The sequence below is a fragment of the Ranitomeya variabilis genome, chromosome 1 (genome assembly GCF_051348905.1).
Source record: "Ranitomeya variabilis isolate aRanVar5 chromosome 1, aRanVar5.hap1, whole genome shotgun sequence".
In the NCBI taxonomy this organism is placed as follows: Eukaryota; Metazoa; Chordata; class Amphibia; order Anura; family Dendrobatidae; genus Ranitomeya; species Ranitomeya variabilis.
Window position 1 is genome coordinate 765,251,510 of NC_135232.1, and position 288,358 is coordinate 765,539,867.

The window sequence follows — 288,358 nt, forward strand, 5'->3', positions numbered from 1 at the left end:
CCTAGCAGCAGGCTTCTCACCAAGTGACTTTCAGTGGAAAGTTTTACACTTTCACCAAGTGTGTCACTTGTAGGTAGATGTAGTCAGGGGTAATAAATTTTAAATGGTTAAGGATCTTTCTACGTTTGACAGGGCTATTCGGGCCTGCTGTGTTCCACGATATACAGTTGTGGTCAAAAGTATTGACACCCCTGCAATTCTGTCAGATAATACTCAGTTTCTTCCTGAAAATGATTGCAAACACAAATTCTTTGGTATTATTATCTTCATTTAATTTGTCTTAAATGAAAAAACACAAAAGAGAATGAAGCAAAAAGCAAAACATTGATCATTTCATACAAAACTCCAAAAATGGGCCAGACAAAAGTATTGGCACCCTCAGCCTAATACTTGGTTGCACAACCTTTAGCCAAAATAACTGCGACTAACCACTTCCGGTAACCATCAATGAGTTTCTTACAATGCTCTGCTGGAATTTTAGACCATTCTTCTTTGGCAAACTGCTCCAGGTCCCTGGTATTTGAAGGGTGCCTTCTCCAAATTGCCATTTTTAGATCTCTCCACAGGTGTTCTATGAGATTCAGGTCTGGACTCATTGCTGGCCACCTTAGGGTATGTGCACACGCTGCGGATTTTGCTGCGGATCCGCAGCGGATTTGACACTGCTGATCCGCAGCAGTTTTCCCTAAGTTTACAGTACCATGTAAACCTATGGGGAAAAAAAACCGCTGTGCACATGCTGCGGAAAAATCCACGCGGAAACGCAGCGGATTATTTTCCGCAGCATGTCAATTCTTTGTGCGGATTCCAATAGGAAACTGCAGTTGTAAAACTGCAGTGGAATCCCCAGAAGAAACCGCTATAAAATCCGCAGTGAAAACCGCAGTGGTTTTGCACTGCGGATTTTCCAAATCCGCTGCGGAAAAATCCGCAGCAGAATCCGCAACGTGTGCACATACCCTAAGAAGTCTCCAGTGCTTTCTCTCAAACCATTTTCTAGTGCTTTTTGAAGTGTGTTTTGGGTCATTGTCCTGCCGGAAGACCCATGACCTCTGAGGGAGACCCAGCTTTCTCACATTGGGCCCTACATTATGCTGCAAAATTTGTTGGTAGTCTTCAGACTTCATAATGCCATGCATACGGTCAAGCAGTCCAGTGCCAGAGGCAGCAAAGCAACCCAAAAACATCAGGGAACCTCCGCCATGTTTGACTGTAGGGACCGTGTTCTTTTCTTTGAATGCCTCTTTTTTTCTCCTGTAAACTCTATGTTGATGCTTTTGCCCAAAAAGCTCTACTTTTGTCTCATCTGACCAGAGAACATTCTTCCAAAATGTTTAAGGCTTTTTCAGGTAAGTTTAGGCAAACTCCAGCCTGGCTTTTTTATGTCTTGGGGTAAGGAGAGGGGTCATCCTGGGTCTCCTACCATACAGTCCCTTTTCATTCAGACGCCGATGGATAGTACGGGTTGACACTGTTGTACCCTCGGACTGCAGGGCGGCTTGAACTTGTTTGGATGTTAGTCGAGGTTCTTTATCCAACATCCGCACAATCTTGCGTTGAAATCTCTTGTCAATTTTTCTTTTCCATCCACATCTAGGGAGGTTAGCCACAGTGCCATGGGCTTTAAACTTCTTGATGACACTGCGCACGGTAGATACAGGAACATTCAGGTCTTTGGAGATGGACTTGTAGCCTTGAGATTGCTCATGCTTCCTCACAATTTGGTTTCTCAAGTCCTCAGACAGTTCTTTGGTCTTCTTTCTTTTCTCCATGCTCAATGTGGTACACACAAGGACACAAGACAAGGTTGAGTCAACTTTAATCCATGTCAACTGGCTGCAAGTGTTATTTAGTTATTGCCAACACCTGTTAGGTGCCACAGGTAAGTTACAGGTGCTGTTAATTACACAAATTAGAGAAGCATCACATGATTTTTCGAACAGTGCCAATACTTTTGTCCACCCCCTTTTTTATGTTTGATGTGGAATTATATCCAATTTGGCTTTAGGACAATTCTTTTTGTGTTTTTTCTTTTAAGACAAATTAAATGAAGATAATAATACCAAAGAATTTGTGTTTGCATTCATTTTCAGGAAGAAACTGAGTATTATCTGACAGAATTTCAGGGGTGTCAATACTTTTGGCCACAACTGTAAATCTGTAAATTTAAGATCAGTTGCATAATATGGTGATGTATTGGTATTTGATATACTCATCTTTGATGTTTGAAAAGGTTTAATCTGCAAAGGGTAATATATTTGGTCAGGATTCTTCGTTCCATAAAGCAAAGAAAACTTGTTTTTTTTTAAAGTCTGCAAAGAAGAAGAGCCACACACCATTAGAGAACCTATGAAAATGAAGAATGGGCATAATTAAATGATAAAAGAAAAACATCACATGTGAACGAATAGCGAATAATCAGTAACTATTATTATTTATGTCAGGCCATGTAGCCCTAACACTGTATACAAAGTCAATTATGCTCTCCTACTGAAATGATAATGGCTATCCTTCATTTGGCAACCAGAAATGGCGGCTTGCACCTATTGGATCATCAAAGAAGTGGATGCAGCCATTGTCTTTGACTTTTAGTTTGGCTGGATATAACAGCTGGAACCTAATAGAGTGGTCATGAAGATATCGTCAAACGGGTGAGAAGCCTTTTCGTATTTGAGTGACCAACTTACAAAAGTCCAGAAAGCTGAGAATACGGCTATTTTTAACAGTTATTGAGTTAATTCCATGGTATGCTCTCAAGATATGTTCTTTAATGGACCAGTTTAGGAATCTTGCAATGACCGGATGTGGACAATCTCCTCCTTGTTCGCTAGGTGCACCTATGCAATGAGGTCTCTCAACCATCAGTTAGCCCAGAGTGATAGGAAGTGGAAAGCTTTTATTTGATCAGTTGTCAGAAAGTTGGTTAAGTTATCTCCAAAAATATTTTCTGGGACACCTATGAGTATAAACTTATGAAAACCGTTGACACTCTCAGTGCAGGAATGAATGTGTTGCATGGATTTATGTCTTTTTACATCAACTAAGGAATATGCTCCTCAGACCTTGTGGGGGCATCACAACACAGAACCAGACCTTAATCAGAGGACAATAAAACATTCACACTCCTTATCTATGAACTGTTCCAATTGTTATGCCCACAACTCTCCCATAATGATAGTTCTGCTTCACGACACTTGTTTTATCTATTGCATTATGTCTTTCTGTGTTGTGTTGTGCATAAATATTTGATACTTCAGATTTTGTGTCATTCTATGCCTGATGAAGAGACCTGAGTAGTCTAGAAAGCTTGCAATTTGTTACCATCTTTTTAGTTAGCCATTAAAAGGTATCAACCACTGATGACTCTCAATTCTAAATATTTTTAGATTTTTTTTGATACACAAAGTCACACTGGTGCTTAAACTGAATAAAATGCTGTTGGAAAGCTGCTGGCACGTTGGCAGGTGGCGTGTGCAGCCCTGCCTAAAGAGCAATCAACTCAAAAATGAAAATAAATGAAGGTGCCGCACTAGAAAGCAAATTAAGACTGGTGCTGCAAGATCTTCTTCCTTGCAATTTGGCTGGTAAATAAAAAAAGGCACTTACTGGTGCGTGCCTGAAGTTGTCGTTTTCCAAAAGTTGAATTCATGCTGGTGAGGTAGATCTTCTGCATACAGTACAGAATGAGGGAGCATCCTCCCAATAGCAAAAAAGTCCCCCTCACGCTCGTAGCTGCGTTGTCCGGCGGTGGGCCTTGGCCGAATGGCGCCACCGTGTAGTGGCGTATCGAGCGGGGGGCATGGTTTAGCGGTGGCATTACCTGCCCATTCTGACGGACACAAACAGGGGCCAATCCCGTCGCATTTCGATTTAACTATTGGAAAATGACAACTTCAGGTACGCACCCACCAGTAAGTGCCTTTTTTTATTTACCAGCCACATTGTACAGAGTTAGGTCTTGCAGCATCAGTCTTAATTTGTTTTCTAGTGCGGCACCTTAATTTATTTTCATTTTTAGAATTTTGACAGACATACAGATTGACATCCTTGCTAAGGGATTAAACTATGCTCACACACAGAATTTTGACTTGTTCAACACCACCAGAGATGCTCATAGATTTACTAGACTCTTAACGGTTAAAAAATACTTTTTTGTTGTAAATCAGCAAATATTGGTCAATGATATATGCGCAGAAAGAGCTTTACCTCTTAATGACGTTTCCCTTACTCTTCCCAAACAGAATGCTCTGCTAACTTTATCCTCACTCCAGGACTTGTCATCTGAGGATTGCAAAATACAAGATAGTGACATCACTATTATTCTCTCCAATCTGTCGTACTATCCCCTTCAATCTAGAGCTCCATGTCTAGATCTTTTTCAGTCCTTGGTTGAACGCGAATTAAAAAAATTGCACTCTGATACTGAGTCTATACAACATTGTAAGAATTTTTCTCACTGCCAGTTTGGGGCTGTGGGCGAGCTACATGACAATCTTAACATTACAATCCGTCAATCTGACAATGGAGGTTGCATTCCTGTCCTTGATACTGCATTATATTGCAACATAGTTTTTTCGATTCTAGATGTTGCAGCCACTTATGTTAGGTTGAAAACGGATCCTACTGATTCCTGTGGAGCGCCCCCACGTCAGGGCAATGGTGTACTCGGCACCGGGTCCCTCTCGGTTCTGGGGATGTCACGGTGGCCCAACCCGGTCCGTGGCCCTTTGAGGGACGTCCAATTAAAAGTGTAGTTTGTCTGGTGTTCATGACGCCACCTGTGGAGTTCGGTCAGGGTGACCGACGCTGCTTAGGGGTCCACTGGGGTGATGGAGTGGCAGCTAGATGGTATACCTTCCCACAGGTGAAGTATGTCCCCAAGGCTTCCCAGATGTGTAGGAGGTGATGGTGGACGATGTAAGGTGCAATGAATAACAAGGACACAAGGTTGCAGTCTCTTTACCTTTTACTGAAGACTTCAGCATCCACAGCCCAGAGTACCGTTCGCAGGGTAGGCAGATTCCAGCCGGTCCGAAGGCAAATCCAGAGCTCTCCCATCCAGGTGGAAATCAGTAGCCTTCCTACTAGCGCCTGTATGTTGTAGTACTTCCCTGCTGAGCACCACGGGATAGTCCTCACAACTTTCGTGGATGTTTCTGATGTTCTCTCTCTCTGTTCCCCAGATGGTATGGATAGGATGAACCCGTATGACTGGGATGGCCTGAGGCTTGTTTATAGGGACCCTAGAGACGCCCCGACCCCCACAATTTGCCACCGTGTCTTCTTAGGTATTTAGGTCGGGCAGCCAACTTGGAATTGACTGTCCTGCCGGTCTCTGAAGTAATGCGTAGAGTCAATTACTCCCTCGGTGTTCCGGCCACCGGCTACTCGCCTCAGAAGGAGGCTGCCGATCTCGGGGCAGAACTCCTCCCGGTATTATCTCCTTGTGCTGTGACTTCGTTTCTCACTCTCTACAATACACTTCTCTTCGTGTCCTTCCTTAGGATACTGCCGCACATGGGGCAGGTGCAGCTCCGTGTCTTTCTGTCTCGCTAGGCCTCTGTCAGGATCCCACCCCTGACAGGGACCCTCTGTCTGCAGCTTGGATGTTCCTCCTTTCCCCCCTGTCTGCCTGACAGGTGTTGCCTGGGCAAAGCCCAGCCAGCGTCTCCCTAACTTTCTATCCAGCCCACCAGTTTTACCCTTCTGTGAGGAGTGCCCTACTAGATAGGAGCATGGCTCCCCCTGGTGGTCTGGAGTGTGAAGTGTGTTGTGATGCTGTGATACCTGGACAGATGAACTCCTTTAGCGCCATCAGACATAATATCACTCCTCCTGGTGGAAGAATGACATTACTGCATCAACCAGGACTCTGGGGCACTGCACCTACAAACTAGAACTGTCTAGATGTTTGAATGAGGGCTTAAGAATTGGCCTTTTTACCAACGAGATTCATAGATAGCTGTTGTCAGATTTTCCTATTATTACAATTTTCCATGTGTTACCCAAATTGCATAAGGAAATATTTCCAAATATATTCCTCAGTTCTCCATTCTCTAGCACTGGTGGCAATTAATATAATATAGTGCATATTCACCACAGTTAAAACCAATTCATTTTATTATCCCTGGAATACCTGTTAAAACACAATTTTTTTATGTTCCATTCATTTTGTTCTCTCCAGATCCTCAGTGCCTCGATGGGCTCTAAATTTTTCTCTTCACTAGCTATTTTGTTTGTTTCCTGGTGGGAGGATTTTGTTTATATTTTCTGACAATAACCCTTTCCGTATGTCCATATTTTGGTATGGGATATATGTGGACGACGTACTCATGGCATGGAAGGGGGAGGCGTCCATATATCTTGCCTTCTTATCTTATCTCAATTAAAATTAATGTAATTTACGCTTCACTGCTACTGATTTGTCTGCTGACTTTTCTTGATATTCATCTATGGGGTAATGCAGTTATCAATAAAGTTGAATCTTCCCTTTACCGCAAAAGCACTGCTGGTAGCACTATTTCTGTCCTCAAGCTCCCACCCCAAAAATACGATTAATGCTATTCCCAAGGGGGAGTTTGCTTGAGCTAAAAGAACATGTTCCAGCAGTGATAGCTTTTTAAGGAGAGCTCTGTGATCAATCACAGACTTCTCAGCAGAGGTTATAGCAAATCTAATATTAAACAGGCCTTTTCACAGATGCAGCATATCACGCGCGATGATCTATTATACAAACCCCGTGTTGTCAATGACTCTTTTTCTCCCTCCTCTGTGATATTCAACACTGCCATCAGGCCTCAGTTTCACATCAGAAAGATTGTATTAAAATATTTACCAATGGTAAACCAAGATGATACTCTCCTTTCGATTAGAGGCAGGAGTCAAATGTGTAGCTAGGAAGGGTCCTTCTCTTGGTAATTTACTATCTCCCAGTCTCCCTCTCAGCCCCAAAACATCTACATCATGGCTTTCTTTATTTTTTTTTTCCTTGCTCTGCAAGTCGTTGCTCTGTATGTCCTCTGGCAGAGCACAGGAAGCACACATTCCAGTCATCTAACAGTACAGCACATCACATAAAATCATTTTTGAATTGCAACTCCAATCATGTTATTTATTGCATAAGTTGCAATAGCTGCAATCTCCAATATATCGGATATACCACATGAAAATTGAAAAGAAGGATAGCTGAGCAAGTCTCTAATGTTAATAGCAGCAATGCTGGTTATTCAGGTGCGGTCAAACATTTTTGTACCGCGCATCGAGGCGACATGTCTCAGCTCTCGTTCTTTGGTATTGAAAAGAAGGACTGCCGCGTTAGAGGAGGAAATTGGCAAAAACAATTTGCGTTACGCGAGGCGTATTGAACTTTGCAGCTAAATACAAAATTTCCTTATGGCATGAATTATAGAAATGATTTATTTCATATTTATTGAATTTGTTTAATGCTGCATGTATATCAATGTCATTGTTTTTTATTTATTTTGTACGTTATTTTGCTTCAGTATCTAATATCCAATCATTTCTTCATTGTATGTTCATGTGTAGTGAATAGTTTAGCCTTTTTTTTTCCTTTTTTACAGCAGTCTGTTTTTCATTTATGTTAATTGGTTCAATCACTTCTATTTTGCTTTATATGTTCCTTGTCAATTCTACCTCTCATGGCCTATGAGTAAGGGTGTGCACACCAGAAACACGTCAGGCTTTGGGGTCTTTTTAAACTTTTTTAAACTGCTCGAATTTGGAATAGTTTTATTACCGATTGTGCTTATGGAATCTCTTTTTTTCTTCCTAACACAGTATAATAATAATAATTATAATAATAATAATTTTATTTATATAGCGCCAACATATTCCGCAGCGCTTTACAAATTATAGAGGGGACTTGTACAGACAATAGACATTACAGCATAACAGAAATCACAGTTCAAAATAGATACCAGGAGGAATGAGGGCCCTGCTCGCAAGCTTACAAACTATGAGGAAAAGGGGAGACACGAGAGGTGGATGGTGGTATATGGATTACATCAATTTGCCTAGGTTCAGTAACACTTTCTGTTTCTTGTTGGTGTTTTAAGGCTAATTAAGTAAAGGCGTAGTTAGAGGAATTTCCAAATACTCGTAGTCTCTCCATTCTTCGTTCAGTGAGTCTCTGACCAATTTGGATGCATAGCTCAATAAAGTCCTCTAAATTATCAGGGGTCTCAACCCTTGCAAGTTCATCCTTAATTAACTCTGATAATCCTCGCAGAAATTGACTCCACTAGGCAGCTAAATTCCATGTTTTGTCTGCGACCCAGTGGCAGAACTCGGAAATATATTCAGCTACAGAGCGCTGCCCTTGATGTAGGTTATGCAATTTGGTTTCAGCTGTTCTGGTCATCAAACACTTGATCCATATCAGTGATGAAGGAAACTAAGCCATTTAGGAGGCCAGAGTTATTTTCTACATTAGGTGTGGCCCATGCAAGAGTCAGAAGATTAATGATGAAAAGAACCTTTTAACTATCACTGTAAACGGAAAAGGTTGCATCTGGAAATAGATAGAGACATTGATTAAGGAATCCATGATAATAACGATCCCCACTGAATTTTGCGGGCAGCTGCATCCATGCGTTTGATTCCAAGCCTGAGTTGCACAAATCCAGAAGTTATCTCTGCAACTCAATAATTTCCTTTTGCTAACCCAATACCTGTGTTTGCAACTTACTTTTTTCTTTGTATGTGGCACCAAAATTCTGAAGTTCAGCAACTTGTTGCCTCAGTTGGTCTGGAACAGACTCCATTTTGCATGCAAAATAATTCTGTTAAGGACTGACCTGAGTTGGAGTAATAATATTGCAACCACTAGGGGTAGCACCGGCAGGTAGCATTGTCAGGATATAGCCAAAGGTCAGTACACAGAGCAGCAGTAGGATCTTGAGAATAAGCAGCAGGTGGGCAGAAGCTAGACTAAAGGCTGAGAGCTCAATAATCTCGCAATGAAGGAAGTGCAGTGCCAGGTTTAAGTAGGGTGCTCAATCAGGAGATCACAGGGAGAGCCAATCAGGGATGTGGGGTGAAGACATTAGGAACTCAGGTTGGAGACATCAGAAACAAAATAGGTACTAGTATCTGACTCAGTAAGGAACTATCCAGCAAGCTTAATAGCTCAGAGGGAAGAGCTGCCTGGTACAAAAGAGCTGCCGGGTTTGAATACTGACACCTAGCTTCAACAATAGCCCTAGCCTTACCCCCACCCTTAGCCCCAAACCCTTGCATTATCCCTAACCATAGCTCTAGGCCTAATCTTAGCCATAGCTTTAACCCTAACCTTAGCCCAAACTGTATCCCTAACCCTATCCTAGCCTCTACCTTAGCCCTAAACTTAGCCTTAACCCTAGCCACAAACTTTGTCCTAACCTTAGCCATAACTTTAACCATAGCCCTAACCTTAGCCCTAGTCCAAACTTTAGTCCTTAACTCAAACCTTGTCCCTTTGGTAAAGGACTCTGCTTTTTCTTTCTATGACAACCAAAGTGTTTTATTGTGTATGTCTGAAATATGTCTGTTCTTGCTTGCTTTTAATGAGTAACATTGCTATTTAATTAAGACACTGATGTGCTAACTAGAGCCAAGTATATAAGCTGCTACTCTCCATTGTCGACCATCATGAATAAGGGTCCGTAGGCAACTGAAACATCTAGATATCACCTGTCATGTGAGGTTTACCGCTGATGTCTTGTTTTATCCTCCACCGAGAACTTTGTGAATAAATCCATTTTACAGTCTCTTGAGCTGGATTCACCTTTCTTCTTTGGATTGCTTCACACTTTAACGCAGTGTTCTCTGGGCCCTGGCCAAATTTAAGATGTCTTCTACGATGAACTGAATGTATTTTATTCATCATTCCTGCTTCCTATTCCAATAAATAGGACAGTTTCATTATACGGAATGAGTGCATGTGTCCTGTTACAATTCTGGTAGCTTGACATCAATAGCTTACCTACAGATGTGGAAGTAAGTGGCACTACAGAACCACTGTAATTGCAATGTCAGCATGTGGTATGCACAATCTGCCAGATCATTCCTACAGTTCACTATTCATTCTGTAGCATTCTAATCTGGTTAAATTAGCAACCCTTGTATGATACAATAGAATGAATTACAAACATGCTGTGCACTGTACTTCCCATCATCTTCCACTTTGTGCAGTGGCGCATCAAGGATAGTCGTGGTCTTCTTGCTGATAGTACATCTACTTAGTTGTGATTGATGTCAGAGCTTTATAAGCTGGACAAGAAGTTAATTAATCCAAGTGAGCATGTTGACAGCAAAGAGGCAATGACTAGTCCTTACTGCAGCCATGCTCACTTAACTAAAGTGTGCTTCATTTTTGTAAGTCATTTTTTTTGTCAGGTAATGCACTGTATAAACCTAGTATACAGCATAATAGCAGTATGGCCCCTGCTTTTGCAAGACTAATCTGATTCACAACTTCCCTCATATCTTTGTTAGGCAATACAATTTCTCTTCTAGGAAGACAGAAATGGAATTCGTGTGCAATATGTGTAACAAAACTAATGTACTGTGAATTAAATCAGAATGACCACATGATGTCATTTTCCCAGAGAAATAGCAAAAAAGAATGGGATTGCCTAATATATATGAACAAAGCCATATATTCTGTATTTAAGGAGAACCTATCACTTCCTAAAAAAGAATGGTAGTATGTAAAATCATTGTTTGTTGGCCAACTGAGTATTTCTTCATAGTCTTCCATGGAACCGTGCACTTTCACTCCTCTCCCTCAGGTGCTGCCAACCTAGCAGTCTAGCAGTCTCAGACACTGCTGAGCTATAAAAGTGTACGGGACCATTCATGGCACGCTTCTCTTCATGGTCCCAAGGCACCCAGATAATGAACCCCTGAGTGTGTGTTGATGTAGTGGGGGTTTGCTGTCCACACCATTCAGGCCACTAGGGGTTTGATGCTATAGGAACCTTGAAAACATGTGACGATGACGAATCAAGGAGAGCAGATTCCTTAAATACAATTGCAACAAATGATTGCAGGTACAATACTTTTGGTACAACTATTCTGTATCATACAGAGGCTCTCTATGCATAGCAGATTTGGGCGATGTGATGAGATTGATATTCTGCACGAGTGTCAGAGTACTTCTCAAGTTTTCTAACTCTGACTTTCAATTTTTCAATTCCTTTATCCTCTACTCCAGGTGTAACTTTGTGTCCCCTCTGGTAAGAATAGGAAGCTACTACCTTGCAGGACAGGCTAATACGATGCCTGTTTAGCCCACTTCTACTAGCTGCCATGGAGAATTCTGCCTCCCATAGCTCTAAACTGCTACAGTCATACTCACTGCAAGTAGAAGTTTCCTTCTTAATTCTCTTTCAGTCTTCACACTCCGGCCGTATAAAAGTCAGTTGCTGGTAGAAATTTGTTCTCAAACTCGCTATCTTTAATTCATCTGGACTATACATACTCTCTACTTCTGGCCTTATTCTTAACAAAAAAAATTCTTGTCCTTCATCAACTTCTCTCCAACTCCTCTACATACAGGAAATACAAGTGCCTATGCCCATTTATCCCCTCCCTCAATGAGCAGGTCTAATAGATAACTCTTTCTTCAGACTAACTACTACAGGCCCAAGCTAGATAAAACACACTTAAAACCTAAGTAAAAGCATTACTTTAACACACATGATTTCACAAGGGGTGCTCTTCTACTCCTTTACAATTGACAGTGCCGGAAGAGAAGGGTGAGAGAGTACGGCCTTAGAGAAGACTCTGACAATATGCCGAGTTGGTCGGAAAAAAGAGATTTCACATGCTGCGCTCCAAAAGCAACATCTGTGTATATCTCTTCAATGCTGTGATGCAGCACAGAACAGAAAAATGCAGCAGGATCGGGGGTACTCAGAAAGGTTTGCAAGGTATTTCACTTATATTTTTTGATGAAGTAATAAGTCCTTTTTATTAACATCATCACAGTTCTTGACAAGTTGGTTATGAAATATTTAAAAACTTTACACATCTTCTACTAATTTTATTTTATTTTTTCATAAATATTTAACAGGAAACAACACATTGCATCTGCATTTCAGAAATAAAAAATCACCTAGCATGAAAGGATTGTTTGTAGTAGAGCAATTATTTTTAAAACTCAAGTGAGGTATCTGATATTTTATTTCACTGAGGCCTATAAATGTCATATTTTCTCCAGTTTATGAGTCAATTTCTTGATGATACAAAATACGTATGAAAACAGGATGCGACAAGATGTTTTTTTTTACCTGATCTTGTTATCTCTCAGGAAAGAAAATCATGGCTGCCTGTCAATAAAATTCTACACACTTCTCTAGAATACACAAAACAAGCTGTAAACTGGAACTTTGTCTTCACTGATACTTCTGTAAATGACGATGGTGAATATTAGTATTGCAAACAACAGTAACTTGCATTAAGATCTATCCAATAAGTGAAGAAGGTTTATTAAAGCTGGCTAGATTACTTTCTCTATGTTATATGCCATATAATATAAGCAGTTTTTACAAGGAGGGTAGTTGGCAATGCTATAACTAATTTATGACTGATTCATGAGTGTATTTCCGACGTAAGGAAGTGGTAAGTGTTGGATATAAAGATATAATTGAGGGACGGGAATTCAGACTTGGGTAAATTCTTTTTAAAACTGCTCTTCTAAATAGGATATAAACCCAAGGATCTAATATCTGATTCCATGTTGCCACTCGAAGGAAAATTAGAAGCAGTTTCTCTGTAGCTCTAGGAATTTCTCCATTCATGAGTTCATCATTGGGTTGCTGAACAACTGTTTGCACTATGAAAATCTGAAAAATGTAAAAGGTAAAGACAGAGTTAAAATCTGCAAACAAATATAAATGTATAACAATTATTTACAGTGTATTGAACCCATGTCTCAGGGACAATGTAACCTACCAAATTCTTAGGGGCCAATTCATCAAGACTGGCATTGTGCATGCAAGTATTAATGCAGAGCTCGCTGAAGTAAGATGCACCAAATTATTCAAAGACTAGAATACCATTTCTAGTGTAAAAACATCTGCACTTTTGAATTTTGCAAATGAGCATTGTCATGTCCCATCCTGCCTCGGTTTCTCCGCAGTTCGACCATTTTGACGGAGCTGCTTGAAACTGGTGTGAATACACTGCCAAAGGCCACAACACTTTTACTCCACAAATTTTTGCATCTTCTTGGTATTGTGGAATAAAAGTTTACGTGAACCAACCCCTAATTTTCTAAGAAAAAAGAAGCATCTGTTGGAAATATCTCTGAGCAATTCTTGTTGCCAATATTGGTCACTTTCTATTTATACAAGTCTTACTTTGAGTTCAGACATCAAGAGTTTCTTGATCCCACAACGAGTCTCCTGACCGGAAATAACAGAATCATACATGTCAGTCAGTTAGCTCGGATCAGGAGACTTGCAGTCAATCTCGGCATCTGTATAACACTCTCACATACCACTCGCTTACATATCCTTTGATAAGAATATGAAAAGAAATGTTTGGAAATGTTGAAGCTAAATTTCAGAGATTTTTTTTATAGCGCTGATAAAATTAATTGGAAAATTTATGCTGTTTTCATTGTACACAGTATTATCTTTACAACTATATACATATCTGTAAAGCGCAAAGTTAAAAAACTTCTGTAACTCAAGACTTCAAAAACAGTATTTCAGTAGGATTATACTTCTTAACTAAAAATAAGTTGTGGAGTATTTACTTTCTTGTTATCAAGTTTTTGCTGCCCTTAGATGCCAGAACATTTGCTGTCTATATATGGAAAGAAGGCTTCCTTCTCAAGTCTGGTATTTATTGCTGGAATAACTACAAAGAAGTGCATCTGGATCTGTTACTTAACACATATAGAGAGTAGACATCATGGATCCAAACTAGTGTTAGTAATCATATTCAGTCAAGTGAGAAAGTAAGGAAAGATGCATCCAGATGCTTGATGAAAATCTATTGTACAATGTCTGAATACACAGCTGTTATGTAGTGCTTCAGGGGCATGAATTTCTCACTAAGTTTAAAAAAAAAAATAATTGAAAACTAAAATGCTGTAAAGCACTAAACACTGTGTTTAAAAAAAAAACTGCTCAAAGCGATTCATGCTGCCAGGACTATAGACAGAATGAATCCTAGTCCAGCTACATCATTTCAAGCAGATATGCTTTACTCTGAAAATGCTGTGGTGTTTCAGTAACATACATTTAAAAGGACCCTCACAGTTCTACTCTACCCCTCTCCCTTTTCACCTCTTCCCCTCTCCCTTTTCATCTCTGCCCCGCTCTCATTTCACCTCTGCCCCTGTCCCTTTTCATCTATTCCGCTTTCCCTTTTCACTTCTTCCCTTTCCTTTTTTCACCTCTGCCACCCTCCATTTTTCACCTCTGCCACTTTCCATTTCTCACCTCTGCCCCTCTCTGTTTTCACCTCTCCCCTCTCCCTTTTCACCTCTGCCCCTCTCCCTTTTCACCTCTGCCCCTCTCCCTTTTCACCTCTGCCCCTCTCCATTTTCACCTCTTCCTCTTCCCCTTTTTACTTCTTCACCTCTCTCTTTTTCACATGTGCCACCTCTATTTTTCACCTCTGCCTTTCTCCATTTTTCACTTCTAGTAATATACCTTGTAGGAAAGAAAAAGCGTAGATAGTGTCTTATCTCACAATTTAAGAGAAGATTCGCCAGTAATGTAACTGCTCACCTGATGTAAAATATTCATAAGCATATAGTGCTGGCTGCCGCAGATCCACCGGTCGACATGCGTAGCTGAATAGGAGGATTTGTGGGTTATGATCCTCGCTGTCAGCTCATCCAAAACAGACAAAATGTACAATTGAACAATGGTTTATTCTACGCGTTTCAGAGTGCATATGACTCCTTCCTCAGGAAATACCACAAGTCTGTTCACAAACGATCTCCATCAAACCTCACTGAGCTCGAGTTGTTTGCCAATGAAGAATGGGCAAGAATTTCATTTTTCGATGTACAAAACTGATAGAGACATGCCCCAAGCGACTTGCAGCTGTAATCGCAGCAAAAGGTGGCGCCACAAAGTATTAGGTTAAAGGGGCCGAATAATATTGCACACCCCACTTTTCAGTTTTTGAATTTCCAAAAATAATTAAAATAACCAATAAATTTCGTTCAAATTCACAATTGTGTTCCACTTGTTGTTCATTCTTCCCCCAAAATTATAATAAATGTGTGGGAAAAGGTTGAAAAGTTCTAAGGCACTGTACTTATTTTCCACCATAATTTGCAAAATACGGTAAATCTTGCCAAATCAGACAAAGTGATTTTCTGGATTTGTTTTCTCATTTTGACTCTCATAGTTGTGGTCTACCTATGATGTCAATTACAGGCCTCTGGTAGAACTTGCATAGTTGGTGGATGACCACATAATTTTTTTCCCCACTGTATATTTTTTCAAACTTCTGATGTTTTTTCAACCACTAAATTGATTAAAACAATTGGACATGTTTAGTATCACCGTAATCTTACTTATGAAGAGAAACATATTGTGAGGTCATTCTTACCACAAAATGTACATGGTAAAAACGATTTGCAAAAAAAATGCGAGAATTGCATTTTTTTCATAATTTCTCCCCACTTGAAATTTTTTTTCAGTTTTCCAGTACACTATATGGTCAAGTGAATATTTATATCAGGGACCCCGTAACCGACCTGTCCAGGTCCGGACACAAGTCCCGTACAGCAGAACGGGAATGTTAGACAGCACCCGCAGACACAGAATGGCACGGTTGCCGGCGTGCAGGACCTGCGGCATGTGATCACAGGAGGAGGAGCCAGGGCGGGACCAGCCGCCGGAGCTCCCAGAGCTAACAGCGGAGCTCCAAGGTTACAAGCGGGAGGTGACCGGCGCGGGAGGTGACCGGCTGGGGAGCCGACAAGCGTATAGTAACCGGGTACAAATGGGTGTCAGGAAACTGAGTGAGTAATACCAGAGCCGAGGGAACAACTGAAAGGGAAGTCAGAAACCAAGCTGGGTTCAGAGAACCAGATAATCCACAGACAGAACTTAATCGACAGGCAAGTGTGACGTGGAGGACAGGCCGAGACAAAACGGGATGCACACTCACAAGGCAGGCACAAGGCACAAACACACAAGCGTACAGGGGTCACTTAACTCAGCTGAGGGCAGAAGTATAACTGACAAGGAAGCAAGCCTCCTATAAAAAGCCCTCCCCTATCCAAAGGGAGGCCAGCAGCATTAACCCCCAAGGCTACTGCTCAAATCCTACCATAGGATCATGACAATTTTCTTTCAAAAGTACAACTGGTCCCTCAAAAAACAAGCCCTCAAAAGTCTATGTGGACATAAAAATAAAAAAGTTATGGCTCAGGGAAGAAGGGAGAGGAAAAACAAAAATACAAACACACAAGGGGTTAAAGGGAATTATTGCTATATAATGTAAGCACAGTATGAAAAAAGGGTTAAACACTGAATTCAGGTTTGTAATATATCAGGTTGTGTGCTGTTATTTACTTACACTGAAGGTTTTATCACTAATAGATTATCATGCCTGGTCTGAATTGCAGGCGACTGCGCGCCCTCCTGTGATAAGCAGCTCACTGTCAACAGAACATATACATTGAAAGTCTGATGTGGGTGGGGTTAGCTTTCTCAGCTCTGCTGCATTCTACATTTATAATCTCTGGTTGTGAGAGCAGCTGCACCCTGGCATCTAAGTGATACATCAAAGGATTCAAGCCTACCTCATGCTGCTCTCAAATGAGAGGAGACATAAAGATCTGTAAGTGGACTCATTTGTGTATGTGGATTTTGATAAGTAATTAATTAATTTTGTGATATGAAATGAGTCACTTGTTGGAGATCCACAGTATGTGATTGATTTAATTGGCCTGTCTATGTGGATCTTAAACTTACAATTCATTAATTATTTATCAATGTGTTTGTATATTATAGTATACATTATTTCTCATTGTTTGTGGCAACAGTATTTATTGATGTCATTTTTATTTTTATAATGTTGCTCATTGGCTTATTTATATGGGCAGATGTTTTGTATTGCTACCTATGAAATTGTTAATATATTTAGTACACTGCACTTTTTTGCACATATGAGCAATTAGTCACATTATTGTCAAACATATTTTTGCACATGTACACGCAGACATGCAAAATTCCTTCTGTCTCACTCCCTGTTCAGCGGTGGCCCTGTGTCACGGTGTGTGGGTGTGGAGCCGGCCCACTCACGTGATCGTGGCTCTCTTGCCTGGGTTGAGGCTTGAGACGCAGGGAGGAAGTTTGTCTGCGTTTCACACATGCGCACTTGCACTTTTTCTGACGATCACATGATCGGATGTAATCACTACTTAAATCGGACTGAGATCCTGATTAAGCCACGCCCCCTGAGAAAGCGGTAACAATCACACGCAAAATGCCCGTTAGGGTAAGGTGACCAGGATCCAGACGGGACTTTTGCACATATGGGTAATTATCCCTTTTATCCAACTATATATTATCTTGTATGTACTGCACAGAGATGTATGGTGATTAAATTATCACTAATTTGATTGCACTGTTCTGTTAAATCACTATATATCTGAGATATATATACTCATTTGGAAGCAATTTATAGATATGCTGTCCATCTGTGGAAATCTCCTGATCTTGAGGCAATTACGTATGTCCCGTTCTGTAATCCTGGGTCATTGAATGTGTCCATGGATGCTCCTCCACCAGCAGCAGTTTTGAGAACAGAATCCTTTGCGCAGTGTGAGGGAAAGGTTAGACTTACAAATAGGATAAAAACCTATAAAACTTCTATATTCGTAAGGGCCACAAAATCATGTCCCCAACACATTAGTTAAAATAAAGAGAACATTGCCAATCCCTTTAATAGTTCTATGCTCACTGAGTCACGCTTTATGAGTCAGAATTTCGACAGAATGTCTACATCAGCAGGAACAAATTTGATTGTTGATTCTTAGGCAACATTGCAGATCTATGAGCAAACGTCCTAAATTCAGACCAGATGTATGATGCAAATGTGACATTATTTATTCTCACACAAGGAAACACTGTAAGGAGGACCAACTGAAGAATAACACAGAATAAACTATTTTAGCTTTACTGATGGGAAACAAAGTATGAAAAACAGTCTTGTTAAAAACTAAGTACACCCCCCCGTAAAATTCCATGGTGTTACTGTATGAATCAGTACATGCTAAGAAATACCGTCAAGTCTTTAGAAGGTCTTAACATTAGGTAAATAACGTCAGATAAACAACACTTGACAAATTATGCTGTGTCATTATTCATTTAACAACAATTAGTCCAAACTGCAGAAGCAGTGTGTGCAAAATTATGTATACTCTTACTGCTTCCAGAGGAATAAATAGGGTAAGTAGCAGACGGTGCTAATGAAATGCCATGCATTAATTTTTCAACGTCAAGTGTGACCACTAGGGATGAGCGAGCACTAAAATGCTTGGGTGGCCATTACTCGAACCAAGCAATTCCTAATACTCACATGTTCGTTTTGACTAATGAGTATAATGGGAGTCAATGTGAAATCCAAGCATTTTCCCAGCAGAGCCTTCAAGGAGGTGCAGTGAAAATGTTGAAATGTATGGAGAAAGTGCAGAATGGAAGGAGAACAGTCTGAGGAAGAACCCTGGAAGCATCTCTAAACCCCAGATCGCTGCTGTGGACAATGGCATCATATATTACTCTGTTCTAAGGACTAACAATAAAACATAAGAAATTGCAGTTTACAGTAAAAAAGGTTAAGAAACATCCTTTCCCGTATAGTAGAGAAAGAGTTGGTTATGTGCCTATGCACTATATGGTTATACATTAATAATACTAAATTTGAACAGAGTAATAATAATGAACAACATAAATATCAAGGAAAAGGGGACACTGAAAGAACAAGCAACTGGTGGTCTGCACAGGTGATATATGAATAATCAGTGTGTTGATCAATTGTGGACGCTATTTCAGTGTACCCACGATAAACAATACATGACAAATTACAAACAGGCAGAAAAGAGCCCAACAGGGGCTTGAAATGCAATTGCAATCCAATAAAAAACAATCAGTTTATATATACAGTGGGGAAAAAAGTATTTAGTCAGCCACTAATTGTGCAAGTTCTCCCACGTAAAAAGGTGAGAGAGTCCTGTAATTGACATCATAGGTAGACCACAACTATAAGGGTCAAAATGAGAAAACAAATACAGAAAATCACCTTGTCTGATTTGGCATGATTTATTTATCAAATTATGGTGGAAAATAAGTATTTGGTCACAAAAAACATGCATGATTTCTGGCTCTCACAGGCATGTAACTTCTTCTTTAAGAGGTTCCTCTGTCCTCCACTCAATTACCTGTAGTAATGACACCCGTTTGAACTTGCTGTCAGTATAAAAAACACTTGCCACAACCTCAAACAGTCACACTCCAAACTCCACTATGGTGAAGACCAAAGAGCTGGCAACATCATGCTTTGGGGCTGTTTCTCTGCAAAGAGACCAGGATGACTGATCCGTGTTCATGAAAGAATGAATGGGGTCATGTATTGTGAGAATTTGAGTGCAAACCTCCTTCCATCTTTGAAGATGAAATGTGGATGGGTCTTTCAGCATGATAGTGATCCCAAGCACACCACCAGGGCAAAGAAGTAGTGGCTTCGTAAGAAGCATATGAAGGTCCTGGAGTGGCCTGGCCCTCTCCAGATCTCAACCCTATAGAAAATCTTTGGAGGGAGTTAAAAGTCCGTGTTGCCCAGTGACAGGCCCAAAAACATCACTGCTTTAGAGAAGATCTGCATGGAGGAATGGGCCAACATACCACCAACAGTGTGTGCCAATCTTGTGAAGACTTACAGAAAACATTTGACCTCTGTCATTGCCAACAAAGGATATTTAACAAAATATTGGGATGAACTTTTTATAATGACCAAATACTTATTTTCCACCATAATTTGCAAAATAAATCTTGCCAAATCAGTGATTTTCTGGATTTGTTTTCTCACTTTGACTCTTATAGTTGTGGTCTACCTATGATGTCAATTACAGGCCTCTCTCATCTTTTTAAGTGGGAGAACTTACACAATTGGTGGCTGTCTAAATACTTTTTTTCCCACTGTATACTGTAAGATGGCCGCTGGACAAGTCCTGGAGGGGAGATATGTGTCATCGCGGCTATTAGCGGTGGTGATTTGAGCTCAGAAGTATGCTCCAGCACGTATTGTCCTGAGAGAGTTATTTTTCCATTTGAGGGCCGGGTGTTACGAGCGGTCATAAGAGATGGGCGGAAATGACCGCTCACATATCCCAACCCTAGGGGCGTGGTGTGGCTAATAAAATGAAGGCCAATTGCCTCATTCAGTGTCTGTGGCTGGAGGTGTGGAGACTTCCATTGTGTGTGTGTGCTAAAGACACTGACCTGAGCAGGTGGACCAGCAGTACTAAATGAACTGTTTATTTTTTCTGTTTGTTACTTTGTTCTGGTGTAAGGAGATACACCGGACCGCGGGTACCTGCATGCCTTGTCCAGAACTGAAGGGGCTGCATCCTCTGTTTCCGGAGGGAAGCCTGAGAGAGGCGGACCTTCCCCTGCTGCATGAGGAAAGAATTGGTGAGACGGGCTGTGCTGCAGTTGGACAAGGGGTTCGGGACACCATTTTGTAGAGAGAGCCGTGCAGAGCGGAGCAGAGCCGTGCAGAACAAAGATGTGCAGAGCCGTGCACACAGAGCAGAGCCGAGCCGTGTGTTGCAGCAGACATAGAGTGGAGTGCTCACTAGCGCCAAACAGATCAGCGTCACACGCCGCCAACAGTGGGGACCTGGGAGAGTGGGACGTGCGGTGTGTGCCCAGTGACAGCCAGGGAGTACCAGTTGCTGTACACGACGTGACCGTGAGTACCGCACACGCGTTGCCCAAGAGAGATAACGCATAGGACTGACACTCGCACCCTGATATAGACATACAAGAGTTGTCCTGACTGTCTGTTACCTGACTACCTCTAGCTAATATAGTTAAAGAGCCACGTTGGGCTCACACCGGACTGTGGCCCATGCCTTTAATAGCCACATGAGTATATAAACAAGGGGCAGTGGGAGGTACCGGAGACTGACCACTGCCAACAGAAGATGGCGCTCTTTAATGTGCAGCAAGAACTGCAGTGTGAAGATACGCTTGCCACCTAATTATTGAGTTTTGAACTGTAGCATTTTGCTGTACCTTTACTTTGTTTGACTTTTTACCTCCCTGTGTGGAGTATCTCCCCTGTAAATAAACCTACTAACTCTTGCTCTGCCTCCTATCCGTCACTGCATCCCTCGTTCCAGCTAGATCCCTTCACTAGAAAAGGCTGTTCAATTGTTTTTTTTCTATTCAGAGCAGTTTATGCTGTTTTAATAAACTCGCTTGGACATTTCAGCAATATCGCTCCCTGTGCCTACCTCAACCGCAGCTGAGTGAGTACAGATCCCTACAATACATATGTATATCAATGTACAGTTGTACAAAAGAATGTATATATTTATAGGAAGAAAATTGTACATCAACAAAGGTATGTTTTTATATATATATATATATATATATATATATATATATATATATACTGTATATATATATATAACTCTGGAAAGTACGTATGATGACCCTGTGTTCTGAGGTAAATGAAACTATCTGGGCGTCAATCACAGTGAAAGCATTCACGGAGTCCTGGCCGGTGATTCACCCGAAGCTGTGCAGGTCCATTCAACGTGCAGTAAATATCAAACCAAACAAATAGAGTTTATTGGAGATAGTATATGATTTATACTGTGTTATAATCACCTTGTATACAATGGGGATATTTACCGCCATCTAAGGGGGACCGCCATGGGGGCCAGATTCTCTCCAAGTTATGCCAACCTCTACATGGGTGGGTGGGAACACCATACAATCTACCCTGGGGGCACACTGTGGGGGTGACCTGGCCACGTGGCGATGCTTTCTTGATTATATCATCTTAACCCATTATCTACCAATGTCCTTTTTTTGGGACGCCTAATCTTTAGCTTCTAGCAACTAAGATTTTATAATTTTTATAATTAGGTCCAATTTTTTGTGTTGAGTTTATAAAATGAATGTTTACAAAATAGGAAATCATGTCATTGTCATTTTTAATTGAATATTGGGATGCCCTTTTCTGAAAAATCCATACTTGAAAAAATTTTGCAAATTATGTTTCTGATTCATTAGGACCCAAATCATTAAAAATCTGTCATTAAAAAAAATATGAAAATTGCTAATTTGGCAAGTAATGGGTTAATTTGGAAAGGTTTAGAGGAGTCCCTCAATAAATTTCTTAAAGAAATTAATAACAATGAATTCCATTTGAAGTTTATACCTACATATAGTATTTTGGATGTACATTTTTTAGATACAAACATTTTTATTGATAACAATGTTCTTTGCACAAAATGTTATTGGAAACCAGTAGATTCAAACAGTTTTATTACTACTACTATCTGCCATTTGCCATTATGTCTGACAAATATACCTAAAAGCCAATTCCCCAGGATATGGCGTAATTGCACATCTGAAAAAGAGTTTTATGAAGAAGCATAGTTCCTATAGAAGCAATTCCAAAATAGATGGATATGCGCAAGCTTTTCTGGATGCAGCAATTCAAGGAGTAGCATCCCACCCAACAGACCAACTTGTGTCAGACCAGTGAGTCAGTGACACCCAAAACTTCAAAAGATCACAATTTATGAATGTCCCAAATAAAGATTGCAACCAGGATGGTATAACCTCACAAGTAAAACATTTACATAATATTCCCATTATTACACAATACAATGCAAAGATAGTTTTTTCAAAAATATTGTAAACAGTTTTTGGCCTTTATTAAAGCATGATCCCAAAATGGGGGAATTTATTCCCAATAATCCTATGTTTGTCTTCCATAAAGTCCAACAGTTGGGAAATTTAATAGCTCCAAAAGTGCAAAACAATAATGGAGAAAAAAGATATAGATATAGAAATGGAAATAAGGATAGAAAAAATAAAAATACAGTGTGGTAGATAGGCTTACTCAGCTGCACACGGAGGTAGGCACGGGAACACTGCGGCTTAAAGGATGCACTTGGTTTATTAAATATGGCATAAACCAAGGGTTAGGCACAAAATAAACACGGTCCTCTGGGCAAAACAGCAAAGTAAAACAAAATGGTAGCTCTAGGTACAGTCCTTGTAGTAGCGGGGTCAGCCCGCTCAGGGTTAGCACGAGCTGCGGATCAGGCCTAAAACACAGCGCAAACCATTTCTCTGGAGTGTTTCTTTCCAGACACTCAACCCCCAGACTGCCTCTAGAGCCCAGATATTTAAGACAAAACCTCTTAGAAAGTAATAGGGTCTCAAAATTCATTAAACACCAAGGTAAAAAAACTCTAAAAATTTACTTTTGTTAGTCTGTTTAAAAGATCAAAAAATCAAAAAATGAAGGCGCAATAAAGGTACAACAATTTGCAAACAGGTGGGGGTCTAAAGGAGTATAATAACTTAGCAGGGTCTAGCCTAGAGAAGCCCTGTACAATCACCTTACCTGCCAGTGGAGGTTGGCACCTTAGTTGTAGACATGATGGCGCCCTCCTTCAGCGTCGGTAGCCCTAGTAAGCCCTATTGCACCCTCCACATACTGTATACTAAGATTAAACAAAAAGCCAATTCAAATGTTGGGTCATCAGGCAGCCCTCACTCAAAATCTTTATAGGGTCATCAGGTGGTCCTCACTCAAAATGTTTATAGAGTCATCAGGCAGCCCTCACTCAATATTGTTGTAGGGTCATCATTAAAAATAAACAAGGCCTTGATCGGCTCAGATTTCACAACCAACCAGATGACAGCAGCGAAACATGAAGCTTTGGCATGTCTAGGCGGAAACATTCTTTTTAGTGATCACAACTGCAGGACCAAGGACTGGCTGCTATCCTGAGAGAGGGTGGAGTAGGGTGATCAAGACAAACTGCTGGACTGTGCCCACATCTTTCCCGGCACAAGTCAGCTGTTTTGTGCCCGAGAGTGCAAAAAGATGTCCAGCCACCATGAGTAACTGCCCAAAGAAAGATGGGCCCGGTGAAGAAAACCTGTCCGGAATAGGAGGTACATTCCGAAGGTAGGCGTGAGGCGTGGCCCACTGTGTGTGAAAATGGCTGGAGGTGGAGACCCCAAGACGGAAGTGTGACTCGGTGGTCACATGAGAAGTTCATCCCAGGAAGAAGTGGACTCATTTGCACAGGAAGCACACTATCAGAAGGCATTCGGCTCCATTTTGTCTTCAGTGTGGAGGAAGAAAGATGCGTCGCAAGGAGCTCCAGGTGAAAATGGCTGAGTACACTCCAAATGCTCGCAATGGATATTGGAGTTCGGGAGGAGGAAGCGAGGATGGGATGGAGAGGACAATTACCACTGGGGCTGTAGGAAGCAGTCAGCCAAGGAGAGGAGCCGCCCCAGAGCTGGTGCTGCCACCACCGGTACTTCAGTGGTCAGTGCTGCCACAGCCGGATGTGGGACTGCTGACACATGAGCTGCAAATCATGTGCTTTAGCCAGATACCAGCAGGAGCAGTTCTTGCAGCAAAAGCAGGAGAATCCTCAGAGGGCATTTCGGTGGCTCAGGTTGATGGAAAGGAGGTTGCAGATCTGGTACTGGTTGCTCAGAAGCCGATCACGATGGAAGGGTTGGAAGGTTCTGAAGATGATAGCGTTCCAGGGACCGAAATGAAAGCAGTGGACTGGGTTTACATTAATCGTGATGCAGTGAAACGGAACAATCTTCCTTCCCACCTGCACAGCTTGTACCCAGGAGAAATTGTCTATTTTCTTTAGTGCCAATGCCAAAAGGGATGGTACGCCGCAGCGGTTGAGCGGCCTTATACCTGGGAAAAAAACCTAGAAAAGGATCGGGAGGTATTCACCTGAATGGCCCAATGAGAGGCCCTGCATGGTCAGGCCACGGAGGCAGAAGAGGCTTGGCAGAAATTGGTCATGGAGGCCCCACAAGGATTCAGGTCTTTTCCAGGGGAAGCACATCTAACCCTAAGGAGGAAGAGTTGGATCAGTGTAATGAGAAGCCAGTGATCAGGGAACAACTGGCCAGAGGACGGGGACCCGTCCTAGAAACCCAGCGGCAGATCTGTTCCAAAGAGAAGCAAGTGGATTCACCACTTCAGCTCTGAAGCCCGAGGTCAGGACTGGAGCTGCCACAGTACAGTTGAACCAATAATTCAACATGGTGAGTTATGGGTCTACTCAAGTGGGCTGTGGGAATGCAGCTGCCGCAGAGGTTAGCCCTTGTCCGGAAAAGTTTCCAGACCAGCCTTGGAAATGGAGGAGACTGCCATCCCCCACCGAATGGAGGAGAGGAAGAAGGCCCGTGCCAAGCCTTAACCGGCTTATGAGGTCACCGGTTGTTGTTGAAAAAGAGTTGGAGAAAGAGTTGCTGAAGTTGCAGTAGCAGTTTATCTCTGTTGAGGGCAGTGCCCCCTGTCTTGAAGCCAGAACTGTTATGGACTCTTGTGGTAAAAAAGAAATAAAAGGGACTGTTACATTTCCCTCTGAACTAGAAGAGTCCGAAGTTTACTTAAGTGACTATTTATAGACCTGCTTTTCTTATAGAACTGTTTTCTTTGTTTTGTTGTGCCTATTGCACCTTTTTCTGCTGGAATAGTGGAAGACGGTGCTCTCAGTGGGTTGTTGACATCTACCCCAACCCAGATTACACCATTGTGGATAGCGTCTTAATTGCGGGTCATCTAAGTATTGGCCTAAGGACATATTGATATTACAGGACATGGACATACTGTTTCGTGGGTCCTCACTGAGAAGGACCAGTAGTATTGAAAGGTTTATTGGACATGGACTATCACAGTTGTTTTTCCAGGGCCCTTAACTGAGAAGGGCCGGCTCTAAGAAGGGGACGTCGAGGACAACTCGCCATCAGTGTTTTATAAATAATGTTCAAACTGCCTAGTTTTTGTATTAACTTTTCATTTTAAGGTTTGGCCTGGTCAGGGACGACCATGATTAAAGTATAGGGGAATGTAATGATTTTAGAAGCTCATGGATTGCTTCCAGACCCCCAAGGGTTAAATGTGTTTATGTACTTGTATGTGATACTAGTAAGATACCCCATGGGGTTGCAGTTAGCTGGGACAGGGTTAACTGTAGTGGCCAACCCAGATGGGAGGGGGGAACTGAGTGTTAGAGGCAGAGGCAGGAAGTGACAGTTTAGTTAATGCGAAGGCAGGAGTAGATATGCAGCAGGGGTAGTAGGCTGCTAAAGATGATGCGAGCTCAATATTCAGGACAGATGATTGCTGTAAATACCTTTCATGTGATTCCACCTAATGGCCATGGGCAACCTCGAGATGGATGTTGGGGGCCAGGGACACACTCAGCTTGTGAAGGTAGACAGAAAGATGGACTCAGACTACATGTGGTGGAAGGTATCACAATCCGAAAATGCTACTAGAGGTGAGGAACATCCCCAAGGGCTAGGAAAGCCAGAAAGGGGAATGATGACAACCCTGTGGACCTTACCTTATCCTTTAAACCTGCTTGTAACTATTGTGCAGACTGCCATTCTCTAAGTAAAAGTTTGTTTTTTTCTGAACCACGTGTCTCCTGGACTGTTTGTGCCCTGGTTCCAGAAGAGGGATTCCTGGATTTAGAAGAGGCCTGCTGGCCACAAGTAAGTGGAAAGACCCACATACACAGCAGGACACCAGGAAGGAGACACCCTTGTCTGTAGGATGTCATAATGAGTGGGGACCAGAGCTTGCTCATGACTACCTCGCTTGGGCATCTAACACCTGCACCACATATTAGCACAAATAATTTAGATTAGGAAATGTAGCCTCCTGCCTGCACCACACTATTAGCACAAAGGATTAAAATTATGAAATGCGGCCTATTGCCAGCACCATACTATTAGCACAAACTATTTAGATTAGGAAATGTGGCCACCTGCCTGCACCACACTATTAGCACAATTTAGATTGTGAAATGTGGCCTTTATTCTTCTTCTTCTTTATTCTTATTTTTTTTATATAGCACTAACATATTCCGCAGCACTTTACATTTTTGCACACATTAACATTGCTGTCCCATTGGGGATCACAATCTAAATTCCCTATCAGTATGTCTTTGGAATCTGGGAGGAAACCGGAGTACCCGGAGGAAACCCACGCAAACACAGGGAGAACATACAATCTTCTTGCAGATGTAGTCCTTGGTGGGATTTGAACCAAGGACTCCAGCACAGCAAGGCTGCAGTGCTAACCACTGAGCCTCCTAGAAAAATTAAAAAAGCACATACCATAAGATACAGCTTTCCCAAAACCCTGTCTGATAAGATAGCAAATGCACATCTAGCAGGCTGCAGCAGGACTCCACTAATAAAAGTAAGGAGCAGCACAGGTGCAAACTACTGATAAAAACAGCCACACCCACACCTACCAGATTATGGAGGGGTTGGCTACCTAGTAAAAAAAATTTGCACATTGATATGGCTTGCATAGGAGGCCAGACACACAGGCAAGTGTGATGCAAAGAGTCTGGCTTGCAGCCTATTAATGACGCCCTTGTATTAAAAGGTGGGCTGCTCAGCACTATAATATGCAACGCACAGAGACAGACACCCTAGTAGACCAAGCCAACAAAAAGAGGCCTAGCTACATCCTGCAAAAAATTAATGCATATGATAAATGCACATCTAACAGTCAGACACTTTGCATCACACTACTGCCATCAGTAGTTTGCACCTGTGCTGCTCCTTGCATTTATTTCCATGCTGCATCCTGGTAAATGTGCATTTGTTATCAGACAGGGTTTTTAGAAGGCCGTATCTTATGGTTTGTGTTTTTTTTAATTTTTCTATGTTAGCTGTTTTTGATATTAGTGTTAGGACTCGCAAGTATGGGGACCCTTGACGTGGGTTACGAGCGTATCTATTTTGGCCAAAAGATTAACCAATACCTCATTTAATGTATTATATCATATGCAATAATTTTTTGCACTTTTTATCATATCATTTTTTGCAGGATGTACTGTAGCCAGGCCTGTTTTTGTTTTTGTTGGCTTGGGCTGTTAGGGCGTCTGTCCCTGTGTGTTGCATATTATAGTGCTGGCAGCCCGCCTGTTAACACAAGGGCGTCTGTTGTGAATTTGGTTTCTGGGCTCCCCCGGTGGTCACTGGTGGTACTGAACGTGGGTTTGTCATCTCCTCTGTTCACCTGTTTCCATCAGGATGTGGGAGTTTCTATTTAGCCTTGCTCCTCAGTCATTTCTATGCCGGCCAACAATGTTACCAGAAGCATTTCTGTTGCATGTTCCTGCTCCTAGACTACTTTCAGCTAAGTTGGATTTTTGTCCTAAGTTTGTTTGCATTTTTGTTCCAGTTCTCTGTGTTTGAATATTTCTGAGACTGGAAGCTCTTGTGAACTGAAATTGCCACTCTGGTGTCATGAGTTGATATTAGAGTTCTAAAGTAATTTCAGGATGGAATTTTGAATAGGGTTTTCAGCTGGCCGTGAAGTCCCCTTTTCTGTCTTCCTTCTATCTAGTAAGCGGACCTCAATTTTGCTAAACCTATTTTCATACTTCGTATGTCAATTTCCTCTAATATCACCGACAATATTTGTGGGGGCTACTGTCCGCCTTTTGGGGAAAATTTCTCTAGAGGTGAGCCAGGTCTGTATTTTCCTCTGCTAGGGTCAGTCAGTTCTCCGGCTGGCGCTGGGCGTCTAGGGATAAAACGTAGGCACGCTACCCGGCTACTTTCAGTTGTTGTGATAGGTTTAGCTCACGGTCAGCTCGAGTTCCCATCTTCCAAGAGCTAGTCCTTTTTGTATGCTCAACTATGTTCTCTGTGTGTTGAGAACCATGACAGGCGTCATTAGTAGGCTTCAGGCCAGACACTTTGCATCACACTTACCTGTGTGACTGGCGTCCTATGCAAGCCATATCAATGTGCGATTTTTTCTACTAGGCAGCCAACCCCTCCATAAACTGGTAGGTGTGGGGGTGGCTGTTGTTATCAGTAGTTTGCACCTGTGCTGTTCCTTGCCTTTATTAGTGGAGGCCTGCTGCATCCTGCTAGATGTGCATTTGTCATCAGACAGGGTTTTGGGAAGGCCGTATCTTATGGTATGTGGTTTTTTTAAAATGTGGCATTCTGCTGCCTGCACCACACTATTAACGCAAATGATTGAAATTATGAAATATGGCTTATTGCCTGCACCACACTATAAGCACAAGCAAGTTAGGAAATGTGGCCTCCTGCCTGCACAACACTGTTAGCACAAATTAGTTAGATTAGGAAATGTGGGATCTTGCCTGCACCACACTATAAGCACAAGTGAGTTAGGAAACGTGGCCTCCTGTTATGATCCGGTGACCTTGGAGCCGCATGAGACTTTCTCAGGAGAAGGTGGAACCTGTACTGACCGCAAACCCTAAACTGACACCGCAACTAGAAGTAGCCGTGGGGTGTACCTAACACATCCTAGACACCTCGACACAGCCGGAGGACTAAATACCCCTACAGATGGAAATGGGAATTCTATATTGCCTCAGAGCAGATCCCTACAGAATAGGCAGCCCCCCACAAATATTGACTGTGAGTATAAGAGGAAAGACAAACGCAGGAAACGCAGGCAGAAATCAGGATTTAGCAAAAGAGGCCATGCTAGCTAAATAGGAAAGGATAGGACAGAATACTAAGCAGTCAGTATTAAAACCCTAAAAATATCCACAGCAGATAATACAAAAATTCCACATCTAACTAAAGACATGAAATGTATCTCTGCATCTCCTGAGAATTCAACTTGACTGAAATTATCCAAACACAGTCTAAGCTGGACAAGAAAAAACAATGAATAGCACTGAATTGTAAAGCACACCACATGTGTGCAGCAGAAACAAAACCAGACACTTATCTTGGTTGATTTGGCAGCAGGGCAGGAGGAACCAGACAGAGATACATAACCTCCAAGAACAATGGCCAACTGGCAATGGCTAATGAATCCTGCACACCTAAATACCCCAGTCAGAGCTGCAATCAGCAGGAACACCTGCCCAGGATTGCAACCCAGGGACAACTGCATTACCACCAGCAACCACCGGGGGGAACCCAAGAGCAGAATTCACAACAGTACCCCCCCTTGAGGAGGGGTCACCAAACCCTCACCAGAGCCCCCAGGCCGATCAGGATGAGCCAGATGAAAGGCACGGACCAAATCAGCAGCATGGACATCAGAGGCAAAAACCCAAGAATTATCCTCCTGGCCATAACCCTTCCATTTGACAAGGTACTGAAGCCTCCGCCTCGAAAAGCGAGAATCCAAAATTTTCTCAACCACATACTCCAACTCCCCATCAACCAACACAGGGGCCGGAGGATCAACAGAGGGAACAACGGGCACCACATATTTCCGCAATAAAGATCTATGGAAGACATTATGGATAGCAAAAGAGGCCGGAAGGGCCAATCGAAAAGACACCGGATTAATAATCTCAGAAATCCTATAAGGACCAATAAACCGAGGCTTAAACTTAGGGGAAGAAACCTTCATAGGAACATGACGGGAAGACAACCAAACCAGATCCCCCACCCGAAGCCGGGAACCAACACACCGACGACGGTTAGCAAAACGTTGAGCCTCCTCCTGGGACAACACCAAATTGTCCACCACATGAGCTCAAATCTGCTGCAACCTGTCAACCACAGAATCCACACCAGGACAGTCCGAAGGCTCAACCTGCCCCGAAGAAAAACGAGGATGAAAACCAAAATTACAAAAGAAGGGCGAAACCAAGGTAGCCGAACTAGCCCGATTATTAAGGGCAAACTCGGCCAATGGCAAGAAAGCCACCCAATCATCCTGATCAGCAGACACAAAGCATCTCAAATAAGTTTCCAAAATCTGATTAGTTTGCTCGGTCTGGCCATTTGTCTGAGGATGAAATGCGGAAGAAAAAGACAAATCAATGCCCAGCCTAGCACAAAAGGCCCGCCAAAACCTAGAAACAAACTGGGAACCTCTGTCAGACACAATATTCTCCGGAATACCATGCAAACGAACCACATGCTGAAAAAACAACGGAACCAAATCAGAAGAGAAAGGCAATTTAGGCAAAGGCACCAAATGAACCATCTTAGAGAACCGGTCACAAACAACCCAGATAACAGACATTCTCTGGGAAACCGGAAGATCAGAAATAAAATCCATAGAAATATGCGTCCAAGGCCTCTCAGGGACCGGCAAAGGCAAAAGCAACCCGCTAGCACGGGAACAACAAGGCTTGGCCCGCGCACAAGTCCCACAGGACTGCACAAAAGAACGGACATCACGTGACAAAGAAGGCCACCAAAAGGACCTACCCACCAAATCTATGGTACCAAAAATACCAGGATGGCCAGCCAACACAGAACACTGAACCTCAGAAATCACTCTACTAGTCCATCTATCAGGAACAAACAGTTTCCCCGCTGGACAGCGGTCAGGTTTGTCAGCCTGAAATTCCTGAAGATCCCATCGTAAATCAGGGGAAATGGTAGAAAGAACCACCCCTTCTTTCAAAATGCCGACCAGTTCAAGGACCTCAGGAGAATCGGGCAAAAAACTCCTAGAGAGGGCATCAGCCTTAATGTTCTTAGAACCCGGAAGATACGAGACCATGAAATCAAAATGGGAAAAAAACAAGGTCCATCGAGCCTGTCTAGGATTCAGCCGCTTGGCAGACTCGAGGTAAATCAGATTTTTATGATCAGTCAAGACCACAATACGATGCTTAGCTCCCTCAAGCCAATGTCGCCACTCCTCAAATGCCCACTTCATAGCCCACAACTCCCGATTGCCGACATCATAATTGCATTCAGCAGGCGAAAATTTACGGGAAAAGAATGCACATGGTTTCATCAAGGAACCAACAGGATCCCTCTGAGACAAAACGGCCCCTGCCCCAATCTCAGAAGCGTCAACCTCAACCTGAAACGGAAGAGAAACATCCGGTTGATGCAACACCGGGGCAGGAGTAAATCGGCGTTTAAGCTCCTGAAAGGCAGAGACAGCCGCAGAGGACCAATTCGTCACATCAGCGCCTTTCTTCGTCAAATCGGTCAAGGGTTTAACCACACTGGAGAAGTTAGCAATGAAACGGCGATAAAAATTAGCAAAGCCCAAAAATTTCTGAAGGCTCTTCATGGATGTGGATTGAATCCAATCATGAATGGCCTGAACCTTAACCGGATCCATCTCTATAGATGAGGGAGAAAAAATGAAGCCCAAAAAAGAAACCTTCTGCACTCCAAAGAGACACTTAGACCCCTTCACAAACAAGGCATTATCACGAAGGATCTGAAATACCATCCTGACCTGTTCCACATGGGACTCCCAATCATCGGAAAAAATTAAAATGTCATCCAAATATTAAATCATGAATTTAGCAAGATAAGTCCGGAAGATATTGTGCATGAAGGACTGAAAAACAGATGGAGCATTAGAGAGCCCGAATGGCATCACAAGGTATTCAAAATGGCCTTTGGGCGTATTAAATGCAGTTTTCCATTCATCACCCTGCTTAATTCGAACAAGATTATATGCCCCCTGAAGGTCAATCTTCGTAAACCAGCTAGCCCCCTTAATCCTAGCAAAGAAATCAGAAAGCAGAGGTAAAGGGTATTGAAACTTGACCGTGATCTTATTCAAGAGGCGATAATCAATACAGGGTCTCAAGGAGCCATCCTTCTTAGCAACAAAAAAAAAAACCCGCTCCCAATGGTGAAGAAGATGGCCGAATATGCCCTTTCTCCAAAGACTCCTTAACATAACTCCGCATGGCAGTATGTTCAGGCACAGACAGGTTGAAAAGTCAGCCCTTAGGAAACTTACAACCTGGAATCAAGTCAATTGCACAATCACAGTCCCTATGCGGTGGGAGAGAACTGGACCTGGGCTCATCGAATACATCCTGAAAATCAGACAAAAACTCTGGAATTTCAGAAGAGGAAGAAGAGGAGATTGACATCAAAGGAACGTCATTATGAACCCCCTGACATCCCCAACTAGTCACAGACATAGACTTCCAATCCAACACAGGATTATGTACCTGCAACTACGGAAAACCCAGCACGATAGCATCATGCAAATTATGCAACACCAGAAATCGACAATCTTCCTGATGGGCTGGCGCCATGCACATGGTCACCTGTGTCCAGAACTGGGGCTTATTTTTAGCCAAAGGTGTAGCATCAATGCCCCTTAAAGGAATAGGGTTCTGCAAAGACTGTAAGGAAAAACCACAACGCCTGGCAAACTCAAAGTCCATTAAGTTCAAAGCGACGCCTGAATCCACAAACGCCATGACAGAAAATGATGACAATGAGCATATCAAGGACACAGATAACAGAAATTTAGGTTGTACAGTACTGATGGTAAATGAAGTAGCGATCCTCTTTGTACGCTTAGGGCAGACTGAAATTACATGAGAAGCATCGCCACAATAAAAACACAACCTATTCTGACATCTGAATCCATGTTGTTCCGTTCTAGACAGAATCCTATCACACTGCATTGGCTCAGTCATCTGCTCTGAGGACAACGCCGCAGCGCGCACAGTTCTGCGCTCCCGCAAGCGCCGATCAATCTGAATGGCCAGAGACATAGAATCACTCAGACCGAAAGGCGTGGGAAACCCCACCATAACATCTTTGACGGATTCAGAAAGACCCTTTCTGAAAATTGCCGCCAAAGCATCATCATTCCATTTAGTCAACACAGACCATTTTCTAAATTTCTGACAATACAACTCTGCTGCTTCTTGACCCTGAACCAGGGCCAACAAGGTCTTCTCCGCTTGATCCACCGAATTTGGTTCATCATATAATAATCCTAAAGCCTGAAAAAAGGCGTCTACATTAAGCAAGGCCGGATTCCCAGATTCCAGGGAAAATGCCCAATCCTGAGGATCGCGACGCAGCAGGGAGATGACAATTTTAACCTGCTGAATGGAATCACCAGAGGATCGAGGTTTCAGAGCAAAAAACAGTTTACAGTTGTTTTTAAAACTCAAAAACTTGGACCTGTCCCCAAAAAATAAATCAGGACTAGGAATCCTAGGCTCCAAAACTGGAGTCTGAACAATATAATCAGAAATATCCTGTACCCTAGCAGCAAGCTGGTCCACACGAGAAGCCAATCCCTGAACATCCATGCTAGCACAAGACTCCTCAGCCACCCAGAAAAAAAGAGGGAAGAAGAGACCAAGCAGACTACAGAAAAAAAAATGGCTCAACACCTTTCTTCCCTTCTTCTGAGATGCATTTAACTCATTGTTGGCCAGTTGTACTGTTATGATCCGGTGACCTTGGAGCCGCATGAGACTTTCTCAGGAGAAGGTGGAACCTGTACTGACCGCAAACCCTAAACTGACACCGCAACTAGAAGTAGCCGTGGGGTGTACCTAACACATCCTAGACACCTCGACACAGCCGGAGGACTAAATACCCCTATAGATGGAAATGGGAATTCTATCTTCCCTCAGAGCAGAACCCCAAAGGATAGGCAGCCCCCCACATATATTGACTGTGAGTATAAGAGGAAAGACAAACGCAGGCAGAAATCAGGATTTAGCAAAAGAGGCCATGCTAGCTAAATAGGAAAGGATAGGACAGAATACTAAGCGGTCAGTATTAAAACCCTAAAAATATCCACAGCAGATAATACAAAAATTCCACATCTAACTAAAGACATGAAATGTATCTCTGCATCTCCAGAGAATCCAACTTGACTGAAAATATCCAAACACAGTCTAAGCTGGACAAGAAAAAACAATGAATAGCACTGAATTGTAAAGCACACCGCATGTGTGCAGCAGAAACAAAACCAGACACTTATCTTGGTTGATTTGGCAGCAGGGCAGGAGGAACCAGACAGAGATGCATAACCTCCAAGAACAATGGCCAACTGGCAATGGCTAATGAATCCTGCACACCTAAATACCCCAGTCAGAGCTGCAATCAGCAGGAACACCTGCCCAGGATTGCAACCCAGGGACAACTGCATTACCACCAGCAACCACCGGGGGGAACCCAAGAGCAGAATTCACAACAGCCTCCTGCCTGCACAACACTGTTAGCACAAATGAGCAAATGAGTTAGATTAGGAAATGTGGCCTACTGCCTGCACCACACTATTAGTACAAAGAGTTTGATTATGAAATGTGGCCTCTTGCCTGCACCACAATATTAAAAAAGAGTCAGAGGTTTTTGCACTCGTTCATCAGATATTGATACTCAGAAGGAAAAATTGAGTACAAATTATAGAAAACACCTTCGGCACTCAAAAATGATATTCCAATGAAATTTTCTCATAATTGAAAAAATATTTATTCACAGTCGACAAAATAAATGGACAAGACAAAATATTCCTTCCAATATTTCGGCTTTCTGGCCTTTATCAAGGATGTCTGTCCCTGGTGAATTGGTGTTAGTGGTGCGCTTGTAATCCAAATGCAGGATGGCGTGGTGCATTTGGATTGGTCGTCGTGGGCCAGTTGAATGGCCACCAAGGTCTCCTGATCTGACACCCTTACACTTTTATTTTTGGGGTCATCTGAAGCTAGTTGTCTATGCTGTGAAGATACGAGATGTGCAGCATCTGAAACAATGGATACTGGAAGCCTGTGCTAGCATTTCTTCTGCGGTGTTGCTATCAGTGTGTCAAGAGTGGGAGAAGACGGTTGCATTGACAATCCAACACAATGGACAGCACTTTGAACACATTTTATTAGTGGTCATAAACTTGTAAATAACTCAAGAAAGAATAAAGTTATGTTAAAACCAAGCACATCATTGTTTTTCTTGTGAAATTCTCAATAAGTTTGCTGTGTCACATGACCCTCTTCCCATTGGAAAAAATAAAGTTAGATCCAGAATGGCCAACTTCAAAATGGCCATGGTCACCACCCATTTCCCCCTCCTATATACTAATGTGCCACAAACAGGAAATTGACATCACCAACCATTCCCATTTTATGTAGTTGTATCCATATAAATGGCCCACCCTGTAGATTAACCCTCAAACAGAAAGACTTGTGGTACACTGCCATATGAACAGGTACAAAGCATATATATATATAGAGGTCTATATAGTATATTAGCAATAAGGTTTAATCAAAGACTGTGGGTAATCACAGTTAGAGGAAGAGTTCCAAAAAAGTAGGGAATTAATGGAAAGACCATAAAGATGGTATTTCAATATCAAATTACAAAAAGTGAAACTCATATATTATATAGAGTTATTACAAACAGAGTGATCTATTTCAAGTGTTTATTTCTGTTAATGTTGATGATTATGGCTTACAGCCAATGAAAACCCAAAAGTCATTATCTCAGTAAATTAGAATACTGTATTACATCAGCTTGAAAAAATGATTTTAACATCCGAAATGTTGGCCTACTGAAATGTATGTTCAGTAAATGCACTCAATACTTGGTCAGGACTCCTTTTGCATCAATTACTGCATCAATGCAGCGTGGAATGGAGGTGATCAGCCTGTGGCACTGCTGAGGTGTTATGGAAGCTCAGGCTTTGATAGCAGACTTCATGAAGCTCGTCTGCATTGTTGGGTCTGGTGTATCTCATCTTCCTCTTGACAATACCTCATAGATTCTCTATGGGGTTAAGGTCAGGCGAGTTTACTGGTCAATTAAACACAGTCATAGTGTTGGTTTTAAACCAGGTATTGGTACTTTTGGCTGTGTGGAGGGTATGTATGCGTTATACATACTCCCAGCCAGAGCCCGCCCAGTGGCTTCACTCCATACACTATATATCCAACCATCCAGTGGGCATGGCCAACTAGAGGGCACAGCAGGGATCTAAATAAGTGTATGGAACAAGGCCGTGCCCACTGGATGGGCTCTGGCTGGGAGTATGTAAAATGCAGACATACCCTCCGGTCCCGGCTCAGAAACTGGCGAATCCTCACAGCTCACATTGCGTGAGCTCGAAGGATTCATATGTAAGCAGCCACATAGAGTGAATGCAGACTTATCGTTATGGACCAGGCAATCCCTTTAAATAAATGTTTCCTAACGTTGTTGGATTTTAAGGAGACCTATTAGCATCCTTGGTGTCTAGTGCAATACAATGACTTATATTATCATTCTTAAATTTCAGTAGTATTGATATGAATATGAAATTTCAGCCAAAAAAATAAACAGAAAAAAATGATAGCAGCTTAATAATTTTCACAAAAACTCTACAAAATGTGAAAGGCGTAAACTTACCAACAATGGAAGCCAGCAGACACTAGCAATTATCATGATCCCAACCAGCTGGACCATCATTTCTACTTCACTGTCTCTGCGTCTTTGGACTGACTCACGGTCATGATAAACTCTGCAAAGGGTCACAACGCTGATTGTATTCAGAATGAAGGAGAGGCACACGGAAAATATACCGATCAAAGAAAAAATTAATCCAAAGGCTTTATTCTTTGGGTCCTGTAGCAAAGTTAGGAAACACCAAGACTTCGGGTACTGTAATGTGTAACTACCAATGCCCATTATAGGAAATAACGCTAAAAAGAAAGCGAAGCACCACACCATAACTACAATACAGTATGCTCTCTTTTTTGAAATATTGGCAGAATGTGAAAATGGTTTAGTTATACCAAAAAATCTTTCAGCAGCCATTGATGCACCTAGCAAGAGGGGGCATTGTCCATAAAAAACCATAGATAACCCAAAAAAGTTACAGAGATAGCAGTTTTGATCAAGAATCTGCCAATCAAATTGAGTTAGATGGTAAGACACCACAATAATACCAGTCACTAATAGTCCCATGAAGTCTGTCATTACCAAACCCCCGAGAAATATTAAAAAAGATGACCTTGAACGACTTTGAGTTCTCTTGGATGCACCAACCAGGACACAAAAAGCAAATAGGTTGGAGGAAAGACCGATAAGGGAGAAAATTGCAGAGAACCAAGAAGAGGTAATAGGCTTTTGTCCATCCACAGAAGTAGTGATATTAATATATCGGAAGCAGGAGGCTACAGTTGAAGACAGTGGTTTTTCCATTGTGGGGCATAGACTTGTCTCCACTCTATTTCCAATACACATGCTTTGCTCCTCTTAAGATCTCATATACAAAAATGTATCTTCAAAATTATCACTTCATTGTTCTTGCAGTATTCAGAAATGTTTCACGTTCCCCATCTTTATCCATTAATGACTTGATATACTGATGAAAATCTGAAAGAAAAGGCACATTTTTCAAAATTAATTGAGATAGACAAAAAGGATAAAGTATTCATTAAACAAACATTTAAAGGGATTTTTTTTACGTTTATACAATATATTCGTGATGCAGACAAGTTTTATTTTTCTTTTCGATAGAGAGATAGAGCCAAACAGTCATACTGAGGGTCAGGTGCATCTGTGGCACTCCTGAGTCCCTGCGCAGTGGCAGGCACAAGTTAGAAAAATGCCTATAATATCTATTTTTCTCAATTTCTGAGCTCTAAAATTAACTAGTGACCATCATAGGGATGTATTAAAAGAGATGCAAAAAAAAGCCCATTTAATAACCATTAACGTAAAAACACAAAAAGTACCCAAATTTCACAACTACCGCCAAATATCCTCCAGCTTTCAGGACATTACTATTACAGAACATTAAAATTAGGGAAAAAAATAATTGTAAGGCAGTTAGATGCTACTGGAGTCATGTTCGATCAGATTCAGATGTTAAAAGCTCAGCAGGAAAAACACATTGGCAGAGAGAAAAGGAAGGCTGGCAGATCATATTATCGTACTGTATTTTAGAGATTATTATTATGTGCTCGGGCGCAATGTACCTGAGAGGCCATTTCTAAGGAAAGCAAAAAATACACTTTAGATATGAGCTAAATACACTTGATGACACTGGTAAATGAAGAGCTGCTGTGTCCTGGATTCATACTGTGCTGGATGGTGCAGAGTCAGCAGCGTTCCAACCGGCTGCACTGATCCTGACACCTGTTTAAAAAGAAAAAAAGCTGCCACCCTGTGTGGGCATGACATTGCTACACTATGTGCTGTCTTCTGTAGCAAAAAAGAAGAGTGCTGATATCCAATGCGTTTCTGAGGTATTGTCCTCCTTCCTACTGGAGACAGCCTAAAACGCTGCTGACTCGGCACCATCCAGAAAAGTATGAATCCAGAACACAGTACGGCTTCATCACCAATTAGATAATTTCCTCAAAGAGTATATGTGTGCCCTACACGATTCTACCTAGCCACACAGCTAGACATTCAGTTATTTATTTACCAGTGTCATCACGCATACTTAGTGTGGCGCCCCTGAGGGTCCAGTCACCACAGAGGTACTGCACCTCACCCAGAGGAGTGGTACCACGCTCTCAGGTAAGGGGGGGACACTACCCAGTACCCACACACCCAACACTATACCTCTGCAGGCCAGGGAGGGCCTAGGTAGAAGATGAGGGTGGAGAGAGTGGCAGTTGTGAGGAGTTGTCATGGAAACAAGGAGGAGGAGTTATTTAGTGAGTCAGTCAGTTGGAGCTGGGGACTTGAGCAGTGAGGAGCTTATCCCAGCACCAGAGGACAGAGAGAGAGAACAAGGAAGCTAGAGAGAAGTTCTAGAGAGTGAGAGAGGAAGAAGGCATCTTAGGGGCAGTGAGGAATCCATCAGTGGGGCCCGAAGCCACGTCGACTGTAGTTGGGTGGAAGGACCAGGTCGCAGTGGGGGAACTGGCCCCCAGACTAGTGGAGGAACTACAAGACTCAGCTAGCAAGTCGGAGGCTGTGGGAACTGTAGGTGCCACAGCCACATCCACACACATTCGCTGAAAAGGCAGCCATATAGGATCAAGGGGACTAAGAGGACATCGCTAGACAGGACCAGAGGTTGCTGGCTTGGGACACTGTGTGTGAAGGCGCAGGGCAGGAGAGGTGGGGAGCCAGCGCAGTAGGTCGGCCAGAGAAGGAACATAAGAAGGGGGTTCTGGCAAAGTGTACTCCAAATTACCTGAGAGCTGACTGGACCACAGACCTGGAGGACACAGCATCTAGCTTGGCATTGCATATAAGAACTGTGAGTAAAGTGTGGAAACTGCACCCTGCTATGTTCTCTGAATTTTTGCTGCGTCACCTGCCCTGCACCACAACAATCCATCATTGACTTATTTCCTTAACTGCCCTGGGGCCTAGCTCTAACCATGGAGAGCAGTAACATCTCTGCTGCGTCACCAACTGCCTCAGTGGACCTGAACCGCAGCGTCGGCCATCTCCTTATTGCCGAACACCACGGGTGGCGTCACAAACACACCTCCTATAAACTTTATTCCCTTTTCCCCTTCATTTTCCCCTTTAATTGACTTTTATTGGACGCCCAGGGCCACGGACAGTGTCAATACTGCCGTGACCACCCCATTAAGAAGCATCAGGCCCAGCCCAAGTTCTCCACGGCCCTAGCCGGTGCTCCATTAGAGCATATCTCTGTATATTTTGCATTTCTATCCATTATGTATGAGGACAAGAAGATGTGTCAGTGTATATGGCTTCATAACACTGACATGCAGTGGTAGTGCAAGTGCATTCAATGAATTTAAGTCCAATAAAGACCTCTTATTTGTAAGAAACCCCCTTATTTCTACTAAATATCCACAAACTTTGCATTATTCATTCATAAAACGAGCAATATAAACAATTGTGATGGAAAAGAACAGAAAGTAGGAGCCTTCAAAAGTGAGAAGCTTCAGGCACAATGAGCCTGAGATGCCACGGAGGTCTCACCACAAGGATGGCGGTAAAACTGAGGGAGGGACTCAAGCAGTACCTAAGGATAGGACAGTACTGAAAGGGGTGGGATCCCCTGCCACTGTGGAGAAGAGGAGGATCCACAAATGTGTGAGCTGTGCTTGTCAGGCCTATAGTGCCTGACGTAAGGTTAACACGCTTTGATAAGCCACTTACTATCTTTGAGGGGAAGTTAGATTCAGGTTAGACTCAAATTTTCTCTGCAGATCAATCTGCTCATCTTTACTAAGTGGTTCAGTGAACAAAATATTGAAACTCCAAGTACTGATTTGACAAGATTATTTTGTCATCATTCAGGATTTGGCCTAGAAGCTGATATCCAGCAGATCAGGGTGAATTGCAGACATCTGAAAAAATAAGGGACAACACTGCACATATGAAGTATTTTCCTAAGCTTTATGTATTTGTAAAAGTTTATAAACATATCAAATTGTACTTCAGTAACCATAGAAATATCTCACTAAAATATATAAAAGCACTGACAACAAATTTTGAAAAAAACAACATTTTTGTCAGTCTCAAAACTTTTGGCCACAACAGTTGTACATATAAGATAGCTTTTGGCCATGACTGTCTACATAGGTCATCGGAGAGAGTTGTTAAGTACTCATACACATTAGATTATTGGTCAAACATCAGCAGCCAGTGCAGAACTTGAATCACTGCTGTTAAGCATTTATAGTATAAGCCAATGTCAATTTCTGACAGTATCAGATTGGCCTTCTGCAATATGATTTCAAGATGCCGACGGGTTACTATGGCAGCCAGAATCAATACTATGAATATTTTTTTACATTTGTCATCATTATGCATTGATATATTTTTATTCTATTATCAGGTGTTTGTGTTCAGACAGAATGAAGATCGATGACATTGAGTGAATTTTTTATATAAAGAAAAACCTTTTTATACATGTGTTTGGGGTGGACACGGATAATTAGCATAAATATGAGGTGGAGTTTACGCCCTGAAGTCGCAGTGGTGAAACTTGAGTTGGGCTTTGCATGATGTTTCTATCGATCTATTGTAAGTACAATAAAATACCTTGGGAAGGAAGATCAGTACCGCAGTACTGCACTGTCGTTTGGCTTTTTGCCCTATGCTTTTTACATTCATTTCAGGAGAATAAGACGGCAAAGTTGAATAATTATATCCCCAGGAGAAGTGCAAAAGAAGAAAATATAACCTATTTTGGGAATTTAGCACCTTGGAAGCGGACTCATTTGATTGCAGAGTCCAAACTCTTTAGTTATGTCCTTAGTCTGCGGAAGATGCTATGTTATTTCTGTAGTTTATCTGTGTGAGTGTGACCAGCTCCATTAGTGCTCGCTTTTCTTTTTTTTGGGGGGAGGGGCAGATTTGTTTGTTCACTTTTTGTAGGACCAAAATCACTGTTATGTGAATTTTCCTTGATTCTTTGAAAATATTTTGTTTATTGTGACATGCTGGGATTTTCCGAACTAGAAACTTAATTGCAGTAATTTTGATAGTCTTACGGAAAGCAATATCACAGATATTTTTTTCTGTAGCAGATAAAAACCTGGGTTTAGTCCTGCTCTTGATCTGCTTACTGTTAAGTTATATGAAAAAAAATTTCTTTAATGTCCTGATTTGAATTTAATACCCACATAATATAGTTGGAACCCTAACTGACCAGCTGTTTGGAAGTGTGGGCAAGGTTGAATGTAAACTGTGTACAGAGTGGAGTAGAGCAAGTATTGTAGACAAGCTCTGTTAAAAGTCTCTACTGAACAGGAATTTTCATGAGTTCAGATTTTTGTTTACTATAGATTGTCACGGAGACACCGAAGAGATCACGTGAATTCCACCGCTGCCACTATTTTGTAATGGATAACAACAGGGGGAATCGTGCGGATCCCACCACTGCCACCAGTTTGTCATGGAGACGCAATTCAGCTGCCTCAAGTCATCAGAGCAATTACGCAATTGAGAGATGAGTGATGGACGAGGCGGCATCTGCTTTCATTTCTTGGCCCATTATTTCAGTGCTCCACAGGACGCATGCGCCTCCTTCCTTTGCCACAAATGCTGGAAGCTGTTTTCCAGTAAGCCCCACAACTGTTTCACATTTCATTTCATTACTTACATATACTGTATCTACTAGCACATACAGTCACACTATAGGCCCCTGAAAAAGCCACCTTGTGTGGTGACACATCGGGCACCTTTTCTTCCATTACCATTTGTGAGTTCAGAACCTTACTCCCATGTGCATGTGATCTAGTTAGACCGGGGAAGTTAGCCAGCATCTATTTGTGATCATGAAATGAACTTTAAACTATTCGATTTGATTACATGTGGTTCTTGACGTGGCTGTGCCTTCTTATAAGCTGGTTTGGCATTTTCTGCTCATTTGCTTACTGGTGGAGCATCCATGTAGTGTGTGTAGCACTCTGCTGGGTTATATTGATGCACAAAAATATAGGCAGTTTAATATTGACACCTTATTTCTTCATACAGTGCTATATTTATTGTAAAATATTTCTTCATATTTGATGTTGACCATATATCCTTGTTAGAATTAGGTCCTGCAAATTCTTTCACTCAATATTCATCTATTACCTAGTGTGTAAACTATCATCTGGCTGCAACTCTATTATGGGTTGATGTTTGTCATATGTCAGCTTTGAATTTTTAAATGTTTTTAAAAACAATTTGTTGCTATACCAATAAAGTATTGTATATTTTTTATGGTGATCCCCATGTACATGGTATGTTTATTTTCTTCCATGTACCAGTTTTGTCAAGACAATTACGCAATTGACTGAGGAGTGATAGACGAGGCCGTGGCTCTTTCCACTACTTGGCCGGTTATTGCAGAACTCACAGTGTGCATATAGTATATACACCTCCGATTCCAACATATGGTATACATATACAGTTAGGTCCATATATATTTGGACAGAGACAACATTTTTCTCATTTTGGTTATAGACATTACCACAATGAATTTTAAACAAAACAATTCAGATGCAGTTGAAGTTCAGACTTTCAGCTTTCATTTGAGGATATCCACATTAAAATTGGATGAAGGGTTTAGGAGTTTCAGCTCCTTAACATGTGCCACCCTGTTTTTAAAGGGACCAAAAGTAATTGGACAGATTCAATCATTTTAAATAAAATGTTCATTTCTAGTACTTGGTTGAAAACCCTTTGTTGGCAATGACTGCCTGAAGTCTTGAACTCATGGACATCACCAGACGCTGTGTTTCCTCCTTTTTGATGCTCTGCCAGGCCTTCACTGCGGTGGTTTTCAGTTGCTGTTTGTTTGTGGGCCTTTCTGTCTGAAGTTTAGTCTTTAACAAGTGAAATGCATGCTCAATTGGGTTGAGATCAGGTGACTGACTTGGCCATTCAAGAATATTCCACTCCTTTGCTTTAATAAACTCCTGGGTTGCTTTGGCTTTATGTTTTGGGCCATTGTCCATCTGTAGTATGAAACGACAACAAATCAGTTTGGCTGCATTTGGCTGGATCTGAGCACACAGTATGTCTCTGAATACCTCAGAATTCATTTGGCTGCTTCTGTCCTGTGTCACATCATCAATAAACACTAGTGACCCAGTGCCACTGGCAGCCATGCATGCCCAAGCCATCACACTGCCTCCGCCGTGTTTTACAGATGATGTGGTATGCTTTGGATCATGAGCTGTACCAAGCCTTCGCCATACTTTTCTCTTTCCATCATTCTGGTAGAGGTTGATCTTGGTTTCATCTGTCCAAAGAATGTTCTTCCAGAACGGTGCTGGCTTTTTTAGACGTTTTTTAGCAAAGTTCAGTCTAGCCTTTTTATTCTTGATGCTTATGAGTGGCTTGCACCGTGCAGTGAACCCTCTGTATTTACTTTCATGCAGTCTTCTCTTTATGATAGATTTGGATATTGATACGCCGACCTCCGGGAGAGTGTTGGTCACTTGGTTGGCTGTTGTGAAGGGGTTTCTCTTCACCATGGAGATTATTCTGCGATCACCCACCACTGTTGTCTTCCGTGGGCGCCCAGGTCTTTTTGCATTGATGAGATCACCAGTGCTTTCTTTCCTTCTCAGGATGTACCAAACTGTACATTTTGCCACTCCTAATATTGTAGCAATTTCTCGGATGGGTTTTTTCTCTGTTTTCACAGCTTAAGAATGGCTTGTTTCACCTTCATGGAGAGCACTTTTGACTGCATGTTTACTTCATAGGAAAACCTTCCAAATGCAAGCACCACACCTCAAATCAACTCCAGGCCTTTTATCTGCTTAGTTGAGAATGACATAATGAAGGGATTGCCCACACCTGTCCATGAAATAGCCTTGGAGTCAATTGTCCAATTACTTTTGGTCCCTTTAAAAAACAGGGTGGCACAGGTTAAGGAGCTGAAACTCCTAAACTCTTCATCCAATTTTAATAAGGATACCCTCAAATGAAAGCTAAAAGTCTGAACTTCAACTGCATCTGAATTGTTTTGTTTAAAATTAAATTGTGGTAATGTCTATAACCAAAATGAGAAAAATGTTGTCTCTGTCCAAATATATATGGACCTAACTGTATACCCCAATACAGTCACTGCCAACTGCACAATAACAAAAAGAGCTACTAGCTGCCACCACCAATCATTTATACAGGCCGAATGGACACGTGTTACAGGTAGAGTATGGCTTTAGGGGTGCGGTTTACAGAGCAAGAGGAACAGAGCTTTTACATTTGATATATTTAATCTGGAAATGTAGGCAGTGTTTATACAAAATATGCAAAGATATTACAAAAATTACTACACCTAAAGTTGCAGAAATGGCTCTTATCTTTATGGAGGGGAACGCCTTGACTGAGAAAATTACCTTTCTATAGAGATGAAACATGGCATGGATAGAATCATCCATTGGGATTAAGTTACAGGGGTAAGAATGGCCTTATGGTGATGTGAGTGAATGCATTATGCTCGTCCCTTCGCTATGACAGTGAAAATATATCTCCCATAAATATCGGATTGATGCAAACCCTAATATTCATCACTGACCACTGGCTCAAAAAAGTCTGGGACCAATGCTTTGAACAGAAGAAGCTCTTGCCTCAGAAGTGTACTTCTCCACCTCTGAGTAAATTAATCCAAGTCTTGGTGGCTGGTTCTCAGAACAGATCTCTACTGTAATTACCTGTTCACGACATGATGTGCCTACCTCAGTGGAGGTTCAAGTGTCATCTCTTACTCACTTCCTCGGTTATAATTAATCCCATATGTTCCCTGTGAGGGTAATATGTCCTTACTTAAGTTTTTCTCTATGACATAGATTTTTTTAAACATTACCATTTGGCTAATACTTTTCAAGAAAAATGTTTAAGACCCAATCGAGACTTCTCTGATTTCTCACGTATGTAAAAACACGGACTATTGTTTGTCAGTGTTTTGGTTTCGAGCGTCATCAGTTTGGGTAGTGTCAGATTTTCCATCAATGATTCATTAGTGATTTTTCCCTATGGATAAAAAAGTGACAAAGCTACTAGACTTTACAATGTTATTCACAGGTACAGTGTATATTCAAAAATATTAACTTTGAGTTTTTATATATATATGAGCTACTTCCAAAATCTTTCTAATTGACCAGCTTCTTTTCTTTTTCTTTAGCTGTTGATTATTATTTTGCCAATTACTGCTTTCTTTTGATGAATGAATTACTGAATAAAGGGTAAAAAATGGTGTTTGCCTTAAAGCACTTAACAAAGAAAGGAACAGACTAATTACGTCTTCCCGACAGTTCCATCTCGTGATAGCATTCATTATGTTTAAGTAGCTTGTTATTGATTTGCAATCTTTTTTTCTGCCATCTAATGTCATTTAGAGAATCTTATTTCTAGACCCTATGTGCCCTGTTTCCTCAAAACAATGATGAATTAGCAGCTCAAGCTTATCAAGTAACAGACTTTTTTTTATCTAGTTCCTCCATATGTTCTCTTTTCCTATTCATGTCTGTCTTAATAGGATCATTAACCCTTTAATTACAGCCCTGTTGCTTTGCAGTGCTGAAGTACATATCCGTACATGTTTTGTGGGACGAGCTGTTGCTTTGAATGACAACATTAATTTTACCATATAACAGACAGGAAAATGGGAAAAAAAATTAAAGTGTGGTGAAATTGTAAAAAATACCTAATTTCACTTTTGTTTTTTCGGGGGTGGGGGGATTTCTATTTACAGAGTAAATTTTGAGGTAAAAAAATGATTGAAAACTTGATTCACCTGGTCAGTATATGTAGGGCAATACTAAACATTTTTATTATTGTAGCAATTAAAAAAATTGTGATTTTTTTTTTTTAAATGTGTGTCACTAGTGATGATCGAATAGTTTGGGCTCTCCATGCACGTGTTGTGACTGTCACAGACTGCAGCGCCGAACAGCTGATTATCGGGAGCGCTCCAGGTAGCCAGGTGACAGATCCAGCTATTCGGTAAGCACTATAGCTATTCGGATAACCTCTTATATGAAGCTATTCGATCATCACTATGTGTCACCATTTTCTGAGACCCGCAACTTTCTTATTTTTCAGTCAATGGAGTTGTGTGAAGACTTGTTTTTTTACACTCTGCCACAATGTTTTTATTGATATTATTTTGGGGCACATATGTTTTGATTGCTTTTTATTGCAAAATGGCAGGAGTAATTTAAACTTTTATGTATTTATAATTTTTTTATACTCTTTACTCTTTATTTTTTATTCCCACTAAGCGACATGAACCTCCTATCGCTTAAACTTTATACTACAATAACACAGTATTACAGTATATAGTGGAGCTTCACAGGAGCACAAAGATGACAGCCATGGGGGCTTCAACGGGCCCCCCGGCTTCCGTGCTAATTTAAGTAGTTAAGAGATTAAGAGAGTGACAGCAGCATTTAAATGGTTAAGGTACAGGTACGGCAAGGTAAATAACACTGTCCTATGTATAGGGTGCGGTGATTCAATGAACACATCCGGAATCACCACGCGTACAGAAGGGGGCGGCGCTTTGGGCGGAGCGGGGTTTCCGCTCCATCCAAAGCGCCGACAGTACGGCCCGTGGAAACGTACTCTTACCATGCATCCAGGACATCTTCAGAGGGCAGTGATAAAAGATAAAGTGGTAAGTGACCATAAAAAATTTCAATTTTTGACTTTGCACAAAAACAGGTAACTAATAGCACAAGACAAAAAAAGAAAGTGACTTCAAAGTGACTGGAAATGATGATTTGGGGCAAAAATATTTGAACATTGAACTATGAGAAGTAAATTAGAAATAAATCAATGCATTTTTAACTAAAAAGCATTGAAAAAATATAATAAATAAAAACCTGCTGATAATCCAAATTACTGTTAGTGGCCTCTACCCAGTCCAAAAAAATGTGCTGATATATTAAAATAATTGTTGTCGAAAGGGGAACAAAATGTAAAATGTATTGTAGTGGCGCTTTGTGGTTATTAAAAAATATGAAAAACATTTATTTACAGCTGTTTAAACCACGTGTTTTCTTTTTTTTTTTTTTGTTTAAAGTGCCTAGTCAGGAACAGGGGTAAATGGCCTGGTCATGAACTAGTTAAATACTTCATGAAGTCTGGAAATATGCTTAGTTGTGCCAAGTATATGTATAGTACAGCAACAATGTTTTATTGTAAAAGAGAAGGGATAATACCGTATTATGCACGTAATATTCAGAAATTCATGCTGCAGGCAAATAGGTCGTTTAGCAATACTTTTGCACAATGGTGTAATTAATTTTTTTCCTGAATTAGTCTTGTAACCTACAGTTTTGAATCAGTTCCGCACAGCATGACATCTACAAACAACGGGAACCATGAATTGTTTTCTGTCCATCAATCAGAATAACATTATGGAAATAACCAGAATGTTCATGTCTAAAGGACTTACATTTTGTCATTTCAATGTAAAAAAAACAACAATTCTTTATTGACATTTCTTCACTGATTTTGTCGAAAAGCTCTGTTTCATCTCTATGAGCTGCTGATATGGCTCTTTTGATCTCTGAAAGAGAACCCGAACTATAGATTGCAATGTCCCTCTGTGAATTTGAGAAATTTGTAAACCCAAAACCTGCAGGTGTAACTTGTTTGTAGGTTAAAGGGCTTGTCTGAAGGTGGTAACAAGGGCCTGCTTTTATTTTTCAGAAACAGCATTACTCTTGTCCATAGGCGTTGTTTGGAAGTTCCATCACTGTAAATAGGAATGATCTGAGATAGCAGACATAGACTATGGCTGAAGTGAACCTGTCACCAGGTTTTTGCTGCTGCTCCATCTGAGAGCAGAGACCCTGATTCAAGTGATGTGACTCTTACTGGGCTGCAGTGGATTTGATCCAGTGACCTGTTACTTCATGGTCGTTTCTTCTGTCCGTTGCACTATTGCTTTTCTCCTTCCCTGTCCAAATGCTGATTGTTTCTATTATCTTTATTTTCCCTTCTTGGTTTGCTCCTTTCCAGGTGTTTTCCATTTTCCAATTTTGGTTTGCCCTATCATATTTTGGGTGGGGCTTTATATATTATCCCTTCTCTGCACTTCCTTGCTGGCTATACTTCAAATTAGATTTGTGCTAAGGAGTTCTAGCCCTTTAGTGAATTGATTTACCCTACTAGACTTACACCCCTTATATTTTTGCTGTGTGTCTGTTTTTTTTACCTTCCCAGCACCTTTTCCTTTTACCATTTTTAGGTTTCTGGGAGGTTATTCTACTTTCATTTATTTTTTGGTTCTCCTTAGTATTCCCTTTCTTCCCTTTTATAAACATGCTTTAAGTTTTCCACCCTTAGTCTTCAAGTCCACTTGCACACCTTGCTCTCCCATTGTAGGCAGTGTGTTGTGGCCTCCACTCTGGTTCCATAAGAGGCTCAAGAAACTCCTTGGTGACCTTTTAGGAAGTCAGGTCCAAGGTGGTGTTTTTATTTTTGCAGCTAGGGATTGATTAGTCTGTACAGGGACCAGTTGGGTGTAGTGTCTTCTCTCTAGTGATGTCTTCCTTACTCCTATACCCTTATGTAAGTGTGGTATGTGCATAACAGCTGCTTAACATAGTTTTTACAATATAATTGTTTTTATCAGTAGATTATCGGTAGAGGACTTCTTGCATTTTAGGTAGTACAACCATGCCCCCACCTCTGATTGGCAGTTTTCTGAGTACACTGTGCACAAGTAGAAAACTGTCAATCAGTGATGTGCGCAGGGTAGATCTGAAGCAGACGAAATCATGATTTTATCAAAATAGCAGCAAGCAGACCAATAAGTGACACATCACTGGAATCAGGGTATAGGTATCTACATTATCCTGTTCTCAGATTAGGCAGCAAAAACCTGGTGACAGATGGCCTTTAAACGGAACCTTTCACTCCATTCATGCTATCCTATCATGACCCCAGTTGGCTTTCACCCTGTCTGCTCCAGTTGATTAACAGATGTTTCCCTATGAACAAATTTGGGAGAGACCTGTCAGTCAACTGGAGTGGAATTGGGAGAAGCCGTCTGGGCGCTTCACCCGCCGGGCTACTCAAGTCTCTCCTTATAGTACCAGGACAGCTTTTAAACTATGGCCCTAATTCATCTTTACTGTTTCTCTGGTTTCCAGGAGTAATTTGTTCCTTTTTAGTGGCTTTAGTGTTTGCGCTTCATTGTCGATACATTTTGTGTGTTTATTTAACTTGTCTTTACTTTTAATTTTTTATATATATATTTTTCCTCAACAACTTTGCTTGTCCAGATGTTTTAGACATCAGCAAATAACACAAGAATAAAAAACAAAAATGACTTCAATAAATTGCGAATGATGAATTGGGCTCAGTGATTTCTCTGAAACGCTTTCAGAGAAAAATGTCCCTGAATGTAGTCGTGCATTGAGTCACAGATTCACGCGCCTATGTGTCATGCTGGTGTGTATAGACCCTCTGCGTGTTGGACGAGGCATTCCCCAGAGGGGTAGGGCTTAGTGCCTACCAAGTAATCGCCAGCCCTCTGATGGCCAAGTTAGGCTTGGCTGCCAGCAAACACCAAGCACCACTCCGGGGCAGTCCATTGATCCCATGCTCCACCAAGGAGTCAGACAGCAGATGGCAAGACAGATGAGAAGGGGAGGACTGCCACTAGGGAAAAATAAGGGGGTAGATCAGACGCTTCAATGGGTCTGATCGACGTGAAACGGCCTTCGTCCTCCACTGCATCTGCTCACCTGCATCCATGTACTACTTGCATTGAATAAAGAAAGGATTGTTTTACTGCATCACGGAGTGCCACCTATTTTTTCCTCCTTGGCCTGGTAAAAGAAACAGCAATCACTCAATGCGCACCCAGGCAAAGCAAAAGGTAGATAAAGAAAAGGAAGTAACCAACAAATTTCCAAGCAGAAATCTCCAGAGACGACTTCTAGGCGACTTTTGTTTCCCCAGCTCACACCTCCATGATGATTAGTGATGAGCGAATTGTGAAATATTCAGATTTTGGAAAATCGGTCCGAAGAATTTCTAATATCCGTGTATTTATTAGGGAGGCTGTGTCGAGCTCTTGCAGTATATAGGGAGGTTGTGTCGGACTCATGCTGTATATGAGGAGGCTGTGTGGGGCTCATGCAGTATATAGGGAGGGTGTGTGAGGCTCATGCAGTATATAGGGAGGCTGTGTGGGGCTCATGCTGTATATAGGGAGGCTGTGTGGGGCTGGCTCATGCTGTATATAGGGAGGCTGTGTGGGGCTCATGCAGTATATAAGGGAGGCTGTGTGGGATTCATGTTGTATATAGGGAGGCTGTGTGTAGGCTTTTACAGTTTATAAGGGCTTGTGGGGGGCTCATATGATATATAGAAGGGGCTATATTGGGGTCCAAACGATATATGGGCGATGTCAGCATACTTAATTCTGCGCAAGATTAAGTGATACAATTAATATTATAATTATCAATAATATAATAATTATAATATATTATTCTTAAGCAGAATTAATTTCAGCCTATTGGCTCGGCCCTCCACAACAGTCATGGTCTTATATGGCCCCTCAGGAAAATTAATTGCTCACCCCTGATCTAGACACAAAGGGAAACAGACAAGGGTAAACACAACAGTAATCACTCAATGTGTACCCATCTCTGGAGACTACTCTTAGGCTAGGTTCACATTGTGTTAGGGCAATCCGTTTAGTGCTAGCACTAGCGGATTGCGCTAACGCAATGTATTTGTAGGAGCCGCGTTTAAGGGTCGCGCTAACGTCCCCGCTCTCGCAGATCCCCGATCTGCAAGAGCCGGGAACGGACCTCGGGCGCGCTGCGGACGCTGCAAGCAGCGTCCGAGGCGCGCCACAAAAGAACGGCACATCGCTAGCGCGAGCCGAAAAAGGCATGCGCTAGCAATGCGCTTCAGGCTGAAACAACATTGCTGTCAATGGGTGCGCTAACGGACCCGTTGCATGGCGTTAATTGCGACATTTTCGCCGTGCAACGCTGTCCGTTAGCGATCACCCACTAACGCAATGTGAACCTAGCCTTAGACAACTTCTCTTTCCACAGCTCACATCTCCATAATGATTCCAAGGTATAGCTAGCTATGACTGGCAACTACCCAAGCTAAGAGGTGAGTACTTTTTCTAGACGGGAGTGGAGGAATCAGAACAGCTGAGATAACCCAGGACGGAAAGCTTTAGGTGACAAACTGAACTGCTTAACTCTTGCAGCAAAAGCACAGGGGAAATCTGCACAACTAACTGGAAAGCAAAGTAGATCCAACCAGTGCAGGCTTGCATGCAGTGAAATGCTGTGATCTTCTGACCCTTGACAAAGAAAAGACCACTCTCTGTTGCGGTATCCTTGTGACACTATGGTTTGGAGGGCATGAACGAAAGACAGGTTCCCTTTTAACAGTAACCCAATTTGTGAGAAGAAAATACATGCCCTTGCATATCTCTTCAAGTTAAAAGCTGTGATAATGAGAGAAATTGGTCAGCATTTGAGACAATTTGAGGTGGTTAGATGCTGATTTGATTCTAGATTGCTGGTGAAAGTTGAATTCAGACAATTTGTTTTATTTATTTTGAAAAATCTTTCATACAAAGATGTCTTCTAGGTCAAACTACAAAAATATCTGATATTTGATATCTGAAATGTACTCTATACATATACAGTGAGCGCTTAGGAATATGATAAATATTCTTATGCTGCATTTTTATACACGGACAAGAACCTCATGTGATCTTTGGCATTTTTGCAACTATGGCTGTTAAATGTTATACCTTTCAAGTACTGAATGTTCCAGAAGATGTCCATATCTGGAAACACCTCATAGTTGAGGACTTTTTTCTGAGTATCCAAACTGCTGTTGATACAAATGAAATACATTCCTCACAAGTCCACATCTCTCCTAAAAAATGCATAACACCACAGAATTTAAGAAGGACCTGTCACAAGGAAAAATTGGGTTTCTTTTGCTTCTACTTTCTTTTCATGGTCCCCTGAGTATTTAGTTTTTTTTCTATTTACAAATCCAACATAGGATTTCAAAGATCTGAGTATTTTTTTTTTTAGTGTTAACCCCTTGGAAACAGAGACAATTTGGTACTTAATGACCAAGCCAATTATTACAATTCAGACCACTGTCACTTTATGAAGTTATAGCTCTGGAACGCTTCAACGTATCCCATTGATTCAAAGTTTGTTTTTCGTGACATATTGTTCTTCATGTTAGTAGTAAAACTTCTTCAATATAACTTGCATTTGTTTATGAAAAAAATGGAAATTTGGCAAAAATGTAGAAAATTTAGCAATTTTCAAACTTTTAATTGTTGTACCCTTAAATCAGGGAGTGGTGTCATACTAAATAGTTAATAAATAACATTTCCCACATGTCACCTTTACAACAGCACAATTTTGGAAAAACATTTTTTTTTCGTTAGGACGTTATAAAGGTTAAAAGTTGTCCAGCAATTTCTCACTTTTCCAACAAAACTTACAAAACCATTTTTTTAGGGACCACCTCACATTTAAAGTGAGTTTGGGGGGTCAATGTAACAGAAAATTTTACATTTTTCACAAAAAATTTAGTTTGAAACAAATTTTTTTCTTTTCACAAGGGTATCAGGAGAAAATTGACCACACAATTTGTTGTGCAATTTTTCTTGAGTATGCTGGTACCCTGTATGTTGGGGAAAGCCACTGTTTCGGCGCATGGCAGGGCACAGAAGGAATGGAGCACCATTTGACTTTTTGAACACAAAATTGGCTGAAATCAATGGTGGGTGCCATGTCGTTTTTGGAGACCTCCTGATGTACCTAAACAGTGGAACCTCCCCAATTCTAACTCCAACCCTAACCCCAACACACCCCTAAGTCTAATCCCAACGTTAACCATAATCCCAACCATAACCACAACCTTAACTCCAACACAAACCTAACCCTAACCATAGCCCAACCCTAACCCTAACCCAACCCTAACCCTAGCCCCAACTCTAACCCTAGCCCCAACCCAAACCCTAGCCCAACTCTAATCCTAGCCCCAACCTTAACCCTAGCCCAACCATAAACCAAGCCCAACCCTAACCCTAGCTCTAGCCACAACTTTATCCCTAGCCCCAACCTTAACCCTAACCCTAGCCCAACCCTATCCCTAATGGAAAATGGAAATATATACTTTTTAATTTTATTATTTTTACCTAACTGAGGGGGTGATAAAGGGGTATTTGATTTACAATTTTTTTTTATTAGAAAAAATTTCCAATTGTTGCCGGGTGTCCGCTGGCAGATTTCTGCAGCCACGATGCGAATGCATCCACTATATTTTCTTTCCAGAAGAATATACTGACAGCCGGGGGACAGGACTGGGGATGCAGGAGGTTCCAGGGACAACAGAGGTACCAGGGGGCCTCGGGGGACCCCATTTCTCTCTCCTCTGATGTGCCAGATCATAGAGGAGTGAGAAATTAAATGGGAAATCAGACTATTTTTAATTTGCGGTCACCGTTATTCCGTGAATAACGGTGATCACAACACTGGGGTCGGTAAAAACCATCTCAAATCATGTTCTCTGGGGTCTTGGCTACATCCGGTAGCCGAGACCCCGGAGAATTTCTGGCGCTGGGGGGCTCTATAACTTTATTTCTCAGCACCGTTAAAAAGTGGCTCTGAGGAATAAGTGCCCTTAACTGCCACCATTAAAAGGCGTATTGGCGGACGTTAAGGGTTTATATTTGCTGGTCTTTACCAAGGAGGTGTTGCTCGAAGGACTCTCTGGAATGTGTCTGTAGTCTACTTTTCATTATTATTACTCTGTGAGCAACCCTTTCTTGGTAAAAACCATAAAAATTTGCATTGAATAAAAAACTTCATATTTCTGGAAATGCATGGCAGATCTTTAACCTCTTCCCTCCCCAACCAAGTTTTCACCTTGATGACCAGTGAAACCATGACCCTCTTAAAGGGTTCAACAGATCCCAGTGATTCTGAGTCTGTCTAGATAGATGGTGCTCCATGATAGTGTTAAAATTTGACTTGTTTATTTATGAAAATATTGGAAATTTGGCAACAATTTTGCAATTTTCAAACTTTTAATTCTTATAGCCTTAATTCAGAGACTTGTGACAAATAAAATACCGTATATACTCATGCTGAAAACGCCCCCTCAGCTTATTCACTAGTCACGGTACAGAAAGCCGGCATTGGAGGGGGGGTGGTGGAGCAGCGGGTGCCAGGAGCAGACGCACACATCATACTCACCTACATGTACTCCCTCGGTGCTGGCAGTGCATCTCGTTCCGGCCGCTGGCGTCTGTCTGCAGGACTTCCTGTGCTCAGTGTTCACGTGGTACCCCTCATTAAGGTGATGAATATGGATGCGTTTCCACTCCCATAGGGGTGGAGTGCATATTCAACACCTTAATGAGCAGTTCCACATGACCGCTGAGCACAGGAAGAGCTGCAGGCAGGCGCCGGTGGCCGGAATAAGATGCAGTGCCAGCACCGAGGGCACGCAGGTAGGTGAGTATGATGGTTTTCTTTTTTCAATGCACACAGGGATAGGGAATAAGGAGGCATGCATACAGGGACGAAACAGGGAGACATTCATACCAGGACAGGGAAGGGGGAGGCATACATACAGGGACTGAACGGGGAAGGCATGCATACAGGGAGTGAACGGGGGGAGGCATGCATACAGGGAAGGAACGGAGGAGGCATGCAGACAGGGGCAGGGATGGGGAGGCATTCATACCAGGACAGAGAAGAGGGAGGCATGCATACAATGACAGGGACAGGGGAAGCATGCAGACAGGGACAGGGATGGGGAGGCATTCATACCAGGATAGGGAAGGGGGAGCAATGCATAGCAGGACAGGGATGAGGGGACAATGCATACCCGGCTTATACTCAAGTCAATAAGCTTACCCAGTTTCCGTGGCAAAAGTAGGTGCCTCGGCTTATACTCGGGTCGGCTTATACTCGAGTATATACGGTAGTTAATAAATGACGTTTCCACATGTCTACTTTACATCTGCATCATTTTTGAAACTTATTTTTTTTGTTAGGATGTGAGAATGGTTAAAAGTCTTTCTGCAATTTTTCACTTTTCCAACTAAATTTACAAAACCATTTTTTTAGGAACCACATCACATTTGAAGTGACTTTGGGGGGCCATATATGACATAAAATACCGAAAAGTGAGCAATACCTTTCTAAAAACTGCACCCCTCAAAAGTCCTCAAAACCACATTCAAGAACTTTATTAACCCTTCAGGTGCTTCACAGGAATTAATGCAATGTGGATGGAAAAAATGAACATTTTACTTTTTTTCAAAAAATGTTTGCACCAAAAATTTTATTTTCACATGGATAACAGGAGAAATTGCACGATGCAATTTGTTACACAATTTCTTCTGGGTATGCCAATACCCTATATGTGTTGAAAAACCACTGTTTGTACGCACAGCATGGCTCAAAAGGAAAAAAGCTAAATCTGAATTTTAGAGCACAAAATTTACTGGAATATATATATCGGATGCCATGTCGCGTTTTCAGAGCTCCTGATGTGCCTAAACAGTGAAATCCCCACAAGTGGCTGCATTTTGGAAACTAGACCTGTCAAGGAATTTATCCAGATGTGTGGTGAGAACACCTTAAACCCACAAGTGATTCACAGAAGTATATAACGCATTTCTCAGACAAAAATGTTTTTCAGCTCCAAATTTTTTATTTTCACAAATGTAACAGGAGAAAATAGACCACAAAATTTGTTGTGCAATTTCTCCTCAGTACACTGATACCCCATATGTGGGGGAAAACTACTGCTTGGGTGCATGGCAGGGGATGGAAAGGAAGTGATGTTTTGGAACGCAGACTTTGATGGAACAATCTGCAGGTATCATGTTGCATTTGGAGTCCCTGATGTGCCTAAACAGTGGAAACCCCCAACAAGTGACCCTATTTTGGCAACTGGATCCCTCAAGCAATTTATTTAAATGTGTTGTGAGCACCTTGAACCTATAGGTGCTTCACAGAATTTACAATGTTGCACCGTGAAAATGAAAAAAAAATATTATTCCCACATAAATGTTTAAACTCCATTTTTTTTATTTTTACATAACAGGAGAAAATGGACCCCCAAAATTTGATACCCCATATGTGGCTGAAAACTACTTAGGCACAATGCAAATCTCAGAAGGGAAGAAGAGCCATATTGGAGTTCAGATTTTGCTGGAATGGTTTGAGGGTGTTATGCCCCAGTGGCAGAGCTCTGAGGTGCCAAAACAGCAGAAACCCCCCATAAGTGACCTCATTTTACAAACTAACCTCCCCAAGAAATTAATCTAAGGGTGAGCATGTTGTCACCATGTGTGCCTTACATAATTTTATACATTTGGTTGGTGAAGATGGAATAATTACATTTTTACCACTAAAATGTTGTTTTAGCCACAAATTTTTAATTTTTATGAGGGCTAATAGGAAGAAATGTACCTCTCAGTTTGCTGTGCAATTTCTTCAGAATGTGCCAATACCCTACATCTAATCAAGAAATACTTTTCAGGCACAGTGCAAAGCTCAGAAGGGAAGGAGCGCCATACTATAGTGCAGATCGGCAGATCGGGAGGGACGGAGCTTTATTTGTCTCCTTGAGCATAGAATAGTTTGCAGACTTCACATACAGAGCATCTAAGTGCTAGAAGAGCAGAATACCCCCAAGTGACCCCATTTTGGAAATTATACCCCTTTGGTAATTTATCTACAGGTGTAGTGATGATTTGAATCTATAGATGTTTTCCAAAAACAAGCAGCAGTTAATGTTGCTGAGTGAAAATTGCAATTCTGGTGTTGTAGTGCTTGTACATTGTAGTGCCCAGCTCATTCTTCTGGAGACATGCTTCCATAAATTAGATGGGATCTCGTCATTACAGAAATGCCAAACATGTGACTCTGAATGTGGTTTAGGCTTACTGTGGAGCTCAGAAGTAGAGATGAGCGAACCTTTCAAGGTTTGGTTCGGTTAGATTCGCTGAACGATTCGACTAAAGTATCTGAACTAAATTAGATTTAATGGGAGGACAAAACAAATCTATACACAACACCTTAAAGGGTGACAAATAGCTTCCCAAACAGCTACAATTAGCGGCAGACACCATAAAAAGTGGCATCAATTGATCCACAGGAGAAATTTGCAAATGGCACAGCATCAGTCAGCCATGGGCCATACATGAAGCATTAGGGTCTGGCCCAGTATTTACAGCTTGAAATTGAAGTTTCAATGAGGACCTGGTGGTTAAGGGAATGGTTTATGCTTGCTCAGCTGGGAAATCTGACATCTCATGCAACATCTCCAATTTTTTTTAATTATTCCAGCCACACCCAGATGGCATAAACATCAGTTTCATACAGTACTATTGGTAGAAGAATGTAAGGAAAGTAACACAGGTAGTTGACTGATCAATTGACCCACAGCAGAATCTTCTATAATGTCAAAGAAGCAGTCAACCATGGGTCAGACATTTACAGCTTGGAATTGAAGTATCATTAAGGACCTGGTGATTAAAGGAGCAGTGCAAGCCTTCTTAGCTGGGAGCCTTGATACCTCATGCAGCACCTCCAATTTTTTTTTGTTATTGCGGCCGCACTCAGAGGGCACAAATATCAGTTTCATACATTAATATAGTTAGAAAAATGTAAGTAAAGTAACACAGGTAGTTAACTGAAAGTAAGTGCAGGCCTGCTTGTCTGGGAGCCTTACTTACATAATCCAACCCAACAGCTGGATACCCAACTTGGAGTCTTCACATTTCAAAAAATAATTGTCACACACCACTAAAGTGGCATCAATTTCCAAAGAGTAGAAACAGTATAATGGACCTCTGATACACCTTCTACTACCGGCAACCCATCAGATGGAGATACAACTTGGATTCTCCACATTTCCAAAAATAATTGTCACATATCACTAAAGTGGCATCAATTTCCACAGAGCAGAAACAGTATACTGTAATAGGCCTCTGACACACCTTTCACTACAGGCAACCCACCAAATGGAGACCCAACTTGGACTCTCCACATTTAAAAACATAATTGTCACACACCACTAAAGTGGCATCAATTTCCACAGAGTAGAAATATAATAATAGGTCTCTAACACACCTCCCACCACAGGCAATCTACCAGATGGTGCCCCAACTTGGAGTTTCCACATTTCAAAAAATTGTTTGTAACATGAGCAGCAGTAGCAACAGAAGTCACAGAAGACACCACAATGATGGCACAGACTGCAATAACGCAAGATCTTTGACTGGGGTGCAAAACTCATTGCAGATCAAAGACATGTTCATTTTGATGAAAGTTAGGAAACAGCCGGATACACTTATCCATCAGGACACCGCCAGCAGAGCTGAAGACACATCCAGGGCTTGACAGGCGAGCTCAGGCTACTCTTTCATTTTTGAAGACCAAAATGCAAGCGGTCCATACCCTTCCTGATGGCATTGACATTGAGCTCCAGATACTCCTGCACCATCCTCTCCAGTCGTTCACAATTTGTCGGACTTTTACACTGTTCTGCTGGTGCATGGGCTGGTCTAAAAATGTGTGAAACGACTCACAGAAATTGCTTTTGCCACTAACACTACTGCTGCTGCTAATGTTTTTGCGATGACGTCCCCAGGGTTGGATGTCTAGAACTGGGATGCACACTGTGTGCCTCACTGCTGTCTTGGGGAAAACCATTCTTAAGATTGTATACAAGTGGAGCTCCCCCAAACGCAGGGCCACGGAGTACTCGGTACCGGGCCTCTCTGTCTCGGTTCTGGGGTTGTCACGGTGGCTAGACCCGGTCCGTGACCCTGCTAAGGGGCGTCCAATGAAAGGTGTGATGGTGGTGCGTGGTGCAGGTCGCGGTGAATAACGAGGACACAGGGTTGCAGTCTCTTTACCTCTTTACTGAAGGCTTCAGGATCCTCAATCCAGAGTACTGTTAACAGGGCTGGCTGAGACCGGCCAGTCTGAAGGCACCTCCAGAGTTCCCTTTGCAGGTGGAAATCTGTGCCTACCTTCTAGCGCCTGTGTGTTGTAGTACTTCCCTGCTGAGCACCACGGGATAGTCCTCACAACTGTTGTGTCTGTTTCTGATGTTCTTTCTCACAACTTATATCTGTTCTGATGTTCTTCTCCGTCCCCCAGATGATATGGCTAGGACGCACCCGTATGACGGGTAGGCCTGGAGTTCTTCCGGGATCCTAGTGATGCCCCTCTCCCACAGTTGCCCCCTATGTCTGCTTAGGTGATTTAGGTGAGACAGCCAACCTATAATTAACTGTCCTACTGGTGTTATCTCCTTTTTGCTGTGATCTCGTTTCTCACTCTTCACAATAAACCTCGCTTCTTGTCCTTTCTTGAGATACCGCCGCAATGTAGTGCAGGCGCGGTTCCTTAACGTTCTGCCTTGTTCGCTAGGCCTCTGTCAGGATCCCACCCCTGACAGGGACCCCCCTGAATCTTCCCCCCGCAACACCCACTGCCAAAGGATGTTGCCTGGTTCCAACCCAGTCAGCTTCTCGCTCACTTCCTATCCAACCCCCAGTTTTACCAGATTGTGAGGAGTGGCCTAATGCATAGTACCCTTAGCTCCCCCTGGAGGCCAGACTGTGAAGTGTATTGGTGTCTGTGATACCTGGTCAGGTGAACTCCTTAAGTGCCATCAGACGTACCATTACTCCCCTTAGCGGCGGAGCACCAGTACTGCAACGACCAGGACTCTGGGGCGCTGCACAAGCATGTTTCGATACTCCAGCGTCCGTGGATCCCTTTACAGGGGGAAAGCATCTGGCTAAATTTACTCTTGTACCGTGTATGTAATCCAGGTAGTCAGCACTATTTCTAGCCCTAAGAATACTGGCATCGTGTACAACAAGAAGGTGCTCATGTGTCAGTTGCATCCATGAGGTCAAAGTCCATGGTGTGTTGGTTGCTGGATAACTCTCAAGGTTGCTTTCTCCGTCACCTCCCTCCAACCAAGGACAACATAGAGGGGATCATTATCCTCTTCATTTCCTGACTGTTGCACGTCCCTTATATTGTCGTCCTCCATTTGTTCCTTGAATCCTGCACCTTCACTATCAGTTTGTCTGGTACCATGTGCCCCCCTCGATCGCCATAAGCCACCCTCCCATGGTATTCATCGGCAATGACAAGTCTGCAAAATTCAGAAATTGTTATTCTTTTCACAGCCTCCTCTGCTTCCACCTCTTCCACTGGGACCACCATCTCCTCATGCAGACTATTCAAAGTGTGCTGCAGCATGTAGATGACCAGAATAGTGATGCTTATGATGGCATTGTCAGTGCTAATCATCTTAGTAGCCATTTCAAAACTGTGCAGAAGGGTGCAGAAGTCCTTCATCTGTGCCAACTCTGCAGGTGTTATTTGCACCATGTCTGGGCTATGCAGCAGCATACCCATGCTGTAGAAACTGTCAACTCTGCACAGACAGACAAACTTGGTCATCATGCACTGGGCATGATCAGCAAGTTTCCTATGTCTGGTGATCCGGATGTCATCATGACAACATCAGGTCACCATGGCAATGATCTGGACCCTGCGGGATCTGCACTCCAAAGGCAGAGGGGCTGTCAGCCATCTGTCGGCTCCCGGAAAGGTGTGATCATGTTCGATCGCAAAATTTGGGGGGTTAAAGTGCCGGGAATAGTCTGTGATTGCTCCTGACATTTAGTGCCAGGTGACAGCTGTCAGAATCAGCTGACACCCGGGGGTGATCGCCCGCACACACCCCCTGTGTGCGTGGGTGATCGCGTTGATGTAATAATCCGTCCTTGGTTAAATAGGCCTATAAGTCTGGAGAGAAGGAACCACTTCCAGGGATATGGAGATACCAGTTTAAAAGGCATGAATTGCAGCATTGAAAAAGCCACTGCTGGAGATAACACTTGGCATGCTGGTTCCTCTGCTTCATGCTTCCCTGATGAGCCTGTTGCAGAGGACAAAAGGCATAAAAGACTTTGGGAATTTCTGGACCTCTGTTATACCACATACATAATATTAGAACAAGGGACAGTTTCCTGTTTCTGTGCAGGATTGTAAGGGTGCCAGGGAAGCGAGGAAGGATCTTCTTTTATCAGGTAAACACAAGCATGCAACATGTTCACATGTTCACACTCCAGGCCAGAAGGGAGAGCTCTGATCCAGATTGTGGGTGGCTCCCCTATATATATTCTGGTCTGGAGGGAAAGTCAGATAGTTCCTGTCAGAGAGACAGAGGAGAAGGGAGCAGAGGGGCCATGCAACCACGAGAAGTGCAGCAGCTCCTAGAAAGAGAGAAAGAGAAAGCCGAACGGATTGCAGTGAGCATGTAAGAGAAGTGGAGCACAGGAGAGTGAGAACTGGGGAGAATAGCTGCGACTGGGCTACCTACCTACAGAGCGCGGACACCGGTAGCCGGAAGACTGAGGTTGTGAGGGACTCCACGGCTCACAGCAGAAACTGGCAGGACAGCTGGATTACAAGTCACCAGTCCACCCTGACTCCTGGAGACACAGTGGAGCATAGAGACCGGGTCGTGATAGAGACCCTGTAAAAAGGCTCAAGCTACCTGTCATACGGGTTAGTGTCCTACCTACAAGGAGGACAGAGAGATCACATGAAGACCATGTGAGAGGCTTAAGGCAGCAAGGGACTACACCACAGTGCTAGAAGGAAGGCTTCTAACTCCACATGGTAAAGGGGACTCCCAACTTGCTTCCAAGCTGGCCGAATCCTACCTGTACTGTTGTGAATTTGCTTTTTGCTCCCTCTAGTGGTTACTAGTTTTTTGACTCTGGTTTTTCTGTCATTCCTTTTATCCGCACCTGGGTCGTTAGTTAGGGGTGTTGCTATATAAGCTCCCTGGACCTTCAGTTCAATGCCTGGCAACGTAGTTATCAGAGCTAGTCTGCTGTGCTCTTGTCTACTGATCCTGGTTCCAGTTATATCAGCTAAGTCTGCCTTTTGCTTTTTGCTATTTGTTTTGGTTTTGTATTTTTGTCCAGCTTGTTCCAAATCTATATCCTGACCTTTGCTGGAAGCTCTAGGGGGCTGGTGTTCTCCCCCCGGACCGTTAGACGGTTCGGGGGTTCTTGAATTTCCAGTGTGGATTTTGATAGGGTTTTTGTTGACCATATAAGTTACCTTTCTTTATTCTGCTATCAGTAAGCGGGCCTCTCTGTGCTAAACCTGGTTCATTTCTGTGTTTGTCATTTCCTCTTACCTAACCGTCATTATTTGTGGGGGGCTTCTATCCAGCTTTGGGGTCCCCTTCTCTGGAGGCAAGAAAGGTCTTTGTTTTCCTCTACTAGGGGTAGCTAGATTCTCCGGCTGGCGCGTGTCATCTAGAATCAACGTAGGAATGATCCCCGGCTACTTCTAGTGTTGGCGTTAGGAGTAGATATATGGTCAACCCAGTTACCACTGCCCTATGAGCTGGATTTTTGTATTCTGCAGACTTCCACGTTCCTCTGAGACCCTCGCCATTGGGGTCATAACAGTTTGCCAGGCCAGTATTAAATGTTTAATGCATTGCAGAAGAGGGATTATAAGAAAGAAGATTCTGAGTTTTTTTTTTTTTTTTCTTCTTCCCCTTTACCTCAGAGTGGCTATGCTTGCTGCAGACATGAATGTCCAGACCTTGATTACAAGTGTGGACCAGCTGGCTACTCGTGTGCAGGGCATACAAGACTATGTTATCAGAAATCCTAGGTCAGAACCTAAAATACCGATTCCTGAACTGTTTTCCGGAGACAGGTTTAAGTTTAGGAATTTCGTGAATAATTGTAAATTGTTTTTGTCCCTGAGACCCTGTTCATCTGGAGATTCTGCTCAGCAAGTAAAAATTGTTATTTCGTTCTTACGGGGCGACCCTCAGGATTGGGCTTTTTCGCTGGCGCCAGGAGATCCGGCATTGGCTGATCTTGATGCGTTTTTTCTGGCGCTCGGTTTACTTTATGAGGAACCCAATCTTGAGATTCAGGCAGAAAAGGCCTTGCTGGCTATGTCTCAGGGGCAGGACGAGGCTGAAGTGTATTGCCAAAAATTTCGGAAATGGTCCGTGCTGACACATTGGAACGAGTGTGCACTGGCCGCTAATTTTAGAAATGGCCTTTCTGAAGCCATTAAGAATGTTATGGTGGGTTTTCCCATTCCCACAGGTCTGAATGATACTATGGCACTGGCTATTCAAATTGACCGGCGGTTGCGGGAGCGCAAAACCGCAAATTCCCTCATGGTGTTGTCTGAACAGACACCTAATTCGGTGCAATGTGATAGAAAAACCGCAAATTCCCTCATGGTGTTGTCTGAACAGACACCTGATTTAATGCAATGTGATAGAATCCTGACTAGAAATGAGCGGAAAATTCATAGACGCCGGAATGGCTTGTGCTACTACTGTGGTGATTCTACACATGTTATCTCAGCATGCTCTAAACGTATAGCTAAGGTTGTTAGTCCTGTCACCGTTGGTAATTTGCAACCTAAATTTATTCTGTCTGTAACTTTGATTTGCTCACTGTCATCTTATCCTGTCATGGCGTTTGTAGATTCAGGTGCTGCCCTGAGTCTCATGGATCTCTCATTTGCTAAGCGCTGTGGTTTTACTCTTGAACCATTAGAAAATCCTATTCCTCTTAGGGGTATTGAATTGATGCTACACCATTGGCAGCAAATAAACCGCAGTATTGGACACAGGTTACCATGTGCATGACTCCTGAACACCGCGAGGTGATACGTTTCCTGGTTTTACATAAAATGCATGATTTGGTTGTTTTAGGGCTGCCATGGTTACAGACCCATAATCCAGTCCTGGACTGGAAGGCTATGTCAGTCTCAAGTTGGGGCTGTCGTGGTATTCATGGGGATTCCCTGCCTGTGTCTATTGCTTCTTCTACGCCTTCGGAAGTTCCGGAGTATTTGTCTGATTATCAGGATGTCTTCAGTGAGTCTGAGTCCAGTGCACTGCCTCCTCATAGGGACTGTGACTGTGCTATAGATTTGATCCCAGGCAGTAAATTTCCTAAGGGAAGACTGTTTAATCTGTCGGTACCTGAACATACCGCTATGCGTTCATATATCAAGGAGTCTCTGGAGAAAGGACATATTCGTCCGTCTTCTTCCCCTCTTGGTGCGGGATTCTTTTTTGTGGCAAAAAAGGACGGATCTTTGAGACCTTGTATTGATTATCGGCTTTTAAATAAGATCACTGTCAAATTTCAGTATCCTTTACCGCTGTTGTCTGACTTGTTTGCCCGGATTAAGGGTGCCAAGTGGTTCACCAAGATAGACCTTCGTGGTGCGTACAACCTTGTGCGCATTAAGCAAGGTGATGAATGGAAAACCGCATTCAATACGCCCGAAGGTCATTTTGAGTACTTGGTGATGCCTTTTGGGCTCTCCAATGCGCCTTCAGTTTTTCAGTCCTTTATGCATGACATTTTCCGGAAGTATCTGGATAAATTTTTGATTGTTTATCTGGATGATATTTTGGTTTTTTCTGATAATTGGGATTCGCATGTGGAGCAGGTCAGGTTGGTCTTTAAAATTTTACGTGAAAATTCTTTGTTTGTCAAGGGCTCAAAGTGTCTCTTTGGTGTACAGAAGGTTCCCTTTTTGGGGTTCATTTTTTCCCCTTCTGCTGTGGAGATGGACCCAGTCAAGGTCCGAGCTATTCTTGATTGGACTCAGCCCTCGTCAGTTAAGAGTCTTCAGAAGTTCTTGGGCTTCGCTAACTTCTACCGTCGTTTTATCGCTAATTTTTCTAGCATTGTGAAACCTTTGACGGATATGACCAAGAAGGGCTCCGATGTAGCTAACTGGGCTCCTGCTGCCGTGGAGGCTTTCCAGGAGTTGAAACGCCGGTTTACTTCGGCGCCTGTTTTGTGCCAGCCTGACGTCTCACTTCCCTTTCAGGTTGAGGTGGATGCTTCGGAGATTGGGGCAGGGGCCGTTTTGTCGCAGAGAGGCCCTGGTTGCTCTGTTATGAAACCTTGTGCCTTTTTCTCTAGGAAATTTTCGCCTGCCGAGCGAAATTATGATGTGGGCAATCGGGAGTTGTTGGCCATGAAATGGGCATTTGAGGAGTGGCGTCATTGGCTCGAGGGTGCTAAGCATCGTGTGGTGGTCTTGACTGATCACAAAAATCTGATGTATCTCGAGTCTGCTAAACGCCTTAATCCGAGACAGGCCCGCTGGTCATTGTTTTTCTCCCGCTTTGATTTTGTTGTCTCGTATTTACCAGGTTCAAAGAATGTGAAGGCCGATGCTCTTTCTAGGAGCTTTGTGCCTGATGCTCCTGGAGTCGCTGATCCTGTTGGTATTCTTAAAGATGGAGTTATCTTGTCAGCTATTTCTCCGGATCTGCGACGTGTGTTGCAGAGATTTCAGGCTGATAGGCCTGAGTCTTGTCCACCTGACAGACTGTTTGTCCCGGATAAGTGGACCAGCAGAGTCATTTCCGAGGTTCATTCCTCGGTGTTGGCAGGTCACCCGGGAATTTTTGGCACCAGAGATCTGGTGGCCAGGTCCTTTTGGTGGCCTTCCTTGTCAAGGGATGTGCGGTCATTTGTGCAGTCCTGTGGGACTTGTGCTCGAGCTAAGCCTTGCTGTTCTCGTGCCAGCGGTTTGCTCTTGCCCTTGCCTGTCCCAAAGAGACCTTGGACACATATCTCCATGGATTTCATTTCTGATCTTCCGCTATCTCAGGGCATGTCCGTTATCTGGGTGATATGTGATCGCTTCTCCAAGATGGTCCATTTGGTTCCTTTGCCTAAGCTGCCTTCCTCTTCCGATCTGGTTCCTGTGTTTTTCCAGAACGTGGTTCGTTTGCACGGCATCCCTGAGAATATTGTGTCAGACAGAGGATCCCAGTTCGTTTCCAGGTTCTGGCGATCCTTTTGTAGTAGGATGGGCATTGATTTGTCGTTTTCGTCTGCTTTCCATCCTCAGACTAATGGACAGACGGAGCGAACCAATCAGACTTTGGAGGCTTATTTGAGGTGTTTTGTCTCTGCTGATCAGGACGATTGGGTGACATTCTTGCCGTTGGCTGAGTTTGCCCTTAATAATCGGGCTAGTTCCGCCACCTTGGTTTCGCCTTTTTTCTGCAACTCTGGTTTCCATCCTCGCTTTTCTTCGGGTCATGTGGAGCCTTCTGACTGTCCTGGGGTGGATTCTGTGGTGGATAGGTTGCAGCAGATCTGGAATCATGTGGTGGACAACTTGAAGTTGTCACAGGAGAAGGCTCAGCGCTTTGCCAACCGCCGCCGCGGTGTGGGTCCCCGACTACGCGTTGGGGATTTGGTATGGCTTTCTTCCCGCTTTGTTCCTATGAAGGTCTCCTCTCCCAAATTTAAACCTCGTTTTATTGGGCCTTACAAGATATTGGAAATCCTTAATCCTGTATCTTTTCGTCTGGATCTTCCTGTGTCGTTTGCTATTCACAATGTATTTCATAGGTCCTTGTTGCGGCGGTACATTGTGCCTGTAGTTCCTTCTGCTGAGCCTCCTGCTCCGGTGTTGGTTGAGGGCGAGTTGGAGTACGTGGTGGAGAAGATCTTGGATTCTCGCCTCTCCAGGCGGAGGCTTCAGTACCTGGTCAAGTGGAAGGGCTATGGTCAGGAGGATAATTCCTGGGTGGTCGCCTCTGATGTTCATGCGGCCGATTTAGTTCGTGCCTTTCATGCCGCTCATCCTGATCGCCCTGGTGGTCGTGGTGAGGGTTCGGTGACCCCTCACTAAGGGGGGGGTACTGTTGTGAATTTGCTTTTTGCTCCCTCTAGTGGTTACTAGTTTTTTGACTCTGGTTTTTCTGTCATTCCTTTTATCCGCACCTGGGTCGTTAGTTAGGGGTGTTGCTATATAAGCTCCCTGGACCTTCAGTTCAATGCCTGGCAACGTAGTTATCAGAGCTAGTCTGCTGTGCTCTTGTCTACTGATCCTGGTTCCAGTTATATCAGCTAAGTCTGCCTTTTGCTTTTTGCTATTTGTTTTGGTTTTGTATTTTTGTCCAGCTTGTTCCAAATCTATATCCTGACCTTTGCTGGAAGCTCTAGGGGGCTGGTGTTCTCCCCCCGGACCGTTAGACGGTTCGGGGGTTCTTGAATTTCCAGTGTGGATTTTGATAGGGTTTTTGTTGACCATATAAGTTACCTTTCTTTATTCTGCTATCAGTAAGCGGGCCTCTCTGTGCTAAACCTGGTTCATTTCTGTGTTTGTCATTTCCTCTTACCTAACCGTCATTATTTGTGGGGGGCTTCTATCCAGCTTTGGGGTCCCCTTCTCTGGAGGCAAGAAAGGTCTTTGTTTTCCTCTACTAGGGGTAGCTAGATTCTCCGGCTGGCGCGTGTCATCTAGAATCAACGTAGGAATGATCCCCGGCTACTTCTAGTGTTGGCGTTAGGAGTAGATATATGGTCAACCCAGTTACCACTGCCCTATGAGCTGGATTTTTGTATTCTGCAGACTTCCACGTTCCTCTGAGACCCTCGCCATTGGGGTCATAACACTGTACCTGTAATCTGGTGCCCTGGACTGTGGCTGCCTGAATTCATCAGTAAACCAGGTAAAGAGACTGAAAACCTGTGTCCTCCGTTTCTTGCTACACCACCCACCATCTTTATCTATACACCGGGAGCCCTGGGGACCCAGCTTCACCTGTGGGAAGCCATACCATCACTGCTGCCACAACATCTCCCCAGAGGACCCCTTTAAGCAGCGTTAGTCACCCTGACCAAATACCACAGGTTAGGGTTGAGCGAAACGGATCGGTCATTTTCAGAAATCGCCAACTTTTAGGTAAAGTCGGGTTTCATGAAACCCGAACCGATCCTAGTGTGGGATCGGCCATGCGGTACACGATCAGAGCGCCAAAGTCGCGTTTCATATGACGCTGTTACCGCCGTTTTTCATCCAATAAAGGAGGACGCAGAGTGTGGGCAGCGTGATGACATAGGTCTCTGTCCCCACCATCTTAGACAAGGGCATGGCAGTGATTGGCTTGCTGTCTGCGGCGTCACGGGGGCTATAAAGGGGCGTGCACGCCGACCGCCATCTTACTTCTGCCGATATGAGCATAGGGAGAGTTTGCTGCAGTTAGTCAGAAGCAGGGACAGAGTTAGGGTATGTTTCCACGTTCAGTTTTGCTTCAGGCTTTGGTCAGGATTTTATGCAGGTAAAATCCTGACCAAAACTGCACCTGAGGTCACTGGCAGGTCACCTGCGGTGTACCTGCGTGTTTTGCTCATAGTAGCAACATGCTGCGTTTCGAAAAAAGGCACCACGCATGCGTTTTCGCGGCAAAAACGCATGCGTTTTTTAACGCATAGTGGAGTCTGGATTTCATGAAATCCCATCCACTATGCTGTAACATCTGGACGCTGCGTTTTTGACGCTGCAGAAAAACGCAGCGTCAAAAACGCAGCGTTTCCTGAACGTGAAAACATACCCTTAGGGAGGAAATATAAACCCCCAAACCGCTTGTGCTGGAGCGATTTTCACTGTCCCACACCACCTTTTTGTGCAGGGACAGTGGAGGTCATATTTTAGTGCAGCAGCTGCATAGCTGTGTGCACGGTGCTGTGCAAACCAACTGCTTTTTTCAAAGCAAAAATCCTGTTGCTCCTTTCTGCACAGTTACCTGTCTTGTTTATTTGTCCACACTTTTTTGTTCTGAAGTCCTTTTTATTGCTGCCATACTTGTCCTGAGATCATTGTAGGGACTAGGGAGCGTGTTATTGCAGTAATTTTTTTTTTTTATATAATAATTACAGCCACTTTCTGCCACGTTCATAGTATTGTGTTATACCACTGTGCCAGAGCTGTGGTTCAGTTTCTCCCCCCCAAAAGTGAGATAGTAATTCTCACCCAGTTTATATTCTGCAGTACTGCTAGTGTGTCATATATCAGGCAGCCACTTTCTGCCACGTTCATAGTGTTGTGTTATACCACTGGGCCAGAGTTGTGGTTCAGTGTCTCCCCCCAAAAGTGAGATAGTAATTCTCACACAGTTTATATTCTGCTGTACTGCTAATGTGTCGTATATCAGGCAGCCACTTTCTGCCACATTCATAGTGTTGTTTTATACCACTGGGCCTGAGTTGTGGTTCAGTGTCTCCCCCCAAAAGTGAGATAGTATTTCTCACACAGTTTATATTCTGCAGTACTGCTAGTGTGTCATATATCAGGCAGCCACTTTCTGCCACGTTCATAGTGTTGTGTTATACCACTGGGCCAGAGTTGTATTTCAGTGTCTCCCCTCAAAAGTGAGATAGTATTTCTCACACAGTTTATATTCTGCAGTACTGCTAGTGTGTCATATATCAGGCAGCCACTTTCTGCCACGTTCATAGTGTTGTGTTATACCACTGGGCCAGAGTTGTGGTTCAGTGTCTCCCCCCAAAAGTGAGATAGTATTTCTCACACAGTTTATATTCTGCAGTACAGCTAGTGTGTCATATATCAGGCAGCCACTTTCTGCCACGTTCATAGTGCTGTGTTATACCACTGGGCCAGAGTTGTGGTTCAGTGTCTCCCCCCAAAAGTGAGATAGTATTTCTCACACAGTTTATATTCTGCTGAACTGCTAGTGTGTCGTATATCAGGCAGCCACTTTATGCCACGTTCATAGTGTTGTGTTATACCACTGGGCCAGAGTTGTGGTTCAGTTTCTCCCCCCAAAAGTGAGATAGTAATTCTCACACAATTTATATTCTGCTGTACTGCTAGTGTGTCATATATCAGGCAGCCACTTTCTGCCACGTTCATAGTATTGTGTTATACCACTGGGCCAGAGTTGTATTTCAGTGTCTCCCCTCAAAAGTGAGATAGTATTTCTCACACAGTTTATATTCTGCTGTACTGCTAGTGTGTCGTATATCAGGCAGACACTTTCTTCCAGGTTCATAGTGTTGTGTTATACCACTGGGCCAGAGTTGTGGTTCAGTGTCTCCCCCCAAAAGTGAGATAGTAATTCTCACACAGTTTATATTCTGCTGTACTGCTAGTGTGTCATATATCAGGCAGCCACTTTATGCCACGTTCATAGTGTTGTTTTATACCACTGGGCCAGAGTTGTAGTTCAGTGTCTCCCCCCAAAAGTGAGATAGTATTTCTCACACAGTTTATATTCTGCTGTACTGCTAGTGTGTCGTATATCAGGCAGCCACTTTCTGCCACGTTCATAGTGTTGTGTTATACCACTGGGACAGAGTTGTGGTTCAGTGTCTCCCCCCAAAAGTGAGATAGTAATTCTCACACAGTTTATATTCTGCTGTACTGCTAGTGTGTCGTATATCAGGCAGCCACTTTATGCCACGTTCATAGTGTTGTTTTATACCACTGGGCCTGAGTTGTGGTTCAGTGTTTCCCCCCAAAAGTGAGATAGTATTTCTCACACAGTTTATATTCTGCAGTACTGCTAGTGTGTCATATATCAGGCAGCCACTTTCTGCCACGTTCATAGTGTTGTGTTATACCACTGGGCCAGAGTTGTGGTTCAGTGTCTCCCCCCAAAAGTGAGATAGTATTTCTCACACAGTTTATATTCTGCTGAACTGCTAGTGTGTCGTATATCAGGCAGCCACTTTCTGCCAGGTTCATAGTGTTGTGTTATACCACTGGGCCAGAGCTGTGGTTCAGTGTCTCCCCCCAAAAGTGAGATAGTAATTCTCACACAGTTTATATTCTGCTCTACTGCTAGTGTGTCATATATCAGGCAGCCACTTTCTGCCACGTTCATAGTGTTGTGTTATACCACTGGGCCAGAGTTGTAGTTCAGTGTCTCCCCCCAAAAGTGAGATAGTATTTCTCACACAGTTTATATTCTGCAGTACTGCTAGTGTGTCATATATCAGGCAGCCACTTTCTGCCACGTTCATAGTGTTGTGTTATACCACTGGGCCAGAGTTGTGGTTCAGTGTCTCCCCCCAAAAAATGAGGAAGTCTGGTGGAAGAGGCCGTGGGCGGGGGTTGCCAGCTAGTACTGATGGTGGTGGTGGTGCTGCATCTGGTGGTAGTGGCAAAAGCATAGTAGCACCTAAGGCTGGAGGTGTTGAGCCTGCGTCATCGTCTGGCTACACAAGGCCTCGAAGGCTCCCTTACCTGGGAGTAGGAAAACAGCTTTTAAAGCCGGAGCAGCAGGAAAAAGTTTTGTCTTTCCTTGCTGACTCAGCCTCTAGCTCTTTCGCCTCCTCTTCCCAAAGTTCAAAATCTAAGAGCAGCCAGTCGTCAGTGGATGCTTCCGGTCCGGAAAAAGACGTTTCCTTGTGTCCTTCTCCCAAACCAAAAGTGAAGGATGCGTCAGGGGACACTGCAGGTTACTCCATGGAGCTCTTTACCCATACCGTGCCAGGGTTAGAAAGGGAAATTGTACACTGCCCATTACAAGAAGAATCGGACATGGAGTGCACTGATGCATAGCCACAGCTAGATTATGATGCTGTTCTATTGACTCAGATCACTACATTGACCTCGCAGTTTCCTGAACCAGAATCTGACCCTGATGAGACTATGGTGCCCTGTCCCGAACGCTATAGCACCGGCTTACACGGTGACACTGAGGAAGGTGCACATGACATTGTGGAGGAGGAGGTGATAGATGACCCAAATCTTGACCCAGATTGGCAGCCATTGGGGGAAGAGGGTGCCACTGGCACTAGCTCACAAGCGGAGGAGGGTTATCCGCAGCAACACCAATCTACATCGCAACAGCTGTCATCAGCCAGGCCCGTATTAGGCCCAAAACGTGTGACAAAAACAGTTTTAGGACAGCGTGGCCAACCGCTGAAAGTTGCACAGCGTGCAATGCCTGAAAAGGAATTCCATAGTAGGAAGAGTGCAGTGTGGCATTTTTTTGACCAAGATCCCAATGATCAGTCTAAAGTGATCTGTAAGAAATGCTCAAAGACCTTTAGCAGAGGGAAGATTCTTCAAAATTTAAATACAACGTGCATGCGTAGACATTTAACCAGCATGCACTTGCAAGCCTGGACTAATTACCAAACGTCCTGTACCGTTGGTGCACCTGGTCAGAATGAAGGTAGTCAGCAACACTACATTGCTTCCCTCACTGTAAGCCCACCGGTTCGGACACCACCAGCAGCAAATGTGGAGGGATCGTCGCAAGGCCAAAGCAGGCAGAGAATCAGAAGGTTATTGGTAGGAAGCACTGTATGTAGGCCAACATCACCAACTGTCTCTCAATCCGCCATGTCCACCACCACCACCGCAAGTTCCACCATCTGCAGGTCTCCTGTCCAGCTCACCCTAGAAGAGACTCTCGTGAGGAAAAGAAAGTACTCATCCTCTCATCCACGTACACAGGGTTTGAAAGCCCACATTGCCAGATTAATCTCGTTAGAGATGATGCCCTACCGGTTGGTCGAAAGCAAAGCTTTCAAAGACCTGATGGCCTATGCAGTACCACGCTATGACCTACCCAGTCGCCACTTCTTTGCGAGAAAAGCCATCCCAGCCCTCCACCAGCATGTCAAAGACCGCATTGTCCATGCACTGAGGCAGTCTGTCAGTGGAAAGGTGCACCTCACCACAGATGCATGGACCAGTAGGCATGGCCAGGGACGTTACGTGTCCATCACTGCGCACTGGGTTAATGTGGTGGATGCAGGGTCCACAGGGGACAGCCATAGTGGGACAGTTCTGCCTAGCCCACGGTCTAGGAAACAGTTGGCAGTAGGCGTTCGACACCCCTCCTCCTCCAGAAGTGACAGCTCGTCCACAGAGCGCAGTCGCCTGGCAACTCCATCCGCAGCTGCCATTGTTGCACACAAGGTGTCTCATTATGAAACAGCTAGTGGTAAGCGTCAGCAGGCTGTGTTGGAAATGAAGTGTTTGGGCTACAACAGACACACCGCGGAAGTACTGGCCGAGTTCTTGCAGCAAGAAAGTGAGTCATGGCTGGGCAGTGTACATCTTGAGGCAGGCAAGGTAGTCAGTGATAACGGAAGGAATTTTATGGCTGCCATAGCCCTTTCACAACTTAAACACATACCTTGCTTGGCTCACACTTTGAACCTGGTGGTGCAGTGCTTCCTGAAAAATTATCCGGAGTTACCAGCCCTGCTGCTGAAGGTGCGAAAACTTTGTTCGCACATCCGCCGGTCGCCCGTACACTCCAGCCGTATGCTGAACTATCAGCGATCGCTAAATCTTCCACAGCAACGCCTAATTATAGATGTTGCAACAAGGTGGAACTCCACACTGCAGATGGTTCAGAGGCTGTGTGAACAGAGGCATGCTGTCATTTATTTGTGGGAGGATACGCATACACAGGCAGGCAGTTGGATGGCAGACATGGAGTTGTCTGGTGTGCAGTGGTCGAAGCTACAAGACCTCTGTCAAGTCCTTCAGTGTTTTGAGTAATGCACATGGCTGGTAAGTGCAGACGATGCCATCATAAGCATGAGCATCCCACTTATGCGTCTGCTGATGCAAAGTTTGACGCACATTAAGGAGCAGGTGTCTGCAGCCGAGGAGGAGGGAAGCCTTGATGACAGTCAGCCATTGTCTGGTCAGGGAACTGTCCAGGACGAGGTGGCGGATGAAGAGGATGAGGAGGATGATGGGGCTGAATATGTATGGGAGGAGGGAGCTTCTCAGGGGGCAATAGAAACTGGTGCCGTTGCAAGGTCTGGTACAGGTTTCTTGCGGGACACTTGTGATGTAGATTTGCAAGAAAGTGCTCCTCAACCCAGCAGAAGCAGTGAATTGACACCTGGAACACTGGCCCACATGGCTGAGTATGCCTTGCGTATCCTAAAAAGGGACCCCCGCATCGTCAAAATGATGACCGATGACGATTACTGGTTGGCCTGCCTACTGGATCCACGCTACAAAGGGAAATTGCAAAATATCATGCCACATGAGAACCTAGAGCAAATATTGGCTACCAAACAAGCAACTCTTGTAGACCGTTTGGTTCTGGCATTCCCAACACACAGCGGTGGTGATGGTTCTCACACGAGCCGTAGGGGGCAACATGGCAGAGGTGCTAGCGGTGCAGAAATCCGAAGTGGCGTTGGACAGAGGGGTTTTATGACAAGGTTGTGGAGTGATTTTTCAATGACCGCTGACACAACAGGGACAGCTGCATCGATTCAAAGTGACAGGAGACAGCATTTGTCCAGTATGGTTACAAACTACTTTTCCTCCCTTATTGATTTTCTCCCTCACAGGTCATTCCCCTTGATTACTGGGCATCTAAACTAGACACCTGGCCTGAATTGGCAGAATATGCATTACAGGAGCTCGCTTGCCCTGCTGCCTGTGTGCTATCAGAAAGAGTCTTCAGTGCTGATGGTTCAATACTGACCAAAAAAAGGACACGTCTGACTACCCAAAATGTTGATGATCTAACCTTCATTAAAATGAACCAATCATGGATTTCAAATTCTTTTGCCCCACCTTCCCCTGCTGATACGTAGCTTTCCTTTAAAAAGGTCTTGCTTTTGGACTCCTCTTACTGACTGCTCCAATTCGTCCATTTGCTGCTGCTGAATGTCCACCATAGGCCATTTTTAACACCTCCCTAAATGGGCTGACTCCCCCCACGGGCCCGTGGTCACCACTTGGCGCAAGCACCCGTGCGAGTGCCATTTGCCTGGACAGGTGGGTGTGCCCACTTTTGGCCGACGGCACTGGCACAGGGTCCCTCATCGTACAATTAAGTGTCTCTGGCAGTGGGGGTGCACACCCAATGTCAGACACACCGTCGTAATATGAGGGGCCCTGGGCCAGTACCGCCACCCACGAGAGAGTGTTCCCCCCCCAGCTCAAACAGTGCTCAACCGCTGTTTAGTCGGTGCTGTTAAATCCTTCAATGGCACTGCCAATACAAATTGAGAGATGATATTAAATATATACAGGGACCATGCCCTCCATTTTGACCTGCGAATACTGTGCGCGAACTACCACTATCTGGTACTCAGCAGAGGAACCCACCCCTGTACGTTGCTTTGCCACCTGTTTATTTACGAACATTTTTTTTGCAGACATTTAGCCCGCTTTACTATTTAGGCCAAAGTACTGTGTCAGCCACTTATTCCAGTTGTCCTCCACCGAACAAAGCAGTGCCACCAGTTTACTCCTGTTACCAGTTTAGAACTGCATTGAGCCAACTTTTTTATTTTAGGCCTAGTAAGTCTGTCTGCGCCACTCCTAGCAATCGTCCTCCGCTGACCAAACCAGTGCTGCCTGTGTACCCGTTACCCATTTTAAACTGCATTGAGCCAACTTTTTTATTTTAGACCTAGTAAGTCTGTCTGCGCCACTCCTAGCAATCGTCCTCCGCTGACCAAACCAGTGCTGCCTGTGTACCCCTGTTACCCATTTTAAACTGCATTGAGCCAACTTTTTTATTTTAGGCCTAGTAAGTCTGTCTGCACCAGTCCTACTAATCGTCCTCCGCTGACCAAAACAATGCTGCCTGTGTATCCGTTACCCATTTTGAACTGTATTGAGCCTACTTTTTTATTTTAGGCCTAGTAAGTCTGTCTGCGCCACTCCTAGCAATCATCCTCCGCTGACCAAACCAGTGCTGCCTGTGTACCCCTGTTACTCATTTTAAACTGCATTGAGCCAACTTTTTTATTTTAGGCCTAGTAAGTCTGTCTGCACCACTCCTACTAATCGTCCTCCGCTGACCAAAACAATGCTGCCTGTGTACCCGTTACCCATTTTGAACTGCATTGAGCCTACTTTTTTATTTTAGGCCTAGTAAGTCTGTCTGCGCCACTCCTAGCAATCGTCCTCCACTGACCAAACCAGTGCTGCCTGTGTACCCCTGTTACCTATTTTAAACTGCATTGAGACAACTTTTTTATTTTAGGCCTACTAAGTCTGTCTGGGCCACTCCAGTCCTGACAATCGTCCTCCGCTTAACAACGCTCTGCCGCCTGTGTACCCCTGTAACCAATTTTAAACTGCATTGAGCCAACTTTTTAATTTAGGCCTACTACTTGTGTCTGTCTGCGCCACTCAATACAGCTGTCCTTCACTGCACAAAGCAGAGCCTCAATTTGCAGCCGATATCACATATTAAAGTGCATTTGGCCAACTCGTTTGGTTGGGCCTACTAACTGTCTGCCGCTCCTTGGTATTCTCCTGTGTTTTTCTCCTGAGCTTCAATCTTCAGGCTTTCGGCCTATAGGAATTTTAAAACTGCATTTGGCCTACTGGTTTGGTTGGGCCTACTAACGGTGTCTGCCGCTCCTTGCTGTTCTCCTCCACTGAACAAAGCAGTGCTGCCTGTTTACTCCTGTTACCAATTTTGAACTGCATTGAGCCTACTTTATTCTTTGGGCCTATATCTGTGTTTCCTCCTCATCCTGCCCATTGCCCAGCCACTGCTAGATGAGTCTGCCGGTACATTGACCCAGACCACTACATTCCCCTTGCACTCTACATAGCCAGTATCTGACCCTGCAGAAAGTCTGGTTCCCCTTCCCGCATACTATACCACCTTACACGGGGACAAAGAGGAAGGTGCAGATGAAAGTGCAGGTTCCTTCAACAGGTGGGGGGCATACTCGTTGGCGATGTCACTGGCACAGGGCCCCTCATAGTACGCAAAAGTGTCTCTGCCGGTGGGAGGTGCCCCCGCCGTCAATCACAACACCGTACTTTGAGGGGCCCTGTGCCAGTTGCAATGCGAACGAGTGTGCCCCCCCTGCTTGCTCAGGATCACAGCACTTGCAAAGTTGAAATACTTACCTCTCCCTGCTCCACCGCCGTGACGTAGTCCGCGTTTCCTGGGCCCACGAAAAACTTGAGCCAGCCCTACTCCCCCCACAACTGTTGCCAAATGACCCCCAAATTTTCAATGGCTAACTATTATTATAAGGTAAATTAAGATTGACAAGCTTAAGTAACAAGAATTGATGTTTTTGGCATTAAAATGGGCTCTGTTGGTGTTTTCCTGTCCTCCACTCACTGCCGACTTTGATTCTCCATTGACTTGCATTGGGTTTCGTGTTTCGGTCAGATCCCCGACTTTTCGCAATAATCGGCCGATTTCACCCGACCCGACTTTTGACAAAGTTGGGTTTCGCGAAACCCGACTCGATCCTGGAAAGGTAAAAGTCGCTCAACCCTACCACAGGTGGCGTCACGAACACAAACTTTATTCACCTATTCCCTTTAAAGACCATCCCTTTTACTTGGGCACCCAGGGCCATGGACCGGGTCACCACCGTGACACATCCCCTTTAAGTACCGGACCCGGTACCGAGTACCCCTAGGCCCTGGCAGGCATTCTAGCAACAAGCTGTAGTATTTCCATACACTGGCGCCTCACAAATGAAACACATTGTCCCCTTGGCTGTATATGTAACATGCGCAACAGAACACTGACATTAATCACCGAAGTCCCTTCTGCTCCCATGTCTCATCTTCATCTCTATGGGCTTCACAAACTTGTCCATTCTTAACAAGTTAACTTTACTTACCAGTAGGGTTTTTCAGTACAGATGCGGCACATTGTATACAGAGTGACATTTCTGAGGCTTTTCCTGCCTTTCCAGGAACCTCTGTTCTTCCTGGCAATCCTGCCTCACTTCTGGCAATCACTGCCTTGCTTCTGGCAATCCCTGCCTCACTTCTGGCGACCCTTGCCTCGCTGGACAATCTCTGTCCCGTCTGTGCCTTAAGTCCCACCAACTTCCTCCCGGAATATTCCCCTTGTCCAGCTTCAAGGGAAGAGATAAAAGACTTGCTGTCTCAGCTTCACCTAGTCCCGGCCGTAGGCCCCGGATCCTCTCAGGAATGGTTACCGTTTAAGCTGGTGACCGCCTGCACGCCACTCAGCCTGGGGCCACTTCTTGCCAAAGCAACCTTATCCCCACGGCTATCAGACTTTCCTTGATCACTGCTGCATTACCTTGCCCAGGGCATGGCACCCTGGGCTCTGCTCTCTAACCAGGAAGTCCCTTCCCTATATTCCACTGCTCTGTACTGCACTACTTCGTGACCCCTCCCAACCTGTAACACCCCCACTATGCTAACTATATCTACTCTAAGACTCTTATTCCCTATCACTAGTGTGCCCCACTAATCTAGTCCCCCTATTGTCCTACGCTATCCCTAATCCTACACATAACACATATCAAATACATTAACACTTAAAAACGCTCTGGAACCGCACGAATAAAGTGTAAACAATGGGAAACATATGATGGCCTCTATCACCTCCTTACAGGATTACCGTTAGTAAGACAAGGGACCTTTGCCGGCATACAGTGTACAGATCAGGTTTCGGTCCAGAAAATTACTAACTAGCACCATTTGACTAGGACTATAGACCATGTGCCTACACCAGAACACATAAATGAATCTATTACAGAGATTTTGTCACTCAAATGGTTTATATTTAGTATGGTATCACTTAGTAAGTTGTTTTGAGCACTTCATATACTGGTTTAAAATATTTATACTTTTTTAAAGGAAGAAATAATGTATATATTTACTTGTTTTATAAGTAGTGTTGAGCATTCCGATACCGCAAGTATCGGGTATCGGCCGATACTAGCGGTATCGGAATTCCGATACCGGGATTCCGATACTTGGCGCGTATCGGATACCGGAATCGGAAGTTCAATGATTCAAAATTCAGAAATTCAGCCAATGAGAAAGATTCCAAGTGTGGGCACATCCTGTTTAGCATGGAGGGCATGAAACTACTGGCAAGGCTGTGATTGGCTGCTGAAATGATGTCATGATGCAGTTTAAAAGTCGCTGGCGCCATTTTGCGATCACTCTGCTGTGAATTCAGTTAGTGACAGGACGCTGTTTGCTGACTGAGGGACAGTTTAGAGATAGCGATTTGCTTCTTTGTGCTTTCCAAAGGCTAATTTAGCAACCGCTGTGTTCACCTACTATTCACCTTGCTTTTGCCTTGTAGCGCTGTTTTCACAGCGATCTGCAAGGTCTCTCTGTGTGTGTGTGTGAGTGCAGCCCACTCTCTAGTCTGAGTGCAGCCACATAGGCCATCCATAGCTGGTTGTATTCAGTTCAGGGAGGGTGGTTCATTGCCTCATACTGTCCTTTTTTTTTTTTTTTTTGAAGTAGTGCAGGCTGCTGCACATTTTTTCCAAAAATTCCTATTAGTGTCTTTCCACCCGTCTCCAGCTAATTTGTGGAAAAACACTACATAGGATAAAGTAGAGGAGGGTTTTTGGGCCTTGCAGCGCCGTTTACGGCTGTCTGCACGGTCTCCGTGTGACTGCAGCTCGCCCTGTAATCTGTGAGCAGCTATAGCCTGGTTGTCTCCAGCTCAGGGTTTTTCACTGCGTCATACCGCCAAATCAATTTTCTTTTTTTTCAAAGTAGTGTAGTCTGCTGCTAATTTATTTTAAAAAATCCTATTAGTGTCTTTCCACCCGTCTCCAGCTAATTTGTGGAAAAACACTACATAGGATAAAGTAGAGGAGGGTTTTTGGGCCTTGCAGCGCCGTTTACGGCTGTCTGCACGGTCTCCGTGTGACTGCAGCTCGCCCTGTAGTCTGTGAGCAGCCGTAGCCTGGTTGTCTGCAGCTCAGGGTTTTTCACTGCGTCATACCGCCAAATCAATTTTCTTTTTTTTCAAAGTAGTATAGTCTGCTGCTAATTTATTTTAAAAAATCCTATTAGTGTCTTTCCACCCGTCTCCAGCTAATTTGTGGAAAAACACTACATAGGATAAAGTAGAGGAGGGTTTTTGGGCCTTGCAGCGCCGTTTACGGCTGTCTGCACGGTCTCCGTGTGATTGCAGCTCTATCCGTTGTCAGTTCAGCCCCAAAAAAATAAATAAATAATAAAGTTCACCAAACACACCAGTTACACACCACTTTACATTTGTGTAGGCCACATTAGCTCATATTCAAGTCTAGTCCACACTTTAGAAAATTAGTGTGTCTTATACCTGTTAGGAGGAGTTGCTCAGGAATAAGCACACAAAGCCGTTAGTACTTTTCTGCTTATCTTTATCAGTCAACCAAGATGAAGAAGGCAGTGAGTAAGGCACGTGGGCGTGGGCGTGGGCGCGGAGCAGGGAGGGGACGTGGGGATTCTGTGCCTGCTGCGGGCACCGGTGAGTCATCAGCACCCACTTTCACAAGGGAACAGTCGTTCATGCGCAGCTTTGTCGCCGAGCGCCGTACACCGCTGCTGCGTGAAGACCAAATTGAAGCCGTTGTGGGATGGATGGCAGCTAATGCATCAACTTCCATTAGTGCCACATCCTCTCAGACACAGAGCACTGGAGAGCAGCCATCTGTCTCTTCACCACCTGCAAAATTGCCCAGGCAGACAGAGATCCCAGGACAGGAGCAGTCTCTACTTCTGTTCTCTGAATCATCTCTTGGCTTGGAAACAGGGGGCCAGCCAAGCAGCATTGGAGAAATGGAAGAAGAGGCAGGGTGCAGTGATGCCCAACAGCTTTTTCTGTCTTCCTCTGAAGAGGCGGGTGGGCCAGTGGCTCCGGTCACCACCTCGCAGGCCGCATCAGCTGATGATGACACTCAGGTGCCACTTACTGGTGCGTGCTCTGCTGCTGAGACTACCCAGGAGGAGCAGTTGGGGGCAGAGGGTAGTGTAGATGATGAGGTCCTTGACCCATCTTGGCGTCAGGGACAGGAAGGTGGTGGGAGCAGCTCTGAGGAAGAGATTCCCCGTACGGCCCAAAGAGGGAGAGGGAGGGGGAAGACTGCGGATCCTGCAGCCTCCGCTTTGGCACCCGTAAGGAGCATGTCTCTTCCAAAAGTCAAAAGGGGGGCTCCCAAGACTTGCAGTGCCTGGTCCTTTTTTGACACAGTTGCAGATGACATTTGCTATGTCAGATGCAAGGTGTGTCATCAAAAAATCAAAAGAGGTCAAAAAGTCGCCAACCTCAATACCTCCAACATGTGGAAACATGTGCGCAACAGGCACCCGGCGGAGTTAGACAAACACACTGAAGAGCTAGGCCAACCAACAGCGGCAGCTACCACCTCTTCAGCTCGTGTTGCCTCTTCCTCTAGCTCACACGCAGCTGGTTCGGCTTCCTCCCAGGATCGCCGTGGAAGAACCTCTGGCCCTGTTGTCCAGAGACCCGCTGTCATTCCACCCGCAGCACCACTTTCCCAGTCAACCACACACTCCCAGCCCAGTCTACAGCCATCGGTAGTACAGGCATGGGAGAAAAGGCGGCCTTTCTCGTCAAACCACCCACGAGCACAGGCTCTGACTGCAGGCATTGCCAAACTTCTGTCACTGGAAATGCTGTCATTCAGGCTGGTGGAGACTGACAGCTTCCGTGACTTGATGTCATTGGCAGTCCCACAGTACAGTGTGCCCAGCCGCTTTTACTTCAGCAGGCAAGCCGTCCCTGCCCTGCACAAGCATGTGGAGGGACACATAAAACACGCGCTACTGAACGCCGTCAGTAGCAAGGTCCACCTCACCACCGATGCGTGGACCAGTCAACATGGACAGGGGCGATACCTTTCCCTCACTGCCCATTGGGTTAATGTCGTTGAGCCGGGTACAGACCGTGCGAGTGGCGCAGGACGTGTCCTGCCCACTCCAAGGATTGCAGGAATCCATTCTGTACGCATTGACTCCTCCTCTTACACCAGTTCCTCAGAATCATCGCTGCAGGAGCCGTCACAGTCCACCTCCACATGGACCCGTGATGAACGTGTACCTGTTACGACCGACATGAGCACAGCCGTGGCCAAACGTCAACAGGCCGTCTTGAAATTAATTTTTTGGGGGAATCGTAGCCACACAGCGCAGGAGCTCTGGAATGCCATCAAGCAGGAGAGCGATGTGTGGTTTGAGCCAGCGAATCTCCAGCCAGGCATGGTAGTGTGTGATAATGGCCGAAATCTGGTGGCAGCCCTGGGCCTCGGCAACCTCACTCACATCCCATGTCTGGCACATGTGCTCAATTTGGTCGTGCAGAGTTTTTTGAGGGACTATCCGGATCTTGATGCACTGCTGCACAAGGTCCGCCTAGAGTGTGCTCACTTGCGGCGTTCCAGCACGGCAAAAGCGCGCATTGCGGCTCTGCAGCGCCGACACCGCCTGCCGGAACATCGCATCATATGTGACCTACCTACCAGGTGGAATTCCACGTTACATATGTTGGAGCGGTTGTGTGAGCAGCAGCAAGCTGTAATGGAGTACCAGCTGTATCAGGCGCAAAAAAGTCGCAGTCAGCGCCGTACAGACTTCACAACCACAGAGTGGGCCACTATGAAGGATGTCTGCCAGGTTTTGCGTCCCTTTGATTATTCCACGCGGATGGCGAGTGCAGATGATGCACTAGTCAGCATGACTGTCCCCCTTATCTGCCTGCTTGAAAAATCACTGCAAGCGCTAAGGGATGATGTTGTGGAAGAGGTGGAGGATGAGGATTCACCACTTCCATCATCTTCTGGACAGTCAGCGCCACGTGGTTCCTCACAAACGCGTAGGCAGGGGACAGTTTGTGAGGAGGATGAGGAGGAGTCAATGGAGGAGGAAGACATCCGTCCAGAGGAGGGAGTTCCCGAATTGTCCAGTACTCAGTGTGTACAGCGAGGGTGGGGTGATGACGAGCGGGCAGAGATCACGCCTCCAGCTGGGGACAGCGTTTCTTGGGCAGTTGGCAGTCTGCAGCACATGGTGGATTACATGCTGCAGTGCCTGAGAAACGACCGCCGCATCGACCACATTCTCAACATGTCTGATTATTGGGTGTTCACCCTCCTCGATCCTCGCTACCGGGACAACGTAGAAAGCCTCATCACACCGTTGAACCGGGAGCGAAAAATGCGGGAGTACCAAGACACACTGGTCAGTTCCATCATCTTCTCCATTCCAACTGAGAGAAGTGCTGCTAGTGCATTCCAAAGCAGCTCAGTGCGTCCAGGCAGTGGTGGAGGCTCTGCACAAAGAGGGAGCAGAAGCAGTGCCTCTGCCCAAGGCAAGACCAGTATGGCCGAACTGTGGCACAGTTTTCTGTGCCCGCCACAAAAGTCTACACCATCACAGACGGCTCCAGTCAGCAGGAGGCAACGGTTCCGTCAGATGGTGACAGACTACATGTCTTGCCCTCTTGCTGTACTCCCAGACGGCTCTTCCCCTTTCAAGTTTTGGGTCTCAAAGCTGGATACATGGCCAGAGCTAAGCCAGTATGCATTGGAGGTGCTGTCTTGCCCTGCGGCCAGTGTATTATCGGAACGTGTCTTTAGTGCTGCAGGTGGTGTACTAACTGACCGTCGCATGCGACTATCCTCCGATAACGTTGACCGGCTTACTTTCCTGAAAATGAACAAGGCCTGGATCTCGCAGGAATTTGCCACTCCTCCTCCTGATTAAATAATTAGGTCACTGTATACGTTATCCAGGTCTCCTGTTGTGTTCATCTTTCTACCACCTGAACTTAAATTCCTGGGCTCCAACACCGCCAGTTGAGGCTCAGATGTGCCGTCTGCACAGTCAAAACATACGACCCAGTGTTATTGGGTTTCAGTAACGTCAGCTGATCCCCAGCTGTGTAGCCGGCAATGTGTCATGCGACCGCCACGCTGACACAACAACTGAAATGTAAGGGAATCTGTCCCCCCCCCCCCAAGGCGTTTGTTACTGAAAGAGCCACCTTGTGCTGCAGTAATGCTGCACAAGGAAAAAGGTAGCTATTTTGGTTTTGCTCCTTGCACACGCAAAACTTAACACTTATAAAATGTGTCCACTGATACCGTAAAACCGTCCCGGAGGTGGGACTTTCCTTCGTAATATGACGCAGCACAGCCGTCATTCCTACCCCCCCGGCGCCGCGCCCCGGCTCCTCAGCGTTGTTTGATTCCGTCCCGGAGCCTGCGCTGTTATGTTATCCCGTGGCCAGGCACACTTAGCGCTGCCCGTCTTCTGGCATCATTTGGTGTCAGGCTGGCTGCGCCTGTGCGGCCACGCTGGCCGAGAGCCCGCCTCGCAGTGTCTTCTGATTTAATCCCACTGGGGGCCTGGGATCTATGGACATGCGCAGTGCATATCTGAACCTCCACCTCTCACTCATCTCCCTATGGCTTCTTCAGACTGTTCGGTGTCAGCTGGTCCCTAATAGCATGCCACGGCCGTGACACCGCACAGTCTGAAAAAGAAGCCGTAGGGAGGGGAGTGAGAGGCGAGGATATGCACTGCGCATGGCCATGGATCCCAGGCCCCCAGTGGGATTACATCAGAAGACACTGCGAGGCGGGCTCTCGGCCAGCGCGGCCGCACAGGCGCAGCCAGCCTGACACCAAATGATGTCAGAAGATGGGCAGCGCTAAGTGTGCCTGGCCACGGGATAACATAACAGCGCAGGCTCCGGGACGGAATCAAACAACGCTGAGGAGCCGGGGCACGGCGGCGGGGGGGTAGTAATGATGGCTGTGCTGCGTCATATTACGAAGGAAAGTCCCACCTCCGGGACGGTTTCACGGCTTCAGGGGACACATTTTAAAAGTGTTTAGTTCTGTGTTTGCAAGGAGCATGATGAAAAGAGCCACCTTTTCCTTTTGCATCTTTTGTGCTGCACAAGCTGGCTCTTTCAGCTACAAACGCCTTGGGGGGGGGGGTTAAAGGTTCCCTTTCGACTTTCTCAGGCTTCGGCCTACATTGTGTTCCTCTGCTTTTCCACCTGCCCCTGGGCTCCAACACCGCTAGTTGCCGTCCAGAAGTGCTGTACGCACAGTCAACAGTCGCTCCTCTGTTATTGGGGTTCAGTAACGTCAGCTGTTCCCCTGCTGTGTGTGTGGCAATCCCTCCTACCTCCTCCAACCTCCTCCAACCTCCTCCTCCTCCACCTGTCCCTGGGCTCCAACACCGCCAGTTGCCGTCCAGAAGTGCTGTACGCACAGTCAACAGTCCCTCCTCTGTTATTGGGGTTCAGTAACGTCAGCTGTTCCCCTGCTGTGTGTGTGGCAATCCCTCCTACCTCCTCCAACCTCCTCCTCCTCCACCTGTCCCTGGGCTCCAACACCGCCAGTTGCCGTCCAGAAGTGCTGTACGCACAGTCAACAGTCCCTCCTCTGTTATTGGGGTTCAGTAACGTCAGCTGTTCCCCTGCTGTGTGTGTGGCAATCCCTCCTACCTCCTCCAACCTCCTCCTCCTCCACCTGTCCCTGGGCTCCAACACCGCCAGTTGCCGTCCAGAAGTGCTGTACGCACAGTCAACAGTCCCTCCTCTGTTATTGGGGTTCAGTAACGTCAGCTGTTCCCCTGCTGTGTGTGTGGCAATCCCTCCTACCTCCTCCAACCTCCTCCAACCTCCTCCTCCTCCACCTGTCCCTGGGCTCCAACACCGCCAGTTGCCGTCCAGAAGTGCTGTACGCACAGTCAACAGTCCCTCCTCTGTTATTGGGGTTCAGTAACGTCAGCTGTTCCCCTGCTGTGTGTGTGGCAATCCCTCCTACCTCCTCCAACCTCCTCCTCCTCCACCTGTCCCTGGGCTCCAACACCGCCAGTTGCCGTCCAGAAGTGCTGTACGCACAGTCAACAGTCCCTCCTCTGTTATTGGGGTTCAGTAACGTCAGCTGTTCCCCTGCTGTGTGTGTGGCAATCCCTCCTACCTCCTCCAACCTCCTCCAACCTCCTCCTCCTCCACCTGTCCCTGGGCTCCAACACCGCCAGTTGCCGTCCAGAAGTGCTGTACGCACAGTCAACAGTCCCTCCTCTGTTATTGGGGTTCAGTAACGTCAGCTGTTCCCCTGCTGTGTGTGTGGCAATCCCTCCTACCTCCTCCAACCTCCTCCTCCTCCACCTGTCCCTGGGCTCCAACACCGCCAGTTGCCGTCCAGAAGTGCTGTACGCACAGTCAACAGTCCCTCCTCTGTTATTGGGGTTCAGTAACGTCAGCTGTTCCCCTGCTGTGTGTGTGGCAATCCCTCCTACCTCCTCCAACCTCCTCCAACCTCCTCCTCCTCCACCTGTCCCTGGGCTCCAACACCGCCAGTTGCCGTCCAGAAGTGCTGTACGCACAGTCAACAGTCCCTCCTCTGTTATTGGGGTTCAGTAACGTCAGCTGTTCCCCTGCTGTGTGTGTGGCAATCCCTCCTACCTCCTCCAACCTCCTCCTCCTCCACCTGTCCCTGGGCTCCAACACCGCCAGTTGCCGTCCAGAAGTGCTGTACGCACAGTCAACAGTCCCTCCTCTGTTATTGGGGTTCAGTAACGTCAGCTGTTCCCCTGCTGTGTGTGTGGCAATCCCTCCTACCTCCTCCAACCTCCTCCTCCTCCACCTGTCCCTGGGCTCCAACACCGCCAGTTGCCGTCCAGAAGTGCTGTACGCACAGTCAACAGTCCCTCCTCTGTTATTGGGGTTCAGTAACGTCAGCTGTTCCCCTGCTGTGTGTGTGGCAATCCCTCCTACCTCCTCCAACCTCCTCCTCCTCCACCTGTCCCTGGGCTCCAACACCGCCAGTTGCCGTCCAGAAGTGCTGTACGCACAGTCAACAGTCCCTCCTCTGTTATTGGGGTTCAGTAACGTCAGCTGTTCCCCTGCTGTGTGTGTGGCAATCCCTCCTACCTCCTCCAACCTCCTCCTCCTCCACCTGTCCCTGGGCTCCAACACCGCCAGTTGCCGTCCAGAAGTGCTGTACGCACAGTCAACAGTCCCTCCTCTGTTATTGGGGTTCAGTAACGTCAGCTGTTCCCCTGCTGTGTGTGTGGCAATCCCTCCTACCTCCTCCAACCTCCTCCTCCTCCACCTGTCCCTGGGCTCCAACACCGCCAGTTGCCGTCCAGAAGTGCTGTACGCACAGTCAACAGTCCCTCCTCTGTTATTGGGGTTCAGTAACGTCAGCTGTTCCCCTGCTGTGTGTGTGGCAATCCCTCCTACCTCCTCCAACCTCCTCCAACCTCCTCCTCCTCCACCTGTCCCTGGGCTCCAACACCGCCAGTTGCCGTCCAGAAGTGCTGTACGCACAGTCAACAGTCCCTCCTCTGTTATTGGGGTTCAGTAACGTCAGCTGTTCCCCTGCTGTGTGTGTGGCAATCCCTCCTACCTCCTCCAACCTCCTCCTCCTCCACCTGTCCCTGGGCTCCAACACCGCCAGTTGCCGTCCAGAAGTGCTGTACGCACAGTCAACAGTCCCTCCTCTGTTATTGGGGTTCAGTAACGTCAGCTGTTCCCCTGCTGTGTGTGTGGCAATCCCTCCTACCTCCTCCAACCTCCTCCAACCTCCTCCTCCTCCACCTGTCCCTGGGCTCCAACACCGCCAGTTGCCGTCCAGAAGTGCTGTACGCACAGTCAACAGTCCCTCCTCTGTTATTGGGGTTCAGTAACGTCAGCTGTTCCCCTGCTGTGTGTGTGGCAATCCCTCCTACCTCCTCCAACCTCCTCCTCCTCCACCTGTCCCTGGGCTCCAACACCGCCAGTTGCCGTCCAGAAGTGCTGTACGCACAGTCAACAGTCCCTCCTCTGTTATTGGGGTTCAGTAACGTCAGCTGTTCCCCTGCTGTGTGTGTGGCAATCCCTCCAACCTCCTCCAACCTCCTCCTCCTCCACCTGTCCCTGGGCTCCAACACCGCCAGTTGCCGTCCAGAAGTGCTGTACGCACAGTCAACAGTCCCTCCTCTGTTATTGGGGTTCAGTAACGTCAGCTGTTCCCCTGCTGTGTGTGTGGCAATCCCTCCAACCTCCTCCAACCTCCTCCTCCTCCACCTGTCCCTGGGCTCCAACACCGCCAGTTGCCGTCCAGAAGTGCTGTACGCACAGAGCCAAACACCTCGCCAATGTGTTAGTGGGGTTCAGCACCGCCAGCTGTTCCCCTGCTGTGTATACGGCAACGTGTACTGCGACCGCCACGCAGGCACAACAAGTTAAATGTAAGGGAACCTGACCCCCCCCCCCCCCAGGCGTTTGTTACTGAAGGAGCCACCTTGTGCAGCAGTAATGATGCAAAGGGAAAAAGTGCCTCTTTTCGTGATGCTCCTTGCACATGCTGAACCAAACACTTATGAAATGTGTCCCCACACAGCGTTAAACCGTCCGGTAGGTGGAACTTTCCTTTGTCGTGTGACGCAGCACAGCCATCATTTTTACCCCCTTGGCGCCGTGCGCCCCCTCCTCAGCGTTGTTTGAATCTGTCCCGGAGCCTGCGCTGTTAGGTTAGCCCTTGGCCATGCACACATGTTGCGCTGCCCGTCTTCTGACCTCATTTGGTGTCAGGCTGGCTGCGCCTGTGCGGGTGCGCTGGCCGAGATCCCGCCTCGCAGTGTCGTCTAATGTAATCCCACCGCGGGCCTGTGATCCGTGCCCGTGCGCAGTGCATATCCTCTCCTCTCACTCCCCTCCCTACGGCTTCTTCAGACTGTGCGATGTCAGCTGGTCCCTAATAGCATGCCACGGCCGTAACACCGCACAGTCTGAAAAAGCCGTAGGGAGGGGAGTGAGAGGAGAGGATATGCACTGCGCACGGGCACGGATCACAGGCCCGCGGTGGGATTACATTAGACGACACTGCGAGGCGGGATCTCGGCCAGCGCACCCGCACAGGCGCAGCCAGCCTGACACCAAATGAGGTCAGAAGACGGGCAGCGCAACATGTGTGCATGGCCAAGGGCTAACCTAACAGCGCAGGCTCCGGGACAGATTCAAACAACGCTGAGGAGGCGGCGCACGGCGCCAAGGGGGTAAAAATGATGGCTGTGCTGCGTCACACGACAAAGGAAAGTTCCACCTACCGGACGGTTTAACGCTGTGAGGAGACACATTTCATAAATGTTAGGTTCCGCATGTACAAGGACCATAATTAAAAGAGCTAAGTTTACCTTTTCCAGCATTAGTGCTGTACACAATGGCTCTTTCAGCTACAAACGCCTGGGGGGGGGGGGGGGTTAAAGGTTTCCTTTCAACTTGCTCGAGTGCAGGCTTCGGCCTACACTCCGCTCCCCCTGCTCCTCCTGCTGACCCTGGGCTCTAACACCGCCAGTTTTTGCCCAGATGTGCTAGCTGCACAGAGAAAAACACCAGCCAATGTGTCAGTGGGGTTCAGCACCGCCAGCTGTTCCCCTGCTGTGTAGCCGGCAACGTGTCCTGCGACCGCCACGCAGACACAAGAACTGAAATTGAAGGGAACCTGTCCCCCCTCCCCCAGGTGTTTCTATGTTTTACAGCTACCTTGAACAGCAGTAATGCTGCATGTGTTCAAGGTGGCTCAGAAACTTATTCTCCTTGCCCATGTTGAAGTGAACACGTCTAAAATGTGTCCTCTGTGACCATTAAAACGTCCCTCAGGTGTGATTTGACTTTGTATTGACACACGCAACAAGCTCCTTGGTAACGCTGCCCGTCTTCTGGCATCATTGTTTGGCTGGCTGCGCCTCTGCGGCCGCCCTGACCCACACAACAGCCCTCGTTGTCTTATTTAATGGGACTGCGAGGGTGTGATTGATGGGCAGGATCAGTGCATCAGTTCGCCTGTCCCTCCTCTCCTTCCGCCTTCTTCGGACTGTGCGGCTTCATGGCCGTGGCATGCGATAAGGGATCAGATGACGCCGCACAGTCTGAAGCGGGTGTAAGGACCCGAGTGTGAGAGGCGAACATATGTGCTGCGCCAGGCCCTGCATCCCAGCCCCGCAGTGTTTTAACAATGTTAAGACACTGCGGGGCTGGGATTCATGGGCATCGCGAACCGCACCGGCCGACATTACATGATGCCAGAAGATGGGCAGCGCTAACGGCGCTAGGCCAGGGGATAACACGACAGCGCAGACTCCTGTACAGCAAATAACAACGCTCGGGAGGCTGCACCCAGCACCAAGGTGGGATTCTTGACACCTGTGCTGCGTCTCATTACAAAGGGAACTCTCGCCTCCATTACACAGTTTGACTGTATAAAGGGCTAAATGTTATACGTGTTCCATTCAGCGTGTGCAAGGAGAAAAATTACAAGAGCAACCTTTGACTTGCGCAGCACTGCTGCTGCATAAGCTGTGGCTCTTCTACTTTGTAACCCCTGAGGGGGGGTTAAAGGTGACTTTTGAAATCGGTTCAATTAGGCTTCGGCCTACACTCTGCTCCACCTGCAGAGCCCGGGCTCCAACAACGCTAGTTGCTGTCCGGAAGTGCTGGCTGCACAGAGCCAAACACCTCGCCAATGTGTCAGTGGGGTCCAGCACCGCCAGCTGTTCCCCTGCTGTGTAGCCGGCAACGTGTCCTGCAAAAGCCACGCAGACACAACACACCCAAAGCTGCCGCCTGTGCAGGCTTCGGCCTACACTCCCCTCCCCCTGCTCCTCCTCCTCCTGCTCCTCCTCCTGCTGTCCCTGGGCTCTAACACACCGCCAGTTGGGGCCCAGATGTGCTAGCTGCACAGAGAAAAACACCAGCCAATGTGTCAGTGGGGTCCAGCACCGCCAGCTGTTCCCCTGCTGTGCAGCCGGCAACGTGTCCTGCAAAAGCCACGCAGACACAAGAACTGAAATTGAAGGGAACCTGTCCCCCCTCCCCCAGGCGTTTTTACGTTATCCAGCCACCTTGTACAGCGGTAATGCTGCATGTGTGCAAGGTGGCTCAGAAACGTATTCTCCTCGCACATGTGGAACTGAAAACACGTCTGAAATGTGTCCTCTGTGTGACCATTTAACCGTCCCGGTGGTGTGACTTTCCTTTGTAATGACACGCTGCAACCCCCTTGGTAGCGCTGCCCGTCTTCTGGCATCATTGTTTGGCTGGCTGCGCCTCTGCGGCCGCCCTGACCCACACAACGCCCCTCGGTGTCTTATTTATTGGGACTGCGAGGGTGTGATTGATGGGCAGGATCAGTGCATCAGTTCGCCTGTCCCTTCTCTCCTTCCGCCTTCTTCGGACTGTGCGGCTTCATGGCCGTGGCATGCGATAAGGGATCAGATGACGCCGCACAGTCTGAAGCGGGTGTAAGGACCCGAGTGTGAGAGGCGAACATATGTGCTGCGCCAGGCCCTGCATCCCAGCCCCGCAGTGTTTTAACAATGTTAAGACACTGCGGGGCTGGGATTCATGGGCATCGCGAACCGCACCGGCCGACATTACATGATGCCAGAAGATGGGCAGCGCTAACGGCGCTAGGCCAGGGGATAACACGACAGCGCAGACTCCTGTACAGCAAATAACAACGCTCGGGAGGCTGCACCCAGCACCAAGGTGGGATTCTTGACACCTGTGCTGCGTCTCATTACAAAGGGAACTCTCGCCTCCATTACACAGTTTGACTGTATAAAGGGCTAAATGTTATACGTGTTCCATTCAGCGTGTGCAAGGAGAAAAATTACAAGAGCAACCTTTGACTTGCGCAGCACTGCTGCTGCATAAGCTGTGGCTCTTCTACTTTGTAACCCCTGAGGGGGGGTTAAAGGTGACTTTTGAAATCGGTTCAATTAGGCTTCGGCCTACACTCTGCTCCACCTGCAGAGCCCGGGCTCCAACAACGCTAGTTGCTGTCCGGAAGTGCTGGCTGCACAGAGCCAAACACCTCGCCAATGTGTCAGTGGGGTCCAGCACCGCCAGCTGTTCCCCTGCTGTGTAGCCGGCAACGTGTCCTGCAAAAGCCACGCAGACACAACACACCCAAAGCTGCCGCCTGTGCAGGCTTCGGCCTACACTCCCCTCCCCCTGCTCCTCCTCCTCCTGCTCCTCCTCCTGCTGTCCCTGGGCTCTAACACACCGCCAGTTGGGGCCCAGATGTGCTAGCTGCACAGAGAAAAACACCAGCCAATGTGTCAGTGGGGTCCAGCACCGCCAGCTGTTCCCCTGCTGTGCAGCCGGCAACGTGTCCTGCAAAAGCCACGCAGACACAAGAACTGAAATTGAAGGGAACCTGTCCCCCCTCCCCCAGGCGTTTTTACGTTATCCAGCCACCTTGTACAGCGGTAATGCTGCATGTGTGCAAGGTGGCTCAGAAACGTATTCTCCTCGCACATGTGGAACTGAAAACACGTCTGAAATGTGTCCTCTGTGTGACCATTTAACCGTCCCGGTGGTGTGACTTTCCTTTGTAATGACACGCTGCAACCCCCTTGGTAGCGCTGCCCGTCTTCTGGCATCATTGTTTGGCTGGCTGCGCCTCTGCGGCCGCCCTGACCCACACAACGCCCCTCGGTGTCTTATTTATTGGGACTGCGAGGGTGTGATTGATGGGCAGGATCAGTGCATCAGTTCGCCTGTCCCTCCTCTCCTTCCGCCTTCTTCGGACTGTGCGGCTTCATGGCCGTGGCATGCGATAAGGGATCAGATGACGCCGCACAGTCTGAAGCGGGTGTAAGGACCCGAGTGTGAGAGGCGAACATATGTGCTGCGCCAGGCCCTGCATCCCAGCCCCGCAGTGTTTTAACAATGTTAAGACACTGCGGGGCTGGGATTCATGGGCATCGCGAACCGCACCGGCCGACATTACATGATGCCAGAAGATGGGCAGCGCTAACGGCGCTAGGCCAGGGGATAACACGACAGCGCAGACTCCTGTACAGCAAATAACAACGCTCGGGAGGCTGCACCCAGCACCAAGGTGGGATTCTTGACACCTGTGCTGCGTCTCATTACAAAGGGAACTCTCGCCTCCATTACACAGTTTGACTGTATAAAGGGCTAAATGTTATACGTGTTCCATTCAGCGTGTGCAAGGAGAAAAATTACAAGAGCAACCTTTGACTTGCGCAGCACTGCTGCTGCATAAGCTGTGGCTCTTCTACTTTGTAACCCCTGAGGGGGGGTTAAAGGTGACTTTTGAAATCGGTTCAATTAGGCTTCGGCCTACACTCTGCTCCACCTGCAGAGCCCGGGCTCCAACAACGCTAGTTGCTGTCCGGAAGTGCTGGCTGCACAGAGCCAAACACCTCGCCAATGTGTCAGTGGGGTCCAGCACCGCCAGCTGTTCCCCTGCTGTGTAGCCGGCAACGTGTCCTGCAAAAGCCACGCAGACACAACACACCCAAAGCTGCCGCCTGTGCAGGCTTCGGCCTACACTCCCCTCCCCCTGCTCCTCCTCCTCCTGCTCCTCCTCCTGCTGTCCCTGGGCTCTAACACACCGCCAGTTGGGGCCCAGATGTGCTAGCTGCACAGAGAAAAACACCAGCCAATGTGTCAGTGGGGTCCAGCACCGCCAGCTGTTCCCCTGCTGTGCAGCCGGCAACGTGTCCTGCAAAAGCCACGCAGACACAAGAACTGAAATTGAAGGGAACCTGTCCCCCCTCCCCCAGGCGTTTTTACGTTATCCAGCCACCTTGTACAGCGGTAATGCTGCATGTGTGCAAGGTGGCTCAGAAACGTATTCTCCTCGCACATGTGGAACTGAAAACACGTCTGAAATGTGTCCTCTGTGTGACCATTTAACCGTCCCGGTGGTGTGACTTTCCTTTGTAATGACACGCTGCAACCCCCTTGGTAGCGCTGCCCGTCTTCTGGCATCATTGTTTGGCTGGCTGCGCCTCTGCGGCCGCCCTGACCCACACAACGCCCCTCGGTGTCTTATTTATTGGGACTGCGAGGGTGTGATTGATGGGCAGGATCAGTGCATCAGTTCGCCTGTCCCTCCTCTCCTTCCGCCTTCTTCGGACTGTGCGGCTTCATGGCCGTGGCATGCGATAAGGGATCAGATGACGCCGCACAGTCTGAAGCGGGTGTAAGGACCCGAGTGTGAGAGGCGAACATATGTGCTGCGCCAGGCCCTGCATCCCAGCCCCGCAGTGTTTTAACAATGTTAAGACACTGCGGGGCTGGGATTCATGGGCATCGCGAACCGCACCGGCCGACATTACATGATGCCAGAAGATGGGCAGCGCTAACGGCGCTAGGCCAGGGGATAACACGACAGCGCAGACTCCTGTACAGCAAATAACAACGCTCGGGAGGCTGCACCCAGCACCAAGGTGGGATTCTTGACACCTGTGCTGCGTCTCATTACAAAGGGAACTCTCGCCTCCATTACACAGTTTGACTGTATAAAGGGCTAAATGTTATACGTGTTCCATTCAGCGTGTGCAAGGAGAAAAATTACAAGAGCAACCTTTGACTTGCGCAGCACTGCTGCTGCATAAGCTGTGGCTCTTCTACTTTGTAACCCCTGAGGGGGGGTTAAAGGTGACTTTTGAAATCGGTTCAATTAGGCTTCGGCCTACACTCTGCTCCACCTGCAGAGCCCGGGCTCCAACAACGCTAGTTGCTGTCCGGAAGTGCTGGCTGCACAGAGCCAAACACCTCGCCAATGTGTCAGTGGGGTCCAGCACCGCCAGCTGTTCCCCTGCTGTGTAGCCGGCAACGTGTCCTGCAAAAGCCACGCAGACACAACACACCCAAAGCTGCCGCCTGTGCAGGCTTCGGCCTACACTCCCCTCCCCCTGCTCCTCCTCCTCCTGCTCCTCCTCCTGCTGTCCCTGGGCTCTAACACACCGCCAGTTGGGGCCCAGATGTGCTAGCTGCACAGAGAAAAACACCAGCCAATGTGTCAGTGGGGTCCAGCACCGCCAGCTGTTCCCCTGCTGTGCAGCCGGCAACGTGTCCTGCAAAAGCCACGCAGACACAAGAACTGAAATTGAAGGGAACCTGTCCCCCCTCCCCCAGGCGTTTTTACGTTATCCAGCCACCTTGTACAGCGGTAATGCTGCATGTGTGCAAGGTGGCTCAGAAACGTATTCTCCTCGCACATGTGGAACTGAAAACACGTCTGAAATGTGTCCTCTGTGTGACCATTTAACCGTCCCGGTGGTGTGACTTTCCTTTCTAATGACACGCTGCAACCCCCTTGGTAGCGCTGCCCGTCTTCTGGCATCATTGTTTGGCTGGCTGCGCCTCTGCGGCCGCCCTGACCCACACAACGCCCCTCGGTGTCTTATTTATTGGGACTGCGAGGGTGTGATTGATGGGCAGGATCAGTGCATCAGTTCGCCTGTCCCTCCTCTCCTTCCGCCTTCTTCGGACTGTGCGGCTTCATGGCCGTGGCATGCGATAAGGGATCAGATGACGCCGCACAGTCTGAAGCGGGTGTAAGGACCCGAGTGTGAGAGGCGAACATATGTGCTGCGCCAGGCCCTGCATCCCAGCCCCGCAGTGTTTTAACAATGTTAAGACACTGCGGGGCTGGGATTCATGGGCATCGCGAACCGCACCGGCCGACATTACATGATGCCAGAAGATGGGCAGCGCTAACGGCGCTAGGCCAGGGGATAACACGACAGCGCAGACTCCTGTACAGCAAATAACAACGCTCGGGAGGCTGCACCCAGCACCAAGGTGGGATTCTTGACACCTGTGCTGCGTCTCATTACAAAGGGAACTCTCGCCTCCATTACACAGTTTGACTGTATAAAGGGCTAAATGTTATACGTGTTCCATTCAGCGTGTGCAAGGAGAAAAATTACAAGAGCAACCTTTGACTTGCGCAGCACTGCTGCTGCATAAGCTGTGGCTCTTCTACTTTGTAACCCCTGAGGGGGGGTTAAAGGTGACTTTTGAAATCGGTTCAATTAGGCTTCGGCCTACACTCTGCTCCACCTGCAGAGCCCGGGCTCCAACAACGCTAGTTGCTGTCCGGAAGTGCTGGCTGCACAGAGCCAAACACCTCGCCAATGTGTCAGTGGGGTCCAGCACCGCCAGCTGTTCCCCTGCTGTGTAGCCGGCAACGTGTCCTGCAAAAGCCACGCAGACACAACACACCCAAAGCTGCCGCCTGTGCAGGCTTCGGCCTACACTCCCCTCCCCCTGCTCCTCCTCCTGCTGTCCCTGGGCTCTAACACACCGCCAGTTGGGGCCCTAGGAAGACAAGCTTGAATAGGTCCCCATCCGGGTTCCAGTACCGTCAGCTGGTTCTCGGCAGTGTCTTTTGCTCTTGTACCTTCTGCTCCCCATCCTGGTTCCAGTACCGTCAGCTGGTTCCGGGCAGAGCCTTTGGCTTAGGTGCCTCCCTCTGGGTATCCGAGTTCCACCAACGTCAGGTGGTCCTTGGTAGTGCTTTCAGGCACGGGTACCTCCTGCTTAGTAACCGGGTTCCAGTAACGTCAGCTGGTCCTCGGTAGTTCCATTGGCTCTTGGACCTTCGGCTACCCATCCGGGTTCCAGTACCGTCAGCTGGTTCTCGGCAGTGTCTTTTGCTCTTGTACCTTCTGCTCCCCATCCTGGTTCCAGTACCGTCAGCTGGTTCCGGGCAGAGCCTTTGGCTTAGGTGCCTCCCTCTGGGTATCCGAGTTCCACCAACGTCAGGTGGTCCTTGGTAGTGCTTTCAGGCACGGGTACCTCCTGCTTAGTAACCGGGTTCCAGTAACGTCAGCTGGTCCTCGGTAGTTCCATTGGCTCTTGGACCTTCGGGTAGCCATCCGAGTTCCAGTTCCATCAGCTGTTTCTCGGCATTTTCTCAGCCTTCTTGTACCTTCTGCTACATTTCCAAGTTCAAGACCCGAAAGACGATGACCCGGAAGACCACCCCTAAGATGATGACGACACCAGAGACGACAACCACCGAGATGACGACGACCCTGGAGACGATGACCCTGAAGACGACCCCGATGACGACGACCCCGATGACGACGACCCCGATGACGACGACCCTGGAGATGACGACCTTGGAGATGACGACGACAACCTGGAAGACCGAGAAGCAGAAGAACAAGAGGCTGCAGAACAAAGAGCAGAAGAACATTAAGCATAAGACTAAATATCAGAGCAAAAGATATTATCTAAATTATAAGCAGAAGAAGACTAAGCAGTGTATGGGGGTGAGTCCGTTCCTCCTCGTGGTGCCCCTGGATAAAGCCTGATGCTGCAGGCCAAACTGAACGCGGACAAATGTAACTGTTTTGTGACAGGCAGAACGGAAGGTGTAATCTTCAAACTTTTATAGATAACAACTACGGGAATGCCTGTCACAAATAAGAATATGATGAAGAAGTTGAATATAAAAAAGATAATAGTTAAATAAAAAGAATATGAACAATGTAAAAAAAAATATATATATATACGTAGAAAAGAAGAAGATGAATAAGGTGAAGAAGTTGATGTCACAGAAGCTGATGATGAGGATAATGAAGAAGAAAGTGTGGGAGAAGTAAAAAATAGGGTGAAGGGCGTGGAAGTAGTGAAACATCAATATCTGACAAAATAAATAAAAAATTAACATAGTCAAATTCTTTCTAACGCCGAACGTCATAAAAAAATTAAAAATACTGCTATTCTATTTGATTGGGATAAACCCCTGTGCCTTTAATGTCTCCGCCACCTCCCCCAATACATCCTACATTATTCTTAGTTGTTTTCCTTCATGTAGAATTAACCTACAAGGAAAGAAAGGGTTTATTTTAATTCCGATATTTTCGTCCCATTGACTTGCATTGGGATCGGGTATCGGTATCGGATTGGATTCCGATACTGTGACGGTATCGGCCGATACTTTCCGATACCGATACTTTCCGATATCGGAAAGTATCGCTCAACACTATTTATAAGTGATTTGTATGTTTGATTATATGATTCTGATTTGAGAAATAGTTAAATATGATGTTTGTTATACCATATTAATTTTATTATTCTATCATAGCACCAGCTGCCATTTTTCTGCAGCCCAGTTTCAATCATTTTATGTATATTTGAGTCACTTGGCTTTAGTTCCAAGTTGAAGGCATGGCTTTTTGCTGTAATTCTTCCATGAAGACCACTTCTGGAAACACTTTTCCAAAAACTAGATGGATATAAATGGGTCTCACTTTCTGCTGCCCATTCTAAGCTGATAGTACTGTTGGACATCTTCCAATTAAAAAGTGAAATAAGCTTGATGTGTTTATGTGGCCAGCCACTTCATCTACAGTCCTCAATGTTGCTAATGTTTTGGTGCTTCTGCAAGGGTGTGACAAAGACTGTGACATACCTGCCCCTGAAGATAACAATGATAGGGTGAATATTGACATGCAGCTTTTAGCATTTTATTGTGTAATGTGAAATGTGATTAATGTACAGTGTTATAATACTAATGCTGTGTGGGTACTGTCAGGTAACACCTACGGTAACTCTGGTGCACTCAGCTCAGGTTTACTGAGAGTATAGGACAAAGTTTAGTGCTTAAGATACAGATAGATAGTGACTTTAGAAATATGTTAGGTGTAGGACCCAGGGTAGAGGCAGATAGACAGTGGTGGGCTTATTAGTATATGAGTAGTGTAGTGTAGGATACAGTTAAATCCTTGGGACCAAGACAGGATGGGAGGGGGAAGGTTAACTAAAAATTGTAATCACATACTGGTATAGTGAGTCTGAGTTAGTGTGAGGTTCATATGAAGATCAAGTTCAAGCTGCAGTCGACTGGCGGCACGTGGAGTACCTTTTGTTCTGGCAGGATGAAGTCATACCAGCTTTCTTATGGACAATCCCTCTCTTTTGTATGCTTGCTCCATGGTACCAGCAGCTGATTCCTCTTATGGTGACTTCATCCAGATCTGGTGACAAACTCAGTCTTCTCTCTTGAAGGTCATGTCTTGGATGAACAGTTGTGTGGACAAGAAGACAGGCTCACAGCCTGAGTATCACCCTGGGGATAAAGTCTGGTTGTCTTCCCAGAATATTCACCTGAACGTGCCTTCTTAGAAGATCGCCCTCTGGCACCTACATCCGTACGAGATCCTCAGGCAACTTAATCTAGCTACTTAACATCTTCACCTCAAGGCGAATCTATGGATCCTAAACTCCTTCCACGTCTTGCTCCTGAAGCTGATAGTCCTGAATTACTTCTTGAATCCCCATTCTTTTTAGCTATCTCTGGTCCTGAGAAAGTCTTTGAGGTCAGGGACTTCCTGATCTCTAAGAAGGATTAAGGGAGGACCTTCTATCTGGTGGACTGGAAGGCCTTTGATCCCGAGGAGAGATCCTGGGAGCCTGTGGAGATTATCTGTGCCCCTGTCATCTTGGAAAGGTTTCTCCATTGGTCTTACCAAGTAAGGGAGGAGGGGCTAAGGGCGGAGTACTGTCACGACGGTAACTCACACATGTTCCTAGTGCTATGCTACTGCACTTGCCACTTTAAGTGAAAAAAAGAGAAAACCGAATGTCACTAAGATTAATCTTTATACTCACTGGTGGAGAAGGTAGTTTCTGAGTCAACGACACCATGAATGGTAGATCCATGGTAATGGTCGTGCTTGCTTGAAAACATGTGCAATAATCAAAAAAAGAGGAAATAGCCACACCACTCCAATCTTCCGTGTAGTTAAAAACCTTTGTCCTATATTTCATTCAACAAGACAATGACATGGTTACAGAGGGCAGGACAACTGCAGAACAAGCCGGTACAAGAGAAGGACTACTGCCATTTCATGTCTTACATGCTTCAACGGGTCCAAGTCCAATACTGTAACCATGTTCATGTCACGTTGAATGAAAAAAAGGACAAAGGTTTTTAACTACATGGAAGATTGGAGTGGTGCGGCTATTTCTTCTTTTTTGGATTGCTGCACTTGCCACTCTGTTCCTTCCCTTGTGAGCACTTCCAACTCTGCTGCATATCCCTGCTGTCTCCACATGACAATGGGGAGGCGCGGCCAGATCCTGCAGGAATGTAACCAAGCTTTGTCCTGCAGGGTTTGGTCTCCCAAGCCTATACAGTTTGGTACCCAGTTCTGTCTGACCTCTCGTGATTTCAGTTTAATTTCAAGAATTTGTGCTGCCTGCCCTAACCGAAAACCATCTGACTAAACTTCTGTCTTCACCCCTCTGTGCTCCGCCTTCCTGATTTGACCTGGGGAACAGCTGCTGCAGCGGGGGCTTTAGCAAAAACCAGTTAGTCACTTAGTAACACCCCTCCAGGTTAAGTCTGGCCTGTGGTGCAGTTGGTCCACAATCTGGCACTCCTTGGGTGGACTAAACTCAGACTGAGCCATCCTGCCTGTATTCATGTTCCTGAAAGAAATTTGAAGATTTTAGTCCACCCATGGAGTGCCAGATACTCTTTTACCGTTTATATCCTTTGCTAGAATCCTTTGTTTGAGGTGGAACAAAATTACGGGACTTTACTTCGGCTTTAATGGCTTTTAGTAACAGGTTTAATTGTCACAAAATCAAACCTATCTAATATATAAAGCTGAATGTGTGTATGTGTGTATGTTATTATTATTATTATTATTATTATTTATTGTTATAGCGCCATTTATTCCATGGCGCTTTACAAGTGAGGAGGGGTATACATAATAAAAACAAGTACAATAATCTTGAACAATACAAGTCATAACTGGTACAGGAGGAGTGAGGACCCTGCCCGCGAGGGCTCACAATCTACAAGGGATGGGTGAGAATACAGTAGGTGAGGATAGAGCTGATCGTGCAGCGGTTGGTTGATCGGTGGTTACTGCAGGTTGTAGGCTTGTCGGAAGAGGTGGGTCTTCAGATTCTTTTTGAAGGTTTCGATGGTGGGCGAGAGTCTGATGTGTTGTGGTAGAGGGTTCCAGAGTAGGGGTGATACGCGAGAGAAATCTTGTATACGATTGTGGGAAGAGGAGATAAGAGGGGAGTAGAGAAGGAGATCTTGTGAGGATCGGAGGTTGCGTGTAGGAAAGTACCGGGAGACGAGGTCACAGATGTAAGGAGGAGACAGGTTGTGGATGGCTTTGTACGTCATGGTTAGGGTTTTGTACTGGAGTCTCTGGGCAATGGGGAGCCAGTGAAGGGATTGACAGAGGGGAGAGGCCGGAGAATAGCGGGGGGACAGGTGGATTAGTCGGGCAGCAGAGTTTAGAATAGATTGGAGGGGTGCGAGAGTGTTTGAGGGGAGGCCACAGAGCAGGAGGTTGCAGTAGTCAAGACGGGAGATGATGAGGGCATGGACTAGGGTTTTTGCAGATTCTTGGTTGAGGAATGAACGGATTCGTGCAATATTTTTGAGTTGAAGTCGGCAGGAAGTGGAAAGGGCTTGGATATGTGGTTTGAAGGAGAGATCAGAGTCAAGGATAACCCCGAGGCAGCGAGCTTGTGGGACTGGGGAGAGTGGGCAGCCATTTACTGTAATGGATAGGTTCGTTGGGGGGGTCACGTGAGATGGGGGAAAGATGATGAATTCTGTTTTGTCCATGTTAAGTTTCAGAAATTTAGCGGAGAAGAAGGATGAAATAGTGGACAGACATTGAGGGATTCTGGTTAGTAGGGAGGTGATATCTGGTCCAGAGATGTAGATCTGTGTGTCATCAGCATAGAGGTGATACTGAAAGCCATGAGATTCTATGAGCTGTCCCAGGCCAAAGGTGTAAATGGAGAAGAGCAGGGGCCCAAGGACTGAACCTTGTGGGACTCCGACAGATAGGGGGCGAGGTGAGGAGGTGGTGTGTGAGTGGGAGACGCTGAATGTCCGGTCTGTTAGGTATGATGAGATCCAGGATAGGGCCAAGTCTGTGATGCCAAGGGATGAGAGGGTCTGTAATAATAGGGAATGGTCCACTGTGTCAAAGGCAGCCGACAGGTCGAGGAGGAGGAGAACAGAGTAGTGTCGCTTGCTCTTGGCGGTTAAAAGGTCAGTGGTGACCTTAGTTAGGGCAGTTTCAGTGGAATGGTGTGACCGGAAGCCAGATTGTAAGCGGTCAAAGAGGGAGCAAGAAGAGAGATGGGAGGACAGTTCAAGGTAGACGTGTTGTTCCAGTAGTTTTGAGGCATAGGGGAGAAGTGATATAGGGCGATAGCTAGATACAGAGGATGGGTCAAGAGAGGGCTTTTTGAGGATAGGTGTGATGGAGGCATGTTTAAAGCTTGAGGGGAAAACACCATTTGTTAGTGATAGGTTGAAGAGATGGGTTAGGGTTGGGATGAAGATTGTGGTGAGGTTTGGGATGAGGTGGGTTGGGAGCGGGTCAAGTGCACAGGTGGTGAGATGCGATCTTGAGAGTAGAGTGGCGAGTTGATCTTCTGTAATGGTGGAGTAGTTGGTTTTGGAGGTGGAGGGTAGGGAAGTTGGGAGGAAGGGCTCTGGGGATTGTTGACCAAAACTGTCTCTGATGTTATCAATCTTCTGCTTGAAGAATGAGGCAAAGTCTTCAGCAGAGATAAGTGAGGAGGGAGGAGGTGCTGGGGGACGGAGGAGAGAATTGAAGGTGTTGAATAACTGTTTAGGGTTGTGAGACAGGGAGGATATGAGAGATGAGAAGTAGGTTTGTTTAGCTGTGGCGAGTGCGGTCTTGAAAGTAGTGAGGGACTGTTTGAGTGCGATTAAGTGGTCGTTGGAGTGGGATCTTTTCCATCTGCGCTCAGCAGCCCTGGAAGCTTGCCTCAGTTCTTTGGTCAGGCTGGTGTGCCAGGGCTGTCTCTTGATTTTGCGAGCTTTGGTATGTGTAAGTGGGGCAGCAGATTCCAAAGCTACAGCTATTGTGGTGTTATATAGAGCGGCAGCGTCATCCGCATTGTGTATGGAACTTATGTCTGTGAGAGGGAGGAGGGATTCAGAGAATGAATGTAGGTCAAGATGTTTAAGATTTCTGCGAGGGTGTGAAAGTTTGTGGGGTAGGGACTCTAGACATGGAGTGGAGAGAGATGAGAATGTGAGAAGGTTGTGGTCAGAGAGAGGAAGAGGCGAGTTAAAGAGGTTAGATAGGGAGCAGAGGCGGGTGAAGATGAGGTCCAGTGTGTGACCATCTTTGTGAGTGGCTGCAGAAGACCATTGAGTGAGGCCGAAGGAGGAAGAGAGAGATAGAAGTTTAGTGGCAGCTGAGAGGGAAGTGTCAATGGGTATGTTGAAATCGCCCATGATGATAGTGGGGATGTCCGCAGAAAGGAAATGAAGTAGCCAGGTGGTGAAGTGGTCAAAGAAGGTGGTGGCTGGCCCTGGGGGGCGGTAAATGACAGCCAGTTGGAGGTTGGAGGGGGAGTAGATGCGCACAGAGTGCACCTCAAAGGAAGGGAGGGTAACAGAGGGTGGCAGTGGGATTGGGGTGAAGGAGCAGTTATCTGACAGGAGAAAACCAACTCCTCCACCATGCTTGCTGCTGGGGCGGGGTGTGTGAGAAAGGTGGAAGCCACCGTAAGAGAGTGCAGCAGGGGAGGCCGTGTCAGAAGGGGTGAGCCAGGTTTCGGTGATGGCGAGGAAGGAAAGTTTGGTAGTAACAAAAAGATCATGGATGTAGGAAAGCTTGTTACAGACAGAGCGAGCGTTCCACAGAGCTCCTGTTAGTGGGACTGGGGAAGCGGGGGCTGGGCGAATGGGTATAAGGTTAGAGAGGTTACGGAAGTTTGTGATGGAGCGTGGATGGGAGGTAGAAATGACTGTGGTAATATGGTGAGGAGGACCAGGATTTGGAGAGATATCACCAGCAGTGAGAAGGAGCAGAGATAGTGTTAGCAGGTGGGAGCAGGAGAGAGCGTGAGGGGGCTGCCTGTGCTTTGAGACAGAGGATTGTATGTTAAGGAACAGTTCTGAGGAGGAGGTGAGATGGATGGGGAGGTATGGATGGATGGTATGTGTGTATGTCCGGGATTGGCATCTGAACCGTCGCAGCTACAGCCACAAAATTTTGCACAGTCACACGTCTGGACCCCGAGAGCGTCATAGGCTATGTTGTGAGGTGAAATTTTAACCCCGCGCTTTCCAATTCACCAAACAATTTTGCCCCTATCTACATAATGGGGAAAAAGTGAAAGGAAAAGTGTTGGAGGCGTCGCAGCTACAGGCACAAAATTTTGCACAGTCACACGTCTGGACCCCGAGAGCGTCAAAGCTATGTTTTGAGGTGAAATTTTAACCCCGCGCTTTCCAATTCACCAAACAATTTTGCCCTTATCTACATAATGGGGAAAAAATGAAAGGAAAAGTGTTGGAGGCAAATTAACAGCTGCCAGATGTGAACAAGTGGGACTTAAAGAATGAGAGCGATGGCGCCAAAAAGTATATACTGTACAGTTGCTAAGGTGGGGCCCCAACATGGGATAATCACCACACCACCACGGGGATATGAACACACACACAAAATGCGCCACATACTACCACATGCTCGAACACATATACCACCCTCAGCGCACATTTAACCACACATACACCAACCTCGCCACATAAAAGTCGAAACACAGAAGTCGCCGCTCAAAACTCGCCACGCGCAAAACTCTCCACATGCAAAACTCGCCACACGTGCAAAACTCACCTCATGGAAAACTCGCCATACGCAAAACTTGCACACGCGGAAAAATTGCCACATGCACAAAAGTTGCAACACATGCAAAAGTTGCCTCACACAAAACTTGCACATACTCAAAACGCACCACACATAAAACTCGCCACACGCAAAACTCGCCATGCGCAAAACTTGCTGCACACAACTTGCTACACTAACCTGTCACATGCAACTCGACACACAAAAAGTTGCTACACGCATGTCGCCACACAAAACTCATCTCACAAAAGTCGCTACATGCATGTCGCCACACGCAACTCAACACACACAACTTGACACACGAAACTCACCCTAAAACACACACAAGTCTGGTATTATCCTTCAAAAATAAAAATCTGATTAATAAGCAGACAAACTACAAGAGCAACAAATGTACCATATAGGAATCCGGCAGATGTCAGTCACATGACCAGTCTATTATGTGTATGTGTGAGCTAATATATACTGCCAGGGGGTGGGCTTACTGTTGGCTGGGGATTTATCAGGCTGCCAATTTAGCTTACAAATACTGAGGTAAAAATACTGACCAAATAACGTGTGAACGAGGTCTAATACAGGAGGAGATGACATACAGATATATACTATATACAGGAGGAGATGACACACAGGTATATACTATTTACAGGGGAGATGACACACAGGTATATACTATATACAGGAGGAGATGACACACAGATATATACTATATACAGGAGAGATGACACACAGGTATATACTATATAGAGGAGGAGATGACATACAGGTACATACTACATACAGGAGGAGATGACATACAGGTATATACTATATACAGGAGCAGATGACACACAGGTATATACTATATACAGGAGCAGATTACCTACAGGTATATAGTATATACAGGAGGAGATGACATACAGGTATATGCTATGTATAGGAGGAGATGACATACAGGTATATACTATATACAGGAGGAGATGACACACAGATATATACTATATATAGGTGAGATGACACACAGGTATATACTATATACAGGAGGAGATTACATACAGGTATATACTATATATAGGAGGAGATGACATACAGGTATATACTATACTAGACTGTGGCCCGATTCTAACGCATCGGGTATTCTAGAATATGCATGTCCCCGTAGTATATGGACAATGATGATTCCAGATTCGCGGCAGACTGTGCCGGTCGCTGATTGGTCGAGGCAACCTTTATGACATCATCGTCGCCATGGCAACCATTATGACATCTACGTCGATACTGTGCCCGTCGCTGATTGGTCGAGGCCTGGCGGCCTCGACCAATCAGAAACGCGGGTTTTCCATTATGACATCATCGTCGCCATGCTGTGCCCGTCGCTGATTGGTCGAGGCCTAGCGGCCTCGACCAATCAGAGACGCGGGATTTCCAGGACAGACAGACAGACAGACAGACGGAAAAACCCTTAGACAATTATATATATAGATACAGGGGAGATGACACACAGCAGGTATATACTATATACAGGGGAGATGACATACAGGTATATACTATATACAGGAGATGACATACAGGTGTATACTATATATAAGGGAGATGACAAACATGTATATACTGAGGTGAAAATGAGAGGTGTGAGGTGAAAATGAAAAGGTGTGAGTGCAAAATGAGAGGAGTGAGGGAAAATAGTGGAGTGATCGGAAAATGACAGATGTGAGGTCGAAATGACAAGTGTTAGGGGGGAATGAGAGGAGTGAGGGGGAAAATAAGAGGAGTGAGGGGGAAAATGAGAGGTGTGAGGGAGAAAATGAGAGATGTGAGGGGGAAAATGAAAGATGTGATGGGGAAAATGAGAGGCGTGATGGGAAAATAAGAGAAGTGAGGTGCTATAACTAACCACAGATGTTTACTGTGCCCAGGCAACGCCGGGCTCTTCAGCTAGTAAAATAATAAAGCCCATCTAGTTTGCCTCGGGTTTAGTCTCTTGGCTAATTCGAGATATGTAAGATTTTTGAGGTCTATGATAGCACTGATTTTATGTTTAGCATCTTTTTTCTCAAATGCCCACTTGAATGACAATAATTAATAATTACTGATAACTTAATTGTTCTTAGCAGATGAAAACTTTAGTGAAAAGAAGATACATGGATGGAGTTGAGAGAGAAGGTGTACCTTGTGACAACACAGCACCAACTCCAACCTCTGAGGTATTTACCTCCACTACAAAAGAACACTCTAAAGGTACCTTCACACGAAACGACTTTGTAACGATATTGCTAGCGATCCGTGACGTTGCAGCGTCCTGGATAGCGATATCGTTTAGTTTGACACGCAGCAGCGATCAGGATCCTGCTGTGATGTCGCTGGTCGCTGAATAAAGTCCAGAACTTTATTTGGTCGTCCGATCGCCGTGTATCATTGTGTTTGAAAGCAAAAGCAACGATACCAGCGATGTTTTACACTGGTAACCAGGGTAAACATCGGGTTACCAAGCGCAGGGCCGCGCTTAGTAACCCGATGTTTACCCTGGTTACCAGCGTAAAAGTAAAAATAACAAACAGTACATACTCACCTGCGCGTCCCCCAGCGTCTGCTTCCTGACACTTACTGAGCGCCGGCCCTAAAGTGAAAGTGAAAGCACAGCGGTGACGTCACCGCTGTGCTGTTAGGGCCGGAGCTCAGTCAGTGTCAGGAAGCGGACGCTGGGGGACGCGCAGGTGAGCATGTACTGTTTGTTTTTTTTACTTTTACGCTGGTAACCAGGGTAAACATTGGGTTACTAAGCGCGGCCCTGCGCTTAGCAACCCGATGGTTACCCGGGGACCTCGGCATCGTTGGTCGCTGGAGAGCGGTCTGTGTGACAGCTCCCCAGCGATCAAACAGCGACGCTGCAGCGATCGGCATCGTTGTCGCTATCGCTGCAGCGTCGCTTCGAGTGAAGGTACCTTAAATCAGATTAGACTAATACAGGACCAAAAGAGAAACATTCCTTTAACTCAAAGAAGGCACAGACTACCTCAGTTTTCCAGTTAATCACCCAAATTCCTTTATTAATTAAATCAGTCAATTGTTTGGCTATCTTGAACATTGTTCAAATAATTTTAGCATAGTAATTAGTGAATCCAAGAAAGCTCTGCAAAGCTTTCACAGATTTGGACTGAAATCAATCCTTAATAGCTTGGACATTAGAGAGATTTGTTCAGAAACCTTTGGCAGACAAGATAGACAGGAATTTTACTTCTTGAACCAAGAAGACACATTTTTCAAGTTTTTGAAGTACATTGCATGCATATTGAATGTTTTCTGTTGAAAAAAAACAAAGATAACATCTAAATAGACAACCACATACAGAACACTTAAGGTACTTTCACACTGAACAACTTAACAATGATAACGATAGCGATCCGTGACGTTGCAGCGTCCTGGATAGCGATCTCGTTGTGTTTGACACGCAGCAGCGATCTGGATCCCGCTGTGATATCGCTGGTCGGAGCTAGAAGTCCAGAACTTTATTTGGTCGTCAGATCGGCGTGTATCGTTGTGTTTGACAGCAAAAGCAACGATGCCAGCAATGTTTTACAATGGTAACCAGGGTAAATATCGGGTTACTAAGCGCAGGGCCGCGCTTAGTAACCCGATATTTACCCTGGTTACCATTGTAAAAGTAAAAAAAAAACAGTACATACTCATCTTCTGATGTCTGTCACGTCCCCCGGCGTCCGCGCTGCTGCTCAGAGCTTCCTGCACTGAATGTGTCAGTGCCGGCCATAAAGCAAAGCACAGCGGTGACGTCACCGGTCTGCTTTAGGGCCAGCGCTTACACAGTGCAGGGAATCGGACGCCGGCGGACGCGACAGACACCGGAATGTAAGTATGTAGTGTTTTTTTTTTTTTTACATTTACACTGGTAACAAGGGTAAACATCGGATTACTAAGCGCGGCCCTGCGCTTAGTAACCCGATGTTTACCCTGGATACCCGGGGACTTCGGCATCGTTGGTCGCTGGAGAGCTGTCTGTGTGGCAGCTCTCCAGCGACCACACAACGACGAAACAGCGACGCTGCAGCGATCGGCATCGTTGTCTATATCGCTGCAGCGTCGCTTAATGTGACGGTACCTTTACTTGTATATCTTGGAATATGTCATCGACAAAAATAAATAAATAAAAAAAAACTGCAGTGTTACTTAGCCCGAAAGGCATCACCAGAATCATATTCTGGGATCAAGTTTGCTGGTTGTAGAGATCAGGGATGAGTGGCAGAGGTTACTGATTTTTTACAATAATTTTGTTAAATCTTCCTATAAAACCTGGCCAGACCTTCTCTGTCTTGCCAGTGAAAGCTCTGTTTCCCTATTCTTAGGAGATGCTGTGCTGAATAGAAGTTTGTTTTGCTATTGGAGATTCATCTTCCTGTGATGTGTGCTTAAGCTATGTGTTTGGAGAGGTGTTATGGAGGTGTTCTGTAGTACGTGTGTGTTTATCCCCTGGTTCCTGTTCCCGTTTAGTTTATTCCTCCCTGACCCTATATTTCGTCTATTGTTGGTTGGTGCTTTTGTATTATAGAGGTTTTCTGCTATCCTTGTTTAATCTTTGGGCCTTGTTCACATTACATGTGGTGAAGGAGGGGACAGATTAGGGATTAATAGCAGCATAGTGAGGTCAGAGACTTGGGCCTCTCTACCATCAAAAGTACCCCCATTCCAGTGATAGTTTGAAGCCTCCCTCCCCAACCTAAGACTGTCACAGTGTGAAATTTTCACTAGCCATTAATTTGAGGAGAGAACACCGAAGAAAAGGATAGATGCATTCCTAAACTATCAAAAAACACCCTACAAAATGTAGATACAAATTGGGTCCCCCGATCTGACACCAGTGATGCTTCACGATTTCACTGATTTACATCTGAGCCAGTGTCTTGAAGTTGGGGAGGTCAGGTAAAACAATAAAGTGCACCATTTTACTAAACCTATCCACCACAACTAAGATAACAGTTTTAGCAAAGGATGAAGAAAGTTCCGTAATGAAATTCATGGATAAATGAGTTCATAGTCGGTCAGGAATGGTCATTAGTAAAAGAGAAACCAGACAGATGAGTATGCGGGGTCTTGGAACACAGACACAACATGAACACACAAAGTTAACTACATCCTTACTCAATTGTGACCACCAAAAACAGCACGAAAGGAGGTCCAAGGTTGCCTCACTACCTGGGTGGCCAGCCAGCAACCAACCCCATCAAGGATGGTAGGTGTGTGTATGGCTGATCATCAGCTTTTTACCTGTGCTACCTTGGCTTTTTTCACTATGGCCTGTCTGCATCCTGCAATAAATTAGTATTGTGACCAGGTATTGTTAATTATACTCTTTCTTTCTGTGATATGCACTCAGTGATTCCTAGTATTATAACCTCCAAGCTTAGAAAGTATTTCTGCGGGGCGTGGCTTCGGGCACTGCAGATGGCAGTCATGTGAGTGCTCAGCTCCCGTGATACTAATCGTTGAAGCGACTTATATCGCGACACAGAGGGTTTTTTCCTCACATTTTTATTAAAAATTTTCCCTTATTAAATGGGATCATTTTGACACCAAGAACGTGAATTTTGGTTCAGTAATATTTGAACTGTGTCCCTCTGAAGGGAGCGGAGCCAGAGCCTGAGGTGATTTACAGCCTGTGTCCAAAATGTGTGCTGCAGAAGCATGAAAACTAGAGTGATGGTAGACTTCACAGAAGACTAAGAATACACCCGGTATTTATCCTGTCTCTGTCGGTACTGTTGTGCCTGTGAAGCGGGGCATTTCTGTTGTGAGGAAAGACGCTGTGGAGAGAACAGGGAGCTGCTGAAGAGGGAGGCACCTTAGTGAACAGCTGAGAGACTGAATGCGCCCTGATACGGGGTGGGCGCCATCTCTCCCCGCCCTTCTGCTTGAGTCCCGGCATCAGCGATTACCTGTCGATGTCTGTCAATGTCTGGGAGGAGGCAGCTGGGTGAGTTGAGGAACCGGAGCTCTTCCGCTGCTGTGCGAGTGGTTGCCGTGGTGAGCAGGGGTGGACAGGAGCTGAGGCAGAGGCTCTGAAGTGAATAGTTGTGGCAATAGACGCACCCTGCCTTGGGGCTGATGCCATCTTTCCTGTTGTGGATTCTGTTTGTGGGCTCCCTCTGGTGGTTACTGTTGGTACTGGGTGACTTTGGTGGGTTGCGGCCTTTGGTTTCCACCTGTCCATCAGAGGCTGGGTGTTTCCTATTTTACCTGGCCTTTCTGTCATTTCCTTGCCGGCTATCAATGTATTCAGATGTGCTCTGTTTTGTTCCTGCCTACCTGCTCCCAGATCTTTCAGGATAAGCTAAGTGCTGATTTTCAGTTGTTTGGTTTTTTGTCCAGCTTGCTTATTATGCCTCTATGCTAGCTGGTAGCTCTAGTGGACTGAGGTTCTCCCCATGTGCCATGAGTTGGCACATGGGTTCTTGTAATCTCAGGATGGTTTTTTGATTAGGGTTTTTTGCTGACCGCTCAGACCCCTTTTGTATCGTTCTGCTTTCTAGTTTACAGCGGGCCTCTATTTGCTAAACCTATATATATCATCTCTATGTGTGTGCCTTCCTCTCATTTCACCGTCAATACATGTGGGGGGCAACTATACCTTTTGGGGTTCGTTCCTCTGGAGGCAAGTGAGGTCTTTATTTTCTCTGCAGTACTAGTTAGCTCTTAGGCTGGTGCGTGGCGTCTAGAACCAACGTAGGCACGCTCCCTGGCTATTTCTAGTTGCGTTTGTCCGGCGTAGGGCAGCGGTCAGCCCAGGTTCCATCACCCTAGAGCTCGTCCGTTATATATTTGTACCTTGCTTGTCCTGTGCTATCCCTAGCCATTGGGATTCATGACAGTATAGCTGGCCCACAAAGTGTTAATTGTTTGGGCTGAAGCAGGAAAATAAGAAGTGTTTAAGGGAAATTTTTTCCCTTCAGAGTTTTGCTGCCTAGCCCTTAATTGCTGTCTAGCTGCTTCTTACCTCCTCTTAACCCTTGAATGGCTCTGATCTTAGCTGTTTAACATGGATGTCCAGAGTTTGGCTTCCAGCCTGAGTAATCTCGCGGCAAAAGTTCAAAACATACAGGATTTTGTTGTTCACACTCCCATGTCTGAACCTAGAATTCCTTTTCCAGAGTTCTTCTCTGGAGATAGATCTACCTTCCTGAATTTCAGGAACAATTGTAAATTGTTTCTTTCTTTAAAATCTCGCTCCTCTGGAGACCCTGCTCAACAGGTCAGGATTGTGATATCTTTCCTGCGGGGCGACCCTCAGAATTGGGCATTTGCATTGGCACCAGGGGATCCTGCATTGCTCAGTGTGGATGCGTTTTTTCTGGCATTGGGATTGCTCTATGAGGAACCCAACCTGGAGATTCAGGCTGAAAAGGCTTTGTTAGCCCTCTCTCAGGGGCATGATGAAGCGGAAATATATTGTCAAAAATTTCGGAAATGGTCGGTGCTTACTCAGTGGAATGAGTGCGCCCTGGCTGCAAACTTCAGAAATGGTCTTTCTGAGGCCATTAAGGATATTATGGTGGGGTTCCCTACGCCTACAGGTCTGAATGAGTCTATGGCTATGGCCATACAGATTGATCGGCGTTTGCGGGAGCGCAAACCTGTGCACCAGTTGGCGGTGTCTTCTGAACAGGCACCTGAGACTATGCAATGTGATAGAATTCAGTCCAGAAGTGAACGGCAAAATTATAGGCGGAAAAATGGATTGTGTTTTTATTGTGGTGATTCAGCTCATGTTATATCAGCATGCTCTAAACGCACAAAAAAGCTTGATAAATCTTTTGCCATTGGTACTCTGCAGCCTAAGTTCATTTTGTCTGTGACTCTGATTTTTTCACTATCTTCCATTTCCGTTGATGCCTATGTGGATTCGGGCGCTGCCCTGAGTCTTATGGATTGGTCATTTGCTAAACGCTGCGGTTTTAGTCTGGAGCCTCTGGAAGTTCCTATTCCTCTGAAGGGAATTGACTCTACACCATTGGCTATGAATAAACCGCAGTATTGGACACAAGTGACCATGCGCATGACTCCCGTTCATCAGGAGGTGATTCGCTTCCTTGTACTGTATAATTTACATGATGTACTAGTGCTGGGGCTGCCATGGTTACAAACTCATAATCCTGTCCTGGACTGGAAAACAATGTCTGTGTTAAGCTGGGGATGTCAGGGGGTTCATGATCATGCACCTCCGATTTCAATCGCTTCATCTACTCCTTCTGAGATCCCTGAGTTTTTGTCTGACTATAGGGATGTTTTTGAGGAGCCTAAGCTCAATTCGCTCCCTCCTCATAGAGATTGTGACTGTGCTATAGAATTGATTCCTGGCAGTAAGTTCCCTAAGGGTCGTTTATTTAATCTGTCACTGCCAGAGCATACTGCTATGTGGAATTATATTAAGGAGTCCTTGGAAAAGGGACATATTCGTCCATCTTCGTCCCCTCTGGGAGCAGGTTTTTTTTTGTGGCAAAAAAAGATGGTTCCCTGAGGCCTTGTATAGATTATCGCCTTCTGAATAAGATTACAGTCAAATATCAGTATCCATTGCCATTATTGACTGACTTGTTTGCTCGCATTAAGGGGGCTAGGTGGTTCACTAAGATAGATCTTCACGGTGCGTATAATCTGGTGCGGATAAAACAAGGTGATGAGTGGAAAACCGCATTTAATACGCCTGAGGGCCATTTTGAGTATTTGGTAATGCCTTTTGGACTCTCCAATGCTCCGTCAGTCTTTCAGTCCTTTATGCACAATATTTTCCGTGAATATCTGGATAAGTTTATGATTGTGTATTTGGATGATATTTTGGTGTTTTCTGATGACTGGGAGTCTCATGTTCTACAGGTCAGGAAGGTGTTTCAGGTTCTGCGGGCCAATTCTCTGTTTGTGAAGGGCTCAAAGTGTCTCTTCGGAGTCCAGAAGATTTCTTTTTTGGGGTACATTTTTTCTCCTTCTACTATTGAGATGGATCCCGTCAAGGTTCAGGCAATTTGTGACTGGACACAACCTACATCTGTTAAGAGCCTACAGAAGTTCTTGGGGTTTGCTAATTTTTATCGTCGGTTCATTGCAAATTTTTCCAGTATTGTTAAACCTTTGACTGATTTGACTAAAAAGGGTGCTGATGTTGCTAATTGGTCTCCTGCGGCTGTGGGGGCCTTTCAGGAACTTAAGCGCCGGTTTTCTTCTGCTCCTGTGTTGTGTCAACCAGATGTTTCACTTCCTTTTCAGGTTGAGGTTGATGCTTCCGAGATTGGAGCGGGGGCGGTTTTGTCACAGAGAAGTTCTGATGGCTCGGTGATGAAGCCATGTGCATTCTTCTCTAGAAAATTCTCGCCCGCCGAGCGCAATTATGATGTGGGTAATCGGGAGCTTTTGGCCATGAAGTGGGCATTTGAGGAGTGGCGTCATTGGCTTGAGGGTGCTAAACATCGTGTGGTAGTCTTGACTGATCACAAGAATCTCATTTACCTTGAGTCTGCCAGGCGTTTGAATCCTAGACAGGCTCGTTGGTCGTTGTTTTTTTCTCGTTTCAATTTCGTGGTTTCATACCTGCCAGGTTCAAAGAATGTGAAGGCAGATGCTCTTTCCAGGAGTTTTGTGCCTGACTCTCCTGGAGATTCTGGGCCTACTGGAATCCTTAGGGATGGGGTAATATTGTCCGCCGTATCCCCAGACTTGCGACGTGCATTGCAGGAGTTTCAGGTGGATAAACCGGATCGTTGTCCACCAGAAAGACTGTTTGTTCCGGATGATTGGACCAGTAGAGTCATCTCCGAGGTCCATTCTTCTGTGTTGGCTGGTCATCCTGGAATATTTGGTACTAGAGACTTGGTGGCCAGGTCTTTTTGGTGGCCTTCCTTGTCTAGGGATGTGCGTACCTTTGTGCAGTCTTGTGAAGTGTGTGCTCGAGCTAAGCCTTGCTGTTCTCGGGCCAGTGGGTTGTTGTTATCCTTGTCCATCCCGAAGAGGCCTTGGACGCACATTTCCATGGATTTTATTTCTGATCTCCCGGTTCCACAGAAAATGTCCGTTATCTGGGTTGTGTGTGACCGCTTTTCTAAGATGGTTCATTTGGTGCCCTTGCCTAAGTTGCCTTCCTCCTCTGAGTTGGTCCCTTTATTTTTTCAGAACGTGGTTCGTTTGCATGGGATTCCGGAGAATATCGTTTCTGACAGGGGATCCCAGTTTGTGTCTAGATTTTGGCGGACATTTTGTGCCAAGATGGGCATTGATTTGTCTTTCTCGTCTGCATTCCATCCTCAGACGAATGGCCAGACGGAGCGAACTAATCAGACCTTGGAAACTTATTTGAGGTGTTTTGTTTCTGCTGACCAAGATGACTGGGTTGCTTTTTTGCCACTGGCCGAATTTGCTCTTAATAATCGGGCTAGTTCTGCCACGTTGGTCTCTCCTTTTTTTTGTAATTCGGGGTTTCATCCTCGTTTTTCCTCTGGTCAGGTGGAGTCTTCGGATTGTCCTGGAGTGGACGTGGTGGTGGACAGGCTACATCAAATTTGGAATCAGGTGGTGGACAATTTGAAGTTATCTCAGGAGAAGACTCAGCAGTTTGCTAATCGCCGTCGCCGCGTGGGTCCCCGACTTCTTGTTGGGGATTTGGTGTGGTTGTCTTCTCGTTTTGTCCCTATGAAGGTCTCTTCTCCTAAGTTCAAGCCTCGGTTCATCGGTCCTTATAGGATCTCGGAGATTCTTAACCCTGTATCTTTTCGTTTGGATCTCCCAGCATCGTTTGCTATTCATAATGTGTTCCATCGGTCGTTGTTGCGGAGGTATGAGGTGCCCGTTGTTCCTTCGGTTGGGCCTCCTGCTCCGGTGCTGGTGGAGGGAGAATTGGAGTATGTTGTTGAGAAGATCTTGGATTCTCGTGTTTCCAGACGCAAACTCCAGTATTTGGTTAAGTGGAGGGGTTATGGTCAGGAGGATAATTCCTGGGTGGTCGCCTCCGATGTTCATGCGACTGATTTGGTCCGCGCCTTCCATAGAGCTCACCCTGATCGCCCTGGGGGTTCTCGTGAGGGTTCGGTGACCCCTCCTCAAAGGGGGGGTACTGTTGTGGATTCTGTTTGTGGGCTCCCTCTGGTGGTTACTGTTGGTACTGGGTGACTTTGGTGGGTTGCGGCCTTTGGTTTCCACCTGTCCATCAGAGGCTGGGTGTTTCCTATTTTACCTGGCCTTTCTGTCATTTCCTTGCCGGCTATCAATGTATTCAGATGTGCTCTGTTTTGTTCCTGCCTACCTGCTCCCAGATCTTTCAGGATAAGCTAAGTGCTGATTTTCAGTTGTTTGGTTTTTTGTCCAGCTTGCTTATTATGCCTCTATGCTAGCTGGTAGCTCTAGTGGACTGAGGTTCTCCCCATGTGCCATGAGTTGGCACATGGGTTCTTGTAATCTCAGGATGGTTTTTTGATTAGGGTTTTTTTGCTGACCGCTCAGACCCCTTTTGTATCGTTCTGCTTTCTAGTTTACAGCGGGCCTCTATTTGCTAAACCTATATATATCTGTTATGACCCCAATGGCGAGGGTCTCAGAGGAACGTGGAAGTCTGCAGAATACAAAAATCCAGCTCATAGGGCAGTGGTAACTGGGTTGACCATATATCTACTCCTAACGCCAACACTAGAAGTAGCCGGGGATCATTCCTACGTTGATTCTAGATGACACGCGCCAGCCGGAGAATCTAGCTACCCCTAGTAGAGGAAAACAAAGACCTTTCTTGCCTCCAGAGAAGGGGACCCCAAAGCTGGATAGAAGCCCCCCACAAATAATGACGGTGAGGTAAGAGGAAATGACAAACACAGAAATGAACCAGGTTTAGCACAGAGAGGCCCGCTTACTGATAGCAGAATAAAGAAAGGTAACTTATATGTTCAACAAAAACCCTATCAAAATCCACACTGGAAATTCAAGAACCCCCGAACCGTCTAACGGTCCGGGGGGAGAACACCAGCCCCCTAGAGCTTCCAGCAAAGGTCAGGATATAGATTTGGAACAAGCTGGACAAAAATACAAAACCAAAACAAATAGCAAAAAGCAAAAGGCAGACTTAGCTGATATAACTGGAACCAGGATCAGTAGACAAGAGCACAGCAGACTAGCTCTGATAACTACGTTGCCAGGCATTGAACTGAAGGTCCAGGGAGCTTATATAGCAACACCCCTAACTAACGACCCAGGTGCGGATAAAAGGAAAGACAGAAAAACCAGAGTCAAAAAACTAGTAACCACTAGAGGGAGCAAAAAGCAAATTCACAACAGTACCCCCCCCTTAGTGAGGGGTCACCGAACCCTCACCACGACCACCAGGGCGATCAGGATGAGCGGCATGAAAGGCACGAACTAAATCGGCCGCATGAACATCAGAGGCGACCACCCAGGGATTATCCTCCTGACCATAGCCCTTCCACTTGACCAGGTACTGAAGCCTCCGCCTGGAGAGGCGAGAATCCAAGATCTTCTCCACCACGTACTCCAACTCGCCCTCAACCAACACCGGAGCAGGAGGCTCAGCAGAAGGAACTACAGGCACAATGTACCGCCGCAACAAGGACCTATGAAATACATTGTGAATAGCAAACGACACAGGAAGATCCAGACGAAAAGATACAGGATTAAGGATTTCCAATATCTTGTAAGGCCCAATAAAACGAGGTTTAAATTTGGGAGAGGAGACCTTCATAGGAACAAAGCGGGAAGAAAGCCACACCAAATCCCCAACGCGTAGTCGGGGACCCACACCGCGGCGGCGGTTGGCAAAGCGCTGAGCCTTCTCCTGTGACAACTTCAAGTTGTCCACCACATGATTCCAGATCTGCTGCAACCTATCCACCACAGAATCCACCCCAGGACAGTCAGAAGGCTCCACATGACCCGAAGAAAAGCGAGGATGGAAACCAGAGTTGCAGAAAAAAGGCGAAACCAAGGTGGCGGAACTAGCCCGATTATTAAGGGCAAACTCAGCCAACGGCAAGAATGTCACCCAATCGTCCTGATCAGCAGAGACAAAACACCTCAAATAAGCCTCCAAAGTCTGATTGGTTCGCTCCGTCTGTCCATTAGTCTGAGGATGGAAAGCAGACGAAAACGACAAATCAATGCCCATCCTACTACAAAAGGATCGCCAGAACCTGGAAACGAACTGGGATCCTCTGTCTGACACAATATTCTCAGGGATGCCGTGCAAACGAACCACGTTCTGGAAAAACACAGGAACCAGATCGGAAGAGGAAGGCAGCTTAGGCAAAGGAACCAAATGGACCATCTTGGAGAAGCGATCACATATCACCCAGATAACGGACATGCCCTGAGATAGCGGAAGATCAGAAATGAAATCCATGGAGATATGTGTCCAAGGTCTCTTCGGGACAGGCAAGGGCAAGAGCAAACCGCTGGCACGAGAACAGCAAGGCTTAGCTCGAGCACAAGTCCCACAGGACTGCACAAATGACCGCACATCTCTTGACAAGGAAGGCCACCAAAAGGACCTGGCCACCAGATCTCTGGTGCCAAAAATTCCCGGGTGACCTGCCAACACCGAGGAATGAACCTCGGAAATGACTCTGCTGGTCCACTTATCCGGAACAAACAGTCTGTCAGGTGGACAAGACTCAGGCCTATCAGCCTGAAATCTCTGCAACACACGTCGCAGATCCGGAGAAATAGCTGACAAGATAACTCCATCTTTAAGAATACCAACAGGATCAGCGACTCCAGGAGCATCAGGCACAAAGCTCCTAGAAAGAGCATCGGCCTTCACATTCTTTGAACCTGGTAAATACGAGACAACAAAATCAAAGCGGGAGAAAAACAATGACCAGCGGGCCTGTCTCGGATTAAGGCGTTTAGCAGACTCGAGATACATCAGATTTTTGTGATCAGTCAAGACCACCACACGATGCTTAGCACCCTCGAGCCAATGACGCCACTCCTCAAATGCCCATTTCATGGCCAACAACTCCCGATTGCCCACATCATAATTTCGCTCGGCAGGCGAAAACTTCCTAGAGAAAAAGGCACAAGGTTTCATAACAGAGCAACCAGGGCCTCTCTGCGACAAAACGGCCCCTGCCCCAATCTCCGAAGCATCCACCTCAACCTGAAAGGGAAGTGAGACGTCAGGCTGGCACAAAACAGGCGCCGAAGTAAACCGGCGTTTCAACTCCTGGAAAGCCTCCACGGCAGCAGGAGCCCAGTTAGCTACATCGGAGCCCTTCTTGGTCATATCCGTCAAAGGTTTCACAATGCTAGAAAAATTAGCGATAAAACGACGGTAGAAGTTAGCGAAGCCCAAGAACTTCTGAAGACTCTTAACTGACGAGGGCTGAGTCCAATCAAGAATAGCTCGGACCTTGACTGGGTCCATCTCCACAGCAGAAGGGGAAAAAATGAACCCCAAAAAGGGAACCTTCTGTACACCAAAGAGACACTTTGAGCCCTTGACAAACAAAGAATTTTCACGCAAAATTTTAAAGACCAACCTGACCTGCTCCACATGCGAATCCCAATCATCAGAAAAAACCAAAATATCATCCAGATAAACAATCAAAAATTTATCCAGATACTTCCGGAAAATGTCATGCATAAAGGACTGAAAAACTGAAGGCGCATTGGAGAGCCCAAAAGGCATCACCAAGTACTCAAAATGACCTTCGGGCGTATTGAATGCGGTTTTCCATTCATCACCTTGCTTAATGCGCACAAGGTTGTACGCACCACGAAGGTCTATCTTGGTGAACCACTTGGCACCCTTAATCCGGGCAAACAAGTCAGACAACAGCGGTAAAGGATACTGAAATTTGACAGTGATCTTATTTAAAAGCCGATAATCAATACAAGGTCTCAAAGATCCGTCCTTTTTTGCCACAAAAAAGAATCCCGCACCAAGAGGGGAAGAAGACGGACGAATATGTCCTTTTTCCAGAGACTCCTTGATATATGAACGCATAGCGGTATGTTCAGGTACCGACAGATTAAACAGTCTTCCCTTAGGAAATTTACTGCCTGGGATCAAATCTATAGCACAGTCACAGTCCCTATGAGGAGGCAGTGCACTGGACTCAGACTCACTGAAGACATCCTGATAATCAGACAAATACTCCGGAACTTCCGAAGGCGTAGAAGAAGCAATAGACACAGGCAGGGAATCCTCATGAATACCACGACAGCCCCAACTTGAGACTGACATAGCCTTCCAGTCCAGGACTGGATTATGGGTCTGTAACCATGGCAGCCCTAAAACGACCAAATCATGCATTTTATGTAAAACCAGGAAACGTATCACCTCGCGGTGTTCAGGAGTCATGCACATGGTAACCTGAGTCCAATACTGCGGTTTGTTTGCTGCCAATGGTGTAGCATCAATACCCCTAAGAGGAATAGGATTTTCTAATGGTTCAAGAGTAAATCCACAGCGCTTAGCAAATGAGAGATCCATGAGACTCAGGGCAGCACCTGAATCTACAAACGCCATGACAGGATAAGATGACAGTGAGCAAATCAAAGTTACAGACAGAATAAATTTAGGTTGCAAATTACCAATGGTGACAGGACTAACAACCTTAGCTATACGTTTAGAGCATGCTGAGATAACATGTGTAGAATCACCACAGTAGTAGCACAAGCCATTCCGGCGTCTATGAATTTTCCGCTCATTTCTAGTCAGGATTCTATCACATTGCATTAAATCAGGTGTCTGTTCAGACAACACCATGAGGGAATTTGCGGTTTTTCTATCACATTGCACCGAATTAGGTGTCTGTTCAGACAACACCATGAGGGAATTTGCGGTTTTGCGCTCCCGCAACCGCCGGTCAATTTGAATAGCCAGTGCCATAGTATCATTCAGACCTGTGGGAATGGGAAAACCCACCATAACATTCTTAATGGCTTCAGAAAGGCCATTTCTAAAATTAGCGGCCAGTGCACACTCGTTCCAATGTGTCAGCACGGACCATTTCCGAAATTTTTGGCAATACACTTCAGCCTCGTCCTGCCCCTGAGACATAGACAGCAAGGCCTTTTCTGCCTGAATCTCAAGATTGGGTTCCTCATAAAGTAAACCGAGCGCCAGAAAAAACGCATCAAGATCAGCCAATGCCGGATCTCCTGGCGCCAGCGAAAAAGCCCAATCCTGAGGGTCGCCCCGTAAGAACGAAATAACAATCTTTACTTGCTGAGCAGAATCTCCTGATGAACAGGGTCTCAGGGACAAAAACAATTTACAATTATTCACGAAATTCCTAAACTTAAACCTGTCTCCGGAAAACAGTTCAGGAATCGGTATTTTAGGTTCTGACCTAGGATTTCTGATAACATAGTCTTGTATGCCCTGCACACGAGTAGCCAGCTGGTCCACACTTGTAATCAAGGTCTGGACATTCATGTCTGCAGCAAGCATAGCCACTCTGAGGTAAAGGGGAAGGAGAAAAAAAAAACTCAGAATCTTCTTTCTTATAATCCCTCTTCTGCAATGCATTAAACATTTAATACTGGCCTGGCAAACTGTTATGACCCCAATGGCGAGGGTCTCAGAGGAACGTGGAAGTCTGCAGAATACAAAAATCCAGCTCATAGGGCAGTGGTAACTGGGTTGACCATATATCTACTCCTAACGCCAACACTAGAAGTAGCTGGGGATCATTCCTACGTTGATTCTAGATGACACGCGCCAGCCGGAGAATCTAGCTACCCCTAGTAGAGGAAAACAAAGACCTTTCTTGCCTCCAGAGAAGGGGACCCCAAAGCTGGATAGAAGCCCCCCACAAATAATGACAGTGAGGTAAGAGGAAATGACAAACACAGAAATGAACCAGGTTTAGCACAGAGAGGCCCGCTTACTGATAGCAGAATAAAGAAAGGTAACTTATATGGTCAACAAAAACCCTATCAAAATCCACACTGGAAATTCAAGAACCCCCGAACCGTCTAACGGTCCGGGGGGAGAACACCAGCCCCCTAGAGCTTCCAGCAAAGGTCAGGATATAGATTTGGAACAAGCTGGACAAAAATACAAAACCAAAACAAATAGCAAAAAGCAAAAGGCAGACTTAGCTGATATAACTGGAACCAGGATCAGTAGACAAGAGCACAGCAGACTAGCTCTGATAACTACGTTGCCAGGCATTGAACTGAAGGTCCAGGGAGCTTATATAGCAACACCCCTAACTAACGACCCAGGTGCGGATAAAAGGAAAGACAGAAAAACCAGAGTCAAAAAACTAGTAACCACTAGAGGGAGCAAAAAGCAAATTCACAACATATATCATCTCTATGTGTGTGCCTTCCTCTCATTTCACCGTCAATACATGTGGGGGGCAACTATACCTTTTGGGGTTCGTTCCTCTGGAGGCAAGTGAGGTCTTTATTTTCTCTGCAGTACTAGTTAGCTCTTAGGCTGGTGCGTGGCGTCTAGAACCAACGTAGGCACGCTCCCTGGCTATTTCTAGTTGCGTTTGTCAGGCGTAGGGCAGCGGTCAGCCCAGGTTCCATCACCCTAGAGCTCGTCCGTTATATATTTGTACCTTGCTTGTCCTGTGCTATCCCTAGCCATTGGGATTCATGACACTTTCCCCACCTTCCATTCAAAGCCTCAGCAATGGAGAATACCGACAGCTCCTGAGAGACTACAGGTTGGTAACAGTTAGTCTACGTTCACATTTGCGGTCTGCGCCGCAGCGTCGGGCGCCGCAGCGTCGCCGCATGCGTCATGCGCCCCTATATTTAACATGGGGGTGCATGGACATGCGTCGCACTTGCGTTTTGCGCCATATGCGTCACTGTGGCTCACGCGTCCGGGCGCAGAGGACGCAGCAAGTTGCATTTTTGCTGCGTCCAAAATCAATGAAAAAAAGGACGCATGCGGCGCAAAACGCAGCGTTGTGCATGCGTTTTGCTGCGTTTTTGTTTGCGTTGTGCGTTGCGGCGCCGATGCTGCGGCGCACAACGCAAATGTGAACGTAGCCTAAATTTGATTTACACAGCGACTATTCAGCAACACTAAATGTGAATGCTGGGTCTCTATAATATAAGAGCAGGACCTCAGAGAAATAAATGACTCCTGGCTCTATCATTGACTTTCTCTTCCTATTCTTAATTGAAGCTACTGGGATTGTGTTTACCTGTTGTACCTAGAAAGGAACTGGAGTTTTCACAGCGGGGAAGCTACAGAGACTCACCAACTTGTGGAACTCGGATAATTCAGCAATAGACATTTAAAGACCCTGGTTATATTAGAAGAATTACAGGACAATATTGCAATTTAAAATATAGATCAAGCTTGTAGATAGAGCTCCTTGACAACAGAATATTAAGAAGGTACTGGAATATGCTACTCTCATATACTACTCTCATGTACTCTCATATATATGCTACTCTCATATTGACATAGAGTGGGTAAGGTAGTAAAAGGTGCTCTCTTACTAAGTGCTGGTAGAAGACATTGAGTTCATTCTATTGTTGTTCTGGTGAATAATTTCTAGTTCCTTTTGCTGAAGGAGGTAATACCTAGGTGGACAAGAATATTGCAGATCATTTGGTACTTATATGCGCACCGATGGAAAAGTGTATAAGATTGTGTGAGTTTGCTAACAATAAGTGGTCTTAAAATAGGAGATTTAACCTACTATATAGTTTAACAGCTCATAGACCTGCCCTTAAGATATAACATTTTTAAGTGGTTATATAAACAAAATACTAAGCTTCATTATGGAATCAGGTGGAGCTAGACATAAATCCTCTAATAAAACAGAAGAACACTCCACTAATAGAGCAAAAAACTCAAAAGGCAAAGAAACCACATGACAACTAACATTGAACCCTACTGAAGATGCACAAAATCTGCTTAGCTCTCCAAGGTATAAACCACTTTCTAAGAGAGGAATCGTTTATTAAGCCAGCCAAATTTTCCTCAATACCCATTTTTAATAAAACCTAAAAAAAATGGACACGGTATGGACTACAGTGTCAAAATCCTGTCCTCAAAGTACTACTAGTGGACAAAATGATGCTACTTTGCAGAGCAACACATCTGAAAGAAAGGATCTCTCAAACACTACTAAAAGGAAGGGTTCACACTCCAGAGCCCCAGATAAGAACTTCTTAAATGCTGATTCAGACAGCTTATCGGACAAGTTCTCCCCCAGCATAAGTCCAAATAAACAATGTCCCAAAAAAATACGCTCAGAGCTTACTAGTCCACCAGACACTCCATTCACTGTTATAAGTTATGACGATTTTCTCTCCTCAGATAGACAAGTAACAGAAGGCTTTATGGCCAGACTATGCAAATCTTTCAATGACTCCATTAAGTTGGGTTTCGAAGCACAAAATAAAACGCTCCAGGAAATGCAGAGTTCTTTCTCTCAAAGATTAGAAGACAACGAAAAAAGAATCTCAGAGGTTGAGACACAAACTAATTACCTCTTAGATGAAAACACTGTCTTTAAACAAGAAATTCTCGCTCTGAAGGTAAATCTTACAGACTTAGAAGATAGGAACAGACGCAATAATTTAAAAATAAGGGGGGGGGGGGGGTTCTGAAAGCATAATGCAGAACGATCTTTCTAGTTACGTAAAAAAATCTATTTAAAAAAGCTATCCCTATTACCAGGCTGATATCACTTGCATGCAAGAAGTAAGATTTGCAAGAGATGACCATCCACTATTTCAACATAAGAACTATCCCCACATTTTCAAATCATTACAAGATAACAAGAGGGCTGGGGTTATCACTCTAGTTAATAATAATGTCCCATTCCAATTGATAAACGAAATGATTGACCCGCTGGGAATGTTCCATATCCTAATAGCCAACTTAAATTCTAAGGTCTGTACAATTGTAAATGTCTACGCACCAAATAGAGGACACATCCATTTTTTTTAATAAGCTAATAAAAAAAGGTCAATGAGGTCAGGAGAGGAGAATTGATAACATCAGATGACTTTAATGTGATACCAAATGCTCTCTTGGACTCCTCTTTGGTACGCCGACAATCGTAGTCCCTTAATAATTGGATCAATAAAAATGAACTGTTCGATGTATTTCACTGTCTCAACGCATCTTCCAGGGAATTTACGTTTTACTCTACAGTCCATAAATCATTTTCGAGAGTTGACTTGTTTCTGACCAATATATTTTCATTATTCAAATTTACAAAAATCGACATATTAGAAAAATCCTTTTCGGACCACTCCCCAATTATGGGTGAATTTATTCTCAGACCCTCCCTCAATAATACCTTTCAATGGAAATTGAATCCAACCCTTTTTAAAATTCCTAAATACAAGGAAATCATAGATAAGACATAAGCCAATTATTTCAAAGAAAACTCATCAGAGGACATAGACCCATTTGTCTTATGGTGTGCACATAAGGCAGTATTGAGGGGTTGCCTGATCCAACTTTCATCTAGGCTTAAAAAGAAAAACAGGCAAATGATTACCTCCCTGCTGTCTCAAATAAAAATAAAAGAATTTACAGAAAAACTTAACAACCCCCTCCTCAGAAATCCGCCGGGAGATTCTAGACTTAAGGCAAAAACTCAAGGAAGCCATTCTTGACGAATACGACGCCGTAATAAGAGCCTCAAAACCTAAAAATTCAATTATTATTCAGCAACTAACAAACCAACTAAACACATGATGGATAGATTGAAACAAGACTACATAAGGAAAAGGATACTTAAAATTAAAATACCCTCAGGGGTCATTAAAACCCACCCTTCCAAAATAGCAAACATCTTTGCACACTTTTTCTACAAAGTTTATAATCTAAATCAGGACCCTTTAACAGCTTTCTGACCTCGGACGGGATAGTACGTCCGAGGTCAGATCCCCTGGTTTGATGTGGGCTCCTTCGGTGAGCCCGCATCAATGCCGCGACATGTCAGCTGGTTTGAACAGTTGACATGTGCGCGCAATAGTGGTGAGTGGAATCGCGATCCACCTGCCGATATTAACTAGTTAAATGCCACTGTCAAACACTGACAGCGGCATTTAACTACCGATTCCAGCCACGCGGCCAGAAATGCGCTCATCGCCGACCCCGTCACATGATCGGGGGTCAGCAATGCGTCAGCATAGTAACCAGAGGTCTCCTTTAGACCTCTATGGTTGCTGATGCCGGCTTGCTGTGAGCGCCACCCTGTGGTCAGCGCTCATAGCAAGCATGTAATTAAGCTACACAGGAGCAATCTGATGATCGCTGCTATGTAGCAGAGTCGATCAGGCTGTGCCAGGTTCTAGCCTCCCATGGAGGCTATTGAAGCATGGCAAAAGTAAAAAAAAAATATATGAAATAAATAAAAAAATAAGTTTAAATCACCCCCCTTTTGCCCCATTCAAAATAAAACAGTAAAAGTAAAATCAAATATACACATTTGGTATTGCCGCATTCAGAATCACCTGATCTATCAATAAAAACAAAAGAATTAACCTGATCGCTAAACAACGTAGCGAGAAAAAAATTTGAAACGCCAAAATTATGTTTTTTTGGTCGCCACGACATTGCATTAAAATGCAATAACGGGCGATCAAAAGAACATATCTGCACCAAAATGGTATCATTAAAAATGCCAGCTCTGCATGCACAAAAATAAGCCCTTACCCGACCCAAGATCACGAAAAATGGAGACGCTATACAGGTATCGGAAAATGGCACAATTTTTTTTTTTAGCAAAGTTTGGAACTTTTTTCACCACTTAAATAAAAAATAACCTAGACATGTTTGGTGTCTATGAACTCATAATGACATGGAGAATCATGATGGCAGGTCAGTTTTAGCATTTAGTGAACCTAGCAAAAAAGCCAAACAAAAAACACACATGGGATTGCACTTTGTTTGCAATTTCACCGCACTTGGAATTTTTTTCCCATTTACTAGTACATGTCATGGTAAAACCAATGATGTTATTCAAAAGTACAACTCGTCCCGCAAAAAAATAAGCCCTCACATGGCCATATTGATGGAAAAATATAAAAGTTATGGCTCTGGGAAGGAGGGGAGCGAAAAACAAACACGGAAAAACAGAAAATCCCAAGGTCATGAAGGGGTTAACTCCTACCCCAGATATGGAATCAATAAACTCCTTCCTATCTGACCTTAATCTCCCACAGTTAGAGCCCTCTGATTTGGTATCCTTGAATCAACCTAGAAGAAATTACAAATGTTATCAATAAACTCAAATCCCAAAAATCACCTGGGCCGGATGGGTTCACAAACGACTATTTCAAGACTTTCTCTCACATTATCACCTCTCAATTAAAACTCTTGATCACGATTCCACAATTGGAACCTTCCCCAGAGAAATGCTACAAGCCAACATAATTATGATTGCCAAAGATAAGGAGGATTCAGACAGGGTCCAATACTACAGGCCTATATCCTTAATCAATGGGGATGTCAAAATCTATTCTAAAATCTTAGCAGATCGAACTAAAAATTTTCTTCTCTCACTCATTTAAGATGACCAAATCGGGTTTATCACAGGAAGGCAGGCTTCAGATGGCACAAGAAGGATATTAAATATATTAAATATAGTTAAATCCCTGAATACCCCCTCACTTTTTGTAACCTTAAACGTAGAAAAGGCCTTTGATAGAATTAATTGGAATTACCTCAACTCAACTTTATTTAAATTCAGATTCAATGATAAATTTATATCTTCCATTTTTGCACTATACTCAGACCCAAATGTCAAAGTTTATACCAATAACCATCTTTCTAAATTATTCCCCATAACAAATGGCACAAGACAAGGGTGCCCCTTATCACCTTTGCTCTTTGCCCTAGCAATGGAGCCATTGGCTGAAACTTTTAATTAAATAATTCAATTACGGGATTTAATACTCCACACCACTAGCATAACATTACCTTATTCACTGATGTTATCTTTTTAACAATTAAGGACCCTTTAAAATCAATTACTGCCCTTAAATCAGATTTGGACTCCTTTTCGAAAATTTCATACTTTAAAATCAATCCTCAGAAATCTAAAATCTTACCTTTTTGCCTCAACCATAACTTCACCCAAGAAATTAAACAGCATATTAATTATCTATGGGAAGACAAAGAGATCGCGTATTTAGGAATCACACTAACAAATAAATTCCACTTGTTAATCCCTACGAATACAGGCAACCTAACTAAAACCATATCCAAAGACTTTGCCTACTTTAAATTCTTAACCCCTTAGTGACAGAGCCAATTTGGTACTTAATGACCGAGCCAATTTTTACAATTCTGACCAGTGTCACTTTATGAGGTTATAACTCTGGAACGCTTTATCGGATCCCGCTGATTCTGAGACTGTTTTTTCGCGACATATTGTACTTCATATTAGTGGTAACATTTCTTCGATATTTCTTGCGATTATGTATGAAAAAAATGGAAATATGGCGAAAATTTTTAAAATTTTGCAATTTTCAAACTTTGTATTTTTATGCCCTTAAATCAGAGAGATATGTCACACAAAATATTTAATAAATAACATTTCCCACATGTCTACTTTACATCAGCACAATTTTGGAAACAACATTTTTTTTTGTTAGGGAGTTATAAGGGTTAAAAGTTGACCAGCAATTTCTCATTTTTACAACACCATTTTTTTTTAGGGACCACATCACATTTGAAGTCATTTTGAGGGGTCTATATGATAGAAAATAACCAAGTGTGACACCATTCTAAAAACTGCACCCCTCAAGGTGCTCAAAACCACATTCAAGAAGTTTATTAACCCTTTACGTGCTTCACAGGAACTGAAACAATGTGGAAGGAAAAAATGAACATTTAACTTTTTTTGCAAACATTTTAATTCAGAACCATATTTTTTTATTTTCACAAGTGTAAGAACAGAAATTTAACCATACATTTTGTTGTGCAATTTCTCCTGAATATGTCGATACCCCATATGTGGGGATAAACCACTGTTTGGGCGCACCGCAGAGCTTGGAAGAGAAGGAGCGCCGTTTGACTTTTTCAATGCAGAATTGGCTGGAATTGAGATCGGATGCTATGTCATGTTTAGAGAGCCCCTGATGTGCCTAAACAGTGGAAACCCCCCACAAGTGACACCATTTTGGAAACTAGACCCCATAAGGAACTTAACTAGATGTGTGGTGAGCACTTTAAACCCCCAGGTGCTTCACAGAAGTTTATAACGTAGAGCCGTGAAAATAAAAAAATCGCATTTTTTCTACAAAAATGATCTTTTTGCCCGCAATTTTTTTATTTTGACAAGGGTAACAGGAGAAATTAGACCACAAAAGTTGTTGTGCAATTTCTCCTGAGTACGTCGATACCCCATATGTGGGGGTAAACCACTGTTTGGGCGCACTGCCAAGCTTGGAAGAGAAGGAGTGACCCTTTACTTTTTCAATGTAAAATTGGCCCGAATTGAGATCGGACGCCATGTCGCGTTTGGAGAGCCCCTGATGTGCCTAATCAGTGGAAACCCCCCACAAATGACACCATTTTGGAAACTAGACCCCTTAAGAAACTTATCTAGATGTGTGGTGAGCACTTTGAACCCCCAGGTGCTTCACAGAAGTTTATAACGTAGAGCCGTGAAAATAAAAAAAATCGCATTTTTTCGACAAAAATTATTTTTTGCCCCCAAATTTTTATTTTGACAAGGGTAACAGAAGAAATTTTACCAAAAAAGTTGTTGTGCAATTTCTCCTGAGTACGTTGATACCCCACATGTGGGGGTAAACCACTGTTTGGGCGCACCGCAGAGCTTGGAAGAGAAGGAGTGCCGTTTTACTTTTTCAATGTAGAATTGGCTGGAATTGAGATCGGACACCATGTCGCGTTTGGAGTGCCCCTGATGTGCCTAAACAGTAGAAACCCCCCACAAGTGACCCCATTTTTGGAAACTAGACACCTTAAGGAACTTATCTAGATGTGTGGTGAGCACTTTAAACCCCCAAGTGCTTCACAGAAATTTATAACGTAGAGTTGTGAAAATAAAAAATCCTTTTTTTTCCCTCAAAAATGATTTTTAGCCTGCAATTTTTTATTTTCTCAAGGGTAACAGGAGACATTGGACCCCAAAATCTGTTGACCAGTTTGTCCTGAGTACGCTGATACCCCATATGTGGCTCAGAAGGGAAGGAGCGCCGCTTGGAATGCAGACTTTGATGGGATGGTCTGCGGGTGTCATGTTGCATTTGCAGAGCTCCTGATGTACCTAAACAGTAGAAACCCCCCACAAGTGACCCCATTTTGGAAACTAGACCCTCCAAAGAGCTTATCTAGATATGTGGTGAGCACTATGAACCCCCAACCGCTTCACAAAAGTTTATAATGTAGAGCCATGAAAATAAAAAAAAATCATATTTTTTTCACAAAAATGATTTTTTCACCACCAAATTTTTACTTTCACAAGGGTAAGAGGAGAAATTGAACCCCAAAATGTATTGTGCAATTTATGCTGAGTAAGCTGATACCCCATATGTGGGGGATAAACCACTATTTGAGCGCATGGCAGAGCTCAGAAGGGAAGGAGCGCCATTTTGGAATGCAGACTTTGATAGAATGGTCTGTGGGTGTTATGTTACGTTTGCAGAGACCCTGATGTACCTAAACAGTAGAAACCCCCCACAGGTGACCCCATTTTGGAAACCAGACCCCCCAAGGAACTTATCTAGATGTGTTGTGAGAACTTTGAATGCCCAAGTGCTTCACAGAAGGTTATAATGCAGAGTCGTGAAAATAAAAAAAAAAATTTTTTTTCCACAAAAAAGATTTTTTTAGCCCCCAAATTTTTCTTTTCACAAGGGTAACAAGAGAAATTGGACCGCAAAAGTTGTTGTCCAATTTGTCCTGAGTGCGCTGATACCCCATATGTGGGGTGGACCACTGTTTGGGCGCATGGCTGAGCTCGGAAGGGAAGGAGCGCCGTTTTGGAATGCAGACTTTGATAGAATGGTCTGCGGGCGTTATGTTGCATTTGCAGAGCCACTGATGTACCTAAACAGTAGAAACCCTCCACAAGTGACCCCATTTTGGAAACTAGACCCCCCAAGGAACTTATCTAGATGTGTGGTGAGAACTTTGAATGCCCAAGTGCTTCACAGAAGTTTTTAATGCAGAGTCGTGAAAATAAAAAAAAAATTTTTTTCCACAAAAAAGATTTTTAGCCCCAAGTTTTTATTTTCACAAGGGTAACAGGAGAAATTGGACCCCAAAAGTTGTTGTCCAATTTATCCCGAGTACGCTGATGCCCCACTGTTTGGGCACACGGCAGAGCTCAGAAGGGAGGGAGCACCATTTGACTTTTTGAGCGCAAAATTGGCTGTGGCGTTTAGAGACCCCCCTGATGTACCTAAACAGTGGAAACCCCCCAATTCTAACTCCAACCCTAACCCCAACACACCCCTAACCCTAATCCCAACCCGATCCATAATCCTAATCAAAACCCTAAACCGAACACACCCTTAATCCTAATCTCAACCCTAACTGTTATGATCCTAGTGGCTTAGGATCACAAATCTAACCAGCTAAGTAGAAAATAATAGGACGAGCTCTGGGGATGTGGTAACTGGACTAACCGCAAACCTGATCCTAACCGCACACACTATAGGCAGCCGTGGAACGTTTCCTGAAATCCTAGACGTCTCTTCACGGCCTGAGAAACTGACTACCCCTAAAGAGAAAGTAAAGACCTCACTTGCCTCAGAGAAATCCCCCAGAGATATAGAAGCCCCCACAAATAATAACGGTGAGTTAAGAGGAAAAGACAAACGCAGAGATGAAACAGGTTAAGCAAATGAGGCCCGCTAACGCTAGATAGCAGAAAATAGCAAGGGATCTGTGCGGTCAGTAAAAAACCCTATGCAAAAATATCCACGCAGAGAATGCGAGAACCCCCACACCAACCAACAATGTGGGGGGAGCAACTCAGCACCCCAGAGCACCAGCAAGCAGGGAAATCACATATTAGCAAGCTGGACAAAAACTCATCATATACTAGGAAACATCTTGAACACAGATGAGCAAAAATAAGCAAACAGAACTTAGCTTCTCTTGGAGAGACTGATAACGGATGTAGACAGGAGCAATCAGAATAGCACTGAATACAACGGCAACAGGCAAGGAATGAAGGACCAGGTGGATTAAATAGGAAACCTAACTAGCAGATGACGAGACAGCTGATCCTGCCAGAAACCTGCAAAATAACAAAAAGAGCCACCAGGAGGAGCCCAAAGAGAGAACTCACACAGTACCACTCATGATCACAGGAGGGAGCCCGGAAACAGAGTTCACAACACCTAACCTCAAAACCTAACCCTAATTCCAATACACCCCTATCCCTAATCCCAACCCTAGCCTTAACCCTAATCCCAAACCTAACCCTAATCCCAAATGTAACCCTAATGCCAACCCTAATCCAAACCCTAATCCCAACTCTAACCCTAACTTTAGCCCCAATCCTAGCCCTAACCCTACCTTTAGCCCAAACCCTAACTTTAGCCCTAAACCTAGCCCCAACCCTAACCCTAACTTTAGCCCAACCCTAACCCTAGCCCTAACCCTAACCCAAGCCCTATCCCTAGCCCTAACCCTAAGGCTATGTGCACACATTGCGGATTTTGCTGCGGATCCGCAGCGTTTCCGCAGCTGCGGGTCCGCAGCAGTTTCCCATGAGTTTACAGTACAATGTAAACTTTTGGGAAACATAAAACTCTGTGCCCATGCTGCACAGCGGTTTACATTCCGCAGCATGTCAATTCTTTCTGCAGATTCCGCAGCGGTTTTACAACTGCTCCATAATAGAAAACCGCAGGTGTAAAACTGCAGGGGAATCCGCACAAAAACCGCGGTACATCCGTGATAAATCCGCAGGAAAAACGCAGCGTTTTGGCCCTGCGGATTTATCAAATCCGCTGCGGAAAAATCCGCAGAGAACCATTCTACGTGTGCACATATCCTAACCCTAACCCTACCCCTACCCCTAACCCTAACCCTAACCCTACCCCTAACCCTACCCCTATCCCTACTCCTAACCCTAACCCTAACCGGAAAATAGAAATTCATACTTTTTTTAAATTTTATTATTTTTTCCTTACTAAGGGGGTGATAAAGTGTGGGGGGGGTATTTACTTTTTTTAAATTTTGATCACTGTGATAGGATCTCACAGTGACCAAAATAAAACAAGTGGAAGAATCTTTCTCTGCCGGCCGGCAGATGATGGCGGGAGCACTGCGCAAGCGCCCGCCATTTTCTTACCGGAGCAAGAAGCCGGCGGCCAGCAGAAGAAGCAGGAGGACCCAGGGACACCGGTAAGTATAACAGGGTCCCCGAATCCCCCTATTTCTCTGTCCTCTGATGTGCGATCACATCAGAGGACAGAGAATGACATCGCTTTTTTTTTTTTTGCGGTCGCCGGTAAACAGTTAATTACCGGCGATCGCAAAACAGGGGTCAGTAAAAACCGACCCCGATCATGTTCTTTGGGGTCTCGGCTACCCCCGGCAGCCGAGACCCCAAAGATCTTCCGGGTGCCGGGCGGCGGGCGCACTGCGCATGCGCCCGCCATTTTTTCCCCAGAAAAACATGGCGGCGCCCATGGGGAGCCACGAGGAGCATCGGGGGAGATAGGTGAGTATTGGGGGGCTATCGGGGACCCCATTTCTCTGTCCTCCGATGTGCGATCACATTGGAGGACAGAGAAATTAAATGGCAAATCGCATTTTTTGTTGTTGTTGCGACCGCTGGTAAATGGTTAATTACCGGCGATCGCAACTCGGGGGTCGGTAAAAACCCCCCGAATCATGTTCTCTGAGGTCTCGGCTACCCTCGGCAACCGAGACCCCAGAGAAAATGCGACTCTGGGGGGCGCTATTCACTTTTTCCACAGCGCCGTTAATTAACGGCGCTGTGGTTTAAGTACCCTTAGCGGCCGCCGTTAAAAGGCGTATCGACGGTCGTTAAGGGGTTAAAATTGTCTCTATTAGGTAAAATCCTGGTGATGAAATCCATCATTTTGCTGATTCATTCCTCCTACTCATCTGATGATTCATTCCTCCTCCTTAATAAAGATACAAAACCTAATAAAATCCTTTATTTGGAATAACAGAAAGGCGAGGGTAGCTAACGACGTTCTTTATAAAAAGAAAAACAGGGGAGGCATTGCCTTGGAAAATATCGTGGCCTATTACCAGGCTTCTATGATCAGGCATAGCCAAAACTGGTTTTGTGACAATTCCCAGGTAGCCTGGCTGGACCTAGAAATAACTCCAAACAATAACACTTCTTTACAAGACTCCTTTTTAAGATATTTACTAGGACCAGCTCAAAAGGAGCATCATCAACCCATTTTTCAAGCGGTTTTGTCAGCCTTTGTTTGAGGCTAAGTCAAATTAAGACTGTCCCATGTCTTTAATAGCTATAATTTATAAAATTTTGATCCCACCTATTTGTTCAGAAGCTCGAATAAACACTGTAGGCAACATTTACAACGGTGAATCATTCTATTCATACAGCGAAATCAAACGTATTTATAACCTGCCATTCTACCAATTTTTATTTTATTTAATCTTAAAAGGAAATATCCAAAAATTATTATCAAGTAGACCCCTAAACTTAGAAATAATTTCTTCCCTATTCAAAAACACTAATCATAAAAACAGATGGAGTCTTAAAAACATCTACAGCCACTTCAATAAAGATGCTAATGAGACTAAAAAAATGTATATTTGAAGATGGGAATCTGACTTAAATAGAGTTTTTTCGACGGAAACATGGGAAAATGCTATCAAGCACACTTATGCGTCAAATATTTCCATTCCCCTCCATGAGTCCTTTTATAAACTGATCACGAGATGGTATTTCACACCGATACGACTTTCACACATCAATGGAGATAACTCCCCCTTTGTTGGAGAGGATGTGGATCACCTGCTAACTTATATCACATTTTCTGGACATACCAAAAAATAAAGAAACTCTGGAAAGACGCTATACTACATATTAATTCTCTTACACATATCAAACTCATAGTTATGCCACAAATGGCGCTCTTCTCAATAGGACTCGAGAGTGTTGACCTTCAATTAAATATATAATTATTCATATCTTCCTGGTGATTAAGAATTCAATTCCATTGTGGTGGAAAAAATCCCAAACACCAAAATTTTCGGATATTATTAATACAGTTCAACTCTGCAGCTCCAATGAAAAAAGGTTCGCTTTGAACAACAATTTCCTCCATAAATACCATATAAAATGGGATTTGTGGAACGCAAAATATCTTGTATTGTAGAAAGAATTTGACCACTGGACTCTTTAGTCGTATTAGACTTGTAATACATTTTCAGCTTTATTTATTTATTTTGTAACATTACTCTTGCTATAATTACTAATGTTCATACATGGTTATTCTTAGGCTAAATATCTATGTAAATAGTTTGAATTCTCTATTTTTTTCGTTTAAGATACCCTGCCCTTGTCTTTCCTCTCCTTTCCCCATACTTCCCCTCCTTCTATATATCTGATTGAAAAGTTAATAAAAAATATTTGAAAAGAAAGTATTCCTGCTATTGCGTTACCACCAAACTGTGACCCTTTAGATATGTAACCCAATAAAAATTGTGCCAAAACACAGTTTTGTAACTAAATATTTAAATAGGTTTTCTAGTCACAGGAAACTCCTTTCCCCAGGTGCAGTTTCTTTTAAAATAAAACTAACAAACTGTGCTATTTTCACCATCCTCGAGTCCAGCGCTGAGTCTCCACTGCTGTTCCCGGTGTCTGTCATAGACCGTCAAGTTAACAACACTACAGAAAAAAGTGTGCTCATCACCTTATACCATCTACTCAGTGAGAGCCACTGTGGTCACTAATTAGTACCCGGGGAGGGTGAGCAAGGATTGTTTGTTTTTTAAAAAAAGAAGACAGGGGTTTTCTAAAAGTCCTTTAAACTCCTTTAACTTGTTTCCTCATTGTGATATTGTAACCACTGTTCTTGCTCTCATCATCCTGAAGTTACCTTTCCATGTCAATGGTTGTCTTCAATCTTAAATAAAGAAATGGTAATGAGAAAATCGCTTTAAATGCGTCCCGATTCCTTTTTCATTTTAAGTTTCATCTCTGTCATAAACAAAGCTACTACGTTAAAAGCAACTTAAGCAATACCACATGCATATGTAATAGAGAGTATTTCGCTAAAGGTACCGTCACATTAAGCGACGCTGCAGCGATAACGACAACGATGCCGATCGCTGCAGCGTCGCTGTTTGATCGCTGGAGAGCTGTCACACAGACCGCTCTCCAGCGATCAACGATGCCGAGGTCCCCTGGTAACCAGGGTAAACATCGGGTAACTAAGCGCAGGGCCGCGCTTAGTAACCCGATGTTTACCCTGGTTACCAGCGTAAAATGTAAAAAAAACAAACAGCACATACTTACATTCACGTCCCCCTGCGTCCACTTCCTGACTGACTGAGCGCCGTACAGTGAGAGCAGAGCGGTGACGTCACCGCTGTGCTGCTTTCACTTTCACTTTGCGGCGCTGAGTCAGAGGAGGAAGCAGACTGCAGGGGGACGCAATGTGAGTATGTGCTGTTTGTTTTTTTTACATTTTACGCTGGTAACCAGGGTAAACATCGGGTTACTAAGCGCGGCCCCGCGCTTAGTTACCCGATGTTTACCCTGGTTACCAGTGTAAAATATCGCTGGTATCGTTGCATTTGGTGTCAAACACAACGATACACAGCGATCAAACGACCAAATAAAGTTCTGGACTTTATTCAGCGACCAGCGACATCACAGCAGGATCCTGATCGCTGCTGCGTGTCAAACTAAACGATATCGCTAGCGAGGACGCTGCAACGTCACGGATCGCTAGCGATATCGTTATAAAGTCGTTTAGTGTGACGGTACCTTAATTGGTCCTATGTATCCAGGCCAAATATTTATAGAAATCAACTTGGCAGGACAGATGTATCACATTTGTGTATTTTACATCTTTTCCAGCAGCTTTAAGTGTGAGCAGAGTCGCGGTTCCCATGGACATTTTCTCCCAATTGTTAAACATACTGTAGTTAAAACATCCATATTTACCAGCAATGTTTTCGCAGGAAAAACTGTTAAATGCAATAGTTTACCATAGTATGATATAAAGTCTGTGACAGGGTCACTGGTGCTGTACATCAGGGGAGATATGTGTCACAAAGGTTGTTGCTTTCCTGCGTAATGAGAAAGCCAAACGTGCTTTCTCCAGCATGGTATGTGCTGAGAGCAATCCAGTCGCTAAATGGGCATGGCTTTCATTGTGGGTAGGTCAGAGATGGGCTACCCACCTTATCTCCACCTCCAGGGTTTGGCTGTAGGGAGTTAAATGTCCAGCTATTTTTTTTTCTGTCTGTGATGTGAGGGGAAAGGAAGCCTCCAGACTGGTAGTTCCTGCGAGCGCTGCTATACAGCTCTGGCAAAAATTAAGAGACCACTGCATAATGTTCAGTTTTTCAGATTTTTCTCTTTATAGGTATATTTTTGTGTAAAATGTAAATTGCTCTTTTATTCTATAAACTACTCACAACATGTCTTCGAATTTCCCAGCACTAAATTTTGTATTTTTTTCCAAAAAATAAGAAATGGTCAAAATAACAAAAAAATGCATTGCTTGCAGACTTCAAGTAAAGAAAACAAGTTCATAATCATTTAGAAACAACAATACTAATGTTATAACCCAGGAAGAGTTCAGAAATCAATATTTTGTGGAATAACCATGATTTTTAATCACAGCTTTCAAGTGTCTTGGCATGCTTTCCACCAGTCTTTCACACTGCTTTTGGGTGACCTTATGCCACTCCTGGTACAAAAATTGAAGCAGTTCTTCTTTGTTTGATGGCTTGTGACTTTCCGTCTTCCTTTTGATTACATTCCAGAGATTTTTAATGGGGTTCAGGTCTGGATATTGGGCTGGCCATGACAGGGATTTGATGTGGTGGTCCTTCATCCACACCTTGATTGACCTAGCTTTGTGGCATGGCGCATTGTCCTGCTGGAAAAAACAGTCCTCAGAGTTGGGGAACATTGCCTGAGCAGAAGGAATCAACTGTTTTTCCAGGATGGCCTTGTATGCGGCTTGATTCATACATCCTTCGCAAAGATTAACCTGCCCAATTCCAGCCTTGCTGAGGCATCCTCAGATCATCACCAATCTTCCACCAAATTTCACAGTGGGTGCAAGACACTGTGGCTTGTACACCTCTCCAGGTCTCCGTCTAACCATTAGATGACCAGGTGTTGGGCAAAGCTACAAATTAGACTCATCAGAGATTACCTTACTCCAGTCCTCTGTGGTCCAATCCTTATGGTCTTTGGCAAACTTCAGCCTGGCTCTCCTTTGCTTCTCATTGATGAAAGGCTTTTTTCTACCTTTACATGACTTAAGCCCTGCCTCTAGGAGCCTGTTTTGAACTGTTTTTGCCATGCATTTCACCGCAGCTGCCATTTGCCATTCCTTTTGTAGATCACTTGATGTCTTCCTGCGGTTGCGGAATGACATTTGAATAAGATGACGGTCATCACGGTCAGTGGAGAGTCATTTTCACCCTCTGCCGGTCTGTGGCTTTGTTGTCTCCAATGTCTGCTGCTTGACCTTGTTGTAATGGACTGCAGTCTTAGAAATTTTAAGGATGGAGGCAACAAGACGCTCACTATATCCCTCTGTTAGTAAAGCCAGAATTGATCCCTTCTTTTCCTCACTCAATGCTTTTCTTTTCAACTCCTTTGGCATGGTTAAAAGTTATTTTTTCATTCCTATTACTTTTGGGATATTACGTGCATCTTTTTTGCCATGCAAAAGGATTGTGAACACCACAGCAGGGTTTTTTATACTTTCCTTTGTTAAATAAGATTTGGTTCAGGTGATCACCTAATCAGAAGCACATTAAGTAGAATGAAGTGTACTCTGGTTGGAATTCAACTGGAATGGAATGGCTGTCAGACATGTAAAGAAGCTGATTTTTATAAAACTGTGCAATCGTCTTTTAATTTTTGCTAGAGCTGTATGTGTTTTCACTGGGCAGGACTGTATATGAACTGTTTACTTTCTTTTGAGCCAGAAAGGCTGTTTTTCTTTTACCAGTTTTGGAGTTTTGGTTTATGAAGTAATAAACCACCCAGAGACTTTAACCAAATGTGGTCCTGTGTCTACCTCGAGGAGTAGCTAAGTGAGCCAACCTTCCACAAGTCATTGACAATTCAGAAGTAGAAGCACAGTGACCTGCGAACTCATTATTAAAATGTAGAAATAGCAGGAAGAATTACGGCCGCACTCACCGATCTTCTATGAAGTCCACTTTATTGAAAAAACATCTTCACGGCACGGGGGTGTTGGTACAAGGTTAGTGAGAGCCGAACGACGGCCGTTTTGCACCGACCAGGTGCTTCAACGGGTTCAATGAGTGGGCGGACGTGACGCCTCAAGAAGCGTGCACAACCAGTGCACCTCCCCACAGCACCACGCCGTCCAATCACGGCACAAGACATAAAAGCAATAAAAACAATATATCCTAGTTAAAAACAGTATTACCCAATACTGTTTTTAACTAGGATATATTGTTTTTATTGCTTTTATGTCTTGTGCCGTGATTGGTCGGCGTGGTGCTGTGGGGAGGTGCACTGGTTGTGCACGCTTCTTGAGGCGTCACGTCCGCCCACTCATTGAACCCGTTGAAGCACCTGGTTGGTGCGAAACGGCCTTCGTTCGGCTCTCACTAACCTTGTACCAACACCCCCGTGCCGTGAAGATGTTTTTTCAATAAAGTGGACTTCATAGAAGATCGGTGAGTGCGGCCGTAATTCTTCCTGCTATTTCTACATGACAGCATTTGTTCTTGGCCATAGCACCCGAGATCGCAGGCGGACCAGCCAGTACCTTCATACTCTGGAGTCCCATACAGGAATCGGTGGTGCGGGTTGCTGGTTTCTTTCACATTGCACTATTCATTATTAAAATGACCTATCTTGTCCAGAAATGCTATTTACCTGCAGATTTCCTGTTTTTTTTCTGTCTTTAACTGTTTTTGAGTTCTTTTGGCACTAAAGGTCACACATCTCACAAAATGTTGCAGAAATTGCACCAAAATACTGAAGTACTCAAAAATACACCAGGGGGCACTGGAATGGAGTTGTGCTAATATTGCAACTTTTTAAAAAGTCACAATTGATCAATTGAAAACATCTGCAATTGCTAAGCAGGTGAGAACATGTATAATAAACTTTAAAAGAGGAGCAAATACAATAATGTTTTGGGTGCAAACAAAAAAAGATGCAAAACTAGAAAAAAATAGGAGTAAAGGCTATGATGAATCGGAGCCACACTAGTAACCTACAGGTAAATTGTACAAATCCTGCTAAACTGATTTACTGGAAGCACGACTAGGGGGAGAACATGAATTTTGCTCTCTGTGGAGCTGCCAATCATCAGGGTGATGTAGGATGTTATTACAGTTACAGTTCACTGTATTGTGAGTGTGGCTGTAATCACTCTTAGGATAGGTTCACATTGCATTAGGGCAATCCGTTTAGCGCCAGCGCTAGCGGATTGCGCTAACGCAATGTTTTTGTAGGGGCCGCGTTTAGGGGTCGCGCTAATGTCCCCGCTCTCGCAGATCCCCGATCTGCGAGAGCGGGGAACGGACCTCGGGCGCGCTACAAAAGAACGGCACATCGCTAGTGCGAGCCGAAAAAGGCACGCGCTAGCGATGCACTACAGGCGAAATTTACATTGCTGTCAATGGGTGCGCTAACGGACCCGTTGCACGGCGTTAATTGCGACATTTTTGCCGTGCAACGCTGTCCATTAGCGATCATCCACTAACGCAATGTGAACCTAGCCTTACACACTTTGATTCACATTCTGCTATGCAGTGTGTGTTTGTGTGCAGTGTGTGTTTGTGCAGTGTGTGTGCAGTGTATGTTTGTGCAGTGTGTGTTTGTGCAGTGTGTGTGTGCAGTGTATGTTTGTGCAGTGTGTGTGCAGTGTGTGTTTGTGCAGTGTGTGTGGGCAGTGTGTGTAGTGTGTGTGCAGTGTGTGTTTGTGCAGTGTGTATGTGCAGTGTATGCTTGTGCAGTGTGTGCAGTGTGTGTTTGTGCAGTGTGTGTGCAGTGTATGCTTGTGCAGTGTGTGTGTGTAGTGTGTGTGTAGTGTGTGTTTGTGCAGTGTGTGTGTGCAGTGTATGCTTGTGCAGTGTGTGTGTGTAGTGTGTGTGTGTGCAGTGTGTGTGTGCAGTGTGTGTGTGCAGTGTATGTTTGCGCAGTGTGTGTAGTGTGTGTGCAGTGTGTGTTTGTGCAGTGTATGTGTGCAGTGTATGTTTGTGCAGTGTGTGTGCAGTGTGTGTTTGTGCAGTGTGTGTGTGCAGTGTATGTTTGTGCAGTGTGTGCGCAGTGTGTGTACAGCGCAGGCTGTCAATCCATGTTCTGCTCTCACGGTAATAACTCTCTGGAACCCCAGCCCCAATAACTGAAAGCAAGGGGCCACAGGGAGAACATAACTTTATTTTCTCGCTAAGGTCTCTATTCCAATAAGCCAGATACAATTCTATTTATCCTACTGCAGTGTTTATTATTAATGTTGTTAGCTGCATGAAGTGTTTTACACAAAGTCAAGCAACTTAAGAGCAACGGTATTAAACAAAATAAATATCCGCTACAATTATGGCTTTGAAAGGACTTGAATCATTTTTACATAAGCAAACAGCATATTGCAGCCGTCAGAGACAAGGAAATTGTTGATGAAAGACAGCAGATGTGGATCTGAATATTTTCTGCTTGTCTGGGAAGGCGCAATGAATGTTGTGTGTACGCTCCCAGGCTTCATTTGCACTCTGCACATTGCCATGCCAGCAGAAAGTTAAAAAACATGCGCAAGATACACATTTCTGTGAAAAAGTGTTTGCCCGCTTCCTGATTTCCTATCTTTTTGCATGTTTGTCACACGTAATGTTTCAGATCACCAGACAATTGTAAATATTACATAAAGATAACACAAGTAACCACAGAATTCAGTTTTTAAATGAAGGTCTTTATTAATAAGGGTAATAGAAATCCAAACCTAGAGGGACCTGTGTGAAAAAGGGATTGCCCCGTAAACCTAATAACTGGTTGGGCCACCATTAGCAGTATCAAGCGCTTGTGATAACTGGCAATGAGTCTTTTACAATTCTGTGGAGGAATTTTAGTTCACTCACCTTGAGACGTGCAGATTTTAGAATGGTATCACTTTTGGGTATTTTCTGTTATATTGACCCCCAAATTCACTTCAAATGTGAGGTGGTCCCTAAAAAATGGTTTTGTAAATTTTGTTGGAAAAATGAGAAATCGCTGGTCAACTTTTAACCCTTATAACGTCTTAACAAAAAAATTATGTTTTCAAAATTGTGCTGATGTAAAGTTGACGTGAAAGTGAAAGCTGAAGTGGAAATGCTATTCATTAACTATTTTGTGTGACACCACACTCTGATTTAAGGGTACAGCAATTGAAAATGTGAAAATTGCAAAATTTTCAAAATTTTTGCAAAATTTCCATTTATTTTCGTAAATAAACGCAAGTTATATCAAAGAAATTTTACCACTAACATGAAGTACAATATGTCATGAAAAAACAGACTCAGAATCAATGGGATACATTGAAGTGTTCCAGAGCTATAACCTCATAAAGTGACAGTGGTCAGAAGTGTGAGGCTATGTGCACAAGTTGCTGATTTGGCTGCGAATCCGCAGCAGATTGGCCGCTGCGGATTCGCAGCAGTTTTCCATGCGGTGTACAGTACCATGTAGGCCTATGGAAAACCAAATCCGCTGTGCACATGCTGCGGAAAATACCGGGCTGAAAAGCTACGTTGTATTTTCCGCAGCATGTCAATTCTTTGTGCGGATTCCACAGCGTTTTACACCTGCTCCTCATTAGGAATCTGCAGGTGTAAAACCGCAGGTGAAATCCACACAAAAACCGCAGGAATTTTGCGATAAATCCGCAGCTAAAACGCAGTGCGTTTTACCTACAGATTTTGCAGAAACGGTGCTGAAAAATCTGCACACAAATCCGCAACGTGGGCACATAGCCTAAAAATTGGCTTAGTCATTAAGTACCAAATTGGCTGTCATTAAGGGGTTAAAAATGTCAACTCGGCATACAAAAAAATAAGCCCTCACCCGGCCCCAGATGAAAAATGGAGACGCTACGGGTCTCAGAAAATGACTCAATTTGTTTTTAACATACTTTGCATTTTTTTCACCACTTAAATAGGAAGGAACCTAGACAAGTTTGGTATCTACGAACTCGTAATAACCTGGAGAATCATCATGGCAGGTCAGTTTTAGCATTTGGTGAACAGGGTAAAAAACAAAAAATAGTTGTTGTATTGCACTTTTTATGCAATTTCACCGCACTTGGAATTTTTTTCCCATTGTCCAGTACTTGATATTGTAAAACCGATGGTGTCTTTCAGAAGTACAACTTGTCCCGCAAAAAACAAGCCCTCACATGACCATATTGACAGAAAAATAAAAAAGCTATGGCTCTGCGAAGCAGGGGAGCAAAAAACAAAAACGCAAAAACGAAAATGTGCTGTGGCATGAAAAGGTTTAAGTTAGTTAGTAGTGGTTTAGTAAAGCTTCTTTCACACTAGCGTTGTTTGCTGTACGTCGCAATGCGCCGTTTAGGAGAAAAAACACATCCTGCAAAGTAGTCTGCAGGATGCGTTTTTTCCCCATAGATTTACATTAGCGATGCATTGCGACGTATGGCTACACGGCGCAACCGTCGTGCGATGGTTGCGTCGTGTTTTGGCGGACCATCGGCACAAAAAAAGTTACATGTAACTTTTTTTGCGCGTCATGTCTGCCATTTTTGACCCCGCATGTGCGGCCGAAACCCCGCCCCATCCTCCCCGAACCTTACAATGGGGCAGCGGAAGCGTTGTAAGACTGCTTCTGCTGCCCACGTCGGGCATCACTTTCATAACGCGCGTCGGCCCCGTGCCGACGCTAGTGTGAAAGAAGCCTAAGAGTAAGTTCGCTGACAGTTTTCTTTATCATAATTTTGTATAAATTTGTATACATTTAGTATTAACATTTTTTGTCTAGATCTTGTGTTTTTCATTTGTGACATATTCGTTTTTTAATCTGTGCCTCTTTTAAAGTCTGTTTACCAAACAAGTCTAATTTTTGTAACCTCCCATTTTAAGTCAGACCATTAGAGATGAGAGAGCACTAAAATGCTCAGGTACTCGTTGGTCGAACCGAGCAATTCCTAATGCTTGACTAACGAGTATAATGGGAATCAATGGGAAAGCCGAGCTTTTTTGGGGCAGACCCTACAAAGAGGTCTGGGGGGCAGTGAAAATATTAGTTTGGATGGGAAAAGTGCTGAATGGAAGGAGAACAGCATGGAAAAGACCCCTGGAAGCATCTCTGACTCTCAGATCACTGCTGAGAACAATGGCGTCACACTTTTACTGCACTTTAAGGAGTGACAATAAAACATTCCAATGAGAATTCAGTGCAATTTATGAAGGTAGCAAGAACTGCCGAAAATAAACGTAAAGTAAGACGTAAAGGAGGGCCTCATACACATTCTGTTCAAATTGTCGTATATTGATGCTCCTGAATGGTGAAAAACACAGGTAAAAAATGACCAAGTCAAAATTACACTTCAGGTTTCTCATTCACTTTGCTGTCATCAGACTGTGCTTCAGATTTTGTCACTAATCCGCGCCGAAATAATGCACAAAATCTGCAACGTGTGCACACAGCCTAAAATTTTGAACAAGTTTTGGTTGGTTTATATAGCAACGAACTGTACACAATTAGATGTAATATCCTATGGATGAGCAATATAATACCCATACATTTTGTAATACGTTTTTTGAGGGTTATATAGCAACTAAATGTAATCCAGACCACGATGGGTAAGCAATATAATAATTATAAAATTTTGAGCAATTTTTTTGAGGTGTATAAAGCAACTAAATTTACCCAAGAATATATAATACCCTATGAGTGAGAAATAGGATACCAATAAATTTGGAGCAAGTTTATGAGACTTATATAGCAGTAAAATGTACCCAAGAAGATGTAATACCATATGGACGAGGAATATAATACCGATAAATTTTGAAAATGTTTTTTGAGGCTTTTATAGCAACGAAATGCACCCAAAAAATGTTATACCCTATATATGAGCAATATAATACCAATAAATTTTGAACAAGTTTTTTGAGGGTTAAATACCAAGGAAATGTACTCCAGACCACGGAATAGTCTAATGGGTGATCAATATAATAATAATAAAATTTTGAAAACGTTTTTGTAGGATTATATACAAATGAAACGTACCCAAAAACACGTAATATTGTAATATTGTATGGCTGACAAATGTAACCCAACAACTTTTTTATCTTGTTTTGGAGTTTTATATATCACAAAAATGACCCCTAGAAAATGAAATAGTGTATAGATAAGAAATGTGAAGCAAAAAGCTAAATTTTCAAATGCTTTGTTTTACTGATATATACCACCAAAATAGGACAGAAAGCATGCCATACTGTATGGATAAGTAATGTAATCCTGAACTATTTTTATATGCTTTTTGTGTTTTACACACCACAATAATGCTGCAATAACCATTTTGAACTGTATAGATGAATCATTGAATCATAACAACATTTTGAACGAAAATATTTTGAAAGCATAGTTAATGTACTTATATAGTCAAAAAGGCTTTCCAGAAAGTGCAAAGCCAGACAGTAAAAATGATTAGGGTCATCTATAGATCCCTGAAAGGCAACAACTGGTGTGCCTCTTTAAAATATTGAATATTACAAACCCTTAATGTACTGCTGTCATCTGGTGGAGTGAAAAAGTATCGACTAATCCAGGCCTTGTTCATTTTTATAAGAGTGAGCGTGTCTGCATTCTCTGTTAACAGGCAAAACTGAAAGCCCCCTCAGGCAAGATGCTAGGGCAGCACAGCACCTCAAAGTCATAGAGGGACAGCTCATGACAGGTGTCCAACTTTGAGATCCAATAGTTGAAAGTTGCAGCAGAATTAGGGAGTACGCTCATTTGGATGGCCAGGTATTGCTTGACCATGTCTAAAAACTTCCCTCCTTGGCAAAAATACCCGGTCATCATGCACTGGGCTGGTGTCATGAAATTGCCACACGCCTTTGACAGTGTACCCCTGCCTATATTGTGTGTCTCTCAGGCCTCTGCTCTTTTCTTAGGCAAGGAAGCTTGTACCTTGCTACTAGAATTATCTGATGGGTATTTTTTCAACATATTTTCCACAATGGCCTTCTGGTATAGCACCATTTTAGAAGACCTCTCCATCTAAGGAAGAAGAGATGCAAAGTTCTCCTTGTAGTATGGGTCTAGCAGGGTGAATAACTAGTACTCTTTTTTGCCAAGATTAATTTAATGCTAGGGTCACTAGAATGGCATTGGTACATATAGTTGACCATATGTGTCACACTCCCTATGTCCACCATGATGACGACTCTCCATCTTCTCCCTCTCTTCCTCCTCATTCCCATCCTCAGCCCATCCACATAGAAGAGAAGGGACAAAGGTTGTGGCTACTAGGCTCTATTGCGTTAGCCACCAGCTCCTGTTCCTCCTCTCCCTCCTCCTCAGTGTCCACCTCCTCATTGTTATCCAATCCATGCTGAGCAGATGAGATGAGGCTGGGTTGACTACAACCTCTCTGTGTTATGTCTTCCTCCATCCCTACCTGGTCTGCATGCAAAGCTTCATTTTTAATTGTGAGCAGCGGCACAGAAGTGGGATTGTTGCACTGACAATGGCTTTATCGCCGCTCACCCTCTTTGTGGCATCCTCAAAAGTCTTGGACAACCAAACAAATGTCAGACATACATACCCACTCTTCTGTTATGTGAGGAGGCTGACCAGATTACCAAAGGGCAAGTTCAAGCTGGTACTCAACCACTGGCCTCTTCTGCTCACAAAGTCTTGCCAACATGTCTAGTGTGGAGTTCCAGTGTGTGGTGATGTCGCACACCAGTCAGTGAGCTGGCACTTGCATGTGCTGCCTCAGCAATGCCAGAGCGGCAGCAGCTGTAGCCAACTTGTAGAAATTGGTGCTATCGTGGCGTACATTGACCAGAAACTCAGGCAAACCTGTGTATGTTCTTAGAAACTGCTGGACTAGCAAGTTGAACATATGTACCAAGCATGGTATGTGTGTGAGCTTGCCAACCTTCACAGCTGCCACCAGGTTACGCCTATTATCACACACGACCATACCTGGTTGGTGGTTCAGCGGCAAAAGCCACAGATCGATCTGGTCTGTTATTCCTTTAAGTAACTCTATTGCAGTGTGCGGTTTGTTTCCTAGACAAATTAGCTTCAGCAGAGCCTGTTGTCGCTTTGCTGAAGCAGTGCTGTAGAGCTTCCAGTTTTTGGCTGATGTGGACGATGTGCTCTGAGATACCACAACAGAGATGGAGGATGAGAAGGAGCAGGAGTGGTTCCAGGAACTGTTGTAGAAGGGGAACGAAACCCTGATAAAAGTAGGGCCAGCAATCCTTGGCGTCGGGAGCACATGCGAAGTGCCAGGGTGTGACTCAGCCCCAGCCTCCACAATGTTCACCCAGTGTGCCGTCAGGGAAATGTAGCTTCTCGATCATTAAGTGTCAATCATTAAGCAGACAATGTAAGTGCGTTGGTAAAGGCATGAGTCATGTTCCTGAACACGTGCTGGTACAAGGCAGGGATGCCACATCGGGAGAAAAAGTGGCAGCTGGGGACCAAGTGCCAAATGACAGCTGCCGCCATGAGTCAGCAGAAATCCTGTGACTACCAGCTCAAATGGCAACATTTCAATGGCAAGCAGCCTGGAAATATGCCCAATTAGCATTTGGGCCTGTGTGTGGGTGGCTGGAAACTTTATTTTTTATTCCAAGACCCGGGGTAGGGACAGCTGAACGCTGGACTGTAACAAGGATTTGGAAGTGCCTGATGATGGTAAGTCAGAATGTGCAAGACAGGTGCAAGGCAAGAGGCATCTGTGCCAGTGTTTTGGCAAGTTATTGGGAAGCACCTAGCACAGGGGAAGAGGCAGTGATGTAACGAAATGGCACCAATTGTGTATCCACATATTCGACCCACCAAGTCGTGTGCTTAGATAACATGTGCCTAATTATTTTGGTGGTGGTTAGGTTCTTAATAGACATGCCCCTGCTGATCTTGGCATGGTACAGTTTGCAAAAGGCCATTTTGTTACTCTGAGAACTCTTTTTAAAAAAGTCCCAAACTGGGGAACACCTAACTTTATGACAGAGTGTCAGTGCTCTGCAGAACAGTTTCCTGCCTTGTCCATCTGGTTACCCCAGTGTCTCTTCCTGTCTCTGTTGATGCTGTTGATCTCTCCCCCTCAGCGCTGCTGGCCTCGCTCTGCATGCAAGTTTCCCAGGTTGAGTTGGTGATTTCGTCATTCACCACATTGTTTTCCACCACTGCACCCTGGTCCTCCTGACTTTGTGACTTAACAACAAGACTTCGCAGCAACTGTGTCTCATCATTATCTTCCTCCTTATCCCAAATTTGTGATTCCCCACTACCATATTCTTGTGGCTGTGGCTGCTCTAAGTTCTGTGCATCACTAAAGAGCATGTCATCCTGTCCCTCTTGGAGCATGCAGGTTGAGAGGCCACACTCAAGAAATGTTTTGGTAAAGCGCTCCTCTGAGTGTCCCAGTGTGGGATCAGTAGTTTTCTGGGACTCAACATGGTGGGAGGAAGGGAGAGCAGAGTGAGGATTAAATGATCCAGACTGTAGGCTGGTGAGACTGGACCATGTCGAAGACTGGGTGGTGCCACCAAGCATGCTGGAAGCAGTATGTGCTATCTAACTGACCACCATTTTTTACTGCTCTGGCTTCAGAAGTAGTGCACCGTGCTTCCCTGCAAAGTGGGATAGGAACCAATGTGTCATGGATGGTCGTGCTTCTTGTGCTCCAGCAACAGGCATAGTCGCAGCGGCCCCACGTCCTCGACATCTATGTGCACCATCATCAGCACATCCACTTCCTAGTCCCTTAGAGCACGTATTACGCATTTTTTTTTAAATAACACAAAATAGGACCTCAAAGCTTGCAATACTCTATGAATCAAAATAAATTAAATTTTTTGAGCCCCTTAAAAAAACTGGACCTATATATTTGCCAACAGACTGCACAGGCCTAATCCCTGTCTTCAGACTGGATTCTGTCACTCTTCCTGCTCCTGCGACTCTTTCTCCGAGCTTCATCACCACTATCAACACTACAGGCCTCTGATTTTTTATACTGTGCACACAGAGGCCTTGACAAGCACTTGCTCTCTACAATACAAAGTGTTACAGAGCTGTGCAAAGTGCGTCAGTGTGCCGAGCCAGGCAGCGGCTGACCTTTTATAACCTCTGATGATGTCACATGGCCAGCCAATCATAGTAATGCAACAACCAAGATGGCTACGACATTACAGTGACTCACAGGCAATTCCCTTATGCTTATTGGCTGCTTAAGAGGCACTAAAGATACTAGGCCAGGATTTAAGTTTGCACTCGAGCACTGCCCATTGCTCATCGAGTAACGAGCACATCCGAGCACCGTGATGCTCCAATGATAACCGAGTATAATCGAGAACGTTCGCTCATCCCCATCCAATTTATTATTCTAGTTGCTGCCTCTGAATACTCTAAAGCTTCTTAGAGATTTATAGAGGGTGAATATTATAAAGGGAACCTGCCATGTTTAGAATGGTATCTGATCTGCTTTCAGGATGTTACAGAGCATGAGGAGCTCATCATATTGATATACATTTTTGTGAGGAAAGTTTCAATAAACCTTGAATTTTATTAAATTAACTTTCTGGAGTTTGTATGCAAATGAGTCTAGTGAACGATTCCTATATGACGGTGCATGCAGAGAAAGCTGTCAGTCACTGAGTAGGACTGCCCACTGGACTCATTTGCGTGTAAACACTAGGCATTTCAATAAATAATATGCCTGTTACACTGAATCTTTTCAAACAAACCTACATTTCATTCTGCTCAACAGCTCCTTCTCTATACCATGCTGTCCATAGATTAGAGTGTTTTTAAAATGTGATAGATTCCCTTTTAAATGGGATAATAGAATTTTATCTCTTTTTTACGGTCTAAAATTTAGTTTGCTTTTCTTGTTGCTGCCTGGCACTGAGAACTGTTTTATAAAAGTTGAAATGAAGCATGAACCAAAATGTATATCTTTTTTCCACTGCAATTCTAGTCCACACCCCAGTTATCTATTGAACAGCCCACAACTCTGCAATATCCTTACTTCCTGATTGCTTGGAAGCATGGACTCCACCTTAACTGACTGTTCTGATCCTTGATCTTCATCCTGATAAAACACATGAACGGTCTGTCAGTGATTGTTTTGAGTTGACACCAATATCACTATATTTATACTTAATGATAACAGTGCATTTCAACACGCATATGACTAAAAAAGTGAGAGCCATAATTATGAAAATGCTCTAGAAATTGACTATGTTGGGTGCATTGGCATTGTGATTATGTTGTTGTGATAAGAGCCTTGTCAGGAGATGAGAGGAAGGGTGACAGAGGTGAGCAGCTAAATATTGAATAGTAGGGTTGAGCGAAACGGGTCGATCATTTTCAAAAGTCGCCGACTTTTGGCTAAGTCGGCGTCTCATGAAACCCGATCCGACCCCTGTGCTTGTCGGCCATGCGGTACGCGACTTTCGCGCCAAAGTCGCGTTTCAATGACGCGAAAAGCGCCATTTCTCAGCCAATGAAGGTGAACGCAGAGTGTGGGCAGCGTGATGACATAGATCCTGGTCCCCACCATCTTAGAGAAGGGCATTGCAGTGATTGGCTTGCTGTCTGCGGCGTCACAGGGGCTATAAAGGGGCGTTCCCGCCGACCGCCATCTTACTGCTGCTGATCTGAGCTTAGGGACAGGTTGCTGCCGCTTCATCAGAAGCAGGGAGAGCGTTAGGCAGGGTCCACTAACCACCAAACCGCTTGTGCTGCAGCGATTTCCACTGTCCAACACCACCTTCGGTGTGCAGGGACTGTGGAAGCTATTTTTTTTTTTTTTTCCCCTCAGCGCTGTAGCTCATTGGGCTGCCCTAGAAGGCTCCGTGATAGCTGTATTGCTGTGTGTACGCCACTGTGGAAACCAACTGCTTTTTTCAAAGCACATATCCTCTTGTTCCTTCCTTTCTGCACAGCTATCTTTTCTGTTTTTCCACACTTTTTATTTAATTTGTGCATCAGTCCACTCCTATTGCTGCCTGCCATACCTGGCTTACATTACTGCAGGGAGATAGTAATTGTAGGACAGTTTTTTTTTTTTTTTTGTTTTTTTTTTTTGTGGGAGATTAAGATTGGCATTTCTGCTACAGTGCCATCCCTGTGTGTGCCATCTCTCACTGAGTGGGCCATAGAAAGCCTATTTATTTTTTCCGTGATTTGTGTTCTAAAATCTACCTCAACACAAAAACAGTACATCAATCAGTGGGAGAAAAATATTGGCCTCAGTCAGGGCTTGTGTGCCACTGCTGTGTGTGCTATCTCTCATTCAGTGGGCTATAGCAAGCCTATTTTTTTTTTTTTTTTTTAATATTATTTGGTTTCTAATTCTCCCTGAAAAAAAAAAAAAAAACCTAAAAAAACAGTGGGAGAATAATATTGCCCTTTCAGCTTGTGTGCCAGTCTTGACTCCTGGGTGTGCCACCTCTCTCCCTCTCATTCAGTGGGCCATAGAAAGCCTATTTATTTTTTTTTTTAAATATTATTGGGTTTCTAAAGTCTCCCTGAAAAAACAAAAAATACATAAAAAAACAGTGGGAGAGTAATATTGCCCTTTCAGCTTGTGTGCCAGTCTTGACTCCTGGGTGTGCCACCTCTCTCCCTTTCATTCAGTGGGCCATAGAAAGCCTATTTATTTTTTCCGTGATTTGTGTTCTAAAATCTACCTCAACACAAAAACACTACATCAATCAGTGGGAGAAAAATATTGGCCTCAGTCAGGGCTTGTGTGCCACTGCTGTGTGTGCTATCTCTCATTCAGTGGGCTATAGCAAGCCTATTTTTTTTTTTTTTTTTTTTTTTAATATTATTTGGTTTCTAAAGTCTCCCTGAAAAAAAAAAAAAAACATAAAAAAACAGTGGGAGAGTAATATTGCCCTTTCAGCTTGTGTGCCAGTCTTGACTCCTGGGTGTGCCACCTCTCTCCCTTTCATTCAGTGGGCCATAGAAAGCCTATTTATTTTTTCCGTGATTTGTGTTCTAAAATCTACCTCAACACAAAAACACTACATCAATCAGTGGGAGAAAAATATTGGCCTCAGTCAGGGCTTGTGTGCCACTGCTGTGTGTGCTATCTCTCATTCAGTGGGCTATAGCAAGCCTATTTTTTTTTTTTTTTTTTTAATATTATTTGGTTTCTAAAGTCTCCCTGAAAAAAAAAAAAAAACATAAAAAAACAGTGGGAGAGTAATATTGCCCTTTCAGCTTGTGTGCCAGTCTTGACTCCTGGGTGTGCCACCTCTCTCCCTTTCATTCAGTGGGCCATAGAAAGCCTATTTATTTTTTGGTTTTTTTAATATTATTTGGTTTCTAAAGTCTCCCTGAAAATAAAAAAAAAAAATACATAAAAAAACAGTGGGAGAGTAATATTGCCATTTCAGCTTGTGTGCCAGTCTTGACTCCTGGGTGTGCCACCTCTCTCCCTCTCATTCAGTGGGCCATAGAAAGCCTTGTTTTTTTGTTTTTTTTTTAATATTATTTGGTTTCTAAAGTCTCCCTGAAAATAAAAAAAAAAAACATAAAAAAACAGTGGGAGAGTAATATTGCCATTTCAGCTTGTGTGCCAGTCTTGACTCCTGGGTGTGCCACCTCTCTCTCTAATTGTGGGCCATAGAAAGCCTATTTATTTTTTGGTTTTTTTAATATTATTTGGTTTCTAAAGTCTCCCTGAAAATAAAAAAAAAAAAAACATAAAAAAACAGTGGGAGAGTAATATTGCCCTTTCAGCTTGTGTGCCAGTCTTGACTCCTGGGTGTGCCACCTCTCTCCCTTTCATTCAGTGGGCCATAGAAAGCCTATTTATTTTTTGGTTTTTTTAATATTATTTGGTTTCTAAAGTCTCCCTGAAAATAAAAAAAAAAAATACATAAAAAAACAGTGGGAGAGTAATATTGCCATTTCAGCTTGTGTGCCAGTCTTGACTCCTGGGTGTGCCACCTCTCTCCCTCTCATTCAGTGGGCCATAGAAAGCCTTGTTTTTTTGTTTTTTTTTTAATATTATTTGGTTTCTAAAGTCTCCCTGAAAATAAAAAAAAAAAACATAAAAAAACAGTGGGAGAGTAATATTGCCATTTCAGCTTGTGTGCCAGTCTTGACTCCTGGGTGTGCCACCTCTCTCTCTAATTGTGGGCCATAGAAAGCCTATTTATTTTTTGGTTTTTTTAATATTATTTGGTTTCTAAAGTCTCCCTGAAAATAAAAAAAAAAAATACATAAAAAAACAGTGGGAGAGTAATATTGCCCTTTCAGCTTGTGTGCCAGTCTTGACTCCTGGGTGTGCCACCTCTCTCCCTTTCATTCAGTGGGCCATAGAAAGCCTATTTATTTTTTGGTTTTTTTAATATTATTTGGTTTCTAAAGTCTCCCTGAAAATAAAAAAAAAAAATACATAAAAAAACAGTGGGAGAGTAATATTGCCATTTCAGCTTGTGTGCCAGTCTTGACTCCTGGGTGTGCCACCTCTCTCCCTCTCATTCAGTGGGCCATAGAAAGCCTTGTTTTTTTGTTTTTTTTTTAATATTATTTGGTTTCTAAAGTCTCCCTGAAAATAAAAAAAAAAAACATAAAAAAACAGTGGGAGAGTAATATTGCCATTTCAGCTTGTGTGCCAGTCTTGACTCCTGGGTGTGCCACCTCTCTCTCTAATTGTGGGCCATAGAAAGCCTATTTATTTTTTGGTTTTTTTAATATTATTTGGTTTCTAAAGTCTCCCTGAAAATAAAAAAAAAAAATACATAAAAAAACAGTGGGAGAGTAATATTGCCCTTTCAGCTTGTGTGCCAGTCTTGACTCCTGGGTGTGCCACCTCTCTCCCTTTCATTCAGTGGGCCATAGAAAGCCTATTTATTTTTTGGTTTTTTTAATATTATTTGGTTTCTAAAGTCTCCCTGAAAATAAAAAAAAAAAATACATAAAAAAACAGTGGGAGAGTAATATTGCCATTTCAGCTTGTGTGCCAGTCTTGACTCCTGGGTGTGCCACCTCTCTCCCTCTCATTCAGTGGGCCATAGAAAGCCTTGTTTTTTTGTTTTTTTTTTAATATTATTTGGTTTCTAAAGTCTCCCTGAAAATAAAAAAAAAAAACATAAAAAAACAGTGGGAGAGTAATATTGCCATTTCAGCTTGTGTGCCAGTCTTGACTCCTGGGTGTGCCACCTCTCTCTCTAATTGTGGGCCATAGAAAGCCTTTTTATTTTTTTCCTTCATTTGTGTTTTAAAATCAACCTCAACACAAAAACACTACATCAATCAGTGGGAGAAAAATATTGGCCTCAGTCAGGGCTTGTGTGCCACTCCTGTGCGTGCCATCTCTCATTCAGTGGGCCATAGAAAGCCTTGTTTTTTTGTTTTTTTTTTAAATATTATTTGGTTTCTAAAGTCTCACAGAGAAAAAAAAAAAAATAAATTAGGTGGGAGATTAATATTGACATTAGTGCTTGAGTGACAGTCCTGCGTGTGTGTCATCTCTGTGATTTGGTGTCACAGAAAACAGAGTGTGTAACATTGTGCCTGATTTTCCTTGTGGTCTCACCAACCTGTTAAGGGATATTGAAATCATACTGAAGTTATAGCTCACCGTGTAAGTTGTTTGACAGCAACAAATAAAGTTAGTTTGGTTACGATTTTTAAACAATGAGGAAGTCTGGTGCAAGAGGTCGTCGTGGGCGTTCATTGTCAGCTGGTAATGATGGTAGTGGTAGTGGAGCATCAGGTGGTCGTGGGGATAAAAATATTCCACCTAAGTCTGGAGCTGTGGAGCCAGTTTCGTCGTCAGGCTACACAAGGCCTCGAACGCTCTCTTTTCTGGGAGTAGGAAAACCGCTTTTAAAGGCTGAGCAGCAACAGCAAGTTTTGGCTTACATTGCAGACTCAGCCTCTAGCTCTTTTGCCTCCTCTTCCGAAACTGGTAAATGTAAAAGCAGCGCGTCGCTTGTGGATGTTCACGGTCAGGGACAAGTCGCTTCCTTGTCCTCCTCAGCAAAAACTACAACAAGAGAGAAGGATGCAGCAGGCGACACAACGGGTCACTCCATGGAGCTCTTTACACATACCGTCCCTGGCTTAGAAAGTGAAACATTTAACAGGCCATGCCCATTACAAGTAGATTCTGACATGGAGTGCACTGATGCACAGCCACAGCCAGAGTACTATGCTGCTCCTTTGACTCAGACCACCACATTGCCCTCTCAGGGTACAGATCCACAATCAGACCCTGATGAGACTATGTTGCCCCGCCACGAACGCTATACCACCGACCGACACAGTGACACAGACGAAGTTGCACACGAGCTCGAAGAGGAGGTAATAGATGACCCAGTTATTGACCCCGATTGGCAGCCATTGGGGGAACAGGGTGCAGGCGGCAGTAGTTCAGAAGCGGAGGTGGAGGAGGGGCCGCAGCAGGCATCAACATCGCAACAGGTTCCATCTGCCGGGCCCGTATCTGGCCCAAAACGCGTGTCAAAGCCAAAACCTGTTGGAGGACAGCGTGGCCATCCGGTTAAAGCTCAGTCTGCAATCCCTGAAAAGGGATCCGAGTCTAGGAAGAGTGCAGTCTGGCATTTTTTTAAACAACATCCAACTGATCAGCGCAAAGTCATCTGTCAAAAATGTTCAACTAGCTTAAGCAGAGGTCAGAATCTGAAAAGTCTAAATACTAGTTGCATGCATAGACACTTAACCACCATGCATTTTCAAGCCTGGACTAACTACCAAACGTCCCTTAAGGTTGTAGCACCCTCGGCCAATGAAGCTAGTCAGCAACGCAACATCCCTTCCGTCACTGTAAGGCCACCATTTTCCGCACCACCGGCAGTATCTGTGCAGGTTTCTTTGCCAGCCAAAAGCAGTCAGGGTCAGGGAATCACCAGTTTAGTAGGAGGAAATATTGCATCTAGGGCACCGGCGGAAACAATACCGTCTCCAACCGTCTCTCAGTCTGCCATGTACACCGGCACACCCGAAAGTTCCACGATCTCCTGCTCTCCAGTCCAGCTCACCCTACATGAGACTCTGGTTAGAAAAAGGAAGTACTTATCCTCGCATCCGCGTACACAGGGTTTTAACGCCCACATAGCTAGACTAATCTCGTTAGAGATGATGCCCTACCGTTTAGTTGAAAGCGAAGCTTTTAAAGCCCTGATGGAGTACGCTGAACCACGATACGAGCTACCTAGTCGACACTTTTTTTCCAGAAAAGCCATCCCAGCCCTGCACCAGCATGTTAAACAGCGCATCGTCCATGCACTTAGGCAATCTGTGAGTACAAAGGTGCACCTGACTACAGATGCATGGACCAGTAGGCATGGCCAGGGACGTTATGTGTCCATCACGGCACACTGGGTGAATGTGGTGGATGCAGGGTCCACAGGCGACATCAATTTAGGGACAGTTGTGCCTAGCCCACGGTCTAGGAAACAGTTGGCTGTAGGCGTTCGCACCCCCTCCTCCTCCTCCTCGTCCTCCTGCAGAAGCTACAGCTCTTCCACAGAACGCAGTCGGCCAACCACTCCATCGGCAGATGACACTGTTGCACACCAGTTGTCCCATTATGGGCCAGCTACTGCCAAGCGTCAGCAGGCTGTATTGGCTATGAAGTGTTTGGGCGACAACAGACACACCGCGGAAGTTCTGTCCGAGTTCTTGCAACAAGAAACGCAGTCGTGGCTGGGCACAGTAGATCTTGAGGCAGGCAAGGTAGTGAGTGATAACGGAAGGAATTTCATGGCTGCCATCTCCCTTTCCCAACTGAAACACATTCCTTGCCTGGCTCACACCTTAAACCTGGTGGTGCAGTGCTTATTGAAAACTTATCCTGGGTTCTCCGACCTGCTCCTCAAAGTGCGTGCACTTTGCTCACATATCCGACGTTCGCCTGTACACGCCAGCCGTATGCAGACCTATCAGCGGTCTTTGAACCTTCCCCAGCATCGCCTAATCATAGACGTTGCAACAAGGTGGAACTCAACACTGCACATGCTTCAGAGACTGTGCGAACAGAGGCGTGCTGTTATTTATTTGTGGGAGGATACACGGGCAGGCAGTAGGATGGCAGACATGGAGTTGTCAGGTGTGCAGTGGTCGAAGATACAAGACATGTGTCAAGTCCTTCAGTGTTTTGAGGAATGCACACGGCTGGTTAGTGCAGACAACGCCGTAATAAGCATGAGCATCCCCCTAATGCGTCTGCTGATGCAAAGTTTGACGCACATAAAGGAGCAGGCGTCTGCACCAGAGGAAGAGGGAAGCCTTGATGACAGTCAGCCATTGTCTGGTCAGGGCAGTGTACAGGACGAGGTAGCGGGCGAAGAGGAGGTGGAGGACGAGGAGGATGATGGGGATGAGTATATTTTTAATGCGGAAACTTTCACGGGGGCACAGGAAATTGGTTGCGTGTCACGGCCGGGTTCTGGTTTTTTGAGGGACACAAGTGACGTAGATTTGCCTGCAACTGCCCCTCAACCAATCACAACCGGAGATTTGACAACTGGAACTTTGGCCCACATGGCGGATTATGCCTTACGTATCCTAAAAAGGGACACACGCATTACGAAAATGATGAACGATGACGATTACTGGTTGGCCTGCCTCCTTGATCCACGCTATAAAGGCAAATTGCAAAATATTATGCCACATGAGAACTTGGAACTAATATTAGCAACCAAACAATCAACTCTTGTTGACCGTTTGCTTCAGGCATTCCCAGCACACAGCGCACGTGATCGTTCTCACACAAGCTCCAGGGGGCAGCAGACTAGGAGTGTTAGGGGTGCACACATCAGAAGTGGCGTTGGACAGAGGGGTTTTCTGACCAGGTTGTGGAGTGATTTTGCTATGACCGCAGACAGGACAGGTACTGCTGCATCAATTGAAAGTGACAGGAGACAACATTTGTCCAGTATGGTTACTAACTATTTTTCATCCCTTATCGATGTTCTCCCTCAACCGTCATTCCCATTTGATTACTGGGCCTCCAAATTAGACACCTGGCCAGAATTGGCAGAATATGCATTGCAGGAGCTTGCTTGCCCGGCAGCAAGTGTCCTATCAGAAAGAGTATTCAGTGCTGCAGGTTCAATATTAACCGAAAAAAGGACTCGTCTGGCTACCCAAAATGTTGACGATCTAACATTCATTAAAATGAACCACAACTGGATTTCGAAATCTTTTGCCCCACCTTGCCCGGCCGACACCTAGCTTTCCTATGAAAAGCTCTTGCCTGTGAATTACTTTTCTAATGTCTAATTTGCTGCAGCTGATTGTACAGCATACGACATGTTTACACCTCCCTAAATGGCAAAACTCCCCACACGGGGCCGTGGTATCGCGACTTGGCGCAAGCACCCGTGAGACTGCTGTTTGTCTGAAGAGGTGGGTGTGCTCGCTTTTGGTTGACGGCATTGCTACTGGGTCCCTCATAGTACAATGTAGTGTCTCTGGCGGTGGTGGTGCGCACCCAACGTCAGACACACCGTTGTAACATGAGGGGCCCTGGGGCGGTCCCGCCGGCCTCAAGAGAGTTCCCCCCTACCCCAGCTCAAAATGTGCTCTACCACGTGCAAAATTATGTCGCACAGCTCCACCAATCTTTAGTCTATTCGCTGACATCATTCAATGTCTGGCACTGACAATACAAATTTGTAGACATCTATGATGCAACTTAAAGTAGTCTGTGTCTGTGTCCTATATTGGCACCATTAAATAGTTACTGCCAAATTACAATGTCAGAAACTCAGTAGATGAGCCCACCCCTGTACCTAAGTATGCCACCTTTTTTTTTTGTTTTGGTTGTTTTGCGAGACATTAACATCTATTTATATTTTGGGAGTACTGGGACAGACACTCCTTGCACTACTCCTCCACTCACCACCAAGCTGCCTGTGTATCCATGTAACCGCTGTAAAACTGCCATGAGCCTATTGTTTGTTATTTTAGGCCTTTGATAGCCTGTCTGCGGTCCCTACTTTAAATACTCCTCCACTCACCACCAAGCTGCCTGCCCGTGTATCCATGTAACCGCTGTGAAACTGCCATCATGAGCCTATTGTTTGTTATGTTAGGCCTTTGATAGCCTGTCTGCGGTCCCTACTTTAAATACTCCTCCACTGACCAGACCACTGCTGCCCGTGTACCCCTGGAACCAATTATAAAGTGCCTACAGCCAGCCCATTTTCTTATGTTAGGCCTTTGATAGCCTGTCTGCGGTCCCTACTTTAAATACTCCTCCACTCACCACCAAGCTGCCTGCCCGTGTATCCATGTAACCGCTGTGAAACTGCCATCATGAGCCTATTGTTTGTTATGTTAGGCCTTTGATAGCCTGTCTGCGGTCCCTACTTTAAATACTCCTCCACTGACCAGACCACTGCTGCCCGTGTACCCCTGGAACCAATTATAAAGTGCCTACAGCCAGCCCATTTTCTTATGTTAGGCCTTTGATAGCCTGTCTGCGGTCCCTACTTTAAATACTCCTCCACTCACCACCAAGCTGCCTGCCCGTGTATCCATGTAACCGCTGTGAAACTGCCATCATGAGCCTATTGTTTGTTATGTTAGGCCTTTGATAGCCTGTCTGCGGTCCCTACTTTAAATACTCCTCCACTGACCAGACCACTGCTGCCCGTGTACCCCTGGAACCAATTATAAAGTGCCTACAGCCAGCCCATTTTCTTATGTTAGGCCTTTGAAGCCTGTCTGCGGTCCCTACTTTAAATACTCCTCCACTGACCAGACCACTGCTGCCCGTGTACCCCTGGAACCAATTATAAAGTGCCTACAGCCAGCCCATTTTCTTATGTTAGGCCTTTGAAGCCTGTCTGCGGTCCCTACTTTAAATACTCCTCCACTCACCACCACCAAGCTGCCTGCCCGTCTATCCATGTAACCGCTGTAAAACTGCAATGAGCCTATTGTTTGTTATTTTAGGCCTTTGATAGCCTGTCTGCGGCCCCTACTTGCAATACTCCTCCACTGACCACAATGCTGCCTGGAGTGCCTGCCTGTGTATCCATGTAACCGATGTAAAACTGCCATGACTGCCTACTGTTTGTTATTTTAGGCCTTTGATAGCCTGTCTGCAGCCCCTACTTGCAATACTCCTCCACTGACCACACCAATGCTGCCCGTGTACCCCTGGAACCTATTTAAAAGTTCATAGAGCCTAGTTATATATTTTATTTACTATTAATAAGGCCATGATGGACTACGCTGTACCACGCTACAAGCTAACCAGTCGACACTTCTTTTGCGAGAAAAGCCATCCCAACCCTCCACCAGCATGTAGAAGACCGCATTGTCCATGCACTCTGGCAATCTGTGAGTACAAAGGTGCACCTGACAACAGACGCATGGACCTGTAGGCATGGCCACGGAAGATTACGTGTCCATTACGGCGCAATGGGTTAATGTGGTGGATGCATGGTCCACAGGGGACAGCCTACTAAGTCTGTCTGCAGTCCCTAATTCAAATTGTGCTCCACTGTCTAAATCGGAACTTCCACCTTCTGGCTTTCGGCCTATAGTATCAGAAATTAAACTGCATTTGGCCTTCAACTTTGGTTAGGGCCTACTAACGGCTTCTGCCCCTCCCTGGTGTTGCCCTCAACTAAATAAAGCTGAGCTTCAACCTTCTGCTCCAAATTACCATTTTGAAAAATGCAATAGGCTTTTCAGGCCTACTAAAGGAGTCTGTCTGTGTGCCCCTCCCTGGTGTTGTCCTCAACTAAATAAAGCTGAGCTTCAACCTTCCGGCTCTCATTATGTGGTTTTAAAAAAAAAAAAGGTGGTTAGGGCCTACTAACGGCTTCTGCCCCTCCCTGGTGTTGTCCTCAACTAAATAAAGCTGAGCTTCAACCTTCCGGCTCTCATTATGTGGTTTTAAAAAAAAAAAAGGTGGTTAGGGCCTACTAACGGCTTCTGCCCCTCCCTGGTGTTGTCCTCAACTAAATAAAGCTGAGCTTCAACCTTCCGGCTCTCATTATGTGGTTTTAAAAAAAAAAAAGGTGGTTAGGGCCTACTAACGGCTTCTGCCCCTCCCTGGTGTTGTCCTCAACTAAATAAAGCTGAGCTTCAACCTTCCGGCTCTCATTATGTGGTTTTAAAAAAAAAAAAGGTGGTTAGGGCCTACTAACGGCTTCTGCCCCTCCCTGGTGTTGTCCTCAACTAAATAAAGCTGAGCTTCAACCTTCCGGCTCTCATTATGTGGTTTTAAAAAAAAAAAAGGTGGTTAGGGCCTACTAACGGCTTCTGCCCCTCCCTGGTGTTGTCCTCAACTAAATAAAGCTGAGCTTCAACCTTCCGGCTCTCATTATGTGGTTTTAAAAAAAAAAAAGGTGGTTAGGGCCTACTAACGGCTTCTGCCCCTCCCTGGTGTTGTCCTCAACTAAATAAAGCTGAGCTTCAACCTTCCGGCTCTCATTATGTGGTTTTAAAAAAAAAAAAGGTGGTTAGGGCCTACTAACGGCTTCTGCCCCTCCCTGGTGTTGTCCTCAACTAAATAAAGCTGAGCTTCAACCTTCCGGCTCTCATTATGTGGTTTTAAAAAAAAAAAAGGTGGTTAGGGCCTACTAACGGCTTCTGCCCCTCCCTGGTGTTGTCCTCAACTAAATAAAGCTGAGCTTCAACCTTCCGGCTCTCATTATGTGGTTTTAAAAAAAAAAAAGGTGGTTAGGGCCTACTAACGGCTTCTGCCCCTCCCTGGTGTTGTCCTCAACTAAATAAAGCTGAGCTTCAACCTTCCGGCTCTCATTATGTGGTTTTAAAAAAAAAAAAGGTGGTTAGGGCCTACTAACGGCTTCTGCCCCTCCCTGGTGTTGCCCTCAACTAAATAAAGCTGAGCTTCAACCTTCTGCTCCAAATTACCATTTTAAAAAATGCAATAGGCTTTTCCGGCCTACTAAAGGTGTCTGCCCCTCCCTGGTGTTGTCCTCAACTGAACAAAGCTGAGCTTCCACATTCTGGCTTTCGCCCTATACTATCAGATATTAAACTGCATTTGGCCTACTAGTGTGGTTAGGCCCTTGAAACAGTGTCTGCTGCTCTTGGGTTTGCTACTCCACTGAACAAAGCAATGCCGCCTGTTTAGTCCTGTTACCAATTTTGAACTGCATGTAGCCTACTTTATTCTTTGGCCCTATATCTGTTTCCTCCTCATCCTGCCCATTGCCCAGCCACTGCTAAATGAGTCTGCTGGTACATTGACCGAGACCACTACATTCCCCTTGTACTCTACACAGCCAGAATCTGTCCCTGCTGAAAGTAAGGTTCCCCTTCCCGCATGTTATACCACCTTACACAGGGACAAAGAGGAAGGTGCAGATGAAAGTGCAGGTTCCTTCATCAGGTGGGGGGGCATACTCGTTGGCGACGTCACTGGCACAGGGCCCCTCAGAGTACGCAAAAGTGTCGCTGCTGGTGGGAGGCGCCCCCGCCATGCAAACACACCGCCGTACTTTGAGGGGCCCTGTGCCAGTGGCAATGCGAACGAGTGGGCCCCCCCCCTGCTTGCTCAGGATCACAGCACTTGCAACTTTTAAATAATTACCTTTCCCTGCAACACCGCCGTGACGTAGTCCGCATTTCCTGGGCCCACGAAAAACTTGAGCCGGCCCTACTCCCCCCACAACTTTTGCCAAATGACCCCCAATTCCCTATGCCCAACTATTATTATAAAGTTAATTAAGATTGACAAGCTTCAGAAACAAGAATGGATGTTTTTGGCATTAAAATGGGCACTGTAGGTGTTTTCCTGGCCTCCACTCACTGCCGACTATGCTTCCCCATTGACTTGCATTGGGTTTCGTGTTTCGGTCGATCCCCGACTTTTAGCGATAATCGGCCGACTGCACTCGACTCGACTCTGGACAAAATCGGGTTTCCCAAAACCCTACTCGATCTTAAAAAAATGAAAGTCGCTCAACCCTATTGAATAGAAATCAATGGGCTTGAGAGAGTTGTCTGGGATCTTAGAAGTTAACTCCTCTCATGGAGTGTAACTACTGGGCACACTTTGCCAAGCTCTGGCTCCCAAAGCCTGACCAAACTCTTTTGAAATAGTATGTACACTTTGTTTGATAAATCCTCTCACAGCAGGATAACAACAAATAGAAAAAAGCAAGTCAATTGAAAACTTGCTTATTTTCATGCTGTCTAACTAATTAAACAATTTAATAACATTAGAATGCCCCTTTAACCTCTTAGTGACCGAGTCAATCTTGACCTTATTGACCAGGCACATTTTTTTACATCTGACCATTGTCAATTTATGTGATTATAACTCTTGAAGGCTTCAACGGATCCCACTGATTCTGAGACTGTTTTTTCAAGACATATTGTAATTCTTAATAGTGGTAAAATTTTTTTAAAATGACTTGCATTTATTTGTAAAAATATCGGAAATTTGGTGATAATTTAAAAAATGTAGCAGTTTTCAAACTTTTAATTTTTGTGCCTTCAAATCAGGAAGTTATATTAGACAAAATAGTTAAGAAATAACATTTGCCACATGTCTACTTTACATATGCATCATTTTTTTATCTTTTTTTTGTTAGGAAGTTACAAGAGTTAAAAGTTGATCAGCAATTTCTCATTTTTTCAACGTTTGCAAAACCATTTTTTGGGTACCATGTCACATTTGTAATGACTTTGGAGAGCCTATATGACAAAAAAATTACACCATTCTAAAAACTGCACCTCTGAAAATCCTTAAAACCACATTTAAGAAGTTTATTAACCTTTCCAGTTCAACTAAAGCAATGTGGAAGTAAAAAATGAACATTTAAATTACGTTCACAAAAAATTAACTTTAGTTCCAAATTTTTTATTTTCACCAGGGTAACAGGTGAAAATGGACTCTAAAATTTGATGTGCAATTTCTCCTGAGTTTGCCAATACCCCATATGTGGGGGAAATCTACTGTTTGGGAGCACAGAAAACAGAAACACAAGCAGCCATATGGTCCCATAAAATACATGCTTTATTAAGTACAAAAGATATAAAATCACCAAACAAGAACAGGTGGACAGAGGGGAAATCACAGTACGCACCAATGTTAATGACACAAAAAACAGGCCTGAGGACGGTCCATGAACCACAATGCTGAACTAGCAATATGCTAGAAGGAAGCTTTCCAATATGGGAGATAGCAATATATTCAATATATATAGGGCAAGTGCCCTCACGTAGGAAACACTAACATCTAAGCACAGTGCAGCGATGTACTTACAGCAAACAAAGGTGGTCCAGGGAACGAACCGACAGGCCTGACCCCAACGCGCGTTTCGGAGCGCACCGCTCCTTCGTCCTGACGAAGGAGCGGTGCGCTCCGAAACGCGCGTTGGGGTCAGGCCTGTCGGTTCGTTCCCTGGACCACCTTTGTTTGCTGTAAGTACATCGCTGCACTGTGCTTAGATGTTAGTGTTTCCTACGTGAGGGCACTTGCCCTATATATATTGAATATATTGCTATCTCCCATATTGGAAAGCTTCCTTCTAGCATATTGCTAGTTCAGCATTGTGGTTCATGGACCGTCCTCAGGCCTGTTTTTTGTGTCATTAACATTGGTGCGTACTGTGATTTCCCCTCTGTCCACCTGTTCTTGTTTGGTGATTTTATATCTTTTGTACTTAATAAAGCATGTATTTTATGGGACCATATGGCTGCTTGTGTTTCTGTTTTCTGTTTTCCTATATTGATTGGCAGCTGGTCCCCATTATCCATATAAAGCATATATTTATCTATAGAATGTGCTGTGATATTGTAAGACTTTTCTAAATATGCTGGCTTTAATATCTTTATGTTTGGGAGCACAGCAGGTCTCGGAAGGGAAGTAGCACCGTTTGACTTTTTGAATGCTAAAACAGCTGGACTCAAGAGTGGACGCCATGTCTTGTTTGGAGAGCCCCTGATGTGCCTAAAAAGAGGAAACCCCCAACAAGTGACCTCATTTTAGAAATTAGACCCCTTAGGGAAGTTATATAGATGTATCCTGATTCCTGAGCACTTCAGTGCTTCATAGAAGTTTAAAATGTAGAGCTGTGAAAATAAATAAATCACTTTTTACAGACAAAAATGTAATTTTAACCCCAAATTGTTTATTTTCTCAAAGGTAGCAGGAGACAATGGACTCAAAACTTTGTTGTGCAATTTCTCCTAAGTATGCCGCTATCCCAAAAGTGGAGGAAAACCACTGTTTGGGAGCACGGCAGGGCTCGGAAAGGAAGGATTGATATTTTGGAAGGCAGACTTTGATGGAATGGTCTGCTACATCATGTTGCGTTTGGAGAAAAAAAAACACCCATTGACTGCATTTTGGAAACTACACCCCTCAAGGATTTTATCCAGGGCTATAGTGAGCAATTTTAAACCCACTGGTACTACACAGAATTTGATAACATTAAGTCGTCATATTGAAAATGTCTTTGTTTTCACAAAAATGTAGCTTGTGCCCCAAATTTGTAATTTTCACAATGGATGATAGAAGAAAACGGACCCCATCATTTGCTGTGCAATTTTTCACAAACGCGACTATACCCCATATTTGGTTAAAACATCTGCTTGGACACATGGCAGGGATAGCAAAGGAAAAAGCGCTATTTGCCTGGGACAGATTTTGAATGCCATGTAGCAATTCAAACTGTATAATGGCAGTATAAAACCCTGCAAACTATATAGTGGGCTACACATTTCCATGCAAACTGTTTTAGGGGCCCCCACAGCTCTGCAAACTCTATATTGGGCCCTACAGAGCCCTGAAAACTGTTTTAGGGCCCCCAAGTAGCCCTGCAAACTGTATATTGGGTCCCACAAAGCTTTGCAAGCTATATAGTGGACTACACATTGCCATGCAAACTGTTTAAGGGGCCCCCACAGCTCTGCAAACTCTATATTGGGCCCTACAGAGCCCTGGAAACTGTTTTAGGCCCCCCACACAGCCCTGCAAACTGTTTAAGGGCTCCCTGATAGCCCCACAAACTGTTTTAGGGCCCCCACACAGCCCTTTAAACAGTATAATGGCCCACATATTGCCCTGCAAACTATATAATGGCCCACAAATAGCCATGCAAACTGTATAATGGCCCACACCTAGCCCTGCAAGCTGTATAATGATCCACACATAACCATGCAAACTGTATAATGGTTCACACATAGCCCTCCAAACAGTATAATGGCCAAAACATAGCCATGTCAACTGTATAATGGCCCCACATTGCCCTGCAAAATGTATAATTGTACACAAACAGCCCTGCAAACTGTTTAGGGCCCCCACATAGCCCTGCAAACTGTATAATGCGCCATTTATATCCTTGCAAACTGTTTTAGAGCCCCACACAGCTCTGAAAACTCTATATTGGCCCCACATTGCCCTGAAAACTGTTTTAGGTCCCCAAGTAGCCCTGAAAACTGTATAATTGTCCCCATATAACTCTGTAAACTCTGTTAGGGCCTCACACACAGCTCTCCAAATAGTATAATGGCCTCGATTGATTTACAATAGAAAAATCAACAAAAAAATCTCAGCTTATGGTCAGTAGCTCTCCACTGTTCGGCAGAGTGGGCAAAATGTAATGACGTCATAACACCCGTTGTGCTGAGAAATCAGAGGTGAGACGCAGAGGGAGAATGATGGAGGAGGAAGCAGCAGGTGACAGTGCAGCGCCCCAGAGTCCTGGTCGTTGCAGTACTGATGCTCCGCCGCTAAGGGGGGCTATGGTACGTCTGATGGCACTGAAGGAGTTCACCTGACCAGGTATCACAGACACCAATACACTTCACAGTCTGGCCTCCAGAGGGAGCTAAGGGTGCTATGTATTAGGCCACTCCTCACAATCTGGTAAAACTGGGGGATGGATAGGAAGTTAGACAGAAGCTGACTGGGTTGGAACCAGGCAACATCCTGTGGCAGAGGGTGTTGCAGGGGAAGATTCAGGGGGGTCCCTGTCAGGGGTGGGATCCTGACAGAGGCCTAGCGAACAGAGAGAACGTTACGGGACCGCGCCTGCGCTTCCTCGCGGCGGTACCCCAAGAAAGGACAAGAAGCGAGGTTTATTGTGCTGAGTGAGAAACGAGATCAACGCAACAAGGAGAAACACCAGTAGGAGTCGTGCTGTAAGACGAGGCAACATCCTACTGAGGCGCGCAGCCGGTTGCCGGAAACACCGAGGAAGTATTGAGCTCCAGGCCTTACTTCAAACATACGGCAGGACAGTCAGTTATAGGCGGGCTGTCTCACCCAACATCACCTAAGCAGACACAGGGGGCAACATTTGGAGAGGGGCAACTCTAGGGTCCCGGAAGACCTCCGAGCCTACCCGTCATACGGGTGCGTCCTAGCCATAGCATCTGGGGGACGAAGAAGAACATCATAATCGAGTTGTGAGGGAACTTCAGAAACAGACACAACAGTTGTGAGGACTATCCCGTAAGCACAGCAGGGAAGGACTGCAACACACAAGCGCTAGAAGGTAGGCACAGATTTCCACCTGCAAAGGGAACTCTGGAGGTGCCATCGGACCGGCCGGACTCAGGTAGCCTGGTTGACCATATTCCGGACTGAGGATCCTGAAGCCTTCAGTAAAGAGGTAAAGAGACTGCAACCTGGTGTCTTCGTTATTCATCGCAATCTGCACCACACCATCATCACTCTACACTTTCACTGGACGCCCCTCAGCAGGGTCACGGACCGGGTCTAGCCACTGTGACAATCCCAGAACCGAGACACAGAGGCCCGGTACCGGGTGCCCCTCGGCCCTGCGGCAGTGGGGGCGCTCCAACAGCTCCCTCTTCCATTATTTTTTTCCACTGTATCGGTATCCAGGATGCTGATACTTTTGAAAGTACAATACCGATTTAAGTGAATGCCTGACAACCCCACTTGTCTGATGAAAACTACTCCTGCCATGTCTGGAACTAATTGATGTATGGATGTATGTAGCACAACACATTAGTACTGTACATTACTTAGTAATCAATGGGAGTACCGCACTTCAGCTTGCTACTTCTTTAAGGTAAATAAATACACAGTCTAATTTGTCATATGTTGCTGCTCATATGAGCTTGTATTTGCCTAATTTTTAATTCTAAAGACCACATTTTTTTTTATTATATCCAGATACGTTTAACCATAAAATTTAAACAGGGTGTGCTTAGTTTTCCTTGTGACTGTACATTATTGAATGTATGTATTAATTGATGGGCACTAGTGGTCTAATGATGAAGTATTACATAACTATTATTGAAATATTATTGAAATTATATTACATTAAGTGCACATTGCACTTTTTGCCTTGTACATACCATTCAGTTCTAAGTAATATATTTAATTGCCTACTTTCTGATCATTGTTATATCCATTAGTGACTTACAGTATTTTAAATCTTTCAGGGGTGTAACAATCATAGGTGCAGAGGGTGCAACCGCGACCAGGCACATGCGGGAGTTAGGGCTGCTGACATCAGTGCCTAATTCAGCTGGATGTGCATGCAACAACTTAACGGCTTCATGTCCTGCCTTCGACCAATTAGCAGCAACCTTCAGCTGATGTTGGTGTGCCCATAACAGGTGGTGTATGGCAGTGACATCATGCGCTGTGTCAGGCAAACCAACGTCAGCTGCATGATCCTGCTTCGGCTATAGAAGAGGACTCCTTATGTCATGGGAGCAAAGGAAGGTAAGAATCATCAGGTTTTTGTTTTTTTTAGAGTGTTAGGAAAGAAAGGGGAAAATTATTACCTGAGAAGGTGCAGGATGGGGGACATTATACCAGAAAGGGGGGAAGGGGCCCATGATGGGAAACATTATACCAAGAAGGGGCCCACGATGGGGGGACATTATCAGAGGAAAAGGTCAGGATGGGGGACATGATTATAGTAAGGGGATCAGGATGAGAAACAATATACCGGGAAGGGGCCCAGGGCGGGGCACATTATTATACAAAGGGGCCAGGATGGGGTACATTCTTATAGGAAGGGGCTCACTAAATGGAACATTATACCAGGAAGGGACCCAGGATGGAGGACATTATTATAGCAAGAGGCAAGGATAGGGCATATTATAAGGCCCCCTCACAAGTCCGTTTTTCATGCCCATATGTGGTCTGTAGTTAAGGACCGCAAATTCGGGCACATGTACACCCATTGTATTCAATGGTGGTGCGCACATGTCAGGTTTTCCGTATGGACCGTGTGTCTGTGTAAGAAACCTGCAGACATATCCATTTTTTTATCAGCTGCACAGGCTGCAAAACGTCCCTCACACGTGCACACTGATGACACACTGATGACATCTGTGTGTCATCAGCATGACATGTACAGGCACCTGGGAAAAAGCGGTAGTTTGCATTGTTGCCAGGCCCCGGGTGCTGAAAACACATCAGATCAGTGTTGCCTGGTCTCCCTGAGCTCATCGCAACCAGGCAACAATGATGGGAGTTGTATTCAGCACCCACTGTGTACATCGTGTGAAAAATTAAGAATTAAATAAAAAAAAATTGGCGTGGGCTCCATTATAAATTTGATAATCAGCAGAGGGAAAGCCCATTGCTGGGGGCTGATGCTACTAATCTGGAAAAGGGGACAATATCCCAAATGGTTCCTAGGTTATTGTTAACAGCTCACAGCTGTTTGCTTAGCCTTTAATGGTTAGTTTACGGTGGACCCCAGAGAAAAAACTATGTAGGGTCAAAGGCTAGACAGATAGCTGTGGGTTGATATTATTAGCCTGGTAAGCGGCCAGGGATATTGCCCTGCCTCCCAGGTTACCAACCTTAGCCTTCAGCTGCCCCAGAAAGGGCTCATTCATAAGATGCGCCAAATTGGGGGCTTAGCCTTGCTCTTCCCACTTGCCCTGGTGCAGTGACAAGTGGGGTAATAAGGTTCGGGTTGATGTCAGCTTTGTGTTGTCAGCTGGTATCAAGCACAGGGGTTAGCAATGGAGATACTGCTATCAGATGCTCCATTACTAACCTCATAGTCATGTTGTAAAAAAGACACAGCAAGAAGAAAGTCCTTTAATTGAAATAAACACACCTCACCCTCAATTTTCTATTTATTACTGCAAAAATGAAAGTAATAAAAAACAATATTCCTCACCTGTCTGACGATAATCCATTTGTCCCACGACAAAATCCATCTCTGCTTCATCTGCGTGCCTTGCTGAATGGTGGCATGATGCAACCGTTCAGCCTGACATCCAGAAGACACTGAACTGAGCTTGAGGCGCAGCTTCAGTGTCGAGAGGTAACGTCATAAAAGTTACTGCCAGTCACTGCCAGCTGTTCCCACACTCAGTTCAGTGTGAGCCAGCCAATGAACAGAGGTAACCTTCATTACGTCACCGCTAGTACCATGAGAAATTTTTCACGGTGCTAGTGGTGATCTCATTGATGTCACCGCTGTTTATTTGGCGACTCACAATGAGCTGACCATGGAAACTGCAGCTTCTGTGAATTGCGGTAATCTCCATGACATCACCGCAGGTCACTGAAGCTGCACTCTGAGGCTCAGCTCAGTGTCTCCTGGATGCCAGACTGAACTGTCACATCATGCCACCATTCAACAAGGCATCCAGATGAAGCAGAGATGGATTACGGTGTGGGACAAACGGCTTATCATCAGACAGATGAGGAATATGGTGTATTTTATTTTTAATTTTACACTAACAAATAAGTAAAAGAGGGTTGGGAGTATTTAAAATACAAGCATTTTTGTCTTTCTTTTAATTAAATACTTTATTTTGGCTGTGTATTTTTTACAGTATGGTTATGTGGTTAGTAATGGGGTGTCTTATAGATGCCTTTCCATTACTAACTCCTGGACTTGATGTCAGTGGCCATAACACAAAGCTGACATCAACCCTAACTCTATTGCTATCACTAAGGCAAGTAGGAAGAGTGAGGCTAAGCACCAGATTTGGAGCATCTTATTGATGCGCCATTTCTGGGGCAGCTGAGGGCTGATGTTATTAGCCTAGGTGGGGGACCAATATCCATTGCCCCTTCCCTGGCTATTAATATCAGCCCACAGCTGTCTCTTTAGCCTTTGCTGGTTAGAATTTATAGAGGGACCCGATGTCATCTTTTTCTGAGATCCCTCTATAAACTAACCAGTAAAGGCTAAGCAAACAGCTATGAGCTGTCATTAATAGCCTGGGAATATTTAGGGCTAATGGCCCTTTTCACAGATTATTAATGTCATACAGATGTCACCTACGTACACACAGATAGGACATGGTCCACAATTCTCACCAGTAATGGTTTTTACAGTACCAAAATCACCAGGATGTGTGAATGAAGACTTATAGGAAGAGGACAGGATGGGGACATTACTATAGTAGGAGCCAGTATGGGGCACATAATTATAGGATGGGGCTCAGGATGGGGAAAATTATACTGATAAGTGGCTCAGGGTGAGGGACATTATATCAGAAAGGAGCTATGATGGGGGATGTTATTTTATGAAGATGCTAGGATGGAGGACATTATTATAGCAAGGGGCCAGAATGGTGGTCAGGAAGGAGCCTAGGATGAGGACATTATACTAAACATGGGCTCAGGATGAGGAACATTACACCATGAAGGGGCCCAGGATGGAAGATATCATTATATGGGGGGCAAACACATGTCTTTTTAGGTTCTAGAACGTTACAATGGCTCATATTCATAAATATGATCAACATACAGGTAAGGGCTCAGATCCAAATTTTGTACCTTGGCTCATTGGACTCCAGTTACACCACTGTTGTAGTGTTCCACTTTAGTGATTTAGTAATTCCTAATCCATTATGGGAGTTGTTATAGCTTATTGAAGACAAATACAATACAAAATGTTGATGTACCATATAACTGCAATAAATGAAGCACACCAATAAGGATTTTAAAAATGTATGGAAAATAATCCAGTGTAACAATTAGTCAAAGTGGTGGCATTCATCAAAATTGTCACTAGCACCTATTTCATATCTATTTCAAAAATGTGTTTTAACTTTTGCAAAGAGATTTCATCTGTGTTTGCCCATAATCTACTTAGGTTTTCAGGAAGGAAGGGTGTATGTTGTATAAGGAAAACCACATACCCAGACATAAATTAAATAACAGAAGAATGGAGGTCATGCTTTTAATGTAACCAATCATGAGCCTCCTGCTTATAAATACAGAACACTCGTTACATTGCAAGATCTTATTTTCATTTAGTATTGTATTAGTAACATTCATTGTATTATTAACATTTATGCAATTATTAACATTTATTGTATTATTAACATTTATGAAATGAACTTCTAGTACTAAAAATATCACATTTATAAGTGGGAGAATTGCAGATTATGGGGGATTAGCCTTGACAGGGTAGCAGAGGGGGAAAAATGGCCATGGGTTCACTGACATGATGGGGCCCATCAGGTGTCCTATATCCCCAGATGAGCACCACTGTTAACAGTTTCAGCATCCACATAACATTGATGCAATTGAAACTGAAGGTATAGACGGAAGTTATTGGCTTAGTGCCCTACCCTTTTCTGACCAGCATGGCACAGCCTGATTTAGGCCTGCAGGACATTGAGTTTATGCTCAGAACTTCATCGTCTCTATTCAGGAGGTGCAATCCCACAAATGCATCTGCCTGGGCTTGGTCAGGAACAACAAAAAAAATCACTAGGTTGCTGCTCTCTTCAGAAGATCCCAGTTAGGTAAGGATACAGGTTTTTTTTCTAGGCCATAGGAGTGGAATTTAATTCTGTGTTGTGCACTTTAAGCATAATTTCTTTTAAGATAGATGCTAGAAAATATGCTTTTTAATAGGGCACTAAGGGGGCATTATTACTTTTTGAAAAGAGACTAAGGGGGGCATTATTAATTTTAAGTTTAAAATGGCATGATGCGGAAATTTATTATTTTTAAAAGGGCCCAAATGGTGAATGATAACTTAAAATAGAGCACTAGCAAGGCACTATTACTTTTTAGTAGGCATAATTACTTTTTAAAAGTGCATTAAGGGGGCATAATTACTTAAGAGGACACTATGGGGGTGCATAGAGGGCATTCTTAGTGTGTGAAACACTATCACTGTGTACTGGCGCTAAGAAGATCACACAATATTATTTTTGAGTACACTCTCTACCTGGCAGTAATGTTTTCAAAATTTTGGCTACTTGGTGCTATATTTTGGTATAAAAACCTTTAAAATATGACTGCATATACTGTATATTTAATCAGGAAATTGTTGTTAGTCATGATATAAAGAATACAATAAAAACATGATTACAACAGTGGATGGCAACATCTAAATTTTTTATGAGATATATAAAGTAGTAAACAATGCATACAGAAAAGTAATAAATCTGCTTGTGAACCTAAGAACAAATATAAATATGCATATATACAGTTGTGTTCAAAAGTTTACATGCCCCGGCAGAATTTTTGCTTTCTTGGCTATTTTTCAGAGAATATTAACCCCTTAGTGACAGAGCCAATTTGGTACTTAATGACCGAGCCAATTTTTAAAATTCTGACCACTGTCACTTTATGAGGTTATAACTCTGGAACGCTTTAACAGATCCCACTGATTCTGAGAATGTTTTTTTGTGACATATTGTACTTCATGTTAGTGGTAACATTTCTTCGATATTACTTGTGATTATTTATGAAAAAAATTTAAATATGGCAAAAAATTTTAAAATTTTGCAATTTTCAAACTTTGTATTTTTATTCCCTTAAATCAGAGAGATATGTCACAAAAAATAGTTAATAAATAACATTTCCCACATGTCTACTTTACATCAGCACAATTTTGGAAACAAATTTTTTTTTTGTTAGGGAGTTATAAGGGTTAAAAGTTGACCAGCAATTTCTCATTTTTACAACACCTTTTTTTTTTAGGGACCACATCACATTTGAAGTCATTTTGAGGGGTCTGTTCTGCCCATCTTAATGTGCAGAAAGTTAATTATCATGTTATTCAAGTTGTGGCCACTGGAGGTCATCAGTTGCCTACTTTTCATGTTGTTTACCAACTTTTCCCTCAGAAGAGCAATGTCTTCTGGGTGAGTTCCGCCCTCATTCTTCTTGTGGAAGACAAGCTTCAGTAGTCATTTTTCCTCAGGTCTGAAGAGAGACACACGTGCTCCTGTCTCACTTACTTTCCTACCCCTGTCCTAACGGATCTCGGTACGTTTATAAAGGGTTAAATGCATCTTATGTTTGTGTTAGTATTTGAGCCTTATGCAGCTCCTATAGTCTGATATAGTTAGGCAGATTGTGCTCGGCAGCTTGCAGTTAGGTTAATGTTTACTCTGCATGTAGATAGAGGCATCTTTGTATAGAATAGGGCAGTGCTGTTAGAATTACTGTGTAATGCACTCTGTATAATTCTTGCTGTAATGTCCCAGTTATTTATGTGATTGCACCCTGTATGTACATATACTGATATGCTGTTATTCTTTACAGTTTTTCACTAGTCATCCACTATGATTATTCACTGAACATCCACCTTGTACATCAACATCTTTCACTATTCGATCATCTACTATGAATACTATCCACCATTGTTGTTCAACGTTATAGTTTATGTTATCATCACCCTAATAAATAATACTTAAGCATCAACACAGTCTGTTTACTGGGATGTGGATGAAGGTTTAGCCGTATGTTGGAATCCACACAGCATCCTACGTGGAGGAAGGCAGAACAGTGAAAAACGAGGCCGCCAGTCGCAGGCTGTGACCGTAAAGTAAGAACAGATTAGCTGCCTTCAGTGAAACTGATAGCCGGTCGTAGGCTGTAGTTGATCAAACTGTACGGAACCGCTAACACCCACACTGCTCCGCATTCGGGTATCACAGCAGCCGCCATACAGCCGCAGAACTATACTGCAGCCCGCCAAGAAGAACTACATCATTCCCGCCACGTGGAAGCTCACCGCACATAGACTCAGTTTCCCACCAAAACACTCAGCAGTACGCAGCTAAGCGCACAATGTCTCGAGACAGCACATCCTCACTCAAGCAAGCTCTAGCAGGTCATCATTAGCAGAGCTGGCTGCTGTCGCACGTGCTGAAGCTGAAGCGGCCAAAGCGAGGTCCTCCTTCGCCGAGAAAGAAATGCATCTAAAGCTGAGACAAGCAGAGCATGAAGCAGAAAACGCACGTTTGCGGGCAGAGCAAGAGGCAGAAACTGCACGCCTGCAAGCCGAAACCGCACATTTGCGGGCAGAGCAAGAAGCAGAAAGTACACGCCTGCAAGCCGAAACCGCACGTTTGCGGGCAGAGCAAGAGGCAGAAAGTGCGCGCCTGCAAGTGTCTCTAGAAAGACTTATGGCAGACAAAGAGGCAGCAGCTGCAATAGCTAAGGCAGAGTACTTGGAAGCCATGAAGGATCCTGATTATGAGGGACGCAGCAACGTTCTTGGAACAGATCTAAAGCAGCAAGATCCAGCTCAGCGCGTTGCAGAGTACGTCCATCGACACTCCAGCATGGAGAACACCCTCGACAGCCTACATCGATCAGCCTACGCCGATTATCATCGATCCAACCCCGAACTTCGCTACTACAAACAAGAAGACATCCAGCACAGAGGAGTCAACTACAGCTACCGTTCCACTGAGAAGGTACAGCACCCACCTCACCTTAAAGAGACATCTTCACCAGAAAGGTACTATGCAGACTGTCTGAAGCCAAGAGCGTCTCACAGGTATGGTGATGCACCACACACTAGACATGACTATAACATACCAGCTCGTACCAACACTGATCAAGCCACCGTAGACTTGGCAAAGTTCTTTGCCCGCCGAGAACTGGTTACAAAAGGACTGGTAAAGTTCACTGACAAAGCCGAAAACTATAGGTCATGGCGAGCTTCGTTCCAGAACGCCATTCAGGGACTGGACCTTTCTAGTAGTGAGGAGTTAGATCTCCTGGTAAAGTGGCTTGGAACTGAATCGGTCGAGCATGCTAAAAGACTAAGAGACATTAACATAGAATACCCACACATAGGTCTACGTAAAGTGTGGGAAAGACTTGACGAATGCTATGGGTTCATAGAAGTAATAGAGAATGCTTTATTCAAAAGAATCGATGATTTCCCTAAGATAGGGCCCAAAGGTTATCAAAGGCTTAGAGAATTGAGTGATTTATTGATAGAGTTACAGGTCGCCCAGAAGGAAGGTCACTTGCCTGGATTGGCATTCTTGGACACTGCTAGGGGTGTCAATCCAATAGTACAAAAACTTCCTTACAATCTTCAAGAAAGGTGGATTATACATGGTTCACGGTATAAACAAATTCATAATGTACCATTCCCTCCTTTTACTGTATTTGTTGAGTTTGTCACCCAGCAAGCCAAGATCACAAATGACCCTAGTTTTGATTTCACTCTGCCATGTTCCACTACCCCTGGTGTCAAACCCAGTAAGACACCCGTGGCAGTCCATAAAACTAATATTGATTCCACAGGTCCTCCTCACAAGACAACTAAGCCCCCTACGGAAGAGAGCAAATCTCTGGATGTCAGTAAGCAGTGTCCTCTACACAGGAAACCACATCCTCTACTAAAGTGCAGAGCCTTCAGGGAGAAGACTTTAGAGGATCGAAAAGGTTTCCTCAAGGAAAACAACATCTGCTTCAAATGCTGTGCTACAACCTCTCACTTTGCCAGGAACTGTGGAGCTAGCGTGAAATGTGCAGAATGCAGCAGCATGGATGACAATACAGCCTTGCACCCTGGACCACCTCCAGGAGTGTTGTCACAGGCAGAGGAGCACGATGAGAAGCAGAAGAACACCGACGAAGACACCCCTGCGGTCATCTCTCAATGTACGGAGATCTGTAAGGAACTCACAGGAGGAAGATCTTGTTAAAAAATATGCCTTGTCCGAGTCTATCCAGCAGACCACAGAGACTAAGCGCTCAAGATATATGCAATCCTGGATGACCAAAGTAATAGGTCTTTAGCCAGGTCCATCTTCTTTGACAACTTCAACATTGTAGGCCCCGGTTCTCCCTACTCCCTTAGGACATGTTCAGGTACCGTCGAGACGGCGGGGAGGAAAGCAACCGGATACAAAGTGGAGTCCATAGATGGCCAGACCTGCCTGTCACTACCGACCATCCTGGAGTGCAACCAGATTCCTGACAACAGGTCTGAGATACCTTCACCAGAGGCGGCAACGTATCACCCCCACCTGAAGCGTATAGCCCACCTGATACCTGAGTTGGAACCAGAAGCCCCAATAGCTTTACTTCTGGGAAGAGATATACTACGAGTCCACAAGACTAGAGAATATATCAACGGCTCCCGAAATGCTCCATACGCTCAGAGGCAAGACCTTGGATGGGTCATTGTAGGAGATGTCTGTCTAGGAGGAGCACACAAGCCAGTCTCAGTCAACAGTATGCTTACCAGTACACTAGAAAATAGACGTCCATCTCTCTTCCAGCCGTGTCACAATAGTCTGCTGGTAAAGGAACTACCAAGCAGCACTCCCCTACCTTGCCCTTTCTCAGTTCCTATCAACGAAGACCACGCCTGTGAAGGTGAACAAGACCACATAGGATGTACAGTCTTCCACAGGACGAAGGAAGACAACAAGGTAGCGATGTCTATAGAAGGCAGGATGTTCTTGGACATCATGGATGAACAAATAGTCAAGGATACATCGAATAGTTGGGTCGCACCTCTACCATTTCGACCTCAGAGGAGACGCCTACCCAACAACAGGGAATTGGTCTACAGCAGATTCATCTCCCTAAGACACAAGCTTCAGAAGTCCACACCGACAAGTGAGGCCGCAATCAGTCTACTAAAGAGGACTCGAGACATGCTCGCTCAGTCTAACCTAAGGTTACACAAGATTTCTTCCAACAGCCGAGAGTTGATGGAAGCCTTTCCCTCTGAAGACTATTCCAGCGATCTAAAGGATTTAGACCTCAGCATCGACCCCCTTCCCATGCAGCGGAGCCTTGGTTTGCTGTGGGACCTGAAGACAGATACCTTCACCTTTCAGATCAGCAAGGATGAGAAACCCTTCACGCGCAGAGGAGTTCTTTCCTTCGTGAATAGTTTATACGACCCCTTGGGGTTCGTAGCTCCAGTAACCATCCAAGGAAAGCTGATGCTCAGGGACTTCACCCAAGACACTACTGATTGGGATGATCCACTTCCAGCAGAAAAGGCTGACCTGTGGGCAGAGTGGAGAAAGTCTCTTGAAGCCCTGACCAACCTTCGTGTGAAACGACCGTATGCTCCTGTGCCATCCACAGAGGTCAAAACGCAAAGACTTTGTATTTTCTGTGATGCATCAGTCAAAGCGATTGCAGCAGTAGCGTACCTCAAAACCATAGACGTTAGCGGACAATGCCATATCGGGTTCGTTATGAGCCGGACGAAATTGGCGCCACTTCGGGAACACACGATACCCAGACTGGAACTCTGTGCTGCTGTCCTTGCAGTTGAGTTGGCCGAACTGATCTCGGATGCGATGAGTCTGAAGATCAAGGATGCAGAGTTCTACACTGATAGCAAGGTGGTACTGGGGTACATCTGTAACGAGACACGACGCTTCTACGTCTATGTCAGCAACCGGGTACTTCGGGAAAGAAGATCCACCGGCCCTAATCAGTGGCACTATGTACCTACTCACCACAATCCTGCGGACCATGCGACTAGATCCGTTGCACCCAGTTATCTGAAGGCTCTTCATGGTTCACAGGTCCTACCTCTTTGTACCGTTCGATGCCCCACATCAGCAGGCCTGAAACTTTCAAACTAGTGGGTCCAGACACAGATGAAGAGATCCGACCTCAAGTGTCTGCTTTACATACAGAGATTTCAAGCTGCCACCTCGAATCTCACCGGTTCAGCAGGTTCTCCACCTGGAAGTCACTTGTTCGAGCTATAGCTTGTCTATTTCATGTAACCCAGTCCTACAAGTCAGCACTACCTGATAGCCAGAGACCTTGTAAAGGTTGGCATCATTGCAGGCTTGCGTTTACTGCTCCCGACCTGGAAAGAGCCAAGGTTATAATACTTTGTGTCGTACAAAGAGAAACCTATGGCAGAGAAATAGACAACCTCAACAAGGGACAACCCATTCCTGAAGTCAGTGGGCTGAGGAAGCTCAATCCGATTGTCGATCAAGATGGGCTGCTGAGAGTCGGTGGCCGTCTTCAAGAAGCTGAGGTAGAAGTTTCAGAGAAGCACCCGGTGATAATTCCTGGATGTCATCACGTAACAACCTTGCTGATTCAACATCATCATGTCTTAGTGAGACACCAAGGCGGTTTGTTCACTGAAGGAAACCTACGGGCGGCTGGACTATGGATAGTTGGAGCAAAGAGAAGAGTGAGCAAACTCATCTTTGACTGTGTTACGTGTCGCAAACTCCGGGGCACATTCCAAAATCCGAAGATGGCCAATCTTCTACCCGACAGACTCAGTACTGAACCCCCCTTCACCAACGTTGGACTAGATGTATTCGGTCCTTGGTCTGTAGCTACACGACAGACTAGAAAAATACTTACAGAAGCAAAGTGTTGGGCAGTTCTATTCATGTGTCTGTCCATCAGAGCCGTTCATATCGAAGTAATCGAATCGATGGACACATCAAGTTTTATAAACGCACTTCGACGCTTCATCACAATCAGAGGCCCTGTGAAGCATATTCGTTCTGACCGAGGTACGAATTTCGTCGGAGCGGCAAGAGAACTCCAAATCCCTTCCAATCTGGACATCGCTAATGTGGAAAGGTATCTAGGCGAGCAAGGATGTACCTGGACTTTCAATCTACCACACTCTTCGCACATGGGAGGTGCGTGGGAAAGGACGATAGGGATAGCACGCAAAATACTAGACTCTATCTTCTTGCAAGCTAACACCAGACTTACACAAGAGAGTTTATCCACGTTCTTGGCAGAGGTCTCGGCCATCATGAATGCCAGGCCACTGACAGCACTTTCTAGTGATTCTGGAGATACATCCATCCTTACTCCTGCAATGTTACTCACACAGAAAACCTGTGTCCCGAAAGCTCCACTCGGAGAATTCAATGACAAAGACCTCTACAGACGATAATGGAGGCAAGTACAAAGCGTGTCCAACGTCTTCTGGGATAGGTGGAGGAAACAGTATCTCTCCACTCTGCAAACCAGGGCAAAGTGGCAGAAAGACCGCCCAAATATTCAATCTGGCGATGTTGTACTCGTCAAAGACAGTCAGTCACATCGGAACGAGTGGCCACTCGGCCTAGTCATCAAGACCCTTCCCAGCAAAGATGGGAAGGTGCGGAAAGTAGAGGTCAGAGTGTGCAAGCTTGGGGAGAACAAACTGTTCCTCAGGCCCGTTACCGAGCTTGTACTATTATTTTCCCCAAAATAACCTAATTGTGGCATCTGTTGACGCCAAGCGGGGAGTGTTCTGCCCATCTTAATGTGCAGAAAGTTAATTATCATGTTATTCAAGTTGTGGCCACTGGAGGTCATCAGTTGCCTACTTTTCTTGTTGTTTACCAACTTTTCCCTCAGAAGAGCAATGTCTTCTGGGTGAGTTCCGCCCTCATTCTTCTTGTGGAAGACAAGCTTCAGTAGCCATTTTTCCTCAGGTCTGAAGAGAGACACACGTGCTCCTGTCTCACTTACTTTCCTACCCCTGTCCTAACGGATCTCGGTACGTTTATAAAGGGTTAAATGCATCTTATGTTTGTGTTAGTATTTGAGCCTTATGCAGCTCCTATAGTCTGATATAGTTAGGCAGATTGTGCTCGGCAGCTTGCAGTTAGGTTAATGTTTACTCTGCATGTAGATAGAGGCATCTTTGTATAGAATAGGGCAGTGCTGTTAGAATTACTGTGTAATGCACTCTGTATAATTCTTGCTGTAATGTCCCAGTTATTTATGTGATTGCACCCTGTATGTGCATATACTGATATGCTGTTATTCTTTACAGTTTTTCACCAGTCATCCACTATGATTATTCACTGAACATCCACCTTGTTCATCAACATCTTTCACTATTCGATCATCTACTATGAATACTATCCACCATTGTTGTTCAACGTTATAGTTTATGTTATCATCACCCTAATAAATAAGACTTAAGCATCAACACAGTCTGTTTACTGGGATGTGGATGAAGGTTTAGCCGTATGTTGGAATCCACACAGCATCCTATGTGGAGGAAGGCAGAACAGGGTCTATATGATATAAAATAACCAAGTGTGACACCATTCTAAAAACTGCATCCCTCAAGGTGCTCAAAACCACATTCAAAAAGTTTATTAACCCTTTACGTGCTTCACAGGAACTGAAACAATGTGGAAGGAAAAAATGAACATTTAACTTTTTTTTGCAAACATTTTACTTCGGAACCATTTTTTTTGTAAAAACAGAAATATAACCATAAATTTTGTTGCGCAATTTCTCCTGAATACGCCGATACCCCATATGTGGGGGTAAACCACTGTTTGGGCGCACCGCAGAGCTTGGAAGAGAGGAGTGCCGTTTTACTTTTTCAATGTAGAATTGGCTGGAATTGAGATCGGACGCCATGTCGCGTTTGGAGAGCCCCTGATGTGCCTAAGCAGTTGAAACCCCCCACAAGTGACACCATTTTGGAAACTAGACCCCTTAAGGAACTTATCTAGATGTGTGGTGAGCACTTTAAACCCCCAGGTGTTTCACAGAAGTTTATAACGCAGAGCCGTGAAAATAAAAAATCCTTTTTTTTTCCTCAAAAATGATTTTTTAGCCTGCAATTTTTTATTTTCTCAAGGGTAACAGGAGACATTGGACCCCAAAATCTGTTGACCAGTTTGTCCTGAGTACGCTGATACCCCATATGTGGGGGAGGGCACTGTTTGGGCACCCATCGGGGCTCGGAAGGGAAGGAGCGCCGCTTGGAATGCAGACTTTGATGGGATGGTCTGCGGGCGTCATGTTGCATTTGAAGAGCTCCTGATGTACCTAAACAGTAGAAACCCCCAACAAGTGACCCCATTTTGGATACTAGACCCCCCAAAGAGCTTATCTAGATGTGTGGTGAGCACTATGAACCCCCAACTGCTTCACAGAAGTTTATAATGTAGAGCCATGGAAATAAAAAAAAATCATATTTTTTCCACAAAAATGATCTTTTCACCCCCAAATTTTTACTTTCACAAGGGTAACAGGAGAAATTGGACCCCAAAATTTATTGTGCAATTTATGCTGAGTAGGCTGATACCCCATATGTGTGGGGTAAACCACTGTTTGGGCGCATGGCAGAGCTCGGAAGGGAAGGAGCGCCGTTTTGAAATGCAGACTTTGATAGAATGGTCTGCGGGGGTTATGTTGCATTTGCAGAGCCCCTGATGTACCTAAACAGTAGAAACCCCCAACAAGTGACCCCATTTTGGAAACTAGACCCCCCAAGGAACTTATCTAGATGTGTGGTGAGAACTTTGAATGCCCAAGTGCTTCACAGAAGTTTATAATGCAGAGTTGTGAAAATAAAAAATATTTTTTTTTCCACAAAAAAGATTTTTTAGCCCCCAAGTTTTTATTTTCACAAGGGTAGCAAGAGAAATCGGACCCCAAATGTTGTTGTCCAATTTGTTCTGAGTACACTGATACCCCATGTGTGGGGGGACCACTGTTTGGGTGCACGGCAGAGCTCGGAAGGGAAGGAGCGCCATTTTGGAATGCAGACTTTGATAGAATGGTCTGCGGGCATTATGTTGCGTTTGCAGAGCACCTGATGTACCTAAACAGTAGAAACCTCCCACAAGTGACCCCATTTTGGAAATTAGACCCCCCAAGGAACTTGTCTAGATGTGTTGTGAGAACTTTGAATGCCCAAGTGCTTCACAGAAGTTTATAATGCAGAGTCGTGAAAATAAAAATAAATTTTTTTTTCCACAAAAAAGATTTTTTAGCCCCCAAATTTTTATTTTCACAAGGGTAACAAGAGAAATTGGACCCCAAACGTTGTTGACAAATTTGTCCTGAGTACGCTGATGCCCCATATGTGGGGGTAAACCACTGTTTGGGCGCACGGCAGAGCTCAGAAGGGAGGGAGCACCATTTGACCTTTTGAGCGCAAAATTGGCTGTGGCGTTTAGAGACCCCCTGATGTACCTAAACAGTGGAAACCCCCCAATTCTAACTCCAACCCTAATGCCAACACACCCCTAACCCTAATCCCAACCTTATCCATAATCCTAATCACAACCCTAACGATAATCACAACCCTAACCCCAAAACAACCATAACCCTAATCAGACCCCGAAATCCAACACACCCCTAATCCTAATCTCAACCCTAACCTCAAACCTAACCCTAATCCCAATACACCCCTAACCCTAATCCCAACCCTAATCTTAACCCTAATCCCAAACCTAACCCTAATCCCAAACGTAACCCTAATGCCAACCCTAATCCAAACCCTAACCCTAATCCCAACTCTAACCCTAACTTTAGCCACAACCCTAACCCTAACTTTAGCCCCAACCCTAAACCTAACCCTAAATTTACCCCAACCCTAACCCTAACCCTAAATTTAGCCTCAACCCTAAGCCTAACCCTAACTTTAGCCCCAACCCTAACACTAAATTTAGCCCCAACCCTAACCCTAACTTTAGACCCAACCCTAACCCTAACTCTAACCCTAATTTTAGCCCCAACTCCTCTAGCTGCCGGCCGGCAGATCATGGCGGGTGCACTGCGCATGCGCCCGCCATTTTGCTTCCGGAGGAACAAGCCGGCGGCCAGGAGAGGACACAGGAGGACCCAGGGACACCGGTAAGTATAACAGGGTCCCCGAATCCCCCTATTTCTGTCCTCTGATGTGCCATCACATCAGAGGACAGAGAATTACACATCGCTTTTTTTTTGCGGTCGCCGGTAAACAGTTAATTACCGGCGATCGCAAAACAGATCATGTTCTTTGGGGTCTCGGCTACCCCCGGCAGCCGAGACCCCAAAGATCTTCCGGGTGCCGGCTGGAACAAGATGGCGGCGCCCATCGGGAGCCACGAGGGGCACAGGGGGAGACAGGTGAGTATCAGGGGGCGATCAGGGACCCCATTTCTCTGTCCTCTGATGTGCAATCACATCGGAGGACAGATAAATTAAATGTGAAATCGCGTTTTTTTTGCGACCGCCGGTTAACGGTTAATTACCGGCGATCGCAACCTGGGGGTCGGTAAAAAAAACCCCGAATCATGTTCTCTGGGGTCTCAGCTACCCCCGGTAACCGAGACCCCAGAGAATATGCGACTCTGGGGGCTCTATTCACTTTTTCCACAGCACCGTTAATTAACAGCGCTGTGGTTTAAGTACCCTTAACTGCCACCGTTAAAAGGCGTATCGGCGGTCGTTAAGGGGTTAATGATAACACCAAAACTTTTTCTCCATTTCTCCACTCATGGTTTGTGGTTGGGTGAAGCCATTTATTGGCAAACTACTGTGTTTTCTCTTTTTAAATCATAATGACAACCCAAAACATCCAAATGACCCCGATCAAAAGTTCACATACCCCATTTCTTAATACCGTGTTTTGCCCCCCTAACATCAATGACAGCTTGAAGACTTTTCTTGTAGTTGTGGATGAGGTTCTTTATTTTTTCAAATGGTAAAGCTGCCCAGTTCCTGCCTCCAGTTCCTGTAAATTCCTGGGCTGCCTAGCATGTACTGCGCACTTGAGATCTCTCCAGAATGGCTCAGTGATATTGAGGTCAGGAGACAGATGACCACTCCAGAACCTTCACTTTGTTCTGCTGTAGCCAATGACAGGTCGACTTGGCCTTGTGTTTTGGATTGTTGTCATGTTAGAACATCCAAGTATGTCCCATGCGCAGCTTCCGGGCTGATGAGTGCAAATTTGACCTCCAGTATTTGCTGATAAAATTCTGCATTCATCTTTCTTTCAACTTTGACCAAGTTTCCTGTACCCTTGTAGCTCACACATCCCCAAAACATCAGTGATCCACCTCCGTGCTTTAAAGTAGGAAAGGTGTTCCTTTCATCATAGACCTTGTTGACTGCTTTTCAAATGTATTGTTTATGGTTATGACCAAAAAGTTCAATTTTGGTCTCATCACTCCAAATTACCTTGTTCCAGAAGTTTTGAGGCTTGTCTATGTGCTTTTTTGCATATTGTTGGTGAGATATTTTGTGGTATTTGCTCAGTAATGGCTTTCTTCAGGCGTCTCGACTATGCAGCCCATTTGTTTTTCAAGTGCCTCCTTATTGTGCATCTTGAAACAGCCACACCACTAGTTTTCAAAGAGTCCTGTATTTCAGCTGATGCTATTTGTGGGTTTTTCTTTGCATCCCCAACAATTTTCCTTGCAGTTGTGGACGACATTTTTGTTGGTCTACCTGACCGTGGTTTTGATTTTACAGAGCCCCTGATTTTCCATTTGTTAATCGCAGTTTAAACGCTGCTGACTGGCATTATCAATTCCTTGGATATCTTTTTGTATCCCTTTCCTGTTTTTTTACAGTTAAACTACCTTTTCCCGTAGATCTGTTGACAATTCTTTTGCTTTCCCCATGACACACAATCCAGAAACGTCAGTGGCTGGATGAAAGATGCAAGAGTCTGTCTGGATCCCAGAAACTTACTCAACTTTTATGCACACACACTGATTACATGCAAACAACTTCTGGCCAAAATCACTAGGGTATGTGAACTTTTGATCAGAGTCATTTGGATGTTTTGGGTTGTCACTATGAGTTAAAAAGTAGTTTGACAATAAATGGCTTCACCCAGCCACTAACCATGAGTGGAAATAAAGTTTTGGTGTTATCATTCATATTCTTTGAAAAAAGGCAAATAAAACAAAAATTCTTTGGGGGTATGTCAACTTTTGAGCACAACTCTGTATATACAGTATGTAAAAGAGGAAATTAATAAATTTCAAAACAAGCCACCCACTCTCCTTTTCTCACTTGCTCTGTCTCTCTCTGCTTCTCCTCACTGCTGGCGACAATCCCAATCCTGGACCTTCACATCTCATACCTCCCATCACCCCTCCTATCGCTCCCAACCTAACATAAACACCAGAAATCTTGCCCACCTCAAATCCATGCCTTTGATGCTCACCACCCTGCTCCATCTCTCTGGAGCACTCTGGCATGCCCGCTCCGTCAGCAATAAACTCCATGTGATTCGCAACCTCTTTACCTCTAGAAATCTTTCCTTCCTGGGCCTCACTGAAACATGGCTGACCCCCTCTGACACAGCCTCCCCTGCTGCGCTATGTTACGGTGGCCTCCACTTCACCCACACTCTTTACCCTGGCAACAGACATGGTGGAGGAGTGGGCCTTCTCCTTTCTTCTAACTGTACATTTAACCCAATCCCACCTCTACCCTCCCTTATCCTCCCCTCTTTTGAAGTCTACTCTGTCTGCATCTACTCTCCCTCCAACCTCCAAATGGCCATCATATACTGACCTCCAGGTCCGACCACTGCCTATATTGACCAATTCTCCACCTGGCTTCTTCACTTTCTCTCTGCTGACATTCCTGCCATCATCATGGGTGACTTCAACATCCCCATTGGCACCCACCAGTCAGCAGCCTCCAAACTCCTGTCCCTTACTTCATCTCTTGGACTTACTCAGTGGTCCTCCTCGGCCACCCACGCAGACGGACAAACATTAGATCTGGTCTTCACCATTTCTGCTCCCTATCTAACTTCACAACCTCCACTCTCCCTCTATCTGACCACCATCTACTCACTTTCTCATCACTGTCCTCCAGACCTTTGATCCATGTCCAGCAACATGCACACCCCCGCAGAAACCTCGCACCCCTAGACCTTCGCACACTCTCTGACTCTATTCAGCCACTGTCCTCCATAACTTCACTCCATGACACAGACACTGCTACTAGTTTCTATAATGCCACTCTGGCATCAGCCATTGACTCGGTTGCCCCTGTAATGCATAGCAGAATGCAACAAATCAATAAGACAACCCTGGTACAATGACATCACTTAAAAGCTTCAGCAAGTATCCAGAATTGCAGAAAGGCATTGGAAGAAAATGCATTCGCAAGATGATTTCACTGCACTCAAACAAGCAACGCTCGCATTCAAATCAGCTCTCACCTCTGCTAAACAGGCCTATTTTACATCCCTTGTATCTGCCCTATCCCACAACCCCAAACAGTAGTTCAACACCTTTAACTTCCTCCTTCGCCCACCCCTGCCCCCTCCGACTTCCCTAATCTCTGCTGAGGACTTTGCCACGCACTTCAAAAATAAGATAGACCAAATAAGGCAAGTCTTTGTTGTCCTACCAACACAACCCCTTTGTATGCCAGACCAATGCCCTAACCCCATAACTTCCCTCACTAAAATCTCTGAAGGACACCTTACTCATCTTCTCTCCAAATCACACCTCACCACTTGTGCACTTGACCCCATCCCATCCCACCTCCTCCCCAACCTTACCACTACACTAATCCCATCTCTAACCCATCTCTTCAATCTATCACTAACTTCTGGTACCTTCCCCTCTGCTTTCAAACATGCCACAATCACACCTTTCCTCAAAAAGCCATCCCTTGATCTGAGCGCTATGTCCAGCTACATCCTCATATCTTTTCTCCCATTTACTTCCAAACTACTTGAGCAGCATGTCCACACTGAACTTTGCTCTCACCTTGCATCTAACACTCTCTTTGACAACCTACAATCTGGCTTCCATCCCCACCATTCCACTGAGACTGCCTTGTCCAAACTTACGAATGACTTACTTACAGCCAAAGCTAACAGACAATTCTGTATACTCCTTCTTCTAGACCAGTCCTCTGCCTTCGACACAGTTGACCACTGCTTCCTACTACAGATCCTCTCTTCCTTTGGTGTCAAAGACCTCGCCCTATCCTGGATCTCCTCATACCTTACCAGCCGCACATTTAGCGTTTCCTAGTCCCATACGACCTCTTCATCTCGCCCCCTCTCTCTTGGTGTCCCTAAAGGCTCTGTCCTAGGACCCCTTCTCTTCTCAATATATACCCTTGGCCTGGGACAACTCAAAGTCCTATGGCTTCCAGTACCATCTATATGCTGATGACACTCAGATCCACTGTACTTCTCTGGCCCAGATGTCACCTCTCTGCTCTCCAGAATCCCAGAGTGTCTATCAGCCATATCCTCCTCCTTCTCCTCTCGCTTCCTCAAACTCAATGTCGACAAATCTGAGCTAATTATCTTTCCTCCATCTCGCACACCCTTCCTACCTGATCTATCTATCACAGTAAATGAAATCATACTTTCACCTGTCCAAGTAATCCATTGCCTCAGAGTAACCCTTGACTCTGCCCTGTCCTTTAAACCGCACATCCAAGCTCTCGCCACCTCCTGTGGCCTCCAGCTCAAAAATATTTCTAGAATCCGTCCTTTCCTCAACCCTCACTCTTCCAAAATGCTTGTGCAAGCCCTAATCATCTCCCTCCTCAACTACTGCAACATTCTCCTCTGTTGCCTACCTTCTAACGCCCTCACAACCCTCCAGTCCGTCCTTAACTCTGCTGCCCAACTAATTAATCTGTCTCCTCACTACACTCCTGCTTGCCCTCTTTGCAAATCCCTTCACTGGCTCCCAATTTCCCAGTGTATCCAGTCTAAACTACTAACACTGACCTAAAAAGCCATCCATAACCTTTCTCCTTCGTATATTTCTGAACTAATCTCTCTCAATATCTTCCCTCACCTAATCTCCGGTGCTCCCAAGACCTCCTTCTCTCCTCTAGGCTTATTTGCTCCTTCTCCGGTATATCCCCCATTATCTGGAATTTTGTACCCCAACACGCCGGTTATCTACCACATTTGGATCCTTCAAACGGAACCTGAAAACCCATCTCTTCAAAGAAGCTTACAATCTGTAATGACCACACGGCCACTTCAACACCATCGGAGCTACTGAAACCCCTGACCTACTGTCTCCTTCCCCACAATCCTGTGTAATGTAAGCCCGCAAGGGCAGGATCCTCTTCCCTCTGTATCAGTCTGTCATTGTTAGTTTTGTTTATTGTAAGTGATATTCGTATTTTGATGTTACCACGTCTAATGTACAGCACCATGGAATTAATGGTGCTATATAAAATAATAATAATAATAAAAAATTACATCATAGTAAACCATAATATAGTGAACAATGTAGAGCAGTATAAAATGTGACAGGTCAAATGTGTCTTTGTTGTAATCTCTGTAGACAAGTCCTGGCTCAAAGAAGTTGTTATGTCGGTCTGAGAAATATGGAAAAGACAGGAAAAGTTAACAACTCCATCAGAACGAACATCAACTGTAAGTCACTACATATAACTACTGTAATTGCTTGCATGTTTGTTAGGACTGATATCTACCACTATATGGTCACCGTATGGTAGTAATATCAGTCTTGGTCTAAGTACAGAGATTTATTTTCAGTAACAGCTCAGTCCTCTGCTGAGGTTCCCTTGCACCAACAGTTAGGGTGTGCCACCATAGGTGTAATCAGTGTTTGAGCCCACTCAAATGTTTTGCCCGCTGAGCTGAACCTCTAGCTATGCCTCTGATAATACCCATACGGTGTGGTGAATAATTAATATGTTTAGCTGTTAGGCATAGTGCTTGCCAACAAGTATGACTGACCACAGAATGTGGGTGGGAGAAAGATTTGTTGTTACATACTATGGAGTACAAATACATGTTACAGGACATCATCTACTAAACTTTAACTATCTTCTGTGGTCTCTATTGTTTATGATATTTATCCCTCAATATGATGGCGCATATGAATACCTTTATACTCTTAGTATGTAGCAGCATAAATATTTCTCTTACCCATATTCTGTGGTCAGCCATACTTGTTGAGAGGCACTATGCATAATAGCTAAACATATTAATTATTCACCACACCATATGGGTATTATACTCATTCATTCTCAGTTTGTCTATGACACCATTGGTTTATATTGTTCTATATTAGTAATGAGCGAGCGTGCTCGGATATCGTCTTATGCGAGCCTGCCCAAATGCTAATAGAAGCATCTTGGGTGTGCTCGAATATTATGTTGATTCGCCAGGGCTGCATGTCTCGTGGCTATTCGACAGATGCAATACATGCAGGGATTGCCTAAGAAACAGCCGCGATACATGCAGCCATGGCGACTCAAACATAGTATTCGAGCACATCCAAGATGCTCCATTAGGACTCGAGCAGGCTCACATAACACCTTATCCAAGCATGCTTGCTCATCACTATTTTATATTGATCACTATATTATGTATTACTGTGATTTAATTTATTAATTGGGCCAAATATGTAAGTTCCGTAAGCAGATGTATTACTTTTCTGTATAATTTTTTTCTGACCTTATGTACCCCATTGGGCACCATTTTTAGGCGTTGTCATCCACTATTTTAATCATATTTTTATTGTATTATTTATATCATGACTAATACAAATGACTCAATTAAATGTACTGTATATCTACAGTAATATTTTGTAGGTTTTTGTTCTTTCATACAGTAGCTCTTTTGGCTGCAGCTTGGGGTCACTACTTGTTAAAGTGGCCCATTTGGCTTGCTACCAAGATTTGTAGAACTATAACTTGGAAGTAAATATAATGTTATCACCATTACTGTATTTTTTAAGTATATGGGAGCCCTGTGCCATAAGGCACAAATAGGGTAGCATGAGGAACAGACTTGGGGATATCAGCAGTTGGGAAAAGGTAGTGCTGAACATTTGTGAAGTCAAATGTGTCTATGTTGCAAACTTTGCAGAAACTAGTCATGGTTGGAACAAGTCCTTAGGGTGATCTTGGCCAGATAGAAAAAAGGTAAATTAGAAATGCCGACACCTGTGAGTCACTGGATTTACCTATACTGTACTACTTTATACAAATCTGGTATGCACTACTATTGTATGTGGTCAATGTAGGCTAGTAATATTGGTCTTGGCCTTTGTATAGTCATTTTATATAGTAAAATCATTGTTGTCTGAAGGGGTGGTCACAATACCCACTATAATTAGAATGTGCCTCTGCTGCTGTAAACTTCCATTATCTTTGTTATGGGCCCACTCATTATATCACCTCCTTGTGATTATAATTTTTAGCCCTTATAGTTTTTATCCCCAATTTGGTGAATTGTCTAGGATGAGTTCTGGGTGTTCTGGAGTAGAGGTTGCTATACAGAAACATGGGGATACCTGGAGGGAGGTTCAGAAGAATATTGTGGTGAGTCAGCTTCGCCAGAAATGGAAGGACAATAGGAAACTCTCGGTGGGTCCCACATTCAAAACAAGTTTGGTTGTAAACTAAAAATATAAAATTGGAAGTGCCATCAGTGAAGTTGATTCCTAAGTTTATTGGCCCTTTTGAGATTTTGGAGGTAGTTAATCCAGTGGCATTTAGATAACTCCCTCCATCTTTTTGCATCCCGAATGTGATCCATAGCTCACTGCTAAAGGAGTTTGTTCTTTCCATTTTATCTCCCTCATCCCCGCAGCCTTCGGTTTCTGTCAATGACAGTTTAGAGTATGAGGTACAAAAATATTTGATTCTCGGAAATTCCATAATTTCCCTAGAAGAGGAGGTTCTGTCTTCATTACACCACTCACGGTATCCTATGGATATTGTGAATGACTGCTCTGCCTTTCTATGGGATATAGGGCTTGCTGAGCTGTCAATATTGTGAGTGACAGCTCAAACGCCCCAATCTGAAACAGAGGTGTGAGTATTTTGAATGACAGCTCAGCTGTCCTATCTTGCTGGGTCTGTAGGCTCTCCTACAGGTGTCCTTTCTGTCTATTTAGCACTCTGACAATGGTCATAACATTGTCAATTGTTTCTTTGATGAAATGGTGTGTGTTTGCTCTGTGCTCTGAGTTATATTCTGATATCCGTTGCTAACCTTGGATTTACCTTTGACCATCCATTTGACTTACCCCTTTGTCTTGATCCACTACCTTCCTGAGGCTATGACTTCGGATTGTGATTTAACTATACTTTTGTCTTTTTCATTTGTCTTTTCCAAGTCCTCTTGGTACTGACCCCAGACCTCTTGACTATCCTGCCTCACATTGAGTAGTGACTAGCATCACACTTTTCTTCTACGTGTTTAGCTAATTCCAAAGGAGGATAGCATCCTGACTTCCGTGAAGGGAAGTTGTTCACCAAGACTTGTAAGAAGTCACTCACTCCCATCATCCACTTTGAATGGGCTACATGAACATTAAAGGGAACCTGTCACCCCGAAAATGGAAGTTGAGCTAAGCCCACCATCATCAGGGGCTTATCTACAGCATTCTGACGCTTTCCCTGAGAGGTGTAGCCTGAGGGTTGGACTTACTCTGTAACTCAGCTGTGCTAACCGCACACATGAAGGAGACAGATGCTAAACCAAGGGGAAGTTACCCAGTCCTAACCCTACCTTGCCAATGAAAGAACTCTCAGTGTATAGAGCGTCACGTGCAAACAGAGTGGTAGAGTATCCACTCACAAACACCACACATAAGTGATACTAGCGCTCCCGCGTGCACCACTGAGAGCCTTTTAAACCCTAGGCTTCACCCCAAACACTCATGCCCCAATGGCCGTGACATCGCCTGCGGGCCGCCACATCACCAGAGCAGCTAATGTCCGACCACCAATGAGAAGAAGCCACATCACAGACATGCTCAGTATGGTGATCTCTGGACTTAGACTCCAGAGCCAAGGGCTGCACCAGAATATCATTGGTTCTCATAGACTTGGCTGCAGAGCCAGCAGTAACCACGTGAATATCATGAGCCTGAGCAAGAGGCTGGGACCGACGTCTGTGCTGAGCAGCACCAGCATCGGCTGCACCTGAATGGGAAACCACAGCAACAGAAAAGCCTGGGATCAATCACTGCACAGCGGGAGAATCCCGACACCTAACAAGGGGCCTGCTAAGAAATTATTCCTAGATCTGTGATCAATGCTAAAATTGGTTTTACCTCTCAAGCATTGTGCAATTTTTTGCTTTTGGAGTTTTTTCTTCCACTCTCATTTTTCTACCCACATAGATATATGGGGGCTGATTTTTTTTTCATGACTAGTTTTACTTTAATGACACCATTAATTTTACCATATAATTCATTGGAAAATGTGAATTTCAAATAAATAAAATCAATTCTGCATTTGTACATTAAGATTTGTTATTAAATAATTTATTATTCAGCAAAAATTACCTAACAATATGATTCTCCAGGTCAGTACGATTATGACGGTATCAAACTTGCATAGCTTTATATTTATGCAGAGAAAAAAATATAAAATAAACTCAAAAAAATTAAAATGTTCTGGCTTCTCTATTTTTTGAGATCTATAACATTCTTATTTTCCAGTCAATGTAGCTGTTTGAGGGCTTGTTTCTGGCAGTACGACCTTACATGTTTATTAATTCCAGTTTAGGGGAGATACAATAGTGATTGCTTCTTAATGTTTTTTTTTTCTATGAGTTGTAGCGACCAAAAACACGCAATTCTTGTACTTCAAGTTTTTTTTCTTTACACATTTTACCAATCAGTTTAATTAATTTTATATTTTGATAGATTTGACTTTTATAGATGAAGCAATACCAAATATATATTTGTTTTATACTTTTTAAGGTTATTTTAAATGGGGGGAGAAGGGTGGTTATATGAACTTTTCATATGAACTTTACATGATTTTTACTTAATTTTTTTTACTTTAGTCCCTTTAGGGGCCTTGATCCAGTAATAGTCTGGTCACTTATACTGTGAACAGCAATACTTCTGTAAGCTGCCATTCACAGGAGCACCACTATAACAAGCAAGGGGTCTTCAGCAGACTCACAACTGTCATGCTAACCCATCAGTGTCCTGCAAATCCTTGTGAGGGGGGCTCATGAGTGGTTAGAACAGCGCATCCCCCACTATAAGGCTGTGTGCACACGTAGCAGATTTTTTGCGTTTTTTTCGCGGTTTTTCGCTATAAAAACGCTATAAAACCGCGAAAAAAACGCTTACATTAAGCATCCTATGTAACAGAATGCAATCCGCATTTTTTGTGCACATGCTGCATTTTTTTCCTGAGCGGAATCGCAATCCAGAAAAAAACGCAGCATGTTCATTAAAATTGCGGAATCGCGGCGATTCTGCACACATAGGAGTGCATTGATCTGCTTACTTCCCGCACGGGGCTGTGCACACCATGCGGGAAGTAAGCAGATCAAGTGCGGTTGGTACCCAGGGTGGAGGAGAGGAGACTCTCCTCCACGGACTGGGCACCATATAAGTGGTAAAAAAAAAGAATTAAAATAAAAAATAGAGATATACTCACCTTCGGGCGGCCCGACCTTCTCAGAGGCTTCTGTGGTGTGTGTGAAGGACCTGTGATGACGTCACGGTCACATGATCGCGGGTCACGTGACTGCTACGTCAATGGAAGGTCCTGAACACACAGCATTAGGAACGGACGCCGCTGAGGTGAGTATAACCTTTTTTTTTAATTTTTTTTATTATTTTTAACATTCTACGTTTTACTATAGATGCTGCATAGGCTGCATCTATAGTAAAAAGTTGGTCACACTTGTCAAACACTATGTTTGACAAGTGTGACCAACCTGTCAAACAGTTTTCCAAGCGATGCTACAGATCGCTTGGAAAACGCTAGCATTCTGCAAGCTAATTATGCTTGCAAAACGCTAGTTTTCTGCGGGTATATGCATGCAAATTCTGCATGCGATATACCCGCGGCAGGAGGCGCAGAATTGCCGCGGAAATTAGTGGAGATTAGTTCCACTCATGGCTGCTAGAGGCTGATGATGGCTGAGTAACATAGACATCATCTGTCAGGGAGGATGTGGGCTTAGTGTGAGAGCCTGATGCATTCATCTAAGGCTGATGAGAACTTCACATGTACTGTGTTCATTGTTAAAGGGAACCTGTTACCCCCAAAATCGATGATGAGCTAAGGCCACCGGCATCAGGGGCTTATCTACAGCATTCTGTAATGCTGTAGATAAGCCCCTGATGTATCCTGAAAGATGAGAAAAAGAGGTTATATTATACTCACCCAGGGGCGGTCCCGCTGCGGTCCGGTCCGATGGGCGTCGCGGTCCAGTCCGGGGCCTCCCATCTTCTTACGATACGTCCTCTTCTTGTATTCACGCTGCGGCTCCGGCGCAGTGGTACTTTGTCTGCCCTGTTGAGGGCAGAGCAAAGTACTGCAGTGCGTAGGCGCGGGGAAAAGTCAGAGAGGCCCAGCACCTGCGCACTGCAGTACTTTGCTCTGCCCTCAACAGGGCAGACAAAGTACGCCTGCGCCGGAGCCGCAGTGTGAAGACAAAAAGAGGACGTCATCGTAAGAAGATGGAAGGCCATGGACCGGACCGCGATGCCCATCGGATCGGACCGCCCTTGGGTGAGTATAATCTAACCTCTTTTTCTCATCTTTCAGGATACATCGGGGGCTTATCTACAGCATTACAGAATGCTGTAGATAAGCCCCTGATGACGGTGGGCTTAGGTCATCTTTGATTTTGGGAGTGACAGGTTCCCTTTAAGGGGTTAGCCATGCATTTTGTAAATGATACATGCAGGGGACCAAACTTGAGGACAGCCAAACATTTTTGTGTCACTGTCTGCATTATCAATTTTGTATAACGCTTTCTGTATCTACCATAGTTTCAAGACCATGGGTAACATTGAATAAGGTTTTATTACTTGGCTCAATTACACTCTCCTACCAATTACAAAAATAACACTAAAACAGTTTTTTAATGTTCTCATTCCTTGAAGGAGCCCAATACTGTCAATGTTCTACCAGACGATGCATAAAAATTCATAATAGTCACAAAAAATTATGATGATGGAAAAGAAAACTATAATCATGGAAGCCTATTATTTTGTTTTTCAAAAAATGTTTCATCTTTTTGAGCCAAGTTCTGGACAGGGCCCAACCCTGCACAGTATCCTAACAAAGAAAGTCACACCAGTCAATGCATAAAAACTTAATTTTCATGAAAGTGATGATGATGCTAAAGAATATTGTAGTAATGAAAGTCCATTTATTGTTTTTTGAAGAACTTTTTTAGCCTTTTCTGGCCAAAACAATGTGAAACAGCAGTTATAGGTCCATACCAATTGGCGTAACTTCCAAGGTCACCGACTGGGCCAGACAGATGAAGGGCTTATTGACGCTGACATTTACTTCAGTTGTATGTGAGTCTTCAGACACACATTCTGCTGTAGTCTATTGCGATGCACAGACCCGCTGCTGTGCTCATGATTGTGGGCACATGGCAGTGACGTCATGTGCTTCTGTCGCTTTCACGCTGAAGTCAGCTGCCTGCTTCAGAAGAGGATGCTGTGCAGCAGGAGATCGGTGGAAATGTGAGCATTTTTTTTTAAATCAGTGAGCACACAGTAGCCAAACTACTAGTTCATGGAGAGGGGAATCGGAAGGAGACAGCACGAGAATCCATTGTAATTCCTTACTGTATTACTTCTTATTAACTGGATGCATAATAAATGGTGTTTTCAGGCATCCCTGAAATCATCCAAAAGTTTGCCTACTTAGGTGCACAAGTGCCGCTGATCTGGACTTCGGCTGCATGAGCTTGGGGTTGACTATTATTAACTCCTTTTCCCTAATAGTATGGTGCCTTCAATAACTTCTTTTTTTGCCCCCTTGCAGGGCTGGTATTTTTCTATCTATGGCTTTGCCACAAGTGTGGTTATCTGTATATTTACCAATTAAATATACTGGGGATGTTTACTCTCCATCCCGGCCTTATGAGATAGGGGCCATATATTCGCCACCATTTATCTTCATGGCATTGTTTTACAACCCCTCTTTTTGCCCTCTAGTAGGGTTGGTGTCTTTCAGGTTGTGGCTTTGTTCCAAACGCTATTTACTATTGGCATTTTGCCTTTCACAACCTTTGCTCTCCTCTTTTGTAGAGCTGGCGTTCTCCAGCTTTTTCTAGGAGTCATGTCAATAGACATCGCCGTTTACATGCATAGACATCACTGTTGACACATAGTGTTAATAGTTCTGGTTACGTCCTTTAGACCTAATAACTGGGATCATCGTGTACACACAGCATCTTTAAAATTACATTGTAAAGGTCTATTTTTGGTATTCCTGCGGGTTCTTCCCTCCCCTTGGGTCACCCTGTGAGGTTCATCTTTCTGACAACTTAGTGTTGCTGTTGTCTCATTAATTTTGTCTCTGTTGCCAAATACTATTTGGCATCACACACAATTGGTCGGCGTCTTTGTTGGGAGTTAATGATACAGTCCCGACTGCTTCTTTATACACGGCGCTCATTATTTGATGTTTGTCCGATCGGCGCTTGGCGGGTTGTCCCCCTCAGGGTTGCCGTTGCGCATGCGCATGAGCACCATGACAAGGGCAACACTTCCGGCTATAGCCACATCTGATGCGCTCTCCATGGCAGCTGTGACGGGCGTGCGGGACCATGATTACACACCGGTTCGTATTTATTTCATTTACACTGCCTGTATATTAGCTTCAGAATTGACTGACGACCTCACTTCCCCTGACGAAGCTGCAGTTGCCGCGATACGTGTGGGGCTCTCGCCTCACCCCTTACCCTGTCTCTTGTCTCCTCTGGGTGCCTTAGCCTGCTGCATTCCCCAGCAGCTGGTGCTACATTTCTTATCTTTGGTATACATACTCTTTTCTACCTCACTCAACTTTGTGGGCTTGTGTGCCTTTTTTTATAACTGGCAGTTTATCCTAGTTCCTTTTTTAGACCAGGTCACTATAGGTATCTTGATTTATATCTTTTTGGGGTTTATGTTTGCATCTAAGGTTCACACTGTGATATGAATATTGGGGCTCAGGTTTTTTCAGGTATTGAGCATTTCTTAGATAACACTGCGATCCACCATAGAGCCATGCTTATCATATGGGGCTACCATAGTGTTTATGCAGGATCGCAGTGTACTGTGTGCTACCATTCAGTCTCTCTTTTGTATTTGCATTATTGTGTTTGTTCTAATATATCATCATGATATTTGACGTATTAGGCCCATGAACAAGAGACATTTTGTATTTGTATTTATATAACCAATTGTATCACTTATATTGATCTACCTTTGTATTTTATGCCTTGGTTATGTCACACTATGCATGATCTATATAAGGGTGATGGTCATTGGTCCTATACTTAGGCCTTTTTAAATGGTTTTATTCTGTGTCTGTCTTTTTTGAGGTGTAATAAAAGTATTTTGATATTCTCGTACTATTTATGGGTGTGCATACTATCATTAGTCTAGTCTTTTTTCTTTTTGTGTTATACCGAGAATCCATTGTCAGCAAACAGAGAGATACAAGATGGCGCCAGCGCGCCTTCAGTGCGCCAGAGCAGGAAAAGCTATTGCAGCCAGCGCAGAGTGAAACTGGTCACCTTTGCCAGAATGTCACCAGGCAGGAAGGTCTCTTCCCTAACAGTGCCACCCACACCACCTGAAGAAAATATTGATCATCTTACAAGGCCTATGTGGCAATCTAGAGACCAGGATATATTGCTAGGGACCCTATAGCTCTGCAGCCCTGTACAGGAGCTGATCAGGATAATTTAGACCAACAGATTACTGAACATACACTGAAGGATGTGTTAATGGCTGCAACTTACTGCAGTTCTCTGTATCCTCAATTAACAACCAAATGGACCTGCTAAAGGGGGAATCCTCATACATGCGACAGACTCTCCAGAAAGTGCCTGACCACATCTCAGCAGAAGAGGGAAGAATCAGTGACTTGAAGGACAAAAACCCCCCACATAGAATGAAACTCCTCCAGGCAAAGCCAGCAGATCTCAGTCATACTTGCTAAGGTGGACGATATGGAAAATAGACTCAGAAGAAATAATGTAAAGGTAGTGGGAATCCCTGAAATATCTGAAGGAAATAATCCTACTGAGTTCGCTGAAAAATTTTCCTTGGCGCAGAATCTCTGTCCTCTCTTTTTGCTGTGGAGAGGGTTCTCAGAGTACCTACAAGGTCACTGCCACCAGTGATCCCTCTATGACCTGTCCTAATAAACTTCTTTATTACCAGGACGGACATGCTAATATTAAAGCGGCACACTACAAATGAGACCTATCCTTTAAAGACTCCAAAAATATCCTTTTTCCATTGAAGTTTCAAAACTAAGAATACAGTATCTGGATATAAAATGGCGGCTACATAATTGGCAAATTCCCTACTCCATGCTTTATCCGGCAAAACTCAAAGTGGCAGCTTTTGGAGAGACTTTCTTCTTCAACCATCCCAAACATGTGATCCACTGGCTGACCCTGAATTAGCAAAGATTAAGCTGCAGCCTACAAAGTTGATGTTTTAGGATCCAAACCCTGGCTACATATTTGAAAAATTTACTACCCCATGTTTTATCCGGAAAATTATTTATTCAACTAGCAATGGCCTCTATGACTAGTAGCAAATCATCAGGTTCAAATGGGTTGCCTAAAGAGATGGAGATATTTTGTTACTGCATTTATTTAGTACTGTATTTTACAGGAAGCTTTTAACCCCTTAAAGGAACGGGTATTTTTGTTTTGGCGTTTCGATTTTTTGCTCCCCTTCTTCCCAAGGCCATAACTTTTTAATTTTTCCGTCAATATGGCCCTGTCAAGGCTTGTTTTTTGCAGGACGAATTGTACTTTTGAATGGCACCATTGATTTTACCATATCATGTACTGGAAAATGGGAAAAAAATTCAAAATTCGGTGAAATTGCAAAAGTATTAGCCAATAGACAATAAGGTGATCTCCAAAGTGATACATACCGATAAATAGTGTTTTATGCCTGCTAGATCTACAGTGAGAAACATCCTTAGACTATACTTTAACCTCCAAATTCCAATACAGAACATGGGAAATTTTGTAGAATGCTCATTGGATGCCACAAAGGCGTTTCACTCCATTCAGTGGGAATTTTTATGGAGAGTACTTGAAAAAGTGGGTACGGCATCTGTTTTCATCTCATGGATATCATTTATTATATGGGAGACCAGTTGCTAGGTTAATAATAAATGAACAAAATTCAACAATCTTCAAACTTGGTAGCGGTACTTGATAGGCTTGTCTTCTGTTCCCCCAAGTCTTTGCTTTGGCCACTGAACCTCTTGACACAATTATTAGGTGACACTCAAGCATGGTAGTATTTTATAGAGGAGTAATCGAGGAAAATGTGGCCCTTTATGCTGATGATGCTTTACTGTTTTTGTCAGAGGCTTCTAATACTTTACCAGTGGCAACGGAAACAATGAACAGATTCAGGGAATATTTGGGTGTAAAGATCAATTGCAACAAATCAGTCTTACTCCCACTAGTTAATAATGATAATATGCCTTCCTGTGTTAACTCCGACTTACAAGTAGTTTCTGAATTCAGATATTTAGGTATAAACAATGGCTCAAATGAAAGACTATGACAGACTAAACCTAACTTCAAGTCTCCTGAAATTTAAGCATAAAAGGGAAACTTGGCCCAACCTACCATTGTCAGTAGTGGTATTCACAAACCTAATTAAAATGATACCTCAGCTATTACATGCACTTCATAACTCCCCTATTTGGATACTCCAAAAACATTTTTTTCCACATTTAGCATTTGTTTATAGAATTAATTTAGGGTAGTCAAACACCAAGAATTAAACTGGAAACACTCCAAAGAGAGAAAAGGGATGGAGGTCAGGCAGTACCTAATCCTTGAGCTTATTTTGTAGCAGCTCAGCTACAGCATACAGTGCCTACAAGTAGTATTCAACCCCCTGCAGATTTAGCAGGTTTACACATTTGGAATTAACTTGGCATTGTGACATTTGGACTGTAGATCAGCCTGGAAGTGTGAAATGCACTGCAGCAAAAAAGAATGTTATTTCTTTGTTTATTTTTTTTTTAAATTGGGAAAAGTTTTTTCAGAGGGTCATTTATTATTCAACCCCTCAACCCACCAGAATTCTGTTTGGTTCCCCTAAAGTATTAAGAAGTAGTTCAGACACAAAGAACAATGAGCTTCACATGTTTGGATTAATTATCTCTTTTTCCAGCCTTTTCTGACTATTTAAGACCCTCCCCAAACTTGTGAACAGCACTCAAACATGGTCAACATGGGAAAGACAAAGGAGCATTCCAAGGCCATCAGAGACAAGATCGTGGAGGGTCACAAGGCTGGCAAGGGGTACAAAACCCTTTCCAAGGAGTTGGGCCTACCTGTCTCCACTGTTGGGAGCATCATCCGGAAGTGGAAGGCTTATGGAACTACTGTTAGCCTTCCACGGCCTGGACAGCCTTTGAAAGTTTCCTCCCGTGCCGAGGCCAGGCTTGTCCGAAGAGTCAAGGCTAACCCAAGGACAACAAGGAAGGAGCTCCGGGAAGATCTCATGGCAGTGGGGACATTGGTTTCAGTCAATACCATAAGTAACGTACTCCACTGCAATGGTCTCCGTTCCAGACGAGCCCGTAAGGTACCTTTACTTTCAAAGCGTCATGTCAAGGCTCGTCTACAGTTTGCTCATGATCACTTGGAGGACTCTGAGACTGACTGGTTCAAGGTTCTCTGGTCTGATGAGACCAAGATCGAGATCTTTGGTGCCAACCACACACGTGACGTTTGGAGACTGGATGGCACTGCATACGACCCCAAGAATACCATCCCTATAGTCAAGCATGGTGGTGGCAGCATCATGCTGTGGGGCTGTTTCTCAGCCAAGGGGCCTGGCCATCTGGTCCGCATCCATGGGAAGATGGATAGCACGGCCTACCTGGAGATTTTGGCCAAGAACCTCCACTCCTCCATCAAGGATCTTAAGATGGGTCGTCATTTCATCTTCCAACAAGACAACGACCCAAAGCACACAGCCAAGATAAACCAAGGCCTGGTTCAAGAGGCAAAAAATCAAGGTGTTGCAGTGGCCTAGTCAGTCTCCTGACCTTAACCCAATTGAAAACTTGTGGAAGGAGCTCAAGATTAAAGTCCACATGAGACACCCAAAGAACCTAGATAACTTGGAGAAGATCTGCATGGAGGAGTGGGCCAAGATAACTCCAGAGACCTGTGCCGGCCTGATCAGGTCTTATAAAAGACGATTATTAGCTGTAATTGCAAACAAAGGTTATTCCACAAAATATTAAACCTAGGGGTTGAATAATAATTGACCCACACTTTTATGTTTAAAATTTATAAAAATTTAACTGAGCAACAAAACTTTTTGGTTTGTAAGATTTATGCATCTGTTAATAAATCCTGCTCTTGTTTGAAGTTTGAAGGCTCTAACTTATTTGCATCTTATTAAACCTGCTAAATCTGCAGGGGGTTGAATACTACTTGTAGGCACTGTATATGAGGCAGGGATGATCTTGGTGTGTGGGGGAACATCATGCCTCATACTACAAATCCATACCTCCCCACTTTTGAAGAACAGAAAGAGGGACAAATTATGCTGCAAGTTTTGGACGCACCCTTGGCCAGACCCCAATCTACACTCATTTAACATTTCTTCCTGACTTGGCAGGAGGAGATGTCAGAGGGGCGATCGTAGTAAGAGAAATAAAGAAGCCAAAAACTTCAGGGTGTAGACCCAAATCCAGGACGGTCCACTGTATCAGGGACAGTTGGGACTAGAGATGAGCAGATCGATTCACCGGACTCTGGGCAGCGTGCAAGTCAGCGATACCTGGTGTCTCTATGGGAGGTCCACAAATCTCTTCCCATCTGGAATCTGCAACGTCATCTGTGCATCCTTCTCATCTCTAGTTGGAGCCTGTGGATTTATTTATTCATTTACAGTCGACTCGTAGCAGCCAGAACTTTCTCATCTTTATGTAGCTTCACTATATTACATCCGGCTTTTTTGTGTCTGTAAGACTGTATTCAGACGTTGCATAAGTACTGTGTCTTTGTTTTCTGCAGATGTCCGCATCAAACTACTCAATAACAAGCTGCTTTGATTAGTGCATTACTGCTTCAATTTTTATGCCTTTTCCCTCTTATTTGATGCATTTTCAGTGCAGGTGTAAAGCCATGTTTTTAAGTGCTTTCTATAGTACATAAAAGCTTTGATTATACTCTTTAAAAAGTAACTGCATTTTACATGCATTTTTTATAGGTTCCACTTTAAAAGCCACCAAACCCTTCACAGTTTAGCAGCATCCAATAATTATCTTTAAGGTGGGCTCGCCTGTTTTCTGCAGACTACAGCAATGTGCCTGCAACTTTTTTGGCACAAGTCTACTGATTTGAACATCCGACATGTGCCCCTAACAGCCGCGGGAGGAATCGCAATCCACCTGCGGCTGTTAACATGTTAAATGCAGAGGTTAAGGTCAGGCAAGTTTGCTAGCCAATCAAGCACAGTGATACTGTTGTTTTTAAACCAGGTATTGGTACTTTTATCAGTGTGGACAGGTGCCAAGTCCTGCTAGAGAATGAAATTTCCATCTTCAAAAAGCTTGTTGGCAGAGGGAAGCATGAAGTGCTCTAAAATTTCCTGGTAGATGGCTGCACTGACTTTGATCTTGATAAAACACAGTGGACCTACACCAGCAGATGACATGGCTCCTCAAATCACCAACAATTGTGGAAACTTCACACTAGACCTCAAGCAGCTTGAATTGTGTGCCTCTCCACTCTTCCTCCACACTTTGGGACCTTGATATCCAAATGAAATATAAAAACTGACTTTCATCTAAACCAACCACTTTGAACACCTGCTCTTTTTTCATTGCAGTAATTTAAGAAAGTTTGTGGGTATAGTTCACCTTATCGAATACTGTATATCTATGATGTTCAATCTGGTTGTTGGATAATCCACTCCCCTGTGCATGGATAAAGTTTGAGAAGTATCAAGTAGTTTTGTTTGAAGTGATGAAAAAATGTTCTTCAATCAAGTATAGTGAATTAAATGCAAACATTTTTCATTTACTAAGACTGTCAATTATAGCTATTGCAGGATTGGTATATTGTGTCAAAATAAGGGGTTAATACTTTGCTTGTCAGGTGCAAGTGTAAGGAGATGGCAGGGATCCTCAATTGCCAGTGGGTACGGAAAGTATTCAGATCCCTTTATATTTTTAACTCTTTGTTTCATTGCAGCCATTTGGTAAATTCAAAAAAGTTCTTTTTTCACATTAATGTACACTCTGCAGTGCACCCCATCTTGACTGAAAAAACAGAAATGTAGATGTAGCGCCCCCACTGCCGCAGGGCCGAGGGGTACCCGGTACCGGGCCTCTGAGTCTCTGCTCTGGGGTTGTCACGGTGGCTAGACCCGGTCCGTGACCCTGCTGAGGGGCGTACAATAATAGATGTGGATGGTGGTGGAGGTGCGGTGCGGTAAATAACGAGGACACCAGGTTGCAGTCTCTTTACCTCTTTACTGAAGGCTTCTGAGTCCTCAATCCGGAATACGGTTAACAGGGCTGCGCAAGTCCGGCCGGTCCGATGGCACCTCCAGAGTTCCCTTTGCAGGTGGAAATCTGTGCCTACCTTCCTGCGCTTGTGTTGTGGTCCTCCCCTGCTGTGCTTACGGGATAGTACCCCACAACTGTTGTGTCTGTTTCTCGTGTTCCCTCACAACTCGATTCTGATGTTCTCCCTCTACGTCCCCCTGATCTTACGGATAGGACGCACCCGTATGACGGGGAGGCTCGGAGCTCTTCCGGGACTCTTGCGTCGCCCCACTCCTGTTGTTACCCCCCTGTGTCTTTCTGGGTCTGGGTGAGACAGCCCGCCTGTAACTGACTGTCCTGCCGTAGGTTTGAAGTTTGGCTTGGAGCTCTATACTTCCTCGGCATTCCGGCCACCGGTAATGCACCTCAATAGGATGTTGCCTCGTCTTACAGCACGACTCCTACTGGTATTCTCCTTGTTGCGTTGATCTCGTTTCTCACTCAGCACAATAAATCTCGCTTCTTATCCTTTCTTGGGGTACCGCCGCTATATCGTGCAGGCGTGGTCCCGTAATGTTCTCTCTGTTCGCTAGGCCTCTGTCAGGATCCCACCCCTGACAGGGGCCCCTCTGAATCTTCCCCTACAACACCCTCTGCCACAAGGTGTTGCCTGGTTCCAACCCAGCCAGCTTTCTGTCTAACTTCCTGCCTAACCCCCAGTTTTACCAGACTGTGAGGAGTGGCCTAATAAATAGAACCCTTAGCTTCCCCTGGAGGCCAGACTGTGAAATGTATTGGTGTCTGTGATACCTGGTCAGATGAACTCCTTCAGTGCCATCAGACGTACCATAGCCCCCCTTAGCGGCGGAGCCACAGTACTGCAACGACCAGGACTCTGGGGCGCTGCATAGACATTTTTGCAAATTTAATAAAAAAGAAAAACTGAAATATCACATGGTCATAAGTATTCAGACCCTTTGCTCAGACACTCATATTTAAGTCACATGTTGTCCATTTCCTTGTGATCTTCCTTGAGATAGTTCTACTCCTTCATTGGAGTCCAGCTGTGTTTAATTAAACTAATAGGACTTGATTTGGAAAGGCACACACCTGTCTATATAAGACCTCATAGCTCAGAGTGCATGTCAAACCAAATGAGAATCATGAGGTCAAAGGAACTGGCCAAGGAGCTCAGTGAGAGAATTGTGGCAAGTCGCAGATCTGGCCAAAGTTACACCAGAATTTCTGCAGTACTTAAGAAGCCTCTCCTCAGTGCAAGACATTTGAAAGCTTGCATAGAGTTTGCTGAAAAACACATGAAGGACTCCCAGACTATGAGAAATAGGATTCTCTAGTCTGATGAGATGAAGACAGACCTTTTTGGTGATAATTTTAACCGGTATGTGTGGAGAAAACCAGGCACTGCTCATCACCTGCCCAATACAATCCCAACAGATGTGCATAATCATGCTATGAGGGTGGTTTTCTGCTGCAGGGACACGACAACTGGTTGCCAATGAAGGAAACATGAATGCGGCCAAATACAGAGATATCCTGGATGAAAACCTCTCCCAGAGTGCTCTGGACCTCAGACTTGGCCGAAGGTTCACTTTCCAACAAGGTAGTGACCTTCTACACATAGCTAAAATAATAAAGGAGTGGCTTCAGAACAACTCTGTGACCATTCTTGACTGGCCCAACCCCAGAGCCCAGACCTAAACCCAATTGAGCATTTCTGGAGAGACCTGAAAATGGCTGTCCACCAACGTTCACTATCCAACCTGACGGAACTGGAGAGGATCTGCAAGGAAGAATGGCAGAGGATCCCAAATCTGAGTGTGAAAAACTTTTTGCATCAATCACAAGAAGACTCATAGCTGTACTAGCTCAAAAGGGTGCTTCTACTCAATACTGAGCAAAGGGTCTGAATACTTATGACCATGTGATATTTAAGTTTTTCTTTTTTAATACATTTTCAAAAATTACTACATTTCTGTTTTTTTCAGTCAAGATGGGGTGCTGAGTGTACATTAATGAGAAAAAAATGAACTTTTTTGAATGTACCAAATGGCTGCAATGAAATGAGTGAAAAATTTAAAGGGGTCTGAATATTTTCCATAACCACTGTATACCAAGCACCTGTGTCCCGTGAGGCACCCCAATGGCTCACCAATGTTTTATACCATTGTGTCATGTGTTAACGTGTAATGTATTAATGTGTAATGTGACTGCCTTTGTATATGTCTAGCTCAGGGATAGAATGAGTTAATTTGCTGGGAGGAGTTTGGCAGAGAGGCTGTACAGCAGGCTCATAGAGAAAGCACTTCCTGCTCAGAGGGCAGTGCCTGGGCATGCTTGCTCAGGGCAAGAAGCTCTCCACAGACAGGAACAGAGGGCACCCCGGCAGAAGGGCATCCCCAGCACCTGGAGTACACGTATGATGGAGGTAACTGACCATACCACAGGACTAGGACCTCACTTGTCTGTATGCAAGGGGCCGGGGTGCTCACTGACTGTCTTAGTAAACTCGGCCATGACTACCATCCCATGCCATCTTGTTACACAATCAATATGTGATGTCATCTAATTAGTGGATGTATGATATTTTATATTAGTAGTTTTGTCATTTTTTAGCTATATCTATGATTAAAAGCCAGCCAGACTTGAAACAAAGAAAATTATGGGGGTGGTGGGGGAGGAGAAAAATGATGGAGGTGGTGAAATGGGCAATTATGGGGTGGAGGGGTGAAAGCAATGATAGTGGTGAGGGAGAAGGCAATGTTGATGGTGAATAGTGCAGGGAGGAGGACAATGAGGGGTGTGGGGGATTGGGATGGGAGGAAGGGGGACTTATAATGGACTTAGGAACAGGGGGAGGTGGAGGAAGACATTATTATCACTTAAGTTATTATGTATAAAATTGTCCCTTAGTATATAGTGTACTCACTTATTATGTATAACACCATCCTTAGTTACATAGTTTCCTCTTTTATTATGTATAACACCGGCCCTTACTACAAACCATCCTCTCTAGTTATATATGGTGCCGTCCCTTATTATATAGCTTCCTCTGCTTTTATGTACAGTGCTGTCTCTTACATAGTATATTCTTGTTAATTTTATTATTCACAGCGCCCTTTCTTTTTAAATATAAAATGACTGCTGATGGAAGAGCCGGTGACCAGACGACTAGTGTTGAGCGATACCGTCCGATACTTGAAAGTATCGGTATCGGAACGTATCGGCCGATACCGGCAAAGTATCGGATCTAATCCGATACCGATACCCGATACCATTACAAGTCAATGGGACTCAAGTATCGGACGGTATTCCTGATGGTTCCCAGGGTCTGAAGGAGAGGAAACTCTCCTTCAGGCCCTGGGATCCATATTAATGTGTAAAATAAATAATTAAAATAAAAAATATTGCTATACTCACCTCTCCGACGCAGCCTGGACCTCACCGAGGGAACCGGCAGCGTTGTTTGCTTAAAATGCGCGCTTTTACTTCCTTCCGTGACGTCACGGCTTGTGATTGGTCGCGTGCCGCCCATGTGGCCGCGACGCGACCAATCACAGCAAGCCGTGACGTAATTTTCAGGTCCTCAATGCCTAATTCTAGGCATTCATGATTTTAAAATTACGTTCCGGCTTGTGATTGGTCTCGTCGTGGTCACATGGGCGAAGCGACCAATCACAAGCCGTGACGTCACGGGAGGCAGGAGACGCGCGCATTTTTAAAATTACGTCACGGCTTGTGATTGGTTGCGTGCCGCCCATGTGACCGCGACACGACCAATCACAGCAAGCCGTGACGTAATTTCAGGTCCTGAATGCAGAAATAGGCATCAGGACCTGAAATTATGTTACGGCTTGCTGTGATTGGTCACGTCGCAGCCACATGGGCGGCACGCGACCAATCACAGGCCGTGACGTCACGGAAGGAAGTAAAAGCGCGCATTTTAAGCAAACAACGCTGCCGGTTCTGTTGTGAGTTTGGTTTTTGGGCTCCCCCGGTGGTCACTGGTGGTACTGGACTTGTGTGCTTCACTTTCTCTGTTCACCTGTTTCCATCAGGATATGGGTGTATCCTATTTAGCCTTGCTGCTCAGTTATTCTAGTGCCGGCCATCAATGTAACCAGAGCCTTTCTGTTGCATGTTCCTGCTTCTAGACTACTATCAGCTAAGTTGGACTCTTAGTCCTAAGTTTGTTTTGCATTTTTGTTCCAGTTCACAGTTATGTTATTTTTCTGTAGCTGGAAGCTCTTGTGGGCCGAAATTGCCACTCCGGTGTCATGAGTTGACACATGAGTCTTAAAGTAATTTCGGGATGGTATTTAAATAGGGTTTTCAGCTGACCGTGAAGTTCCCTATTGTATCTTCTTGCTATCTAGTAAGCGGACCTCGCTTTGCTGAACCTACCTTCATACTGCGTATGTCTTTTCCTCTGAACTCACCGTCAATATTTGTGGGGGGCTTCTGTCTCCTTTTTGGGGGAATTTCCCTAGAGGTAAGCCAGGTCTGTCTTTTCCTCTATTAGGGTTAGTTAGTCCTCCGGCTGGCGCTAGGCGTCTAGGGATAAAACGTAGGTACGCCACCCGGCCACTGTTAGTTGTGTGGTAGGTTTAGCTCACGGTCAGCTCGAGATTCCATCACCCAAGAGCTGTTCTGTTATTTATGTTCTCTGATGTTCCCTTGCCATTGGGAATCATGACAGTATGGCCGGCCAGTGTTAAAACCGTTGGCAGAAGAAAGGAGAGAAAAAGAAGTCTGCAGATTTTTTTTTTTTCCTCTGAGCTTGCTCTATAGTTGACTTAGTTGCATTTCTGCTCTAATTGCAGCCTTTGTCTCTCTCTCTCCTTCTAATCCTTGAATGGCTCTGATCTCACCTGATTAAAATGGATCCTCAGAGTTTGGCTACAGGTTTGAATAATCTTGCTACGAAGGTTCAAAATTTACAGGATTTTGTTATTCATGCTCCTATATCTGAACCTAGAATTCCTATACCAGAATTTTTCTCCGGGGATAGATCTCGTTTCCTGAATTTCAAAAATAATTGTAAATTATTTCTTTCCCTGAGATCTCGCTCCGCTGGAGATCCCGCACAGCAGGTTAGGATAGTAATTTCCTTGCTGCGGGGTGACCCTCAAGACTGGGCATTTGCATTGGCACCCGGGGATCCTGCGTTGCTCAATGTGGATGCGTTTTTTCTGGCTTTGGGGTTGCTTTATGAGGAACCTAACTTAGAGATTCAGGCTGGAAAAGCCTTGATGGCCCTATCTCAAGGGCAAGATGAAGCTGAAATATACTGCCAAAAATTTCGTAAATGGTCTGTGCTTACTCAGTGGAATGAGTGCGCCCTGGCGGCGAATTTCAGAGAGGGTCTCTCTGATGCCATTAAAGATGTTATGGTGGGGTTCCCTGCACCTACAGGTCTGAATGAGTCCATGACAATGGCTATTCAGATTGATCGGCGTTTGCGGGAGCGCAAACCTGTGCACCATTTGGCGGTGTCTTCTGAGAAGGCTCCAGAAAATATGCAATGTGATAGAATTCTGTCCAGAAGCGAACGGCAGAATTTTAGGCGAAAAAATGGGTTGTGCTTCTATTGTGGTGATTCAACTCATGTTATATCAGCATGCTCTAAACGTACAAAAAAGGTTGATAAGTCTATTTCAATTGGCACTTTACAGTCTAAGTTTATTCTGTCTGTGACCTTGATTTGTTCATTATCGTCAATTACCGCGGATGCCTATGTCGACTCTGGCGCCGCTTTGAGTCTAATGGATTGGTCCTTTGCCAGGCGCTGTGGGTTTGATCTAGAGCCTCTGGAAGTCCCTATACCTCTGAAGGGTATTGACTCTACACCATTGGCTAGTAATAAACCACAATACTGGACACAAGTGACTATGCGTATGAATCCAGACCATCAGGAGATGATTCGCTTCCTTGTGTTGTACAATCTACATGACGTTTTGGTGCTCGGATTACCATGGTTACAATCTCATAACCCAGTCCTTGACTGGAAAGCAATGTCTGTGTTAAGCTGGGGATGTCAGGGGGCTCATGGGGACGTACCTTTGGTTTCCATTTCGTCATCTATTCCCTCTGAGATTCCAGAATTTTTATCTGATTATCGTGATGTTTTTGAGGAGCCTAAGCTTGGTTCACTACCTCCTCACAGAGATTGCGATTGTACCATAGATCTGATTCCGGGCAGTAAATTTCCAAAGGGTCGTTTATTTAATCTATCTGTACCTGAACATGCTGCTATGCGAGAATATATTAAGGAGTCCCTGGAAAAGGGACATATTCGTCCTTCTTCATCTCCCTTAGGAGCCGGTTTTTTCTTTGTATCTAAAAAAGATGGCTCTTTGAGGCCGTGTATTGATTATCGACTCTTGAATAAAATTACAGTCAAATATCAGTATCCTCTGCCACTGCTGACTGATTTGTTTGCTCGAATAAAAGGGGCTAAGTGGTTCTCTAAGATTGATCTCCGTGGGGCGTATAATTTGGTGCGAATTAAGCAGGGGGATGAGTGGAAAACCGCATTTAATACGCCCGAGGGCCATTTTGAGTATTTAGTAATGCCTTTTGGTCTTTCAAATGCCCCTTCAGTCTTTCAGTCCTTTATGCATGACATTTTCCGTGAATATTTGGATAAATATATGATCGTGTATCTGGATGATATTTTGATTTTTTCGGATGACTGGGATTCTCATGTCCAACAGGTCAGGAGGGTTTTTCAGGTTTTGCGGGCTAATTCCTTGTGTGTGAAGGGTTCTAAGTGTATTTTTGGGGTTCAAAAGATTTCTTTTTTGGGGTACATTTTTTCCCCCTCTTCCATTGAGATGGATCCTGTCAAGGTTCGGGCTATTTGTGATTGGACGCAACCTTCTTCTCTTAAGAGCCTTCAGAAATTTTTGGGCTTTGCTAATTTTTATCGTCGATTTATAACTGGTTTTTCTGATGTTGCTAAACCTTTGACTGATTTGACCAAAAAGGGTGCTGATGTTGCTGATTGGTCCCCTGCTGCTGTGGAGGCCTTTCGGGAACTTAAGCGCCGCTTTTCTTCCGCCCCTGTGTTGCGTCAGCCTGATGTTACTCTTCCTTTTCAGGTTGAGGTCGATGCTTCCGAGATCGGAGCTGGGGCGGTCTTGTCGCAGAAAAGTTCCGACTGCTCCGTGATGAGACCTTGTGCGTTCTTTTCTCGAAAATTTTCGCCCGCCGAGCGAAATTATGATATTGGTAATCGGGAGCTTTTGGCTATGAAGTGGGCTTTTGAGGAGTGGCGTCATTGGCTTGAGGGGGCTAGACATCAGGTGGTGGTATTGACCGATCACAAGAATTTGATTTATCTTGAGTCTGCCAGGCGCCTGAATCCTAGACAGGCGCGCTGGTCGTTGTTTTTCTCTCAGTTTAATTTTGTGGTCTCATACTTACCAGGTTCTAAAAATGTGAAGGCGGATGCCCTTTCTAGGAGTTTTGAGCCTGATTCCCCTGGTGATTCTGAACCTACAGGTATCCTTAAGGATGGGGTGATATTATCTGCTGTTTCCCCAGACCTGCGACGGGCTTTGCAGGAGTTTCAGGCGGATAGACCTGATCGTTGCCCGCCTGGTAGACTGTTTGTTCCTGATGATTGGACCAGTAGAGTCATCTCGGAGGTTCATTCCTCTGTGTTGGCAGGTCATCCCGGGATCTTTGGTACCAGGGATTTGGTGGCTAGGTCCTTCTGGTGGCCTTCCCTGTCTCGAGATGTACGAGTTTTTGTGCAGTCTTGTGATGTTTGTGCTCGGGCCAAACCTTGTTGTTCTCGGGCTAGCGGATTGTTGTTATCTTTGCCTATTCCGAAGAGGCCTTGGACTCACATCTCTATGGATTTTATTTCTGATCTCCCTGTTTCTCAGAAGATGTCTGTCATCTGGGTGGTGTGTGACCGTTTTTCAAAGATGGTTCATTTGGTACCCTTGCCTAAGTTGCCTTCCTCATCCGAGTTGGTTCCTCTGTTTTTTCAAAATGTGGTTCGCTTGCATGGTATTCCGGAGAATATCGTTTCTGACAGGGGGACCCAGTTCGTGTCTAGATTTTGGCGGGCGTTCTGTGCTAGGATGGGCATTGATTTGTCTTTTTCGTCTGCGTTCCATCCTCAGACTAATGGCCAGACTGAGCGAACTAATCAGACCTTGGAGACTTATTTGAGGTGTTTTGTGTCTGCGGATCAGGATGACTGGGTTGCCTTTTTGCCGTTGGCGGAGTTTGCCCTCAATAATCGGGCTAGTTCTGCCACTTTGGTTTCTCCTTTCTTTTGCAATTCGGGGTTTCATCCTCGTTTTTCTTCCGGTCAGGTGGAGTCTTCGGATTGTCCTGGAGTGGATACTGTGGTGGATAGGTTGCATCGGATTTGGGGACAGGTGGTGGACAATTTGGAGTTGTCCCAGGAGAAGACTCGGCATTTTGCTAACCGCCGTCGTCGTGTTGGTCCTCGTCTTCGTGTTGGGGACTTGGTGTGGTTGTCTTCTCGTTTTGTCCCTATGAGGGTTTCTTCTCCTAAGTTTAAGCCTCGGTTCATCGGCTCGTATAAGATTTTGGAGATTCTTAACCCCGTGTCCTTTCGATTGGACCTCCCAGCATCCTTTTCTATCCATAATGTCTTCCATCGGTCATTATTGCGCAGGTATGAGGTACCGGTTGTGCCTTCCGTTGAGCCTCCCGCTCCGGTGTTGGTTGAGGGTGAATTGGAGTACGTTGTGGAGAAGATCTTGGACTCCCGTGTTTCCAGACGGAAACTTCAGTATCTGGTCAAGTGGAAGGGCTACGGTCAAGAGGATAATTCTTGGGTGACAGCCTCTGATGTTCATGCCTCTGATTTGGTCCGTGCCTTTCATAGGGCTCGTCCTGATCGCCCTGGTGGTTCTTGTGAGGGTTCGGTGCCCCCTCCTTGAGGGGGGGGTACTGTTGTGAGTTTGGTTTTTGGGCTCCCCCGGTGGTCACTGGTGGTACTGGACTTGTGTGCTTCACTTTCTCTGTTCACCTGTTTCCATCAGGATATGGGTGTATCCTATTTAGCCTTGCTGCTCAGTTATTCTAGTGCCGGCCATCAATGTAACCAGAGCCTTTCTGTTGCATGTTCCTGCTTCTAGACTACTATCAGCTAAGTTGGACTCTTAGTCCTAAGTTTGTTTTGCATTTTTGTTCCAGTTCACAGTTATGTTATTTTTCTGTAGCTGGAAGCTCTTGTGGGCCGAAATTGCCACTCCGGTGTCATGAGTTGACACATGAGTCTTAAAGTAATTTCGGGATGGTATTTAAATAGGGTTTTCAGCTGACCGTGAAGTTCCCTATTGTATCTTCTTGCTATCTAGTAAGCGGACCTCGCTTTGCTGAACCTACCTTCATACTGCGTATGTCTTTTCCTCTGAACTCACCGTCAATATTTGTGGGGGGCTTCTGTCTCCTTTTTGGGGGAATTTCCCTAGAGGTAAGCCAGGTCTGTCTTTTCCTCTATTAGGGTTAGTTAGTCCTCCGGCTGGCGCTAGGCGTCTAGGGATAAAACGTAGGTACGCCACCCGGCCACTGTTAGTTGTGTGGTAGGTTTAGCTCACGGTCAGCTCAAGATTCCATCACCCAAGAGCTGTTCTGTTATTTATGTTCTCTGATGTTCCCTTGCCATTGGGAACCATGACACGGTTCCCTCGGTGAGGTCCAGGCTGCGTCGGAGAGGTGAGTATAGCAATATTTTTTATTTTAATTCTTTCTTTTACACATTAATGTTGTTTCGATACCGATACCCGATACCACAAAAGTATCGGATCTCGGTATCGGAATTCCGATACCCGCAAGTATCGGCTGATACCCGATACTTGCGGTATCGGAATGCTCAACACTACAGACGACCAGTCCATCAGCTCCTCCCATGCTCCATCCACCGTCATTGCATTATACAGCTAACAAGACAGGACGGTATGTAATAAAAAACAGGTTCTATATAATCCAATATGTAAGGGACAGTACAGTACAAGAGATGGCAGTGTAAAATAAGGGACAGTGATATACATAATAAAGGAGACTATGTAATATATACATGTAAGTTTGTGTGGCTGTATATATACCTGTATATGCAGCTTTGTCACCATAAAAGGAAGGGGTCCTCTTGTGAACTATATTTCTTGGCTCCCTCTTGTGGTCACTAGCGGTATTACACTTGGATCATCTTTCTCCAGGTTGGTACCCACCTGGTTCGTTAGGCCTTGGGTGTTCCTATTTAGACTTCCTGGAAACTCAGTCTAGTGCCTGGAATCGATGTAGTCAGTCTATGTCTGTTTGCTCCTGACTCCTGGTCTCCTGTTCTTTGCAAGATAAGCTAAGTCCTGGTTTCTTATTTTCGTTTATTCGCTTTGCTTCTATTTTGTTCCAGCTTGTTCTTAATGTGATTCCTGATTTTTGCTGGAAGCTCTAGGGGGCTGATATTCTCCCCCCACACCGTTAGTCGGTGCGGGGGTTCTTGGATTTTCAGCGTGGATATTTTTGTAGGGTTTTTGCTGACCGTATAAGTCTCCTTCCTATTTTCTGCTATTAATTAGTGGGCCTCTCTTTGCTAAATCTAGTTCATTCTTACGTTTGTCTTTTCTTCTTACCTCACCGTTATTATTTGTTGGGGGCTTGTATTATAACTTTGGGGTCCTTTCTCTTGAGGCAAATGAGGTCTTATTTTCTCTGAAAGGGTTAGTTAGTTCTCCGGCTGGTGCGAGACGTCTAGAATCAACGTAGGTACGTTCCCCGGCTACTCCTAGTTGTTGTGCTAGGATTAGATATACGGTCAGCCAAGTTACCACCTTCCTATGAGCTGTTTTTTGTGTTTGCGGACTTAGCTGGAACTTCTGAGATCCTCTACCACTAGGATCATAACAGGGTCCCAGTCCTTACAAGGTGGTCACTGTAATTAACCCTGTAGCTTTTCATCTTAAGCTTCCTCTAAGGCCCCTTTCACACATCAGTTTTTTGCCATCAGTTGCAATCTGTCAAATCTTGAAAAAAACGGATCCGGCAACTGATGCCGCCGGATTCGTTTTTTTCTCATAGACTTGTATTAGTGACGGATTACGACGGATGGCCTCATGTGTCATCTGTCGTTCGCTGGATCCATCGAAAATAGTTTGTCTGGCGGCCGGAGACAACGGACAAAGTAATGTTTTTTGTGTACGACGAAAAAATAGCAAGGGATCCGTCGCCATCCGTCATTTGCTAGGATGGAAGCCTATCGTGCCAGATCCACTAGTAGGATCTGTCCAAAAAACAGGTCCGTCGCATCAGTTTTTCACAATCTGCTATGGATCCGTCGATCGGTCGAGCCAATGGATTGTGACTGATGGCAAAAAACTAATGTGTGAAAGGAACCTAATGCTCAAAATCCATGTTTTCCACAGGTCATTGCTCAAAAGATATGTAGCGCCTGCGGAGCCGTAACTTTTGCCACTGCAACAGATTATTTTTAAAGGTAGTTTGGAGTTTCAGGTGGCAAGAATTGTGGCTTCTACTATGGTTTGCTGCTCTTTACAATACTTGGTGCACTGGAAGGGGTATGGGCCTGAGGAGAGGATGTGGGTACCGTCATCAGAGGTTAATGCTAGTAAACTAATTTGGTCCTTCCATGCAGCCCACCTGGATAACCCTTATCTCAAGGATCCAGTGGACTTCCTCATAGAAGTGGGGGACACTGTCATGAGGGTGTTTGATCCCTCTGGAAGACTTGGAGTTAGACGGTCACATTGGGTAATGAATCACAGTCCTCTTTAGAGATGGTGTGATTCATGTCCTAATTTAAATGAATTTCCTTTTCTTTCAGTGCTGAGAGGGTTAAGGACTCTTCCCATGCTGGCTGAGACCATACAGCCTGGTTGTTCTCAGCTGCAACTGCTTATACAGGCTCTGGACGTTTAGTCCCTGCTGGTGAAAGATTTGTCTTTTTGTGCTGCGTGCTAAAGCTAAGTAGTTGAAGTTTAGAGTTGGAGTTGTATTGTTTTGTGGTTTGCTATTGTACGTGTGTATTTATCTCCTGGTCCATTTTCCCCTTTTCCCGTTAACACAGTCATTACACAATACAGAGCAGGGGCACATTTATAAGATTATCTCAGGGGCATTTTGTTTAAACACATCAAATTGTGGAAGGTATTATTACTCCAAGATCTTTTGATTAAAATGGGACAACCTCTTTAGCTACGAGGCTCAAGATTGGTATTCCTGTACTGTCGACTCCTAGCTGATATGAATATCTCCATATAGACGATGAGGTTTACATTTGTGCCATGATATTGGACTTTAATTACATACCACCAATGCATTTATTTAAAAAACACAAGTGCCTTACCCTTTTGATGTTACTAATGATTAGCTTAACCCCTTCCCGACATGCGCCTTCCATGTACTGCTCTGTTGGAGCTGCGTTCCGGCAAACAGAAGTACAGGTGCGGCGCACCGATTGCACGGCCTCACTTTAGCACTGATCACGGGCATTTAACCCATCTGATGTTGCTGTCACTACTGACAGTGGCATAGATGAGCATCGCGCAAGGAATGAGTTCCCTGTGCACTTCCATGAGCACAACGCTGCTCTCAGAATAAAGCGATGGAAAAATAATTATTTTTTTTATAAAACAGTTTTCATTGTGTAAAAGTGCCAAAAACAAAAAAAATAAATTGGATATCACTGTAATCATACTGATCCAAAGAATAAATCTGCCTTACTAATTTTACCACACGCGGAATTGTATATAAAAAAAACCAATGAATTGCTGTTTTTTGTTCATTTTGTCTCCCTAAAATCGGAATAGAAAGCGATCAAAAAATGTCACGTGCCTGAAAATGGTACCAATAAAAACATCAGCTCTTCCCTCAAAAAACAAGCCATAACATGACTCTGGCGGCCGAAATATGGGAAACTTATAGCTCCTTAATTGTGGTGATGGATGTTAAATATTAATTATTAATTGAATTATTCTTATTCTTAATTCTGCACTGAGCACATTGCCTCTCACTGACATTACAAAAAGCTATTTCTGTATATGTAGCTTAGAGCATAAGTCAACACAATATAGTGAGAGCACGTGTTCTATGGGACACATATATAATCACAGGAGGTGGAGGGGCTGTCACGTGCGGCTGTCACCTCCTGCCTTCTCCATCATTCTCCATGGACTTCAGACAACTTACAGAAGGAATGAACAGCTGGTATGTGAGTTAATAAGGATGACTAATACCATACTTCATGTCAGGGACAGACACCATTTACCATTCAGTACTTTGGGAAAGATGTGGAACAAATGCTGATACGAACAAATGGACAATCTGTTCGTAACTATTTCACCTATTTTATGTTTTGCTGCAATGTGGTTTTTCTGTGGACAATCCAATAAACCACTACTTTTTTTATGAAAATATCATGACATTTTTTCTTTAAGAGTAACGCATCTGGTAAAAAGTCCTGATGAAATACATGTGCAAAATAAGCATATTTAACAATGGAAAAACTAGTTTTCACAATAAAAATTGTCTTGTGACAGAAGCCAAACATAAAAACACGATATAAATCTGGTATCGCTGTAATCGCACCGACACGAAGAATAAAGTTACCTAATCACTTATACCGCACGAGGAATGGTGTGAAAAATAATTAAAAACAATTCTTCACATGCTGTTGATTTTTTCATTTTGCCTCCCAAAGATCGCAGTAAGGCTCAGCGCAAATTTGTCTTGCACTCTGTGCTGAGCGCTTATACCAGGGTTTCCGTGTAAATCTCTGAAATACATTATTCAGATGGAACCTCTGGCAGAAGATTCCTTATAATGAGGCAGATGGAGGCACTGTGTGGAGGTACTGTGGACGCCAGAGGACCTGTGATCCGGCGGTGTCTGTCTTTTTAGGACTGCATAAAAGTGCCGTTGGCCACAGATTTGTGCACTTCTAAAGGAAGGACATCGCTGAACAGAGGCCAGATGGAGTCCAGAGTAACTATGCTGCCTCATTATAGTGAATGGATCCATCGGGGGTTTTATCTGTCACATCGCTCAGAGATTTAGATGTAAACCCCAATGTAAGTGCTCAGCATAGAACGCCTAATAAGTGTGATCCCATATGTTATGTAAAATGCTCATAATAAATGCTTTAACTCGATCTACAAAAGAGCAAGCCATCACTCAGGTACGTCATCTGTTAATGGAAATGTAGTTACTGATAGTACAAAGACTCTGGAAAAGTGAAATGGCTCCTCACCCCCTAAAAGAAATTCAGCAAATTCTCCGCTCCCAAATCCAAATGCCCCCCTCTCCCTTCTGAGCCACAGTGTGCCTAAACCACACTTAGTGCCCACATGTTTGGCATTTTTGTAGTGATGAAAGCCTGCCTAATTTACAGGTGCGTGTCTCCAGAAGCATGAGTTGGGCATAATGTACCGGTCACTACAACAGCAGTTTGCAATTTTCACTCAGCAACATCCACTGCTGCCTGTTTCTGGAAAACACCCATGGAGTCAAAATCATCACTACACCTATAGATACTTTCTCAAATGGGTGTAATTTCCAAAATGGGGTCACTTGAGGGGGGATTCTGCTTTCCTAGCACTTAGGGGCTCTGTATATGGAGTTCGCAAACTTTTCTAGGAAAATCTGTGCTCCAGTAGGCAAATGGCGCTCTGTCGCTCCCATATGGCTATGCAGTCCTGTACAGCGATATATGGGATATTTCTACATTCAGCAGAAACTGTGGGGCACATTTTGGAGCATTTTTACTGTTTCCCAGTAGGAAAATGTAAAATTTGGGGCTAACACAATTTTGGTGCTAAAAATGTAAATTATTTTTTCTTCACTGCCCTATGGTATAAAATTCTGTGACACACCTGTGGTGTTAATATAATCACTGCACCACTAGATGAATTCATTGAGAGGTTTAGTTTTTAAAATGGGGTCACCTTTTGGGTGGAGGTTCTCCTGTTTTAGCACCTCAGGAGTCAGAGCTCTGCCAATGTAACATGGCCCCCTCAAACCCGTACAGCAAAATCTGCACTGTAATATGGCAATATTTCCCTTCTGAGCTTTGTACTGTGCCCCATAAGTAGTTTTTTACCACATATGAGGTATCAGTGAACTCAGAAGAAATTGCTAAACATTTTTTGGGGGTCCATTTTCTCCTGGTACCCTTGTGAAAATACAAAATTTGGAGCAAAAAAGATTTTTGTGGAAAAAATGTGATTTTATTATTTTCTCGGCTTAATGTCATAAACTTCTGTAAAGCACCTTGAGATTGAAGGTGTTCAATACACATCTAGATAAGTTCCCAAAGGGGTCTAGTTTCCAAAATGTCACTTGTGGAGGATTTCCACTTTTTCTCCAACGAGAAGTTTTTGATAAACTTTCGATAGTAGTTGGCAAACTCCAAAAAGTATTGCAACTCTTTCAGATTTCCCAGAACTGCATGGACCTTTTCAAGGTCCGACCGGAAACCTGCAAGAGACACTAAGAAATGGAACCTATTGTATGGTGAATACACATTTTTCTAATGGCATACAGTTTATTATCCTGCAAAACCTGCAACACCTGCCGGACTTGTACGTGATGTGACTTGAGATCAGGTGAGTATATTAAAATATTGTCAAGATACACTACTGCGAATCTACCCACAAGGTAATGAAAAATGTCATTCACAAAATGCTGGAAAATGGAGGGGGGGCATTAGTCAAGGGGCATGACAAGTCAAGGGCATGACAAGGTTTTCATAATGCCCTTCAGGAATGTTAAAGGCTGTCTTCCACTCATCTCCCTCCTTGATCCTAATCAATTATAGGCTCCCTTGAGGTCCAATTTAAAGAACCATTTTGCCCCAACAATCTGATTAAATAAGTTGGAAATGAGTGGGAGGGGATACAGATCTCAGACAGTAATCTGATTTAACGCACAAAAATCTAAACAGGGACGCATGACCCATCTTTCTTTTTAACAAAGAAGAACCCCGCAGCTGCGGGCAAAGTAGAGGGTCTAATATGTCCCTTAGCATAAGTCACAGAGATGTATTCCTTCATGGTCTGTCTTTCAGGACCAGAGAGATTGTATATTTTGGTCTTGGGTAATTTTGCTGTAGGAAGCAAGTTTAAGACACAATCATGCACACAGTGGGGAGGCAGTTACTGACACCCCTTTTCTGAGAACACATCCAAAAAATCAGGAAGAAAAGATGGTATGGTTTTAGTGGAAACAACAGAAATGATGGTACTCAGGCAATTATTTTTGCTGAAATCACTCCATTTGACTATTTCTCTTGACTGCCAGTCAATAACCGGAATATGCACAGTTTGCAAGGGAAGGCCTAACACAATAGAAGTAGGGAGACCTTCGAAGACATAACAAAAAAGGAGCCCCCTATGAAGAGCCCCTATCTAAATTATGCACTACTTGCATAAAATTTACCTGACTGAGAGGTGCAGTCAATTACGAATATGGGGATGGGCTTCGCCAGAGTACTACAGGGAAGACCAAGCATCCACCATATTGGCTGCCACCCCACTATCAAAGAGGATAGATATTTTCTCAGTTTTCATACCATAACCCCTTCTGGTATATATACACCCAGGTTGTTATCCTGCACACAACCTGGGGTTAGTGGTTTTCTGAAGGCTTGTTGTGTTTTGTTAAAGAAGGACTGACCCCAATGAAATGCACCTTTTGACCACAGAAAGTGACCACAGAAAGAAGCAGTTATCACTATGATTTTACGGTCCCTTCCAGATCATAGGTACGTCAAAACAAAAACTCTCTTTCTTCCCTTTAGACCACTGTCGTAGTTGTTCTACACAAACAGAACACATTACATGTGGAGCCCACGACTTGTCCTGATGACCTAGTTTTACACCAAAGTAAGCAAGCATAATACATTTTTCTCATCAAGTCCGTACTGTTCCTTTGATAATTCTTCACTACAAAACAACTGCAAATGTAGCAAAAGTTGTCGGGTGTATTATGACACCCCCTTGAAGCCGTTTCGATCACGTTGTTAGAAACAGAAGCTTAATCCACCACAACCGATAAATACTGAAAGGAATCATGGTAAGCACACCACCACACTCTTATGAACTCTGTCTAAAATAAATTCTGCCTTTGCTCCCCATAGCAAGCAATTACAGAGCAGCTTTCATTTTTTATACTGCTGAGTTAAAATGAAAGATATGCTATGATTGGATGCTGTGGAAACCACCAGACTCTTTGGAATCTGAGTTAAGAAAATCTTCTCTGCCCACAGTAGACCGCGGCACAGCGTTCATTGATTTCTAATCAATCTAATGACACCAAAATTATCTACCAAATGGTGACAAAAGGGGCAAAGTTTGGTGTAAGAAAAAGTCTATGGAGTCAAGGTTTGTAAAAAAAAACTATGTGGTAGAATTTTTTCGATATTTTTACGAGTTCAAGATCAAAAGTATATAAAAATCACCTCTTAATTTTCAAACAATTTTACCCTGGCAGGCCTGTGTAATCTGATATCTCAGATTGTGTCCTGCACCCAGCTTTCCCTGCATATAATTAGCCATCCTCCACTCACCTGACCAGGAAGAGGGGTGAGGGGTCTGGTTTCAGCCATTTAAAATATCTCATCCAGAGAAATTTAAAAGGGTCAGACCCAGTAGATTAAACTAGGATAACACAAGTAGATCTGTTCAAATTTCAGCAGGACCTTTCGTCAATCCAGCGTTTATCCTTTTTATTTTGTATTGTTTGCCTTGTGTGTATGTCATTTCTATTTAGTCTTTTTGTAACTTTTGAAGCACTATAACTTTTGTGTATTAAATCAAAAGTTTATTAACTTTGTTTCTTGCTGTTCTAAATGAACACACAACCTTGAAGAGGGAAAGTATAGCCTAAATGTTCTAAACAGATTGCTAGAAGTTGCCTTATTTGGTGCTAGTGAGCTGGGTATACTTGTGTACCAGTGTGTTACCCAGGGAAAACATCTCGCTGGACTAACAAAGTGGTAAGTGGTGGCAGCAAAGTGTGGTGTGGATGTATGAGGAGTCTGCTACCTCATTGTTAGACTATTGCGATAGGGGAGTGGACAAGTGAGTGTGAGAAAGTGGAGCATCCCTTTACAGTCACATCTTAGTCACATGTGTGGTGAGTGGGCGATTTGCATGACAGTTGGGAACAAGATTTTGTGGTGCGTTAAAAATTGCGCTAAAAATATATAAGTATGACAAGTTCTCATCCTTCACTCCACATCCATAGTCATGGTGTACATGAGTAATACATCTGAAACACATAAGATTATGTTTAATGTTTTTGACTGAACTATGTTCTGGATTTGTAATGCTGTGGAAATAAATAGCGGAGACTTTTATTCCTATTGTCTGGATACACTGCCCTTCATTAGTGCACGTCCAACAACAGGAAATTTTGTCTGTGATGGGATGATTGGGGTCTGCTGATTTTCTTTGATTCTTTGTATACTTGAGTACAGTTTTTCCTGTGCAGAGAGAAGGTCAGTCTCTAACTTCATGTGGACAAAATGATTACATCACTACCTATCAGACACCTCTCTTTGCCACTAAGCCCACCCTTCATGTTCCGCCATCTCATTAATAAAAGAGAGGAGTGATCTAGTAGGCAACCAACAGTGATCTATAGAATGGGACCCTACGGGATTAAAACACCCCTGACTCATATTAACTATTTATACCATTGTGTATGCTGTGCTATAGGATTGGTAGAGCTGATGGAGACTCTGAAGGGTTAAATGTATTTAATTTATGCATATTATAAAAGGGTAACACTCACTGCGGCTGCAGTTAGCTTAGACAGGTTTAACAGTAATGGCCGGCCCAGTTTGGGAGGGTGTTGCTGAGAGCTTGTGTCAGGTACAGGAAGTGATAGAGTCAGTGAGTGCTGGGCAGTGACAAGTAACAGGCTCAGGACAGGGGATGCTAGGGACAGTGTGAGCCCAGAATCTCGGGCCAGTGCTTTGCCAGAGAACCGTCCGTATGAGTCCCCCTATGACAGCCTGGGAACCTCGAGATAGACATCGGGGTCGGGGCCACACACCTGCAAAGCTGCAGGAGAAATTTGACTCAAACTCTTAGCGGCAGAATGAGGTGGAATCCAGATATACTGCTAGAAAAGGTGAAGATCCCCTAGAGCTAGAGAAGATAGTAAAAGGGATGTTTTACCTATGCCGAGAACCAGAGCTGAAGTTGTGTCTGGTTCCATGGGAAAGATGACAACCATTTGGGCCTTATCCTCTATACCGGCATGTAAATATTGTAAATTGATACTGTAAAAGTTTGGTTATTTTTAACCTCGCGTCTCCTGGATTGATTGCTGCCCTGGCTCCAGATGAGGGATTCTTAAGTTAGAAGAGGCCTGCAGCCCTGACAGTCGCATAGCTACAGGGGGGGGGAAGAGGGGGCCATTGCCCAGGGTCCAGTGATCAGAGGGGGCTACGCTACTGTAACTGTATAGGCACGCCCAGCTCGCCGATACAGTTACATTTGTGGCACCCTAGGGTCCTGGTCATCGCAGTGCTATTACTTTTCTCTCGGGGAGAGTGATGCTACATTTGGAGGCAAAGAAGGATAACTGCATCCAGGTATCACAAACATGCAACACATTTCACACTCCACCAGGGGGAGCTTCTGCTCCTATTTATTAGGTCACTCGCCATATATATATATAACTGGTAGTCTGTAGGGAAAGTCAGTTCAGTTCCTGGCAGAGCTCCAGGCAGGAGTTCTGAAAATTCCAGACCAAAGTCTGAGGAGGATAGAATGTTAAAGGAGCTGTGCATGGCCTCAGAGCTGCAGCTCCCAGAGACATTGAAAGGCAGAACTGTATTGCAGCGAGCGTGAAGGAAGTCGAAGCAAAGGAGAGGATACCAGAAGGGGACCAGCCCCGCTCAAGCTGTCTCCTTCTGAGGCGCAAAATCCCGGTAGCCGGAACACCGAGGGAGTAAGGACCTCTACGCCTTATTTCAGAGACCGGCAGGACAGCTAATTGCAAGTTACCTGTCCGCACTTACACCCAGAAGGCACGGTGACAACTACAGAGCCGGGTTATCTAAGAGACCCTATAAACAGGCTCAAGTCACCAGTCATACGGGTTTTGTCCTATCCTATATGGGGGACAGAGAGAACGGAACACCACATCTGTGAGACCCTTATGTGAAGCCATAGGCAGTAAGGGACTACACCACCGCAGGACAAGGGAAGGCTACTGATTTTCACCTGAACAAGGGGACTCTGGACTTGCCTCCAAACCGGCCGGACTCTGCCTGTCCTGTGATCTGGTGCCCTAGACTGTGGATGCTAAAGTCTTCAGTAAAGGTAAAGAGACTGCAACCTTGTGTCCTCATTCTTCCCTGCGCCTCTCACCATACCACCATCTACACACCGGGAAGCCCTGAGGACATACTTCACCTGTGGGAAGGTATACCATCTAGCTGCCATAACATCACCCCAGCGAACCCCTTAAAGCAGCGTCGGTCACCCTGACCAAATACCACAGCTGGCGTCATGAACATTCCCCTTAAAGACCTTTCCCTTTCACACGGATGTCCCAGGGCCACAGACCGAGTCAGCCACCGTGACATCCCCCTGTGAACCGCAGGACCCGCTCTGGGAAGAAGGGGAGCAAAATAAAACTCAAAATACCCTAGTCGTTAAGGGGTTAAGGTTTGCATAGCTGGGGCAGCTTGTGCCAAGGGCATCCCTGGCTGCACCTTTGCTGGTTTGGAGCCACAAAGCGCATTAATTACTAGAGCATGTGTAACAAGGGGGACACTGTCCACGGCTGTCCCCACAATGGCCACGGTAGCCGAGATCAAGCAAGCAGTCCACACACTGGAATCTGGACGCTAAGGGTATGTGCACACGTTGCAGATTTGGCTGCGGATCTGCAGTGGATTTAACGCTGTGGATTCGCAGCAGTTTTCCATGCGTTGTACAGTACCATGTAAACGTATGGAAAACAAAGTCCGCAGTGCACATGCTGAGGAAAAAAACACGCAGAAACACTACGGTTTATTTTGCGCAGCATGTCAATTCTTTGTGCGGATTCCGCAGCGTTTTACACCTGCTCTATAATTGGAAGCCGCAGGTGTAAAAACGCATGTGAAAACCATGGTAAATCCACAGGTAATCTGCAGGGCATTTTACCTGCAGATTTTTCAGAATCTGTGCAGAAAAATCCGCACACGAATCTGCAACGTGTGCACATACCCTTAAAGTCCCTTCAGCGAGGGGCCCTCCCAGAGTCCTGGGGCCCGTGTTACAGTCCTTAAATCCATAGTGCTTAGGTCATTTTCATCCTGGGGCAACAGATCTCACCCTCCTGGGAGTCTGGCAATGCCCCAGCTGTTGCTATACATCTGCTCACAGCTAACATGCCCAAATTACTGACTGGGGACAGCGCTTCCTGTTCCCTCTCTGCTGCTGGCTCAACCCATATCTTTAACCTATTACTATCCCTATCTCTAAGTACAGGCTTAGCAGGCACAGAGCAAATCACATACATTACATACTACAACATATGGGTAACACAGGAATACATTACAATGTATAAATTTCGGGTGCAACATATGGCAGTACACACTTTGCAATCACAACATTACATTACAGATTTTCACAACCATATACAAGTTTTATCCAAAAAGGAGGTGATTAACCAGAGTCAGCATGGGTTTGTAACTAATAAGTCATGTCAGACTTAGGGTACTGTCACACAGTACCATTTTGATCGCTACGACGGTACGATTCGTGACGTTCTAGCGATATCGTTACGATATCGCAGTGTCTGACACGCAGCAGCGATCAGGGATCCTGCTGAGAATCGTACGTCGTAGCAGATAGTATGGAACTTTCTTTCGTCGCTTGATCACCCGCTGACATCGCTGGATCGTTGTGTGTGACAGCGATCCAGCGATGTGTTCGCTTGTAACCAGGGTAAACATCGGGTAACTAAGCGCAGGGCCGCGCTTAGTAACCCGATGTTTACCGTGGTTACCAGCGTAAACGTAAAAAAAACAAACAGTACATACTCACATTCCGGTGTCTGTCCTCCGGCGTCTCAGCTTCTCTGCAGTGTGAGCGCCGGCCAGCCAGAAAGCGAGCACAGCGGTGACGTCTGACGTCACCGCTGTGCTTTCCGGCTATGGCGCTTACACAGTGGAGAGAAGCAGAACGCCGGGGACAGACACCGGAATGTAAGTATGTACTGTTTGTTTTTTTTACGTTTACGCTGGTAACCACGGTAAACATCGGGTTACTAAGCGCGGCCCTGCGCTTAGTTACCCGATGTTTACCCTGGTTACCGGGGACTTCGGCATCGCTCCAGCGCCGTGATTGCAACGTGTGACCGCAGTCTACGACGCTGGAGCGATAATCATACGATCGCTGCGATGTCACGGATCGTGCCGTCGTAGCGATTAAAATGGTACTGTGTGACAGTACCCTAACTTAATTTCCTTCTATGACAGAATCACTTACTGGGTGTATCAGGGAAATGCTGTATATATAGAATATCTTGACTTCAGCAAAGCATTTGACAAAGTATGTCACACCATCCTTATTGAAAAAATGACAAGGCAGCTGTTAGATGGATCCATAACTGGTTTAGCGATCGGACCCAAAGAGTGGTCGTAAATGGCTGCACATCCAGTTGGAAGAATGTCTCAAATGGGAAACCACAGGGTTCTGTCCTGGGCCCTGTCTTGTTCAACATCTTTATCAATGACTTAGATGAAGGAATTGAGGGTACACTGATTAAATTTGCTGATGATGACACAAAACTAGGAGGGATAGATAATACTAGAGAAGAGAGAGAAGATTCAAAAAGATATAAATAAACTGGAGCAGTGGGCAGCAACTAACAGAATGTTTTTTAACAAGGAAAAATGCAAAGCACTACATCTGGGCAATAAAAATGAAAAATGCATATACAGAATGGGAGGAATAGGGCTAAGCCACAACACATGTAAAAAAGACTTGGGTATACTAATAGATCATAAACTGAACATGAGTCAACAGTGTGATGCAGCAGCAAAAAAGGCAAATGCTTGTTGGATGTATTAACAGAAGCATACAGTCTAGATCACGCAAAGTCATTGTTGTCCTGTACTCTTTGGTCAGACCTCATCTGGAACACTGTGTCCAGTTTTGGGCACCACATTTAAAAAAATACATCAACAAACTGGAGCAAGTTCAGAGAAGAGCGTCCAGAATGGTGACAGGTCTGCAAACCATGTCCTATGAGGAACGGTTGCAGGATTTGGGAATGTTTAGCTTGCAAAAAAAAAGAAGACTGAGAGGAGACTTAATAGCTGTCTGCAAATATCTCAAGGGCTGTCACATTGTAGAAGGATCATCTTTATTCTCATTTGCACAAGGAAAGACTAGAAGCAATGGGATGAAAATGAATGGGAGGGACACAGATTAGATATTAGAAAAACTTTTTGACTGTGAGGGTGATCAATGAGTGGAACAGGCAGCCATGGGAGGTGGTGAGTTCTCCTTCAATGGAAGTCTTCAAACAGAGGCTGGACAGTCATCTGTCTGGGATGATTTAGTGAATCCTGCTTTGAGCAGGGGGTTGGACCAGATGACCCAGGAGGTCCCTTCCAACTCTACCATTCTATAATTCTATGATTCTATGAGGTCGCATAGGTTCCATGTGGAGGAGGGTCAGAAAAGGGGTCCTGCCAACTCCTTACACATGTACAGTATTATACGCAGTGTTTTTCAATAGAGACTGTTAATAAACATATCAGTTCACATGTCACTCCATCAGCAGTCATTTTTAGGATCAGAGCGCCGTACATTATGCAAATTAAGACTTCAGTATGCATGGGGCCAATGCTTCATAAAGAAAGAAATCTGCACTGCTCATACCAGTATATTATTAGGTTACCATATGACCATCCTCCAGTCACCAATCTAATCAAGGTAATGTTACATATGCTCTGCAGGTAATTTGTCTGCTTCCACTGGGTACTCTGCTATATCTGTACATATATGGAGATATATGCATCATTTTGTTTTGCTCTCTTTGAGGTTACAATCACACAACCATAGTTTTGGTCCAAGTGCTGTCTGGGGAAAAAAATTATATCACACGGACATCTCTCTAATGTTATTCAATTGGATTGTTCAAATGACCGTTTTTGTACACAGATCGCATTACTGAAAAAAGCAACCTGCACTAGTCCATTCCATATTTTATATACTCAAATCCATAGATGTACAAAAAAAGTCAATTGGATGCCATAATGATCTTCTATAAAGTATTCAACTTCTACATCTTAGACCACATTCACACATTTAGTATTTGGTCAAACCAGGAGTGTGTGATAATCCAGAAGTGGTGACGTGTTTCTATTATATTTCTCCTCTGATTGTTCCACTCCCGGTTTTGGATTACAAATACTGAGGTAAAATACTGACCAAATACTGAGCGTGTGAACATGGTGTATACATTGTCATTATTAACATATGAGAACATGGTGTATACATTGTCATTATTAACATATGAGAACATGGTGTATACATTGTCATTATTAACATATGAAACTGTATTTGATCTAATAACTGCTTACGGTATGTATAAAAGCAAATGCCATACTGATTACATATGGATGATTATACAGATTCAAAATCATCTGGGTTTTTTATGAATATAAGACAATTGTTTTTAAATGTTCATGTGAACTTAGCCTTAACATGACCCTTGTGGTTTTTTTCACATTTCTATGGGCTGAAAAAATATACATCACCCTAAAAATAATTGCTGTATGTTTTTCCCAGTGACTGAAATATCAGCTCAGTAACACTGGAAAGTTCTACCATACTAGCAAGATTTTAGAGACATTTAACTCACGACTTCAAAAGCTAAAATGAAAATACAGAAGAATAGCAAGAACCTGTCTGGATTTTCAGTAATGTTATAGAGATTCAAATTCTTTACATTACAAATGTGATAATCAGAATAAATACTACGCCAGAGCTCTAATACTATCCATTTTCTAACATCTATTAATTATCTGCTTACCTACCAATTTTTTTCATCTATATTCTTCCTATGATTCCAGATTTATACTTGTTGGGTATTACCTCCTGAAGGTTCTGGCATCTTCAATTCATTCTTTTCCCTTCCACTGTAAGTATTGTCATTCATCTGTATATTTCTATTGGACCTGTAGCAAATCTCACACATAGTATTGCTTCAAGTAACATTTTTCAAGCAGGAAATGCCTAAGAAATCCATAAAAGCTACAGTCCTGAAGCTGTAAACTATAACAGAACATCATCCATTATCTACCCTTTCATCCAAACCAAAACAAACAGCAGAAAAGACACAAAAATATAAAGTCCTAAAATAATTTGTACTTGCCTGAGCCTCCTAACTGTAGCAGAGTTCTGTACGGCAGCCGAGGGAGTAGCCTATTGCTTAAGACAAGTCTTAGGAACATCTGTCAGATGGCCCTGCCTGTGTGAAGTGCAGATGTGGGTTTGTCCTTGCTCAGGAAGGAGTTCACTTTTTCCTCTTTTTAGTTAACAAGATTTATAAAATGCAAAAACTGAAACATGGAATTTTGGTGACCTAGGCAAATACCAAAAATTATATCCCCCCAAAACATCATGAGATCTATTTGAAATGTTTGGCAAAGGAGATCAGTGAAACATTACTGTTTTTCTTTGTAACTGGCCGGTATTAAAATGAAATTTCCTAGAAACTGATGTCACCTTGATAGCTGTAAAGGGAATCTGTCGAAAGCATCAACTCTCTTAATCATTTTATTCAACTTTCTAAGGCCTGCATTCCCATTTAGATGGCCTAGGATCATTTGTTTACGGACAGATTCCATTTAATAGGCACATCTATGAGTAAATAACCTAATGTCCAGTGAGTTACTTCCCCAGCATAGTCTGGCTCTCTAATAACTGATTCACAACTAAATGTGAGAGTCGGACTTGAGTGTGCAGGAATTCTGCTATATGGACAGCTCGTAAGACAACATCAGGTTTGATGAACTTGTGTGAGAAGCATTTCCCAAATTTGATTTTAATATGCGCCCACCAATTGTATACCATGCCAACTAAGAAATAATCACAACTAGTCCATATATCCATCATCATACCCCAATAGTAACAAAAAGACGAAGCCCAAACCCCAGAGTGCAGAGTCTACAAGATAAATACTGTTCCCAAAATTAATACATACCCCAAAATAAACTTGAAATACATCCCAAAATACAGACCTAAAATAAATTCTAAAATAACTACAGACTGTAGACCAGGTCATAGATTAAACACAGACCTCAAATTAAATACTGACCCCAGAGCTCCAAATTAAATAAAGACCTTAGTGCAAATTTCATAATACAGTTATTAGACTAGCATCCCCAGATCAACACCTGGTTGTCTAATGGTTAGATGGAGACCTGGAGAGGCGTACAAGCCACAGTGTCTTGCATCCACTGTGAAATTTGGTGGAGGATCGGTGATGATCTGGGGATGCTTCAGCAAGGCTGGAATTGGGCAGGTTGTTCTTTGTGAAGGACGTATGAATCAAGCAGCATACAAGGTCACCTTGGAAAAACAGTTGATTCCTTCTGCTTTAGGACAATGCGCCATGACACACAGCTAGGTCAATCAAGTTGTGGATGAAGGACCTCCATATCAAATCCCTGTCATGGCCAGCCCAATCTCCAGACCTGAACCCTATTGAAAACCTATGGAATGTAATCAAGAGGAAGATGGATAGTCACAAGCCATCAAACAAAGAAGAACTGCTTACATTTTTGTACCAGGAGTAGCATAAGGTCACCCAAAAGCAGTGTGAAAGACTGGTGGAAAGCATGCCAAGACGCATGAAAGCTAAAAATCATGGTTATTCCACAAAACATTGATTTCTGAACTCTTCCTAAGTTAAAACATTAGTATTGTTTCGAAAGGATTATAAACTTGATTTTTTTTCTACATTATTTGAGGTATGCAAGCAATGCATTTTTTTGTTATTTTGACCATTTCTCATTTTCAGAAAATAAATACAAAATGTATTGCATGGAACTTCAGAGACATGTCAGTAATCTATAGAATAAAAGAACAATTTACATTTTACTCAACAATATACCTATAAAGAGAAAAATCAGACAAACTGAACATTTTGCAGTGGTCTCTTAATTTTTGCCAGAGCTGTATATATGTATTCTTTGTGTATATATCTATTCAATCTATTCTATTCTAACCTGTTAGTGTGATTTTACTGTACCCGGCATATGAATTGTCGGCTTTTCAAATGTAATCAGTGTGTAAAAATCACACAGCATTCGCATGGTCCGAGTGCTGTGTGATTTTTTTTCTCGCACCCATTGACTTCTGTTGCGGGATGCAATCCAATTTCCGATTACATTCGCAGCATGCTAAGACATTTTTCCAGTCTGGTCATGATCTGATCCGAGCTGGAAAACAAAGGCAGATGAACAAGCAATCATAGACTAACAATGGTCCGAATTCAATCCGATTTATAATCAGATTGCATTTGTCTGATTTCATTGCAAGTGGGAATGAGCCCTTACTCCACATTTGGGATGTGTCAGCAAGGCGATTGAAAAAGTAATAATAATTTTCTATTGTTTTAAAAAATAGCGTTTCTGTATCTAGAAGTTGTGCAACTGGTGCAATCTGCATAGAGATAATCGTATGTGACAATTTAGCAGTGGCAATAATCTTCATTACTCCGCATTTGGAGTGTGTCAGCAAGGAAATCCATAGGAAGAACAAGATTCACCATTGCATAATGTGCCATGTTTTCACAAAGTACAAAACATTTGGGCTGCATTTACATTACGTTGCTGTCATCCGTAGGGCTTACAAAGTCGCTAGAAATCCAGCTCTTGTTCAGTTTTAGAAGAGTAAGCCTGTCTGCATTTTCTGTTGACAGGCGTGGGCGCCTATCCGTTTTGATTGCACCAGCCAAACTAAAAACCCAGTTAGACAACACACTTGCAGAAGGGCATGGCAGTACCTCCAGGGTCATAGTTACACCCACAGATAGCCCTTGGTGATATGACGGTGTCATGAAAAGGGCCCAGTTTGTGGACATCCCCCCCGATGCACCTGATGTATGTAGCCCTCCCTTGTAATTCTCGTGGGGGAAAAGAGCAGGTACCTCTGCCTGCAGCATTGTCTGAGGGTAATCTTTTTAGCAAGTCTTCCACAACGGCCCACTGGCATACATGAACTGAAAATGGCATGTCTGCCTTCAACATGATAGAAGCAAATTTCGCCTTGCATCATGGGGCAAGAAAGGTGCACAGCCAGTATTTCATGTTGGACAAAATGTGTTTCACGCAAGGGTCTTGGGAAAGGCATCTGGACATGAACTCTGCCATGTGTGGCAGACTACAAAGAGTCAAATGTTCAGTGTCCTCACCAGGAACAACACTAACCGTCCTCTCCTCCTCACGACGCATAGCCTCCTCCTCATTCTCCTCTTCAGGCTATCCATGCTGGATAGGCATGAAGCTGGGATTATGAGCCCCTTCTATAGCTCAGACCAAAAACTCCTGTTCCACTTCATTTTCCTCCTCCTCCTGTTCCTCGTCATCACCCAATGTGGCTTAAGAATATTGTGTAAGGCTGGGCTGTGGTATCTATAGCCACCTGCTCAGAATTCAAAGCTTCCTCTTTGAGATTCTGCACTGAACATTTTAATAGACTGAGCAGCGGGATGGTTACGCTGACAGTAGCATCATCAGTGCTCACTATCCTGGTGCAGTACTCAAAGTTTTGAAGAACCTCACAAATGTCATCGAACCACACCCACTCGGCAGTCATTATGTGTGGTGCTGAGTGTTACTCTGGCAGGCATTGAGAAGCTGGAATTCAGACACTGCTCTCTGCTGCTCTCTAAGCCTTGTCAACATATGAACCACTTACTGCCTCAACACATTTATCTAACTATCACTGTGTTGCCCATTCAAAGTTTTATTCATAACTAGGATACTTGCATCTTGATCTCACGCACTTTATGCATTTAATAGTCCTCTGTGGACAAAAAAGCAACCCTGCCACACAAACCCCACCAGCCCACATCCATTCAGTGGATTTTGCTATATTTTGTCGTGCCCTTCAAAACTCGTCTCGAGTTATTTGAAAAGCCACATGTGAATGTCGTCGCAGTGCACATGAGTGATCACAGGTCCATTCACATGGTGCTCTTTAGCGCTCTGTTTCTCGGGATCATGGGGGTCTCAGCGGTTGGACCCCAGCGATTAGAAAGTTCTCCAGACAGGGGATTACTTGGGATAATCCATTTAAATGGGTTTTTCAATATTTTTTTTATTTTCCCATAGACAAACTGAAAATAATAAGCCAGTATTGTCCCCTCCCAAAGACTAATGTCGCCTCTCAGAGAACAGAACAGGAGAAGTGGTAATGTGCAGTGTATATATACAGGACAGGAGGAGTGGTACTGTGCAGTGTATATATACAGGACATGAGGAGTGGTACTGTGCAGTGTATATATACAGGACAGGAGGAGTGGTTCCTTGCAGTGTATATATATATATATACAGGAGGAGTGGAGGAGTGGTACTGTGCAGTGTGTATATATACAGAACAGGAGAAGTGGCACTGTGCAGTGTATACTGTATATACAGGGCAGGAGGAGTGGTGTTATGCAGTGTATATATACAGGACAGGAGGAGTGGTACTGTGCAGTGTATATATACGGGACAGGAGAAGTGGTACTGTGCAGTATATATATACAGGACAGGAGAAGTGGCACTGTGCAGTGTATACTGTATATACAGGGCAGGAAGAGTGGTGCTGTGCAGTGTATATATACAGGACAGGAGGAGTGGTACTGTGCAGTGTATATATACGGGACAGGAGAAGTGGTACTGTGCAGTGTGTATATACAGGACAGGAGGAGTGGTACTGTGCAGTGTATATATACAGGACAGGAGAAGTGGTACTGTGCAGTGTATATATACAGGACAGGAGGAGTGGTGCTGTGCAGTATATATATACAGGACAGGAGGAGTGGTACTGTGCAGTGTATATATACAGGACAGGAGAAGTTGTACTGTGTAGTGTATATGTACAGGACAGGAGGAGTGGTACTGTGCAGTGTATATATACAGGACAGGAGAAGTGGTACTGTGTAGTGTATATATACAGGACAGGAGGAGTGGTACTGTGCAGTGTATATATACAGGACAGGAGGAGTGGTACTGTGCAGTGTATATATACAGGACAGGAGGAGTGGTACTGTGCAGTGTATATATACGGGACAGGAGAAGTGGTACTGTGCAGTGTGTATATACAGGACAGGAGGAGTGGTACTGTGCAGTGTATATATACAGGACAGGAGAAGTGGTACTGTGCAGTGTATATATACAGGACAGGAGGAGTGGTGCTGTGCAGTATATATATACAGGACAGGAGGAGTGGTACTGTGCAGTGTATATATACAGGACAGGAGAAGTGGTACTGTGTAGTGTATATGTACAGGACAGGAGGAGTGGTACTGTGCAGTGTATATATACAGGACAGGAGAAGTGGTACTGTGTAGTGTATATATACAGGACAGGAGGAGTGGTACTGTGCAGTGTATATATACAGGACAGGAGGAGTGGTACTGTGCAGTGTATATATACAGGACAGGAGAAGTGGTACTGTGCAGTGTATATATACAGGACAGGAGGAGTGGTACTGTGCAGTGTATATATACAGGACAGGAGAAGTGGTACTGTGTAGTGTATATGTACAGGACAGGAGGAGTGGTACTGTGCAGTGTATATATACAGGACAGGAGAAGTGGTACTGTGTAGTGTATATGTACAGGACAGGAGGAGTGGTACTGTGCAGTGTATATATACAGGACAGGAGGAGGGGTAGTGTGCAGTGTATATATACAGGAGGAGTGGTACTGTGTAGTGTATATTTACAGGACAGGAGGAGGAGTACTGTGCAGTGTATATATACAGGACAGGAGGAGTGGTACTGTGCAGTGTATATATACAGGACAGGAGGAGTGGTACTGTGCAGTGTATATATACAGGACAGGAGAAGTGGTACTGTGTAGTGTATATGTACAGGACAGGAGGAGTGGTACTGTGCAGTGTATATATACAGGACAGGAGAAGTGGTACTGTGCAGTGTATATATACAGGACAGGAGAAGTGGTACTGTGTAGTGTATATGTACAGGACAGGAGGAGTGGTACTGTGCAGTGTATATATACAGGACAGGAGGAGTGGTACTGTGCAGTGTATATATACAGGACAGGAGGAGTGGTACTGTGCAGTGTATATATACGGGACAGGAGAAGTGGTACTGTGCAGTGTGTATATACAGGACAGGAGGAGTGGTACTGTGCAGTGTATATATACAGGACAGGAGAAGTGGTACTGTGCAGTGTATATATACAGGACAGGAGGAGTGGTGCTGTGCAGTATATATATACAGGACAGGAGGAGTGGTACTGTGCAGTGTATATATACAGGACAGGAGAAGTGGTACTGTGTAGTGTATATGTACAGGACAGGAGGAGTGGTACTGTGCAGTGTATATACAGGACAGGAGGAGTGGTACTGTGCAGTGTATATACATTACCTGAGGAGTGGTACTGTGCAGTTTATATAACAGAATAAAGCCGGGGTCACACTAGCGTATGGCAACGGATGCGATATGCTAATGACCCTCAGCTCCTGCTCTGCTGCGAGCAGGAGCCGAGTGTCATGCGTCTGTGCTCCGAGCTTCTTGCACAGAGAGGATCGGAGCACAGTCGCAGAGGAGGTGGAGAACTGAATTTCTCCATCTCCTCCATTGCCGGGGTCAGCGTATATCGCACATCACTTGGATGATATCCGAGTGATGTGTGTTGTCTCACTCGAACCCATAGGCTGATATGGGTGCGAGTCAGCCGAGACTTGGCCGAGTGTCGGTGACAATCGCAGCATGCTGCAATTTCACTCACATGTATAATACGGCAAAAAAACGGTGATGTGAGCTGCCCCATAGATGAATACTGTTACGAGTGCTATGCGATGTTTTATCGCATAGCACTTTTCCATATTCATCTCTAGTGTGACCCCGGCCTAAGGCCACATTCACACGTTCAGTATATGGTTAGTATTTCACATCAGTATTTATAAGCCAAAACCAGGAGTGGGTGATAAATACAGAAGTGGTGACGTGTTTCTATTATACTTTCCCTCTGATTGTCTCACTCCTGGTTTTGGCTTACAAATACGGATTAAAATACTGAGCTAATACTGAACGTGTGAACGTGGGTTTAATATAGGTATTCTTTAGGGTGGAATCACTCTAGCATATGGCATTGGATGTGATATGCCAATGATACTCAGCTCTTGCTTTGCTGTGAGCATGAGCCAAGTGTCAGGCTGTGTGCACACAATGCAGATTTAGTGCAGATCTGCAGCGTTTTTTTCTGCTGCAGAAACGCTGCAGATCTGCACTGTGATTTACAGTACAATGTAAATCAATGTAAAAAAAAAAAAAGCTGTGCAGAAAAATCCGCGCAGAAATGCTGCAGATTTCAAAGAAGTGCATGTCACTTCTTTTGTGCATTTCCGCAGCGTTTCTGCACCCCTCCATTAATAGAAATCCGCAGTGGTAAAAACTGCATAAAATCCGCACAAAAAACACATCAAAACCGCGCAAAAAACGCATCAAAACCGCGCAAAAAAACACATCAAAAACGCAGCTGCGGATTCTGCCAGGAGATGCAGATTTTGTGCAGAAAATTCTTCACCCAAATCTGCAACGTGTGCACACAGCCTCAGTGCTTCAATGCTCTTGCAGCACAGGTGTGAAGGAGACGGAAAAATTTATTTCTCCATCTCCTCAATGGTCTGACTCGCCATGTATCGGATTACAACATCTGCTGAGAAAAAAATCAACTGCGCACGCACAGCAAGTGAGAAGAAAATCAAACTGATTTTTTTTATACTCTTTATTTGCCCATGTGGCAACATGTCACTTCCATATCAGAGAAATGTTCAGTTATGGATCCGAAACGTTGCAACATGGGCCAATAAAGAGTACGCTACTTTTCTCACAATTAATCAGAGTGATGGATAGATATACAGATACACACACATACTGTACATAATAAGAATAGATACTGAGAATTACACCATTTATGCAGGACAGTAGAAGTAAACACAGCTCCACAATATACCGTATATACAATGCTCAAAAAAATAAAGGGAACACTTAAACAACAGAATATAACTCCAAGTAAATCAAACTTCTGTGAAATCAAACTGTCCACTTAGGAAGCAACACTGTTTGACAATCAATTTCACATGCTGTTGTGCAAATGGAATAGACAACAGATGGAAATTATTGGCAATTAACAAGACACACTCAATAAAGGAGTGGTTCTGCAGATGGGGACCACAGACCACATCTCAGTACCAATGCTTTTTGGCTGATGTTTTGGTCACTTTTGAATGTTGGTTGTGCTTTCACACTCGTGGTAGCATGAGACGGACTCTGCAACCCACACAAGTGGCTCAGGTAGTGCAGCTCATCCAAGATGGCACATCAATGCGAGCTGTGGCAAGAATGTTTGCTGTGTCTGTCAGAATAGTGTGCAGAGGCTGGCGGTGCTACCAGGAGATAGGCCAGTACACCAGGAGATCTAGAGGGGGCCGTAGAAGGGCAACAACCCAGCAGCAGGACCGCTACCTCAGCCATTGTGCAAGGAGGAACAGGAGGAGCACTGCCAGAGCCCTGCAAAATGACCCCCAGCAGGCCACAAATGCGCATGTGTCTGCGCAAACGGTTAGAAACTGACTCCATGAGGATGGTCTGAGTGCCTGACATCCACAGATGGGGGTTGTGCTCATAGCCAAACACTGTGCAGGACGCTTGGCATTTGCCAGAGAACACCAGGATTGGCAAATTCGCCACTGGCTCCTTGTGCTCTTCACAGATGAAAGCAGGTTGGGCAGCAAGGTGGCTCAGTGGATAGCACTGCAGCCTTGCAGTGCTGGAGTCCTGGGTTCTAATCCCACCTTGGACAATATCTGCAAGGAGTTTGTATGTTCTCGCCATGTTTGCGTGTGTTTCCTCCAGGTACTCCGGTTTCATCCCACATTCCAAAGACATACTGATAGGGAATTTAGATTGTGAGCCCCATCGGGGACATTGATGATAATGTGTGCAAAACTGTAAAGCGCTGTGGAATATATTAGTGCTATATAAAAAAATTAAGAAAAAGAAAAGATTCACACTGAGCACATGTGACAGGTGTGACAGAGTCTGGAGATGCTGTGGTGAGCGATCTGCTGCCTGCAACATCCTTCAGCATGACTGGTTTGGCAGTGGGTCAGTAATGGTGTGGGGTGGCATTTCTTTGGAGGGCTGCACAATCCTCCATGTGCTCGCCAGAGGTAGCCTGACTGCCATTAGGTACCGAGATGAGATCCTCAGACCCCTTGTGAAACCATTTGCTGGTGTGGTTGGCTCTAGGCTCCTCCTAATTCAGGACAATGCCAGACCTCATGTGGCTGGAGTGTGTCAGCAGTTCCTGCGAGATGAAGGCATTGAAGCTATGGACTGGCTCGGCCGTTCCCCAGACCTGAATCTGATTGAACACATCTGTGACATAATGTCTCGCACCATCTACCAACGTCACGTTGCACCACAGACTGTCCAGGAGTCGGTGGATGCTTTAGTCCAGGTCTGGGAGGACATCCCTCAGGAGACCATCTGCTGCCTCATCAGGAGCATGCCCAGGCATTGTAGGGAGGTCATACAGGCACATGGAGGTCACACACAACTGAGCATGATTTCCTTGTCTTGAGGCATTTCCACTGAAGTTGGATCAGCCTGTATCTTCATTTTCCAGTTTGATTTTGAGCATCATTCCAACTCCAGACCTCCATGGGATATTAGTTGTGATTTACATTGATAATTTTTAGGTTTTATTGTTCTCACACATTCCACTATGTAATGAATAAAAATTTACAACTGGAATATTTCATTCAGTGATATATAGGATGTGAGATTTTAGTGTTCCCTTTATTTTTTTGAGCAGTGTGTAAGTGATACTGCTGTATATAATCACTGTATCACCTATGTAATGTGTATACAGCAGTCTATATACATTATATAGACGATACTGCTACTGATTTATACATATGTTATATAGGTGATACTGGTGTGTATATATGTACATGTATAAATATATATATATAGTATATTGTATATACAGCAGTCTATACACATTATACACTCACTGGCCACTTTATTAGGTACACCTGTCCAACTTCTTGTTAACACTTAATTTCTAATCAGCCAATCACATGGCGGCAACTCAGTGCAGTTAGGCATGTAGACATGGTCAAGACAATCTCCTGCAGTTCAAACCGAGCATCAGTATGGGGAAGAAAGGTGATTTGAGTGCCTTTGAACGTGACATGGTTGTTGGTGCCAGAAGGGCTGGTCTGAGTATTTCAGAAACTGCTGATCTACTGGGATTTTCACGCACAACCATCTCTAGGGTTTACAGAGAATGGTCCGAAAAAGAAAAAAAATCCAGTGAGCGGCAGTTCTGTGGGCGGAAATGCCTTGTTGATGCCAGAGGTCAGAGGAGAATGGGCAGACTGGTTCGAGCTGATAGAAAGGCAACAGTGACTCAAATCACCACCCGTTACAACCAAGGTAGGCCTAAGAGCATCTCTGAACGCACAGTGCGTCGAACTTTGAGGCAGATGGGCTACAGCAGCAGAAGACCACACCGGGTACCACTCCTTTCAGCTAAGAACAGGAAACTGAGGCTACAATTTGTACAAGCTCATCGAAATTGGACAGTAGAAGATTGGAAAAACGTTGCTTGGTCTGATGAGTCTCGATTTCTGCTGCGACATTCGGATGGTAGGGTCAGAATTTGGCGTAAACAACATGAAAGCATGGATCCATCCTGCCTTGTATCAACGGTTCAGGGATGTGCAGCCGACAAATCTGCGGCAACTGTGTGATGCCATCATGTCAATATGGACCAAAATCTCTGAGGAATGCTTCCAGCACCTTGTTGAATCTATGCCACGAAGAATTGAGGCAGTTCTGAAGGCAAAAGGGGGTCCAACCCGTTACTAGCATGGTGTACCTAATAAAGTGGCCAGTGAGTGTATAGGTGTATCTGCTGTATATACATAAAACAAATTCATCTTGGGACTCACCAAGGTCCCTGAGAAGGGGGGAGCATGAAGAGGTGAGTTGGGTCGGGTCCTGTCCAGTATCGGCGTTGAAGAGAAGAGGATCCCAGGAATCGGTGAGTTGAGAGGCCGCGGCGGCCTTTTCAATTATCTTGACTGTCATGAATCCCCAATGGCTAGGGATAGCACAGGACCAGCAAAGTAAAACAAAATATCGGACGAGCTCTAGGGTGATGGAACCTGGGCTGACCGCTGCCCTACGCCTGACAAACGCAACTAGAGATAGCCAGGGAGCGTGCCTACGTTGGTTCTAGACGCCACGCACCAGCCTAAGAGCTAACTAGTACTGCAGAGAAAACAAGACCTCACTTGCCTCCAGAGGAATTAACCCCAAAGGTATAGTTGCCCCCCACATGTATTGACGGTGAAATGAGAGGAAGGCACACACATAGAGATGATGTATATAGCTTTAGCAAATAGAGGCCCGCTAAAAACTAGAAAGCAGAATGATACAAAAGGGGACTGAGCGGTCAGCAAAAAACCCTAATCAAAAAAAACCATCCTGAGATTACAAGAACCCATGTGCCAACTCATGGCACATGGGGAGAACCTCAGTCCACTAGAGCAACCAGCTAGCATAGAGACATTCTAAGCAAGCTGGACCAAAAACCAAACAACTGAAAATCAGCACTTAGCTTATCCTGAAAGATCTGGGAGCAGGTTGGCAGGAACCAAACAGAGCACATCTGAACACATTGATAGCCGGCAAGGGAAATGACAGAAAGGCCAGGTAAAATAGGAAACACCCAGCCTCTGATGGACAGGTGGAAACCAAAGGCCGCAACCCACCAAAGTCACCCAGTACCAGCAGTAACCACCAGAGGGAGCCCACCAACAGAATCCACAACAGTACCCCCCCCTTGAGGAGGGGTCACCGAACCCTCACGAGAACCCCCAGGGCGATCAGGGTGAGCTCTATGGAAGGCGCGGACCAAATCAGTCGCGTGAACATCGGAGGCGACCACCCAGGAATTATCCTCCTGGCCATAACCCTTCCACTTAACCAAATACTGGAGTTTGCGTCTGGAAACACGAGAATCCAAGATCTTTTCAACAACATACTCCAATTCTCCCTCCACCAGCACCGGAGCAGGAGGCTCGACCGAAGGAACAACGGGCACCTCATACCTCCGCAACAACGACCGATGGAACACATTATGAATAGCAAACGATGCTGGGAGATCCAAACAAAAAGATACAGGGTTAAGAATCTCCGAGATCCTATAAGGACCGATGAACCGAGGCTTGAACTTAGGAGAAGAGACCTTCATAGGGACAAAACGAGAAGACAACCACACCAAGTCCCCAACAAGAAGTCGGGGACCCACGCGGCGATGGCGATTAGCAAACTGCTGAGTCTTCTCCTGAGATAACTTCAAATTGTCCACCACCTGATTCCAAATCTGATGTAGCCTGTCCACCACCACGTCTACTCCAGGACAATCCGAAGATTCCCCCTGACCAGAGGAAAAACGAGGATGAAACCCCGAATTACAAAAAAAAGGAGAGACCAACGTGGCAGAACTAGCCCGATTATTAAGAGCAAATTCGGCCAGTGGCAAAAAAGCAACCCAGTCATCCTGATCAGCAGAAACAAAACACCTCAAATAAGTTTCCAAGGTCTGATTAGTTCGCTCCGTCTGGCCATTCGTCTGAGGATGGAATGCAGACGAGAAAGACAAATCAATGCCCATCTTGGCACAAAACGTCCGCCAAAATCTAGACACAAATTGGGATCCCCTGTCAGAAACGATATTCTCCGGAATCCCATGCAAACGAACCACGTTCTGAAAAAACAAAGGAACCAACTCAGAGGAGGAGGGCAACTTAGGCAAGGGCACCAAATGAACCATCTTAGAAAAACGGTCACACACAACCCAGATAACGGACATTTTCTGTGAAACCGGGAGATCAGAAATAAAATCCATGGAAATGTGCGTCCAAGGCCTCTTCGGGATGGGCAAAGATAACAACAACCCACTAGCCCGTGAACAGCAAGGCTTAGCTCGAGCACACACTTCACAAGACTGCACAAAGGTACGCACATCCCTAGACAAGGAAGGCCACCAAAAAGACCTGGCCACCAAATCTCTTGTACCAAATATTCCAGGATGACCAGCCAACACAGAAGAATGGACCTCGGAGATGACTCTACTGGTCCAATCATCCGGAACAAACAGTCTTTCTGGTGGACATCGATCCGGTTTATCCACCTGAAACTCCTGCAATGCGCGTCGCAAGTCTGGGGATACGGCGGACAATATTACCCCATCCCTAAGGATACCAGCAGGCCCAGTGTCTCCAGGAGAATCAGGCACAAAACTCCTGGAAAGAGCATCTGCCTTCACATTCTTTGAACCTGGCAGGTATGAAACCACGAAATTGAAACGAGAAAAAAATAATGACCAACGAGCCTGTCTAGGATTCAAACGCCTGGCAGACTCAAGGTAAATGAGATTCTTGTGATCAGTCAAGACCACCACGCGATGTTTAGCACCCTCAAGCCAATGACGCCACTCCTCAAATGCCCACTTCATGGCCAAAAGCTCCCGATTACCCACATCATAATTGCGCTCGGCGGGCGAGAATTTTCTAGAGAAGAAAGCACATGGCTTCGTCACCGAGCCATTAGAACTTCTCTGTGACAAAACCGCCCCCGCTCCAATCTCGGAAGCATCAACCTCCACCTGAAAAGGAAGTGACACATCTGGTTGACACAACACAGGAGCAGAAGAAAACCGGCGCTTAAGTTCCCGAAAGGCCTCCATGGCCGCAGGAGACCAATCAGCAACATCAGCACCCTTTTTAGTCAAATCAGTCAAAGGTTTAACAACACTGGAAAAATTAGCAATGAACCGACGATAAAAATTAGCAAACCCCAAGAACTTCTGAAGGCTCTTAACAGATGTAGGTTGTGTCCAGTCACAAATAGCCTGAACCTTAACGGGATCCATCTCAATAGTAGAAGGAGAAAAAATGTACCCCAAAAAAGAAATCTTCTGGACTCCGAAGAGACACTTTGAGCCCTTCACAAACAGAGAATTGGCCCGCAAAACCTGAAACACCTTCCTGACCTGTAGAACATGAGACTCCCAGTCATCAGAAAACACCAAAATATCATCCAAATACACAATCATAAACTTATCCAGATATTCACGGAAAATATTGTGCATAAAGGACTGAAAGACTGACGGAGCATTGGAGAGTCCAAAAGGCATTACCAAATACTCAAAATGGCCCTCAGGCATATTAAATGCGGTTTTCCACTCATCACCCTGTTTTATCCGCACCAGATTATACGCACCACGAAGATCTATTTTAGTGAACCACCTAGCCCCCTTAATGCGAGCAAACAAATCAGTAAATAATGGCAATGGATACTGGTATTTGACTGTAATCTTATTCAGAAGGCGATAATCTATACAAGGCCTCAGGGAACCATCTTTTTTTGCCACGAAAAAAAAACCTGCTCCCAGAGGGGACGAAGATGGACGAATATGTCCCTTTTCCAAGGACTCCTTAATATAATTCCGCATAGCAGTATGCTCTGGCAGTGACAGATTAAATAAACAACCCTTAGGGAACTTACTGCCAGGAATCAATTCTATAGCACAGTCACACTCTCTATGAGGAGGGAGCGAATTGAGCTTAGGCTCCTCAAAAACATCCTTATAATCTGACAAAAACGCAGGGATCTCCGAAGGAGTCGATGAAGCGATTGAAATCGGAGGTGCATCATCATGAACCCCCTGACATCCCCAGCTTAGCACAGACATTGTTTTCCAGTCCAGGACAGGATTATGAGTTTGTAACCATGGCAGACCAAGCACTAGTACATCATGTAAATTATACAGTACAAGGAAGCGAATCACCTCCTGATGAACGGGAGTCATGCGCATGGTCACTTGTGTCCAATACTGCGGTTTATTCATAGCCAATGGTGTAGAATCAATTCCCTTCAGAGGAATAGGAACTTCCAGAGGCTCTAGACTAAAACCGCAGCGTTTAGCAAATGACCAATCCATAAGACTCAGGGCAGCGCCTGAATCCACATAGGCATCGACGGAAATGGAAGACAGTGAAAAAATCAGAGTCACAGACAAAATGAACTTAGACTGCAGAGTATCAATGGCAAAAGATTTATCAACCCTTTTTGTGCGTTTAGAGCATGCTGATATAACATGAGCTGAATCACCACAATAAAAACACAAACCATTTTTCCGCCTATAATTTTGCCGTTCACTTCTGGACTGAATTCTATCACATTGCATAGTCTCAGGTGCCTGTTCAGAAGACACCGCCAACTGGTGCACGGGTTTGCGCTCCCGTAAACGCCGATCAATCTGAATGGCCATAGCCATAGACTCATTCAGACCTGTAGGCGCAGGGAACCCCACCATAATATCCCTAATGGCCTCAGAAAGACCATTTCTGAAGTTTGCAGCCAGGGCGCACTCATTCCACTGAGTAAGCACCGACCATTTCCGAAATTTCTGACAATATATTTCCGCTTCATCATGCCCCTGAGAGAGGGCTAATAAAGCCTTTTCAGCCTGAAACTCTAGGTTAGGTTCCTCATAGAGCAATCCCAATGCCAGAAAAAACGCATCCACACTGAGCAACGCAGGATCCCCTGGTGCCAATGCAAATGCCCAATTCTGAGGGTCGCCCCGTAGGAACGATATAACAATCTTGACCTGTTGAGCAGGGTCTCCAGAGGAGCGAGATTTCAAAGAGAGAAACAATTTACAATTGTTCCTGAAATTCAGGAAGGTAGATCTATCTCCAGAAAAAAACTCTGGAATAGGAATTCTAGGTTCAGACATGGGAGTGTGAACAACGAAATCCTGTATGTTTTGAACCTTTGCCGCGAGATTACTCAGGCTGGAAGCCAAACTCTGGACATCCATGATAAACAGCTAAGATCAGAGCCATTCAAGGGTTAAGAGGAGGTAAGAAGCAGCTAGACAGCAATTAAGGGCTAGGCAGCAAAACTCTGAAGGAAAAAAAAAAAAAATTTCATGGAACACTTCTTTTCCTCCTGCTTCAGCCCAAACAATTAACACTTTGTGGGCCGGCTATACTGTCATGAATCCCCAATGGCTAGGGATAGCACAGGACCAGCAAAGTAAAACAAAATATCGGACGAGCTCTAGGGTGATGGAACCTGGGCTGACCGCTGCCCTACGCCTGACAAACGCAACTAGAGATAGCCAGGGAGCGTGCCTACGTTGGTTCTAGACGCCACGCACCAGCCTAAGAGCTAACTAGTACTGCAGAGAAAACAAGACCTCACTTGCCTCCAGAGGAATTAACCCCAAAGGTATAGTTGCCCCCCACATGTATTGACGGTGAAATGAGAGGAAGGCACACACATAGAGATGATGTATATAGCTTTAGCAAATAGAGGCCCGCTAAAAACTAGAAAGCAGAATGATACAAAAGGGGACTGAGCAGTCAGCAAAAAACCCTAATCAAAAAAAACCATCCTGAGATTACAAGAACCCATGTGCCAACTCATGGCACATGGGGAGAACCTCAGTCCACTAGAGCAACCAGCTAGCATAGAGACATTCTAAGGAAGCTGGACCAAAAACCAAACAACTGAAAATCAGCACTTAGCTTATCCTGAAAGATCTGGGAGCAGGTTGGCAGGAACCAAACAGAGCACATCTGAACACATTGATAGCCGGCAAGGGAAATGACAGAAAGGCCAGGTAAAATAGGAAACACCCAGCCTCTGATGGACAGGTGGAAACCAAAGGCCGCAACCCACCAAAGTCACCCAGTACCAGCAGTAACCACCAGAGGGAGCCCACCAACAGAATCCACAACACTTGACCCAGTGTGCGCGCACGTCTCCTGCTTGTCTGCACTGACACGGGCAGCAGCCGCGCACGTGCATGAGCGAGGACCGCGGCTGTGCTCGCTCACTGATGCGGCTGAGCAGATTAGCATTCCGGGCCTGAACTAGTTGGTAACCGGTTCATGCAGCATTACATGAACACCTGATTTCTTACAATATGGCTGTCAGAACAATGAAAGCAATTGTTACCATCCACCTTTCTTGTCTCCCCTATTTCCTCATAGATTGTAAGTTTGCAAGCAGGGCCATCATACCTCTTAGTATCTGTTGTTTATGTGATTATTGTTATTCTGAATGACTTTTATTGTCTGTACAAGTCCCCTCTAAAATGTAAAGTGCTGCGGAATATGATGGCGCTATAGAAATAAAATTATTATTAATTATTATAGTGCTTTGGAACAAAGCACTATACTGTTATTCCATCGTGGATAACTTCTTCTTATTATAGTGCTTTGGAACAAAGCACTATACTGTTATTCCACCGTGGATAACTTCTTCTTCTTCTTCTTCTTATTATAGTGCTTTGGAACAAAGCACTATACTGTTATTCCACCGTGGTAAACTTCTTCTTATTCTTATTATTCAGTCCGCACGTAATGCGGCCCGAACTGCTAAACTCACAGACTCCAGTGAGGTGTCATTTCGAAGCTAGCATTCCTGAGAGGTGTGCTAAGTATTTTTCGTGCCGATCGGATTTGTAGTTTTTGCGCAATTTGTGTTTGAAAAAAGTCTTTCAATGCGTTTCAATAGGGAAATTGTCCCATACGTTTATAATGGGCTGGTTTCTGAGGCAATTTCTAAAAATAACTGCCACCTGGCTGATTAGCTCATTGATATGCGCAGTCAGACACAGTTACTATGCCAACGCCTATGAAGTCTACATCAGCTCACCAGGTCACAAGTTTTGTCAGATAATATCAGCTCTTAAAGTGACAGTACAGCACAATTCCAAACCACTATCTGTAGTCTTATGATTAGTGTTGAGCGATACTTTCCGATATCGGAAAGTATCGGTATCGGAAAGTATCGGCCGATACCGTCAAAATATCGGATCCAATCCGATACCGATACCCGATCCCAATGCAAGTCAATGGGACGAAAATATCGGAATTAAAATAAACCCTTTATAAACTTGTAGGTTCATTCTACATGAAGGAAAACAACTAAGAATAATGTAGGATGTATTGGGGGACGTGGCGGAGATATTAAAGGGACAGAGGTTTAGCCCAATGTAATAGAATAGCAGGATTTTTAATTTTTTTTTATGAAGTTCGGCGTTAGAAAGAATTTGACTATGTTATTTTTTTTTTTTTTTATGTCAGATATTGATGTTTCACTACTTCCACGCCCTTCACCTTCTTTTTTACTTCTCCCACGCTTTCTTCTTAATTATCCTCATCATCAGCTTCTTTGACATCAACTTCTTCACCTTATTCATCTTCTTCTTCATCTTCTACCTATTATTTTTTGGGTTACATTGTTCATATTCTTTTTATTTTACTATTATCTTCATCATATTCAACTTCTTCATCATATTCTTATTTGTGACAGGCATTCCCGTAGTTGTTATCTATAAAAGTTTGAAGATTACACCTTCCGTTCTGCCTGTCACAAACCAGTTACATTTGTCCGCGTTCAGTTTGGCCTGCAGCATCAGGCTTTATCCAGGGGCACCACGAGGAGGAACGGACTCACCCCCATACACTGCTTAGTCTTCTTCTGCTTATAATTTACATAATATTTTTTTGCTCTGATATTTTGTGTTATGCTTAATGTCCTTCTGCTCTTTGTTCTGCAGCCTCTTGTTCTTCTGCTTCTCGGTCTTCCAGGTCGTCGTCGTCTCCAGGGTCGTCGTCTCCGGGGTCGTCGTCATCGGGGTGGTCTCCGGGGTCGTCGTCATCGGGGTGGTCTTCAGGGTCATCGTCTCCAGGGTCGTCGTCATCACGGTGGTTGTCGTCTCTGGTGTCGTCGTCATCTTAGGGGTGTTCTTCCGGGTCATCGTGTTTAGTCTCTTGAACTTGGAAATGTAGCAGAAGGTACAAGAAGGCTGAGAAAATGCCGAGAACCAGCTGATGGAACTGGAACTCGGATGGCTACCCGAAGGTCCAAGAGCCAATGGAACTACCGAGGACCAGCTGACGTTACTGGAACCCGGTTACTAAGCAGGAGGTACCCGTGCCTGAAAGCACTACCAAGGACCACCTGACGTTGGTGGAACTCGGATACCCAGAGGGAGGCACCTAAGCCAAAGGCTCTGCCCGGAACCAGCTGACGGTACTGGAACCAGGATGGGGAGCAGAAGGTACAAGAGCAAAAGACACTGCCGAGAACCAGCTGACGGTGCTGGAACCCGGATGGGTAGCCGAAGGTCCAAGAGCCAATGGAACTACCGAGGACCAGCTGACGTTACTGGAACCCGGTTACTAAGCAGGAGGTACCCGTGCCTGAAAGCACTACCAAGGACCACCTGACGTTGGTGGAACTCGGATACCCAGAGGGAGGCACCTAAGCCAAAGGCTCTGCCCGGAACCAGCTGACGGTACTGGAACCAGGATGGGGAGCAGAAGGTACAAGAGCAAGTGTCTGCGTGGCTTTTGCAGGACACGATGCCGGCTGCACAGCAGGGGAACAGCTGGCGGTGCTGGACCCCACTGACACATTGGCGAGGTGTTTTTCTCTGTGCAGCTAGCACATCTGGGCCCCAACTGGCGGTTTGTTAGAGCCCAGGGTCAGCAGGAGGAGGAGCAGGAGGAGGAGGAGCAGGGGGAGGGGAGTGTAGGCCGAAGCCTGCACTGGCGGCAGCTTTGGGTCTGTTGTGTCTGCGTGGCTTTTGCAGTACACGTTGCCGGCTACACAGCAGGGGAACAGCTGGCGGTGCTGGACCCCACTGACACATTGGTGAGGTGTTTGGCTCTGTGCAGCCAGCACTTCCGGACAGCAACTAGCGTTGTTGGAGCCCGGGCTCTGCAGGTGGAGCAGAGTGTAGGCCGAAGCCTACTTGAACCGATTTCAAAGGTCACCTTTAACCCCCCCTCAGGGGTTAGAAAGTAGAAGAGCCACAGCTTATGCAGCAGTAGTGCTGCACAAGTCAAAGGTTGCTCTTTTAATTTTTCTCCTTGCACACGCTGAATGGAACACGTATAACATTTAGCCCTTTATACAGTCAAACTGTGTTGGAGGCGCGAGTTCCCTTTGTAATGAGACGCAGCACAGGTGTCAAGAATCCCACCTTGGTGCTGGGTGCAGCCTCCCGAGCGTTGTTATTTGCTGTACAGGAGTCTGCGCTGTCGTGTTATCCCCTGGCCTAGCGCCGTTAGCGCTGCCCATCTTCTGGCATCATGTAATGTCGGCCGGTGCGGTTCGCGATGACCATGAATCCCAGCCCCACAGTGTCTTAACATTGTTAAAACACTGCGGGGCTGGGATTCAGGGCCTGGCGCAGCACATATGTTGGCCTCTCACACTCGGGTCCTTACACCCGCTTCAGACTGTGCGGCGTCATCTGATCCCTTATCGCATGCCACGGCCATGAAGCCGCACAGTCCGAAGAAGGCGGAAGGAGAGGAGGGACAGGCGAACTGATGCACTGATCCTGCCCATCAATCACACCCTCGCAGTCCCAATAAATAAGACAACGAGGGGCGTTGTGTGGGTCAGGGCGGCCGCAGAGGCGCAGGCAGCCAAACAATGATGCCAGAAGACGGGCAGCGCTACCAAGGGGGTTGCAGCGTGTCATTACAAAGGAAAGTCACACCACCGGGACGGTTAAATGGTCACACAGAGGACACATTGCAGACGTGTTTTCAGTTCCACATGTGCGAGGAGAATACGTTTCTGAGCCACCTTGCACACATGCAGCATTACCGCTGTACAAGGTGGCTGGATAACGTAAAAACGCCTGGGGGAGGGGGGACAGGTTCCCTTCAATTTCAGTTCTTGTGTCTGCGTGGCTTTTGCAGGACACGTTGCCGGCTGCACAGCAGGGGAACAGCTGGCGGTGCTGGACCCCACTGACACATTGGCTGGTGTTTTTCTCTGTGCAGCTAGCACATCTGGGCAAAAACTGGCGGTGTGTTAGAGCCCAGGGACAGCAGGAGGAGGAGCAGGAGGAGGAGGAGCAGGGGGAGGGGAGTGTAGGCCGAAGCCTGCACAGGCGGCAGCTTTGGGTGTGTTGTGTCAGCGTGGCTTTTGCAGGACACGTTGCCGGCTACACAGCAGGGGAACAGCTGGCGGTGCTGGACCCCACTGACACATTGGCGAGGTGTTTGGCTCTGTGCAGCCAGCACTTCCGGACAGCAACTAGCGTTGTTGGAGCCCGGGCTCTGCAGGTGGAGCAGAGTGTAGGCCGAAGCCTAATTGAACCGATTTCAAAAGTCACCTTTAACCCCCCCTCAGGGGTTACAAAGTAGAAGAGCCACAGCTTATGCAGCAGCAGTGCTGCGCAAGTCAAAGGTTGCTCTTGTAATTTTTCTCCTTGCACACGCTGAATGGAACACGTATAACATTTAGCCCTTTATACAGTCAAACTGTGTAATGGAGGCGAGAGTTCCCTTTGTAATGAGACGCAGCACAGGTGTCAAGAATCCCACCTTGGTGCTGGGTGCAGCCTCCCGAGCGTTGTTATTTGCTGTACAGGAGTCTGCGCTGTCGTGTTATCCCCTGGCCTAGCGCCGTTAGCGCTGCCCATCTTCTGGCATCATGTAATGTCGGCCGGTGCGGTTCGTGATGACCATGAATCCCAGCCCCACAGTGTCTTAACATTGTTAAAACACTGCGGGGCTGGGATTCAGGGCCTGGCGCAGCACATATGTTGGCCTCTCACACTCGGGTCCTTACACCCGCTTCAGACTGTGCGGCGTCATCTGATCCCTTATCGCATGCCACGGCCATGAAGCCGCACAGTCCGAAGAAGGCGGAAGGAGAGGAGGGACAGGCGAACTGATGCACTGATCCTGCCCATGAATCACACCCTCGCAGTCCCAATAAATAAGACACCGAGGGGCGTTGTGTGGGTCAGGGCGGCCGCAGAGGCGCAGCCAGCCAAACAATGATGCCAGAAGACGGGCAGCGCTACCAAGGGGGTTGCAGCGTGTCATTACAAAGGAAAGTCACACCACCGGGACGGTTAAATGGTCACACAGAGGACACATTTCAGACGTGTTTTCAGTTCCACATGTGCGAGGAGAATACGTTTCTGAGCCACCTTGCACACATGCAGCATTACCGCTGTACAAGGTGGCTGGATAACGTAAAAACGCCTGGGGGAGGGGGGACAGGTTCCCTTCAATTTCAGTTCTTGTGTCTGCGTGGCTTTTGCAGGACACGTTGCCGGCTGCACAGCAGGGGAACAGCTGGCGGTGCTGGACCCCACTGACACATTGGCTGGTGTTTTTCTCTGTGCAGCTAGCACATCTGGGCAAAAACTGGCGGTGTGTTAGAGCCCAGGGACAGCAGGAGGAGGAGCAGGAGGAGGAGGAGCAGGGGGAGGGGAGTGTAGGCCGAAGCCTGCACAGGCGGCAGCTTTGGGTGTGTTGTGTCTGCGTGGCTTTTGCAGGACACGTTGCCGGCTACACAGCAGGGGAACAGCTGGCGGTGCTGGACCCCACTGACACATTGGCGAGGTGTTTGGCTCTGTGCAGCCAGCACTTCCGGACAGCAACTAGCGTTGTTGGAGCCCGGGCTCTGCAGGTGGAGCAGAGTGTAGGCCGAAGCCTAATTGAACCGATTTCAAAAGTCACCTTTAACCCCCCCTCAGGGGTTACAAAGTAGAAGAGCCACAGCTTATGCAGCAGCAGTGCTGCGCAAGTCAAAGGTTGCTCTTGTAATTTTTCTCCTTGCACACGCTGAATGGAACACGTATAACATTTAGCCCTTTATACAGTCAAACTGTGTAATGGAGGCGAGAGTTCCCTTTGTAATGAGACGCAGCACAGGTGTCAAGAATCCCACCTTGGTGCTGGGTGCAGCCTCCCGAGCGTTGTTATTTGCTGTACAGGAGTCTGCGCTGTCGTGTTATCCCCTGGCCTAGCGCCGTTAGCGCTGCCCATCTTCTGGCATCATGTAATGTCGGCCGGTGCGGTTCGCGATGACCATGAATCCCAGCCCCGCAGTGTCTTAACATTGTTAAAACACTGCGGGGCTGGGATTCAGGGCCTGGCGCAGCACATATGTTGGCCTCTCACACTCGGGTCCTTACACCCGCTTCAGACTGTGCGGCGTCATCTGATCCCTTATCGCATGCCACGGCCATGAAGCCGCACAGTCCGAAGAAGGCGGAAGGAGAGGAGGGACAGGCGAACTGATGCACTGATCCTGCCCATGAATCACACCCTCGCAGTCCCAATAAATAAGACACCGAGGGGCGTTGTGTGGGTCAGGGCGGCCGCAGAGGCGCAGCCAGCCAAACAATGATGCCAGAAGACGGGCAGCGCTACCAAGGGGGTTGCAGCGTGTCATTACAAAGGAAAGTCACACCACCGGGACGGTTAAATGGTCACACAGAGGACACATTTCAGACGTGTTTTCAGTTCCACATGTGCGAGGAGAATACGTTTCTGAGCCACCTTGCACACATGCAGCATTACCGCTGTACAAGGTGGCTGGATAACGTAAAAACGCCTGGGGGAGGGGGGACAGGTTCCCTTCAATTTCAGTTCTTGTGTCTGCGTGGCTTTTGCAGGACACGTTGCCGGCTGCACAGCAGGGGAACAGCTGGCGGTGCTGGACCCCACTGACACATTGGCTGGTGTTTTTCTCTGTGCAGCTAGCACATCTGGGCAAAAACTGGCGGTGTGTTAGAGCCCAGGGACAGCAGGAGGAGGAGCAGGAGGAGGAGGAGCAGGGGGAGGGGAGTGTAGGCCGAAGCCTGCACAGGCGGCAGCTTTGGGTGTGTTGTGTCTGCGTGGCTTTTGCAGGACACGTTGCCGGCTACACAGCAGGGGAACAGCTGGCGGTGCTGGACCCCACTGACACATTGGCGAGGTGTTTGGCTCTGTGCAGCCAGCACTTCCGGACAGCAACTAGCGTTGTTGGAGCCCGGGCTCTGCAGGTGGAGCAGAGTGTAGGCCGAAGCCTAATTGAACCGATTTCAAAAGTCACCTTTAACCCCCCCTCAGGGGTTACAAAGTAGAAGAGCCACAGCTTATGCAGCAGCAGTGCTGCGCAAGTCAAAGGTTGCTCTTGTAATTTTTCTCCTTGCACACGCTGAATGGAACATGTATAACATTTAGCCCTTTATACAGTCAAACTGTGTAATGGAGGCGAGAGTTCCCTTTGTAATGAGACGCAGCACAGGTGTCAAGAATCCCACCTTGGTGCTGGGTGCAGCCTCCCGAGCGTTGTTATTTGCTGTACAGGAGTCTGCGCTGTCGTGTTATCCCCTGGCCTAGCGCCGTTAGCGCTGCCCATCTTCTGGCATCATGTAATGTCGGCCGGTGCGGTTCGCGATGACCATGAATCCCAGCCCCGCAGTGTCTTAACATTGTTAAAACACTGCGGGGCTGGGATTCAGGGCCTGGCGCAGCACATATGTTCGCCTCTCACACTCGGGTCCTTACACCCGCTTCAGACTGTGCGGCGTCATCTGATCCCTTATCGCATGCCACGGCCATGAAGCCGCACAGTCCGAAGAAGGCGGAAGGAGAGGAGGGACAGGCGAACTGATGCACTGATCCTGCCCATCAATCACACCCTCGCAGTCCCAATAAATAAGACAACGAGGGGCGTTGTGTGGGTCAGGGCGGCCGCAGAGGCGCAGGCAGCCAAACAATGATGCCAGAAGACGGGCAGCGCTACCAAGGGGGTTGCAGCGTGTCATTACAAAGGAAAGTCACACCACCGGGACGGTTAAATGGTCACACAGAGGACACATTGCAGACGTGTTTTCAGTTCCACATGTGCGAGGAGAATACGTTTCTGAGCCACCTTGCACACATGCAGCATTACCGCTGTACAAGGTGGCTGGATAACGTAAAAACGCCTGGGGGAGGGGGGACAGGTTCCCTTCAATTTCAGTTCTTGTGTCTGCGTGGCTTTTGCAGGACACGTTGCCGGCTGCACAGCAGGGGAACAGCTGGCGGTGCTGGACCCCACTGACACATTGGCTGGTGTTTTTCTCTGTGCAGCTAGCACATCTGGGCAAAAACTGGCGGTGTGTTAGAGCCCAGGGACAGCAGGAGGAGGAGCAGGAGGAGGAGGAGCAGGGGGAGGGGAGTGTAGGCCGAAGCCTGCACAGGCGGCAGCTTTGGGTGTGTTGTGTCTGCGTGGCTTTTGCAGGACACGTTGCCGGCTACACAGCAGGGGAACAGCTGGCGGTGCTGGACCCCACTGACACATTGGCGAGGTGTTTGGCTCTGTGCAGCCAGCACTTCCGGACAGCAACTAGCGTTGTTGGAGCCCGGGCTCAGCAGGTGGAGCAGAGTGTAGGCCGAAGCCTAATTGAACCGATTTCAAAAGTCACCTTTAACCCCCCCTCAGGGGTTACAAAGTAGAAGAGCCACAGCTTATGCAGCAGCAGTGCTGCGCAAGTCAAAGGTTGCTCTTGTAATTTTTCTCCTTGCACACGCTGAATGGAACACGTATAACATTTAGCCCTTTATACAGTCAAACTGTGTAATGGAGGCGAGAGTTCCCTTTGTAATGAGACGCAGCACAGGTGTCAAGAATCCCACCTTGGTGCTGGGTGCAGCCTCCCGAGCGTTGTTATTTGCTGTACAGGAGTCTGCGCTGTCGTGTTATCCCCTGGCCTAGCGCCGTTAGCGCTGCCCATCTTCTGGCATCATGTAATGTCGGCCGGTGCGGTTCGCGATGACCATGAATCCCAGCCCCGCAGTGTCTTAACATTGTTAAAACACTGCGGGGCTGGGATTCAGGGCCTGGCGCAGCACATATGTTCGCCTCTCACACTCGGGTCCTTACACCCGCTTCAGACTGTGCGGCGTCATCTGATCCCTTATCGCATGCCACGGCCATGAAGCCGCACAGTCCGAAGAAGGCGGAAGGAGAGGAGGGACAGGCGAACTGATGCACTGATCCTGCCCATCAATCACACCCTCGCAGTCCCAATAAATAAGACAACGAGGGGCGTTGTGTGGGTCAGGGCGGCCGCAGAGGCGCAGGCAGCCAAACAATGATGCCAGAAGACGGGCAGCGCTACCAAGGGGGTTGCAGCGTGTCATTACAAAGGAAAGTCACACCACCGGGACGGTTAAATGGTCACACAGAGGACACATTGCAGACGTGTTTTCAGTTCCACATGTGCGAGGAGAATACGTTTCTGAGCCACCTTGCACACATGCAGCATTACCGCTGTACAAGGTGGCTGGATAACGTAAAAACGCCTGGGGGAGGGGGGACAGGTTCCCTTCAATTTCAGTTCTTGTGTCTGCGTGGCTTTTGCAGGACACGTTGCCGGCTGCACAGCAGGGGAACAGCTGGCGGTGCTGGACCCCACTGACACATTGGCTGGTGTTTTTCTCTGTGCAGCTAGCACATCTGGGCAAAAACTGGCGGTGTGTTAGAGCCCAGGGACAGCAGGAGGAGGAGCAGGAGGAGGAGGAGCAGGGGGAGGGGAGTGTAGGCCGAAGCCTGCACAGGCGGCAGCTTTGGGTGTGTTGTGTCTGCGTGGCTTTTGCAGGACACGTTGCCGGCTACACAGCAGGGGAACAGCTGGCGGTGCTGGACCCCACTGACACATTGGCGAGGTGTTTGGCTCTGTTCAGCCAGCACTTCCGGACAGCAACTAGCGTTGTTGGAGCCCGGGCTCTGCAGGTGGAGCAGAGTGTAGGCCGAAGCCTAATTGAACCGATTTCAAAAGTCACCTTTAACCCCCCCTCAGGGGTTACAAAGTAGAAGAGCCACAGCTTATGCAGCAGCAGTGCTGCGCAAGTCAAAGGTTGCTCTTGTAATTTTTCTCCTTGCACACGCTGAATGGAACACGTATAACATTTAGCCCTTTATACAGTCAAACTGTGTAATGGAGGCGAGAGTTCCCTTTGTAATGAGACGCAGCACAGGTGTCAAGAATCCCACCTTGGTGCTGGGTGCAGCCTCCCGAGCGTTGTTATTTGCTGTACAGGAGTCTGCGCTGTCGTGTTATCCCCTGGCCTAGCGCCGTTAGCGCTGCCCATCTTCTGGCATCATGTAATGTCGGCCGGTGCGGTTCGCGATGACCATGAATCCCAGCCCCGCAGTGTCTTAACATTGTTAAAACACTGCGGGGCTGGGATTCAGGGCCTGGCGCAGCACATATGTTCGCCTCTCACACTCGGGTCCTTACACCCGCTTCAGACTGTGCGGCGTCATCTGATCCCTTATCGCATGCCACGGCCATGAAGCCGCACAGTCCGAAGAAGGCGGAAGGAGAGGAGGGACAGGCGAACTGATGCACTGATCCTGCCCATCAATCACACCCTCGCAGTCCCAATAAATAAGACAACGAGGGGCGTTGTGTGGGTCAGGGCGGCCGCAGAGGCGCAGGCAGCCAAACAATGAAGCCAGAAGACGGGCAGCGCTACCAAGGGGGTTGCAGCGTGTCATTACAAAGGAAAGTCACACCACCGGGACGGTTAAATGGTCACACAGAGGACACATTGCAGACGTGTTTTCAGTTCCACATGTGCGAGGAGAATACGTTTCTGAGCCACCTTGCACACATGCAGCATTACCGCTGTACAAGGTGGCTGGATAACGTAAAAACGCCTGGGGGAGGGGGGACAGGTTCCCTTCAATTTCAGTTCTTGTGTCTGCGTGGCTTTTGCAGGACACGTTGCCGGCTGCACAGCAGGGGAACAGCTGGCGGTGCTGGACCCCACTGACACATTGGCTGGTGTTTTTCTCTGTGCAGCTAGCACATCTGGGCAAAAACTGGCGGTGTGTTAGAGCCCAGGGACAGCAGGAGGAGGAGCAGGAGGAGGAGGAGCAGGGGGAGGGGAGTGTAGGCCGAAGCCTGCACAGGCGGCAGCTTTGGGTGTGTTGTGTCTGCGTGGCTTTTGCAGGACACGTTGCCGGCTACACAGCAGGGGAACAGCTGGCGGTGCTGGACCCCACTGACACATTGGCGAGGTGTTTGGCTCTGTGCAGCCAGCACTTCCGGACAGCAACTAGCGTTGTTGGAGCCCGGGCTCTGCAGGTGGAGCAGAGTGTAGGCCGAAGCCTAATTGAACCGATTTCAAAAGTCACCTTTAACCCCCCCTCAGGGGTTACAAAGTAGAAGAGCCACAGCTTATGCAGCAGCAGTGCTGCGCAAGTCAAAGGTTGCTCTTGTAATTTTTCTCCTTGCACACGCTGAATGGAACACGTATAACATTTAGCCCTTTATACAGTCAAACTGTGTAATGGAGGCGAGAGTTCCCTTTGTAATGAGACGCAGCACAGGTGTCAAGAATCCCACCTTGGTGCTGGGTGCAGCCTCCCGAGCGTTGTTATTTGCTGTACAGGAGGCTGCGCTGTCGTGTTATCCCCTGGCCTAGCGCCGTTAGCGCTGCCCATCTTCTGGCATCATGTAATGTCGGCCGGTGCGGTTCGCGATGACCATGAATCCCAGCCCCGCAGTGTCTTAACATTGTTAAAACACTGCGGGGCTGGGATTCAGGGCCTGGCGCAGCACATATGTTCGCCTCTCACACTCGGGTCCTTACACCCGCTTCAGACTGTGCGGCGTCATCTGATCCCTTATCGCATGCCACGGCCATGAAGCCGCACAGTCCGAAGAAGGCGGAAGGAGAGGAGGGACAGGCGAACTGATGCACTGATCCTGCCCATCAATCACACCCTCGCAGTCCCAATAAATAAGACAACGAGGGGCGTTGTGTGGGTCAGGGCGGCCGCAGAGGCGCAGCCAGCCAAACAATGATGCCAGAAGACGGGCAGCGTTACCAAGGAGCTTGTTGCGTGTGTCAATACAAAGTCAAATCACACCTGAGGGACGTTTTAATGGTCACAGAGGACACATTTTAGACGTGTTCACTTCAACATGGGCAAGGAGAATAAGTTTCTGAGCCACCTTGAACACATGCAGCATTACTGCTGTTCAAGGTAGCTGTAAAACATAGAAACACCTGGGGGAGGGGGGACAGGTTCCCTTCAATTTCAGTTCTTGTGTCTGCGTGGCGGTCGCAGGACACGTTGCCGGCTACACAGCAGGGGAACAGCTGGCGGTGCTGAACCCCACTGACACATTGGCTGGTGTTTTTCTCTGTGCAGCTAGCACATCTGGGCAAAAACTGGCGGTGTTAGAGCCCAGGGTCAGCAGGAGGAGCAGGGGGAGCGGAGTGTAGGCCGAAGCCTGCACTCGAGCAAGTTGAAAGGAAACCTTTAACCCCCCCCCCCCCCAGGCGTTTGTAGCTGAAAGAGCCATTGTGTACAGCACTAATGCTGGAAAAGGTAAACTTAGCTCTTTTAATTATGGTCCTTGTACATGCGGAACCAAACATTTATGAAATGTGTCTCCTCACAGCGTTAAACCGTCCGGTAGGTGGAACTTTCCTTTGTCGTGTGACGCAGCACAGCCATCATTTTTACCCCCTTGGCGCCGTGCGCCCCCTCCTCAGCGTTGTTTGAATCTGTCCCGGAGCCTGCGCTGTTAGGTTAGCCCTTGGCCATGCACACATGTTGCGCTGCCCGTCTTCTGACCTCATTTGGTGTCAGGCTGGCTGCGCCTGTGCGGGTGCGCTGGCCGAGATCCCGCCTCGCAGTGTCGTCTAATGTAATCCCACCGCGGGCCTGTGATCCGTGCCCGTGCGCAGTGCATATCCTCTCCTCTCACTCCCCTCCCTACGGCTTTTTCAGACTGTGCGGTGTCACGGCCGTGGCATGCTATTAGGGACCAGCTGACATCGCACAGTCTGAAGAAGCCGTAGGGAGGGGAGTGAGAGGAGAGGATATGCACTGCGCACGGGCACGGATCACAGGCCCGCGGTGGGATTACATTAGACGACACTGCGAGGCGGGATCTCGGCCAGCGCACCCGCACAGGCGCAGCCAGCCTGACACCAAATGAGGTCAGAAGACGGGCAGCGCAACATGTGTGCATGGCCAAGGGCTAACCTAACAGCGCAGGCTCCGGGACAGATTCAAACAACGCTGAGGAGGGGGCGCACGGCGCCAAGGGGGTAAAAATGATGGCTGTGCTGCGTCACACGACAAAGGAAAGTTCCACCTACCGGACGGTTTAACGCTGTGTGGGGACACATTTCATAAGTGTTAGGTTCAGCATGTGCAAGGAGCATCACGAAAAGAGGCACTTTTTCCCTTTGCATTATTACTGCTGCACAAGGTGGCTCCTTCAGTAACAAACGCCTGGGGGGGGGGGGGGTCAGGTTCCCTTACATTTAACTTGTTGTGTCTGCGTGGCGGTCGCAGTACACGTTGCCGTATACACAGCAGGGGAACAGCTGGCGGTGCTGAACCCCACTAACACATTGGCGAGGTGTTTGGCTCTGTGCGTACAGCACTTCTGGACGGCAACTAGCGGTGTTGGAGCCCAGGGACAGGTGGAGGAGGAGGAGGTTGGAGGAGGTTGGAGGAGGTAGGAGGGATTGCCACACACACAGCAGGGGAACAGCTGACGTTACTGAACCCCAATAACAGAGGAGGGACTGTTGACTGTGCGTACAGCACTTCTGGACGGCAACTGGCGGTGTTGGAGCCCAGGGACAGGTGGAGGAGGAGGAGGTTGGAGGAGGTAGGAGGGATTGCCACACACACAGCAGGGGAACAGCTGACGTTACTGAACCCCAATAACAGAGGAGCGACTGTTGACTGTGCGTACAGCACTTCTGGACGGCAACTGGCGGTGTTGGAGCCCAGGGACAGGTGGAGGAGGAGGAGGTTGGAGGAGGTAGGAGGGATTGCCACACACACAGCAGGGGAACAGCTGACGTTACTGAACCCCAATAACAGAGGAGGGACTGTTGACTGTGCGTACAGCACTTCTGGACGGCAACTGGCGGTGTTGGAGCCCAGGGACAGGTGGAGGAGGAGGAGGTAGGAGGAGGTAGGAGGGATTGCCACACACACAGCAGGGGAACAGCTGACGTTACTGAACCCCAATAACAGAGGAGGGACTGTTGACTGTGCGTACAGCACTTCTGGACGGCAACTGGCGGTGTTGGAGCCCAGGGACAGGTGGAGGAGGAGGAGGTTGGAGGAGGTAGGAGGGATTGCCACACACACAGCAGGGGAACAGCTGACGTTACTGAACCCCAATAACAGAGGAGCGACTGTTGACTGTGCATACAGCACTTCTGGACGGCAACTGGTGGTGTTGGAGCCCAGGGACAGGTGGAGGAGGAGGAGGTTGGAGGAGGTTGGAGGAGGTAGGAGGGATTGCCACACACACAGCAGGGGAACAGCTGACGTTACTGAACCCCAATAACAGAGGAGGGACTGTTGACTGTGCGTACAGCACTTCTGGACGGCAACTGGCGGTGTTGGAGCCCAGGGACAGGTGGAGGAGGAGGAGGTTGGAGGAGGTAGGAGGGATTGCCACACACACAGCAGGGGAACAGCTGACGTTACTGAACCCCAATAACAGAGGAGCGACTGTTGACTGTGCGTACAGCACTTCTGGACGGCAACTGGCGGTGTTGGAGCCCAGGGACAGGTGGAGGAGGAGGAGGTTGGAGGAGGTAGGAGGGATTGCCACACACACAGCAGGGGAACAGCTGACGTTACTGAACCCCAATAACAGAGGAGCGACTGTTGGGACTGTGCGTACAGCACTTCTGGACGGCAACTGGCGGTGTTGGAGCCCAGGGACAGGTGGAGGAGGAGGAGGTTGGAGGAGGTAGGAGGGATTGCCACACACACAGCAGGGGAACAGCTGACGTTACTGAACCCCAATAACAGAGGAGCGACTGTTGGGACTGTGCGTACAGCACTACCAGGCAACAACTAGCGGTGTTGGAGCCCAGGGACAGGTGGAAAAGCAGAGGAACACAATGTAGGCCGAAGCCTGAGAAAGTCGAAAGGGAACCTTTAACCCCCCCCCAAGGCGTTTGTAGCTGAAAGAGCCAGCTTGTGCAGCACAAAAGATGCAAAAGGAAAAGGTGGCTCTTTTCATCATGCTCCTTGCAAACACAGAACTAAACACTTATAAAATGTGTCCCCTGCAACCGTAAAACCGTCCCGGAGGTGGGACTTTCATTCGTAATGTGACGCAGCCCAGCCGTCATTCCTACCCCCCCGGCGCCGCGCACCGGCTCCTCAGCGTTGTTTTATTCCGTCCAGGAGCCTGCGCTGTTATGTTATCCCGTGGCCAGGCACACTTAGCGCTGCCCGTCTTCTGGCATCATTTGGTGTCTGGATGGCTGCGCCTGTGCGGCCGCGCTGGCAGAGAGCCCGCCTCGCAGTGTCTTCTGATTTAATCCCACTGGGGGCCTGGGATCCATGGACATGCGCAGTGCATATCTGAACCTCCACCTCTCACTCATCTCCCTATGGCTTCTTCAGACTGTGCGGTGTCACGGCCGTGGCATGCTGTTAGGGACCAGCTGACACCGAACAGTCTGAAGAAGCCATAGGGAAATGAGTGAGAGGTGGAGGTTCAGATATGCACTGCGCATGTCCATGGATCCCAGGCCCCCAGTGGGATTAAATCAGAAGACACTGCGAGGCGGGCTCTCTGCCAGCGCGGCCGCACAGGCGCAGCCATCCAGACACCAAATGATGCCAGAAGACGGGCAGCGCTAAGTGTGCCTGGCCACGGGATAACATAACAGCGCAGGCTCCTGGACGGAATAAAACAACGCTGAGGAGCCGGTGCGCGGCGCCGGGGGGGTAGGAATGACGGCTGCGCTGCGTCACATTACGAAGGAAAGTCCCACCTCCGGGACGGTTTTACGGTATCAGTGGACACATTTTATAAGTGTTAAGTTCTGCGTGTGCAAGGAGCTAAACAAAAATAGCTACCTTTTCCTTGGGCAGCATTACTGCTGCACAAGGTGGCTCTTTCAGTAACAAACGCCTTGGGGGGGGGGGGACAGATTCCCTTACATTTCAGTTGTTGTGTCAGCGTGGCGGTCGCATGACACATTGCCGGCTACACAGCTGGGGATCAGCTGACGTTACTGAAACCCAATAACACTGGGTCGTATGTTTTGACTGTGCAGACGGCACGTCTGAGCCTCAACTGGCGGTGTTGGAGCCCAGGAATTTAAGTTCAGGTGGTAGAAAGATGAACACAACAGGAGACCTGGATAACGTATACAGTGACCTAATTATTCAATCAGGAGGAGGAGTGGCAAATTCCGGCGAGATCCAGGCCTTGTTCATTTTCAGGAAAGTAAGCCGGTCAACGTTATCGGAGGATAGTCGCATGCGACGGTCAGTTAGTACACCACCTGCAGCACTAAAGACACGTTCCGATAATACACTGGCCGCAGGGCAAGACAGCACCTCCAATGCATACTGGCTTAGCTCTGGCCATGTATCCAGCTTTGAGACCCAAAACTTGAAAGGGGAAGAGCCGTCTGGGAGTACAGCAAGAGGGCAAGACATGTAGTCTGTCACCATCTGACGGAACCGTTGCCTCCTGCTGACTGGAGCCGTCTGTGATGGTGTAGACTTTTGTGGCGGGCACAGAAAACTGTGCCACAGTTCGGCCATACTGGTCTTGCCTTGGGCAGAGGCACTGCTTCTGCTCCCTCTTTGTGCAGAGCCTCCACCACGGCCTGGACGCACTGAGCTGCTTTGGAATGCACTAGCAGCACTTCTCTCAGTTGGAATGGAGAAGATGATGGAATTGACCAGTGTGTCTTGGTACTCCCGCATTTTTCGCTCCCGGTTCAACGGTGTGATGAGGCTTTCTACGTTGTCCCGGTAGCGAGGATCGAGGAGGGTGAACACCCAATAATCAGACATGTTGAGAATGTGGGCGATGCGGCGGTCGTTTCTCAGGCACTGCAGCATGTAATCCACCATGTGCTGCAGACTGCCAACTGCCCAAGAAACGCTGTCCCCTGCTGGAGGCGTGATCTCTGCCCGCTCGTCATCACCCCACCCTCGCTGTACACACTGAGTACTGGACAATTGTGTAACTCCCTCCTCTGGACGGATGTCTTCCTCCTCCATTGACTCCTCCTCATCCTCCTCACAAACGGTCCCCTGCCTACGCGTTTGTGAGGAACCACGTGGCGCTGACTGTCCAGAAGATGATGGAAATGGTGAATCCTCATCCTCCACCTCTTCCACAACATCATCCCTTAGCGCTTGCAGTGATTTTTCAAGCAGGCAGATAAGGGGGACAGTCATGCTGACTAGTGCATCATCTGCACTCGCCATCCGCGTGGAATAATCAAAGGGACGCAAAACCTGGCAGACGTCATTCATAGTGGCCCACTCTGTGGTTGTGAAGTCTGTACGGCGCTGACTGCGACTTTTTTGCGCCTGAAGCAGCTGGTACTCCATTACAGCTTGCTGCTGCTCACACAACCGCTCCAACATATGTAACGTGGAATTCCACCTGGTAGGTAGGTCACATATGATGCGATGTTCCGGCAGGCGGTGTCGGCGCTGCAGAGCCGCAATGCGCGCTTTTGCCGTGCTGGAACGCCGCAAGTGAGCACACTCTAGACGGACCTTGTGCAGCAGTGCATCAAGATCCGGATAGTCCCTCAAAAAGCTCTGCACGACCAAATTGAGCACATGTGCCAGACATGGGATGTGAGTGAGGTTGCCGAGGCCCAGAGCTGCCACCAGATTTCGGCCATTATCACACACTACCATGCCTGGCTGGAGATTCGCTGGCACAAACCACACATCGCTCTCCTGCTTGATGGCATTCCAGAGCTCCTGCGCTGTGTGGCTACGATTCCCCAAGAAAATTAATTTCAAGACGGCCTGTTGACGTTTGGCCACGGCTGTGCTCATGTCGGTCGTAACAGGTACACGTTCATCACGGGTCCATGTGGAGGTGGACTGTGACGGCTCCTGCAGCGATGATTCTGAGGAACTGGTGTAAGAGGAGGAGTCAATGCGTACAGAATGGATTCCTGCAATCCTTGGAGTGGGCAGGACACGTCCTGCGCCACTCGCACGGTCTGTACCCGGCTCAACGACATTAACCCAATGGGCAGTGAGGGAAAGGTATCGCCCCTGTCCATGTTGACTGGTCCACGCATCGGTGGTGAGGTGGACCTTGCTACTGACGGCGTTCAGTAGCGCGTGTTTTATGTGTCCCTCCACATGCTTCTGCAGGGCAGGGACGGCTTGCCTGCTGAAGTAAAAGCGGCTGGGCACATTGTACTGTGGGACTGCCAATGACATCAAGTCACGGAAGCTGTCAGTCTCCACCAGCCTGAATGACAGCATTTCCAGTGACAGAAGTTTGGCAATGCCTGCAGTCAGAGCCTGTGCTCGTGGGTGGTTTGACGAGAAAGGCCGCCTTTTCTCCCATGCCTGTACTACCGATGGCTGTAGACTGGGCTGGGAGTGTGTGGATGACTGGGAAAGTGGCGCTGCGGGTGGAATTACAGCGGGTCTCTGGACAACAGGGGCAGAGGTTCTTCCACGGCGATCCTGGGAGGACGCCGAACCAGCTGCGTGTGAGGTAGAGGAAGAGGCAACACGAGCTGAAGAGGTGGTAGCTGCCGCTGTTGGTTGGCCTACCTCTTCAGTGTGTTTTTCTAACTCCGCCGGGTGCCTGTTGCGCACATGTTTCCACATGTTGGAGGTATTGAGGTTGCTGACATTTTTCCCTCTTTTGACTTTTTGATGACACACGTTGCATCTGACATAGCAAATGTCATCTGCAACTGTGTCAAAAAAGGACCAGGCACTGCAAGTCTTGGGAGCGCCCTTTTTGGCTTTTGGAAGAGACATGCTCCTAACGGGTGCCAAAGCGGAGGCTGCAGGATCCGCAGTCTTCCCCCTCCCTCTCCCTCTTTGGGCCGTACGGGGAATCTCTTCCTCAGAGCTGCTCCCACCACCTTCCTGTCCCTCACGCCAAGATGGGTCGAGGACCTCATCATCTACACTACCCTCTGCCCCCAACTGCTCCTCCTGAGTAGTCTCAGCAGCAGAGCACGCACCAGTAAGTGGCACCTGAGTGTCATCATCAGCTGATGCGGCCTGCGATGTGGTGACCGGAGCCACTGGCCCACCCGCCTCTTCAGAGGAAGACAGAAAAAGCTGTTGGGCATCACTGCACCCTGCCTCTTCTTCCATTTCTCCAATGCTGCTTGGCTGGCCCCCTGTTTCCAAGCCAAGAGATTCAGAGAACAGAAGTAGAGACGGCTCCTGTCCTGGGCTCTCTGTCTGCCTGGGCAATTTGGCAGGTGGTGAAGAGACAGATGGCTGCTCTCCAGTGCTCTGTGTCTGAGAGGATGTGGCACTAATGGAAGTTGATGCATTAGCTGCCATCCATCCGACAACAGCTTCAATTTGTTCTTCACGCAGCAGCGGTGTACGGCGCTCGGACACAAAGCTTCGCATGAACGACTGTTGCCTGGTGAAAGTGGGTGCTGATGAGTCACCGGTGCCCGCAGCAGGCACAGAATCCCCACGTCCCCTCCCTGCTCCGCGACGGCTCCCACGCCCCCGTGCCTTACTCACTGCCTTCTTCATCTTGGTTGACTGATAAAGATAAGCAGAAAAGTACTAACGGATTTGTGTGCTTATTCCTGAGCAACTCCTCCTAACAGGTATAAGAAGCACTAATTATCTAAAGTGTGGACTAGACTTTAATATGAGCTAATGTGGCCTACAGAAATGTAAAGTGGTGTAACTGGTGTGTTTGGTGAACTTTATTATTTATTTATTTTTTGGGGGCTGAACTGACAACAGATAGAGCTGCAGTCACACGGAGACCGTGCAGACAGACGTAAACGGCGCTACAAGGCCCAAAAACCCTCCTCTACTTTATCCTATGTAGTGTTTTTCCACAAATTAGCTGGAGACGGGTGGAAAGACACTAATAGGATTTTTTTGAATAAATTAGCAGCAGACTACACTATTTGGAAAAAAAAGAAAATTGATTTGGCGGTATGACGCAGTGAAAAACCCTGAGCTGGAGACAACCAGGCTATAGCTGCTCACAGATTACAGGGCGAGCTGCAGTCACACGGAGACCGTGCAGACAGCCGTAAACGGCGCTGCAAGGCCCAAAAACCCTCCTCTACTTTATCCTATGTAGTGTTTTTCCACAAATTAGCTGGAGACGGGTGGAAAGACACTAATAGGATTTTTTTAAATTAATTAGCAGCAGACTACACTACTTTGAAAAAAAAGAAAATTGATTTGGCGGTATGACGCAGTGAAAAACCCTGAGCTGGAGACAACCAGGCTATAGCTGCTCACAGATTACAGGGCGAGCTGCAGTCACACGGAGACCGTGCAGACAGCCGTAAACGGCGCTGCAAGGCCCAAAAACCCTCCTCTACTTTATCCTATGTAGTGTTTTTCCACAAATTAGCTGGAGACGGGTGGAAAGACACTAATAGGATTTTTTTAAATTAATTAGCAGCAGACTACACTACTTTGAAAAAAAAGAAAATTGATTTGGCGGTATGACGCAGTGAAAAACCCTGAGCTGGAGACAACCAGGCTACAGCTGCTCACAGATTACAGGGCGAGCTGCAGTCACACGGAGACCGTGCAGACAGCCGTAAACGGCGCTGCAAGGCCCAAAAACCCTCCTCTACTTTATCCTATGTAGTGTTTTTCCACAAATTAGCTGGAGACGGGTGGAAAGACACTAATAGGATTTTTTTAAATTAATTAGCAGCAGACTACACTACTTTGAAAAAAAAGAAAATTGATTTGGCGGTATGACGCAGTGAAAAACCCTGAGCTGGAGACAACCAGGCTACAGCTGCTCACAGATTACAGGGCGAGCTGCAGTCACACGGAGACCGTGCAGACAGCCGTAAACGGCGCTGCAAGGCCCAAAAACCCTCCTCTACTTTATCCTATGTAGTGTTTTTCCACAAATTAGCTGGAGACGGGTGGAAAGACACTAATAGGATTTTTTTGAATAAATTAGCAGCAGACTACACTACTTGGGAAAAAAAAAAAAAAAAGGAACAGTATGAGGCAATGAACCACCCTCCCTGAACTGAATACAACCAACTATGGATGGCCTATGTGGCTGCACTCAGACTGGAGACTGGGCTGCACTCACACACACACACACACAGACCTTGCAGATCGCTGTGAAAACAGCGCTACAAGGCAAAAGCAAGGTGAATAGTAGGTGAACACAGCGGTTGCTAAATTAGCCTTTGGAAAGCACAAAGAAGCAAATCGCTATCTCTAAACTGTCCCTCAGTCAGCAAACAGCGTCCTGTCACTAACTGAATTCACAGCAGAGTGATCGCAAAATGGCGCCAGCGACTTTTAAACTGCATCATGACATCATTACACCAGCCAATCACAGCCTTGCCAGTAGTTTCATGCCCTCCATGCTAAACAGGATGTGCCCACACTTGGAATCAATCTCATTGGCTGAATTTCTGCTTTTTGAATCTTAGAACTTCCGATTCCGGTATCCGATACGCGGCAAGTATCGGAATCCCGGTATCGGAATTCCGATACCGCAAGTATCGGCCGATACCCGATACTTGCGGTATCGGAATGCTCAACACTACTTATGATTATTAGACTGTGGCCCGATTCTAACTCATCGGGTATTCTAGAATATGTATGTCCACGAAGTATATTGCACAGCCACGCAGTATACAGTGCAGAGCCGTGCAGTACACAGCGCAGAGCCGCGCAGTACACAGCGCAGAGCCGCGCAGTATACAGTGCAGAGCCGCGCAGTACACAGCGCAGAGCCGCGCAGTACACAGCGCAGAGCCGCGCAGTACACAGCGCAGAGCCGCGCAGTACACAGCGCAGAGCCGCGCAGTACACAGCGCAGAGCCGCGCAGTACACAGCGCAGAGCCGCGCAGTACAAAGCGCAGAGTCGCGCAGTATAAAGCGCAGAGCCGCGCAGTACACAGCGCAGAGCCGCGCAGTACACAGCGCAGAGCCGCGCAGTACACAGCGCAGAGCCACGCAGTACAAAGCGCAGAGTCGCGCAGTATAAAGCGCAGAGCCCCGCAGTACACAGCGCAGAGCCGCGCAGTACACAGAGCAGAGCCGCGCAGTACACAGCGCAGAGCCGCGCAGTACACAGCGCAGAGCCGCGCAGTACACAGCGCAGAGCCGCGCAGTACAAAGCGCAGAGTCGCTCAGTATAAAGCGCAGAGCCGCGCAGTACACAGCGCAGAGCCGCGCAGTACACAGCGCAGAGCCGCGCAGTACACAGCGCAGAGCCGCGCAGTACAAAGCGCAGAGTCGCGCAGTATAAAGCGCAGAGCCGCGCAGTACACAGCGCAGAGCCGCGCAGTACACAGCGCAGAGCAGCGCAGTACACAGCGCAGAGCCACGCAGTATACAGTGCAGAGCCGCGCAGTACACAGCGCAGAGCCGCGCAGTACACAGCGCAGAACCACGCAGTACACAGCGCAGAGCCGCGCAGTACACAGCGCAGAGCCGCGCAGTACAAAGCGCAGAGTCGCGCAGTATAAAGCGCAGAGCCGCGCAGTACACAGCGCAGAGCCGCGCAGTACACAGCGCAGAGCCGCGCAGTACACAGCGCAGAGCCGCGCAGTACAAAGCGCAGAGTCGCGCAGTGTAAAGCGCAGAGCCACGCAGTACACAGCGCAGAGCCGCGCAGTACACAGCGCAGAGCCGCGCAGTACACAGCGCAGAGCCGCGCAGTACACAGCGCAGAGCCGCGCAGTACACAGCGCAGAGCCGCGCAGTACACAGCGCAGAGCCGCGCAGTACACAGCGCAGAGCCGCGCAGTACACAGCGCAGAGCCGCGCAGAGCCGCGCAGTACACAGCGCAGAGCCGCGCAGTACACAGCGCAGAGCCGCGCAGTACACAGCGCAGAGCCGCGCAGTACAAAGCGCAGAGCCGCGCAGTATAAAGCGCAGAGCCGCGCAGTACACAGCGCAGAGCCGCGCAGTACACAGCGCAGAGCCGCGCAGTATAAAGCGGAGAGCCGCGCAGTACACAGCGCAGAGCCGCGCAGTACACAGCGCAGAGCCGCGCAGTACACAGCGCAGAGCCGCGCAGTACACAGCGCAGAGCCGCGCAGTATACAGCGCAGAGCCGCGCAGTACACAGCGCAGAGCCGCGCAGTACAGAGCGCAGAGCCGCGCAGTATACCGCGCAGAGCCGTGCAGTGCACAGCGCAGAGCCGCGCAGTACACAGCGCAGAGCCGCGCAGTATAAAGCGCAGAGCCGCGCAGTGTAAAGCGCAGAGCCGCGCAGTACACAGCGCAGAGCCGCGCAGTACACAGCGCAGAGCCGCGCAGTACAAAGCGCAGAGTCGCGCAGTATAAAGCGCAGAGCCGCGCAGTACACAGCGCAGAGCCGCGCAGTACACAGCGCAGAGCCGCGCAGTACACAGCGCAGAGCCGCGCAGTACAAAGCGCAGAGTCGCGCAGTATAAAGCGCAGAGCCACGCAGTACACAGCGCAGAGCCGCGCAGTACACAGAGCAGAGCCGCGCAGTACACAGCGCAGAGCCGCGCAGTACACAGCGCAGAGCCGCGCAGTACACAGCGCAGAGCCGCGCAGTACACAGCGCAGAGCCGCGCAGTACACAGCGCAGAGCCGCGCAGTACAAAGCGCAGAGTCGCTCAGTATAAAGCGCAGAGCCGCGCAGTACACAGCGCAGAGCCGCGCAGTACACAGCGCAGAGCCGCGCAGTACACAGCGCAGAGCCGCGCAGTACAAAGCGCAGAGCCGCGCAGTATAAAGCGCAGAGCCGCGCAGTACACAGCGCAGAGCCGCGCAGTACACAGCGCAGAGCCGCGCAGTATAAAGCGGAGAGCCGCGCAGTACACAGCGCAGAGCCGCGCAGTACACAGCGCAGAGCCGCGCAGTACACAGCGCAGAGCCGCGCAGTACACAGCGCAGAGCCGCGCAGTATACAGCGCAGAGCCGCGCAGTACACAGCGCAGAGCCGCGCAGTACAGAGCGCAGAGCCGCGCAGTATACCGCGCAGAGCCGTGCAGTGCACAGCGCAGAGCCGCGCAGTACACAGCGCAGAGCCGCGCAGTATAAAGCGCAGAGCTGCGCAGTGTAAAGCGCAGAGCCGCGCAGTACACAGCGCAGAGCCGCGCAGTACACAGCGCAGAGCCGCGCAGTACAAAGCGCAGAGTCGCGCAGTATAAAGCGCAGAGCCGCGCAGTACACAGCGCAGAGCCGCGCAGTACACAGCGCAGAGCCGCGCAGTACACAGCGCAGAGCCGCGCAGTACAAAGCGCAGAGTCGCGCAGTATAAAGCGCAGAGCCACGCAGTACACAGCGCAGAGCCGCGCAGTACACAGAGCAGAGCCGCGCAGTACACAGCGCAGAGCCGCGCAGTACACAGCGCAGAGCCGCGCAGTACACAGCGCAGAGCCGCGCAGTACACAGCGCAGAGCCGCGCAGTACAAAGCGCAGAGTCGCTCAGTATAAAGCGCAGAGCCGCGCAGTACACAGCGCAGAGCCGCGCAGTACACAGCGCAGAGCCGCGCAGTACACAGCGCAGAGCCGCGCAGTACAAAGCGCAGAGTCGCGCAGTATAAAGCGCAGAGCCGCGCAGTACACAGCGCAGAGCCGCGCAGTACACAGCGCAGAGCCGCGCAGTACACAGCGCAGAGCCGCGCAGTACAAAGCGCAGAGTCGCGCAGTGTAAAGCGCAGAGCCACGCAGTACACAGCGCAGAGCCGCGCAGTACACAGCGCAGAGCCGCGCAGTACACAGCGCAGAGCCGCGCAGTACACAGCGCAGAGCCGCGCAGTACACAGCGCAGAGCCGCGCAGTACACAGCGCAGAGCCGCGCAGTACACAGCGCAGAGCCGCGCAGTACACAGCGCAGAGCCGCGCAGTACACAGCGCAGAGCCGCGCAGTACACAGCGCAGAGCCGCGCAGTACACAGCGCAGAGCCGCGCAGTACACAGCGCAGAGCCGCGCAGTACAAAGCGCAGAGCCGCGCAGTATAAAGCGCAGAGCCGCGCAGTACACAGCGCAGAGCCGCGCAGTACACAGCGCAGAGCCGCGCAGTATAAAGCGGAGAGCCGCGCAGTACACAGCGCAGAGCCGCGCAGTACACAGCGCAGAGCCGCGCAGTACACAGCGCAGAGCCGCGCAGTACACAGCGCAGAGCCGCGCAGTATACAGCGCAGAGCCGCGCAGTACACAGCGCAGAGCCGCGCAGTACAGAGCGCAGAGCCGCGCAGTATACCGCGCAGAGCCGTGCAGTGCACAGCGCAGAGCCGCGCAGTACACAGCGCAGAGCCGCGCAGTATAAAGCGCAGAGCCGCGCAGTGTAAAGCGCAGAGCCGCGCAGTACACAGCGCAGAGCCGCGCAGTACACAGTGCAGAGCCGCGCAGTACACAGCGCAGAGCCGCGCAGTATACAGCGCAGACACACGCAGTACACAGCACGGACACGCGCAGTACACAGCGCAGAGCCGCGCAGTACACAGCGCAGAGCCGCGTAGTATACAGCGAAGAGCCACGCAGTATATAGCGCAGAGCCGCGCAGTACAAAGCGCAGAGCCGCGCAGTATACAGCGCAGAGCCGCGTAGTATACAGCGCAGAGCCGCGTAGTATACAGCGCAGAGCCACGCAGTATACAGCGCAGAGCCACGCAGTATACAGCGCAGAGCCACGTAGTTATACTGCCCAGTCACGTAGTATATTGTCCAGTCACATAGTATACTGCATATCCCTGTTAAAAAAAAAAAAAAGAATTAAAATAAAAAAGTTACATACTCACCTCCTGGAGCGGCCGGTATCTGATGGTTGTTGCACCTCCTAGAGCGGCCGGTACACGATGCTTGTTGCACCTGGAGTGGCCGGTACCCGATGCTTGTTGCGCGCTCCGGTCCCAAGAGTGCATTGCGGTCTCATGAGATGATGACGTAGCGGTGTTGTGAGACAGAAAGACGGAAGTGCCCTTAGACAATTATATAGTAGATTACCCCGCTCACCAAATCGGACCCCGAGGGGCCCGGCTCACCAAATCGGACCCAGAGTGACCCCGCCCACCAAATCGGACCCAGAGTGACCCCGCCCACCAAATCGGACCCAGAGTGGCTCCGCCCACCAAATCGAACCCAGAGTGACCCCTTCCACCAAATCAGACCCAGAGTGACCCCTTCCACCAAATCGGACCCAGAGTGACCCCACCCACCAAATCGGACCCTGAGGTGCCCAGCCCACCAAATGAGACCCTGAGGTGCCCAGCCCACCAAATCGGACCGAGTGACCCCACCCACCAAATTGGTCCCTAAGGTGCCCCGCCCACCAAATCGGACCCAGAGTGGCTCCGCCCACCGAATCGGACCCAGAGTGGCCGCGCCCACAGAATCGGACCAAAAGTGACCCCGCCCACCGAATCGGACCTAGATTTACCCCGCCCACAAAATCAGACCCAGATTGACCCAACCCACCAAATCGGACCGCCTGAGGGGCACCCAAGTGTGAAAGTCTTGCAGGGGCAGCCCGGGCACCATTCCAAAGCACTATCTGTAGTTCCTTCAGGAAATACCCATCTAGTTCTTATTATTATTCAGTCCGCACGTAATGCGGCCCGAACCGCTTCACTCACAGACTCCAGTGAGGTGTCATTTCGAAGCCAGCGTCCCCAAGAGGTGTGCTAAGTATTTTTCGTGTCGATCGGATTTGTAGTTTTGGCGCAATTTGCGTTTGAAAATGTTTTTTCCCCTCATTGTAATGCTTTTCAATAGGGAAATTTTCACATAGAGTTATAATGGCCGGGTTTCTGAGGCAATTTGAAATGTACCTGCCACCTGGCTGATTAGCTCATTGATATGCTCAGTCAGGCCCAGTTACTATGCCAACGCCTGCGAACTGTACATGACCCTAGCAGGACAGTTTTGGCAGATAATATCAGCTCTTAAAGTGATAGCACAGCACAATTTCAAAGCACTATCTATAGTCTTATTATAATTATTGCCCCGCTCACCAAATCGGACCCAGCCCGCCAAATCGGACCCAGAGTGGCGCCGCCCGCCAAATCGGACCCAGAGTGGCGCCGCCCGCCAAATCGGACCCAGAGTGGCGCCGCCCGCCAAATCGGACCCAGAGTGGCGCCGCCCGCCAAATCGGACCCAGAGTGGCGCCGCCCGCCAAATCGGACCCAGAGTGGCGCCGCCCGCCAAATCGGACCCAGAGTGGCGCCGTTCGGCCAAATCGGACCCAGAGTGGCGCCGCCCGCCAAATCGGACCCAGAGTGGCGCCGCCCGCCAAATCGAACCCAGAGTGGCGCCGCCCGCCAAATCGGACCCAGAGTGGCGCCGCCCGCCAAATCGGACCCAGAGTGGCGCCGCCCGCCAAATCGGACCCAGAGTGGCGCCGCCCGCCAAATCGGACCCAGAGTGGCGCCGCCCGCCAAATCGGACCCAGAGTGGCGCCGCCCGCCAAATCGGACCCAGAGTGGCGCCGCCCGCCAAATCGGACCCAGAGTGGCGCCGCCCGCCAAATCGGACCCAGAGTGGCGCCGCCCGCCAAATCGGACCCAGAGTGGCGCCGCCAGCCAAATCGGACCCGGAGTGGCGCCGCCCGCCAAATCGGACCCGGAGTGGCGCCGCCCGCCAAATCGGACCCGGAGTGGCGCCGCCCGCCAAATCGGACCCGGAGTGGCGCCGCCCGCCAAATCGGACCCAGAGTGGCGCCGCCCGCCAAATCGGACCCAGAGTGGCTACAACTACCAAAACAGCGCCTGAGGGGCACCCAAGTGTGAAAGTCTTGCTGGGGCAACCCGGGCACCATTCCAAAGCACTATCTGTAGTTCCTTCAGGAAATACCCATCTAGTTATTATTATTATTATAGGTCGAATTATAGCGTGTGGGCAGGTCATAAATCAGTCGGTGACGAGGCAAATTAAAGCTCGGCTGCAGCAAAGCTAGTCCGCCGAAAGCCTGAGATGACTTTCATAAATGTGCGCTGACACACCATACTTTGGCAAGTAGGTCCAGCAAGTCAGGGTATGTTTTTAAAAAACGCTGTACAACCAAGTACCATGGAATATGTTTACCAGCTTGCCGAGCTTTAAAGTTGCCACTAAGTAACACCCATTATCGCACACACCCAGACATGGTTAGACGTTCAGCAGGGAGAGCCACTGATTGGTTTGCTCTTTTATCACCTTTAACAGCTCAGCTGTGTTGTGAGCTTTATCGCCTAAACAGATGAGCTTTAGCAGAGTGTGCTGCCTCTTTGCCAAGGCAGTGCTGCAGACCTCCCAGCTGTGGAGTGATGGGAAGGCTACTTTTGGTGAAGGGGAGGAGGAGGAAAGACAGGAACTGTAATAGGAGGAGACTAAAACCTTGATGGGCGTTGTGACTGCTATTCTTGGTGTGGGTATGATGTGGATGTCCCAGCCTCTGACTCTGTCCCAGACTCCACCAGGTTAAGCCAGTGTTCCATAAGGAAAATGTAGCATCCCTATCCAGAAGAACTTGTCTACATGTCTGTGGTAAAATAGACCTTCTGTCACGACTGGACTGGCGAGTAAACTGGGACCAGGGGCACATTTCCTGGCCCTAGCACTAGGGGGTGCCCTAACTCGCCCTGTTCCCCGGGATACCTCAGATGGCGAGGATGCTGGGGCCTCCGCCCTCGCCCTGTCTCCTAACTGCAGCCCTGCATCTGTCCCCACCCAGGGAAGAGAGGTGCTACCATGTACAAACCCGACAAACAGGGGAACCAAGACAAGGGTAAAAGAAAACTCCACTCACATTATATATACTCTAACAAATAACATAAGTATTCACCAGGGTGTGAAGGACGGGGGGAAGAAAATAAGGCACGTAAGGATGAGGAATTTCCAAGCGTACAAACCAAACAACTGTCGCACAATAAACTCCTCCAGCTTTCCAAACACCAGCTCCTCACTACTCAAGGTCTATCTAGCAAGTGCTATCTCAGACAAGGATCTGGCCAGAAGGCCTAGCTTTTATAAGAAAACTGAGCACAGCTGAAAGCAGGGATTTCCACATGGCCTATTAACCCCTGTCCTGCTGAAAGAAAACAAACACCTTTAATATGCCGGAGAAGTACTTCTTCCCAGCGGCGAAGCAGGAGCCATCAGACGCTGCGGTCTTCTGGTACTGCTCTGTCGCAGAAACTCTGTGACACCTTCTCTGTGACTGCATTGGCCAAAGAATGGCTGATACTGTGTAACACATGCTTATCTAATGCGTTGACGGCACAACAGGAAAAATAGTGTCGGATGGTAATTGAGTACTGAGAGGCTGCCACCACCAAGAGGTCGTGGAAAGACTCAGTTCCTGCAAGTCGAAATGGCAACATTTCCAGGGCTACCAATCTGGCTATGTGGGTGTTTAACGTTTTGGCCTGTGGGTGGGTCGATATTTTAGCTTTCTGTTAAACGTCTGGGGCATGGACAAGTGAACGCTGCACTGGGACAATGAACTGGATGTGGTTGCTGACTGTTGTGTCTGTTCAACTGCAGGTTGTGGCAGGAGGCATCAGTGCCTGCTTCAAGGACAGTAGATTGGGAAGGCTGTAACACAAGGGAAGGGACAGTGGTTTCCCCATCAGACAAAGATTTTGTACCGAGGCGTTCCTCCCACCTACTGGGGTGCTTGGCTGCCATGTGCTTTGGCATGCTGGTTGTGCTCCGTTTGGCAATGGAACAACATACCCTTGGCCTGTTATCTAGCTGTGTGGGGGGCTCTGTGGTGCAGTTGACCGAGTTCTACCTTTGGGCAAACCACTACCTCTTCTTGCCTGTTTTTGTGTTATGGACCAATTTCTGTCTGCACTGCTGTGCTCTCTAGCTGTATCACTATGCCAGGTTGGATCAGTGGCCTCATCATCGGCCACATCATCTTCCAATTAATCAATCTGATCCTCCTTCTGAATTGCGATTTTAGGCTGACCTGATGGCAAATGTGCGTCATGATTATCCTCCACTAGTGTTAAGCGATACCTACCGATATCGGAAAGTATCGATATCGGATTGGATCGGCCGATATCGGCAAAATATCGGATCTCGCCGATACCGATACCCGATACCAATGCAAGTCAATGGGATGAAAATATCGGAATTAAAATAAACCCTTTCTTTCCTTGTAGGTTCATTCTACATGAAGGAAAACAACTAAGAATAATGTAGGATGTATTGGGGGAGGTGGCGGAGACATTAAAGGCATAGAGGTTTAGCCTAATCAAATAGAATAGCAGTAATTTTATTTAATTTTTTTAAGACGTTCGGATTTACCAAGATATTGACTATGTTAAGATTTTTTTTTATTTTGTCAGATATTGATGTTTAACTACTTCCACGCCCTTCACCTTTTTTTTTACTTCTCCCACACTTTCTTCTTCATCATCCTCAGCAGCATCTTTGACATCAACTTCTTCTTCACCTTATTCATCTTCTTCATCTTCTACCTATTTTTTTTTTGTAACATTCTTCATATTCTTTTTTTTCAACTAATATTCTTCTTCATATTCTACTTCTTCATCATATTTTTATTTGTGAGAGGCATTCCTGTAGTTGTTATCTATGAAAGTTTGAAGATTACACCTTCCGTTCTGCCTGTCACAAAAGAGTTACAACAGGATTTGTCCGCGTTCAGTTTGGCCTGCAGCAGCAGGCTTTATCCAGGGGCACCACAAGGAGGAACGGACTCACCCCCATACACTGCTTAGTCTTCTTCTGCTTATAATTTAGATAATATCTTTTGCTCTGATGTTTAGTGTTATGCTTAATGTTCTTCTGCTCTTTGTTCTGCAGCCTATTGTTCTTCTGCTTCTCGGTCTTCCATGTCGTCGTCTCCAGGGTCGTCGTCTCCGGGGTCGTCGTCGTCGTTGTCATCGGGGTGGTCTTCAGGGTCATCGTCTCCAGGGTCGTCGTCATCTCAGTGGTTGTCGTCTCTGGTGTCGTCGTCATCTTAGGGGTGGTCTTCCGGGTCGTCGTCTTTAGGGTCTTAAACTTGGAAATGTAGCAGAAGGTACAAGAAGGCTGAGAAAATGCCGAGAACCAGCTGATGGAACTGGAACTCGGATGGCTACCCGAAGGTCCAAGAGCCAATGGAACTACCGAGGACCAGCTGACGTTATTGGAACCCGGTTACTAAGCAGGAGGTACCCGTGCCAGAAAGCACTACCAAGGACCACCTGACGTTGGTGGAACTCGGATACCCAGAAGGAGGCACCTAAGCCAAAGGCTCTGCCCGGAACCAGCTGACGGTACTGGAACCAGGATGGGGAGCAGAAGGTACAAGAGCAAAAGACACTGCCGAGAACCAGCTGACGGTACTGGAACCCAGATGGGTAGCCGAAGGTCCAAGAGCCAATGGAACTACCGAGGACCAGCTGACATTACTGGAATCCGGTTACTAAGCAGGAGGTACCCGTGCCAGAAAGCACTACCAAGGACCACCTGACGTTGGTGGAACTCGGATACCCAGAAGGAGGCACCTAAGCCAAAGGCTCTGCCCGGAACCAGCTGACGGTACTGGAACCAGGATGGGGAGCAGAAGGTACAAGAGCAAAAGACACTGCCGAGAACCAGCTGACGGTACTGGAACCCAGATGGGTAGCCGAAGGTCCAAGAGCCAATGGAACTACCGAGGACCAGCTGACGTTACTGGAACCCGGTTACTAAGCAGGAGGTACCCATGCCTGAAAGCACTACCAAGGACCACCTGACATTGGTGGAACTTGGATACCCAGAAGGAGGCACCTAAGCCAAAGGCTCTACCCGGAACCAGCTGACGGTACTGGAACCAGGATGGGGACCTATTCAAGCTTGTCTTCCTAGAGCCCCAACTAGCGGTGTTGGAGCAAAGGGTCAGCAGGGGGAGCAGAGTGTAGGCCGAAGCCTGCACTGGAGGCAGTTTTAGGTCTGTTGTGTCTGCGTGGCGTTTGCAGGACACGATGCCGACTACACAGCAGGGGAACAGCTGGCGTTGCTGAACCCCACTGACACATTGGCGGGTGTTTTTCTCTGTGCAGCCAGCACTTCCGGGCACCAACTGGCGGTGTTAGAGCCCAGGGTCAGCAGGAGGAGCAGAGGAGCAGAGTGTAGGCCGAAGCCTGCACTGGCGGCAGCTTTGTGTCTGCGTGACGTTTGCAAGACACGTTGCCGGCTACACAGCAGGGGAACAGCTGGCGTTGCTGAACCCCACTGACACAGTGGCGAGTGTTTTCTCTGTGCAGCCAGCACGTCCGGGCACCAACTGGCGGTGTTGGAGCCCAGGGACAGCAGGAGGAGCCTAGTGTAGGCCGAAGCCTAATTGAACCAATTTTAAAGGTAACCTTTAAACCCCCCTCAGGTGTTACAAACTAGAAGAGCCATCTTGTGCAGCAGTAATGCTGCACAAGTAAAAGGTTGCTCTTTTAATTTTGATCCTTGCACACGCTGAATGAAACACATATAAAATTTAGCCCCTTATACAGTCAAACTGTCTTGGAGGCTGGACTTTCCTTCTTAATGAGACGCAGCACAGCTGTCAAAAATACCACCTTGGTGCTGGGCACATCCTCCTGAGTGTCGTTTTTTGCTGTACAGGAGTCTGGGCTGTTGTGTTATCCCTTGGACATGCGCTGTTAGCGCTGCCCGTCTTCTGACATCATTTGATGTCGGCCGGTGCGGTTCGCGATGCCCATGAATACCAGCCCCGCAGTGTCTTTTCATTTATTCACACTGCGGGGCTGGGATTCATGGCATTGCGCAGTAAATATGTTCGCCTCTCACTCATGTCCTTACACCTGCTTCAGACTGTGCGGCGTCAGCTGATCCCTTATCGCATGCCACGGCCATGAAGCCGCACAGTCTGAAGAAGGCGGAAGGAGATGAGTGACAGCGAAGATATGCACTGCTCATGCCCATCAATCACACCCTCGCAGTCAAAATAAATCAGACACCGAGAGGCGTTGTGTCGGGCAGGGCGGCCGCACAGGCGCAGCCAGCCTGCCAACCAATGATGTCAGAAGACTGGCAGCGCTACCAAGGGGGTTGCTGTGTGTCATTACAAAGGAAAGTCACACCTCAGGGACGGTTTAATGGTGTCAGGGGACACATTTTATACGTGTTGAGTTCGACGTGTGCAAGGAGAATAACTTAATGAGCCACCTTGTACAAATGCAGCATTACTGCTGTACAAGGTGGCTGTTATACATACAAACGCCTGGGGGGGGGACAGGTTCCCTTCAATTTTAGTTGTTGTGTCTGTGTGGCATTTGCAGGACACGATGCCGGCTACACAGCAGGGGAACAGCTGGAGTTGCTGAACCCCACTGACACATTGGCGGGTGTTTTTCTCTGTGCAGCCTGCACTTCCGGGCACCAACTGGTGGTGTTAGAGCCCAGGGTCAGCAGGAGGAGCAGAGTGTAGGCCGAAGCCTGCACTGGAGCAAGTTGAAAGGGAACCTTTAACCCCCCTCCAGGCGTTTGTTGCTGAAAGAGCCATCTTGTACAGCACTAATGCTGCAAAAGGAAAAGTTGGCTCTTTTAATTTTGCTCCTTGCAAACGCTGAACTAGACACTTATGTAATGTGTCCCCTCACACCGTAAAACTGTCCCGGAGGTGGGACTTTCCTTTGTAATGAGACGCAGCACAGCCGTCATTCCTACCCCCTTGGCGCCGTGCGCGGCCTCCTCAGCATTGTTTGATTCTGTCCAGATGCCTGCGCTGTTATGTTATCCCTTGACCAGGCGCACATAGCGCTGCCCGTCTCCTGACATCATGTGGTGTCAGGCTGGCTGCGCCTGTGCGGCCGTGCTGCCCGAGATCCCGCCTCACAGTGTCGTCTAATGTAATCCCACTGCGGGCCTGGGATCCATGGGCATGCGCAGTGCATATCCTCGCCTCTCACTCCCCTCCCTCCGGCTTCTTCAGAATGTGCGGCGTCACGGCCGTGGCATGCTATTAGGGATCAGCTGACGGCGCACAGTCTGAAGAAGGCGGAGGGAGATGAGTGAGAGCCTAAGGTGAAGATATGCACTGCGCATGCCCATGGATCCCAGGCCCGCAGTGTGATTAAATCAGAAGACACTGCGAGGCGGGATCTCGGGCAGCGCGGCCGTACAGGCGCAGCCAGCCTGACACCAAATGATGTCAGAAGACGGGCAGCGCTAAGTGTGCCTGGCCAAGGGATAACATAACAGCGCAGGCTCCGGGACAGATTTAAACAATGCTGAGGAGCCACAGGGTAGGAATGACGGCACGGCGCCAAGGGGTAGGAATGACGGCTGTGCTGCGTCACATTACAAAGGAAAGTCCCACCTCCGGGACGGTTTAACAGTGTGAGGAGACACATTTCATAAGTGTTAGGTTCAGCGTGTGCAAGCAGCACAACGAAAAGAGGCACCTTTTCCTTGTGCAGCATTACTGCTGCACAAGGTGGCTCTTTCAGTAACAAACGCCTGGGGGGGGGACAGGTTCCCTTAAATTTCAGTAGTTGTGCCAGCGTGGCAGTCGCATGACACGTTGACGGATACACAGCAGGGGAGCAGCAGGCGTTACTGAGCCCCACTAACACATTGGCAAGGTGTTTGGCTCTGTGCAAACAGCACTTCCGGGCAGCAACCAGCAGTGTTGGAGCCCAGGGACAGCAGGAGGAGCAGAGTGTAGGCCGAAGCCTGCACTGGAGGCATGTAAATGTCTGTTAGTGTGCCAGCATGGCGGTCGCATGACACGTTGCCGGATACACAGCAGGGGAGCAGCTGACATTACTGAACCCCAATAACATGGCAGCAAGTGTTAACTGTGCAGCCATCACTTCCAGGCACCAACTAGCGGTGTTAGAGCCCAGGGACAGCAGGAGGAGCAGATTGGAGGTATTGCCGCACACACAGATTGGGAACAGCTGATGTTACTGAACCCCAATAACAGAGGAGCGACTGTTGACTGTGCGGACAGCACTTCCAGGCACCAACTGGCGGTGTTAGAGCCCAGGGACAGCAGGAGGAGCAGATTTGTTTTGCCAGATACACAGCTGGGAATCAGCTGACGTTACTGAACCCCAATAACACAGCAGCAAGTGTTAACTGTGCAGCCAGCACTTCCAGGCACCAACTGGCGGTGTTAGAGCCCAGGGACAGCAGGAGGAGCAGATTGGAGTTATTGCCGCACACACAGCTGGGGAACAGCTGACGTTACTGAACCCCAATAACAGAGGAGCGACTGTTGACTGTGCGGACAGCACTTCCAGGCACCAACTGGCGGTGTTAGAGCCCAGGGACAGCAGGAGGAGCAGATTGGAGGTATTGCCGCACACACAGCTGGGGAACAGCTGACGTTACTGAACCCTAATAACAGGAGCGACTGTTGACTATGCGGACAGCACTTCCAGGCACCAACTGGCGGTGTTAGAGCCCAGGGACAGCAGGAGGAGCAGATTGGAGGTATTGCCGCACACACAGCTGGGGAACAGCTGATGTTACTGAACCCCAATAACAGAGGAGCGACTTTTGACTGTGCGGACAGCACTTCCAGGCACCAACTGGCGGTGTTAGAGCCCAGGGACAGCAGGAGGAGCAGATTGGAGGTATTGCCGCACACACAGCTGGGGAACAGCTGATGTTACTGAACCCCAATAACAGAGGAGCGACTTTTGACTGTGCGGACAGCACTTCCAGGCACCAACTGGCGGTGTTAGAGCCCAGGGACAGCAGGAGGAGCAGATTGGAGGTATTGCCGCACACACAGCTGGGGAACAGCTGACGTTACTGTACCCCAATAACAGAGGAGCGACTGTTGACTGTGCGGACAGCACTTCCAGGCACCAACTGGCGGTGTTGGAGCCCAGGGACAGCAGGAGGAGCAGAGGAACACAGTGTAGGCCGAAGCCTGATTGGAGCAAGTCGAAAGGGAACCTTTAACCCCCCAAGGCGTTTGTAGCTGAAAGAGCCATCTTGTGCAGCACTAAGGATGCAAAAGGAAAAGGTGGCTCTTTTAATTATGCTCCTTGCAAACACAGAACTAAACACTTATAAAATGTGTCCCCTGATACCGTGAGACCGTCCTGGAGGTGGGACTTTCCTTCGTAGTGGGACGCAGCACAGCCGTCATTCCTACCCCCTTCCTGCCGTGCGCCGCCTCCTCAGCGTTGTTTGATTCTGTCCCGGAGCCTGCGCTGTTATATTATCCCTTGGCCTGGCGCACTTAGCGCTGCCCGTCTTCTGACATCATGTGGTGTCAGGTTGGCTGCTCCTTTGCGGCTGCGCTGCCCTAGATCCCGCCTCGCAGTGTCGTCTAATGTAATCCCACTGCGGGCCTGGGATCAATGGGCATGCGCATTGCATATCCTCGCCTCTCACTCCCCTCCCTCCGACTTCTTCAGACTGTGCAGCGTCACGGCCGTGGCATGCTATTAGGGATCAGCTGACGGCGCACAGTCTGAAGAAGGTGGAGGGAGATGAGTGAGAGCCTGAGGTGAATATATGCACTGCGCATGCCCATGGATCCCAGGCCCGCAGTGTGATTAAATCAGAAGACACTGCGAGGCGGGATCTCGGGCAGCGCGGCCGCACAGGCGCAGCCAGCCTGACACCAAATGATGTCAGAAGATGGGCAGCGCTAAGTGTGCCTGGCCAAGGGATAACATAACAGCGCAGGCTCCGGGACAGAATCAAACAATGCTGAGGAGGCGGCGCACGGCACCCAGGGGGTAGGAATGACGGCTGTGCTGCGTAACATTACGAAGGAAAGTCCCACCTCTGGGATGGTTTTACGGTATCACTGGACACATTTTATAAGTGTTAAATTCTGCGTGTGCAAGGAGCTAAACTAAAATAGCTACCTTTTCCTTGTGCAGTATTACTGCTGCACAAGGTGGCTCTTTCAGTAACAAACGCCTGGGGGGGGGGACAGGTTCCCTTGAATTTCAGTTGTTGTGTCAGCGTGGACACATTGCCGGCTACACAGCAGGGGATCAGCTGACGTTACTGAAACCCAGTAACACTGGGTCGTATGTTTTAACTGTGCAGACGACACTTCTGAGCCTCAACTGGCGGTGTTGGAGCTCAGGAATTACAGTTCAGGTGGTAGAAAGATGAACACAAGAGGAGACCTGGATACTGTAGACAGTCACCCAATTATTTAATCAGGAAGAGGAGTGGCAAATTCCTGCGAGATCCAGGCCTGGTTCATTTTCAGAAAAGTAAGCCGGTCAACGTTATCGGAGGATAGTCGCATGCGACGGTCTGTTAGTACACCACCTGCAGCACTAAAGACGCGTTCCGATAATACACTAGCCGCAGGGCAAGCCAGCACCTCCAATGCATACTGGCTTAGCTCTGGCCATGTATCCAGCTTAGAGACCCAAAACTTGAAAGGGGAAGAGCCGTCTGGGAGTACAGTAAGAGGGCAAGACATGTAGTCTGTCACCATCTGACGGAACCGTTGCCTCCTGCTGACTGGAGCCACCTGTGATGGTGTAGACATTTGTGGCGGGCACACAAAACTGTGCCACAGTTGGGCCATACTGGTCTTGTCTTGGGCAGAGGCACTGCTTCTGCTCCCTCTTTGAGCAGAGCCTCCTCCACTGCCTCGACGCACTGAGCTGCTTTGTAAAGCACTAGCAGCACTGCTGTCAGTTGGACTGGAGAGGATGATGGAATTCACCAGTGTGTCTTGGAACTCCCGCATTTTACGCTCCTGGTTCAATGGTGTGATGAGGCTTTGTACGTTGTCCCGGTAGCGAGGATCGAGGAGGGTGTACACCCAATAATAAGCCATGTTGAGAATGTGGGCAATGCGGCGGTCGTTTCTCAGGCACTGCAGCATGTAATCAACCATGTGCTGCAGACTGCCAACTGGCCAAGAAACGCTGTCCACTGCTTGAGGCGTGATCTCTGCCCGCTCTTCATCACCCCGCCCTCGCTGTACACACTGACTACTGGACAATTGTGTAACTCCCTCCTCTGGACGGATGTCTTCCTCCTCCATTGACTCCTCCTCATCCCCCTCACAAAGTGTCCCCTGCCTTTGTGAGGAACCACGTGGCGCTGACTGTCCAAAAGCTGATGGAAATGGTGACTCCTCATCCTCCACCTCTTCCACAACATCATCCCTTAGCGCTTGCAGTGTTTGTTGAAGCAGGCAGATAAGGGGGACAGTCATGCTGACTAGTGCATCATCTGCACTCGCCATCCGCGTGGAATAATCGAAGGGACGCAAAACCTGGCAGACGTCCTTCATAGTGGCCCACTCTGTGGTTGTGAAGTCTGAACGGCGCGGAGTGCGACTTCTTTGCGCCTGATGCAGCTGGTACTCCATTACTGCTTGCTGCTGCTCACACAACCGCTCCAACATATGTAACGTGGAATTCCACTTGGTAGGTAGGTCACATATGATGCGATGTTCCGGAAGGCGGAATCGGCGCTGCAGAGCTGCAATGCGCGATCTTGCCGTGCTGGAACGCCGCAAGCGAGCACACTCTAGGCGGACCTTGTGCTGCAGTGCATCAAGATCCGGATAGTCCCTCAAAAAACTCTACATGACCAAGTTGAGCACATGTGCCAGACATGGAATGTGAGTGAGGTTGCCGAGGCCCAGAGCTGCCACCAGATTTCGGCCATTGTCACACACTACCATGCCTGGCTGGAGATTCGCTGGCACAAACCACACACCGCTCTCCTGCTTGATGGCATTCCAGAGCTCCTGCGCTGTGTGGCTTCGATTCCCCAAAGAAATTAATTTCGAGACGGCCTGTTGACGTTTGGCCATGGCTGTGCTCATGTCGGTCGTAACAGGTAAACGTTCACGGGTCCATGTGGAGGTGGACTGTGACGGCTCCTGCAGCGATGATTCTGAGGAACTTGTGTATGAGGAGGAGTCAATGCGTACAGACTGGATTCCTGCAATCCTTGGAGTGGGCAGGACACGTCCTGCGCCACTCGCACGATCTGTACCCGGCTCAACAACATTAACCAAATGGGCAGTGAGGGAAAGGTATCGCCCCTGTCCATGGTGACTGGTCCACGCATCGATGGTGAGGTGGAGCTTGCTACTGATGGCGTTCAGTAGCGCGTGTTTTATGTGTCCCTCCACATGCTTGTGCAGGGCAGGGACGGCTTGCCTGCTGAAATAAAAGCGGCTGGGCACATTGTACTGTGGGACTGCCAATGCCATCAAGTCACAGAAGCTGTCAGTCTCCACCAGCCTGAATGAGAGCATTTCAAGGGACAGTAGTTTTGCAATGCCAGCATTCAGAGCCTGTGCTCTGGGGTGGTTTGCCGAGAATTGCCGCCTTTTCTCCCATGCCTGTACTACCGATGGCTGTAGACTGGGCTGGGAGTGTGAGGATGACTGGGAACGTGGTGCTGTGGGTGGAATTACAGTGGGTCTCTGGACAACAGTGCCAGAGGTTCTTCCATGGCGATCCTGGGAGGAAGCCGAACCAGCTGTGTGTGAGCTGGAGGAAGAGGCAACACGAGCTGAAGAGGTGGTAGCTGCCGCTGTTGGTTGGCCTAGCTCTTCAGTGTGTTTTTGTAACTCCACCGCGTGCCTGGTCCGCACATGTTTCCACATATTTGAGGTATTGAGGTTGCTGACAATTCTCCCTCTTTTGATTTTATGATGACACACCTTGCATTTGACAAAGCAAATGTCATCTGCAACTGTGTCAAAAAAGGACCAGGCACTGCAAGTCTTGGGAGCGCCCTTTTTGGCTTTTGGAAGAGGCATGCTCCTAATGGGTGCCGAAGTGGAGGCTACAGGCTCCGCAGTCTTCCCTCTCCCTCTTTGGCCCGTTCGGGGAATCTCTTCCTCAGAGCTGCTCCCACCACCTTCCTGTACCTCACGCCACGATGGGTCAAGGACCTCATCATCTACACTACCCTCTGCCACCAACTGCTCCTCCTGGGTAGTCTCAGCAGCACAGCACGCACCAGAAAGTGGCACCTGAGTGTCATCATCAGATGCGTACTGCGGTGTGGTGACCGGAGGCACTGGCCCACCCACCTCTTCAGAGTCAGAGAGACAAAGCTGTTGTGCATCACTGCACACTGCCTCTTCTTCCATTTCTCCAATGCTGCTTGGCTAGCTCCCTGTTTCCAAGCCAAGAGATTAAGAGAACAGAAGTAGAGACGGCTCCTGTTCTGGGCTCTCTGACTGCCTGGGCAATTTGGCAGGTGGTGAAGAGACAGATGGGTGCTCTCCAGTGCTCTGTGCCTGAGAGGATGTAGCACTAATTGAAGTCGATGCGTTAGCTGCCATCCATCCGACAACGGCTTCAATTTGGTCTTCACGCAGCAGCGGTGTACGGCGCTCTCCGACAAAGCTGCACATGAAGGACTGTTCCCTGCTGAAACTGGGTGATGATGAGTCACCGGTGCCCGCAGCAGGCACAGAATCCCCATGTCCTCTCCCAGCTCCGCGCCCACGCCCACGCCCACGTGCCTTACTCCCTGCCCTCTTCATCTGGGTTGACTGATAAAGATAAGCAGAAAAGTACTAAGGGCTTAGTGTGCTTATTCCTGAACAGCTCCTAACAGGTATAAGAAACACTAATTTTCTAAAGTGTGGACTAAGACTTTAATATGAGCTAATGTGGCCTACACAACTGTAAAGTGGTGTGTTTGGTGAACTTTATTATTTATTTATTTTTTTTGGCAGAACCGACTACAGGGCGAGCTGCACTCACACGGAGACCGTGCAGACAGCCGTAAACGGCGCTGCAAGGCCCAAAAAACCTCCTCTATGTTATCCCATGTAGTGTTTTTCCACAATTTAGCTGGATACGGGTGGAAAGCCACTAATAGGAAATATTTGAAAAAATGTGCAGCAGGCTGCACTATTAGCAAAAAAGGACAATGTATTTTACGGCATAAGGCAATGACGCACCCTGAGCTGGATACAACCGGCTGTGGCTGCACACAGACTACAGGGCGAGCAGCACTCACACGGAGACCGTGCAGACAGCCGTAAACGGCGCTGCAAGGCCCAAAAAACCTCCTCTATGTTATCCTATGTAGT

General features: G+C 45.9%; 1 protein-coding gene and 1 long non-coding RNA gene across 7 annotated transcripts; one reads left to right on the top strand and one right to left on the bottom strand.

The window, feature by feature from the left end:
* Positions 1 to 12,031: 12,031 nt before the first annotated feature.
* TBXA2R (thromboxane A2 receptor) lies at positions 12,032 to 230,778 on the bottom strand. 6 transcript variants are annotated; one of them, XM_077271917.1, is made up of 4 exons: positions 150,866 to 150,932; positions 128,534 to 128,586; positions 37,386 to 38,354; positions 12,032 to 12,848 (listed from the first exon to the last, which is right to left on the bottom strand). In XM_077271917.1, the coding sequence occupies exons 3-4, from the start codon at positions 38,220 to 38,222 to the stop codon at positions 12,579 to 12,581; spliced, it is 1,107 nt and encodes a 368-aa protein (XP_077128032.1). In that variant the 5' UTR covers positions 38,223 to 38,354; positions 128,534 to 128,586; positions 150,866 to 150,932; the 3' UTR covers positions 12,032 to 12,578. The 6 variants fall into 6 exon arrangements, with proteins under 6 accessions (XP_077128032.1, XP_077128031.1, XP_077128035.1 ...); XM_077271916.1 differs by lacking the exons at positions 128,534 to 128,586; positions 150,866 to 150,932 and adding an exon at positions 230,651 to 230,778; XM_077271920.1 differs by lacking the exons at positions 128,534 to 128,586; positions 150,866 to 150,932 and adding an exon at positions 230,371 to 230,394.
* Positions 39,764 to 43,402, top strand: LOC143783609 (uncharacterized). The gene is made up of 3 exons (XR_013217311.1): positions 39,764 to 40,197; positions 41,761 to 41,948; positions 42,713 to 43,402. It is a non-coding gene; the product is annotated as an uncharacterized LOC143783609 (long non-coding RNA).
* Positions 230,779 to 288,358: the final 57,580 nt, after the last annotated feature.

Coding starts and splice junctions, on each gene's coding strand:
- TBXA2R (XM_077271916.1), bottom strand. CDS start 38,222: ATGTGTATTGGAAATAGAGTGGAGACAAGTCTATGCCCCACAATGGAA. Junction 12,849..37,385: donor TCTGCTGGCTTCCATTGTTG/GTAAGTTTACGC, acceptor TACATTTTTCAG/ATTTTCATAGTGCAAACAGT.